This window comes from Calypte anna, chromosome 4A (genome assembly GCF_003957555.1).
Source record: "Calypte anna isolate BGI_N300 chromosome 4A, bCalAnn1_v1.p, whole genome shotgun sequence".
Taxonomy (NCBI): domain Eukaryota; kingdom Metazoa; phylum Chordata; class Aves; order Apodiformes; family Trochilidae; genus Calypte; species Calypte anna.
This window is the reverse complement of record NC_044248.1, coordinates 29,217,866-29,506,223: the sequence shown is the minus strand read 5'-3', so window position 1 is coordinate 29,506,223 and position 288,358 is coordinate 29,217,866. Positions and strand designations below refer to the sequence as shown.

Here is a 288,358-nt window from a genome sequence, read left to right as displayed (position 1 = left end):
TCCAAGTATTGCACAGCTCAAGTACAAAAATGTTGAGTCATGAGTCTAGTTTGAAATACAAACTAGACTCATAGTTGAAATGGGCACTGGTTTCCTTCCTCTGTCCTTTGGAGTTCCAGTTCCAAACATATTCCATACATGGAATTTACAAAATTCCCATTTTTTCACAAAAGAATCGTGTTCTTCCAAAGCTTTCTCCCCAAATAATTATCTTGGAAGTTGCCCGTATGTCACATATTTAGGGACACAAAAACTTTCTAGTGTAATTTTTCTCATTTTTAAAATTCCTGTAAAATACATGTCAGTCCATGGGGAGTATTTCAGTCTTGATCAGAAAACAGTGCCAGGTTAATGAAGTGCCTTTCAGCGTGAACAGTGTGGTACCCATCCCTAGGAATAATTCAGGAGTGAAGTTAAAGAATTCTTCAAATCTCTTCATCAAACAAAATGTTTACATTTTCATGTCCTATTTCTTGATTGCTTCATTTTGAAAATCAGTCATAATCTTGCTGGTCATTTCCATCCTTGGTATTTTCTCATGATTTACTGACTTCAAATAAGAGCTGAAGGCTTTCAATGTACATGACAAAGCTGAAGCCTTCAGCAAGAAGTTTCGAATTTGAATTTTTCAAGAGAAAATAACTTTGACACGTTTAGACTCCCTGACCTTTTAGGGATGAAAATGACCAAACACTCAACAGTCTGATGTAAAAAATACAGAGGAAAGAACTTGGTAAGTCTCAGTTATCAGTATAGCCAATACACCTCTGAAATGAACAAGGAAATGACAAGCAATTCCAGTTTCCAGTTTAAGGACACATAACAGTTCCATAGATCCTCTTGTGATGGTGGATAGAATCACGAATTCATACAGAAACCTGCAAAACAGGAAAAAAGCCAGCACTCTGGCCCAGCAAACAGAGGGTATAACAATCTATTCAGGATCATGTTAACTATAAAAAATAAAAACTAATTCTCCACATGAATTATTTACTCTATCAAGCCTTTACCTGTTTGATAATAAAAACTAGTTTTCACAGTGTTATTACAACTAGAGTGCAAAAAACATTTAAAATAAAAAAAAATTAAGTTGAGGGTTTTTTTATAAAAAAACTTTTTAGGTACAAATCTATAATTCACATCAATAGGCTTAAATTCACTGCGTGGTAATCTAAATATGAAATTTATAACATAATTTGCATCTGTCACAAGTGATTCTTAAGGAGACCAGAAAGCCTCTAGTTCTGTAAACTGATATCCCCAGGACATTTTCCTTCAGGCCGCTAGTCTGGGGACCACTAACCTGGGGTATGCTTTGGCCTGTATCTTCGCCAGTTGAGATATACCTAAACTATGCCAAATAAAGGCATAATAGCATCTGACTGTGCTAACTTAAATAACTTTAAAATAGCTTTAATAATAGGACTGGAGAAAATTACCACGGTTACCACGGTCAAATAAGGAATGATACGTAAAATGGGCACTACTTTTGACAGTGGTTTGGCAGCAGAGAAAGACATGAGTGTTTACAACAAAGCTGCCTCCCAGCAAAGGAGGCATTAGGATTCAATAAAAAACCAAAAGAAGGTACCAGTCAATTTATTTACGTAGCGAGAAAGAGACATGTGGTACAGGTGTGTGGTATATTCAAAGAGGGGATATACCTATGCAGCTCCTGTTGTGCCAAGTGCTCCTATTATGACTCTTGAATACAGTGCAGTGATAAGGTGGGAATTTATGCAAATGTGTCAGAAGGGAATGTGTTTAGAATTTTGGCTACTAAAATTAATGTCTTGGAGGTTCTCGGAGACTTTCCAGGAGCACTTGGGGCACACAAAATTGATGTTTCATATTTATGTCACAAGCTGTCTTTCCTCTAGAGTTTTCTGTGTTGTGTCTAATGAAGAGAACAGACAAAGGCAGCACTGTAAGACAAATTCTCCTGAAGACAATATAACTAGGCCAGCTGACATGCTGAGGCCTTGCTGAAGAGAGACAAGGGCTGTTCATTTCGCCCTGCGACACTAAAAGCTGTGTCAAAAACGTAATAGCTTCCTAATGCCCAGGCAGCCTTAATTAAGCTCACTTCTGTGCAAGCACTGTGCATGCATTTTAGTGTTTGATGAGACAGAAACTCTGGAAGTTCTAGCTGTTGGAAAAAAACATCTTCTGTGATATGCACACTGTAGTTAGTTTTCCCCCAAAGCTCAAACCTTCATGAAATCTGTTCTAATTACAAAAGTATCTTGGCAGTCTGTCTGCTGTTCTCTACATTTGCTACCACTTTCCTTGGGAAGGGTTTTTTGAAAATGTGGGTTGTTTTTCTTTCTTTTTTTTGGGGGGGGGCGAGCTTTTTTTGTGTGGGGTTTTTTTTCTGATTTTGTTTTTTTGTTTGGTTGGGTTTTTTTTTATATATCATAGAAAACTGGGGGTTGGAAGGGACTTTTAAAGGTCTGGAGTTGTTACTGTTATAAAGAATTGTGTGCTTTTTTAAGATAACATAGAGGGGTTTTTAATAATATTTTGACATACATAAGTGGTCTATCATGTTTACTGGGTTTCAAGACATACCCTTTTTTTTGTGTAAGCTACCAGGTAGTTCCATTTTCATCAAGGTCTATTTAACACTCTTTGCTAGTAGTCTTACAATTTTATTAGCTACCAGATTCTATTTGATAGCACAGGCATTGTGTTTGAGTAAAGCAATGTAGCAGAGAAAACCAGAATTACTAACCTCTGATAATTTTGTGACATTAGACTAACAAAGATATCTGTAATTGTATTTGTTTAATTTATTTTTGCAGTAATGGAATTCTTAATTTTTCTCACTGACAGAGGGTAAGACCTATGTCAACTTTTAGTCTGAGTTTCTAAAAAACAGAGGATAAATTTAGGCCCTGAAGTTTCTTAGGATATTCTAGTTCATAAACAATATTCAAAGCAGTCAAAAATGTTGATGTACAACAGGAGGAGCTCCACAGCACCTGTCAGTATAGCTTAGTCTACATGGGTTTGGACAAGGTGACTGTTCATCACCTCCAGCTCTGTGTATATTCAGATTCCTGCCATTGAGACACACCTCTGGTATATCAACTGAAAAACCTAAATATTATGTAGAGGCCTTTATGGAACTGGCATGGATTATATTTTGCAGTAATAACTATCTATTTCTTTAAAGAGGTTAATTGCTGGAAATTACTCCTAGCAAAACAACTCAGACTAGAAAAAGAATTAGAGAAGACAATAATTTGATCAGAACAGAAAATTACTAAAAAATGGATATTTCCCTTTGACAGAATAATCACTGGTGATTCGGGGATTAGAATAATGCTAGTGACAGATTGTTTTTTCAAGAGAGAGGTTGTTTATAAACAGGACATCTGGATGGTGATAGTTACTGAGTCAGAAGTCACAGAAAACTTCCTAGTGAAAGAAAGAATTGGAGTATTAGGCTCTTCATGTAGTCCTTATTAATAAATTTCATCCTAAATTGCCTTAAAAATAGAATTTAAAAAAACAAGTGTAGTTGCTAATAGGCATCTCATTTCAGACTACAAATAAGCTATATCAGAAAAAACAACAAGGTTGCAGTCTAGACTCAGTGTTAGAAATAGGCCATGATACAGAAAGTCTGAAGTTATCTTTAAATACTTTCAGATGACACAGAATGTTAAATGAGTGTTTTGCTGCATAAAATTGACAAAGTTCTTTCAGCAATAAAAATAAAGCATTGGAAAGCCCCATGGACTGACCCCTCTGAAGAACTGATCCAGCTTTTAAGAAATCTCTTAGGATGTTTCTGATCATCCGTGGAAATGGGCCTTTAGGGGATCATTTCTCTCCTTTTACCCTCTGATAGAGTAAATGTCCCAGATGCTTCATCAAAGTGAAGAGAAAGTTGTGCTGGTATCTACCAGGCTTCCCTAATAGGAGCTAGGCAGTTGAATGAGGATTTGTTTGTTTTCTCAGACCTAGAGAGACACATATTGTTCACATGCTGATCAGAACATAATCTTAAATCTTACCTTCTGCAAGCAATGACAACATAGACATTATTAACCGGAATCTCCATAAATCATAGTCAGAAAAGTCTGGATTTGCAGATGTCTTTCAATAGACATGTCAGCACTCAAGGGATATCCGACATGTCACTATGTACACAAGCATGCATGAGCATTATTAAGTAAACAGCTATTCTGAAGACACTAGCTAAAGTAAGGGGCAGCAAGAAATTAATTAAGCCTGAGGGCTGGCTCCGTCTACGACCCGTACAACAGGGGGTGAAATAAAAAAAACTTCTTATCCTTCTTCAGGAGACAAAGTTTTAACTGCTTTGTTCATTTTCCATGATTTTGGAAAGAAGATGACTTCCTAACCAAAGGTTTAGACGGAGATGAAAATTCTGACATGCTGTTTCCCCTCTGAATTTAACAGGTTTAGGAATTCTAGTGCCTCAGTGGACCTTCTCCATTTTGTGTGTGGGTGCGGTAAACAGTGATGTGAGAAAAGGTTTAATAATCCCTATGTGTCAAAACATAGTTTTGGATTCCCATCTGATATCCTCATAGCCATGTCCACAAAATTCAGGTACAATTTTAGAAGTTGTGGTTATTTGCTATATCCACATATAATTCTGCTTCATCTGCCTTGTAGGTACTTTTCATCATCTGACAGGGTAGTCCACCGACTGCAAGGGATTTTAGACCTTTAGAAGTACAAAATTCATAATCTCTAGAGATTGTGCCAGAGCCATATGTATACCTTTTATAAAACTAATGGTTTCTTTAGTAAGCAACTAGTACAGCTGGAACAAGTACCTAAATGAAAATAACACTTCCTGATTAGAGGTGCTCATTAGCACACAGGAACCTTAAGCATAGTGTGTGCTGAAGCCAAGCTAGCCTGTTATGTTATTTGGTGTCTTTTTTTGTTTTGTTTTTAAAACGTGTGTCAAGTATCTCAGTTGTCATAGGGTCTAGTTTGTCTTATAAAATGCTCATTTGTCCCAACACTGCCCACACTCATGTTCAATGGGTCCAAAGCAGTCATATGTATATATGTAGCAGACTGCGCAGCCAGGGCTATTCTTATGGCAGCAGTCAGCCTGCTGCATACAGATATCACAAATCATTTTGCACTTCCTTCTCATTGTTCTGTGGTACTTATGATACTGGATACTCTTTTTAAAACTCCACTTTGTTAAGAGATAAACAATCTTGTAAAATAAAACTGGTATCTTCATAGCTGTGAAGACAGCAAATGCAGTAGCCAAGAACTGCTGGAGGAGCTAGGAGAAAGAAACCTAAATTAAAATGCAATGTATTTAATAATCAATTTGATTATTTTTAATAGATATGTACTAATGAAACCTTGAAATGGAACATTTGCATTCTCAAAAACCAAGTACACTCTTTTCATATATTCCTAATTCACAATAAAATCTGCAAGCTTGGTGAAATGAAATAAAAGTGTATATTTAGTTTGGAGTACATGTAAAATGCTTGTACATCCGTACATACTTCAAAAAGAACAGTGAGGTCTTTTGCTATTTGAAAACAACCTGTTATTAATTTTTTAGATTTTCTAAAGCATTACTCAGCTGTCTCATGAAAGAGGCCATCTGCTTTTAAAAATTATATTTAGCTCTGTGCCTGAACACATGAAAAGGAAACCGAATGAGACAGAAAGAGTAGTCTTTCTTTCTCTCTTGCTCCCTCTCTCATCCTCTAGTTTTGTCTTTTGCTTGTATTTTGTATTGTATTGTATTTGTATTGTATTTTGTATATATTGTCTTTTGTTTGTATTCCTTCCCAGCACATCAGAGTTAGCAGTGATTGGATGACAGTGCATACTGATTACCATAGGGACACTAAAATAAAGGCTGTGGCAGCACTAGAGCACAGAGCTATAAAATTTGTTATGGTTACAATACACTGATATCTACAAGGAAGTTGAAATGACAAATTGAGAAGGGAGCAGCACTAAGTGCCATGGTTTGTCAACAGCTTATATATAAACTACCAACTGGAATGACCTGTCTAATAAGATACTTAGTACACATGGTCTTCCTCACACATTTAAATTAAGAATATACAAATATTTGTTTCAAAATTATACTTTGTCCTTGATAAAAGGCATTTCATGGCTCTACAGCTCAGGAAAGGGCCTGGATGCTCCTCTAGATTTTAAATTATACACTCTTAAGTGATATGTCATGAGTGAAAGGGAGGCTGCCATCTCACCAGCAGGTCTGCCTGCAGTGGTGGGCATTCTTGTAAACTCCTGTGCATCCCTTTCCCTAACCAGACTGTGAATCTGCTCAGCCTTGCAAGTTTTTCATGCTCCAAGGAATGGGCTATCAAGCCTACTGCATCACTGTAAAGGATGTGTATCTTCTAGGAAAAAAAACCCCAAACTAGTCTTGATTTAATATTTGCGTAGCATAGCCTACCCAGGTATGGTATTCTGTTGATTAACTACCTTTGCTGTTGACTGTTCAACTGTTTGTGTTTTATTTTTAAAATAAAGAAGGAAGCAGCTTCATCTTCCTTCTGTTTGGTCCATTTATACCTCTGTTACTATTCTGTGTCTTTATTTAAGTATGCTAAACTCCCATTTGCTATCTTCACTTGTATGCACTGGTTCACTGTGACCTAAACTAGTTATCACCTCCATGTCTTATGGTAAAAGTAAATAACAAAACTCAGTATTTATTGGACTTATCACCCAGACAATCTCAACTTACTCTTCTAAATCCTTTGAAATTTACTCTTCTATATCTGAAACTGGAGGCCCCAGAACACAGTAATTTTTTCAGTGGTTTCCAAAGCCTTTCGAAAGTGTAATGTCATGCCTTCCTGATTAGCTATCTAATTATCAAGATTGTCCCCATAGCTTGAATGAACATTTAGGTTTTTAGTTTATAGTACAAATAATGCTGGTTTAAAGAAACGGACTGCATCTATACTTTGATGTGGCAATACATATGCAGGAATATCCAAGCTAGGCTTAGTCTATATCTGGATAACAGAGAAACCATAAATAGAGTTGCTTCTGTGTTATGTATGTATTAGTTTTCTGAAATCTTGATATGGAAACTTCACAGCTTATGCTAACTGTACTGATAGATCGTATTTGGCACTTGCAAACTTAGTTTATTTTGTACTTTGTATTAGAGAACTGCACCAGCTGTTAGAAATAGTATTGACATCAGCGAGTCTTTATGTGCAACCAGTGAGGTGCAGTAATGCAGTGTCTCTAATTACTGTGGCCCTGTAATTTAAGGGCAGGTAGCTGAAGGATTGCATTACAGAAATGTTTTACCTACACCATAAAAATGAGGAAGAAGTGACCATAAAACCATAATGGTAACTGTAAAAATCTCGTTTCACAATCAAAAAGTTTTAGTATGCACAAAGGAATTCCCTGGAAAGAACTGAATATTTCACCAAAACTTGGACAAAATCAGTCACTAGAAACAATCACATAAATCAATTATCATGTGAATTAAATGAATAAAATAGAAGGACATTGAAGGATCTTCAGAAACTATAAAAAAAGGTTTTTAGTTCTTGCTTTTTCTTTTAAGTTCACTCCTTTTCACCTTGTTTTCAATGGATTCTTGGTTTTAGTATCTCTTTGCAATTTACAGTTCTGTTGTGTTTAATATAAGAGTTATATAGTTGCTATACTTGCTATATAGTTGTATAATTGCTTTAACTATATAACTATATAGTTGCTATATAGTGAGCAAAACAAAAACTCTACAATGAAGCACACTTAGAATAAATTTGGATTTCAAAACTAAATCATCAGTGTAGAGATAACCAGTAAGATAATTGTCTGATTCTATGTTGTTTTTTTAATTAAATCGTCAGCTCTGGCCAAATCACTTCTCAGATGCCTTCATCACAAATTCTAATTAGTTAGAAATATAATGCTTTAATGGGAAAAAGATTAATATTTGGGGATGACACTATTAAGAAACGTATCCAAGACTCACCTGTCTACCAGTGAAATGCTTTCTCTTCCCTACAATTCTGCTCCTGAACAACTTTGTGACTATTAACCCTTATTAAGTCTCTTCGGGTTATGCAAAATTTTTGCTTATGTTTATGCTATCATTTATGTAGTAAAAAACCTGGATCTTTGAGTTGATGTGTTGACATGCCTGTGAGATATTGGCTCAAGATGGATTCCATCTCAATGGAATTTAAATCCCAGGTTCAGCTGATTAATGAGATGGGATGTTCTTGCTGTGCTTTGAAAGACTAACCTGTCATATTTGTTCTTTTTTTTTAAATAACTTGATTTTTGGATTTCTGATATGGGATGTTAGGCATGGGGAAATATTCCTCCTTCATATCTCAGCATAAGGCTTTTATTTATCATTATGATTATAGATTCCTAATTCCTTCTGTCCAGTTACAAATCCCTCTCATGAGGATGTAATTTTGAGCCATACGGGGATCTAGAGAATGTAAGCCAGTTTAATAAACTAGACTCTGACTGGCAGGTACTTAAAAAGTCAAAGTATGTAATAATGCACATTTTGAACACTGAGAAACTTGCTTCTGTCCAAATTTCATTTCTCCTTCTTTGAATGACTAATTCTTGATATACAGCTTGCAAAGTATAGGTTAGCTTTTGTCCTCTGTGGACCCATAAAAATTGTCCTTTTCTGTTCTATAAAAAATGTTAGTTTCTAGAAGCAGGAAACTTTGAATTTTCCAAAAATATGGAAGTTTCTTAAAATATTATCCTTTCCTAATATATTGACCCTCAATAACTTAATGAATGAACTAATAATACTGCTTAGTATGTTTTTAAAGCTATGCCTTAAAGAAGGAACTGCATAGAACAGTGTCAGTGCTACATACTTCAGCTGAAATCATGCCAAATTATACTGACATTTAATTAAGTTATTCTTAGAATATGAAGTAATTATGTAGTTCAAAATACTTAATTTGTATAGTACTTGAATAAAACTCTTTCCCTATACTTTTCAAGTGCTGCAAATACCAAACATCTGTAAGAAAGATTCAGATATTAAACCCTACAGTATTTTGAGATCAAAATAAAATAAAATAAAGTGCATTCTTTTTCAGGCCACTGTAGACCACTTTGTACATTTGTCTTGTTGTACCTAATGACATGAATAAGTCAAAATTTGAGCGTTAAACATAAACAAGTGTTAGTGTGTCTGTTCTTAGAAATTAAAAAGGGCCATCTAACTGACTGTAAAAATTTTTGGAAGCAAGCCAAAAGTTGAGGATTTTTTTAGAAATAAAACCTTTTTTTTTAAAAATAAAAACTATAAGCAAACCAGCAAATAAAGCTGGTGATTTCTTATCTTCTGGTTTCCCTCCCTGATTTTCTATACAATATAAGATGAGAAGCACTTGGCAAGACCCTCATTTGCTGTGGGACTGCAGCAGATAGGTGACATCAAAGATTAAAAGATTTGTCCAGTACCACTGTCAAGTAGCCCTCACCTGTACCCAGTACAGTACATGTACTGGGCCTTTTTGCTTACATCAACCATGCAGATAGTCTGTTTAAAATACAGCTATTGAGACCAGTAGATTTACTGTGTGTTCTTTGAACATCCTTCATTATCTGCATCAGTGAATAAACCATGGAAGACCTGAAAGCCTATAATGGCCCTTATATAGAGAAAGAGAGGTCAAACATCCTACAGAGCATCTCATGGTAATTGTGATAGTTTTCCTTCACAGGAAAATGCAAATGTTTGCATTCTTTGTTAAAGACATTTTACCTGCTGCTACACACTTGCTTGTTATATCTTGCTTACTTCAAAAGGAAAAGAGATGATCTGTGTAAGGAAAACAAACAGTGAAACCACACTTTTAACCATGGGGTTCTTTTGTTTGTTTGTTTTTTTCTTTTTTCTGATGCATAGAGGGAGTTTGCACACGAAGGAAGTGCAGTGCTTGTATCCCACATAACAGAAAAAAACAAGGGAAGATACTCAGTGACATGAAGTCAGCTGCCCGGGAGCCCAGGATTTTTGACTAACAGAAAAAAAGGTATTCAATGAGTTCTGATTAGCAGCTTCAGAGACCAGGCAAGCACAGGTAAGAGTATTTGTATGCCCCCATATATTCCTTTGAATCAACATACCAAAAAATTAAGGCTGCTTTGGCCAAATAAATCAAACTGGCTTTGCCAGCCAATATTTAAAAGACAGTACTTGCAGCTGGCTTGCCTGTGAGCCCTCCTGGTGACATGTGTGTTACTCAGGGAAGTCAGCTGAACACAAAACTGGGGCTCAGTCTAATTCTTCAGCTGCATCTCCATAGTAAATGGATGTTCAATGGATTTGCATGTTACAAATGAAGTTTGCAAAAGACTCAGTACACAGTCTGTGAACTGCACAAGCAGGATGTTATAGCAAGCTCTAAACCTGCTATGCACAAGAAACCGACTGTCACCACCTCTCCAAGTGCTGTGTTTGGGCACTCATTTCTGCTTGTAGCTCAACAACCTGCTTGTCATTACACTGCATCACTTTTAGGTGTTTGAAACATCTGTCTGCAGTTCCCAAAACAGCCCTGAAAGTAGTTAAGAATAACTGTGAATATGGTATGTAGAAAAAGACTGATCCTTTTTTATGGACCCCCAATATATGCAACAGACTAAAGGTAAACTTGGTAGAGGAGATAGCACAAAGGAAGCGAGGTGACACTGTGTAACTTTATGCTTTGATGTTGTGTAGAATTTTATTTAGATGTATGATAACTAATAGTAATTAGTTCATGAGACCAAAAATTGCAAAACACTTGGAAAAGTAATGGATTTGGGATTGAGCATATAAGAATCACAGAAAAATTCTTCTCTTCCTTTTTTTTCCCCCATAGGAATAGAGGCATTTTGGAAAAATTCAATTTTTACTCTTCGAAATTATGATGAGCTATAAGAATTACAGACCAGACAATTTAAGTAATTCTTATATGGCACTTTTAGCTTAAGTTGTTTAGTTTTCTTTAGTGAAAACCTATTTACGCTAGTTCATTCTAGATTCTTATTTAGCAGCAAACAAAAATAATGCCATTTTTTACAGTTTAATTTTTTGTCTGCTAATAAAAATAAAACTCATATTACATGTTAGTGAAACTGCTTTCAATTAATTAGCAATGTTTCTGTATGCAGTTAACATTGCTGCATCTAGTTGATCAGGGTAATATATAGGAAATCAATTATATTTTATTCTAGTATAGACAAGTTGTACTGTTCTTCTAAAGGACGTAACATAGGTCAATTTTATGATGCAGTCATCTTTTTATGGTTATGTCATTTAGTATTTATCTAACATACTTCTAACTTCTTACAAGCACAGCAGATGAGAGAACCCTTCGTGATGAGAAGACCTCAATCAATCAAGTTACTGGTTTAGGCCGTGGACAGCACAAACTAACCAATCAATAAATGGCTTGTGCATAAGCGGGAGCCAGAAAGTATACATAAATCAAGCTATCCAGCCAATGAAGTGGTGTTTGCTTGATCATATTGGTCGTGTGCAATGTCCGTGACTTCTGTGTCAACAAGTGGCGCCCGAACAGGGACCCTCAGATCGGTGTTGAATTCCTCGACAGGAGCCGACGGAAAAAGGAGGCGGAAGCCAGCCGTAGGTGAGTGCTGCCCCAGCACTCGGAAAAAAAAATCGCTAGCTAGCAAGGTGGAAATCTCGCCCTGATCAGGCGAGCGGCCGGGGAGGAGATGGGGTCCACTATGTCCAAAGAAGAGGCAGTAAGTGGTAAAGCTCCTCCAACATATACCCTACGAGAGGACTAAGTTATGACTTGTCTACCCTGAAAGCCCTGTTACTGTGGGAGAGAGAAAAAAACCTTTCTACATATGGAGAAACTTTCGCCATCCCTACTTGGGAAAAGATAGGGCAAGAACTATAGCAAGACGTAAGTTCGGGTTGAAAGCGGCAAGCAGATTCTCCAGCTTGTGGGTGTTAATTATAGAAACTTTAAAAAACATGAAAGCAGAACGTACGGCAGTAGCTTCTACTTTTGCCGCGTTGACTGCAAAAGTTTCAAAAGAAACTCCCTCCGTGACAACTACGCTGTTCACGGGATCAATTATTCCAGCCGCTGTCCCAGTCCGTGTGGCTGGGGCAAATAAGGTCTCTGTAGGAGCTTGTGCAGCTAAAACAACTCTGACAGCACCTCCAGATCCTGGCAGAATTTCCACCGCCAGAAGCAGAAAAGACGGGAAACAGTTTGGTCTCTAACTCCCGTTCTTCATCACCCTCGTCGTCTCGTCTTTGTATCCACCGCTACCACCATCCACTCCCCCGTCTCCGTTGGAGAAAAAGAAGGAGCAGGTAGGTCTGGGGCATTCGCAATTAAGGGATCTGTTGCAAAAGCTGGAGGCTCTCGAAGCCTGCCTGGAGCAGTCGGTGAAATTCGAGCCAGCGTCATCACCTGCGGCGCCGGTGAACCCCGAGCCAGCATCATCGGCTTTTCCTGCGTCTCCGCCACCTATCAGCACAGGGTTTTCGTTGTTCCTGCGCCCACCCCCACCGAATCCTTTCATTTCCCAGGACGCATCGGGGGGGATCGGTACCGTGGCACCTTCGCCACCGCCACCTCCGACAACCTTGTTAGTGGGGGGTGAGATACCCAGAAAGAAGATGGAAGGGGGTAATCAGAGATGGTTTAATTGAAGGTCAGTTTATTCCATCTGCATTTCCAGTTGTAATGGATAATGGGGGTCCTGTTTGGGAAGCATTAGGCTGGAAAGTTTTAAAGGAAGCTAAAGCAGCACTTAATATGGGTTAAAATCACCGTATAGTCAATCTGTTATTCAACATGTATTTTCTGCGCATTTGTTAACAACGTATGACGTTCAAATGATTGCGAAAATGTTATTGCTCCCATCCCAGCAGCTCCAGTTTTATCAAAACTGGCAAGCGGCTTGTGAAAATGGAGCCGCTATCCCGTGACAGAACGGGAATCCTCTGTATGGAGTGCAAGCCCCTTGCTTGCACTAGGTGCGGGCCCTTTTGCCAGGGCAGACTGGCAAGCAGAGTTTGCCCCTAGTACAAAGAGCACCCCCACTCCTGCCTCTGCAGTCGCTTCTCCTCTCCCCAATCCGCCCCCCCACAGTCAAGGGCACAACTCAGATACGGCCGGCGAGCATCGCCAACGTATCTGCAACAGCTGCGGCTGCTGCCTCCCCGCCACAGACACTCCTGCTGAGGGGGGTGGGCCCTGCTGCTGACGGCGCGGCCTCTCCCTCAGCCCGCGCAGCTGCTTGCTGGCCCTGTGACTGTGAGGGGGGGCGGGGCAGTGGAAGTCGGAGGTTGGCCTTGACCTTTCGGGGTGTTGAACGGGACGACTGGGGAGATAGAGGAGGTGGAGGGTGGTGCCTCTCCTCGTGGAGCGGCTGGAGAGGGGTCGGCTGGGGAGGACTCAGACTAAGGGTGTGCTCGGTGCTGTGTATTTGAGAAAATGGGTGACACTGAGAGGATTGTGAAATGCTGAGATGGTTTGGGTAGACAAGTATCATGCATCAGACCTGTTTAGTAAGTAATTTCCTGCAAGCACTTTCTCATTGGAATTCTCTTAAGAATAAAACCTGAAGTAATCTTTTCAGGCCATTTTTCTGTTAAGCTTAGTGACTGAGCCAGGATCATTGAGACAGAGTATAAGCTGAGTTTGTCCACATCCAACTATAGAGACAAAACAGGTATGATTTTTTTTTCATGTGAACATAGATTTTAAAACTAAGCAGAAATAAAAGGAATTGTGGAAATGTAATATGCGTGTAAGGAAGAGGACGACTAAAGCAATTAAACTTGATAAGGCACAGTTGTTTCTGCATTGCCCCAGTCACCAAATGGAATGCCCCTGCTGTATAACCAATTAAAATGACACTGCTATTTTTTTTTTTCCACAGACAGCGCTAGGTAGTATCTTAGCTCATTACTAAGAATAAGAAAAATCCACAGGGAGTTTCTCTCCCAGAGAGAGATGTACCATAACCCAAACAGTTTTTCTTTATAGTGAATGACATTTTCATCCTTGTAAGACTAGTAGAAGATTAGATTTTTGAAAGGGTTGCGTAAAGGTAACAAACTGGGGAATTGTTGGGTTGGTTTTTTGTTACTCAAAAAAATTTTTTTATTTTTTTAGTTAATTCTGCTGTTGCATAAATTAATTGTATTAGCCAAATTGTTTTATAAAAACTGTTTCCTTTTATAGAAAAATAGCAAGATGCACCATTTTTACATTACATTTTTTTGTTTTTATTTAAATGGGTTACTGTAAAAATGCTTGTTTCTTAATCTACATAGTTCTCTATACTTAGGCTACATACAATATGTTTATAACAATATGCTAAATTGAACAGATTTCCTTTTAACCATGATGAGGAATGTATGCATGAGAAGAGTTTAAATTTTCTACTAGTTACTTTATTGTCAATTAGATAAATTATTATTTACTCACCCTCCTTTCTCAACACTTTCTGTCTGTCATCTAAAGATCTGATGTATCTGTTTACTTTTCAGCACGAAAATAATACAACAATGACATTTGTGTTCCAAATAAACTGTTTTAGTTATACAAATCTTCTATCAAAATGTATAGAGAATCCCTGCATTTCAGTTCCCTGCAGAAACAGTTCCCTGCATCTGAAAGCTGTTTATTATTTGTTTCCAACTGAGAAATTGCATGTTCATCCTTGTACTACACCTCTTGATCTGAGAAAAAACAACCAACCTCAGACAGTGCTTAACTAACTTGCATTCTCTAAACTGATGCCAGTCATCTCCAATGTGTTTTCTTTTCCAAAAGAAAACATTCAGTTGAGATGTCCCAGTTTTTAGAAGGTGATGGAGGGGTTTGACGGCCTTTGTCTGGATGTGCATCTGTCTCCAAGGAGCAGTGTCTGAGGGACTTATGTCACTCCTCTGTGAAAAAGCATTCTTCTTGATCACTAAGCAGCTTTGGACTCAACTGTCCTGTCATTTAAAAGGGGAATTATCAAATGAACCTCAATTTTCTAGCATGAACTCTAGCATGAGTGCATAGAGTCCATGCAAAAAACATTTGTTTTATTTCTTTCTACTTTTTCATCTGATTTAATGTCAGTAAGGGTAGAGGAATGGTAGTATAATTTAAGTAGCCAGATACCTACAATCCATGATTGGCAAGGGGGCTACAAAGTGATAAAAACTTCCCTGGATTACTCTAACCCAAGGGTGACTTACAGTATGCTGTGATTATCCTTTGATAATGCACCTGAGATAAATAGTAGTCCTCAAGCCATCTGGCCTGTGCTCACAGTTGTCAGGTAAGCAGGCTGTAGCAAGCTAATTTTCATTATTCTTGGGCTGGCACTTGGTTTCTGGCTCTTGGGCACTGCATTTTCTCTGAGTGTAAGTTGTGGGGGTCTTTTTCAGTTCAAAGTTCAGCAGATGAAGAAGCAGGCAGTGTCACAGCCCTAACCATGGTGCTTTTATAGCCTGAGCTTTCAAATATGTACTTCATTTCTGCATGCAAATGTGTAGTAGTAGGAGAGACTGCGAGGATGAGTTAATCTGGAGGTTTGTTAGACTTACTGCTGGAAGGGTATCCCAGAAGAAAGGAGCCTGAAAGATTTTAATCTGAGCTTTTCCATAGTGGTTCTCTCAAGCAGATCCTAGTGATAAATCTTGGAGAAGGCAGGAGGATGTCACTCCCATCAAATGGTCGATCAGGAGATAAAGATTCTGTTCAAAATGGGAAGGAAACCAAACTGAGACTATAAGTGTAGGTAAGCAATTTAAGAAAAGTTCTAATGTTTTACTTGGTTTCTGCTCCAAACAAAGTTATGATATGCATTTCTTCCTGGACAGCTCTCTTTAAAATAAAAAGACATATTTTATTTAATATAAGACAGGATAGGATTTTCTGGAGTACATTTCAATCTAAAAATTGACCCAGAATATGTGCTCTGTCATTTAACCAATACTACTAAACTATCATTTCTGGAATTTTTTTTATGATTGCCTAAGATCTAAGCTTTGTATCCTTTGAGGAGACACTCATAATAATTCTGTAGGAAAAAATCTCTAAGAACAGTTAAAATGAAAGTTAACCAAACTTAAGCTATTTCAATACTGCTTGAAATTAATTTTTTCTCAGCTACGTTCATCTACTGGGATTTTCACCACCTCCCACAAATAACCAACCACCCAAAAAATAGTTACAGAAAGAATAATTGCCAAAAATCATAGTATGCTGAATGAAATTTGCCCATGGAGATGAGGGCTTTCAAGAGTATCTGCTGCACTTCTAAATAGTAAGTTAGAATACTTGGCTCATTCAATTACAACTATAGTAAAAATGATGGGGAGGTACTGCAGCCCTTTTTGCTCTGACAGTTAACTGAGTAATAGGTACCTCTTCTTGAAATTTATACAGCAAATTCAGACAAAGCTTTATTTACCAAGGCAGCAAGAGTTAGGACTTAAAAAACACAACTACCCAGATGACTTGGGTTAGCAACACCGCACATTTCTCTAAGTACCCTTGCTTTCCATCTGCCATAAATGCTTCAAAATCCCCAGAGTTTTCTCCTAGATTATCCTAATTTCTTAATGCAATTTTTTTGCTACTTGTCTGAGTTAACTTGTCATCATCATTGTAGTTTTAAAAATTAATAAATACACGACAGAAAAATTCAGGCAAAAAATAAACATTAGCTACATTAACTGAAGAAATGTAGCAGCTAGCATTAATTCTCACTGACTAATGGATTTAGCCTTTTGCAGTTACCTAAAGCACATCTATAAGAATCAAAACCAATTAGCCATCCTAGATAACTGTAGGCCTTAAGTGGAGCAGATAGCAATGACTATTTCCAGTAAGAGTTTCTCAGCTTTCTGAGAAGTCGTTGTATAAATCTTCTGCCAGTAAGTTAATCTTAATATGAGAAAAGATCTGCAAACACCAATCCATGACACATTTAATTTTAAGATATATACCAAAGCTGTTAAAATCTGTAAACAAAGGAAGTCTGAAAACAGATCAGATCAAAAGCACAGCCTCATGAAATTCTAGTTCCAGGGTCCTAAGTGCAAAACCATGCCCTTTTTCACCAGGGTTACAATTTTGGACGAGCACGAGATAACAGTAAAGATGGATAGTTTAAGGAACAGCATTTGTCTTGTGATGTATTTAAGTAACAGAAGAACTGTACCAAATAAACCTGGTTAAAATGTTAATATTAGAACAATGATTCTTTGCCCAGGTGTAGGTGAAAAATTATTTCTATAGGGTAGAAAAATATCTCTTCATAGTCTTTAACCATATGGTTGAACCACACAGGTGTAGCGGGAGGAGCCATTCTTGCTCCTGAAGCTCGATGAGCTGCTGGTCTCTTCCAGGACTCCAGCCACCACACAGCGCTTCCAGGGTAGAAGTGTAGCGGGAAGAGCCTTTCTTGCTCCAGAGGCTCGACGAGCTGCTGGCCTCTCCATTGCCTCGCACCAGAGTGAGCTGAGCTGCCTTCTGTGGGTGTGTGTCCCACCTTTATTGGCCCCCTGGTCTTGCTCATGCCCAATAGGGGCTTGTCCTAATAAGGCACAGGTGGACTCACACCCACTCTTTGGCAACTCAAGGCACCTGGTTGACAATGTCTCTCTACATTTCCCCCCCCCCTTTTTTTTTTCTTTTTTTTTCTTCTTAACACTGATTACAGGATACAAACATTTTACAAACATTTTAACACGATTTAACACGATTTTTACAAACATTTTACAAACATTTACACTTATACACAAAAATACACTTAACCCTAGCTTCTCAACATACAGGATTTTTACAGGATTTTCCTTCGGGCCCCGTGGGACACTCAGCTAAGAGCATCAAGGGGGCGCCGAGAGGCAGACACACAGGATTTTTTACAGGATTTTTACACAAAAATATAACTTACAAGATTTAGACATATAACTTACAGGATTTTTTACACATACAGGATTTTTTTCTCAGGCATACAAAGTCTCTACCTTTCCCAGCCCAGGCACTTTTTGTTCTTCTCCCTCTGGTATCTGCTCTTCTCTTGGCTTCCCTCTGCTCAGGGGCTTCCAAAGAGAGAATTCTTATCTTGGCTTCACTTTGCTCAGGGGTTCCTCATGGGTTTCTGGTTCCTCCGTGGGATTCCATACCATGGGATTCCATCCTCCTGGCTTCCTTCCCTCTGCTCAGGGGTTTCCAAAGAGAGAATCCTTATCTTGGCTTCCCTCTGTTCAGGGGTTTCCAATCCAAAGAGCTTGCGGGTCATACCTTTCAGGGAGAGTGTTAGCCCAGGCATTTTTTCAAATCAGGGATAATGTTCCTGTTGCCAGCTCCTCATACTGCTGCTTTTCAGAAGTTGTTCTTCTTTCAAGTTGCCCACATTCTCCACCAAATGTAGCGGGAGGAGCCATTCTTGCTCCTGAAGCTCAACGAGCTGCTGGTCTCTTCCAGGACTCCAGCCACCACACAGCGCTTCCAGGGTAGAAGTGTAGCGGGAAGAGCCTTTCTTGCTCCAGAGGCTTGACGAGCTGCTGGCCTCTCCATGCCTCACACCAGAGTGAGCTGAGCTGCCTTCTGTGGGTGTGTGTCCCACCTTTATTGGCCCCCTGGTCTTGCTCATGCCCAATAGGGGCCTGTCCTAATCAGGCACAGGTGGACTCACACCCACTCTTTGGCAACTCAAGGCACCTGGTTGACAATGTCTCTCTACACACAGGTTTAAAACTGAAAGTTGAGCTTATTTCTTTATGGTCTGTTTTTGCTGTTCACCACGTCCTGGAGTTACATGAAGCTGGCTTAGATGCCAGAACAGAAGAGCTAAAACCAGCTTGTGGCAGCACTAAAAACCTCTTTTTCTACGTATGGGACTTTCTTAATACTGCCATCACTGTGAAATGTAATGAGGAAAAGGCTGTCATCACTAATGTATTTGTAGTTCAAAACAGTAAGTCAAGTAAAATTCCCATCTCCCAAGAACCATTATGAATACCCCCTGGAACAGGAAGCAAGGGTCAAAGTGTTCTATTTTTGGGCGGGAGGATGTGTAGGGGGGGAAATAAAAGCGCTGGATGGAAGTTAAGTCTAGTTTTTAAGCCCAGGATTAAGTCTATGCAGCTGAGGAAGCAACTGCAGTCCCAAAACTGCTTTATAATGTCAAATAAACAGAGCTAGTAACAATGCCAAATTAGAAATACCTTATTAGTCTACCATGAAGGCAGTAATCCAATCAATCCATAGCAGATTGCACTCCCCACTTACTGTAAGTAAATAATCGCTTCGTTTTCTGCACTCTGATTCTCTAATATCCACTGAGACAGCCGTTTCTTGTAATTCTTCATTTTCTTCACTAAATGACATTCAAATGTAGTGCAGTACAACATGCATATTTGTGGAAGAAGCTGTCAAGTTGCTGTGGTCACCAAGAGAAAGTGTCCACTATAAAATTGGTATGAGGGTTACTTTATTTGCAGTATTCCTCCCTGGAATCACAGTGCCCCAAGACACTGAGGTAGCAGAAGGCAATGAAATGTATTTTTCATACACTCCTTTTTCATTTCAGTGTATCAAGCAGCTCTTTAGACTATTGCTCTAAACCATTATGTCTTATTTTAGAAACCCTTTATTGAGGCAGTACAATCTCGAACTGTTGGTGCCGAGCAATTGTGATGGAACGGTTCGACCATGGGCCCTGGGCTAAGCGCAAGGACAGCTCTGCGTAAAGCAACTTTTGTAACCGCAGGGACCAGTACGTTAGAACACTCGAAGGTTAAGGAGTAAGCAAGACGATTAGATTAAGGGACTCGGCACGATTGTTATGTCTACAAAGAAGCTCAAATGTGTGAAAGACAAGCTTTGTTAGTTAATTGTTGCTAAATGCTTTGTAACCAATCAAGTTAAAACGTGTGTAACGAGATGTAGAAATCACCAATCAGCAATATGTATACGTGGCATTAGCTCTTAGATTAGTGTATAAATATCGCCTTCTGATTCAATAAAGTAGAACATTTGTTTGCATCAAACTGGGTCCCTGTCTTGGACTGCAACACTTTATAATAACTGTCAATTAATGGAACCCAAAGTGCTTCCTATTTGTAAATGAAAATAAATGCTTAGCCCTTCTTGCAGAAGCCATTTAAAACATGCTTTTTAAAAAGCCATAATTTTTTTTTTTTTATAAACTACTGGTTTCTCTTATTTTTCTAGACATAAAGATATTCCTGTAATTCCAAATGGTTAATTACTTGAAACTACTACTGTATCAGACCTGTTATTATGTAAAAAAATGGTATGTCTGAAAGAATGGGAATATTTTTGACTTCATGTTTTATTCTTTCTTGTTAATGAAAAGCAGAAAAATTAAGGCCCTATTATGATAATTACATTCAGTCCTTAGCCTTTACAATCTATGTGCTTAGGGGTATTTGAACATGTCTTGGGATGCAAGAAGTGACAGAGCTCACAGCCAAAAGTATTTTAAAAATAAATATATTATAAAAGAAAATAATATGCTGAAGTGAAAATAGTCTTTAACAAAAATGTACTCAGGAGACAAACTATCCATTTCTAATTAAATAAATTTATGGAAATCTTAATATATTTAAATGGGTTTTAGGCTTAGCTTACTACATCACTATATAGGCATAGACACTACTGTATCTTGTGAAAAGAGACTGACTGTGGTCTTCCATGCTTAGAAATGCACCAATAAGAAATGTTAGAAAGGTCCCAGCAGCATCCACTGGACTCAAGTAAAGCCCTATCACTTGCTCTGTGTCCCTAGGCTCAATGCTATGAGTAGAACCAGTCTCTTCCATACAGGAAACCCGGGGAGCTTTCCTATCTTTCAAGTTCCCTTTTATAATGAGGCAGTTAAGCATCTGACATCATGACCAAGCACATTGCTTTCATGAAATAAATTTGTCCATATGATTCTAGCAATCTGTACGAGCACCTCACTACCAATTCAGAGCATCTACCAAAAAAAGAAATGTGTCACATCACAGCAGTGAAAGCAACGTGAACCAAAGAGAGTCTGAGTGAATCCTTGCCTGCACCTGTGTTGCTTAAGGAGATGCTGAATGATGCTTTCATTTCTGAAATCCATTATCAGTTTTTGTGTTCCTTCATGAGATATATGCCATTCAGATTGGGCCACACCAAGGAATTGGGCCACACTCCAAGGAACTGCTGCCAACATGTGCTTGCATATTGTATACACCTTTCTCAGCAGTATTATAAGAAATATTATTAGAAATTATTAGGAAAAAAATCATTAGAAATTATTAGAAAATTATTAGAAAGGGCCTCTGGCAAATCTTAAATGATTAGGATGTCCCCCCAAGTTCCTCAAAATTATCATCCTGCTACATGAGGATCAGTGAGGCCAAATCAGATATGGAGATGTACTCTGAATCCTTCCCAGTAATCAATGGTGTGAAACAAGGATGCATTCTTGCACCCACTCTATTCACAATCTTCTTCAGCATGATTCTCCTAAGGGCCACAGCAGACCTCGATCAAGAAAATAGCATTTACATCTGATATGATACTGATGGGAGCCATTTGAACCTAAGGCGACTGAAGGCCCACACCAAGACCCTAAATTACCAGGTCCCAGAATTGCTTTTTGCTGACGGTGCCTCCCTTGTTGCTCACACAGAAGCAGCTCTGCAGCACATAACATCCTGCTTGTCAGAGGTTGCAGATCTTTTGGGGCTGGAAGTCAACTTGAAGAAGACAGAAGTTCTCTACCGGCCTGCACCACAGGAAGACTTCCATCATCCCCACATCACCATAGGCGAATCAGAGGTTAAGACAGCCCAGCAGTTCAGCTGTCTGGGATGCATTATTTCCTCAGAAACCAAGATCAACAAAGAGATAGGCAATAGATTAGCAAAGGCATAAGTGCATTTGGAAGACTTCATGAAAGACTTCATGAAAGAATGAACACCTGAAGAAAAGAACAAAGATTAATGTCTACAGAGCCATTCTACTGTCTACTCTTTCACATGGGTCTGAATCATGGGTCATCTACCACCACCACCTGCGACTCCTTGAACGCTTCCATCAGTGCTGCCTCTGTACAACCCTAAACATCCACTGGACTGACTACATGACCAATGTCCCTGTCCTTGAACAGGCAGGGTCACCAGTACTAAGGCCATGCTACTGAGGACACAGCTGTGCTGGGCAGGGCACGTCTCCAGGATGATCACCACCTCCCTAAGATTGTGATCTGTGGTGACCTTGGCACCGGCTGCAGCAACAGAGGAGCCCCAAAGAGGAGATACAAGGACTCCCTGAAACAGTCCCTCAGCTTTGGCCATATTGACTGCCATCACTAGTCACCATCACTTTCATCACTCTGGCCTCCAATGGGGAGACATACAGACACACCATCCATAACGCTGCTGTCTCCTTTGAGAATGCACATAGAATCAGTCTTGAGGAGAAAAGACAGTGCAGAAAGAGCCGTGCCCTGGCTGTCCCCTCAGAGGAGACTTTCTGCTGGGCCTTTTGCAACTGGACTTGCCTGTCCCCCATTGGCCTTATCAGCCATTAGCATGCTTGCAGCAAGCATGAGGAGAGACCTTCTGAAATCTTCGTTCGCAAAGCCAATCTGTGATAAGAAAAATACTGCTGTCTGTACGTCAGTCTATAATTTGCTTCTCACTTTCCATACCAGGTGAGTCAGTGCACAAAAATGAGGCAGGTCTCACTTCTGCTTTTTTTTATGTCTAACTGAAAACAATTTGGAGAAATTTTACTCCTCATCTTTTTTTGCAACATTTCTGTCTTTGTTATCTCTGCAAGAAGAAAACAGACCATACATATAGTATTAAGAAGAAATGTTTAAGTGCTTAACGTTGTCAGGGCATATCAAGTATAGAAAATTAAGTGAATGGCTTATCTGCCTGAACCATGAAAATGTATCTTAAGGAATATAGATAAAATCCTTATCCCCTCACTAGAGTATTTGGTAATGTTTTCCATTTTTGTTTTTGCTAGGATTTTATCTTCTCTGTTTTCCTATTATTTACAGTTCAAATGTTCCATTTGAAATGGGATTCATGATTTCAATTGGTATTTGAAGATTTTATTTCATATATTTATTCAAATTAGGGAGCTTAAAACACAGATGTTCTATCAGCTGTAAATTTGTCTGCTCTGAACATAATTAAAAAATTTCAGAAGTTTCTGTGCTTTAATACTGTGTTTATACTTTGAAAGAAATTATTTTCTTTTTGCATTTATATAAATATATTTATTTTTAAACAAATTCTTTTCTAAGGCATAAAGAAATATAATAAGGCTAATGTTACTCTCTATATCATCAAATTCAAGACATATTGTAGATGTGAGAGTCTGACCTCACTGATTTGTCGTTGTCTCAAAAGAGCAATTTTAAAGTGAATAGCCTTGGCTAGTGTGGAGGACCTGGCTGGCCAGAGGTGAGCAGGGGTGACACCTCGGGATGTGATAAGACCTACTGGGTGGAGACTGCTTCCCTTTTCTGAGGGCCAGCCTTCAATGCTGGGACATCCCTCCAGGCACGATTGAGCCACCTTGATTGTACTTGCGAAGTGCCTGGCTAAGGGCGCTGGTGCAGAGGAGGAGTGGCACCTGGAAGAAGATAAGAATTGATGACTGGGTCGGGGACTACACCCTTCTGCAGAAGCTCCCCTCCAGGCAGCCTGTCTTCTAACAAGGCTGGCTGACTGACAGCTGCCCCTTCAGAACAAAAGTGAGAATGATTGCACTAGAGAAACGAGTTATGACATTGTCTAGAAAAGGTACAGTGGTAGAAATAAAGTTGTCACTGTAAGACTTATGGTGCTAATTTGCTGAAAAGGCTTGTAAAACCCACATTAAAATAAGCATATATGTCCAGAGGAGTATTAGAAATTGAAGTCCTCCAGCTGTAGTAAGGTAAAGCAGAATCAGTCTTCATGAGCTGTTCCATTATGGTAACTTTCCCTTCTGCACGTTGTGTCACGTGAATCCCTTTGCTCTTCTGCATTATTAGAAGTTGACATGTCAAACCTCTGTTTGTGAATTGCTGTGAGCATTTATTCACCCAGGATTTGATGTACAGTGCCCAGAATTGCCATGCCCAGAATTGCCATGCCTAAGCTCCACTGGTGACTCCTAAGCTCCTACTTCTCATTCTTGTTGGCTTAATTTTTTGTTCACACAACTTCATGAAAGTAGTCCTAAATAAAAGATGTGGACACATATATAACTTGGTCTTCAAAAAATCTTGAAATTGTTAGTATAGATTAGTTTTGCTATGCTAGTTTCTTTCTTCAGAGAAATTCTCTGGGCATTTAGGCTTCAAAGGAGGAAAAAAGAACCCTAAAACCCATAGTAATTTCTAGTTCAGTTCTCTACTCTTAAGATGACAATCTTTTGTTAAAGCAGAATAAGAATGATGTCCGCTTTTCTTTTCTCCACATGTACTTTATTAAGTGGAACTCTGCAGTAGAGAGATTTACTTTTTATACAGTTGGTGAATATGCACTCTAGCTTCACTAGTGGTTTGACAGTACTTTAGCTAGACCATGAAAGCATAGTTGTAGTAAGAAACCACTTTGTTTTTTATCTTCCTAGCTATTTTTAAGGAATACAGTAGTTTAGCTCTGCTAGTCTCTATTAAAAAAAGAAAAAGAATATAAAGAATTTAAAAAATATATTAATTTTAAAATTTTATACATATATATGTGTGTGTATATGTATATATATATATATATATATATATATCTTCGTGAAAATAGTCAAAACAAAAATCAGTAATGCTAAAAAAAGAAAGTACCTCTGCAGAAATTTTCAAATCATCTCAATAAAAGAATTAGAGTGCAATAATTTCTCAGAACACTAATGGCTTCATATTAAAAAAACAAGTTAATTCTACCATACAACATTAATGAAGGCCCATTAATGCCACTGGGCCTTCATCATGTACAAATGTTACTTTGAAAGCCTATTTTGATAATGGACATTTTAAAGGATTTGCAAGTTGGTAAAGATTATGGGTCACCTGTGCATTTGAGAATAATTTGTCTGTGTCCTGAAGTAGTCTCACAGTAAGGATTGTTTTTAATTATCTGGTTTAATACATTCATAGTATAAAACTTCATATGAAAATTTAAAAAAATAAAAATTAATAGATAATTTCCTTAAATCATTGCCTTCTATATTTCCTATTTATGAAATTTATTACATGCAAAATATCGTGTAATGTCAATTTGGGCAATTCTGATCTTTAAAAGTTAGCAGACAGTACAGATTTACAAGAGCAAGTATTATATAAATTGCATGTAAGTTTGCTTTCACTTAGGAATTGAACTGATTTAATTTAAATATTTTAGCATTGCTTTACACAAACTAGTTTGAAATCCTGTGAATACATCCTTAAATGTTTCCTAAAGAAAGCATTTTGAAAATTCTCCTTTCTTTTTTTTTGCTAAACCAATGTAAAATTATTACAATGACAATATCTAACTAAAATAAGCAGGATGAGAAAAATAATAAATTCTCACTTTTGCCTCAACTATTGTTTTTTTTCAGGCCTCTTTATAAAAAGCAGAAAACTCGAGGTTTCCTGGTTGTGAAAATAGGCATATACATAAAAATGAACAAGGCAAAAATGTCCCATGAATGCTTATAAAACTTTAGGGCTGGTAAGGTTTTAGAAAATTCTGTAAAATTCAAAAATTAATTATTTCTAAAATTTCCTTAAAGTAAGACCGATTTCTATCTTTCCTATGGAATGGTGGTTTTGGATTCTCATATGTAAGTTATAAGTGGTCATTCAATTCAGTTGATAGTTAAGAGAAAATGGCAGCTAAGTTGTTTCATTGTGCCAAGAACTTTCAGCCAGTGACAGTATTACACTTAAGAACTCTACATAGAGAACCTTCTTACCAGTTACACTGCTCACATTATTAGTAGTGATACTACTAACAGCATCCAGTTTGACTGCCAAGGTAGATACCATTACCATGCATCCCTCCATCTCAGAAATATAGGCTAGGTTGAAGACTGACAAATCAATTGGACTGTAATTCAGTAAAGAAATTAGGATCTGAACCCATTTAGATTATTAAAAATGGAAATGTTTTGTAACCTTGCTGTGACATTGTAATGACTGAAGCAGCTACATGACACTGTAATCAAACTTTTTAGGTCTCTTTCTTCTGTCATTGAATTTTCAACTATCTCATTTTAGAGGCCAGCTGCAGCTATGAAAAGGGATTTCGAATAATGTCCAAATGGTATAATTTAAATGTCAGAAAGTAGTAAATTCAGAACTAATGCTACAAGTCCCTCAGACTTTTGCCAACAAATGTCTCATGATTAATACATGACACTGTTCAAAAATCACCAGGCTAAGGAATAGGGTCATTTGGTTTCCAAGAATCTGAGAGATTTGGGCATATATGTGAGGTAGTAAATGGCATTCTTTTGAAAACCTTTTCAATGTATGTATTGAAAAAGTGCATTAATACTGTTTTCTTTTTTAATTTAGGATCATTTCTCTTTTCTTGTAACCTACAGGTTTGGAGAACACATTCTCTATTGGTTCAGATAATCAAATGGTACTTTATAAAGAAAAGAAAATAATATGAAAATCATATCTATAAAGGTAGGAAGGTAGGAAGACTGAGTAATCACCTGCTTCACCTCTACTGTCTACTTCTGAAAACCTCTACAATTGTGAAAGTGCATAACTTTTACAAAAGATATTGCTTTTTGAAACACGCTAACAGTGGCATGATAAATCACCTTAGCAACTTTACACTTTGGGGAACACAAGAAAACATAATGTTCAAATTTTTTCTATCATTCATGACTACAACTACTTTATTATCAGGGAACAGATTTAATAATCCATTTTTCTTATTTCTTTCTACTGTTTCCTGCATTCACTTTTGAGATCTTGCTAGTAGTTATAACTTCTGGGAGTACACTACAAATTAACATATTACTGGGAATACACCGCTCTCTTTCCAATGAACTAAATAATTTATTTGTTTTATTTTGTGCAGGAAAATAGCAAGCGCTAAACTTGAAGGTTATAGATTTCATTCATGGGAACTCAAGTGAGAATAGCAGAATTTTGGCAGAGATTTAAGACAGCAGAAATGAAGATATACTTTTACTCTGCATGACGGTGTATCCCAAGAGACTGGTCAAACCATGCTGTTCTTAAAGAGACACAAAATAGATGGCTCAATCTCCATCTATAATACCATTTAAAATTACATTTTAAAAACCTAATTGCTCATTGTGAGGAATGAAGAGAGCTACCATGAAATGGAACGCCTAGAAAAGATGCATCCATATTTAAGTGGATGCTGTAACTGGAGGCAGACACTTCAGTCTGTCCAGGCAATCACTGTCCATTTTTATGGCACTCAAGCATTTTTATAAGGTTAGAAGACTGGGATTTCTCAGTATATACGAAAATAATAGATTCTGTTGATATTTTCATGGTTCTTTAATATGAAATTGGGCAGACAAATTTATCCTTATTATCCATATTTAATACTTGGTGACAAATTTGGGTGTTTTCTTGCTGAACTGTTTAGACACAAATTTAAAATATTTGTTCCCTACCACCCATGTAACCTGTCTAGGCAAATAATCCTAGAATGCCCAAATAGCATTTTAAGTAAGTTTTATCAACATTATTTAAAAAAAGAAAAATCATACTGAGAACAAGGACAAGGGGCAATAATTTTAAAACGAAAGGGCATAGGTTCATATATAAAAGTGTGTATATATATATATATATACATATAAGGAAGAAAGCCTTTACAATCAGGGTAGTGGAACACTGGAACAAGTTGCCCAGAGAGTCTGTAGATGCCCCATCCATTGAAAAATTCAAGGCCAATTTGGGTGGGGATTTTAGCAACATGATCTGATTGTTGTTCCTACTCACAGCAAGGAGGTTGGATGAGATGACCTTTAAAAGTCCCTCTATGATTCTATAGATTTCAGTTCAAAGCAGTAGCAGAGGCAGCAAGATTTTATTAATCTCACTCTACATGGTGGGTTTTTTAGGAATCTAGTAAGTACAACTAGGAAAAAAAAAAACTTTGGAAAAAAACAAGAACTGTCTGTGGCAATGCAGAGAGGGAGAGGAAGAAAGAGAGAAGAAGAAGAAGAAATAAAATGGAAGCTTCCAAAACTTTCCACCCTGCCAAATTGCATTAGCCTAATCTGTATCTCACATCCTGAAGTCTTTGCTGAGCGCTGGAGAGCTTAACCAACCAATTCCTTTCAGGAATTTCTTGAGCACAGATTTTCTGACTATGAATCCAGTACCCAAACTGGTATGTAAAGACCACGAGGGTCTATGTTTCCTTTTGCCAGCAGAAATCAAAAACTTAAAGTGATCACAATTACACTAAATGTCTGTAGCCTGAGGATTATGAGAACATTAAGCTCACTTAAAAAACATGATTCCTAGGCCCTTGCCAGCCTTAGCTGGAAAATTAGCATGGAGCTGAGGCAAAATATTGAATCAGTCCTGGATACATTGAAAATTATACCTGTAGGCTTCCAGGGAAGCATAAAGATGATGTGAATGCTGCTTAACAAGCACTGGCACCTCCGTAGGCCCTGCATCTTAATGAGATCTTCAGAACAGGATTGGTCAGATTTACATGGCTGATGTCACCTCAACATCTTTAGGCTTCCATCACTGCAGTGTGATTTATGACTTAAGAGGAACAGCCCGCATGTGTAAATATTTTCCCTTAATCTCTGCATTTCATCATCTCAGAATTGCTTTAAGAAATTAGCAGGAGAGAATAGGGTAAACCATTGGCACTCTTCTCTCTTGTAAAGATAAGGCATGGGGATTCCCTGAGGTTTTTTGTCACATGTTCTGAGGAAGCTAAAGAGAATTCAATTGTAGGCTTCCTAAAGACAGTGTGATTTAGATAAGCCTGCTTCCCTTATGACAGTGAGATTTTGAGACTTGTTTAGCATCATGCCCAAGATGGTGTTTAGTCATTTAACTACTCTCCGGGGCTTTTCTTTGCTAGAATCTGTAGGTCTCTTAATTTCTATCTTTATTTCACCTCTAAAGTGCATGTATGAAATCAAATTGTAGAAGAGTGAAAAGTGAAAACTTAGCTCTATAACAAAGTAAGTCTGTCCTATCAGGGTATGAATAAGCTTAGCAGAAGTAGGATGCATCCAGAAACTTTCAGATACTGTAGCAATTTATAAGTACCTAGACTATTACTGAAATCCAGAGGTGATTTTGTAGTGTGTGGGTGAAATATCCCTGAAGTGTAGGCACAGTTAAAATTTCATCAGATCACTGTAATACTTCCTTCTCTGATTAGATTCTCTGTCTTAACTGGACTTCTTTCTCTTTTTAACTGACGTGTTTTAATGAAATTTAAAAAAACCTCTCGGGAGAGCACAGAAGTGTACCATTACATCTGGTGAAAAGGGCAACAGAGCAATCTTCAGCAATGCTATCCTTAGAACTCAGAAAGACAGAAAAAATAAAAACAACCCTATCATAAAAATCACAGAATTGTTGAGCCTCAAACTGACCTCTGAACATGGGGTGATCCATCCTTTCTGCTCAAGCAGGACCAACTAGAACTCGTTGCCCAGAACCATTCCTTGTTGGAGTTTGAACATCTGGAAGGATGGAGTTCTCCTCCAGGCTGAACACCCCCAGCACTCACTTGCATGACAGATGCTTCAGTCACTCAATCAGCCTCATGGTCCTTCACTGGACTTGCTGCATTATGACCACATCTTTCTTGGACAGCATTGCTTATACTAATAGCCAAAACTTTAAAAATTTGTTTTCCTAAAAACTAATAAACCCAAATTAGTTCTCATTACATTCATATGGAGCCTGCTGATCCCAACTTCCACAGTTGTTTATGGAGAACTTCTGACTGACTCATCTTCCTAAAGCAGTAGACTATTAGCCTCAATATGCACTTTGTCTAAATTGAAAGCAGCAGCTTTTTAATATTAACTTATGTGCCAAGCCATTATACTTTCTGTAGCTTGATCATAAGTTTCTAAAAAAATTAATGTAGAGGTAAAGGAAGATTCTTGTTTATGGAGAGACCTGTGCTGAGGGCATCAGTACATAATATGGGGTGAAAAGGTGAAAGACAACATTTAAAGTCAGCACAACTTGAAAAAGTTGTGAGTCACCAAAACAAAATTTAGGGACTAAAAAATCAGGGAAGTTTTACACCATATTCAATACTTAAAAGTATGCTATAGAACTCTAAAAAATGTTATATTCTTAAAAAGTAAACTAAGTGAACAAAGGAAAGACCATTGTTTCTTGGCAGAGGAAAGACACACACAACTAAAAGAGGATCCTAAAAGCTCACTGGCTGGGAGAAAAATATGTACCAGAAGACACATATACTTTATTTCCAGAGCTCAAAAATAAACTAAGAGTTGACTGACAATTAGTTCAAAAGGAATTTATTTAGATGATGAAGTTTCAGTATATATCTATAGCATTGTTCAATAGCAAAAACTCTAGAACCCACTGTACAAATAATACTCATTCCCTTTTTTAAAATGAAACATCAAGACAATTTAGCACATCACTTTCATTTGAAAGGTTATCTAAAAGTAAGGGCATATTCACACTAAATTTTATATTTCTATCCTACTTGTATGAATTTAAATATTGCCAGCAGTTTAAAGTAGATATCAACTGTATTACTAAAGCAAACATCATGACCTCTGATCTCAAGCATAGTCATCCTTCAGAAAACACTGCCTTACTGAATACACTTAAGTAGGTGCTCCCATAAGGCAGTCTCAAATGCCTCATCTAAGATTTTTCTATTGCAAAAAAGATGTGGTGTTTGACATACATTTTTTCAGTGTGTGTTTTCTGGCTTGTGATCATACTCATCTTACAGAATCTCTTCTGAGAAAAGAGTTTAACTCTGCTTCCTTGTTCTGCAGGGTCTGCAAATCACCCCTGTGATAACTGCAAATCATACATGGGAGTCATGTGCCGAGATTCTAGGTCCAAAGCAGTGCAGAGAATATGTGTGGAATAGCCCATATACTGAAGGTAGAAAAATAGCTTTTTTGGTATCTTTTCTAAAAATTCATACTATGAGAAATTGTGCCAGAAGCTTTATATTTTGCAAATGTTGTGGATGAATGGTAAGATAACTATTTTCATTTTGTGAGCTTTTGAATTAAAGAATACTTTCAATGACTCAGCCATGTACAAATAGAGAATTCCTTTTCCCAAAAGACAGTTTCCTCTCCTTGCTAAACAAAACATTATAATAACCATAAATAATTCACTGTAAATTGCAGTTTTCATTCATATAGGTCTCACAAAATTTTAATCCAGAAACTAAAACTGTGGTTTAATAGTTAATCTTCATTGTTATTTTTCAATAGTTAATCTTCAGTATATTATTAGTTACAGAAAATTAGGAGCTGAGTTACAGGTGAGTAGACCATTGAATTTACAATTGTTACCAGCCCATCAACTGCAGAGTCTCAAGACGTTATCATTTGTCTACCTTCCTTTCTTTTTCTTGTTGTACTGCAATAATTTGTTTGCAACCAGAATAGCTAGAAGAGTAATTTTAACTAATACTGTATTTTGACTGTGTTACAGCTAGTGAACCTTGCACTTAATTTCTGTGTACACTCAAAAGCTCAAAAGTACCTTAGTGGGCATTAGAGAGTGACATGATGACAAGCTGCTACCAAATTAAAGACTGTAATATATCTATGTTGTCTAAATCTTTATTAAATTATACATTCTTTCAGGCCTTTTCTTCTAGCACAGAAACAGAAAAGGAATGGTAAAAGATGCAAAAGATTTAAAAAAAAAAAAAAAAAAAAAGTGAAGCCCATCACTTTCAAGTGACCATGATCTCAGTGTATTGTATATGATCTTGCCAAGTACTTTATATTTTTCTCAGATGAAGTACTATTTCTTTTACCATCTCTCTTTAAATTCTGACTGCATCTCTCACAACATTTAGTTCACAGCTGAGGGTGTCTGCATAATTACATACTTTCATATTTCAGGAATTGTGAAATAATTTTCATTAATCTCTACCCTGACAAGGGAATACTGTCATTGTGCAAAAATGGAAATACAATTTTTTCTAAAGCATCCTTTCTAAATCATCTTCACGGAGGTAATGCACAACATTGTTCTTTCTAAGACAAAGAAAATGGCATGATCATAATAAAAGAAACCAATCACAACTTCATGCTTTAAGGCAGTTCCTGAGCAATATACACACTCTAGGGTATGAACACATCTTTAGAAAAAGACAAGGTTTATAACAAAATTTCTACTTAGAAATGTGAAATAGAAATGTCTGATTTGACTGTAATACTAACAGTACTGAAAGCATTATGTGTAGATTTTTTATAGAAATGATAAAAAATGCAAAAGGTTTATTTCTTCTTTGATAGAATGTGATATATCAGCAAAATATAAATAGGTGTAAGTAGATACAAGTTTCAAGAACTATTAACCCATATATATATACGAAGAATTATTCTGAATACCGTATCACTTTCCTAGCACTTTCAAATCTATATTGTTTCACATTCTAAGCACCTAGACTAGATTTCTTAAGTCATCATATGATTACTCTACCTCATTATTAGGTAGTGATTACACTGTCTCACTTATTAGTCTCATATGCTGTGTTCAGCACTTTCAGATCTATTTGTATCTTACCTACATTAAAGAACCACGGCAATGGCTTTTCATGGATGAGTCAATTTCCTCAAATTACCAGAATGCTCTTCTCTACACTGCTGAATGTTTACAATGACATTTTAATGTGAAATACTTTTGTATCATAAAGCCAAATAATCAATAAAGGGGAAAACCATTAGAAGTGTTATTCAGATTAAAAGCTAGATGAGCACTTTAAATGACTGCAATTACTCTTACTAATTTTAGATTTACATTTAAATGTATACTTCGATATGTCTGGCATAACAAAACACGTTCTGAAATGAGCTACCCTGTTGTTTCCTATCAATCAGGTCTGTGTTCAGGTTGATTAATTGAGAAAAGACACTTAGGAACCTCTTAACAACGCACTTGCCTGTGAGATAGCCACTCCCTTGGCTGTGGTCATGTCTCCTGCTGCCCAAATATCAGCACAAAACCAGTGTACAAGTCTGCATGTACTCCCCAGGTACCACGTAGCTATATCTGATCTAAGTCTAAAGTCTTGAATACTGCTAACAGCCTAGCCATGGCAACCAGAAGCTTGATACATCTTTACAGCTTGATACCATTGAATTATTCATGCACGGATTTTACAGTCTGGTGAAGTGTTTCTCACATTCATAGACCTCATTCTCTAGTCTCCACACCAGGATTTTCATTTTATGATACAAGTTTTAAATAGTAAAAGTATGGGAACAATATGTTTCTGTGAAAAAATTAGTTACCTCTGAAATGTAACTTGCTAGAAAGATTTCAGAGTCAGCTAATTTATAAGTTGAGGAAGTTATATTTTTAGACTAGTTTGAATGTGATATAAGAAATTAAGTGTAACTTTTGTCATGAGACTCTCACATGTCACTAAAATAGTTTTTTTTACTATATAAGAATGAAATACTATTTTAGTTGCTCATTTAGGACAGCTCAGACTGATAGTTTAACCTAATCCTAAGAAACAACCATTTCTGTCAGAAAGATGACAGAGAGACATTGGTACAGCTATCTCAATGTTAGTCTTTAGCCCAATTTTCACAATATTGGTCTTCTTTACATCAGAGCATGGCTTCATATCTTTTGCCACATGGGACAGTTGATAGTTCAACATGAAAAAAAGAAAATTAAGAGAAAGTATTATAGCAGGAGTCATATCATTCTGCCTTCCCACAGCTCATCTGTCCCTGCACCTGGTCGGTCTAGTCAAGAGTTTTCTTTGGCATGAACACCATATATACATTGTTGAACTGAAAATAAGTATTTCGGTAACAAAGCATAAAGGCTGCTCATTGGAGCTATCCTTTCTTTAAAACAAAGCTTAGTTCACCTCCAAAATCATGCAACCATCCTCTTTTGGTACAGCTACCATCTTCCAAGTACTAGCAGCATTAATGAAACTGAGATGAAACAAAACGATCAAATTTTGCTTTTCTTGCAAAAATCCTAATCAGGTACGACAAAAGTTAAGAAGTAACTTTCCAATTAGGCTAAAATTTGGTACAGATGTTAGAGGTTTGTTAGAATACTTGAAATACCAAGCCCCTGACAAAAGTAGTTGTGACATGAGATACCTATGTTCTTTTGCTAAACATCTCAAATACTTACCTATTTAATATCCTGCAGAAAACCTTAGTCATTGGTTTAGATAACACTCAGAAATCTTCTCTTGATCCTTTCTGATAATGTTGCTCTAATATACCCGAGGAAAAAAATCCCTGGATTAAAGTTCCTCCTTCAGACAATCATTAAAATGTACACATATTTACAACATTAACTTTGAAATTGTAATGCAGATCTCTGATACTCAAGTATATTAGTAGATTAAAAAGTTAATCTCTACTGGCCCCATGAAATTTTAAAGCAGAGTGTTTGGGAGGAATCAAGCTTTGCCCTGTATCTCCGTAATCATGCCAAAGTATTGTGATTTAAGTTAACTATTGGAGAGTAATGACTGCAGATCTAACTCATCAAGCATATGAGATATTTGAATATAGTTTAAAACATCATATCTGAGTAATGTAATCGTTGGCCTTTGTGGAAAACATGTGAACACAAACCTTTCTGCAGAGATTCATGAGGAAGAAATGACCTTAAGTCAAATAAGTTGTCCTATTCATAAGTTTAAAGGACATTCCTAGTATAAGGGTTACTCTTAATAATCCTAGAGGTTTGATTATTACTATTTTATTTTTTCTCTTGAGATTCTTGCCTAATGAATTTAGTGTGCTAACTCAAAAATTTTTAACCTTTAATGTTGCTTACAACATTAAAAAAGATTCTACCTTTTCCATGTTTTTCATAATGGTTCAACTGTTCAACTCAAGTGTCCGTATATTAATTTTACCACCGCAAGAAAGATAATATATAAGTTCATTTATGGTCACTCAGGAGTTTTTAAGAGCATTTTTTCTTCAGATATTGATAGCTTATGACTAACAACAGAACACTGAGAGCAATTTTAGATAGGTGGGCAGTTGATAAGTGGGTATTTCACAAATGTTACAGAATCAATCAATATATAAAATAAGTATATAAATGCTTTTCCTGCTGGATTAGATCTCACAGACCATTATTGTTTTTTCAAGCAAAATGTAGCTCGTAATATTTTTAAATGAGTAGGCAATCATTTTTAAATAAGTAGGCAATTGTCATTACTGTATTAAATCAGAAAAAAAATCTTTTAATATCTATGTGGGCACAATTTGCAAACACATACACATTTCATAATTCATATTTTATAATTTCACATACACATTTCGTAATTGAGCCAGTGTGATTTTTTTGCCATTTCTTTCCTAAAAGAAATATATACCTGACTAAATGAGACATCATTCTGTCTTACAAAACCATATTATGTATATTTTAAATTTTTTTTATAAATGGATGTTGCTATTTATTGTTAGAAGGTGTTTGTATTCTGAGGTAAAAAAATATCCCTAAAAAACCCCTAAAATCCATTAAAATATAATAAAAAGTTTACAGCATCTCCATTTAAAAAAACAAACACAGAGAGTGTTCAGACCCAAAGGTTTAAATGTGTTCAGCACTGTAGACCAAGTCATTCATAGCAGAGTGTGAGATAATAGTATCTTGTTGTTTTGATTAAAGACATATTATGTGCTGCTATGTCTATTAGAATGAAATCTCAGATTCACCTCCATATACAAATAATTAGATTGAAGTACTTTTTCTGAATGTATACACAAAGAATCAACCTCTTTTTTTTCAATATTTTATGTAATAAAGCAAATATCCTCATGCAGCTTTGAATTGCCTCAGGATTATATTTAACATATTTTAAAGGCATACATTCAGCTTCACATTTGCCTGAAAAATTTAGTTTTATACCTCTTAAAATTGCTACAGAAAGATTTTTTTGGTTCATAAACAGATTTGAACGTGACCATTGTATAGTGATCTTGTGAATGTGTCCATTGCATACTCTATTGTCTTGTAGACATTTTGCTTGTATTAACATGCCATGTCTTAAAATAATGACATCACTTTCATGTAGAATGATTTTCTTGAATAACAACAAGAAAATAAAAACAGTTAAAAAATAAACATTGACAGAAGTACACGTTTTCCAAAGCACTTAGCTTTCAAAGCTAGAGGAGTCCTGAACCTGTCATTTCAAAACTATGCTTGCTCTGAGCCCATCTGCATCTGCCTAACCTCTTTTTTTAATGCTGCTACAACCTCTGGGTTCTTCTTTGTAGATGATGAAAACTCTCCATAACTTTGAGCTGTAAATGGGAAACCTCAGCTTCATGCTGCATGTGGACTGAGGCTTAATTTTTCACAGAATCACAGAACTGTCATGATTGGAGAGGACCTCTGGGTATCAGCTAAATACTGCCTACTCACACAGCATATCATTTGCTTTTTCTGATCTATTGAGGCATTGCCACTCAGCATTTTGTAGTTAGAATTTTCATTGTCAGGACTGTAGGCAGAAGACTTGGGTGAAAGGAATTTTGTGTAACAAGCTATAAACCTTTGTCTCAAGTATACAGGCATTTCTGAAAAAAAAAAAAAAAAAAAAAAAGAAGAAAAAAGTTTCTGAGGCTATGTCCATAACATTGCATATTATGCAGAATACTGCAATTTAAATTGTGCTTCTATATAAATTAAAAGGCATATTTTCAGACTACTGCTAAAAAAAAGGTCTGATAAATAGATGACTAAAACATCCCTTCAGCTCAAAGGCTCAAGGTTCCTCCTTATTCTTGGAAGTCCAAGCAAACATGAATGAAATATTTAGAATATTTTCATGAACAAAGTTCAGGATGCAACAACAGATTAAGGAAGATTTTGAGTATTTTTATCACCTAGCTACTTATATTCATGTCTGATATGTCTGAAAATACATTCTCTAAGGTTCAAAAAACCTCAGAAGAAAACCTGAAAGCTAACTTCTCTCTAGCCTTCTGTTTCACCTGATAACAACAAGCAATTCAGAAGCTGAAGAGGCAAAGATTTATTCTTCTCATCATAACACTCACATTTCTTTCCATAGAAGAGAAAAAGTAAATGAAAACCCAACTTGTTATATCTTCTGTCTGCTACCAATATGTTTGTAGGATGCCCATAAATCTGCCTACAGTGCATTTTCCCATCAGTCACAAGTATGTGCTTGATGTTTAGGAAATACTCTCAATGACAAGTTTACATAACACAAGACCACCAGACTGGAAAGAAAAATACAAAAATTACAACTATTTTTTAGTCTTTACCATCAAGAAGTTAGTTGACTGCTTATGGGAGAATGGGAAACGGAAGCTTTCTCAATATTCCTCTTATCCTAAGTCTCAAATATTTGTGATACATTTGTGGCATTTCTGCTGTGAAACTCCCTCAATCAAGCTATACTGCAGCTGTAAATTCTAGATCTAGCTCACTAAATTGGGAAACATTCCCAAGCAGATCATTTCATTCAATAAACCATCAAAGTACCATAGTAAATAATGCTGTTGGATTTTTTTTTACCAGTCATTTTGCAGTGCCACATTAAACATTTCCAGTGGCAGCTGAAAGTGAAAGGGACAGGAACATTTGGCAGTGAACAAAGTGCCATAAGGCTGTTTTGACTGGTGACGTTGAGACTGGGGAAAGAAATGAGTGGTATATTCAAGGATGGTCTTTGACTTGTAAAGACGAGAAACTGGACAATTGGAGGTCATCTGTTCTTCCCCTGCCTCTTCTTTGCTGCAAAAGATTTGATTTTATCCCCTACTTTCTTGGCTCCTGTCTGTGTCCCATGCATTAAGGGAAGAGAAATTTATGTGGGCTTTGCTCATCTCACTTTAGTGTCTCCTCCCTTTTGAAACAACAGGCTTCTAATATCATGCCTGCAGGCAGGAGTAGCTTTCTCCAGAATCAGTTAAATTCTTCAGATCAACACGAAACACCACTTTAGTGGAGAGAAACTGAAATTAGGTGGTCTTGCCCATATATCAAGGGCTTGATTTCCTAAAAATACATGCCAGCACTTTGAGACTACACTATATGTCAGGACAAGGGCAGTGATGGAAGAGCCACATATCTAGCCAGTCAGGCAAGCGATCTGCAAGCTTCAGTGTTCTCCTAAAATCAAAGGTCATGAAAAAGGTCATTGCCATAAACTCCAGGGAAACTCTGAAGAAGGAGAAAAAAACAACAAACAACTGTGTTTGATTTGCAGTATCCTGCTTTTGAAAGAAAAGGGCAGCTATTTTTACCTCCAAAATGCATTCTTAGAATGCTTGCAGATTTCAAGCCATTTGATGAACTGAAGGAATATATCTGTACAGGAGAATATCTCTTCCTCTTTATATTGTTTTTAATGAACAGAGAGTGCTGTATTGATTAAACATGCAAACAATTTAACACGTGTAGAATTTCAACTATAAAACCCAAATCTCCTAATTCAAAATGTAGGATCACTCCATTGGCATACCGTGAAGGAGATTTGAAACATAAAAGACCTTCTGTGAATATGTGTAAGTTGAAGTCAATATTCTTTTTTTTTTCCCCTTTCCTTTGTTTCAAGAGAACAGAAAAAAGTATTAGTCACCAACACTATCTAGCCCTCCTGCAGCAGCCTTTACAGCTCTAATGCTGCATCCATATACGTAATTTTTTCCACTGTCAACTTCAGCAGTGTAACTGAGATGCAGCCTGGGCTATGGCAACCCCAAGGCTGCCTGAGCCAGTTCCTAGCAGCTCCTTCCTGGATGAATGAATTCTCTTTTATGTGAGACGATCAAGCACAGGTCAAACAACTGCTTTCTGCAGTCAAAGCAAAAGGCAAACATACACCAAATAGACAATGTATGTCACTCTTTTACCTGGCAGGGGATTCCCTGAGGCTTCAGAACACAGGGTGGCTTCGGACCTGCAGCTCTACAGCAATATGATTTCCTTGTTTTCCATCTCATCAGACTTGTAGTGAGCAAAAGATACTGAACCATCATAAGGACAGGTAGAACAAAAGAACAGGCCAGAGAAGGACAACCATGAAAGTGAATTTTAAAAGATAACAATTTTTAGCATTAAAAAAAAAAAAAAGATAACTACATAAAAAGAAAAACAGGACATTTTCCTTTTCACATCATGACACATTTTAATGAGATTTGAAATGAGCAGATAACACTATTTATAATGATAATTTTGCAGGCATGTTGCTCACTTGTATTTCCATAGAGTAGCATAATAAAAGAAAAAGAACAACTGGATGGTAGCAGTTTTTCATCTGAACTGTCATTTTTCTGAAAAAATATATATGTAGTCCTGTGGGTTCTGGTATTTTTTACATCTGTAGAGTAATCTCCCTTTTGCATTTTATCTCTCCTTTGTGCAAAGATAAAGAGAGTGAAAGCACATCCAGACTCCCTCAAGTGATATGACTCATTCATACAAGCTTTTCTACCCCTCAAGGGACTGTCTCTGGATTTGACTCTTAATTCATTAGTTTTTACTTTTCTGTTATATTGAAAAAATGGTCATAAAATAGCCTTTCTCAATAGATATTCTAACTCCTCTATGACCCTGCAGGCACCTCTTGTCTTCAGGACTAAAAATACAGTGTTGAACTCTCTCCACAGGTGCCATGACAGAGTCATGTATCTTCTAACATTCACTCTATCTTCCTGAAATATGATTTGTTTTGCATCATGCAAAAATGGACCAATGGCAGACAGCAACGTCTGGAACAGTGAGAATGTTCCCACTATCATACAACCTGCATCTGTACCTGCTATGGTGCAACTACAAACTGACCAGACTTTTACTAAGGAACTTTTTTCCTTTAAGATCTCAGCTGTAATTACTGTGTAAAATCTCATAGTTTTCTTTGACTTTGCATACCCTTCCTCTGTGTTCCCGAATTAATCTTTGCAGTGGCCTATAAGCCATGACAAACTAGAAAAAATTATTTCACCAATTTGCCGACAGCATTTTTTTAAATGATGGAAGGCATACAAAGGAGAACATGCCTTTTTTCATGGCAATTTCTTTCTCTGCTACTCTCACAAAGTCATTAATAATGATGAATTTAATGTGGGGTTGAGTAAGTTTACAGCAGAAGAACATGGAGTCAACTATGTTTGAAGAAAGCTCATATATTGTCCTAGTTTACTCTGCTATAAGTTGATAACCTAAATGCTTTTCCTGCTAATGAAAAATGTCATCGGTTGTACAGGAGAGGAACAGAATAACTTGCTCAAATATTAGTAGATTTAATAGTAAATGGAACTTGCAGTCAGTAGTGGGTAACATACATATTGCAGGAGCTCACTTAGTACTTTCAGCAGAGATGTAATGGTAGATAGTATTATATTATTTTTTTTAAAATCACACAAGGAATTATAAGTTTAATTGAACACCTGAGTTTTCTTATCTCTGCTGAATATAAAATATCCCATTTGCCTCACTAAGACTGTTTGCAGTGTCTAATAGGATGACATAAAATGCAAGTAGATGTTCATATTTTAAGCAGTTTCTTTTGTGTATCTGACATTTATGAAGCAAAGGTAGTACTAACTATTGCTAATCATGTAAATTTCAAAGAGAAGTTTACAATTTTTTTCTTATATATTGTTGCCCTCAATTAATCTGGAGAGAAGAGTAGCACAGTGTGCAGTGATTCCTTTCTATTTAAAGCAAAGATTTAAACAACTAGAGTTTCAGAAAATACACATGTAAATACATTAATCATTTTACAGCTTTAAAAGACCAGTTTCTTTGAAATCATTATTTTCATTTAAAGGATGTAAGCTATTTACTGAATGTTATGCTATACACAAAACTCTGTTAATTGGGATGTTTGAGACTAATGAAAGTTAGGTGGATGTAGAGTAATAGCTCTGCATAGTAATGTGGCTGCACACCAGTGAAATATTAGGCATGATGCCCTTTGAAATATCAAAATGTAAGAGTAAAAGTAGGGAGATGTATATAATTCAGTGACAGCCTGTTTTGGTGAACTAATTTTTAATCTTTTTTCCTCCATTGTGCCAAGTCTATACATGGTACAATGTCCTAGACTCAAGTTGGAGCAAAGAATACTGCCCAAGTCATTCTGAATGTCATTACCTGCAACTGCTTCAGGCCTATACATGTAGTAGTGCCCCAAAAGGTCATCCCATCTGGAACTGAACTGAAATGCCAGGTCTTTTAGCTGAGCCTGTACCAGTCGATAAAGTTTTCAGGTATATGTTTGTCTAAAGTGGCTTTATGCTGACAGTGTATTAAGTATGTAGTCATATGGTCAGAATGAGGGCTTGCAAATGAGTTTCCAGGATGAATTACTTTATACTCCTATTTGCATCTTCTAGCAAAGGAGCAGATACTGTTTATACTTTCCTAGCATCAGAACCAAAATCGTTGTGTCCAACATGATATGACAGAATACAGGCCCATTAGCTGATGCCCATGCCCATCAGCGACATATTTGGCATCTGGTTTCCTCAGCTAAATCAGTAAGGCCAGTCAGGACTAAATCACTGAGCAGGTACTTCCACTGAAGTTAGGATTGTGTTTATTATTTGTGGGTAATTTGGAGGACAAAATCTTCTGCAACATCAGATACACTTTGTAATTATTCTAAGATATATATGCAGAACACCAGATCCACAGCATAGCAAATTAATGCTAGTCTTTTAAGGTAAGGAGAATTGGATGTATTTTTTTTCCTTGGAAGCTGAAGTCTCAGTTTATGTGATGATCTTATCACTGAGAGACATCTGTTAGGATATTGTAATGACTGGCATATCTTTCTTAATATGCAGGGGAAACACACTTGATGAAGATGACAGCATGATTTTTAGAAGAAAACACAAAATATGTTTCCCAAGTGAAGCTATACTCCAGTACTGCAGTCACTATTCTATAAGAGGAGACTAAAAGTTGGGGTAGCTTTAAAGAGTGAAACAATGAAAATTAAGTATAATTAAAAAACAAAATTTGGGAAGAGTCTCTGGCACCAAGTTAGTTTGGTCCCAGATGTTCTTTCTCTTTGGAACCATGAATATAAAAAATCACTGGAATTCAGGAGCAGCAATCATCAGCTATCACACAATTAGACTTGTGTTAAAGAACTAGAAAATGAGCTAAATCCAGAGTTTTCTTTAGATTTTCATTTTGCTATCCAGAATAGAATGATCAAAAATTATTGCATATAAATATAAAAAGAGCTGTTAGAATGGCAACACAAACAAGGTATTTAGCAGAGGCTGTAGCCTTAAAATCCTCTCATTACAGACTGCTGGAAAATGTTGTTCATTGGCTTGAACTGTTTTTGGTGTCAAACAGATACTTTCAGTTATTTTATTATGCTTATGTGTATTCATTTCCCCCTGGTTTCTTTAATAGTGTCACATTAAGAATTAATTTAGTGTACTTCTCTTGCTATGGGTAATCATTAAAACTGCACTTATATGAATGCTGTTTTGGTACCTCTGTGTTTACACTATAGCTTCAACTAATTACCTTTCAAAGTGTTTAGTAGCTGATATGCTGCTTCCTGTGAATTTTGGAATAAAAAATTATCTGAAAACATGCTTGTATCCCTGAGGCCAGGAAACATCCTTAGGTATTTTGGGCCTTACTACATTTAGATATTTATTGCCTGTGTTGTGACACATCACAGGTGAAGGATGAGGAAGGCGTCAGTAGTATTCAAATAACAGCAATGCATACAGGCCACATCCCATATTAGAACTCCATTTTGAGGCTGCAGAAAATATATATGGTAATCTCTGTCTCATAAAGTGTTTTCAGACCTCCATCTGAGAGAAGAGAAAAGGAGGAAAATACCATTAGAAGATGAAGACTGAAATTCACAATTGGCCTCAGGTTGTATTTACACAGAGTGAAGAATTAGGCAGAGATCTTTCCATTATCACCAGCACTCTGCTGGCTTCAGAATAAAAGCATTAGGGCCAGGAGAATGATACGATATTCAGTGATATGGCTTTTTTACTTTTGGGATCTCTGCAGGGGATGCTCATTGCTCTCCTGCTGAGTCAAGAGCATGGGTGTCTGGACTGAGAATGGTTTGTCAAGACTTCAAGTATTTAGGGACTTCCAAGTATTTAGTCAGATCTGGCCACATATCTTACACAGACTCCTGGTTGAAGTCACTTCTTTTGTTGTGGGGTTTTTTTTTTTTGGTAGTTTTTGTTGTTGTGGTGGGTTTTTGGTGGTTTTTTTTGTTGTTGTTTGTTTGTTTTTTTTTATTGATGCACAACATACAATTCACAGTAAATTATTAAATAGGAACTTTTGTCTCCATTGCTCCTAACTTTCAAAAAAGTATCACTTATTCTCTAACCCTCATAACCAGAATCTCATAAAAACACCATACTCATAAGAAAGAATACTTAAGCTGAGGTGGGAGATATTCACCACACTGAACCTTAAATTTTATAAAAGTAGATCTATACTGGTTTTGTCTCAGATAGATAGAGTTAACTTTCTTCACAGTAGCTAGCATGGGTTCTATGTTTTGTATTTGTGCTGGAAACAATGCTTATAATCATAGAATCATAGAATCATAGAATCCTAGGGGTTAGAAGGGACCTTGAAAGATCATCTAGTCCAACCCCCCCTGCCAGAGCAGGGCCACCTAGAGTACATTGTGCAGGAACGTGTCCAAGCGGGTTTTGAATGTCTCCAGTGAAGGAGACTCCACGACCCCCCCTGGACAGCCTGTTCCAGGGCTCTGTCACCCTTACAGTAAAAAAATTTTTTCGAATATTCAACTTGAACCTCCTGTGCTCCAATTTACACCCATTACCCCTTGTCCTATCACTGGTCATCACTGAGAAAAGCCTAACTCCATCTCCCTGACACTCACTCCTTACATATTTGAAAACATTGATGAGGTCACCCCTCAGTCTCCTTTTCTCCAAACTAAAGAGACCCAGCTCCCTCAGCCTCTCCTCATAAGGGAGATGTTCCACTCCCTTAATCATCTTAGTAGCTCTGCGCTGGACTCTTTCAAGCACTTCCCTGTCCTTCTTGAACTGAGGGGCCCAGAACTGGACACAATACTCCAGGTGCGGCCTCACCAATGCAGAATAGAGGGGGAGGAGAACCTCTCTTGACCTACTAACCACACCCTTTCTAATGCACCCCAGGATGCCATTGGCCTTCTTGGCCACAAGGGCACATTGCTGGCTCATGGTCATCCTCTTGTCTACCAGGACCCCCAGGTCTCTTTCACCTACACTGCTCTCCAGCAGGTCAGCCCCCAACCTATACTGGGACATTGTGTTGTTCTTCCCCAAATGCAAAACTCTACACTTCCCCTTGTTGAACTTCATCATGTTTCTCTCTGCCCAACTCTCCAGCCTGTCTAAGTCTCTCTGAATGGCAGCACAGCCCTCTGGTGTGTCAGCCACTCCTCCCAGCTTAGTGTCATCAGCAAACTTGCTGAGGGTACACTCTATACCCTCATCCAAGTCGTTGATGAAGATATTGAACAACACCGGTCCCAGTACCGACCCCTGAGGGACTCCACTAGTCACACACCTCCAACCAGATTCTGCCCCATTGACTACAACTCTCTGACTCCTTCCTTTCAACCAGTTTCTGATCCACCTCACTACCTGATCACCAAACCCATACTTGGTCAACTTATCTACAAGGATGCTGTGAGAGACGGTGTCAAATGCTTTACTGAAATCAAGATAAACCACATCTACCGCTCTTCCATCATCTATCCACCTAGTAATTTCCTCATAGAAGGCTATGAGGTTAGTCAAACATGATTTACCCTTGATAAAACCATGCTGACTGCTCTTGATGACCCCCATGTCCTTGATATGCCTGGAGATAGTGACAAGAACAAGTTGTTCCATCACCTTTCCAGGGATGGAGGTGAGGCTGACCGGTCTATAGTTACCCGGGTCCTCCTTCTTGCCCTTTTTGTAGACTGGAGTGACATTTGCTATTCTCCAGTCCTCAGGCACCTCTCCTGTTACCCATGACTTACTGAAGATGATGGAGAGTGGCCTAGCAATGACCTCCGCCAGCTCCCTCAGCACCCTTGGATGCATTCCATCTGGACCCATCGACTTATGGATGTCCAGATTACTCAGCTGATCCCTAACCCAATCCTCATCTACTACGTCAAATTCCTTATCTATCTTGACTACTTCTGGGGCTAAATGAATCTGGGGCTCATGTGGAAACCCTGCAGGAGTAAAGACAGAGGCAAAGAAGGCGTTCAGCACCTCTGCCTTCTTTATATCCTCTGTCACCAGGGCTCCCAGCTCATTCCTTAGTGGGCCAATATTGCCTCTAGCGTTAGTTTTACTAGCTATGTATTTGAAAAAGCCCTTTCTATTATCCTTAACCTGACTTGCAAGGTTAAGTTCCAAGGAGGCCTTAGCTTTCCTTATTGCCTCCCTACATCCTCTGACGACAGTCCTGTATTCCTCCCAAGTGACCAGCCCCCCCTTCCATGATCTGTAGATTTTCCTTTTCCACTTAAGTTTTCCCAGCAGTTCCTTTTTTAACCATGCTGGTCTCCTAGCTCCCTTACTAGATTTCCTAACCATAGGGATGCTCTGATCCTGTGCTTGCAAATAGTGGTCCTTGAATATTGACCAGCTATCTTGAGCCCCTTTATCTTCTAACACCCTGTCCCATGGGATTTCTCTTAACAGTTGATTGAGGAGGCCAAAGTTTGCCCTGTGGAAGTCCAGGGTTTTGGTCCTACTGGGTATTCTGTTCCTTCCACACAGGATCCTGAACTCTACCATCTCATGATCACTGCAGCCAAGGCTGCCATTGACCACCACTTCTTCAACAAGGCCCTCCTTGTTGGTTAGTATAAGATCCAGCAGCGCTCCTCTTCTAGTCGGCTTGTCCACCATCTGCATTAAGAAGTTATCATCAATGCACTGGAGGAACCTCCTAGACTGTGAAAGGCTGGCTGTGTGAGTCAACCAGCAGATATCAGGGTAGTTAAAATCCCCCATGAGGATAATACAGATATATTTAATCCCATCCAGCAACTAAGCACTATACAGCCATTCACAGACACTTTCCAGTAGGATGAAGGAGAAAATCAGAAGAATAAAAATAAGAAAACTCATGAGCTGAGATAAAGGCAGTTGAGAGCAAAACCCGATCACATAAGCAAAACAAAATGGGAATTAATTCACTTCTTCCCATTGTCAAGCAGGTGTTCTACCATTTCCAGGAAAGCAAGGCTAACACTATGCAAAATGGTTATTTGGGAGGATGGATGCCATCATGCTGAATTCCCTCTTTCCTTCTTCTTCCCCAAACTTTTATTGCAGACCATGGCATCACCGTACGGAATACCCCTTTGGTCAGCTGGGGTCAAGTGTCACAACTTCTTGTGCATCTCCAGCCTACTAGCTGGTAGAGGGGGCTAAGAAGGGGCCTTGATGTTTTTATAAGCTCTGATCAGTAACAGCTTAAACATCTCTGCATTATCAAAATTGTTTCCTGCACAAATCTGAAACATGGCCTCATAGTGGCTACTATGAAGAAAAGTATCTCTATCCCATCCAAAATTGTACAAACCCATAAATTGTATCAGCCAAATTATGCTGGAATCACTGAAGCAAACTAAAGTTATTATCAGATTTTCCTTTTTTTCTCTCAGGAAGAATGACTAAGTTTGAATAGCACTGAAGGGAAAAAAAAATAAAATATGTGTGTGTGAAAGACACTCCCTCTTGAACTCTCTAGTGCCTTTATATATAGTGCCACATCTATCAGCAGTTTGCCCTTGGAAAAGGAGCTGTCAAATACCTTTCTAGAAATACCTTTCTCTTCACATCATATGGTACATAGAGATCCTGAGCTGATCCATGCCTCATGATTGAGCAGACAGGTATCTTCCCTCCAATCAATGTCAATTAGAAACTGTTTTTGTGATACTGACAATCTGATGGGACTAAAATAAGATCTCCTAACCTTTCCAGTAATGAAAAATTATTTACATGAAAGGAAGAAAGTACAAAAAGGATTTCAGACTCCTATTTATTACCTTTAAGATAATAAAAAATATTTATGCACGAAGTAAATAATCCTTCTTTTTGCTTTTGCTTTCATTAAGCACACTTTACTTTGATTGATTACAACCTGCTCTACCAGAGTGGACCAGATTCCATCAGATCAGCTATTTCCGAAGAATTAAAAAAGATTTGTCACTGGAGTGTGGAACAGAAAATAGTGAAAGCAGACTGAAGTGTCATTCACCTGACTGAAACAAGTGCTAACAGAAGATAATATGCTATTTTAGAACCTTTGACATTTTTAGCCTTGGGAAAAGAGACCTGGAAAACTCTTTACGTGCCGAGTAGGAAATGTTCAGAGATGTATATGGTATGAAGTGGTGGTAAGTTTTCCATTTCAAAGGATAATCTTTTATTCTGAACTCCACTTCAACATGAAATTGTTAATTGAATTTACTTAATTACATCACATTTCGATTTCAAGTGACTGATAATTAGTGAGTAATAAAGGTAGACTTTCCCCTTCTAAAAAAAAATGGAAGAACCATGGTTCCTGAAAAGTCTAGCCAGCTTCAGTGGAAGAAAAAAAGAAAATGCTTCTGGCCCTCTTTTGAAGTTATATAAATATAATTTCAATTGCTCATCTCCAACTTGTAGTACCAGTGCTAGAGGAGATGAAAATAATTAGCCACTGGCTTTCAGTGACTAGGGATTTGTACTCAGAGGTAGCTCATTCAATTCTCATGGCATAATGAGAATACAGAAGCACTTTGCTTTTAATTTCAAGAGAAACAAAACCAGGGCAAAAGAACACAGGAAATCTTCAGAGCTTTTTTCACCTTCTTTAAAAACTTGTGTGCTGTGTGGTAGAGCTAGGAGGGACGAATCCACATTGTTTGTTACCATGGTCTGCACACCTCAGACACGAGATCTGAGATGGAAGAAGCGTGAGATCTGACTCGAAGTCAGAAAAATGCTGAGAATGGGTGAAAGGAGGAAGATGCAGTAGTTGCAAGGAAATTTCTCTTGAGCCAGAAAAACCAACATATTTGTTTCAGAAAAAAACCTAAAAATTGTTGAGACACTGAAAAAAAAAAGAAATTTCCCAAGCAAGACCAGAAGCACCTAACTGGCACATCTGGTCCAATTCTGGAAGAAGTCAGTGTCATTATAGCTGAGATGATTATGCAATTTCATATTGTGGTTAACACAGCAGTTGTCTGTGATTCATAATTTAGTTTTGAATGGATTCTGGACACTGCAGAGCTTGAAAATCTTGGTATTTGTAGATTTAAAAAAATAGCCTCAAACAACAGTTGTTAAATAGAAATCTAATTAAAATAGTATGGTCAATACAGTATATGAACTTTAACAAATAAACAAAAAATCCTCCATGTTAAAAAAAAAAAAATATTAAAATTAGAGGAAATAGAATACCTTTGACCAACTCGATATGTCATGTAATCTTTTATTTTCATTTCAAAATGGTGTGTACATATACGTAGTGCTTTTGAATGCATCAGTGTGAGTCACTTTTGCACTATTTATTTCTCATTTATTTCTCATTCTCTAGAAGACAGGAAATATTAGCTTATTACCTCCACATTACACTCTACATTAAGTCCCATAACAAATAATTGTAGATTTGAAGCTTGTCTTACTTTAAAGAGACTTTTGTACATTTCTCTAAAATAAATGCCTGTCAAGTATGTATCACCAGAATTAAAACAATATGTCAGAATTTTGAACTGTCACTTACTGGAATCTTTATATAACCAAATATCTAACCAGCCTTTTAAAAAAACCCTTTTTCAGGAAAATTTGCAGGTAAAACTGTTTTAAAAGGAAGTTAGAGGTGGAAACTATATAATTTTTCACAATATATAGTAGAAGGCCTATTTCTTTTTATTATAATAAAATCTTTTGAATTTGAACTTATAAAAAAGTAGGAGTTCAGGAAACGCAAATATGTAAGTTTTTCCTGCTGTAGAAACTATGCTTTAGTTGAAACACGAGAAGTTCTTAAAATTAAAACAATATAGTGTTCTTCCTCTATTAACAAGAAATATGCATGAATTTCCTTTGGCTGTGGTGGTTTTTCCCATAAAGGCTGAGAAAACTATAATAAAACTTGGTTGCCTATAGCAGCTAAATGCAGTTAGTGTAATCCATTCAAAAAGAGAAAGTTCTGAGGTGACTCCTGACAAGCTTGCTGCAGCACTAGCAGCACTGATGCTGATCTGCAGTGCTGGTGCAGCATGGACCACAGGCTGGCTGAGATGCTCCACACAAAGGAAGGGTGTTTTTCCCCCTGGACATTTAGAAAACACCCTCTTTGTCAAGTTACTCTCCCTTTGTGAACCATTATCAGTTTTTTCACCCTGTTTATAAATAGGCACCCATCATAAACATTCATATACACAGATGCAGATGGTTTAGAGACCAATCTGTAATCTACAGTTAAGAAAGCTGTGTTGATTTAGAAGAGACAACTATGAAATAGCAGTACCATCCCCAGTGAGTGCATTAAGGAATGGCCAACTGACAGCCCTCAGAAGCATCTGTCACTGATGAAACTGTCACAAAACAAGGATTTAATTTTTTTCTACTAGGTTATACATTGATGTTTTGACACAACTCTTAAAAAACAAAACACAACCAAAAAAACAAACCAAATCAAAACACTCTTTATAAAATCTTTGTGAAGGACTCAAAATTGAAACCTGAACCTGAAGAAGGTCTAAGATAGAAGAGAAGTCGTAGATCCCAGATTTAGATACAAAATCTATCTATCTATCTAGGGCTAAGGAAAATCTGCCCCTGAAGTTCTCCAAGTGACATTCTAACTTTTAAGTTTCCATAAGAAAATGGAATTGTGATTCAGTTCACAGGGTATAGTGTGAACATATACAAACACAGATGAAGCTATGTGTGGTATCTAAACTCTAGTTTCAGTGAAGACCTACTCAGTACATCAGTAAAGTAAATAAATGCGTTTACTTCAGGGTAAACCAAGGTCCTCTCTTGACTGTCTTGCCTAGATCTCCATCTCCTACCAAGGCAGCATAGACACTTACAGCTAGATAACTAAAATCAAGTGTTTTAATCTTATCTCTCCTGATTAAATCCGTGTAAAAAGAAGACAAACAACTATAATTAAATTTCCATTATAAAAAAATACTTAAAGCCTGTTTGTTGTCTCTGAGTCAAGCTGCTATCGACAGCAACAAAATGAGAGAACCCATCAGTACCCGAGTCAGCTCACCTCATCCATAGACCTGACCAGGAGGGACTCACATGAGGAAGCAGTTTCATTTTCTTTCCTATACTCAGCTGAGCCTGCCAAACCTAGCCCACCTGTGAAGGTGCTTTTAAGATTAAGACAATTTTCGGCAAAAAGGATTTATTATGCTCATTTGGTCATTAGTATCTAAAAAAAATCCAGACCCTGAAGAAACAATGAACCACACTCAACCCTAGCATAATTTCTGCCTGAAAAAAACTCCTACTAGCCTTCTCCCTGAAATTCAGTATGCATCCATTCATCAGCAGGCTTTAGAAGATTCAGTATTTTAGAATATTTAGAAGATTCAGTATTAAGTAAAAGAAGCTTTAGGGCTGGTGCTGTGCATGCAGATATACTCAGGAAATTCAATTTTAAAGGAGGCTTTCTGGTATAAGATGGAGAAAAAGTTTATACTTGGTTTAGTTTGTTAATCATATTACTGAGAAAAAATGTCATGAGAAAAACAATCACACATTGGATTATATAGAATTATTGTTTTCTAGACCAATTCTGCAGGGTATCTGAAAATAATTACCAGTTTCTTTACCCAGTCTCACTCTGTATATGAAACCATTGAGGTGACTCAGGAGCCTGCAGGCCTTGCTAGTTTTCTGGGATCCATTTCTGAAACTCGGTATGCTCTGTAATACTAGTTACAATCTATTACAAGGAAATTTTGTTAAAAATAAGTATTTAATAAGTGTTAGAAGTAAGAGAGAGGGAGGACATTTTATATAAGTTTAGCCAGAAAGTTATTTGTGGACTTTTAATATAGATTTCTTTTTCTGCAGTTATGCATCCTTAAAAACAGATGCCAAACAGTAGGGCAGTAAATCTTATTACCCAAAGAAGAGTAAAATGTGGTCCTCAACAACATTATGGATACTACTACTCTTGTAGTGCAATCTTTGCAACCATTGGCACTATGCAGACTGTTGCTGAACTACAGTCCCCCCTCAAAAGAAAGGGCAGCATTTTTCATCCATTAGGAAAGATTTGACTGGCCCCTGGCAATGCAACACCATCAATGATACAAGCTTTGGATTTAAATACCTTTGCTATATATCAAGCAGAGTAAAATCTTTGGAGATGTGAGACTATGCTCATTTTTCTTTAAAGAACTTACTATGCATCTAAGAGTTAGCATACACTAATTCAGATTATGGAGCTAATTTTTTTTCCTAAATTCAATCTGTACTCATATAAGAAATAAAATAATCTACCTTCTTATGTCTACAAGCATTAAATATGAATGAAGTCATACGTGTGCCAATACATCATTATGTGTTTTAATGAAATATGAATTACATTTAGGAAGCTACTGAGCACAGAAAGTCAGATAAGGAAATTTGTTAGGAAAAAAAAAATCAAATCCTACAAAGAATCTCCAATACAGAAAAGATTTTGACTCTGACTATCCCTGCAATTCAAAAAAGCACAGCAATGGAACAACTTGTCCACAAGAAATCATGATGAATACTGGGCACAACAAGGCTTTCTGTGAAAAACAGCTAAAATATTGTTCAGTGACATCTCTCTGACTGTTGTACACATCTGTGTATTCTCCCAAGCTGCCCTCTAAAAAAATCAGTTATTTCCCTACTGTTAGATCACTTAGTGAATAATATTGCTCCAAAATCTAAGACAAACTAAGTATATCCTGCTGTATTCCAACAGAAGTATCTGTATGTCTCCTATGCATATTAGAAGGTCATAGAGGTAAATACCTGTATTTTTTTAAAAACATATAGGTGACATAGTTGCCCTCTTCCAGCTGTTTTTACAGGATACATTCCAAACAGCTCTAAAAAGGAAAGCATCTGCAGTTTTGCTGATCTTGGAAAGTGCTGGAATTACATAGAAAAAAAAAAAAAAGTAGTTGTTTAACCTCCTAAAAAATGAGAAAAAAAATCCATTTAAAAACCCACCATGCTCACAGAAAGATACAGAGCAAATCAGATAGACATCAGTAGCCAGTTTCAAATGAAGTATCCAAGCTGTAATTTAAAAAAAAACCCATTAACTTCACTTGCCTGAGGAAGGTACCAGAGAACAAATTAATTTGTTAAAATAAATACTTTAGACAGTTTGATAGCTAGATCTAAACAGAAAGGAATGAGAGATATAGTATATGGCACATAATCAAACTTACCGAGAGTAAAACACACTTCCCTACCTTGCTAGTTTAAAAGAACTCCCTCAAATTTTCTTTTACAGCAAACATGTTTCTCATCCAGAACTTTACCGTTTGGAAGGAGAGATGCTCAGTCAACTCTTTTCTTCTGCAAATTATTGTTGTAACAGAAAGATCAGACTACAACTGATGGTTGCTTGATGAATTCCTGAGAAGCCTATCCAATGGAGCAAGTTGGGGTGGGAGAGGCTGTATCCCATTTCTTCTGAATCAAAAGCAGGTTTGAAAACTCTAGACAGCCCAGATTGGTGGGACAGTTAAACCCTTCAATGTTATTGAGGCTCTCATACAGTTTTAGATGACACTTGGCTACTGAGACTTTTGTGCCAAAATTGGTACACAAGACTGGAAATCAGGATGAATGGCAGAGTTGGAATCAGGGAGTTTATTTTGCTTTTCCCCACTTCAGATGTGTCAGAACCATGGGACTCATAGCAAAATGGTAGAAATTTTCCTCCTGACCTGTCTTTCTAGGGTTCTGGCACAGACAGTGCTGCAGGCTCCTGTGCTGAGTCTTATCACCCGATACTTCAATCTTCTGCAAAGTGAAATGGTCAGCACAAGATACCCAGTTCTCTTCAAGGGTGATGCAACTTATGTCATATGTGGTAGTCTGAATGGTGTGACCAAAAAATGGTCTGTGGTAATTATAATTCTAGGCTTCAGGCTCATCATCTTGTGATGCCTACCAGAGGAAAGAAAGGCCAAATTACTATCCATTATACTTCAAATTGTTCAAATGCATATTAAGATGCAGAGGTAGTGTACTGATGGAACAAATAAGTTTCTGTTACTCAGCTTGAGATCTCATAGTTCAAAATAATGATGGTTACTGACTATTATTCGAGACTTTGTCACTACAGTTTAAAATGCAATACATATGGCATTGAAAGACTCTGCTTTTCTTTCAGCCTTCATACTCTAGAAATCCTCTGATTTTTTTTAAGGAAATTTGCACCAGAGCATGCACTTTTTCTTTTGCTCTGATTTGTATTCCAGGTTTGGTTTTGTTTTTTATGTTTGTATTCAGTTTGTTTTTCTTTATATCCTTTTATTTTAAATATACTAATTCCCCATTCATCAGCTTCAGTCATTTGCAGCCAACTGATTTGCTTGTGGATTGTACCAAGCCATTCAAACAAACATGTCTTTGTAGTTTAAATGACTTTATGTGGATACTGCAAAGGAGATAGATAATTTTTGGAGCTGTCCCTGTAACTTTTATGTTTTATGTTTTCTTTTCAACAGTCAAGTTCAGCTACTTATTTACCATGTAGGGTGCTATCCATATTTAGCTACCCAGACTGACAAATATTGCACTATCCCTCCACAGAGCTGTATACGAGGAGTTTTTAACAAAACAAACAAAAAAATGTCCAGGCACAAACGATTTAGTCTCTCCGGCTCTTGGAAGCTTATCAGCCTTTGCTTGTAGAAAGATTAAAGAAAAATGCATCTTGCTCTGAGTAAAGAGTGAGAAGGGTAAGAACCTATCTCTTAGAAGTAAAATGTTATCTAAACTATGGATCAGCATCAGAGAAGAGCTTCTTTAGGGGTTTCAAGATACAGCTTAGTAGGAATTTGATAGATTCCACATCACTGGCTGAACAATTTATTTTCTGCCAGCCAAAGCAGTGTTTGTAAACTATACTGCCTGGTGACTGATGATGCCAGAGACAAAAAATGAACAAAGAATAAGAGAAGAAATGAAAAGAAGATCTGTGGGAATAATGAGGAGAAATGGTCTTCCATTATCCTATCTGGGCTACTGCTCTGCAAGTTATAAATCACTGTCATCTGCCTCACAGATGTGGGAGAGGCACAGCACAATAAATAAAGCATTCAGAGTGTTGCATGTATTGTTGTGCGGTAACAGGTTTGTTTTCCTGACAGCTTTACAAAGATGCCTATTTTGTTGGAGTGTATCCATGCAGATATAAGCTGAGCTGTATTCATTATATATGTTCATACCTAAGCAACAATAAATGAGAATCACACTTTATTTGAGAGTGTAAATCAGTGTCAATGTCATTTTGAACTAAACAGTGCTTTTTCATTGCCTTTCTGCCAGAAGACAGAAGCACTCTATTGGGTTTTATTTCCTTTTGAATAATTTAAAACAAATGAAGATTAGTTTATGATTTGCTGCAGTTTGAGTCTATCAAACTAAGCTTAATAAGAAAGCCAGTGATTTCAATTGCCTGTTTTGCAATGTGGAAATTATGAAGAACGAACCTGTAAAAAGGGCTAGAGACCTCCAGATTTTTTTTAAATGGTAATTTACATATATTTACACCTTAATCACTGATGAAAATTAATGTCCATGTCCAAGACTACATGCCATTTTGTCATTATGTAAGGCCACAGGTATTATGGGCCAGATCTTGTAATCTTGTAGTCAAGTGCAGGTAAAATTATTATGAATTTGAGACCTTTTAAAAATTTGTTTAAATACTTGGATTTATGTTATCATAAGGAAAAGCGCTTCACTAGATGTAAATATTTAGAGTACTAAAGACAAGAGAGTTGAAGACTTTTAGAAACAACCATTTAATTTTGCTCTTATGGGAAAGCGCCATGAGGATGATATCAGTAATAACTATTTTCTTGTTTGTGTCTTGCAGCTCGAGAATACACAAAACTTTACGTTTTCATTCAGCACCATACCACTCACAAATGGATGCATCATTTTTTAACCATTGCAAAAGCCTCAACATACATTATACATTATGTAAATGTTACCGCTGCATGAAGAAATGCCAAATGATTGGTCTCTGATCCTGCATTAAATGGAATTTCTGAGGGTATTCTTGAAGTGAAATCAAATCTGGTAAAACTGAAATCATACTCACATAAGTCTGCTCTCCAAGACCAAAGGCAGCAGAGAGTTTGGAGCGAGCTTTGTGGGTGAGAAGCAGCTGGGGCTGCCACAACCGAGGTGTCTGCTCCCAAGGGAAAGGGGAGCCACCATCATCACCAGCCCTGCACCTTCCTTCTGCCCACAATGGGCCCAGCAGAGAGATGGTCCTTCCCTGAAGCACAAGAGATGCAGACCAGTCTCCAGGCAGAAGTCTCCCACTACTACATGCAAATGGCAGGACACTGAGAGTTTTGATCATGGTCAGCTGAAGTTTGCTGCTTCAGTGATCCTCTTTCCATAGTTGGAAAAAAATGATGGGAAGAAAACAAGGGGTTGCTTTGCTGTAAATGAGTTTTGGTTTCATCATGTTTCTGGTATATAAAGGGAAAAAGCCTTTGGTGCCATTCTCATTTTATTAAGGTGCATGCATAAATATTGAAATAGCTCTCTAAAACCTGCCTGTGTCAGGTCTGTATCAGAATGTAACTGCTGTGAGCAGAAAAATGTATTAATGGCAGAGATGTCTGCCTATAGAAGTAGCACTAAAAATATCATATATTTATATAATAAAGACATGAGAATGGAAAGAATATTTGAAATAGCTTGAAACTGGATGAACTGTCTTCTGGCTATATGAGTGGAGTCTCAACTAACCAGCAATCTAGTTGGCCTTTAAGTTCTTGTAAACATCACGAGAGTGATTATCTTATTCTTCAGTAAAAATGAACAAACAAACAACTGGCAGGCTAGGACTCTCATTACTTTATCTGGACTGATTAAGAACTTACTTTTTTATAGTATTGTTACTCTTCTTAGTGTGTAAGGGGAATAAAATATTATATTTTACTACTCTGTCAGGTCTGATACTCTGGATCATCCAAGTGTGTTTTCTGAAAAAGTTATCCACATATTAATTTTTTCCTGAGGAAAAAAAAAAAATTAATGAAGAAAGCCATTTTCCTATTCTTTGCACTACAGATGTGTTTATGCAGAATACTAACATTTAATTTGCTGTCTAAAAGCTTGCTTCCCTGTTACATTTCTGACTCTAACCAGAAAGGGATTTTCAGTCTTCCTATCCTCAAACATAAAAGAAAGGGAAAAAAACCCTAAAAAAGTCAACTTGCAATTAGGGTCACCTCCTGAACATACACTGGACACAGAGTTAACATAATACCTTTATGGTATCCACACGGTAATCACCTCTCCTCACATTGTTATAGAATTCCATTACAATTTACATTATCTCTGTTTAAAGATTCTTATCTCTCATTTCATTATGGAATCAGAGGGGAAAAATCAAATGTATAGACCTAGTAGGAATCAGAAAAAACACCTTCAGGTGTGCAAGGGACACTTATTTCACACATCTGGAAGAAATACTTCAAGAAATATGACTTCAGAGCACCCACAGCATATATTTTCATACATTTTATTTCAGGTTTCATCATATTTAAGTACATCTTATGAACATTTCTAACCTCACAAGGAACCAAAACATTGCTTCTTTTTTTTTTTTTTTTTTTTTTTTTGGTAACAGCAGGAATACTAAAACAATAGGAGTGTCCATTCCCACGGTATTTTACTTCTAAAGAATTTCTTGTTGAGATCTGTTGGTGCAAAAAAAGCGATAAAAAACCACTATTTTCAGGATGGATTTCTAATTCCATCAGATATGAAACACTAAGGCTCACATCAGAATCTGATATATTGGGGTTCTGCTCATAATTCATGGGTATTTAAGTATAGGACTGAAGTTAAGGACACTTCTGGTATTATGAGTCAATATTAATTAAAGTGAAAGCTAAATAAATAAATCTAAATTCAAATTGGAAGGTAAGTTTTTATGCAACAGAGAAAGAAAGTTAAAAGGGCCTTAAATTAATTTTAAAATACATTAATAAAATTTTAAATACCATCAAACTGCAAAGATTATTTTAAATTAATCTTTTAAAATCCACTTCTTGAAATCCTACCAAATCTAATCCCTGGCTGAGATAAAAACCCAATTCCATTTTACTATTTTACTTGTTTATTTTTCTGGTAAAACAGGCCACACAAGCTGTTAGCTTAGGCAGTCCCCATCACCTGTGGTTTATCCAAGGGTATTAACCATTTATAATCAAATCCAGGTGGATTAGTCATGCCCTGGATAGGAAGACTCATTGCTGGCTCCAAGTTCATATTGTCTGTGCTTCTTAGGGCAGATATGGTAGAGAAAAAGGTTAATGACTTTCTGTAGTCAAAGTGATACATTAGCAAATCAAACCCAAATACCTGAGTTAGTCATATTCACTGCAAATATCTTATCTCAGTTTCCATGAAATAATGGGAAAATCGAATTGTCTCTGGATTGAAAAATCAAGTGGTGGTATGCAGTAAGCATGGGTGCTTACTCCACTCAGATGCCTCTGTACTGTACTTCACTGTTCTTCACTCTGCCCAAGGCAGCTCTGCACAAAGGACAGAAGCCAGCTCAGTTCTCACACATACTAGAAAACCTGAGAAGCTCCTCAGAATTTAAAGCACTGAGCACACACAAAAAAGATCTTCATAGTGGAAATATTCCAGGACACTGTGCCTATACCAAGGAAGTTGGCAAAGAGATGAAGCAAAGTTAGTCTCTTGACTCTGTGGAAGGTGAAGTCAGTAATAATAAGGTGGAGTGCCTGTGGGTCAGAATCAGGGGGAAGACAAACAACGCTGATATCCTGGTGGGAGTATGTTACAGACCACCCAATCAGTTCATGGTCAGCCTAACTGTTAAGCTTGAGCCAATCTTAAGGTGTCTATCCCTCTCAACCCATTTTTTTAATTATTATTTCATTTTAGACCTCAACTTATTAACTCTAATACAAATTAACTACTGTGTATAGATGATAGAGTTTGGTGTTTTTCCAACACATGACTTGTAATATTGTATAATTTAAAGATTTACACTACAGGTCAGTATCATCTCTTTCCCCTATTCATCAGAAATTTTGCTTGTCCCTACATGAAAAACAAGCAGAAAGAACTGAAGGTTTCCCACTCTGTACCTTAATTCTGGTATAGTATATCATAAATATTACTTTATGTGGGGAAAAAAAAGAAATCGTAAGGAGTACCATTCACCACTGCTAAAAACCAGTCATGGATGGGAAACCTTAGTGGTGATTTCAAACTGTAAGTGCTCAGAAGACAAAACTTGTCAGAACATTTTTATAAAAAATAAAAACTAAAACCAAATAAAATGTCACCGTCTTTTTCTCCATTTAAAAGTAAGATTATTCTTGTCCTTTGGAGGCACTTGAAGTCCATTGCAAAGGAACGTTTAGTTGCTTTTACAAAGATAAGGAAAAATAAATCCACTCTAGTACAGTAAGTACAATTTAATCTATGTTCCTCAAGGCCTTTTAGTGCCACATGTATTTATAGGTGTCTTAAATTTTTTAAGTTAGAAAAAAATATTCTTTTTTAAAAAAAAAAGTCTTTTACTAACAAAAAACCAAGTTACCTAGCTGCAATTGAAACTGGGGGCATCTGATTCAGCTCATCCAGCACTATGAACAGAACCTTGGGAAGCAGGTGGCTCTTTTCACAAGTGCTTTGATTTTTGCAAGGAAACAATGTATAAATATAGGGTAGTTCAAATGTATGAGTCCCACAGTTTATAACATGAAAAATTAACAATGAGATAGAAGTGACTTTATCTAGTGTCTTAAGAACAGCTTATTTTAGGTCACGGTCCTGAACATGACTTGAAACCTTTGTTTTGATTTTTATAATTGAATCTGTTTAGCATTACTTTCATAACCCATCTCACATTTGATTGACGTGCCTTTATCTCATTAATTTTTTGTTTCTCACATTTGATTGAGTTACCTTTATTGAATTGTGAGATAAACAAAAGCAGTTGCACAGCAAGGTGGATGCCTCTGACCCCCCAGCACAATAAAGGCATGAGATTAATTGGCAAGCGCATGTTACAAATTGTTACGGTACAGAACCGGTGCTACTGACCCATCCATGTAGAGCTGTCCCAGTGGAGAGTCAGTGGTGTGGATGTGTCTGATGAACATTCAGTTGGCATCATTCAGTTGTCAGTCTGCAATTGTCCCTTTCTGATCTGGTGAAAGTGGAACTATATTCCTCCTACAGAATGCATGGCTGAGAGAAAGTAAGTTGTCAAATTGATTGACAGTGGCAATATGGAAAATTATATGGAATGAACAAAAGATGTGTTAAAAGCACTAAAAAGTAAAAAGGAAAGCAGAAACATATGAAAACAAATTAAAAATGGAAGAATAAATAAAAAATATACAAGCAGGGAAAGTGATAAAAAAATGAAAAAGAGAGAAGAGAAGAAGAGAAGAGAAGAGAAGAGAAGAGAGAAATAAAAATGAAAAGAAAAAGGAAAACAAAAAAGAAAAAAAAAGAGGTAATGGTATGAAGAGCAAGGAGCAATAATAGGCATAGACTAGTTAATTAAATGTGCTGTACAGAGAAATAAAGAAGAGTAAAAGGAGTATATAAATTGGAAACATATTATGTGCTTGATTTAATAAGTTACTTGCTTACAAATGCAATAGTAATTTACACTTCCTGTTAAGAAGAGATTTTACTATAGCCTCAGTTAAAATTTAATAACAGAATCTTAATTTTTCCTGCAAAAGACTCTGTAAACAGAAAAAATAATACAATAAAATTTAAAAACCCCAAAAGATGGTTTTCTGAAGTAGTCCTATAACCTATACTCTTGCCATATCTCAGTGCTGAAGTTCTCAAACTCTGGAGTCCATAAGATTTGATTAAGAACATTAACGAGTAGATAAGGGAAATTAATCCAAATATACTAAAACAACATTTCTTTATTTTTTCTGTCAGTCTAACTCAAAGACTGAGGCTTTCATAAAGTTCATTTGGCAATGTAGATGAAATTAAATAGGAGCGAAAAATTGAGATGTTAATAACAAGGGCGTGGATTAAGAAATTTTAGTTAACTTGCACCTGAAAAATCTGAGATTAACAGGAAAAGACTTTGGCTAACACAGCTTTGAAAAGAAATGAAAAAGCAGTCCTGAGAGCAGTTGGTGTCAAGGGGTTACTCAGTGCCATAATTCAGAATGTAAAGCAGAAACGCATGAACTGAAGCTAAGAAGGGACCAGGCATGAACAGCATTTAGGAAACAGAATCTTGGCACAGATGGTGATTAATATGTGAAATGGACCAACAAAGAGAGCAGAAAAATCTGTAACCATCAATGCACTTTAAAAATTAGTATATAAGCATGTCGAAGAAAAATAATACTACAAGGTGCAAAGTCTATACAGATACTATTTTTCTGTTCGAATACACAATATGCCACCAAATATGTATTTAATGTTCTGTGGGAAGGAGTTTTCTCCTCACAGTACACTGCTCATAGCCATCGTTCTGCTGTTTCACAGTCTTTTTGTACACACAGAGTCAACAAATAGGTGTGAAAGTTAATTACTCCTTGGAGAATGAGATACTGAAAGCTTTATGGAGAAGGGCATCATACAGGGAAATTCACAGTGCATGAGGGAGAATCAGAAAAATTAATCTCCAGTGAGTCTCAATCCCTTGTCAAAAAAAAGTGTTATAATAAAGTGTAATAATAAATTAATCAGCAGAATAGAGATAATTTTTCCATACTCCTATATTAAAAGACATTAGCTATATAGGCTGAACCATTGTTAATTAATCCTGTATTCACAAGTGTTATTAAATACAGTATCTGTATGTATGCATACAGTTATCTATAGAGGAATTTTTTGTGAGTACACATATGAGGGTGCATGGACATGTATGTGCCTTTTTAAAACTTAAATTATATAAATTCATTCAGGTGTATATAATACAGTCCTGAGGTTTTGTCTTGCATCTACTGTCCTCTAAAGTCAGTTGCCACTTGTGTTGCCCCAAGAGAAGTCAGGCTGCTGCCTCCAAAGAGGTGCACATTGCCAAACCTCAGTGCACAGACCAAAAGCAGGACAGAAGACCAAAGTCTGTTGCAATGCTATAAGTCTTGGAAAGAGATGGGAACTTATCAGGAATGAAGAAGCCGGAAGAGAAATGGGAATTAAGAGAACTGTTTGCTTTAATGTCCCTAGAAGCATCCTGACGTCTGACCTAGGTGATCATCGTTTCTCGGCCACTTCTTTGGAACAGCTCTCTGGCCCCATTTATTATCCTAGTTGTTTGCAATAGCAGCAAACAAGAAACAAGAATATTTAGTAGGATATACTGCATGAATAAGGAGAAGAAAGTTACTCCTGTTATGAAAAAGTCACATATATGGCACTAAAGTAACCAGTCTAAAGTCATTACATATTAGAACAAAAGGACAGCTGACCTGTCAGTGAAAAATTATTTAATCCTCATTTTAAGAGTAATAAAAGTTAAAGATTACATAATTATTTTTACCCATCAATATAATTAATTTTTTTTTAATTGGGTTGAAACTGTTTCTATAGTCTGAATAGAAAAAGTAGCTCTTTTCATAGCACATATGTGATCAGTGTGTTGGGTGCCAGAGAAGCTGGAAAGTTAGTAAGAAAAGAATAGGATAACAAGGAGGAATAAAGGTATTACAGCAATAATAAAATGTCTTGAGAAGAACATCCTGAAATACCACTGGAGCCAATACAGAGATATTGACCTTTGAAACAAAGAAACTGCAATGCAATTTAAAAAAATTTTTTATATGCCAGTCCTATCTATAGTGACTTGAATATCTGTATTTTATGAGAAGAAATCTTGTTACTATCTAAATCTGTAACCTTTGCCTACTTGTTCTTAGATTCTGAATGCCTTTTAGTAGCTCAGTTCTTTTACTGCATATTTGTCAAGTGACTAGGACATCTTAAATGACTAAAGAACAACAACAACAAATGAAATAAAATGCTTTCCTGCTTTTCATTTTGTTTTTGTGGGAACTGTAAGAGGAAGATATTCCTTTTTTAATCATAGCAATTCTCATGACACCAAGGGAGAAAATAAGGAGGTAGAATACATTTCCCATGCTTCGCGCAAATGTTTTCACGGAACTTCTCATATTGATGGGCGTGCACTTCCCTGGTTAGTTACAGATAAAAGTTTTCACTTCCAATGTGTATTTAATTTGCACTAATTTAACTTTCCTCTATCAAATTGACTGGGTTTGTTTGGTACACTCAGAGCCCCTAAAAATCCTCTCAGGTTTAAAGAGCTTGAAAAAATTAGGTAACACCTGAACACTTTTTATTGTTTCCTTTTTCACCCAGTGCTTCAATAAATATTCAAGTAAATACAGTAAGCCACAGCTTAATCACAGTTTTGGAGGACCCTAGCTATTACATAACTCTGAAAATTATATTATGGTTCTCTGAAAAATAAAAAAATATTAATTTTTACAGTAGCAATATCTTAATTTGTGATCATTGTGAAACAGCATTTACTGAAATTAAGTAATTAACTCTATTGCACACACTAGATTGCATACAATCAATGTAAAAAATCCTAAGTAACAATAGTTATTGGCTTATTGATAATATAGCAGTTTTTATAAATTACTTTATCAGTTTGAATTTTCCACTCTGCATATCTGAAAATCTAATACATCAATAATTAACATCACATATGAATAAAGTTCTGCTTGCCTTAAAATAACTGAGTTGCATGTTTTCTGTCTTCTGCTCATGGATAGCTTTGTTTTACACTGAAAAAAGAACAAAACTTTGCTGCAGAATTGTAATTATTACAATGCATTTTGTTCAGTCGTTGCCCTTGAAATGTAAAGAAACAGAGTTTTTAGGACTATATAACAGGCAGAAAAGTAAAAGCCTAAGAGGAAACTGTCTGAAGGTACAATCCTGTTGAACAGTTGTGGATAGAAGAATTCTCTACACATCATTTTCAATCATTAAGATCTTACAATTTCTCTGTTATCATGCATGCATGAACTCTTTTTGCTTAATACAAAATTGCACAAAATAATGGGGTGAAACACTTATGTTTAAGGCATTATTTGATCCATATCTGCTTAGACTGTGAGAGTAATAAGTATAGGAAGGAAGGGGGGAGCAGCAGTTGACTTATAAACCAGTGAAACGCAGGAAACAATTAAGAAATACTCTAATAAAAGCAAACAATGTGTTAAAGGAGAAAAACTAAATGTTGATGTCATTCTGGGCAGAAAATCCATCCAATCAATCCATCTTCTTGGAAGAAGAAATTTATTCTATAATTCAAATACAAATTTTCAGGACACTGTCATCAAATACCACAGCCTATACAAGATTTAGGCTGTTTATTACCTTAAGGTATTGTGTTTTGTTGACCTCCAACCAAAGGAAGATGGGATAAAGACTTAGAAGAGCCATTTACAAAACAGAGTAACTGGCAAAGCAGTACTGTGAGTACAAGCAGAGTAAATGGAAGAATTTATTCACTGTTTCCCATTAGCAGGCAGATGTCCAGCTACCTCCTGAAAATCATGTGACTCATAGTCAAAGAGATCATAGATAGAATTACAGGTAATTATAATTTCTAAAAAGCTCTCCTCTGAGTTTGGATAAAGTGTCAAGGACTCTTGATTAGAAATCTGCTACCTTTATAATGCTGTGGAAAGTGCAGGAAGTGGAGAGGGCAGACAAATCAACCTTCATTAATCTTGTATGCTTAAGCTTACAGCTCTTATATAAATACAATATTAAGATAGATTACCAAGAGTCAGGATTCTGTGAGAAAAACAGTCTCAAACTCTTTTGTTGGAATGCAGCACTGGCAGTGTTTTAATCTATATTAACTGCCTGTGCTATATTGTAGGTTTATGTCCCTGAAGCAGATGGCACTTCAATTATTCATATTCGTAATAGATTTTTCCCCCTCTTAATAGAAAGCTAATGTGAGATTCATACTGAGATTTCAAGCACCAAAATAGTAGTTTAAAACTGCCTTCAATTGATGAGCTCAATGTGGAGCTTCAGCCCCTCTAACTATATCCTCTAACTTCTAACCCTCTAACTTCCTAGCCCCTTTAACTATATCCTTGTGCAAACTGCAAGAAACACTTTAGGTCAGTTTTTATGGTATATTATTTCCTTATTATATCATTAGCTCTGTTTTCATTAAGCTTGAGACAGATACATCCAGCTGCACAAATCTCAGTACCTTAGAAATTTATACAGACATCAGACTGGAAAGTAGTTTTAAATTTGTTTCTTTAGCAGCCCAGCTCACACAGAATCACAGAATTAGCCAGGTTGGAAAGGACCTCTGAGATCATCAACTCCAAACCCTTAATCTACTACCACTGTGGTTACTAGACCACGCCACTGAGCGCCACATCCAGTTTCTTTTTGAAAAAGTCCAGGGACGGAGAACCCACCACCTCCCTGGGCAGCCCATTCCAATGTCTGATCACCCTCTCTGTAAAGAATTTTTTCCTAATATCTGACCTAAACCTCCCCTGGCCCTCTTGTCTTATTTAGTAGGTATTTGGGAGAAGAGACTGACCCTCCCCTGGCTACAACCTCCTTTCAGGGAGTTGTAGAGAGTGATGGGGTCTCCCCTGAGCCTCCTCTTCTCCAGACTGAACACCCCCAGCTCCCTCAGCCCTTCCTCACAGGACTTGTGCTGGATCCCTTCACAGCCTCATTGCTCTTCTCTGGACCTGCTCCAGCACCTCAATCTCCTTCCTGAACTGAGGGGCCCAGAAATGGACACAGAACTCAAGGTGTGGCCTCACCAGTGGTGAGTACAGGGGAAGAATTACCTCCCTGGACCTGCTGGCCACACTGTTCCTGATAGAGGCCAGGATGCCATTGACCTTCTTGGCTACCTGGGCACACTGCTGGCTCATGTTCAGCTTCCTGTCAATCCAAACTCCCAGGTCCCTTTCTGCCTGGCTGCTCTCCAGCCATTCTGTGCCCAGCCTGGAGCTCCCCATGGGGTTGTTGTGGCAGGACCCAGCACTTAGCCTTGTTGAATCTCATCCCATTGGAATCAGCCCAAGTCTCCAGTCTGTCCAGGTCTTAGGGAGCAGTAGCAGGTAATATTTTAGACCCAGAAGAACTGAATTCAGATGTCAACTTAAAATAATTTGGATCTGCAAATACTCTTAAGAAAGAAAAGTATGATTCACTTCTGAGGGCAAGTTTTCTTATACATCCTTTAATAAACTATGTCTTGATTTCTTATAAACACCAAAAGTCAGTTTCTGAGAACTCTTCTGGTTATATTTTTGCCCTCCAGAATTAGCTTCTAAGATGTGCTGGTATACATAAATCTTTCACTGCCAAAACTAATGATGCAGAAAAGTGAAATGCGGAATCTAGGTCGAAACAGTTCATCTGAACCAAGGTAAATATTGTCTGGCCCCAGCAACATTTCCTGTTAGAGCTTAAAAGTAATGTTGGATAAACACTTTCTCATTAGAGAAACTAAAACTCCGTGGGCTTCATTGATGAAGGGTGCATTAAGATAGAAAGCATAGAGGAGCATGTGCCATACTGGAACATCTAGGTACAGGTCGTTCTCATACAGAATGTCCTTGTTTCATGTGAAATTAATTTATAAGGGGTTGGGTATATCTATTTCCTTAGGCAAAGGAAGTAGTTATAAAAGTTTGGGTTTGGAATTTTTAAGTCAATGCATTGAAATGAAGTCTAAAAAATAATGCATTTAAAAATGTCTGTGATTGAGAAGAAAATACCCCACTCAAAGCATCAGTTTGTGGAAATTTACAGCAGAGACAGCCTAGAGGACAAGGAGGTCTTTGGGTTGGTCTAAACCTCCTTGATAATCTGTCCATTGTGCTCATGCAAACAGGTTTGACAACATGCAAATTTGGTAAAAACGTCCATGAAACTGATTAGGTAGTTCCTAGCATTAGCCCATAGCTACTAGTAAATGCCATTAATTCCCATACTCTAACGAAACAGAAAAGGAGGATATGTATGCCACACTGATCTTCCTTATGCTAACTTCTGCCACCTATGTGCTTAGTTGCAAGGAACATCCATAACCCTTTCTGATTTATAACACAGAAAGCTCATATAAAGATTTACTCTCTAGAAAAGAAAGAACAGGCTAGTTAACCTTCCTGTTGCCTCTGAAGCACAGAGAGCACAGAGCTAGTTTTTTTAGAAAAATAAGTATACTTCTGTAGCTAATATTGTGTATTTACACAATATAATTCACATTCTCCTATCAGAACATTAGAATACATTCAGTTAATACTGTAGTCTCAGATAAAATTGAGTTGTTCTACCTGAAAAAGTAACTAATCCCAAATTTTAGAAGTATTTGATTGATTTTGAAATGAAATCACAATGTTTAAAGGCCAGATTTTCAGCAAGAACAAATGAAGTTATGAAAACTTAATAGAGCTCACAATATAACTCTTAGTGCTAAGATTTGGCACCTGACATTAAAAATACTTATCTTTTCTACAGTGCAATTATTTTAAGCACTGTATTAACTTTATTAAAAATCATAACAACGATTCTCCTCATTAATCATTTGTCTTGCTAACATAATAAGGAGCTATGGTACTAAACATTTAAGTGCAGAAAAAGTAATGTAACTCACTGCATGAGTTCTGTTCCCTGAATGATACTGGATCCATCAGTTTTTTCATGTGTGTTTTTCATTGTCATTTCCATATTTTAGTGTTTGTGTTCATCTAATCTGTATACTAGAGAGATGTAAAATTCACTGGTTATTCCTCACACCTGTAGGCATGCCAAGTGCCATTTGGAAAGTAGTTTTTCTCCGAGGTCTTTTGGAAATCTTTGTATTTCCTGAAGTAGCACAAAGTTCAGCCTACTTTAATAATTCTCATTTTTATTAACTTTTACTAGCTTTTAGCACTTGTTATTTCTGTGCAGCAGTGATATGTGGTATAAAAAGACTGCAAGATGTCAGGGACAGCTCAAGTTAAGCATTACCACAGTTTTTTTCTCAGTTGTGTGCAAATTCTGAAAGCCAAAGTTATAGCAAGTGTGACCAAAGTACAGTAACAGGGAGTTTTCGCATAGAGCTTGCTTTTCCCCTGTAATTTACTCATAAATCTTACATACTTTCAGCAAGTTAGCATTTCATCTTCTTTATTTTGAAGGCCACTTCATGGAAATGTGCAGTTTCTCTCTGATTATCAAACGCACCCTGGGGAAGACAGAGCTAAAAAGAAAACAGAGTTGTTTTTTTATTGCAACAGTCAAACTTTGTACTTTTCAGAATACAAACATTCTATGCAATGAAAACTCAAGACAGACACTTTGAACATTGTAAAAAGGAAGGACAATATATTTTCATCAGTTGGATAGATTTTTCTAAGCAGCAGGGATGCTCTGCTTTTTCAGATATAAAGTCTGTTCTCTTCCACTATTTACAGGAGAAAATAACAGTTGTTTATGTCCAGTAGGTTCAAATTTATTTACTATTCCAGTAGGTTCAAATTTATTATGTTTTGGGAGTTTTTCTTTTTTTTGTTTGTCATCGCAGTTTCCAAAATAAAAATCTCCAGCTTGTCTGGTATATTTTCATTGTACTTTGGGATTCTGTATTTTTTTTATAAACTATACAGACATAAGATATTCAAATTTATCTTAGTTGCATAGATTCAAAATCAAAACATTTTGAAAGTGTTTTTCCAAACAAGGGAATATTATCTACTATTAGAGAATATAATATAAAATAAGTTATGGAAATATGTAATGTTGCATTTTGTCTAATGGGACAGAATAATTAAGTTATAAATATATGTTTAGATTATATTAAGTGGCATATGTTCCAGTTAATGCACAGGAAATTAACTGTAAAATCCTATTAGTGTGAAGTAGAAGCTGTATGACTAAATCTGCATCAATCCAAAGGTTTACCACTTAAGTTAGAAGTAGCCAGGAAATTCAGTGAGACAGAAAATGTACCTCTCAATCCAAATAGATATCAGAGTTAAAAAACTCAGCATCTGACAATATTCCTCACACTCAAGCACAATTTTAACACCTGTTACATACATATTACTGTCAGATGTAACATAACTCTATCAATTCAAGGTAACGGGTAAGACAGTAGACTGAAGCAACACACATCATCCACATTAGAAAAAAAGAAAAAAATCATTCACATCAGAAAAATCCTAGAGCTCGAAGTTTCAGGACCCAAATCTGCTTGTTAGGCCCATTTCTTTTGTAAGATATATTTATGCAACCAGACAGGGTGGACACATCACTTTGTTTGCCTCTTGTCCTGTCAGACATTATTACAATTTTTGCAAAAATAACATCAGTGTAAAAGAGCAATCATGTAATTGCCCAAAGCAGAACCAAATCACAAGTCTGTGCCAGAGATCTTGAATGAGTCTGCAAGAAAAATTGTGCCTTTCATCTAAACCATGGTAAAAATCTTCCCCTCTAAGCCTGTAGACAGCTCTCAACATTCAGAAATCAGATTTTAGGAACCCTTGCACTTGTTACCCAGAATAATCTATCAATGTCACACTTCATCCCAAATCTGAGTACCATATTTGTAGAGTGCAAAATAGCCAGCTGACAGACTGGTGGCACTGTGGTCACAGATACATTGAACTCTGTAGATGCAAATTTACCTTGCCTTTATGACTACAGTATTGGTTGTTTTCCTAGGGGGATATTTTTATATAATTGTCATATTTACGTTTTAAAAAAACGAAGCTAAGAATAAAGAGTTTAGATTTAAGGCCTGTCATCTTGATGATTTACTTAAAACACCAAGTCTAGATTTTTTATTAAATATTTTTAATATGGCTTTAAGAATTCAATAAGAATTTTCTGTTAGAAAATGATGAATTATCGGTACTGAAAATCTTTACAAACAAGGCCAGTTGTAGAGGCAGTTATTATATCAAATATATTTGTATAACTTCTAGACACTTGAACTATTCAGTATAACATTTTCAAGCTGGGAAAGCTCTGTTTTTTTCATTCCAAACACTTCTTTCTTTCAAAACAATTAAGTTCAAAAACAAATTTTAAAAGATGCCAAAATATAAATACTTTAAAGCACATTACTGATATTGGTGCATAATCACTGTGGAATCACAGTGTCTGTGCTGTGAAACCACAGAAAGATTCTTTGTCTCTCGTTCTTACATATGAGAAATCAAAGTTCAGATGCAAACCACAGGTGCAAAACTTGTTTACTGACTGTGATGAACCCATAATCATATCTTTCCTTCAGTCCCAGTGTCAGTGCAAATGCGTTCCAGCACTCTTGACACTTACAAGTTTTCCAGGTCTTTCTTAAATGTTCTTTTATTTTTTTTCTCTACCTAAGCATTCTATGCATTACAGCAAGTTTCACAAGAGTATGCCCATTCTATTTCAATTTGTTTTACTTTTCTTTCTCTCTGTGTCCCTGGGTTAGTTTCAGCTGACTGAATTCAGTGAAAGGACCTTCATTTATTTTAAGAGATAATAAGCCAGATCCTAAATCTATGGCTCTATTAGTGATGTAAGAATGGTTATAGTGAAAAGATATAAAGCCTCAAGCTATTTTCTCTAGTATTCTGATATGCTATAAGTGGTTGAGCATGTGGTTTGTTAGTTTTATCTGATATAAAACAACACATATGCTGGTCCCACCACACAATGAAAGGAATCTTCATCAGTTTTGCCACAGTTACACTGAAGTCTCTAAAACTATCAGCAGATGAAACAGACTATCCACATAAATAGAAATCATCTCCTCAGCCACATCAAGACTGACATCAACAAAATACCAAACAGCATGTCAAGAAAATTATTATGAAAAACAAAATTCTTTTGTATGCTTGAGTTGTATGAAACATGTAAACATTTATTAAAGACATTAAGAACTATGACTGAAAGGAAGGAGCTCAGTGCTAGCTGAGGAGTACACACAAGTAAAAAGAAAATACAAGTGAGACAAGAAGATGCTAGGGGGAAAGCCTCTGATGCTGGCCCAGAAGACCATATAATATCCTTAAATTCTATCATATAAGAAAAGAACTATGAAGTAAAAGGATATTTCGGCTGAAGAGAGACAAGACTGAATTGTTATTGTTTTGCAGTATGTGTGCATAGCTGTGGACTCTGTCCAGGGAGAGCTGCTTATGGCCTTATATAAGTGCTGTGAGTCATGACATCACATCCAAGGTCTCATATAGACAGCAACAGCGCAGGAAAAGGAGCAGAAGATCCTCAGCTTACAGTCTGGCCCTACTTCTTTAGATGCAAACTCTGAATTTTGATGGATCTTATAGGAAAAACACAGTTGGTTTTCAGTGACATTGTGAGCAACAACTTTCTTCAGATTCTTAAATGACTTAATAGAGAATAGAGAATAAGCTCAGATCATCCAGTTTTAAGGACATGTTATAAGCTCTGATATGAGCATGAGATTTCAAAACCAAAATTAAAGGGCAATGGAAAACAAGACAAATACATAATACAATAAAGCAAATAAAAATCATGAAAAGTAATGCACATCTTTTATTATTCATGCTCCTAACTGAGTGATAACAATCCCACTGTTATCTTGAGGTGGGATATCAAAGAGAAACAGGTCCCAAACAAAGCAAACCAAATGTAATTATGTTTCTAACCACAACAGTCACGAAAAGAGAAAGTGTCATACTTTTATAAAAGCTTTTTAAATATCTGCTTTTAACTAAATCCATCTTTCACAAAGTAATACTTAAAATGCATAAATCAAAATAGCCATGGACAGACAGCCATATATACATATATACTGATAGCAAGAATAAACAGCCACAGCCCACTTTATGTGTTACATAGTAAAAAAAACCTTCTCCAGCCTTATACAAAGGAATGTACTCAAAGTTCAGATTTTTATTTGTAAAGAGAGTTAACAAGCTGTTCTATAATAAACTCCTAGTGCAGAAATCTGCTTTTAGTTCACTTAGGGACTGTGCGTTTTAAGCATGGAAGTCAACAGAAGCAGAAGTATCCAAGTCTTTATTACTGTTTTCTATAAAGAATACTGAGGTTTGTCAGAACATATACAAAATGTATTTAAAATAATATTATAACTCTGTCTGGTTATTACAGTATTATAGATTCTATCTGGAAAGTTGGAACTAGAAGCTGCTAATACTTGACAATGCTACAGAGTCTGCACAAGTCATTAAGTCTGGATGTCACCTTGCAAGCTCCCTGTTGTGTTGAGGAGTAATGATCACTTCCTTCCTTCCTATCACTACATCATTTGCCTTTACATGGTTGTATTTTTTTGCAGTCTAGAAATTACAATAATGAAGAAACATATGGAACTAACTCCCATTTACTACTCCAGACATTAAAAAACAACAACAACAACAACAACAAAATTAAAGTAAAATCTCAATGCCCTAAACAGTTAGTGCAGGTCTCATAGTCTTCCTCCTTGTCCTCCCTGGATACATCCATCCAGCATTAAATGCAAGCACCTTAGCTCCTTCCATACCTCCCATGGCACAACTACTCTAAGCTTCATACCAGATCTGTAACCAAGTCCTTTCTGATCTACATTGATTAGTCTTTCTTGTCAGCATCTTTGATGGATTTATTCTTAAAGAGAAAAGAGAACATATGGCAAAAGCAGAGATGGGAATTGGAATCACCTGCAACTCAGCACTGCCTGGTTAGAAACTGCTGAACACCAGACCACTGAAAAACCTGTCCTGACACACTGACTCATAGCACAGTGTACACATTGATGCCATTCTGCATTCTTTTCAAACTAAACAATCTTCACATATCTTTAATTATCAACTAGAAGATTCACAACAAAATTATTACATTCTGTAGGCTAAATTTTTCAGATGGGACTATCTTCTGGGAAATCAAACAATGAAACAATGCTAGTTTTATCCCTTTATAAGCAAACGTATTTTATTGCATGTGAATACAGAAGACAAACCTGCTGAATAATGAAAAGTCATATTGTATATAAAGCATACATAAAACAGACACATTCTCAGCTTGTTATCTTACCATAAAATTAACCCTTTCTGGTTGTGCAGCACCAGGGACTTTCAAGCTTCAGAACTTGGTGTAAAGGAACCTGTTAAAAATTCCATCTCCAGAAACATCTCCTGCTAGAAAAATGTGTCCTGTGTCCAAAGTGCTATTTCTCATTTCTTACGACAACATCTAGCAATATAAAGTTTGTCACCTCTTCAAGTAAAAGGTTTATATGAAAAATAATTTTGCCATTTTAATTGTTGCATTTCAAGAGTTTTCTACAATTCAAAATTTAAAAAATATTTAGTTTCATGTTTCTATTTTAAAATTTCATCAGAGACTGAAGAGAACACTTGTTCTTGAATAATTGTTCTAGTTACTACATTGCAATACTTTTTTGTGTGAAGAATAATTCAGACTAGAAAGGTATGCAAACTGCAAGAAAAATTGTCATGTATTTTCTTAAGAACAGAAAGGTGAACAGTAAACACAGTTAACTGTTTTTGAAGATAAGAGTAAGCTTATATTTTATATTTTATATTTTATATTTGAAAACTGATGGAGGGTACAAATTTCTGTACTTTGAAGGTTTAAAATTATGCACATTATTAAAAAACACTTTTCCATACAATAAAACAAACTATAGTATTTTTCTTTTAGTAGACCACATAGTGTGACCAACTCCATTAAAAATGTCACATTGCTGGTGATTCCTCATTCAAGAAAGCCTCCCTTGTGTGATTCTTAGAAAGATAGACTTAAAAATTGATGGCATGCTCTGAAAATGTTACTTTGTATGTCATACACAGTGTTATGCCAGTTGTGAATCCATTTTATTTCTGTGTGATTTTGAGTTAAGAAATATTTTGGCTCAATAGCACTAAAGAGACAACAAGCCTGTCATTTATCGTCATGATGGGGAGGCAGAGCACAAACTTTTTCATTCTGCCCTCCTTCATTATGCCTCATGCCACCTTCAATGAAATGAATCTCAGCCATAGTACAAGAACGCTCTGTGATGTGATAGAAGATAATCCTACCTACAAGCTCTAATTCTAAAAATTTACAGGAAAGTTATAAACACAATTTTCATCTCGAAAGCAACCATTCACAAAGGTTTGTGGCTTAAAGGAAATTTTTCTACTGAAAGAAAAGTAACTTTCTGCTGAAGGAGATACTGGAGATAATTTAGGTAGAAGAAACCAATAGTGCACTGAGTTTGAGGGCTTTAAGAGCTCCCATTTTGAGCTCTTAAATCTCGAGATTTTCCCCCTTCCTTCTTCTTCCCCCAGATCTGGATGCTGAGAATGACATCATATGGTATGGAACATCCCTTTGGGCAGTTGGGATCAGCTGTCCCAGCTGTATCCCCCCCACATTCTTGAGCATCCCCAGCCTACTTGCTGGTGGGGTGGTGTGAGAAGCAGAAAGGGCCTTGGCTCTGCTTAAGCAATAACTGAAATATCCCTGCATTATCAGCACTGTTTATAGCACAAATTGAAAACATAGTCCCATATGAGCTACTATGAAGGAACTGAGCTCTATCCCAGTCAAAACCAGCACAAACTATTCCGTATGTATCAATTGAATGACAAATTAAGAGAGAGGTACAGAAAGCTATACCTAGCCTATGTCTGGTCCATGATACCAAAAAACCATATCATTTCCCTATCCATTATACAAAAACCCAGTGAGAGGCAGCTGTACAACCTTCTTCCCTAAACACTTCTTCCCATGCAGTCAAATATCCCTGATGAAAGATATGATGTTTTCTGACCAGTACTCAGATGCAGCCTTCATACATAGGATTCACGTTAGTTGGGCTGTAGCAAGTAACAGACCACCTTCATTCAGTCCTCTACTCTCACATGTAACTCTATCATGTAGTCTTGCCATAATCATTTTGTCTTAATTCTACATACTATAAAATAATATAACATCAACATGACATCAACCCATAAATGCCTAGCTGTTGGGAGACTCTGTGAGCAGGTGAAATTAAAAAAAAACCCAACAAAACAAAACAAACTCACTCAGAATGATTTTACTTTAAAATACAGAAAGACCTTGGTTTGTTAATGAGGTATAACATACTCATTTTTTGGGCTAGAAATACTTCAAGGGTAATTAAGATGTCTTGATATTATTTAAGATTTATAATTTAAGTGACTTGTCACACTGAGCAATTTTGTAAAATATTTGCAAGATAACTAGAATCATAATAACACTGCAAGTGTAAGAGTTACTTAATTGGAGGCATAAAATATAATGTATCAGTAAATACTCATTAATTATATACTTTGAGTTATAACGAGGCATGCTTAATTAAGAGTTTTAAGCAGCTTTTTTTCTCACTTTCTATATCTGTTGGCTTTCTTGTTTTTCCATATCAAGGTTGTTACTATTCAAGAAAAAACAGTTATCAAATATTTTTTTCTTTTATCATAATGGGCAATGATGACACTTCATTCCTGTTTTTTAAATCAGCCTTAGGTTTTCAGTAACAGCTCATGGATGAATTGAGCAAAGATATTACATCCTATCTAATCTCTGTCTAATTTGATTATCAGCCCCGTTATATGTAAAATCATCGCTTGGATATGCACTAGTTTGAAGGCAAGGATGACAGCTCTACTTTTTGATGCATACTAATGGACAGTAGAATTTAAGAAATGGGAATAATAAGAAGATAAGCATAATAGGGCTAGTTTTACAAACACATTCAGCTCAGATGCAGAATAATACACCTATTTGCATTAGACAGTCATTACTGGGATGGCGATGATGTTATATTATTTTACTGCTTACCAAAAGGAAAAAAAAAAATCTGTCACCTGACATTTGGTGGCTGAGAAGCTTCCTTTGATGTGGTTATAGATGGTTTTTCTGAACTGCAATGATACATACCACTCTCCCCTGTAAGTGAACTCAGAATGGTATTTCTATAATATGTCCAGTACCAGGTCTTCGCCAATGACTAATTCTTGAAAGATAAGTCAGATAAACCATGCTACTTTATAGATTAGCTAAAAAATTACTTTTCTAAAATTTTCAGGAAAGTCACTTTAAATTAGAAATATGTAAGTATTTTAACTAGCTTTAGAAATGAAAAGGAGTTGTCAGAGCTTTTTTTGACTTCCCCTTTTCAGTTTTCATTCTCCTAGTAATGTGGCCCACTCTGCTATCAAAGACCTTGATTAATCCAGAACAGCAGATCAAAACCACATCAATAATATTGCTGTGATTCTCAAGCTATGGTTCTGTGATAGTCCTCTGATCTCACTGATTGGAATTTGCCTCAAAATAACAGTTTTAAAGTGAATAAGCCCTGGCTAGGGTGATTGTACTTATGCTAATGTACTTGGCTAAGGTGGCTGGGTGACACCTAGAGAACGGCTCTGATGCTAATGAAACTGGCCTGGTCAGAGCAGAGCAGGGGATAAAGCCTGGAAAGAGATAAGACCTGATGGCTGTGTGAAGAGGACACACTTCAGACTGAAGTTCCCTCCAGGTGAACCTGTTTTCAATGGCTCTGGCTAGGGTGGAGAGACACCTTGGTTGTTCTGGTGCTAATGAACCTGGCTTCTGCAGCAGCTGACTTACAGCTGAACAAAAGGAACTCAGGGGTATATATGGCTGTCCATGCTGTGCCTGTTTGGTCATCTCTTGACCCACTGCCATCTTGCATTGGATGCTGTCCAGGATCAGCACCAGCTTGAAGAAACTCGCTGGGCAGCTGGGCCCCTGGTGGTGATTCTCTCTGTCTCTGTCTCTCTCTCTCTCTCTCTGTTTCTCATTCTTTCTTCCCACTTTCTTACTCTTTTTCTCTCCTGCTTCTCTCACTCTTTTTGTCTCCCACTTCTCTCACTTGCCCTCTCTCTTATATCTTCTCAGGCTCACAGGCAGTACATTCCCCACAAGACCCTCTCGGGTTGCTTGCATCTTTTGCTTTCCATAACTGTGTAATCTCTTGGGTTGACTGGAAAAGCAACAACTGATGTTGTTTACTGCATCCTACTAGCATGGAAAAGTTCGAGATCACTGCAGGGAGCATTAGGTGTCATCCAAGTTACCAAAGCAGCAAAACCAGGATAATATTAATTCATGATTTTTTCAGCACCCAGTAAATCTTGCAGCAGTGAGTTAGAGTGTTAGTGAAATATTTGGTTTAATGTCTCTTGGAGCACAGATTGATGCCTGACTTTGTGACTATCACAACTGAAAACATCATTGCTACCAAAAATAGCAAGCAAATAATCAAATCTCAGTTGATTCCTGTACGTGTATATCTCCAGCAATTAGTATTGCATTAGTAATACATTAAAAATCCTCCACAAGCATTATCAATTGCTGAAGTTAAATACTAAGCTTTTCCTCATTATATTGCCATTAAGGATGGAAGAGTCCCTTGATGTGGTTAATGGACTCATGCAGAAATATGTGCAATTTTTGGTGGCATTTGCCTTTTTTTGTGGAGTGAGTCACAACAGCTTCACCTGCCCCAGCAACCCTCTAACCTCTGCAGAGGGGAGAATCAGATACTGAGCCTTCTGGTGTTTTATTGACATCTTTTAGTTATCTTTTATTAAGCCAAGTTATGCTACTGATATGACTGCAGATCTACTGACTTATGTTGTGCCCTTGGAAGAAAACCGTTCAATTAGAGGGAAGAAAGTGTTTCTTTGCACTGATTAACTCAGATCAAAGTGACTGTGTTGCCAAAATCTAGGCAATGGCTGTACTGACTTGCCTTCAAGAACTAGGCAAACATCATTGTAACATTTTTTCCCTTTCAATATTAAAATTTTTATTTTTAATCACCTCTGCTTTAATTCTTTCCTCATTATGCAGTGGGTTTTCCAAGTGCTAATTTAGCCTGCTATTATTTCACGACTGATTTTTGTAGGCTTTTTTTGTTGTTTTTTTCTTGTTAGTCCTGTTTTCTTCCTGCATTCTCAAGAGGTCTAGCGTGGTGTGAAAAACACACTCCAAAATGTGTGCTACACAATGACAGGTGTTTCCAAGAATATTTTTCAGGTAAAGTCTTGCTGGCTGTAGAAGGAGCAGGATTGACACCTTGCCCTTTAGAAAATTCTGCATCAATTGCAATTGCCATTGTAAGTCTGAGTCCTTAATGTCACTATCATAAAGATTGGTCCAACATGTTTGGTATGGTCTCCAGAGTCCATGGGTGCAGAGGTGTGAGTGCTGATCAGGGCCATGCTAGAAAAAAATACTTGAATTGCTGTGACACTTTCTCCTTAGCAAGCAGTTTATTCATGCACAGCTTGCTGCCTCACACTCAGATGCAGCTGTTGGCAATTATTTTGGTTATATTTAGTCAGTACCTGAAGAAATCTGAGGATTCTGATTTTTTTAGTAGGATTTTAAAACAGATTTGTGATAAGAAGAGCAAAGAAAATATTGTGCCAGTGGACTAGTAAGTCATTGTGCATGTACTAGTTCTGGATTTCAGAAAGGTTTTTCTCTTGTCACTACACTGAAGAGCCAAGATTGATCCTCATTCTCCTTCACAGTAGCCCTAAAAGTTCCCCAATATTAGCAATAAGAAATGCTCAATGTCAATTAGCAGAGTTAAGAACCCAAAGATAAAAATGGCAACCGTAGCAGTCAATATTTTGCCTCTGTGTTAAACCTGCCAAACAGTGTGAAATAACACAGGACTTAGGGATATTTTCCTCCATCCTGTGGTGTATAAAGCTTGCTGAAGTGTGGCCTCATTTCAGCAGGCAGACTGACAGTACCTAAAGGCAAAAGTAAATGGGTCAGAGAAAAATAATCTTAAAACCATTCAATGCCATAAAGATTTGAAATTATTGCTAAAGTGCAGGTCCTATGTATAACCAGAACAAGAAGGTGAAAGTTGGTCATTTTGAAAATATTTAGGGCCTCCACTTGTCAGGATAAACAAAAACTGTAGAAAAAGAATAGAAACTTTGAAAATAGCAAACCTTTACTCTTTTTCCCCTTGAACCTCAGAGACTTTCTTCCCTCTTCCACCCCAAGAAATCAAGTTAGGAAAACTGCTGCTTTTCCTGTCTCAGCTACATTTCAGGCACAGCTTTACTGCAATTTAAGTGCAATCCCCTTCAAGAACTCATATAGTATTGTGCTATAGTATATATAATATATTTTATATATATATATATTTCACTTTCAAATAGTGAAATAAAAATATTTAATTTTTTTGTTTGGGTGTTTTGTTTTTTTTTTGAGGCAGGACTAAATGTAAACTGGAAAACAGAACACAATTTTGTTACTGTCATTTAAAAAAGATAATGTGTAAAAGCTGGGGATCAAAACACTTTTACTAATTATTTTAATTATTTTTAAAAACCAGTTCAGCCAATCTATTTGTGCCTAAGCATATTATAAACAAAATAGCTGTGAACACAGATAATGAAATACATTATAATTATGAAATAATTATATATAATTATATATATTATATATTATTAACAATATATATTATAATCTGTATATTATAATAAATATTATTAATAGTATTATATATACATATATTATTTCCAGCAGTGAAGCTCTATCAGAAGGCAATTTTTCCCTCAGGTAGCAGAGGCAAATAAAGGTGATCAGGCAAAAAATCTAATTAAAAAAAACAGGAAATAAGCAGCTTATACTAACATGATTATAAAAAAAATGTTCAGTGAGTTTGTAGCCACAATAATAAGACTGACAAAATGAATCATAAAATTAATTTAATCAGTGAGAATTTACCTTAATGTATTCAAAAAAATTAAGTCCTCTTCCTTTCCTACATCACCCACAGTCCTTTAGTCAAAGCACATACCATGTAGATATCTGCTAACATTTCAGGGCTAGAGGAAATAAACACAGCATGTGTTTATTTCCTCTATGTGTCACAACATCTGGAGAGAACCGAGGAGCACAGAAGAACAAAAGTAGCTACCAGTGTAATAGGTATTAAGTGTCAGGTTTTAATTGGCTTGACCCTAAATTCACTGAAGTAAATCAAAATCTCTCCACTTATTTCCGTGGGATTTGGAGCCAACATGCAGCTGCCGAACAATTATTTCTTCATTCCTTCTAAAAAGATTTTTCTGTCAAACCTCTTGAGGCACTTGATGCTTCCTAAGTTTGAAAGTTATTGCTGAGTGCTGCCTCAGAATACAGTCACTGAACATGACAAGAACCACAGAATTTGTAAAAAAGAATCAGGAGAGCATCAAGGCCATTTTTGCATTCACATTGTTAGAAAAATAGATGTATGTAAGCATGTATTATTAAAAAAGCCATTCTACACAAAAATATCACTAATCTTTTTCAAACTAACATATGAGTAAAGAAAAGTGAATCTTCAACAATAAATGAAGCAAATTTATTCTCAATGCTCTGCAGAGCATCTGGCTGCAATGTCCCAAATTCAAGGTCTCCCCACTAGCTGATTTTTTTCCTCATAGTAGAACACAAGGAATCCTGTACCTTCACCCAGATCCAACCTCTTTTTATATCTCTCCTCTCAGCAACAAGGTTTTCCTGACATTTATCTCTAAAGTTCTTTATCATGCATGAGAAAGCACAGGAACTTCAGTAGAGGCCAATGTCATTTCAGCTGATGAATCCATTATTTCAGAGTTCCAGAGCTTCCAAGCAGTGACAAAGCCATGCTGCAGAGAATAATTTAAAATTGAAAAATGTTCACATACAAAAATGAATGAGATCTGCACATGAAATCTAATCAATCTGTTGGGCTGAAAGTCTAAGTATTTAAAGGCATAGGGTAGAAGCACTCAGCACATAAAGAAGAGATAAAGTGTGCACAGATACACAAGCTGACATGTCTGGCATAAAACCTGACTAGAGGTCACTTTTCTTATGCAGCATTGCCTTTTCTTATATCTGCTTTGAGATAATCAAAGGAAAACCTGCAGAGAAGTTCTGAATGGAGTATTTATATAGTTCATAGGAAGTGAGAAAAAGGTTGGTCCAAACAACATGACATTTTATAGATGGTTCTGAAGAATACCTCTTATATTTCCTAGCTCTTAAATCAGAATGGGAAAGACCTTTTCCTTAACTTTGAAATGAAGATATTCACCAATGTGAAATCTTGATTTTTGTATTTATACATTATTCAATGAAATTCTTCATCTTTACCCTTGGTTATGGCTCTGGTTCAGGAAGTCTCACTGGCTCACATTATAAACATTAGAGTTTTAACTTCGTCGGCCTTCCTTCTCTTTGTTTTCTTGCCTCTTAAGATCACACACACACTCTCATAAGGGTTAAAAAAACAGAGCACCATTAATTGTTGTGTCATGCTCCAAGAACAGGAGAACAAGCTAGAGGCGATACTGTGTTTTCTGATCTGAGAATTAATGTCATTTATTCAACTACTGGATAGCTAATAAATTTTATAGATGAACTCAATGTCAGGAACTGTGCATGTAGCCTGATCATGTCCAAGATGAACCTTCTACTGTAAGATTGCAATTAGCACCTTCAGCACAGGAGAGGAGAGAGGATACTTCCTTGCTTTTTCAAGGTGAAAAGACGAGACGAAAAGCAGAGAAACAGTGAGTGTTGACTGAGCTAGTAGCCAGAAAAACATCTAAAAATGAATGGCTATGTAGAAATGTATGTTGGTGACTGACTGCAGACATATATATATATGAAACCTGTGACATTTCTCAAGCCAGAAAGACTTAGAAGTTATTCCATTCAGTTTTCTACCAAACAGTTACTATGGACAAAAAAATATTCAGAATATGAACCACAGAAAAGAGATAATTCTGGCAATGTCTTGCTGTACAAAGCATAGGTTAGGTCCAAGGCTTAGTTTTGAAAGAAAACAGAACCACAGAGTTATTGAGGCTGGAAAAGACCTCAGAGATCACCAAGTCCACCAGACCATGGCATGAAGTGACAGTCTTTATTAAACACCTTCAGGGATGGTGACTCCACCACTTTTCTGGGCAGTCCATTCCAATGCCTGATCACCCTTTCCATGAGGAAGTGCTTTCTGATACCCAACCTAAACCTCCCCTGGAGCAGCTTTAGGCCCTGCCCTCTCATTCTGTCACTGGTTGCCTGCGAGAAAAGTACAAACCCCACCTGACTACAGCCTCCCTTCAGGTATTTGTAGAGAGTGACAAGGTACCCCCGAGCCTCCTCTTCTCCAGGCAAAACAACTCCAGCTCCCTCAGACTCTCCTTATAAGACATTTCCCCTAGTGCCTTCACCAGCCTTATTACACAGCTCTCGTCTTTCCCCTTTCTCTCCTAAACTTTTAACAGGGAATATTAAAAAAATATAATGTATCTTTTTTCTCTCACAATCATACCAGGAATCAAATTTTGTCGTTAATATTAAGCATTCACAAGAAGAGATAAAGCTCTTGCTGATCAGAGATATTCTGTCTGGTGTTGGTTTCCCTGTCTTACAAGGGAAATAATCCTAAATTTCAGAAGATTGGGTTTTTTTCATGGGCCACTTACATCTTCCTGAAGAGACTGACTGTTCTGGTAGTCAGAAGGAAGAAATAATTGCAGGCTCTGTTTGTTCTGAAGAAGGCTGTTTCTCAGGTCTTCTTCCATGCATATTTCAGTCATGAAGGGAACAGTGCTGTTGGTTCAGCTGCCAAATATGTCAGCAAAACAGTTCAAATGTGTTACAATAGAGAATTACTGAAGATGTCATCAAGGACAGACTACTCGCTCATCAGGATATTTCCCACTTCTGCTCTTGATCTAGCTCTTCTGAATACCACACACAACTTTTTGAGCTTCAATCAAGAACTTGTGCATCACAAAATAATTCTAAACATTTGGGTCTTTCATAAGCTTTAAACTAAACACACAGTATTATGGGCTCCAAAAGGAACCTGATACTGTTTTTTAGATATTTTCTTTAGCATCAAAAGGCTGGGGATGTGTAAGGTGGGGAAATCATAGGTTTTACATTGCATTTCTTAAGAATCATGTGAGTATTCTTTCCAATCCTTGAGTTGTCACTATCTGGGGACATTACTGACTGCTCTACCCACTGACTATGGATATCTCTGATAGCTGTCCAAAACATCTGAAATGGGTATTAGCCTGCTGAGAGCCCTAGAACAGCTTTACAGAAAATTAATTTTTCATCAATAAAAGTATTAGCTGTCCAGCACTGGTCACATCAGTTGGTGTATTAGAGACAGTCATTCAGTATTTTCAGCTCTTGAGATTTGAAACTACCTGGTCTGAAATTCTGACGATGACAGGGCAGACTACAGCATCCATTAAGAAAGGTTTGATTTTCCTACTGCAACGGCTTGAAAAGCTTTTAATTTAGCAAACATTTCTGTGGACAGAATGAGTTTGGGGTTTTCCTTTTTGTGTTTAAACTGTTACGTGATAATTAAAGGTATCAAATAGGATGCTGTCTCAAGGGCATTTTTGTTAGCTTTGTCACAGAGTAATCAGGTCCTGTTGTTTTTCGGATGTTCTCCCTTGTCTCAGGGAAAAATAATCCTCAGCTTTATCTTACTGTAACAGATGGTTTGGTTAATAAATGTGGCAACATTTCTAATGGTGTCATAGTTCTGTCAGCTGGTACTGCAGGGCACAGTATAGCACTCAACAGCAGTGCTGAGTGAATCAACACAGTGTTATACATCTATGTATCCGTAATCACCTTTTCTTCATCCTTTCTGCGTTGTTATGAGAACAACTTGCCATAGCTCATTTCAAAAGATCCATGGTTTCTGAATCAACCCTGGTCAGAGAGATGTTTGCTTCTCTTCAATGAACCACAGAGCAGAAGGAGCAGTGAGTTATTAAAGAGGTTTCTTTTATAAACTTGGAGGGCTGGTACAGTGCACATGCACCCAGCTCTCTCCTTCTCTCCCCTAACACAATTACAATGACTCCTCAGGTTTCTTTTCATTTCCTCAGTTCAGTGGCTTCTTCCTTGGGCATTTCTGCAGAATGAGGAAAGCAAAAGAAATGGACAAAGTGAGGAAAATGGCATGAAGTGACTACCAAGCAGCCTATGTTTAGCAGAAAACTTGGGATAATACTTTACAAAGCCAATGGCAAAAGGTTAAAGGAGACTAAATGTGTAAAAGGATGAATTTGGGGATAAACAGATGGGTGATTACAATTAATTAATTGCCAAACATGGAGTTGGAAGACATCACATAAGAGATGAGAGTAGCCCTTAGCCATTTTCAAAAGGTTCATTTTAAATAGACTCTACTTAATATAAGAAAAAAGGTTTGTGTAATGCAGAAAAAAATCTTTCTAGTTTAGATTCTTCAAGTCAGCTTTGGAAGGATTGGTTATAGAAAAGCTTTGTTCCATCCTCTGTAATTTCAAAGCTGTAATAAAGGGCTCTGTATCTTGCATGGTAGTGTTTAGGAGAAATTTCACCTTTTGAGATTCATAGCTTTATAAATTTGTATTTTTTTACATATAAAATGGGGCACCCTGTGCACATGGTTTGATAGCATGAGTGAGCTGTCAAGACATCTCCTCTGTGAGTAAATGTAGGCAAGAATTTCAAAGGGCCTTGTAAATACCTTTCCAAATGTACTATGGACATGGTGTCCTGTTCCTGTAAAGTAGAAAGATGAGGTGATCAGGAAATAAATTTGGTAGAATAGCAACTGAGCTGTACAGCAGTAAAGAAAAGTACCAGAGTCTCTAGGAAGTTTTAAATGTTTAAATACCAGTTCCTCAAAAGCAATAGACCAATCTTACAAATTTCAGCTACATTTTCCTTCCCTTCTCTCCCCTTCCCTTCTCTTTTAAATCACATTTTAAATTTTTTCTTTTTAAGCCATAGCTTCAGTGACCATTAGGCAAAAGACTGCAAAAGCCCCTATAAAAATAGAAACTTAGTCACCACTGCATTGATGCCGAGGAAATCAGTAACTTGGATAATACAAAAAAAATCCTGAAATAAAGTAACACTGTATAAAAAAAGTTATTTCTCTTCTTCCCATCAGTGTCTCTTACTCACAGTAAGTTCCATTTTGGAATCCTGTGTATTCATAAAGTGAGGGAGGTCAGTTTTTTTTAAGGCAGCCTCTCTTACCTTTGCTTCTCAAATATGAAAATAACCCTACTCTGATCAATACAATATGCTTCTTTAGGCATCTTCTACTTTCTTTGCTCATGATGGCTTTCTGTGAAATGATCACTTTAAGGAGATGTTGGTTGCTACCACTTCTAAATCAAAATTTTTATTGCATTTAGAAAACATTGTCAGTTTCATTTCATCAAATTTCCTAGTCTTGGACAAATACCTAAATTACATACCAGCCCTAAAAAAGTAATGCAAAGAATAATTGCACTTATTCTCATTTCAGGTTCTCTTTATATTCACCTGTTCCACACCAAGAAACTATTGTCATGTGGAAAGGAAAGAATCAGATAGGGAACTGGCTGCTGTTTTCTGAACTGTTGCTGTCCTCACACCGTGTGGCTGAAGGAGGAATGGTTACCTGATAATCATTCCTGCAACTGAAGGTGGTTAAAGTTCAAAATACACATATTGCATGACCACAGGGAGAAACTGTTATCTCTATTTATGGACTTTAATCTTTCCAACAAAAAGTGAAAATCTTCAGATGATATAAAGAAAAGTTTGGTACACTAAGATTCACTTGAGCCATTTGCTAAGGTAGAACTGGATTCTAAATCTGCCACTGTTATAGGAAAATAAAGGGAAATATCTCAGAAGTTGAGCCCATTCTTCATTTGTTCAAGTGATCTAGACTGCTGGGTTTTTCTTCCAATGTACCTACAGTTGCATAAGTTAGTCTCATTTTGGCACAGAAGAAATGAGCTGTTAAATCCACTCGAACTCTTCATCTCATCATCAGTTCACTCGAAATGCTTCATCTGATTAGAGGTGCAACACCTCCTGTTTCTCATTGAGTAGGTTCACAAGGACTGAACACCTAATGCATAGGTGGCTGATCCACCTCAAACATGTGCTCTGACCTCCCTTCCCCTTTTCAAAGCCCTGCAGGACCCTCCACTTACTTTGCCCCCCAAACAGGTTTGTCGTCTTCCTTTGTTCTTCAGGATACACAAATCACTGAGGGCCGAACACCAAAACACTATTTTACATTACAGTAAAGCGCTTACAGCAGATGAAATAGAGAGAGATAAGGGTTCTGTCGGAAATGAGGGAAATGAGGCTTGTGTTAATGTAATGTATTGCTCAGCTCCCAGGAACTGTGTATCTTGGTTAAAGAAATGGCAGACTCTGCTGCAATTATTTTTATCCACTCATAGTCGAGAAATAGGAAATAGCACATTCATGCAGGACATCATAAGGTAAAATATGCAAGGAGATGGCCTACATTGCTTGTTAGTAAGCTACAATGCAAAAAACATTTGCTAGTTTTATTTATAAAGCTATTCTTGCCAAATTCTAACTGTTCAACAGGATGCCAACTGTTGTCTTTGTTTCCAGCTATTAAATGACATTAAAATTTGCTAAATGATGCATTAAGGGGTTTCATAATATTATACTTCAAATCGCTGCCACTGTTGTAGGAATTCACTTGGTGCTAAACAACAGAAGGGCTAGCTCAGGAGACTGCCATTGAAGTCTGCATGGAAAGATCCCCACTTCTACTCTCTCAGCAGCCCTGAATTGTTAGTACTGTGTTGAAGCACTGAGCTATATGTACTGAACTTGCAATTCCACCTTCCACAGCACTCAGATTTTAACAGATTAGATTTTCATGAAAGGAACTGAAAGAAAGGACTATAAATACTCCCACCCCAGTCTCCTGATTGTTTAATATAGGAATATTTTTTCTCTCCTGTAGATCTACTAGGTTTACTGTGTCTTTCATGTTGGAGAAAATATTTGGTTTTGGTTTTTTTCGCTTAGCAATAAAATAATCAAGGAAAGGAGGGTGGAGGCAGGGCAGTTTTGTCATTCGTGATTTCATGAAGTAGGGGTCATGAAAGGATTCGGGAGAAACTGGACTCTGTATCTGAACTCTGTTTCATCAAAAGTCTTTCACCCTCACACAGCAACAAAATGTTCTTAAGAATACTTCCACAATCAGGAAAGTGTGGAAAATTTTGCTGCAGAAAAAACACACGGTTTAAATCCAAATATTGGCAGGTGAAAAGGTGGGAACTTTTTCTTCATGTTTGTTAGTCTTGGCAAAGAAATTAAATTACTATGCAAGAAGGATTACACCTTTCACACTTAGCAGAACTATGAACATTGTGACTAAAGAGAGTCCATTTTTTCTTCATAAAACATCTGACTATGCCAAAGATCATGACAGATTAGTGGTCAGAACAATATTGCAAAAAAGGTTGCTATGTTTGTTTGTATTTTTGTTTTTTAACACTCAACTCTAAGTAATTTCTCCCTTTTGTTGTAAACAGATGGCAGATGGCTTCTCAAAAGAGTAATTTTCTGATGAAAAATCTGATATAAATCATAAATAATGTCACACCATTATGCAAAGTAATGCAAGGCATTCATGTACTTCAAAGTACAACAGCATAGTGCTTTAAAAACCCTTTAGAGGGCTCACTTTCATCTATACAACACAAAATCAAAATCAATTCTGCTTAAAAATAACATACAGGATCAAGTAATAGGAGCAATCTTTACAATACAACTTGTGCAGTGACAAGAAAATGCAAGATATTTTTCATTTTCTACAAAAAGGCTCAAAGGCAAAGTAAGAATAGCCCTTTGAGACCTGCCATAACCTACAACAAGGGCAACAGCCAGAAAATATAACAGATGGCAGCATGATTGCCCTACTCTCAGATACAGGTTACAGAACAGCTGCCTGTAGGGCTTAATATTAGATTTTTTTTCCCCTATGGCATACTTTTGTGCATATGCCATTTAAAAAACAAATGTAAAACATCATAGGCAAATGAATAAAGTTTCAAATGGCAAAATGTCAACAGCAATACAAATTTATGGAGAATAACATGATTATCAATGTTGCTGGTATAGATCAAAACATAACCTTACCCTTTGCAGTACACTGTATCTATCACATATTATTTTGAGCTATGTTTACATAGTTCAAAAACCAGACGTGTAAAATATGTTATAAACCCTCTGTTTGCTTTGCAGAAAGGTCAACCACTCAATAAGTTAAAAGTCACCTCTCTTGCTTACCAGCTTTCAACACTCAAAAGCTGCAAGAGTAGAATAGGGAGTAAAATTGTCATACACAGCTATCATGAGGATTTCTACAAATATCTGAAAAGCTAAATCATACACAGAAGGATAAAACAGATAAGAGCAAGAAAGGGTATTTCCAACTCATTGGGCACCACAGAATTTGCAACTTAGGCAAGTCAAAAATACATTACCAATAAATGTTAACATGCTTATGCAGATCAGCCTCACATTGTGGATTGCTGTGATAAATTACAAGATCCCTATGGACACACTAGGTTTTTCAGGTCCTGAGTGTATTCTCTAGGTGACAAGACAAAACTCCTTTTGTCTTCAATAAGACCAGAATTTCCTCTTACGTATGCACACAAAAATACACTGGAGCACAGAGACATTTTTTTTCCTAAAATTCTTTCACGACAAATTAAAACTGTGTCCAGAAAATAAAAGAATCACCTAGAGATTACTCCAACCTCCCTTTTACATTGGGATGTTTTGATATTAAAAATGGCGCATTTTAGTAAACATTTCTTAGCTAGAACTGTATTTGTTCTACTAAAAGTGCATTCCTTAACCGAGTAAGAACAATATTTAACAAAGAAACTGGCTTCCTTCTTTTAAAACAGAGGTACATTGCTTGCAATAAAGAAGCATTGAAGTGTAAAGCATAGTATAGAGTGGGCATCACTGTCACTTCCACCATTTTCCCTGTATGAAAGGAAACTATATTTAACCAGCAGAATGGGAGGAAAGACAGGGGGCAGTGAAATATCTGAAAGCAGTTATTTTGTGTCAGAATACTTCCTGTAGCTTACACAGCTTTGACAGAAATGTGGTGTCAGAAACACCACAGGGAACCTTTCCTAAATTTCACAGAAATTTTGAAATGATACATTTTCCTAAGAAAGCAGGATAACTTTCAGATGGGTATGAAGAGATGTGGCTTGCTCGCATTTTACTATGAACCTTTTACGAACTCATATAATCTATTTTCTCTGTCTCCCTTCTCTTTCAGTGTTGTGGGTACTTTCCACACTTCATGAAGTGGCTGGGTAGCATGGCACTGAAGGTGAGTGTAAATCCATACGAGGTAAATTTCAGGCTATCTGAAAAAATCTGTAAGCACTCCTGGGGAAGTAAAGTAGCCTAGGGTTAGGGAAATAGTGTTACCAACAGAACACAATAACAGCATTAAGAACAGGTGAAAACAGAACTTTCTACTTCTGTAGCCCTCTAGTCAGTTTTTCATCATGCTTCAGTCACCAAACCATTAGCTGCTAATCAGAAGCCAATTTCTTTCCATGGAAACCAATTATGGACACATCATCACGCTTGCCAACTTATTGGACTTATTAAAACAAAATATTATGGAAATGAACTGTAATAGAAAACTCACCCAACCTAAACCACAGGAGGCCTGTTAAGTAGCTACAGAATATTTTTCCTTCTTTTTATCTTTCACCACCTCAAGGAATTCTATTTACATAATTAACAGACTTGACATTAACAGATTGACTTGGTAGTAAAAGACTTTCACTTAAACAAATACTTTCACCTGAGAGATTCACAAGCAGAAAGGCTGTATCATGAGGTCATTAATCTAGATAGGAAAGGAGTGGGAATCAATATAAGGTATTGTGATAGTTTCCATCTTCATTAATCATTACGATAACGTAATAAACAGCACAGCCAAAATGGAAGGCAATACAAAAGAATAAAAAGAAACAAACAAAAAAAGAACTGAACTTTGGAAAATCACCCATTAAAATAAATTTTAGAAAACTACTGGCTACTTAATTTAATTAGAAAAACTTATTCCATTGTCACGGTTTAACACTGGCCTGGCAATTAAACCAAGTGACAGATGCTCTCTATTAATCTCTCTCTCCTCCCTGATAAAGAAAGAAAAGAGAATAAGGGAGAGAGACTTATGGGTTGGAAACTACACTACATAACTTTAATGAAACAGTAATGATAAATAGGAAAAATTACTAAATATATACAAATATACAAATACACAGGAAAATTGATAACACGTTCCTCCCCCCTTTCCCCCAATAACTCTCACATCACCACCAAGGCTGCAGGGCAGCCCTGGGAAAGTCCAGGCTGGACTCCTGGAGTCGGCAGCAGTCGGGAACCGGAGGCAGGAACACACAGATATGGGCTGGCACGGATCAGGACCACAGGCAGACGAACGGACAGGATCCTTCCAGGATGCCGGGTGAAGGAAGGGAGGAATGGAAATCAGGAAATCCAGAAGTCTGGAAATCTGGAAATCCGGAAAAGATCTGACTCGGCCCTCGTGATGCCTCAAATTTATACCTTTATATAAATGTATACCTTTATGCCAAAGGAAACAGGGAACGGGTGAAGAAAGAGAAGCAGGAAAGGCAGGAAGAGCAGGAAGCTGGAAGCTTTTGTGATCCCTCAAATTTATACTGAGTATGACATGTATGGGATGGAATACTCTGTTTGGTCAATTCTGGCATCTATCTTGTCCATTCCTCCCCAAAGGAGGGCTGCAGGTGGGACCTCTTTATCCCTCTTGGAGGGTAAAATGTTCCTCAGAGATGAGCAGTGTCCTTGGCTCTGCATACCAGTCTCTAGCAGTAACTATAAACATCGAGTGTTATCAGCCCTCGAAGCAGTCTGAGAAACTTGCTGTTAATTTCAACTACTTACAAGATACTTAGCTGAAAGCAAAAGTACAAGACAGAAAATCACCTTAATCCTGGCCCAAACCAGGACATCCATCCATGGAAGTTACATAGGTGCATAGGCAAATAGTAGAAAATAATTGATAGCTGAAAGAACTTTAGTCTGAAGATGAAAAAGTCCCCCAAAAGAAACATGTACCCCTTGGCTGCACTGGTAGCAGAAATACCATGCTTTGTTTGTGGGACTGCAAATACAACAAAAATATTGAATATGCACAAGAGAAGAGTAGCCTGCATGGCTATTAAGAAAGGGAAAAGGACAAAAGTGGAGAGAAGCTGGCACTCATGTTGCCAGGGAGGGACTTGGCAATGCTTTCAAGAGTGTGGAACATGACAATGTAAACATCTGAAAGATATAAACCCCAAGGGGCTGCAACAGTAGTGGTGTGAACAAAACTCTGCAAAAGTAGCTGAGTTTACATTTGCGTTTACTTTGAATGAGCAGATCCTTAACCAGATAGTTCACAATCCAGACACAGAAAACAGCTGGTTCTTGCCTCCTTTTGAGTCAGAATTCTCTTTCTTTTTATGCCTGTACATAACAGGTTAACATTGTGCAAACTAGCATTGATTTAACTCCTTGATTTAAGATTCAGACATTCTTCTGCCTTGAGCCAGAAATATAAATAAAATTCAGGATCTATTCTCAAATGGGAAACTTCCGTGGCTGCTGACAAAACCCATTGCTAATTACATGTTTAATCTAGTTGAAGAAAGGTAGACTGACTTTGTAAAGAAGAGCAACAGCTGACTTCAGCCTGCAGGGACAATTGATTCTACATTTAAAGTATGACAGCAGGCATATTATAAACTGGAACACAAATTTAGGATACTTACAAATTATTTTCTTCCTTCTCTCCTCAACAATTCTTACCCAAACCATGTACTACATTGCAGATTGCTAATTATTTTGAAGAGGTGGGAGAAACATCTGGCTAAAAATCATTGTTCTTTTTTCCATTTATGTTTACATTCACTCACTATGCTACCAGACTGTTCTAGTGCTCTGCTTCTAAAGAAAATAGTCTAGTTATCTTCTGACTCCATTTCAGCTTTCAGTGTTAATTGCCTTTTTCCCATATGTTTATTGTTCTGTGCTTCACAGGTTTTAGTTTACTTTCTTTTTCTGGATTTTGGTTGTGTTGACTTGGTTTCTTCCTTTGTTACTAGCATACAGAAGGCAACATTCTTAGCAGTCAGCCCTTTCCATAACCAACTATTTGGTGTACTGTTTTGAAAGCCATAAGTTGCATAATAAAGGTTTATAAAAACCCACATATTGGACAGATCTTTAAAAACAGTAGTAAACCAGGATTCTAAGATCACAGATTATGTTTTTCTCCCTTCTTTCATATGATTTCTTTCATACCTAAGAGCTGGTAAACAAATACACCTCTCATTTTTCTTTACTAACTGTGTGAGTCTGATCTCACTGATTTGCAAATGTCTCAAAGGAGCAATTTTAAAATTAATAGCCCTGGCTTGGGTGGAGGACCTGGCTGGCCAGAGCTGAGCAGAGAGTGACAGCTCTGGATGTGATAATACCTACTGGGTGGAGACTATTCCTCTTCTCTGAGCGCCAGCCTTCAGTGCTGGGACATCGCTCCAGGCACGACTGAGCCACCTTGATTGTACTTGTGAAGTACCTGGCTAAGGGGATTGGTGAAGAGCAAGGATGGCACCAGGAAGAAGATAAGAACTGATGAATGGGTGGAGACTACTCCCCTTTCCTGAGGGCCAACTTTCAATGCTGGGACGTCCCTGGAGGCACGATTATGTACCTGGCTAAAGAGGCTGGAACAGAGGAGGAATGGCATCTGGAAGAAAATAAGAACTGATGACTGGGTGGAGGACTACATCCTACTGCTCCCTCCAGGCAGCCTGCCTTCTAACGACCCTGGCTGACTGACAGCTGCCCCTTTGGAACAAAAGGTGCTCAGGGGTATATATGGCTGCCCACACTGTGGCTGGCGTTTTCTTTTGCTCCACTGCCATTTCTGCACCAGACCCTGTTCAGGATCAGCACCATCCTGAACAACCTCACTGGACAGCTGGACCCCTGGTGGTGACTGTCTCTCTCTTTCTTCCCACTTTCTTACCCTTTATTTTTCCACTTTTCTCTCTCATGCTTTCTTACTGATTTCTTACCACTTTTTCTCTCTCTCTTGTATCTTCTTTTTCTCTCTCCCTCTTCTGCCTGGCTTTATATTTTTGCCTGTGTCAGCTGTCAAATTAAATCTGCTTGCACCCGACCCTTTCTATGAGTGGACTATATGTCGCATATCCAAAACAAAAATAGATTTTAATGTTACCTCAGACTGTAACACTAACCATGCCTTCTCTTATTCAGATACAGAATAAGGTACAGATACAGAAAAGAAAAAGGCTGCTTATATTTTATTAAGCAATAATCCAGACCATCATGGCATAAACTGGATTAATTTTTGCATCCAGAATTCATTTAGAACTATGTTCCTTTTGTAAATGAAACGGCAAGAGATACAGTGTTTCCAATAGCATTGGTTTAAGCATAGGAGACAACACAACCTCCTTGAAAGCTTAGGAATGACTTGTACCTAATAAAGGCACAATCCTATCACAGCCTCTTGGAGCTGTCAGGGCAGAGCACCTTGCCCAAATGGTTTAACATCTCTGAGGTACATGCACATGCATCTGACAGTTTCTGTGGTACCTGGTGTTCCCTGTATGTGATGCTGTGATGAGCAATGAGCACTCTAAGCACTAAGTACCATGAAAACTGTGCTTATTATTGCAGCTTTGGTCCTTGAGATCCTTGACAGAAACATGTCAGTTTCTGTCTTGGTGCTCCATATCCATGGCACTGAAAACTCTCAGGGCATATTACAGGTATATGGCAGTGACAGTCGTAGGAATTTTCCATAATTCATCAGGTTTATGCTCAACAGGTCTAATCACTACATATGTATTTTGAAGGCTATCACCAAACTGGCATGTGATGATTGCATAAAATTGTTTGTTCTTATAACACATATTCATATTTCCTGGCTTTGTAAGTTTGTTATTATCTTAATCCATTGTTTCAGCTTCAGGTTTTTTGTTGTTTCCTAACAATAGGTAATGGTGATATGTTAAAAAAACACAAAATTCAGCTTAATAGATTTTTAAATCTCATGGGATCTATATAAACCTTTAGTCAGACCTGAACAAAACAGAAGTTGGAGCTTCCTCCAATTTCTGCCTTGAGCCTGAATCCTCCAGTTGAACTGAGCTGCCCAAGCAGGCAGAGGTAGCAGCCTGCCTTGACTGCCACAGTCAAGTGGATGGAATCCTTCATGGCCCACAGTAGCCTGTTCCAGCAGCTACTTCTTCTCACTTATTAATATTTTACAATATTAAGCAAGACAGAGTTGGTATTTTTTGAGCTTCTGGTCAAACAATTCACATAGCACTGGTGTTTCCCAAGGGCAAACTTGTGAAGTGTGATCCTTCTCAGCCTATGAGTCACTGCAAGCACATGTTACCTCAATCCTACAAACTGTGGTCTGACAGTACAGCACGGCCCCACAATGTCATGAAGCTTGTGGCTAAATACCACAGACATAGTCATCTTACTTGGTATTCCACTATTTTTACAACCACATTTACATCCATGGGATCTTTGGCTTTGGCCAAATATTTCTCTGTTATCTTTTGAGCCACTGGTAAGAACTCCAAAAGACCTTTTCAGAAAGAGTTCTGCCTAAAAGAGAAATGCTCATCCTGTACATGATGGGTTTCCTTGTTTTTTCCCCAGATCCAAGGTTGAATTGTTGCACATGTTAAAATACTTTCAGGAAGTTTAAGTCAAACTAACCAGGGGACTGTGGCCTGACTTCTTCACTCCCTATTACTCCACCAGTCTTTGTATCAGTTGCAGAATCTCAGTGGTATTGGCAAAAAAGCCTCCAAGAAAGTATACAGAAAGAAAAAAAATAGTTCACATGTCTCTCCATTAACAAAGAATTAATAGAAGGTAAAATAATAGATGCTTATCAGTTTGTGGCTATAGTAAATATATCTCTATAATCCCTACAAACTAATTTGTAATCTAATCATAAATTATGAATGCTTTATTAAGAGAGTCACACCCTATCATTCACACAATTACCCACATTCTCCTCAACCATTATTTGAACCATTATTTGATTGAAAGCCTATAATCAGGTGATGACATTATCTTTCTGAAATGTTGGTTCAAGACTTTTTTATTAAGAACGTTATTGGTTATTTAAAGTTTAAAAGTCTGTTTTCTCAAAGTTTTGCAAACAATTTATTAAGTTATATAGATCCTGCTGTAACTCCCTGTAAACAAATTCTTTTCAAAATGTACTCATAAAGTACAAGGAAAACAAAATATTTAGTATATATTATACAGATGAAAAAGTGAACCATGGTGAGATGAATAACCAGATCCATATAGAAGACACTAGGGGACTAGAACAGAATCTATGCCAACAGCTAGAGTCCTGGAAAGAAATTATTTACTTCTCCATAACATCTTGTTATTCCCAGGTATATCAAGTCATCTTGCAATGCTCCTCAAACAACAGATTGAGTAACTCAATATCTACCTCATGGTTTTGCTTGGGGCTGAATCCAGAAAAAAAAATTCTTTAACCCCTTCTCTCAAGACTTTAAATATAAAAAAACTAAATTTCCCCTGAAACTCTCATATTTTTCTTCAAAATTGCCGTTCATAGATCAGACATGTAGAAATGCTGAGTAATGTCACCCTAAAAATTACCCTAATTGATAGGTCCTGTGCAGGAATGATTTGTACCTTATAACAGGGAACTGAAAAGGAACTTTTGGTTTCCAAGTAAGCTTTTATCAGTGGACCACCCTCTCATTCCCCGCTATATTCCATGTAGTCTGTGGATTTTTTTTTTTTTTCTACCTTCTCTTGTGTAAATATAAATTCTCCAAAACATTGTCTTTACCTCTATCTTTTTCTGTGTCTGTGTGAACTAGCCACAGCTTTGGAACTTTTTTTAATGCCTGCTACAACAGGCATCAGAAAAGGTACAACATGAAGGTGACTTGTCTGAGGGTTAGTTCAAATGTGTTATGGCAACTTCAAAGATAAAATCCTCTGCTGACTTCAGGCCCTGTATAACCCTCAGGGACTACCTACACTGATTTTCCTGAATCTGCAGCCATTCTGCCGAGAGAAAAAAGAACCTGCACAAATATATTCTGCTGATTTATAAGTTTTATCATTGAAACATGCTTCAGGGCAGCAGGTGAAATAGTGTGACAGAAAAGAGTTTTGTACATTAACTTCAGTGGTTTAAGTTAGGATAAAATTTGGCCCTAGACCATTATCTTCTAATCTTTAGATGAAAGCAGGAAAAACTACTAGTACACACAAACAGATGTCAGCTGCTGACCACAAAACAAATGTTTTATATGCCATAAAAAGGGAATGTTCTCCAGAAATTCCTATTAACTCTCACTTTTGAGCACATATCAGACTTTTGAAGTCTGATACATAGTGGCATGAGGCTAATTACATATTTTGTTTTCATTCTGGTATATGGGTAAACTCAAATCTGTTTCACTTCAGACTGCAAACAGATGAATAATTTACTGTGGTGAAAGACTTTTCAAACTGAACTTATTTACAGAGTGCTGTTGAACTTTGGAAGATGAATGTATCTTCAGTATCAATAGCTTCACCATACATCTTATTCTGCAGTAGCTACTGTCCATTCTTTACATCTTGTGTGCTTGTGCTACCAGATATTAAAAAAAAAAACTTACCAAAAGAAAAATATGCTCCTTCAGACACCCTCTTATACACAAGCCCTTCTTTTGTGTTCTTCCTTCATCTGAGATCTAATTGCAGGCAGATAGTTGGGCAATGAATAGCACAATCCCATATTTCATCTATATTTGGAGAAAAAAATACTAATGTCCTGTACACACAGACCACTTCAGAATCTACTTCCAGGCACTTTGTTTCTATTAATTTATTGTCTGAAAATAAGAGATGAAGTGGATCAGTGAAGCATTTTAGTTCAGACCTGGAGTGCTCCTTGAGGACGTGCTGCTTGTCCTCAGCAACTGACCTGTTCCCAAAGGCAAGGAGAGTCCTGAGGTACACAACCTTATTTTCTTTTAATTGAATGCATATAACCCTATGCATTTTAATGTTAGAAATACTGCAGCTGCTAGATTGTGGTGTTTCCCTAACAACATTAGAAAAGCAGTCATTCAACCCAGAACAGGTTTTATTTCCTGACTACACTCAAATTTACATGGGCAAAATCAGTGATGTGCTATACTTGCTAGTCTCAAAAACAAGTTTGAAAGATGAGCCTGGACTTTGGTAAGAAAAATCTATTTTCCTTCTTTCTTCCCAAACTCAGAAGCTTTTAATGTATTAGAAACCTTCAGCAGTAGATGAAGCCACCTTCTGTGTGGAGACAGCTTGTTGAGAACAGCAGCAAGTAGCTTAATCACAGGCCACATACAGAAGTACAGAACAGGCTTGAAGCATTCATTCATCCTTTATGTTATGGATTGAGATTTTAACCATATCTATGCTTTTTCTGCTTTCCTTTAATATGTCTAGATGAGAAAACTACTAGAAAAGTAATACGATACTGACACAACAGACTAGCAGTCTAAATGCTTTTTCTGTGCTTCCTAAGGCACCAAAGCTGGCAAAAAAAATATTTGCCAGACATTCTGTTTTCATCATTCATTCTTCAGATGGCACCTGCAATAGTTTACAATGTTTATGGCAGCCTGGCAGTTACTTTGTCATGCTTCATTTCTCTACAACCCATTTCCAAAAAATTTGCATTACCAGCATTCTAACCTGTAATGGCAGGGGCCACGGTAACCCTAAGGTTGTTTGACTCACTCATGCATTCCTCCTTCCTTTCCTCTATAACTCCCAGGTAAATACTGATCATGTATGCATAAGAAAAAAAATATTTTGAGCCAGGGCAAAGCCCTTGAGGTTCAGGGCCAACAATAGTAAGTAATTCTTATCAGTAACAAATCAATGACAGAAAATATGGATCCAAGGTAAAACAGTTTCTGAGTACTAGGACAGAACTTGCTTAGTAAAATTCATTTGTATCCCTGTCAGCTCCATTCAGATTGATGTCACCTTTTCTGTTACTAAAAGGATCCATGCATTCTTCCAACCACCAGCTCTGACAGTTCTGCTGAGAACTATATTTCCCATCATATCATTATAAGTTTGCCTTTAAAATGAGTTATGAGTATCTAAGCCTGAAATATGCCAGAATGGCAGTTAAGGAATTTCAGAAGAAGAGAAAAAGGTGCTAAGCCTATCAGGCTGAGACAGCAAAGTGTTATCAATGCAGCTACCTAGCAAATCAGTCATGAGAGAAAGTTAACCAGAAAGCAGCACTCTTCTTGAACTCCACAGTAAATCTGACTGTGGAGTATTGAATGTCCACTAGAAAAAAAGTTTAGAAAGTTTTTATTGAGACTATCAAAGAAATTATTACATGTTAACCCAAAATGTGCCAAGGTCAGGTAATTCTTTTGAAAAAATTCCCAGTAAATTTGTCCCTACACATTTATAACTTTGCCAAAATTGCACAAAATTTAAAGCTACATAATGACTCCACTCTGAACACTAACTGAGAAGCAAGGGATTCAGTACCAAAGTCTGAGCCTGAATAAATGGGGAAAAAAAAAAAAAAAAAAGATAAAGCACCTCGGATTTTTCTTTCTTCTGAACTATTTATCTGAATATATGATCTCTTTCAGATAATTCATTATCTCTGACTGGAAACAGGAAGTTTTTATTGTGGAGTTGTTACCTGCACAAAATTAGTTGAAGGCTTCATGTTAAACTAATGCGATATCCACAGAAAATTAATTTCAAGAAAACTCTTTGGCCTCAGTAAACCTTTCCAAATCCTCTTAACTATAGAGAACACAAAATCCTTTTACCCTGATGGTGCTTTTTCCAGATAAACACATTTGTACATAAGACATATTTTGGGAAAGCAAGCCTCAGCCTACAGATTAATCCCTTAGTCTCCTTGGGCTTCAAAATTCATTTACTACAAAACAATTGGAGGAAAAGGCAGTCAACACATGAAGGTAAAAGCTACCTAATGTCTGGTAGATGTTAAGAGAGAACCCATAGTTGTTAGAGAAGGTGAGTTACCTGTAGCGGGAGGAGCCATTCTTGCTCCTGAAGCTCAACGAGCTGCTGGTCTCTTCCAGGACTCCAGCCACCACACAGCGCTTCCAGGGTAGAAGTGTAGTGGGAAGAGCCTTTCTTGCTCCAGAGGCTCAACGAGCTGCTGGCCTCTCCATGCCTCACACCAGAGTGAGCTGAGCTGCCTTCTGTGGGTGTGTGTCCCCCCTTTATTGGCCCCCTGGTCTTGCTCATGCCCAATAGGGGCCTGTCCTAATCAGGCACAGGTGGACTCACACCCACTCTTTGGCAACTCAAGGCACCTGGTTGACAATGTCTCTCTACAGTTACCCAGTCTCAAGACTGGGTATGCATCAGGATTGACTTACTGGAGGCTTTCTTTTTTGATTGTTTTAAAAAGAGAAAAACAAACTGGTCAGGACCACTGTAGTATCCAAACCGACCTTAGGTTGCAGAAAGAAAAAAAAGTACAAAGCTGTGTGGTTTAGAAAGAGGGTGACTAAGATTTTGTTTTCCTAGTGGTTTTCATCTAAAGCTATAAACAAAGAAGCAGTACAGCATGTCTGGCTTATTACTGTAACAGCAATGTGCTGGCAGTTCTTTGTGGTCAGCTTATCGCATCATACACCCAGACTGTAAAATCGTATGCGTGAAATACATTGCTCTTCCACCTTTCCATAGAACTAAATGTGATAAAATTGAGCACTAGACCATTTCAACATTTTCAAATCAAAGTATGCTAAATGAGAGATGAATTAGACCATCTGGCTTAAGGAATTTAAATGACTTCTCACTCATATTTGGTATTTAGTTGTAATTAGATCAATATATCTAAAACTTTTCACCAGGCCAATAAAAACACCAGTGCCCCCTTTGTCCTGCATTTATGCCAGTGCACAGCATTGTGCAAACCCAAGACTACAGTCCTGCCGTTGCCCTGATTTCCACAGCGTATTTTCACAGGAAGAATCATAGAATGGTTTGGCTTGGAAAGGACTCATCTACTTCTACCCAGCCCTGCATGGGCGGGCCACCTCCCACTAGACTGGGCTGCTTAAGTTCCAGCCTGGCCTTGAACATTTCCAGGGAGGAGGCATTCACAGCTTCTTTGGGCAACCTCTTCCAGCATCTCACCACCTTCGCAGTAAAGATTTTTTTCCTAATATGTAATCTAAATCTACCCTCTTCATCTTAAAACTGTTACCTCTTGTCCTATCACAACATGCCCTTGTAAAAAGTCCCTCCCCAGCTTTCCTGTAGGTCTCCTTCAGCATGGAAGCTGTAATTCTGAAAATAAAAATAATTTCTAAATCTGCTATTGGCTGCAAAGAAAAGCAGGATTAAGCTCCGCATGCAATGCAACTCCATCACCTTGCAGCAGTGCAGCAGAAAAGGAGGGAGAGGTTAGGAGGGTGGGGAACAAAGAGTTCTATTAGATATGGATAGCTGAGAACAGCTCCAGTGTTGATCTATAGCTGAAGGGACACATGCTGCCCACATAAACTCCAGAAGTGACATGTGATAATAAATGTAGATCACACACGTTAATGTCAATTTTTTATTTGATTTTTACAGCACAGCCACTTTGTCACAGTGGGAATGAGCATCAGTCCTCCTGTGATAGTTATTCATTCCTTCTCTGTATATATGTGTCTGTATATTTTAGACACTGCATAGTCTCCTGTGCCAATAACTTCCTTTCAGGGCACTTCCAAACTAACAGAGAAAAGAGTTATTTTTTAAGCTCTTTTTAGGCCATTTTCTGTATTTTTTATAGCAATTCAGGTCTAAAAATGTGAGAACTTGCTAATTATTATGTATTTAGGGGATTAGCTAGACTTCTTTTTCTCACATTTGACAGGCAAATCAGCTTCTCAAAGCCACAAAGTCTCCAGTCATAAAATGCTCTTCTGTGTGTTGTCATTCAGTTATCACTTTTTTGACTGCAAAGCAAATGATATTTCCTTCAACACATTACAGACTGTTTTTCAGAATGGTAAAATAATGAAGACATTTGCAAAGGAATCTGATTCTAGAGTAAACTACCTGAAGAATTTACCTTACAAGGAACTTTACTGGATATATCCTGCAATATTTAGGTAATGAGGCAAGACCAGCTTGTACTCAGGACAGATTCTTCAGTTCTTTCTCAGACAAAAATACCATGTACCAAACAACAAAGAATTACTTGCAAATTGTGTAAAGGCTTCTGCATTTTGCTTCTGAATCACAAAAATTTGTAGAGAATCAGCAATAAAAACCTGCCATCCCATTCTGTTGGGGAAACAGTTCAGAAATATACAGATTGTGAGCAATCCTGACTTACTTCAGCTTAGGCTACATTGGGTTAATGGTTACTGAGGCCTAGTTGCAGGTTTTCTAAAAATGAGCTAATGGGAAAGAGATAACTTAATTGGCAACAGAAGAGAAAAATAATTATGTGAGAAGAGTGGTTCCTTGAGAATGGAATGTGTAATTAGAATACAAAGCCACCTGCATGATATGATGGTGTAAACAAGGCTTCTCTATATAAGTGAGTGCAAATTGTTAATAAACGATTTCATACAATCATATTGATGTGTATATGGAATCCTTAAGCCTCCGCAGACTTTTTTCCCCCACAATTCTTTTCCTTAGAAACAAAAAGAGTTTCTTCTTTTATGCTTAAGCTGCCACATCAGGTTTTAACTACAGACTTAATCAGAGACCTTGCAGCATGCTGCCAGTCTATTCCAGTTCCTGCTGTCACTCACAAACACGTCTGCTTCTGCCAGAAGCATGCAGGTACTCAAATCCTGATTCTCTGTTGCTTAGCCACAGTAACCTTTCCTTCCTGACAGCTAACATACAATAAATATTTAAGGTGCAAAATAAGGACAGACAGCAGGGGAGAGGCAGGAGGGAAATAATTCAGAAACTCTAGTGCTGGTTGGTACTGGCTAAAGAACGTGTTATAGTGGAGAGTCATGGTGTCTGAGGAATGGAGGAATTGGTCTCTCCTGTCACTGCTTCCTAGTGACATTTGCTTCAATACGTCCAGGTGAAATAAACTCTCTCTTCAGGAATGGTGAAATAAAACAAAGCTTCTAACCCAGATTTGTTCTAAGATCAAATCTGTAGTGAAGTAAATCAAATAGCCTGGGAAATAGTTGATTACTAAAACACTGATTACATTAGCAGGATGCATAGACAGAAAATTCAGTGACATGGAAAATAATGCAGTAAACTCATGCATTCCACAAAGATGGAAATGGTTAAAAAAAAAACCAACAAACCTCTGTTCTCTAAGAGAAGAAAAATCCACATGAACAAGAAGTATCAATATAGCAACAGTTTTGAATAAAGTTTTGTTGGAAAGTAGTGGTATGTGGACTGTAGAAACCCTTGTCAAGTGCAGGAGTTTGCTTGTATTTTTGAGGTAAAAATCATAAATGGCATGTACTCTGACTGCCATTTCACAAAATGTTTCAGATTGAAAGGGGCCTCTGGACATCATATGGCCTAATCGTCAAATTTACGGATGCCATCTGTAAAACAGATATATGATCTTACATATGGCATCAGATTAACTAAATACATACAGTTTGGTTGAAGGTAATATAACTAACAGTTCTCATCAACACAAGTGGATGACGGGCACTACTCAGGACCACAGTCACTATATGGTCTTAGCAGTTAAAAAAATCTGTCTTCTCTCTAATTAATTTTGTCTAAAAGCCATAGCACAGTCCCAAGATGACAATCCCATGCACATGAACTATTTGGTAGGCATTTTTACAAATTTTCATATTTGCTGCGACACTGCTCTTTTCAAATATATAAAGACATTTAATTATAATTCATAGCTCTTGGTATTTCTTAACTGGGAAGAATCTATTTATTAATTCCTAGTAGACATAATTCTCTGGAATTCACTACCTGCAGAACACAAGTTCACATCAAAAAGCAACATGTGTATGCTTTAGTTGTTATTCTGATTTGTGTAAAAGTAACACATGGATGCCCCAGAAAGATCTTGGGTCTATTTCAGTAAGTGGTATTTAAATAATGTGGGCCCTGAATAATGCATACTGTCTTTTAGTACTCTCTAACAGGAAACAGATGAAAAAAAAGGGTTGGCATGTGCTAAACCCATCTAAAATCAACGACGAACAGAGAAAAGAAAATGGTTTTTTGCCCCCCATTGAGGTTGGAAGGGACTTATGGAGATCACCTTGTCCAAACATCTGCTCAAACCAGTCCAGCTGGCTTTTGAATATCTGCAAAGATGGAGATTCCAGCACCTCTCTGGGTTCATTTCAGAGCTCTGCTGTCCAGACATATTCACAAGCTCACTTTAAAAAAAAAAAAATGTAAAAAGAAAAATTATTTGTGATTTTTCATTTCTAGAGAAAACTAGAAGTATAATTTCCAAAATAATTTTGTCATGGTTTTAAATTGATTTTAAGGCACTCACTGGCTCCAAACTCAAAATTTCAACAAGCTTAGTAATTTGTATGATCAGAAGCAGAACTCAAATGCAAATGAAACACTGAGAGTTTTTTTCAATTTATAGCAAACTACACATTTATTATTTAATACACTAACATTTATGCAGCATTTTACATATATTAAAAACAAAATGGGCAATTATGCAACTATTACTTTTCATCAAAATCTGGAACATTTTCTACTTAATAAAAACTTCATTTACAACAGTTACCATATTTTATTTATTTGTGTAGAAACAAGGCCTTCCTGTTTCTGCACTGCAAAAGAGAATTTGTGATTAATCTTTTAAGGAAAAGAAGCTAAAATTTGACTTCTGGGCAGCATACACGTATAATATTCTATTTGTTCTCTCATCTAGTGTTTATCAAAGACACTCACTAACACAGCCTTTCTGGAATCACCTCTTCATAGAATAAATCCCATTCTGAATTAGTGATGGTAGCATTACCCTGGTCTACTGAAAACTTTCATTGGACACTCCCTACACTGATAAAATTAATAATAAACCTGACCTTAACCCTGCAAACTAAAGCAAAATCCAAAGAATAAAGGAACTACCCTCTGATTACATTGTAAAGAATCATAGAATCATAGAATTGGCTGGGTTGGAAGGGACCTCTGGGATCATCAAGTCCAACCCTTGATCCACTACTGCTGCAGTTACTAGACCATGGCACTGAGTGCCACATTCAGTCTCTTTTTAAATATCTCCAGGGATGGAGAATCCACTACTTCCCTGGGCAGCCCATTCCACTGTTTGATCACCTTCTCCGTAAAGAAATTCTTTCTAATGTCCAACCTAAATCTCCCCTGGCACAACTTGAGATCATGCCCTCTTGTCTTGTTGAGAGTTGCCTGGGAAAAGAGACCAACCCTCACCTGGCTACAATCTGCTTTCAGGTAGTTGTAGAGAGTGATGAGGTCTCCCCTGAGCCTCCTCTTCTCCAGGCTGAACAGCTTCAGTTCCCTCAGCCTCTTCTCATAGGGCTTGTGCTGGAGTCCCTTCACCAGCCTAGTTGCCCTCCTTTGGACCTGTTCCAGGACCTCAATATCCTTTCTGAACTGAGGGGCCCAGAACTGAACACAGTACTCAAGGTGTGGCCTCATCAGTGCTGAGTACAGGGGCAGAATCACTTCCTTGGACCTGCTGGCCACGCTGTTCCCGAGCCAGGCCAGGATGCCATTTGCCTTCTTGGCTACCTGGGCACACTGTTGGCTCCTGTTCAGCTTCCTGTCAATCCAGACTCCCAGGTCCCTTACTGTCTGGCTGCTCTCAGCCACTCTGTCCCCAGTCTGTAGCTCTGCATGGGGTTGTTGTGGCCAAAGTGCAGGACCCGGCACTTGGCCATGTTGAACCTCATCCCGTTGGAATCAGCCCATCTCACCAGTCTGTCCAGGTCCCTCTGCAGAGCCCACCTGCCTTCCAGCTGATTGACACTTCTCCCCAGCTTAGTGTCCTCTGCATATGCTGATGATGGACTCAATCCCCTCATCTAAATCATCAATAAATATATGGAACAGAACTGGGCCCAACACTGATCCCTGGGGGACACCACTAGTGACTGAACGCCAACTGGATGCAGCCCCGTTCAGCACCACTCTCTGGGCCCAGCCCTCCAGCCAGTTCCTAACCCAGTGCAGAGTGCCCCTGTCCAAGCTGCGGGCTGACAGCTTTTTCAGGAGTGTGCTGTGGGAGACAGTATCAAAGGTCTTGCTGAGGTCCAAGTAGACTCCATCCACAGCCTTCCCCTCATCCACCAGGCGGTTCACCTGATCATAAAAGGAGATCAGGTTGGTCAGACAGGACCTGTCCTTCCTAAGCTCGTGCTGGCTGGGTCTAATCCCTTGTCCGTCTTGTAGGTGCTGTGTGATTGCACTGAGGATAATCTGTTCCATAACCCTGCCAGGCACTGAGGTCAGGCTGACGGGCCTGTAGTTTCCCAAGTCCTCCTTCAGGCCCTTTTTGTGGATTGGCATGACATTTGCCAACTTCCAATCATCTGGGATGTCCCCAGTGAGCCAGGACTGTTGGTAGATGATAGAGAGAGGCTTGGCAAGCTCTTCTGCCAGCTCTCTCATCACCCTTGGGTGGATCCCATCTGGTCCCATAGACTTGTGGGAATCCAAGCAGCTCAGTAGGTCACTGACTGTTTCCTTCTGGATTACAGAGGGGCTGTTCAGATTCTTGTCTCCAGAAGCCAGCTGTCCTCAGGACTCTTACTGTTGAAAACTGAGGCAAAGAAGGTGTTAAATTTCTCGGCCTTTTCTTCATCTTGGATAACTATATTCCTGCCCATGTCCAGTAGAGAATGGAGGTTTTTCCCTGCCCCTCCTTTTGCTATTGATGTTTCTGTAGGACTTTTTGTTATCCTTCACAGAGGTGACTAGATTCAGTTCAAGTTGTGCCTTTGTCTCTCTAGTTTTCTTTCTACACAACCTAACTATATTCCTAAATTCCTCCTGAGCAGTTAGCCCTTTTTTCTATAATCGGTAGGCTCTCTTCTTTACACTAATTTCTTTCAAAATTTCCCTGTTCAGCCAGACCGGTCGTCTTCCCCGCCGGCTCGCCTTTCGGCACACTGGGACAGCCTGCTCCTGTGCTTTCAAAACTTGTTTCTTGAAGTACATCCATCCCTCCTGGACCCCTTTGTTTTCAAGGATTGCTTCCCAGGGTACATTCTGAGTCAGTCTTCTGAAAAGGCCAAAATCTGCCCTCCGGAAGTCCAATGTTGAGGTTTTATTGATGGCCTTCCTTGCAACTCTGAGTATTGAAAACTCTAATATTTCATGATCACTGTGTCCCAGATGTCCACCAACCACCACATCTCCCACCAGCCCCTCTCTGTTTGTGAACAGGAGGTCTAGCAGGGCTCCATCTCTGGTGGGCTCATTCACCAGCTGGAGCAGGAAATTGTCCTGTATACACTCTATGAATTCCCTAGACTGCCTCCCCTCTGATGTGTGGAGTTCCCAGCAGACATCCGGCAGGTTAAAGTCACCCACGAGAACAAGGGCTGATGATTTTGAAACATCCACCAGATGCTTGTAGAATAATTGGTGTACATGCACTTCAGCTGGGCTGCCGATTTTGGCTCTTAACTTGGGCTGTCCACCCTTGGGCTCCTTTCTGGAGAGCCCGGTTTCAACCCTATCCCCCTTCAAACCTAGTTTAAAGCCCTCCTTATCAGCCCCGCCAACTTATAGGCTAGAGTCCTTTTGCCCTTGCTAGACAGATGAAATCCATCTGGTCTGAAGAGACTTGGTTTGATGAAATTGGGCCCATGGTCAAAAAACCCAAAGTTCCACCGGTGGCACCAATCCCTTAGCCACCTATTAATATGATAGGTTTTCCTGCTCCTCTCCTCGTTCATCTCTGCTACTGCAGGTACTGAGGCGAACACCACCTGTGCTCCTGACCCATCAACTAACCGACCCAGTGCCCTGAAGTCCTTTTTGATTGCCTTAGTACTTCTTCCATTAATGTCATCACTGCCAGCCTGGACAACAACAGTGGATAACAATCAGAGGGCCGAATTAGCTGGGGGAGTCTCCTACTAATATCCCTCACCTGGGCCCCAGGAAGGCAGCAGACCTCCCTGTGGGATGGGTCCGGTCGACATACAGGGCCCTCAGTTCCCCTCAGAGGGGAGTCACCAACTACAACCACCCTTCTTTTTTTCTTTGTAGCTGGAGTTGTAACCCATCTGGTAGACGGGGGGCGAACAGGAGACCTTTCAGACAGATCTTCCTCTTGTGTGTCCTCTGCCTGATTCTCTAAATCCAGAGCCTCATTATCTGTTCTCTAAGGGCACCTGGGGAGATGGTGGGGGTTGGGAGGGAATTCTTTTGCCTCTCCGATGAGGGACCTGTTTCCATTCATAAATTAAAGAATCATAGAATAGGCTGGGTTGGAAGGGACCTCAGAGATCATTGAGTCCAACCCTTGATCAACTACTGCCACAGTCACTAGACTATGGCACTGAGTGCCATATCGAGTCGCTTTTTATATGTCTCCTGGGACGAAGAGTCCACCACCTCCCCAGGCAGCCCGTTCCAATGTCTGATCACCCTTTCCGTGAAAAAATTCTTTCTAATATCCAATCTGAACTTCCCCTGGCACAATTTAAGACCATGCCCTCTTGTCTTACTGAGAGTTGCCTGGGAAAAGAGACCAACCCCCACCTGGCTCCATCCTCCTTTCAGGTAGTTGTAGAGAGCAATGAGGTCTCCCCTGAGCCTCCTCTTCTTCAGGCTGAACAGCCCCAGCTCCCTCAGCCTCTCCTCATAGGATCTGTGCTCGAGTCCCTTCACCAGCCTGGTTGCCCTCCTTTGGACCTGCTCCAGGACCTCAATATCCTTCTTGAACTGAGGGGCCCAGAACTGAACACAGTACAGAACTGAACACAGTACTCAAGGTGTGGCCTCACCAGTGCTGAGTACGGGGCAGAATCACTTCCTTGGACCTGCTGGTGACGCTGTTTCTGATACATGCCAGGATGCCATTGGCCTTCTTGGCCACCTGGGCACACTGCTGGCTCATGTTCAGCTTCCTGTCAATCCAGACTCCCAGGTCCCTTACTGCCTGGCTGCTCTCCAACTACTCTGTGCCCAGCCTGTAGCGCTGCATGGGATTGTTGTGGCCAAAGTGCAGGACCTGGCACTTGGCCTTGTTGAAGCTCATCCTGTTGGAATCGGCCCAGCTCTCTAGTCTGTCCAGGTCCCTCTGCAGAATCCTCGTGCCTTCCAGCTGATCAACACTTCTCCCCAGCTTGGTGCCATCAGCAAACTTGCTGATGATGGACTCAATCCCCTCATCCAAGTCATCAATGAAGATATTGAACAGGACTGGGCCAAGCACTGATCCCTGGGGGACACCACTGGTGACCGGCCGCCAACTGGAAGCAGCCCCATTCAGTACCACTCTCTGGGCCTGGCCCTCCAGCCAATTCTTAACCCAGTGCAGAGTACGCTTGTCCAAGCTGTGGGCAGCCAGCTTTCTCAGGAGGATGCTGTGGGAGACGGTGTCAAAGGCCTTGCTGAAGTCCAGATAGACCACATCCACAACCTTCCCCTCATCCACCAGGCGGGTCACCTGATCATAAAAGGAGATCAGGTTGGTCAGACAGGACCTGCCCTTCCTAAACCCGTGCTGGCTGGGTCTGATCCCCTGTCCATCCTGATCCCCTGTCCCCTGTCCATTCCCCCCCATCCACCTGGTTTGCTCCAACTGCCTGATGGCAGGACGGGCAGGGCTTCACTGTCTCCTCCTGGCCTTCTTTTGGTTTAGAAATGGTGAGAGTCCACCAGTCAATTTCCCTTTCACTGTTCCTAATACTTCTTAGTATCTTGATTAGGCGACAGGGGAAAGAATGCAGTCAGACGGGGACAACCATTTACACTCCACCTATTATTGACAGTGGTAACTACATAATTAAGTCTTTCACGCCAATTACTCTCTTGAGGCCTAATGAGTCTTTTAAGTAACCCATTAGTCCTTTCTACTATGCCGTTCGCCTGGGGATGGTAAGGAATATGAAATGCCCAGTTAATATTTTCACTTTTTGCCCATTGCTGGACCAGGTGGGAAGTGAAATGAGTACCATTATCAGATTGTATACTGGTAGGCTTAGGCAAAATGCCAAAGACCTTTTTCAAGAAAGAAACCATATTTTCTCCGTTTGCTTTTGCATAAGATTCTGCACAAGTCAGCCCAGATATAACTTCTACCATTACAATAACAGGCTGGTGAAGGGACTCGAGCACACACCCTATGAGGAGAGGCTGAGAGAGCTGGGGCTGTTCAGCCTGGAGAAGAGGAGGCTCAGGGGAGACCTCATCACTCTCTACAACTACCTGAAAGCAGATTGTAGCCAGGTGGGGGTTGGTCTCTTTTGCCAGACGACTTTCAACAAGACAAGAGGGCATGGTGTTAAGTTGTGCCAGGGGAAATTTAGGTTAGATATTAGAAAGAATTTCTTTACGGAGAGGGTGATCCGGCATTGGAATGGGCTGCCCAGGGAAGTAGTGGATTCTTCATCCCTGGAGATATTTAAAAAGAGACTGGATGTGGCACTCAGTGCCATGGTCTAGTAAATGCAGCGGTAGTGGATCAAGGGTTGGACTTGATGATCCCAGAGGTCCCTCCCAACCCAGCCAATTCTATGATTCTATGATTCTATGATTCTATATTGTTTGTTTCCTGATCTCCGGAAGGGTCCCATATAATCTATTTGCCAAGTAGACCATAATGTTTTACCATCTCTGAGGTGTAAACTATCAGCTGTCAGAGGGTGTTCTCCCAACTGAATTTTACACAAATCACAAGCAGAAATAATTGTTTTACATTGTTCTTGTGAGACAGACCAACCACGAGACTGTGCCTCTTTATACAAATCAAAAATACCTGAATGGCCTCCTTTACAGTGAAGCCATTCTAGTAATTTCCCCCATTCTTGGACTGCACCTTGTCTGAGAGCATCTCTGATTTCAATGACATTAATTCTTGCTAATGCATCAACCTGGTTGTTATATTTGTTGGCATCATCTTTTAGACTGGATTGATGAGAAGGTTCCCAACCTACATGAAAACTGGGATTTTGTTTTGCAATTTGTAGAATTTCCTTCCATTTCTCTGTATGCCATACAGGCACTCTATTAATTTCCCAGTTATTATTTTGTCAAAATGTCACCCATTCTACACAGCCTTTAAATACAGCGAAAGAATCCGTATAGATATATTCAGGTTCCTTAGTGGCTTTTTCTTTTACAAATACATTTAAAACAGCATCCATTTCGCCTACTTGTGCACTACCCGCATCTCGATTTATTATTTGTTCGCCTGTGGAAGGTTTAATTGCAGCAGACTTAAAAAACCATACTTTTCCTTCCCTTCGGAAAGAAGCATCTGTGAACCAGGCCATATTCATATCACTTTGGTATTCTGGGGCTTCTTTAATAGGGCTAGGACTTTTCATAATTAAATCCTTTTCATTTGTGGATTCAATTGGTTCTTGAATTTTGAGGAGTTTATCAGGACCTTCTATAATTTGGAAAAGTTAAGAAAAATATTCAGTCTGGGTATACCATTCCCTAATCGTACCTTTATGAGAGATTCCTTCACAAGGTGGCTTCCCAGATAGGACCTGGTTAATTATGTTAAAAGGTCCTTGCAGGATTACCTTTTGTTTTTTTAATTATCTTGCTTATCTCCTTCAGCGCTGTGCTGACTGTAAGCAAAGCCTTTTCTAGGATTGAATACTGCTTTTCAGAGTCCTTTAATGATTGAGAATAAAACGATATGGGTCTGGTGGCTCCAGCCGGACCTGGTTACCAAAAGTGATAAGATAACTGGAAGAAAAACTCCATTTGATCGTTATCAGGTCCTCTGGGTGGAGGGGTCCCAGGGTTTGAAAGGTTTGTGCTTCTAGGAGGAGGAGTTTTAACGCCTCGTTATGGGAGTGCCCTCACTCCCAATGGCAGTGTTTTTTCATTAGGTCATATAAGGGCCAAGCAATAATTGACAAGTCTGGTATGTGCCTTCGCCAATATTGCAAAGTCCCCATAATTTCCTGCAGTTCCTTTTTATTCGTGGGTGCTTTTATTTCTCCCAAGTGAGAGAGAGTATCTTGCGGGATATTCCATGTCCCACCCTTCCATGTGATACCTAGAAATTTTGTTTCCTGGGAGGGAGGCTGCCTCTTATCCTCAGGGATTTCTATTTGTAAGCTCATTAAGTGCCCAACTATGGCATCATAAGCTGCTCTCACGGCCTGCTCATTGTGACCACCTATCAGCACATCATCAATGTATTGATAGATTTCCACATCTGGGTTATTTTTTATTTCTGTAATATTTCCAGCTCCTGCGATAGAGCATGGTGAGTGTTTGTAGCCCTGAGGTAACCTGGTAAAGGTATACTGTAAGCCATACCAGGTAAAAGTAAAATATTTTTGATCTTCAGGGTCAATTCGAATTTGGAAAAACATATCTTTCACATCCAGAGACTCAAGCACTGGGTGTGCTGCTTCCTAGATTTCTAGCACAAAATCTGCAATATTTGGGACAGCTGCAGTTAATTTCTCAGTATTATCATTCAATTTTCTATAATCTACAGTCATTTTCCACTTACCATTTGGTTTTCTTATGGGCCAAATCGGGGAATTATAAGGTGAATGGTAAGGCAAAATTATGCCTCTTTGTTTTAGGTTAGGAATTACGTCTCTGATACCTTCTTTTGCTGCTAAGGGAATAGGATACTGTTTAACATTTGTAATTTTGCTTTGGGGGAGGCAAGGGGCAGATTTTAGCAGTCTAACTTTAAGACTGGGGGAGCCAAAATTCCAAAGGCGAATGTTTTCATCTCTCCATGACCTGCCAATCAATACATCCATTCCTAACAAATTGTAAGGAATGTTATCCACAATCATCTGGGTTCAGATTAACTCTTCGTCTCCCGGTAGCTTGAGGGAAACTTTAGCTGTCTTCTGCAACACAGGGGTTCCCAAAGCACCACTAACAAATGTTGGTTTGAGTGAAGAATTAATACCACATTTTTTGGCTACATCAGATTTTAACGTGGAGATCTGCGCCCCAGTGTCTACTACAAAAGTGACAGGGTAGCATTTTGGCCCAACAGCGCACGTAAGTTCTAAATCCCCATTTTTATTCAAGACCAATCTTAGCACATTTTGCCAGTCTTTTGGAGGACTTGGTATTTTAGGATTTGATTGTTCATAATTTTCAGAGCAGTCATTTTGATCTGTAGGGAGAGTTTCCCAAGGTTCATTCAGGGGGTCAGTAGAATTTACTGAACTGGGATCAGGACCTGTCTCCTCTCTCTGCTGTCTTTTTGCTTTCTTTCTAGTAGCAGAGAGAGGGCTTTTTAGTTTCCCGAATTATGGGAATTTCCAGATCTTTCCCCTGAATGTGACCTGGCAGGCCACTCTTCTACCAAGGCTTTTAGATGGCCATAGGTAAAATTGTGAGTCAAAAGTGAAGGAGGGATGCCTTTTTGCTTAGCTTCCTCTTTAAGCTTTGCAAAAGGTCCCAATTCACCTGGTGGTGAATTATTTCTGTCTCGAGGGGGCCTATTTGGATGTGGATGATGATTATTATTATTATTATTATTATTATTATTATTATTATTATTATTATTTCTTCGTCTGCCTCCTCTATTTGCAACTGTCCAGTCACCCCGTGATTCCTCCTGCTGGTGGGGAGGAACTTGGGGAGGTCTGGCAGCTGCAGCGGCATACGTCAATTTTTGATTATAATTATAATTTTCTGGGGTTTGAAGAATTCTTACAGATGCAGACTCAGCTTTGGGTGCCACATATTTACGTCCAAACTCTGTTAATTCAGTAAGTAGATCGGACCGCATACAGTCCGAACCTAATAGCGAATTTTTATTTGAATTTTCGATTCTAGCCTTGATCTGTAGGGCTAGATTTTGCAGTTGCGTAGGTAGCCCTCTGATGAGAATATCCATTCTCTCAGGTTTTACCTTTAGCATAAGTGGGTTCTCCTGGTTAATCACCAGAGCATGGTCATAAATCATTTGGATCACACTGGCTTTATGAACATTGTCCAGTAGCTGAGTGAGACCCCCTCTCAATACATGGGGTTCTCCCCTAGCTATGGGGTCAGTGAAGCCCATATTATAAGCAGCTTGTTGGGTCAGGGACCGTGGAGCTCTGGAGTTACCAGTAATCAATGTAACTCCCGGACCCCAGTGGCCTGACGCTTCTTTCTCTGGTAATAATATGTGGTCTCCACCCAAAGATGAAACCCTTACCACATAGTCTATATCAGTTTCCATAGGTAATCTGCCAAATTACCTTTTTAATTGGCTCAGTACCAGAGGAGAATATGGAAACTCTTTATGAGTAATCAGTTCTCGTCCTGTATCTAATTCACGTGTATGCTCTGCTCTAATTACAGGACGCAGACGCTTATATGTTACAGGCATGCTTTCCTCTTCTGAACTATCAGAAGTCTCATGACAGGAGGAAGATTTGAGTAGAGGATTTCTTGCTCATTACAGAGAGCTGCTGGACCTTTTCCTCCAATTTATCAATTTATCAGGAGAGTGTAAAAATTACAAAGTTTTACAAGCAAGGGCTTCCTACTACTTTCTGCCTGACTGTACTCATGAGGACATAACTCTGTGCAAATTTTTGGATAGGGTGGAAGAAAAAAAAAAAGCTTCAAAGTTATTTAGCTGTTTTATATTATCAAATTTTGACTTTATTCATTCTTGGTTTCAAGTATTTCTTTAATGAAGCACTGAAGTAGTTTCCAGTTCATTTGGTATCATGAGAGCAAATTGACCCCTTAATATTTACAAATAGATAAATTTAACTATTTCCAAAAAAACAGGAAGAATGTTTTCTAAGGAAAACTATCAATCCCTCCTCTGGTTTTTCTTAACGAATGAGAAAAACAATTTACGTGTTGTTGGTTTGATTTTGGACCTAAAAAAATCCTCAAAATTACCTTGAATCTGCACTGAATCATCTTTGGTACATTAACTATCTTCAGTTACTTCTGACATTATGGTAGGTAGCTTTGATACTCAGGGTCTAAAATCCATGCATACTTCCAGCTCTTCCAGTTCCACAGAGGATTTTCAGACAAGAAAGAATATAAACTTCTTTTATACTTTTCTGCGTGACATTTCATTTTAGAATAGTCTTCATTCTGTAATCCCATTAGGCTAAACACATTATGAATTCTCTTCCCATACTTTAATTCTCCTAGTATCACAATTTCTAATGAAATCCATTTTTAGCTTGACATCTAATGACCATTTGTCACATCAGAAAAAAAAAACCAAAACCAACCACAACAGTACTTGCTGTATCAGTCAATAATGACAACAATTTTTCTTTAGCTTCTTTATTTAAAATCAGTTTATATATCAGTTAATTTCAGCCATAAGAAACTGTTCTCTGATAAAATCCCACCATATTGGAATGGTAAATTCTTAACTACTTTTATTTAAGAAAATAATACAACTATGCCCCACAAATTATGACAGGGTTTGAAAAGAAGTATCTTTGTCTTAATTTACTATGTAATGAAGACAATGTCATAAAAGTACATAACAAAGCTACAGAAAATTCAGGAAAAAATACAGAAAAATAAAAGCCCCCTATGGGTTTTTGCCTTATTTAAAATTTCTTTACTGGAAATAAAACGTTAATAAATGGCTTTATACAAATAAATACATATTTTAACAGGTAAAACGTATCATGAAATCTTGGTCCAAAATTTCAAACTATGCAAAAAGTCAACAGGATGGGCTATACTGGCCAAAGGCTGCTTACAAGAGTCTGTATTTTGCAAACTATACAGAAACAGTAAAAAAGAAAATGAATATACTTTTCAATATTACATAAGATAAACATTAAATTGATAATTTATTGTGTAGAAATGAATTCAGCTAAGAAACTGATTTTCTTTTTAATTTATGACAGGAAACCAGTAATCCAATTTTGAAATTACACAACCTGTACTGTTCCATTATACAGGTCACATCAGCTTCATTGTGGGCAGAAAGCAACAGACATGATTCAAACTAAATGGTGGAGTCCCAAAATGTCTACACAATTAAGTCACATGCTAACATAAATACAGTCATTAAAGTAATTTTCTCTAAAGTCAAATCTTAAGTGCTACTCTACACTATAATTATAATCTAGTCCACATGGTAATTACATAACAATAGCAAAAAAAATTAAACTAACCCATTTTCTTCATTCCAGCAGCAGTACCTATACTGGTGTTAATTTGGTAATTGGGCGTGCTTAGCTATTGCCTAACATCCTATACTGGTATGCATGCTAACATCTCTTTATTTCTATTTTGCAAGGCACCTTTACAATACGTTGTCTAATTTTTCACGCTGCTAACAGAAAACAACATGAAAGATGAGAAACTATTTCCTGAATTAAGAAAATAAAAAGTCTAATTATACATGTATTAAAAAATACCTTGGGGCAAGTGTCAATACTTTGAAATATAAAGGTAAAATAATTTTAAGCAAATTTGTTTTTCCATGTGAAATATTTTACACAATAGATTCGAAACAAATACACAGAAACAACAAAGGGTGAAACAATGTTTGAGTAAATAATGATAAGGTCTATATGACCCTGACATGGAAGAAAATAAGTTCTGGAAGGACCAGAAAACTTTAGAATTGCAGAACTGGTACTTGTCCATGCTACTGGTTTTGAAAAATCCTTTCAATAACCTACCCATTTCCTATTAAACAGCATAAATACAAATGCAAACACAAAGGAGGACTTTGCTTTATTTTTCTCTCCTGATAATTTTTCTCCCTATCTCTGGCTAGTTAAAGACTGTTGAGATGCTACTTGTGTTTTTCTACTGTAATATGTTTTTGATTTATTAAATGGACAATGGGCCTGAAACACTGAAAGAACGGAAATTACATTACAGTATGTGTTCTGAAAAAGACAAGCAAAATTCCAAGGAAGGACAAATTGGTCACCAGAGTTTTAAAGAGACTGGTTGTTTTTAAACTGTTTTTTGCACATGTACATTTTCAGTAGCACATAACATTTCTTTCTTCAGGCTAGACTTCCAATGCGTTTTCTTCAGTGCAAAGGTATTTAAAAACTCAAAACCACATAAGATAAGTATTCTTATTTAAACAAAAGAAGTCTATGACTCCAGCTTCAATGTTTGAAATGATCATACAAAATATACATGTTTGTTAGAATCCTTTTGATTTTGGAGAGCAAAGGGATTTTATGAAAAGTCATCTTGTGAATTCTAGAAAGATACAATTCATGGACCCCCTAATATCATCAAATATATCCATCATGATCGTCATCATCATCTACATCATCATCACCTTCGTCTTCATCATCATCTTCAATTTCATCTTCATCATTCATTATTTCATCTTCATCATCCATCCAGTCATGGAAATCGCCAGAGGCAAAATCACCTGAAGTCTCTAAATCAATAGCTAAAGAAGTATGATAGAGAAAAGACACAGAAAATAGACTATATATTTATAGTATAATATACATACGCATACCAAAGGTACACCAAAATATTCAGTTTAATGACAACTACTTATTTTAAACTACAAAGTGTGACATAGAAATTAAACCGAAATAATACAAAAATTCTTTAGTTTTAAAAGAAAAAAACTTCAATAACTTCTTAATATTAACAAAATGAGAGACAAATTTTATGAATTTATAGCACTATAAAGGGTGCCATTTAAGTCCAACTTGACCTACCTAGAAGTGTTCATTTATCTAGAAAGGAAGCTGGATTAGATGGACAATAGGCATGAGATTTCATGTCAAATATTGTGTTAAATTTATTTTTTGTTTTAGGCTATGTTCTTTTTGTTGCAAAAGAAGTGGAAAGGAATAATGCAAGATTGTGGTTTTTTTGTTTTTTAAGGAAATATTTTATTGCCATTTTTTAATATCTGAGATGTCAAAAAAAGACAACATGGAAATTCTTGGAAGAAATTGGATAATGATGCAGGTACGAGAAACATAAGGGAAGATTTAGCGTGCTAGGAACTTCTGGCAATTCCTACAAATACAAGCTGAAAAAAATGTGAAATTGAACTCACTAGCATGCTCATTACCCAAAGGGATTTCATCAAGCATTTTGGTGCTTCTCTAATGCTGTTCTAGGTAATGAATTTTCCCTAGATTTATATGCACTATGTTAAGCACAAATATGAGGTCTATGAAGAGCTGACACAGCAATAGGAGTTGCAAAAAATAACAAAGTAACAGTAACGCATTATAAAGTTTTTTGCTCCAAAATCCATGCAGTTGGGTGCCAAATCTGTTCCTACAGAAGAAGTTTATTGCTGGTAATCAAATGGAGTAACAGCTCTAAACCAAAGGCCAGAAAAGATTCTTATCTTACCACATTCTGCTACCCCGTTTGTTCTGGATCCTGTTACCTCGTTACCGTATCTATCAACACACCAGCATTGCCCCACGCTTCCATGGCACTGACTTGGTTTGTAATATCCATCTTCATCACATAAGGGTATGTACTGTCCTGTGACATATATATATTTAACAAAAATATTAAAACCTGCCGCTTTACCACTGTAACTATCACAGCAGAAAGTACCTACCATTTGCTCATTCCTCGATTCGGACTCTACACTGACTGGTTTACTATTACTGAATTCAGTTACACAGAAAGTGACTGAATATATCAAATGTATCAGTCTTGGACTCATTTCAAGAAATAAAATGACCAATCTCCCTTTAAATTTTTCATCAATCCTGTGATACCTCTCCCTTACTCCATGAATGTCTCACTTAAGATCTTTGTTGTATTCTGTGGAAAAGGCTTGAATAGCACATGCAGCCCTGAATGGAATGTTCTACAATCTGTGGACTACAAATCTGAACAGTAAAGGCTAGGTTTCCTGGACTAACAAACTATCTGCTACATTGCTCATGAGCTATTTTTATTTAATATATATTTTCCAATATATTTAGTTACCTACTAGTATTACATTACCTGACCACAGAGGACAAATGTGGTGTAACACAGCAATTTTATCAACAAATGCAAAAGAAAATTAAAAAAAACCCCTAAATTTGCATTTATATGCAAAATACCTAGGCAGATTAGGTTCTAAGCCAAAAGGCTTCCCAACCAAGAGTACAAGGGACATAATCAGGGACTTATTTTGTGAGGCAGTGACTTGCTTAAGGTTGAACGAACTACTTTTTTTCACTTAGAATAAAAGTAGACTTCTTTAAATAAATATAATATGTAGACAAACCACAATGAACAAAACATTCTTAAGAAAGCATTTTGAAGTCTATAGTGCTGTTAAAAAACATCCTCAGCAGAAAAAAAGTTTTGACTACTTTGAGTCAAATCTTTTATTGCAGCTTTTATAGAGTGGTAAATAGTAGCATGAAGATTTTACATTTCAGTAGTATTGACACACTATAAACTGATTCACAACAAAGATTTCCATTACTTAAAGAATATTATAGGAAAAGGTTCAGCAAAGATACTAATTTAGGAGTGCCTTAGACTGTACCCTCTGTAACTGTAAAAACGTACCTTCTATTAGGGTAATAAAACAGATGTAATATCTTTTGGTAGGTAAGGTAATAAAACTAAGTTTAATAGCTTTCAAAAATTTCATAAATTTTGTTGATGGAATTTACTGCAGTCTGTCTTTGTAGGATTAATATTGATTTTATGTTGCTGTTTCACCAGTGTTATTTATATAAGTAATAAAACCTTCAAAAAATGATCTATGGCTTACCTAGGAGTTTCTTTCCTCTTTGCTGCTTCTGAATGTTGCCAAGTTCTGTCTGGCATGGTGGGTCTAAAATGACATTAAAAACATTAAACAGATTAAATTTTATCCAGGAAAGAAAGCATATGACTTAGATTTCACAGTTTGCTAGGTTCTAAGGTCACTCTAACTACTAATCTTAATCATATAAATACTGCATTAGTAGTCATGCTCTCAGCTCTGAAATAAAAGAATTACTGCATCTTGCTAGTGCTACAGAATTATGAATTAGAGCTACCATGTATTTGTGCAGAAAATCACTCCTATTTAATCCATCTGTAAGTGAGCATGTATAGGTCTGAAACAGAATGGTTCTTTTAATTTTTTGCCATTTTTCATTGTTAGAAGTCATGTTCAAGATTTGTATTTCATGTACTGCACTAAGAAAATAAAAATTTTCTTCACTGAACTCTGTAAGTTTGTTATTCTATTGCAACAATTTAAGACTGAATCTCATGGGTACAAAGGCCTATGTTCAGCAAACTAAAAACTGGCCAAACTTTGGATGGCACTAAGATGCAGAATAGGTTTTAAAATTCAGTTTTACATTCCTCAGAGTTATACCTTACTCCAGTTCTGAATAATTTGATTATTTGAACCACTGGGGCTTGACATCATTGGATGGGTATTGGATTTTAAGTCTTTGAGTATTTGCTGAGGTTGCATAAAGACTTGTTTAAAGAAGTGCTTTGATGGTGATCACGCTCACGATTATACCAGAGATGTTAACTACCTTTCAAAACTAAGGTTTCTGTCTTTCCTGATATTTAAAGAGTCAAACTCTTAATACAGCAGTCTGAGGATCAATTATTTCTACAACCAAAGTATTTCTGGTTAAGTGGTAATCTAAACAATTATAGCCATTTATGCACACAACTACCACATGCTAGAAGGATCTAGGATTGTGGCGTACTTTTCAGTGTTAGGTTTATGATTAGACTCTACAATCTTAAAAGGTTTTTTCCAACCTTAATTATCCTATTCTGTTCTTTCTGTCAAAGAAAGGAAATATGCTGAAGGAGAAGAAAACTAGTGAAATAGGAAAGATACATGTATTTTGTTTCACAGAAAAAAATCCTATATTAGAAAAACAGAGTTGTACACAGGAGCACTAAACGTAAATGTGTATGTAAAATGTATATGTAAAAATTACAGGCTATGCCTAAAAAAACCCTCTTCATTTACAGATATAAATTTTTGGTGGTATAATTACAAAGATGAATACCACTAATCAAAAAGTAACAAGTCAATATGAGAAAGTTACTTACACAAAACTCTCTTTTTCTCAGAAGCTAGGTCTTCAAGATTCACACTTAAGCTTTGCTTCTCAGGATAAAAGCAGCAAAACCTCTTAACACTACTAAATCAACCTTAAAACTTAAAGCTGCTTAAAACTGTCAAAGAGAATGGCACACTAGAAGTTCAACCAATTCCTTTTGGTTGATAATATATCCTTTTTCCCCTCTCCCCAAGTCATAATGATTCTCTATTTTCAAGTTAGTTACTGAATCTGGAAAAGCTTTATTTTAGACTTCTGGATGTATATCAATAAAAAGTTTTCTCACTAGACAACTTCTGAGAGTCTTGAGCCAAGGAGAAAAAATTCCTTTACCAAAATCAGTACAGTGGCTTCCTTTGAAATATAAATAAATCAGACATCAGTCTTTCTGATAATTAGAATACAAGTTCAACATTCAATCATCCTCATCCCTAAGCTACTTTCAAAGATAGGGCAGGAATTGTCAATATCACTGCATTGTTATGAGTGATCCATGAAGCACTTAGCAGCCATCCGCAGTTCTTCAGTGTTTGAAGTACCAACGCACATCAGAGTATCCCATCTTATTAACACAGTCCCAAGCCCTTGAGATATGAATATTCAGTCCTGTCAAGAGGTGCTGCAAGGCTAGTATAATTAAGCTTTGATTTACAAAGAAGAGGCACATGAGCAGAACAATGGGAGTAAAATGGGTTGATGACAAAGAATGTTTAGGATTTTTATAACAACTGTCTCAAGGAGCTGCTACCAACAATGAGCCTTGAGCTTTCACAGACTCTCTATCTTATTCAATTACAAAACAGTGATTTTCCATCTATCAAACTGATAATATTTTGCAGAGCTCTTAGTTTCTGGAATATGGTCCACTGCAGATAAGGCTGACATTGTGCCTTGTCTGTGCTTGGGGGGAAGTATTATTGCTCTTGGACAACCGAGGTTTGAACTTTAAGGATCTGAAGCATCAAGAAATCTTTCTAGAGATCTCAATTATGTTTTAAGGCATGTTACACCTTCCTTTAGAATGATCTATAAATGTATTTGAAGTCCCGCAATCTGAAAAGGCTGATGTGAGAAATACGAATCATGGTAACAATTATTCTTTTGTAAGATGGACTAATTTTTAAGTCAAAAAATGTTTTTGAGCCTTGACAGACAGAAGAATCTGTAAGAAAAAGGCACCTACAGAGGTGCTGGACTAATAGATCCATGCATAGTCTGTATTGAAGAAACTATTGGGTGCTGAGCACTAATATTCCCAGCAAAATTGGGTACTCTCTTACTCTGAAGCAACAATGCAACAAAACCAAGAGTATAATAATTATGAAGTACTGGCAGAAAGAAATTGAGCGCATAAATAGATCAGCAGTGCAAGTGCCTTAGCATTTCTATAAGCACTAAAATATTAAGATGAAGTTGAACAACTAAGAAAATAAGTTCTGAAGATAGGCACTGAAGCACTTCCACGAACTGTAGTTGTAGCAGGAAGAGCCCTTCTTGCTCCTGAGGCTCGACGAGCTGCTGGCCTCTCCATTGCCTCGCACCAGAGTGAGCTCTGCTCTGTGGGTGTGTGTCCCACCTTTATTGGCCCCCTGGTCTTGCTCATGCCCAACAGGGGCCTGTCCTAATCAGGCACAGGTGGACTCACACCCACTCACTGGCAATTCGAGGAACCTGGTTTATCTTGTTTCTCTACACCTGGTTTATCTTGTTTCTCTACAGTAGTTGAAACCAGAGGGGATTTGTGACTCAAGAGTAGAAGAGAACTTAAAAAGAGCACTTTCAACGTGTAGATTTTGGAGTACGGCAGAAATGTATTAGTGTCTTGGATATACCTCAGAAATACTAAACTACACATAAAGCAGATTAAGGCTAAGAAAAAAATGCAATAAGCACCAGTGCACTATATGTGTTCAAGCATTCACAGGAAGTTGTTTACATTGAGTAGAAGTTGTGAATAATGTGCACTAATGGATATAATGTACTGCCATGACAGACCTCAAGCAAAAAGAAAGAATGAAGAGTTGCAAGTACTTGCATGACCCTTGTAAGTCTTGAACCGTGAACCTAAGACTGAAGAGTAAGGGAGCTTCTCAGATAATGACTCAAGCAAATGCTATGTATTTTTAAAAAGCACAATGGAATTTCTATCCCACTATGATACATATTGTTGAATAAATTCTGTACTCACTTTGACCATTGTTAATCAACAGCAATGCTGAAGAGCTACAGATTTTCCCAGAAAGCACCTACTATGCTCAATGAATATGGAGAGCTGTCTACATGGTTTAAATTATTCTGTTAATAACTAAAATAATTATTATTTTATCGAACATCAGAAATAAGCCACTGAGTTTCTCTGCCAAGCCATCTCCTTGCTATTAATAGCAAAGGTCTAGTTAAAGGTCTTATTTAGATTGGTCAATCAAGAAAAATGTAAATGTAACCAAACATGAATATGTTACAAGGTTTAGCATAACATTGCTAATTATTAAAAGTAAATTAATTGGGTCATTACTACACTACGAAGTCGGGACTCAGAAAGTTGTGCAAAATCTAATAGTAAAATGTAAAAAAGATGATTATGTTTTCTTTTTTAATCCCTACACCTTCAAAAACAGGTTGCCAAATAATATGTAAGTATTGCCAAAACTGACATTTTACCTCCAATGTTGAAGACACATCTTTTTTATTCAATCACACTTTAGTGTCAAAAGGTATCTAATCTATTTTAAATCAGTACCTTATCAAAACACCACAGTCAAGAGACTGGAAAAATGGAAGAAAAGTTTGATAATGTTGTATTCTGCAATGGAGAGAGAATGAATGTCACTGAAAGCCAGATCCCAGATTTTTAGTGTTCAGGTTACCACTAGTATAATTCAGTAGTGTTTAGATCAGTCTTCATGATAGCATTCTTGGATTTCAGCAGTACACAGGGCAAATAAGTCAGACAAACAGTATTTATAGAATGCAAAACTACTTGAAACTAGTCTGTGAAAATGCTGGCTTAATGCCTTGGTTATGTTATACATGCATGATATGAAACTGGAAGAAGAACCTTGGACCACACTAAGCCACACATTATGTGCTGTACTTTCTGTGACAATGGAAAAGAATTATGCTGCCTTTGAAAGAGGAAGGATGGTTATATCTTAAACTGGAATGATGGTGGTTTTTTTTTATTTCAAAGCCAACCAAACCAAACATGTAATGTTCTTTAAGAACTACTTTTGAGGTTTGATTGTACTTTGAATTCCTAGAAAGCCTTTCCATTTAGCTTAAGTTGTTTGTTTGATACTTTTTGGATTCCTTTTAGGTATTCATGATATATAAAAACCTTAACACAAATTCATGGTATAACATTTAAGAGCTTGTAGATCACCACAACCTCCTCAATATATTAAAAGAAGGATAAAGCACTACAAAAATGTCAGTCATACACATATGCAGGTTGTTATCAGCTTTTACCTTGCTGCCTTTGGAAGCAGTAGCACCACTCATTGTTAGATATCAAACTGTCCCTGTATGTATCACAAGAGTTGAAGAATGCCCTGGTGCATGGCTCATTCTTGTCAAGGTAAATGCTTCCAAGTTCTGACTGGTCCAACAACAGGTCATAGTTGGTATCAAGCCGGTTAAACATCCAGCCAAGGGAGTCTTTGCAAATTGGCAAAATGCTGGTATCAAATCCTATGAGGAAAAAAAAAAAGAAAATTAAATAAAAATTAATAAAATCATCTATCAGGAAAGACACAGCAGCAGAGCTGACCTCCACAAAAGAATGCTGCATCATGGAAACTGGTCCAGTGGTACAAAGATACAGTACATAAGCACTGTTTGCTATTGAAATACTATGTGTAAATCATATGTCAGCTTTGTTTTAAAATCACTGAATTAACCTGCTAAAAAATTATTCTCGCCATCAGTCTCAAAGAATTTAGAAATATGAGTTTTCTCATCAAACATTAGACCTACAGCACATACATTATGTAAAGAAATAAATGATCTACAGCGATTTCCCAAAAAGTAATTCTGTTGAGGAATTTTAGTAATATTAGAAATCAGAAGAGTGAAGTTTAATTGGTGTGCAACGTTTACAGAACTAAGAGAAAAATAAATTCCAGATAACTTGTTGGAGTATCATTTTTTTCTTACTATAAAATACATTCAATTCTATGAAAAAGGAACACGACATTCAGCCTCAGCAATGCCTGGAAAGTTATTGTATTTTATCTTTAACTGATGTACTTTGCATCTTGGAGGAAGCCATTGAGAGATGATTGCTAAGGACAGCCAGCTGCTAGGATCAGATCTACTAATACAGCTTTCTCAATTTTTGCTTGGAAAAAGGGATCATCAAGATGAGTCAATTATTCCTGTAGTCAGAGCTCACATGCCATATTTAGTTTTCCTGCATCAGCTGTAAAGTACATACTGACTTGCACATAGCCATGGATGGGAAATTCAGAAACCAACAGGCCCCTTGCCTGTGTAGAAGATGGGAGCTGCATTTGCTATACACACATAACTTTTTCTGTTCACATACTATGGGTTGTACCACAGGCTTATGGTGCATGTGCCCAGGCAGTTGAGCATACATTCTATTTCAGAATGAGATTCAGTGCTACTAGATACTTTAAATGGTAACATTTCATATAAGAAACTTCTGTTATTTCCAAATCCGAAAATTAAAGCTTTCATGTATTAAAGATGTTATAATCTATCTATTAAATAGAATTACATACTGGAGAAAAAGTAGTGTGAGTCATGGGGTCTAGCTTTCTATTAAATAAGTGATATAATAATAAAAAAACTAATCATGCTTTACCTTGAAAGTAGCTTATGTTTCTTGTGTCAGAATTTGCTTCTGAAATGGTTTGAATTTTTACTTACACCTTGAGTGTATTTGTATTCTTGTTTTTTGTTTGTTTGTTTGTTTCATTTTTATTTTTTTTAAGTTCTTTTTTCTCTCTGGCATTTAAAGTTCTAGTGGTTTAAAAAGAGAAAACCTAATTTCTTCTTACTTTTCATTTGTCTTGTTTCACCAAGCCATTACTTTCATGATAATCAGTCACTGAAGTGTATTTTAGAAATGTCTGAACTCTAGGTTGAATATTAGTTTAGATTAAATAAATAAAAATGGCTGAAGTATTTCAGAGATAAGAAAGGCACATGTTGACAGAAACGGCTTTATTTGATCTAAAATGAAGGAGTTTTCCTCCTCCAAAACTGCTACACCACAGAGATCATCATCTCAGTTCCATGTTCACACTGAAAGCCCTTAAGAGATTCCTATGGTAAAGTAAAATTCTTGGTTCAAGTTTAAAGAACCTTTAAAGAACTGTCCACAACTTAAAGAGTATCAGAAGTGCTTTCTCTCTGCAATGCCTTGCTTCCTCTGCTAAAATATTAATAAAATGATACACACGTCACTCTTGAATGTACTCTTGATTTACTTCAGGAAGAGTCAGAAAAGCAGTTCAACACATACCTAGCATTTAACATCTGTTAATATGGTTTGACACATGAAGTGGTTGGGTAATACAGTATGAAGAATCACAAAATCACCAGGTGACCTAGAACTAGGAAATTAATTGCTCAGATCACACACACTATAAATTACCATTCTGAGCACAAACCAGGAGGCTGTACTTACATTTTTTAGTTAAGACACAAAACAAAAAGCAGAAACTAAATGGGAAAAATTAGTAAAATTGAAGTACAGTAATTTCTTCTTGATGATTAAGTACCAGGACATTTTACTGAGGAAAGCAAAAATTGCTGCTCAGACATCTGAATTACAAAAGATTTTCTCTTTCTCTAATTTTAACCACTTATTTGAAATCTATCTCCATATAACATAATGAAATGAGCTTTTACGCAGCTGTTTCTGAACAGTGTCTAAAAAAATGTGATGTACTAGCTTAAGCTCTTTTCCTCAGGCAAAAAAATCCCAAGGGAAATATTATTAAGAAATAATATTTCCCCCCCCAGCTTACTCACTAGTGTTTAAAGCATTTTCTCAAAAGGAATCAAGAGAAATGCTTCTGTGTTTCTGATTATTTCTCAGGGGAGAATTTCAACTCTTAGTAAATATAATCTGCTTTTCAAGGGAAAACTATCGTTTCCCTGCTTCTTAAGCTTGTAAGTAACAAATCCCTGTGGACATTGAGAAAGATATCTTCTGATATGTGGAAATCAAAACAGCATGCATATGGCTCACATACTGCATTATATAAAAATTGTTTTCCTAATATGCCAAGAGAAGTAAATAGTATGATTCTTACCAATACCAGTACACTGTCCAGTATAATAAAAGAAACTGACAAATCATCTAAGTGAATAAGCACACATATGCTTTGCTGGTGTCCTGACTGCCACCTAGACCGTGGCTTTTACGTGTTTAGTGTGCAAGCTGCACACACAGCAAGAAGTTTTTCACTTGTGATGGATTTGTCCAATATTTTGCTATCAGAAGATTTCATATTAATGGCATCCCAGCACTGAGGCCTAAAGTGCGCAAGCTGAGAAAATTTTTTCTTTCTTAATGTAGTATTATCAGTGCACTTCTGATCAGAAAGGAAGGACTAAAGACCAAGCAGACGTGAATCCTTTGTGTCATATTTGTTGTTCACAAAAGTGCCGATCTATGTGAGACTCATCTGGCTCCATATTAGCCAAATGAATTTGGAGAAAAGGAGGCCAAGAGGTGACCTCCTTGCAGTATGCAGCTTCCTCATAAAGGAAGAGATGGGACTGGCACTGATTTGTTTGCTCCTGTGACAAAAGGCAGGACTTGGGGAAATGGTAGGAAGCTGAATCGGGAAGGGTTTAGATTAGATATTAGGAAAAAGATTTTTCACCTAGAGGGTAGCTGAGCAATGATACAGGCTCCCCTGGGAAGTGGTCACAGTACCAAGACTGCCTGAGATCAAGAAGTGTTTGGATGATGCTCTCGGGCTCATGGTGTGATTCTGGGGGGGAGGAGGGGGCCTACACTGGGACAGGAGTTGGACTTGATGATCCTGATGGGTCCCTTCCAATTTGGCAGATTCTATGAGGGAACAGCATCAGGCATAACTTTGTCCATCATTTGTCTAAAGTTGTAACATATTCCTGCCCTTTGATTGATTACACGGATATGGGCGGTACCTGGGTTGGGGCAAGAAATAGGGAAGGTACCAAAGGTCCTACATCTTATTATAATCCTAAAATAACTAGGTCCCATTTCACAACAAAAGGTACAAAGGAAAGGCATAAAGGATTGCTGCAATGTCCCTTGAACACCCCTGAAAGTTTCCATTCTGAAGTCTCTTGTTTTCCAGAAAGTGTTTTAGAGAATTTTATAGGGTGGGATGGGGGACAGTGGAAATCAAGACGAATGCTGTTGCTGGAGGTTATCAGTTTGCTTAGAGATCAGATGAAATGTATTCTGCGGTACACAAGGCTGGCCAGGAGTGACTGCTGAGGAAAAGATACCTAATGAAGGAGAATAAAACTAATTGTTACAATAAACACCTATAAATGTTTCATTGTGTATAAAGAGAATTCAGTACAAAAGAATGAGTAAAAAGAAACTTCAGTCAACAATAGTGATCTAGTTCATTTAAAGCCTTAATTTTATGAAAAGATTACTTAAATTAAAATTCCTACTCAGAATTACATCTAGGCTGGATTTCCACTTCTAGACTCTTGCTTTAACGATGCCTGGGTTTATGCCAACCTGCCACATGCAGAAAGTCATTAGATGAACTTTTCTTTCTAGCAAACTAGAACAATGGGTCAGGTTGAAAGCCAGTGCAACTCTTCAGTACAGTTTAGAGGACATTTCCTCAGATCACATCAGAAAGTAGCCCAATGCTCAGGAAGTCAGCATTTTCAAGACATGAAAAATGATGTTTAAAGGTATAATTCTTTTAATCTCTAATAAGAATAATTATTTCTAATAATATATGTAATATCTCTAATAACCATACAATGACTGCATGGGAGAGTACAGAGAGGAGTAAGCAAATATTTATTGTTCTGCTTACCTATTCTGTCTCTGTGTATAAAGATTTGAAATGTACTTCAGCAAAGAAAATCAGGAAAATTTAATTTATCTCTCATATAATTCAAATGTATCTCTTCACTGATAGGTAACTTTGGATAATCATAATAGAGTAAATCTTTCAGGCAAAAATATGAAACTGTTAAATTTATTTGCAGTTTTCTGAACTAAATGGATCTTTTCCTGCTTCAAGTTTCTAAGGGTATCTGTCAATTTTGTGTAATAATACTTCAACATGGTATTTCTACACAAGCGAATTATAAATAATTTTCTTTCAGACTTCTTGTATTTTTTCTATTATTTTAAAAATTATTAGTGTATTAGACTCCAAATAATCCTATAATTCTCAAGCTGTAAGAAGATTCTCTGTTACCTTTGGCCTCTGGTCTTTTATCTTCTAAGATGACAGGCCACATAAGTATTCCTTAGAAACAGACTTCCCATTAGCAGAAATATTTGTGGGACTACAGCATTTTTTGTGCTTTGAATTGTTTTTTTCCCTAGAGTTTTATCACATCAAATGAATATAGAAACAGAACAAATGTTTTAAAATACTTTAAACTGCCAAGTAAAATCTCAAGTAATTTTTCAACTCGTTTCCTTATCAAGAAGGGAATAATAATGGGGGTATTATTATAGTGTGGGGTGTAGAATCCCAAAAAGAATATTTGTCACAAAACAGTTGCCCTGACAAAATGGACATTGTACTAAAGTGGAGGCCCCACTCGATAGCCATCTGGACTCTGTTCTCTCAAGTAGAGACCCTTATTTGGGTCACCACCCTGATAAGCCCCATTCTCACAAGAGCAGCCCCCCCTTTTGTGGCTATCTAGATAAACTGAACACTGACCTGGCAAGGGGAGCTCTGTTTGATGGACACCCTGACAGGCAGGACACTGTCCTTATTTGATAAGGAACAGGGGCAGGTGAGCTGCACCCTGCGGAGGCAGAGTGACATCTTGTGTGTGCCCTGGGTAAAGCCACTGGAGAGGGCACATGCACAGAAATAAGGGTTACTGCTGTGACTTCCCATCTGGAGTGGCCCAGTGAACATCTGGGTTTGCAAGATATGCCACAGCCCCGCTACCCCCAACAAAGGTGGGGTCAGGTGGTTATAAAAGAGGCATACTTGAAATGCTGGATGCACATCCACCATCCAAGGACCTGAACTTCCTACTGAGATCATTGCTGAATCCAAGGTTGGTGATATCTTTCCTCTCTCTTCTTTATCTCTCTCTGTCTCTTTCTCTCTGTCTCTCTGTTTCTAACCTTACGGTGGTGCTATGCTTCGCAGTAGTTTTTGGCAGCTTCTCTCAGAGCTATGGGCCATATTCTTCTGCTACAAAGATGGTGTTGCCCAGGCAGCATTCCTCACCACAGTCCTACACAGGCTCCATCATGAGGTCAAGGAGTCTGCTAATTTATGAAGAGCCTCACCAACTGGAGAAGTCATCAAGCCCATCTCCTTTGCACATCCCAGTGACAGGGAAGCAGACTCCTCCAACTACCCACCACTGTCCCTGGAAGCCATGCCGGGGGGACAGCAGGATGATATCATGCAGTTCGCAGTAGCCAACAAGATGAGGCTGGAGAAATCAGTGCTGCTGAGCCTGCAGCAGCACAGAGTCAACTCTGAACTAGAAGGAAATGAAACACTGGAGATAATTGGGCACAGTCCTTCTGACCAAGGTACATGTGGCACAAGTTTATAGTGCCATGCTTGAGCTTTTCAGAGTTGTTCCAGTTATTAAATAGTCCATATTGATCTTTGCAATCATTGTTTTGGACTGTGCCAATAAATTTGTCACAGTGTAACACTGGCACGGCAATTAAACCGAGTAACAGATGCATTCTATTAATTCCCCTCCCCTCCCTGATAAAGAAAGGAGAGAGAGTAAGGGAGAGAGGCTCATGGGTTGGAAACTAAACTACACAACTTTAATGAAACAGTAATGATAAATAGGAAAAATTACTAAATATATACAAATATACAGGAAAATTGATACCATGTACCTCCCCCCTCTCCCACAATAACTCTCATGTCACCCCCAAGGCTGCAGGGCAGCCCTGGGAAAGTCCAGGCTGGACTCCTGGAGTCAGCAGCAGTTGGAAGCTGAAGGCAGGAACACACAGATATAGGCTGGCACGGATCAGGACCACAGCCAGATGAAGAGATGGAATCATCCCAGGATGCTGAAGCAAACAAGGACAGGTGAAGAAGGGGAAGCAGGAAGGGTTAAGGCCGATTTCTGATTTCCATTGTTTTGCTTTTCTCCTACTCACAAGATCAACAACCAGCTGTGTGGGCTGAGGGGGAGAGGCTGTGGTGTCTGCAGCAGTAGCAGCACCAGGGCTCACTTTCTGAGCAGCAGCAGTGTCTGTGGGGGTGGAGGCAGCAGCTGCAGCTGTAGCAGACACGCTGGCAATGCTGGCCAGCCTTATCTGAGTTGTGCCCTTGTGTGAGTGGGGGTGAGAAGCGGCTGCAGACGCAGAAGTAGGGGTGCTCTCTTTACAAGGTGTGCTCATTCCCGTAATTGTAGTTGTCTTACTCCTCACCAACATATGATAATATATGAGAATACATGCACATATCTGAGAAACACTGACCACCACAAACAGGAGAATCAAAACTGTAATAAGCATATTGCCATTAGAATCTGGTGAACTCAGCCGAAGAGTGGTATATTTCCTCAAGCTAAAGCTGAAAATGTAAACAAAGATTACAAACAAAGTTTTTAATCACCACTGCACTGTGTACTGTACCGTATATTAGTATTGCGGATCATATCACAACTAATTTTCTCAAGCAGCGCTTACCCAAAATAAACCACATATTAACACTCATTCCAGCTGCAAAAGCACATATCACGTACCCTGAATACCAAAGGTATGGCACGAATTATTTTATCTCCAACCCTGTGAAATTTCCAAATAAAAAAGTCTGATCACCACTCAGAAAAGGCATATTGGTATCCTACCACTGGAGTTGGAATTCAAACTATTCAGGCAAATTAGTCAAAATTTGAACTGGGCTCCAGCTAATTAGCTCAGACTCCACGTTTGACACCAATAGATGAGCGTAACATAGTTTCTAACTTTATTAAGTTTTACTACCTGTTGCTTTGTTAACTTTTGTTGTAATCCATTGCTTTGAAAGTACTACCATTTATAATTCTGCTAGTTGTAATCTGATAGTCTTTATAATCTTACTCATTTTTAAATTGTGTTTTTATACAAACCTCCTGGGTAATAATCTTACTCCTGAGTACTGCACAGAGAATTCCCGAACTTAATCTCACCAAATGGGTTGTTAAAAAGAGATTAATTGGAGGAAAAAGAAGATCGGGCCCAGCCACACTTTGGCTCCTCTCTGAAGGAGTTTAGAAAGCAAGGGGGTCCAGTCTGAATCTCCCTGGGTTGACCCCCACACAGGGGAACCCTACCTGTGCCCAGACCGTGGGATGTGATATTTTTTTTGGCCCCCACATCTGGGGCACCGTGCTCACTTTGTGAGATGTGACAGTGCCGCACCCACCTTGTGAGGTGTGACATAAGGTAAATCAGCCATTTCCCCTTAGTGACATTTATTTGGACCACAAATGGCCTGAGGACAAGATACATATGCTTATATAGCTTTTATTGTAATGATTATTCGAGGTATAGGCAATCTGAATACATCTGGACACAAAGGGGATTTTGAAAATAAACCCCTGTTAATTATTTGAAATATTATATTCTGCATCATAAGTAAGATTCAGCTTCAGAAAAGAAATGTCAGTTAAACAAAAAGATGTAAACCACAAAAAAACCGAACAACATAGGCAACCGAAATTTTTTAAGTTGGCAGCTCTAGCAAAACAACGTAAACTCTACTGTTCTGGTTGTTTAGAAACAATGATTTCAAAGATCAATATGGACTACTTAATAACTGGAACAACTCTGAAAAGCGCAAGCATGGCACTATAAACTTGTGCCACGTGTACCTTGGTCAGAAGGACTGTGCCCGAGCCTTTTAGTAAATCTTGGACCATGTACGACCAGAGACTGACATGAGAAATCCTAAATGCAAACAGACAAGCAGGAAGGATGGCTTTTAAAATTCAGAATGAGAATGAGAAAAAGACAGCCCAGCAGAAAGGGTGCTAAACCAGATTTTTAACTCCCCAAAGGCAACGAACAACTCCAGAACTGCTAGAATAATTATACCTCTCAAAGGGGAAGTTCCATTCAGGTGGCTTTCTGTCATAGCTGTTGTTCTGTACAGATAACAAACTCTCATGTACTAAGTGTAAGTTCATTCATGATAAAGAAGTTATTCACAAGACTTATTTCTAGATGTAGCTGTCAGACATTGGGCAGATAGGGACTGGGCTCCCTAGTACATGTAAAAATTTATTCATGTGACGTCTTAGACCTCCTATAATTTTGGAGACCAACCTTCAGGGATTTCATTAGGGATGATCCTCAAGAGAATAAATGTTTTAAGACTTCTTTAATGGTATTAGAAAGGACATAACTATCTTGAATCCTTATAATTATATTTCTTTCGTTGTATGTTTGCAGAAACCTAATGTTTTATTCTGAACTACAGACATTCATTTCTCATAAGATGCAGTATCTTTTGCTGGCTCAACTGTGAAATTTTGAAGTTCAGGAATGTGCATATCAGAAAAAACAAAAGAGTTACATTAACAAAACCAGTTGTTAAAGAATTTTTATGCCCAAATTGACAAAGGACAATAAAAAACCCTGATCATCTATCTATTCAAGCACATTCTTCTAAACACAGTCTAAGCAGATGGCTACTGTCTTCAGCATTGTACAGGACATGCCAAAACATGGCCATTCAGGATGCATTAGATGTAAAATCAACATCAGATAATAAACGCTGAATCTAATGGGTGTTATTAATGTTATAGTAAGTGACCACTGAAGTTTGAAAACAAACCAACCAGTCTGGATCACATAACGCATTCATTCCTAGGTGCAAAAATTGATCAGGTCCAAAGATCCACAAGACTCTTGCCTTTTTTGTCATACATATTAAAATCTTAGATCTTAAGTCAAAATGCAGTCTTTCATAGAATCATAGAATCATTTAAGTTTGAGAAGGCTTTAACAGATCTTGAGTTGAACCATACCTCTAAGCACCACAGCTACATGTGTTTTAAATACCTCCACCACAACTATATGTATTTTAAACACCTCCAAGGATGGTGACTGAAACACTTCCCTGAGCAGCCTGTCCCAGAAATTTCTGTGAAATTTTTTTTTTATAATATCCAGTCTAAAACTCCCCTGGTCCAACTTGAGGCTATTTCCTCTCATCCTATCACTCATTACTTGGGAAAAGAGATATCCACCTCACTACAACCTCCTTTCAGGTAGTTGCAGAGAGAGGTAAAAGGACTTGCCCTCAGCCTCTAGGCTAAACTAGACTCCAGTTTCTAGACTAAACAACTCTACTTCCCTCACACACTCCTAATAAAAGTTGTTCTCCAGTCCCTTCAGCAGCTTCATTGATCTTCTCTGGACTTGCTCCAGCACCTCAATGTCCTTCTTGTACTGAGGGGCCCAAAACTGAACACAGTATTTGAGGTACAGCACCACCTTTTCCTAGTACAGGGAGACAATCACTTCTCTAGTCCTGCTGGCCATGTTAGTCCTGATACAAGCCAGGATGCATTCCACAGGTCCTTTTCCACAAGGCAGCTTTACTGCCATTCTTCCCCAAGCCTGCTGTGTTGCGTGGGGTTGCTGTGACCACCAAGGAAGGATCCAGATCTTGGCCTTGTTCCTCTTGTGGCCTCGGCCCATCAACCCAGCCTTGCCCAGGTCCCTCTGCAGTCTTTTAAACTCAGGCAGATCAACACACCCTCCCAACTTAGTGTTACCTACAAACTTAGTAAGGGTGCACATGATCCTCTTGTCCAAATAATTGATAAAGATACTGATCTTTAAGATATTAAAATTTTGCAAGCAAGTGATAAAATAAGTTTGAGTACAATATATACACAAATACATATCGTGATACAAATACCAGTCTCAAGTACAGATACTAGGTCTTACCAATTTCACCTGTGTGTTTAAGGAACAAAGACCAGGGAACATATCTATGGGAAAAATACTCTTTGTGCTTGCACTACATTTCAATATATTAAAAGTATTACTTATGAACATTACATACCTGTATTACATAGAACCCAATTACTTTTAACACTGACTTATAAAAAATGTATGCCATGTACTTAATAGCTGTACAGTTGCTTCTTTTATCATTTCCCAAAATTCTTTTTGAACTTCTTAACAAATGAGCTGTATTTTTTACCTTACATACACAATTTGTTACCCTCAACAAAGTGAATATTCAGCAAGAAAAAGGACCCTATGCAGTGTTTCAGCTGACCTTTAGCTGGGTGATGTGCTAATACTATGTGTAATTTTACATACACTTTACTTAACTATGCAATAAATGATTATTTAAGAGCTGCACGCATTGTATTTTTGGTGTTTTAATTACTGGATGAGAAGCAGAACACATAGCAATTATGGCTACAAATCAGAATGTAAATAGGAAATATATGCTTTTTACATGTTTTGATTTGTTTGGTTTTGTTGTGGGTTTTTTTTCTTCCCCCCAAATCAATAAAATTAATGTTATTGTCTTATCACCTTTACCTCAGAAAATTTTTTTTCTCAATGTTAAGAGCAGTATTCCCAGGTAACACAGAATAATTTTTAATTCATTGTTTTTTAAAGAATTATTCTCATTTCCTTAGCATTAAAAATCACACAATTAAATGATATTTCCAATGAAATGAAATAAATGTCATAAAAAAAAAGCAACCAAATAAAAGCTATAAAAAATCACAAGTACTTAAAATGCTGATAGTGATGGACCTAAGTTGAGCAGTCAGTGATGGCCAAATTCTGTGAAATGTGTTCTGGAGGAATTTATAGTTTGCTCTTCATATTAATGAAAGGTAGTTTTACAGCTTATGAAATCAGATTTGACTCTCCTTCACAGTATGAGGTCACTCTTGAAACTACTATTGCACACTTGAATTGCTATTTTAAAAAAGTCCTTTGTCATTTTAAAACTTTGCTACTTTCCCCAAGAAAAACCCCATTTAAATATATAAGGGGGTTAGAAACAAATTATGCCCCCTACTGTTACCATTTCAGTAGTACTCCCGAGTCTCTTCCAATTTGAAGTTTAACCCTGAAAATGCCTTTTCACTTACAAGCTTCTTCTCCATGTGTTTTTCTTTATCACTAAGTAAAATGGCATTGACTAGCAATGATGGGTCACACATTATTACAGCTTTTATATATTTCTTATGGCTAGCCACAGAACTACTCACTTTTCTCTATTGAAAAGTTGCTTAGAATTCCTCCTTGTTTCTTGTCTACTTACAGAGCAGCTAATTATCAATCTCTAATAAAAAATTTGATAGCATTCACAAATGAAAGCATTGTGGATGGTAGTTGCCATATATCCCTACAAGCAAGAGTCCTGCCAAATAACACTGGAAGTTTAAAGTGAGTGTTATATATCAGTGCTAAGCCATAAATAAGAAATTATCTTTTGAAAACAACAAAGTTATGGTTTCATACACATGGCTCCTTTAAGGCACACGAGAATAACATAAGTCTAAGCAGTGGAAATACAAAAATACAGAAGGGTATCAAAGAGAACACCAAAAAAGACAAGTAGAAATCTCTTACTGGTTCTCTCAGGCCTCTGAACAATCCTAGTCTTCTTATTCTGAACTCCGCTTTCATGAAGTGCCTTAAACCAGTCTCTCAATCTGTTAGCAACCTCCCTGAATTCCAAGTCACTGCACACTGAAAAACAAAATGCAGAGATTTTAATGTTCTCCTTGTTTTTCAATTATGCTACAAAAACCAGCATAAACATACGTTTCACAGCTTTCTATAATTCATGAAGTTCATTTTCATTACTTACATATGCCTTCAAAACCCAGTCAAGGTCCTCAGAAATAAATACCTGATGTGTAAAGCAATTATGAAATTATATATATCTAGAAATTAAAAACATCCTTTGCAAACCACTGTAAACAGTTCTAACACAAATATTTTCACATAGAATAGAATCATAGAATCATAGAATTGGCTGGATTGGAAGGGACCTCAGAGATCATCAAGTCCAACCCTTGATACACTACTGCTGCAGTTACTAGACCATGGCACTGAGTGCCACATCCAGTCTCTTTTTAAATATCTCCAGGGATGGAGAATCCACTACTTCCCTGGGCAGCCCATTCCAATGCTTGATCACCCTTCGGTAAAGAAATTCTTTCTAATATCCAACCTAAACCTCCCCCGGCACAGCTTAAGACCTATCTGTTTTTGCAGTCTTCCATATCCTTTCATTTGTCTTGTCTTCTCCCAGCTTATCTCCAACACATGAACTGGGAAAACAGAGTTCTGAAAGAGCTATCTGGTTGCTCCAATTACACCTTTTCTTTGTGTTTCCCAGCAGCTTAATATTGAATAGGCCTCCTCAGTGCACATCTCTGTTACTTGCTGCTGGCCTCTGGAGTTTACTGCCAATACTTTACAACACTTCAGCCACGACTGCTACTCATCTGCTGCTCCTGGTGCTCTCTTAGGTTTTGTGTGCTTTTTTCTGCCTTACCTGTTTCTGGTCAAATATACCATCCTTTCCATCACAAAGCTTCTGTATTCTTTCCTATTTGCAGTTAGGTGCTCACGAATGTTCACTTGGAAAATGACATTCAATCAAATAAGCTTTCATGACCCTCCTGAAGCCCTTTCTCTGCCCTCCCTATTTCCTCTTTTAATGTTTTATCATGGGAAAGCAAGTTGAGTGTTCTTGTGTTATCTGCCTAAATCATATCTCTGAGCAGTTATGGTAGAGCTTTATTTGCCTTAAGAAATGAAATTCCATGAGATTGTCATGATCTCTGCCATACAGCTTCATCTACAGGAGGATGTTATACGGTAGCTCCAGCCAGCAATTAAGAGTTCTTGCTACAAAACTTTCTATCAATCATTTAATTTCCACCAGATGGTTAAAATTTTGAGTTTGCTAAATAATAACTAGTAATGCAATGTAATTTTAAATGCTGGAAAGAAAAATAAACATGATTTTTTTTTCTGTTTCCTTCTCCCTTTCTTCTCCCTCTCTTTTTTAATTTTCCATCAAGAAATTTCAGATTTCATTATAATTACTATTTTCCAGAATGCTTTTTAAGATCTAGCCATCCTAACATTAAAATATCAGAATAATAATAAAAAAACCCCAAAACATTAATAACCTATTTATCATTTCATAGTTCCTGTTAAAGTGATTTTGGCAGGGGTTACTTAAGGTTAAATCCCTATCACCTGATGCCAGTATACTTTCACTTCTGTGCTTAATCTTGCACATGGTCCTTTCTAAATACTCTATTGTAATACTATTGCTGTTTGAAGCATTTCAGAAACAAAAACCAACTGGGTGAAAAGAATTCAGGTTTAAATACTGTGATTTCTATGGAAGAGAGAAAGCACTATCCTGATGTGAGAATTAATTTATAAATTAAATTAATTTATATTAAAAAAGAGAGATCTTGTTAGAACATGGTATTTTTTTAGTGGAAAATAATGAAGCACAAAACAGATTTACATAATTGTAGGAAGGGTATTAGTAGTGGCAAATAGATCCTGAAAATTATATAGCTGTTTCTATGGTATATTAGCATTTGTGCACCTTTGGGCCAATGTTTCCTAAGTTACTAGGTTTTGGTGATAGAAGACAAAAAATGAGGCAAAGTATGTCTGTGAAGTAGCACAATAACTTTTGGGAGGTAGTGATGGTCCCGTCAGCTTAAGTGTTAAGCAACATCAAATGGAAAGCAGGGAAGAGTCACTGTTTTGTGACTTTTGGATAAACTGCCCTTTCCTTTTCTCACCCTTCCTAAAAAGCCCCTGTGATTTTTGCTTTTCCTCTCAATCTCCGATGCATCCTGCTCTGGAAAAGCACAGGGTCAACATCTGGATAACATGCACGCATCCACTGTAATGAACAGGTGTGGGACAGTATGTAGCCGCTTTTGGTTCTCCTTCCCATCCCTGTCTGAGGTACACACACATTACTGTGTGCCACTGGTACTGCTTACGGCTCACTCCCTTGTAGAAAAAATCCACGGAGGCTTAAGGACAACACGTAGTCACCAATATGGTTAAGGTGAAGTCGTTTATTAACGACTCTTGCTTTATATAGAACTCTTGTTTATATAACGATATCTTGCAGGTGGCTATATCTTGGCCATAAATTCTATTCTCACAGATCTTCTGCTGGTTACATCATTACTCTGCTATTCTTTTTCTGTTGCCAGCTCCGGTATCTTTTTCTCACAGCTCATCTTTCAGTAACCTTGGAACTAGGTCTCAAGGCCCTTAGCTTACTCTTAGCTAAAGCTAAATAGTCAGGAATGCTCACGTCTGTTTTCTTCCAGACAGTTTCCCAACACTCCCTTATCCCTTCCATGCCGGCTGCAGAGACATCTCCAGAGAAACTGTGGGATGGGCTATTTGGGCTTGTCTCCTGCCCTTACTGCAGCCTTCAGTCTCGTTCTTCCATCAGCAACACCCTGAATGGGGTTGTAGAATTGTAGACTGAACACAGTGCAGTGGTTTTTATGGTGTGCATCAGCCTAGGTTAAGATTATTTAGTTTATGAAATGTCTTAAAATTTTGGTGAACCAGACAGTGGGTAATACAGTTCATGTCTGAAGTGACGCTTTTACTTAGCAAATTCTTTTACAAAAACATATGTACTTAGAAGGCAGCCTGCAATGACTTCGTTGAACCTGAATCACTATGGACAAGTAATTTTTTTGGTAACAACAGATATCTCCACCCTCATAAAATGTGAGTATACACTAGTCCAGCCAAAAAAGAATGCTGCATATATACAGAAGTAATACTGATTTTTGTCACATGTATCAGTGCACATTAACATATGTAATTACAATTGTTGGAAAATAGTATTTTTAAGGTATTCAAAAAGTAACAAATGGTGTTGCTTCAATACTAGTTTTATTTCTTTGATAATTTCTAATTTTTTAAGTATTTGAGTATTTGTATTCTCTATATTTCTATTTTCATACATACACAAATAAACTGAAGGTTTTTATCATGTGGATTATTAAAAAAATATAAAATTCTAACATCTAGATGTTACAGATGTGATTTGTAATGTAAAATAAGAAGCTTTTTTCTAAAATAACTTTTCACTCTTCAGACTTTTTTCCTCATTCGACATGCAAAAAGGAAGCAGCAAAATAATTTTTAAAATAGTAAACCAAACAATTTAACTCCCACTCACAATCAATTTTGTTCAGATTCCCAAGAGCATTCAGATGAATACAGAACAGAGGAAAGAGGCCAGACTAAAAGAGTGGGTTCCAGAAAGTCATAAGGAGAGAACACCATTCATACATTATCATACATTATCACAGACACTTTTCAGAGGATCTGAGCTGCAAAAATATGAGTTTGAGTTATGCTAATATATTTAAGTTACAAGAAAGATCAGGTATACATATTATACATTTGGCTTTGTTTCTGGTCTGTATCCTGCCTCAGTACAGTACTGATCCCAGAACTCCACCTGAATTCACGTGGCTGTACGTGAATACATGGATTCTGCAACAAAAGATGATCAGCCTAACACTCCATTCACCAGAATGCTGTTTGCCGCTGAAACGTGCTTGCTCAGGGATGTGCAATATGATGAAAAATTATACTAATTAATGGGTTGATGCATTCTAGAATACATACAGGGACACTTCATTCTGGTGATCAGCCTCTAAAGATACGTGCTGCTGAAATTATTGTATGCATTGGTCAGTACTGATTTAAAACAGGTCAAGATGAGGTAAATCAGATCTATTCAGACTATTATTTCATCTGATTGACTGGGAAATGAATCTTTAATGGTGAAAGACAGACAGTAAAGTTGTAGAAGGTTAGACAGTGATAAAACTATGCATATTAAATCATATGAATCCATGCCAAGAAGTACTTCTGGTTTTATCTAATGCCAATGCAGGGTGTTTCTGCTATTACAATCAATTCCAGTAGCCATTAAGAGAATCAGAAAGGGATAAAATGAAGTCACTATCTCAAAGGTTACTGGAGTATCCTGCCATTTGAAGTAATAACAACTGACTGTCTTTTAAAACCAACACATAAAGCTATGGAAAAAAATGAAGGGATCTGAAAACTTCCAGGTACCAATCCAGAAATATCTTTATAATAAATATTTAAATGTTAGGTGGAACCAACTGTTCAATTTGTTTTCACATTCAGTAGATGTTACAATTTGTGTTGGCATTTGAATATAATTTACTTATGGGAAGTAGAATATTTGAAAATGCTAATCAGTACATCTTCTTTCGGTGCCTTTCAACTCAGGCTAATTCGTGAAGAAGTAAAAATAGTGCTGCTGAAAGCTATAAACTTATTTTGGGACTATCATCAAGGATTGAATTCCCTATCATATTTAAACCAGTGTTAGCTTTCTAACATAACAGAAAATAAGTTATTTTTATCATGTATAATTTTTCTTTTTTATAAACAGAGAGTATATATTATTAGCTGTAGTTTTATATGGGTCTGAATCATGGGTCATCTCCTGCCACCACCTGCGACTTCTTGAACACTTCCATCAGTGCTGCCTCTGTACAACCCTAAACATCCACTGGACTGACTGCATGACCAATGTCCCTGTCCTTGAACAGGCAGGGTCACCAGTACTAAGGCCATGCTACTGAGGACACACCTGTGCTGGGCAGGGGACGTCTCCAGGATGATCACCACCTTCCTAAGATTGTGCTCTGCGGTGAACTTGGCACCGGCTGCCGCTACAGAGGAGCCCCAAAGAGGAGACACAAGGACTCCAAAGAGGAGACACAAGGAGAGCCCTTCTTTAAATCTTTGTTTACACAAATACTTGTTAATCATCATCATCAGATTGACAAAATAAGAACCCTGAAATACTGTTGCATTAGGAAGTAGATTTTGTTAGGTGATGGATCAAAATGTTATTTTAAAAAAAAGATAAAAATCATCTCACATTATGTAGTATCATTCACAGTAATATATGGGACCTCCAGGGTGCAGGTAAAATTTATGTTTGTTAAATTTGTGTTTGTTTACTTCAGGGAGAGATGCCTTGACCTTCTTTTTCTGCACCTGAGCCTGGTTCAGTCCTGAAACCACAAGGCCTGACAATTTGAAGTAAGCCGTATAAACCTAAAGAAATTACTAGCACATAATTTAACAGTAATTTAAGTGTAGAACTCACAGAGTGTCTTCTTTGTGCCCTACAGACAGAATTTTCCTAGTCTTTATACACATGACACTTCCACTCCTGATTCCACTAATGGCCAGTGGGATTAGGTTGTAGGAGTTAGATTAAAGCTTTGCTTCAGAGTGAGATATTAAGTGCCTTGTCCTGCAAGAAGGCACACTTCAAAGACACACTTCAAAGCCAATTGTGGTACTCAGCTATCTCATGCTGTGGTTGTGCTTGCCACACAACTCTATCGTGTTTTGAAATACAGCCCCCCTACAACTGTAGATCATCCCCAGCACATGCAATCTCATGCAATTGGGCAATTTGGAGAACAGGATACACACATCATCTACCTCCAACAATGAACTAGGAATTACTCCATGTGAGCTGGGTAACTTAACAAACGATCAGCATGTGCTAAAGGAAGACTTTTGATAATCCCAATTTTTTCTACGTGTTGCAATCACAGCATATAATTACAGAAACTATTTAAGCTGGAAGGGAACTCCAGAAGTCATGCAGTCTTACCCTCTGATAAATGCAGGTCTAATTACATCTGGTTGCTCAGGGCAGTGTCCAGTCATTCACATGCTGTGATCCTCACCCCATTCACATGAAGGCTCGTCCCTACATGAAAGACTACCAGTCTTTAAAAGGAACAATACACTATCTACTGGTTTGTAACTGTATACTATTTTCCTTGAAAATACAAGAGCACTTTGTCATACTGTAACTTGAGGATTGCACCCATGTGCCCAGGATTGCTAGACATCCAGAAACCTGGTTACAGCACCAGTTCAAACTCAACTGTGAGAAGGATTATTTTGAGCTTACATATGTATCATGCTTATGCCCTTCCAAAGCATCACCTACCATTCATGTACTACTGTATGGCTGCGAAGTAAATCTTATGCATCTGAGATGCACTGATTAACTGCACATCCAAAATGTGCATATAAATGTTTCTGTTTCCCAGAAGGCCGTGTGTGAAAATAAGGTAGCCGTAATGCTGCCATTAGAATTCAGTGCTGCCTTTAAAGATAGTATTTAATGAAGTAAACTGGAACATTATGTAAAACCTACCTACTCAGTAGGTAGCCTCTGCAAGGCTGCCATTCTGCAAAGGTTTATCTATTTAGCCCTGAGGAACAGATAGTTTGAACTGAAACCTCCTGGCTCCAGACTACAGGATAGTCCTCCATTTAACTAACTCTAAATGTCTGAAAACATCAGAACTAAAACTGTATGCAAATGGCCTTTTAATTCCTGCAATATATGGCAGTATTTCTAGCTCTGTATCATTGCTGTCAAAAATGAGAAGAATAACATATGGCAAAAAACCATGTGGTTGCAAAATCCAATGTATTTGGCAGAAGGACAGAAAGCCCTTCAAACTCAAGGATTCAACAGTCATTTCAGTCATCTTTTCACAGTCCCATATGTATAAGCAGATTATTTTTTTTAAAGGCTGTAAATTGAAAAACTTCATATATATATGTCTATTTTCATAAGCTCATGAAGTTTATTAGCCATCTGTTACCTCTAAGGCCTAGGATTTTAGGAAGATACCTTGAAACGAACAAATAAAAGCATTCTGATTTTGTTGCTATTTGACTATACATAATGAATTTTCTACTTCATCTATTCTATGCTATGAGATAATTAATATAAATGCTGCAGATAATGTATCAGGGAGCTGCAGCCACTTATTCTTACCACCTCAAATTAATGTTCCACATAGGCATTCAGCTCATGATTAATGTGTCATACAATTTAAAATTATTTCAACTAAAATACATTTTACAAAATTAATGTGATCTCTTTGTGTCCTCACTGTTTTAAAGACTACATGTTTAACTATAATGACCACTTCTGAGAACAGGAAAAATAGTAGTAGCCATCATATAGATTTTATGTCCTAAGATACCATTTTCAACTTAAAAGATATAAGCTTACTAAAACATTGCAATTAAACGATACAATAGTAATTCCTTATCCAGTCAGAAGTACCAGAGACCTGCTGTGGAATGTGTTTATTTTCTGAAGAACAGACAATATATTTGGCTTCCTTTGCTAACTGCTGCTAACTTTTAGCCGGGGATATAATTTCTCATCATGCTCCGTTATTATGCACTATTAATTTATAAGAACGAATAAAATGCTATTAATCTGTGGACTGCATACTTATGAAGCTAGATAAGTCAGCAAAAAAAGTTAGATAGCATGGAAACACTTCACTGTAATGTGCTGTGTGCCAAGATCTATTCATTCTCAAATGTTTTCACATATTCAATTGAATCCAGTATTTTGCATAATACAAGATATGGAAAGTATCAAATAGGGACAAAACAGCAATTTTCTCAGGTGTGAAAGCTTTCCAGTCAACTGTAAATCAGAGGTGAAGTTTTTTTTTATTTCAGTCTCAAGGATTCCTGATATAATTAAACAGCTCTGGTAGAAAGTCAGGACATTTTCTTCATCTCCAGGACAAGACAGACAGGGTTTCACAAAAGCATTTTTGCATTTGACATAAAAACTCTTGAAACCCAGTAGACACAGACAAAATGTCTGATATTGAACAATGCTCTTTATAGCGAAAACTTGAAAATATGTATAATAATTTCTGTGCTCAAATTTGACATTTCCTGAAATCAGAAATGTTTCATGCTGCTGACAGACTTAAAAGGTTTACTCCACCAGATTAATTCTGCATGCAGAACCTGGAAGGAACTGATGGGCCTTTCTTTGTGCTGTAAAATAAAATTACCATTGTATCTTGGTAGGATCATCGACTTGTTTCCACATTTTCAAAGGAAGAACAGCAGAATTGAACACAGGGCTGAACAATCACCAACTAACAGAAATAAACTAAATTCTGTTCTGCCAGTACCTGTCAGGAAGGAATTCTACATTAAATTGGATCCCACTAAAGTCTTAACAGATTTGGAGCACTTTTCTTCTTTTTACATTTAGATGCTGATTCAATGCTTTAAACCACTTTGCACTTACTCTAACCATTTGCCTGTGTGTCCTTAAATGCTTAAACAATAACATTACTCTTATTCACATAAAATTGTGCATTAGGAGCACAGTTGTCTGTAGACCTCTCAGTGAGGACTGAGAGGGTGGAACACTCCAGTCCAGGTAATTGTTTGTGCCTTTGCTGAAGTGAGGCCACCAGAGCTAAACAAACGCTTTCTCTACTAATGAAGAAAACTAGGGCAGTCAATCCATTTTGTCAGTTACACAACAGCAGGACCCACTCCTTCTAGCACAAGAAATCACCGCACTGAGGTGCAAACTCTCCTATTTGGTACCACTGCCTCATTGAAAACAGAACTCCAGATAAGTAAATGTGAACTACAGCTGCATCTCCACACAGCTTCACTTATCAAAAATTGAGGGAGAAATGAAGAAAGTAATTATTTAAAAAGATATAATTAGGGTACAAATATCTGACATGTTTACACATGCATATATGAAATATGTTAGAGAAGTGCAGTTATGATTTACTAGTCTATGCACTGAACACCAAATGAATTGTTCATGACTGTCTGATGTAGATCTGAGAATTTTTATGAGATGTATATAAATATTCATAGAGCAAAGAACTTGCTTAGCCTTGGTAATTTCTAATGTGGTTATACATATTTTAAATCCAAAAATCCTGCAATATTAACAGTGACCCTACTGAATTACAATTACTATTTTTGAAGAGGAAGGGAAAACTTGTTTAAAGTGCTGTTTTATAAATAATTAAGAAGTATATAAGAAGGATATAAGAAGCATGCACTGCTGAGGCATGTATTTATGTGAAAATGTTGGAGGGGGAAAGTGTCTGATAGGATACCATTGGCAGGCTTTGCAATTTCAAGGTCTAGAAATCTGCTGCTTTTTCATTCACATAGTCTGCAGGAGGAAGTCCTTGGAGAAAACTATTCCCAGAGGCACATGTGAAAGGGGAATAGCTATTTGACCTCAGGAGAGAGTCTGGCAATGAACTAATAATGTGGATAATAAGGGACAAGAGCCAAGGAGTTAACCAATGAGCTACATTATTCTACAGTGTAAATATAACATTATGTGCTCTCCTGTATTCCTTCACCCAAGTTTCTGTCCCAGAAATGGAGACCATGCCATGTTCATTATAAGAAATGCCTCCACAGCACCTTAATGCTCACTGAACTATTTTGCAAGACGTGAAAACACTTAGAAAAGAAATACATTTTGGGTGCTCCTAGTCTTAGGGACAATTTAACATCTTTCTTTAGGGGAGATACTAAAATGCAATGCTGAAGATGGAGTACCCTAATAAACTATTAATCATAAAACAGTTATTAAATAAATTTGTAAGTTTACACTGTGTAAAGCTTTCCACTTCCTACAGAAGAAGAGAAAATAAGACTTCCAGAGGTTGGCACACTTCTTTAAAAAAAAAAAAAATTGACAGAATTAATGAGGAAGGTAAAAATTTCCACCAATTAAGTTTTCCTTTTTTTCCATCAGAATATTCAGTTTTTTCAACCTGTTCTACTGCCTGATGTAGTGAGATAATACAGGTTTTGTCTGAGCACATTTTGTGTAACCCCATGGTTCCTGCTTTGCCCTTATGGAGGTGAGTCTTGAAACACAGTCTTGGCTCACTCCTGAGCACGCCTGCAGGGAGATTAGCTGCTTTGTCTCAGCACTGCACTATCTTAGTTGCGCCACTAGCACTCATCGCCGTTAGGGTGAGGCTCTGAGTCTCGAACCCCCGGCCTCAGCATTGCTCGGGTTTGTCTGTATAACTGTGTGCTAACCGGCTGCGCCATTCAAGGAGTGAGCCGAGACTGTGTTTCAAGACTCACCTCTTTATTGGCCCCCTAATCCTGCTCATGCACAGTTAGGGCCTGCCTTAATCAGGCACAGGTGGGCTTAACACAAGCTCATGCCCATTCCCTGGCAATTAGTGGCACCTGGTTGCCTCATTTCACTACACTTCTTCATGAGGGATTTCTAAAGCCAGTACAAATCTATACACTTAGTAAAACTAATATGGTTTCTCTCTTGGTGAGCTCAACCCAAGGCACAGGTAATAAAAATTCCCCCAAATTTTAAAATAACATTTCAGGTCATCCTTTTAGACACAGAAGTAGAAACAAAAGAGTTAAAATACACTGAATACAAAATATAATGCTAGGTTAACATTAACCAGCTATTCTTAAGTCCTTAAAACATGTTCAAGACTCCACTGAGAGACCCAACTTTCTTACTATTTCTCTGAGCTCTGAGAGATACTGATTTTATCTGTACAGGCATCAACACATCTGGTGAAAACCACAGATAAGAAATGAAAATTCTCAGGAACCCAGCTCCACAGAAAACCAGCAAATTATCTTTATATATTTGCAATCCTCATATAAGATGGGAGTGTTATGAAAATCCTTATACACAGAGTAAACCAAGGTGCTTTGTGTGATTAAACAACACCAGATCCCCATGAGGGATCAGCCTTGGTATCAGAACATATTTTAAGAAATGCTACTTTTAAAGCTGCAAACTATCAGCATGGGACTGCAGTCTACCAGCATACAGTCTATCGGCATGGCTATTTTGTTAGTAAAAAAGTTTTTGCAAGGCATTGCTTACAGCAGGAACAAATCAGCACCATCCGCACACAGAACAGAACAAAGCTAATATTATTGAGACTGCTGTATTTTTAAGCATATGTCTTTTGCTCCTGGGGTATGTCCAGGATCCCGGTATATTTTCTGTCATTTAAAGAAATCATCATATTGAAATCAGAAGTAATATTCCTGCTAATTTCATTACAGCCGGAATTTCCTCCCAAGTTTGATCCTATCTAGAGCAACTACTTGGTCCCTGAAGAGGAAAGGGATGCCAACAATAATTAACAGACATCTTGGCGAATGTCTAAACAACTTTTCTGACATTTTTCACAATGAAAAATGACGTGTTATAGTCCACTGAAAAAATATTTTTTGCTTAAATGATGTATCACTTTTTCTTTTTTTTAGAAATAAATCTATACAATAAAAGGTATTGCATTGTGCACAAAATCTACATCAAAAGAATGTACAATGCTTTTATATATGGTCATTAAAGAGCTTTCAACACAGAATATGAACAATCAGAGATGCCAGGCAGCAATCAGTTCAATTATAATTTTACTTGTTAATCATAAAGTATGAAAGATATTCGAAGCACCAGGACATTTTGGTTATCAGTATCATTGCCAACAGCTGAAAAAAACCCTGTCAAATGTCATCAGCTGTGAAGCTCTCCACCCCTGCATCTGAGACTTCAAAACAACTACTACCCCCAATAATGACATCACTAGTCAGACCTGTCTGCAAAACTCATGGAAGTATTTAAATTGACAGTGACATCAGAACATGGTCAAAAAAAGAGTGAATAGAATGAATGATTAGCTGAGGCTTTAAAAGTAAAAACCAATGAATATTTACTTATTTAAGAAATAATGAAGTGTCTACTGATCATGGTCTACACATCATGTGTTTGATGTGCCCCAAGATATGCATTACACCCCTGGCTGCAAAGGCACATGTCTGGCTCCTATTGATCCTGCTGTCAGCCAGCATCCCCAGATTCCTTTGCACAGAGCTGGTCTTCAGCCACTCCTTTGCCCATTTATACTGGTGACTGGTATTACTTAGTAATACTGCTTCTTTCATTGAGGGAGCTGTATACAAATAATAGCACAGTAAAATGCATGGTACATCAAAATAGGAAATGATGCCACTCCCCCCATGAAACTGCTATATAAAATTTCTGACATAAGTAAATATCTTACTAAAATAAAATAAATGACTACTGAATGTCTAGTAACTGCTTTAAGCTCTAACATGTCAGACATTTAGATTCATATCTTTGTAGAAATTACCAAGCAAGGAAAGAGAAACCATGACATTTTTAAAAGACACTGACATCAATCACCCGTGAAGAAGATGTAGGCAACAGCTTCTCTGATTATTCAGTCACTCAACAGTGATAATAATCAGAAGAAATTGCCTGAGGCTATAAGTAGTTACACACCATGGGGGAGGCAATTCATACAAATGCTCCAAAACCTCTCTGAAAGGGGGTCACCTAGGTACATCAGCTATCTGAATAGTACTTGTTTCTCATTTACCACACACAAGAAAATAGGTAATCTTTTCAGCAGAAGTTAGCAACATAAATATATGGTTGAATAAAGATGTAAAAAACTAGGGGGTTCTTCTTCTTTCTCCATGAGGTAGCCAAGCACTTTTCCTGGTGGGTGCAAAAGCGTGCTCCGAAGCCAAAAGCAAAATATAAGAAACATCATTTCCTTTCTATTCACATTTTTTTACCTTTCTCCCTTTTCAAAGTTTGTTTCTTCAATCTCACACATTTTGCAGTGTCAAGAGCTAATGAGCCACACATTTTTTTACATTTGCTCATACAACATATAATACAGATGTCCTATTTAATCACTTTGGTCTTGAAAAGTTTTTTGTGAAATGGCATATTTCTCACTCTGCACACATTTCTGTATCAAAATACCTTTTACAGTTATTATACTGTTACTGAATGAATTTGTTCTGGATCAAAATAATATGTATTCAAAAAGGTAAGATGGTGAGCATTTTAATCTAATTTAATTGATTGACATTATGGAATCATTAAAAAAGCAAACAAATGTAGGTATGCATTATTTTTTAATTCATGTCTAGCCATTTTCCCTTATAGCATCGGAAGAAGCAAGGAAATAACAGCCTTTAGGAAAATGTCCACATTAATATGATCTGGTATTTCACAGATTAAGCACATTCAAATTTTAAACAAAATAAAATGCAGTTTAACACTGAGACTGATAAAAAATAAGATATCAGTGATAGTCACTGTTAACAAAAATGAAGACTTTAAACTCTTTACTTTGGATTCTCTTCTTTCTTGGAGTATTCATTTATACAGTTCCTTGAAAAGCTTATACTCGGTCTTTTATGTTTGTTATACGATGCAGCTCACATTAGGCAGACACACTTTGTTTTCATAGTTACCTTTTCTATTCCACTGCATTTATAATATTTGATAAGAAACTTTTATTCATTTTTTAATGTTATGTAAGAGAATGGATCATGTCTGCCTCTATATGATACACTGGAGCAAACTGCTCAACTATATAAGATAAGGGTAACCATATTTAATTTTTTTTTTTTTAGAATTAGTTCTTTATTTACTCCAAAACTCTGGGAGTAAAAAACGAATTTCAGACCATATCAGAACAAGAGCAGTAGCTCTGTCCTGGTTCATGGTCAGCTGTCGCAGAAGTATGATGTCTTAAATTATTAAGCTGCAAAGCACCAAGACTCACTGCATATGCAGTCGAGCTGATCTACTCATCTGCCTTGTCTCCCTAGTTAATGCTTAAAAATGCATGCAAAAGCCACTGATCACTTTGAAAATACCGTCTTTATTGATATATACATTTCTTAAATGGAAAAGTGATGGTTTTCAAGTCTGAAGAAACCTTGCTTAAGAGGTAGAGAGAAAGCAACAAGGAACATCAAATTTGGAAATTATCCATCCAATGACCTCTGCAGTAATGAAATTCAGTATAACTGTGTCCTTATGCTGTGTATATTGAACATTCTTCTATATATAAGTATATATAGTTAGGAATTTAAAAATTATTTCCGAGGTTACTTCTGTCCCTTGTTAAATTCTCAAGAATAAATCATTACCTTATAGCTTTTAGCAGATTAAATTGAATGTTACATCATCGTGGCTAAAATGGATGGAAAGCAAAGTCTGTTTTGCAGGCTCCATTCTTTGCAAACACTTCTACTAAGCTCATGTTATAGAAAAAACATAAGGTTTCTAGGCAACTAGGAATGACTGTACTTTTCTGTATATGTTGTTATTCAGTCCCATAACATCACTCATATCAAGGAACATCTAACAATACACCATGCTGTATTTTAAGAACATCCTGACATTCTGGTTGAATGGACAGTGATCACTGCAGATCTATGTTGCCTACAAATGAACACTACAGAGGTGCTTGCTGTAACAGGTCCGAACTTCTAATCCTTACAGTCAGTGACAGTTCTCAATGATAATTAAATGACTAATTTGGATAAACTGTGGACACAGCAAGCCAATGTTCGCAAGACATGTATATAATAATTTTGTGAAGAACTGATTTGGTTTCTGGCTTTCTTTTTCTAAATAGCAAGCTGTCACAGATGCTGGTCTATGATAACTGCCTGCATACTTTAGGCTTGACATACTTAATACTGCTGGCTACTTTCAGCTTTTGACTCAGAAAATCTATTTCTATGCTATCTCTCAGTAGACTTGAGAGGGCAACTAAGTAATACAGCATATTAGTGGCCTCTGAGGTTATCTTTCAATCTTCCTAAACCGTGCATACAGAAATATTGCAGAGGGTGATCAACCCCAAATACTAACCTTAAAAGAAAACTAGACTCCAAAAAATCACATTCCTATGAGCCATTGTAAACTGTGTTATAAACTTGCTTAAAACAGATCTGGAGAGTGTTGATTAATGAGAAGCACAACATGAACCGGCAGTGTGCAGAAGCCGCCCAGAAAGCCAACCATATCCTGGGTTGCATCTAAAGATGTGTGGCCAGCAGGCTGAAGAAGGCAATTCTTCCTCTCTACTCCACTCTTATGAGACCCAATCTGGAGTACTGTGTCCAGTTCTGGGACCTCCAACAAAAGAAGGACGTGGAACTGCTGGAGAAAGTCCAGAGGAGGGCTGCAGATCTGATTAGAGGGCTGGAGCACCTCTTCTATGAAGACAGGCTGAGAGTTGGGGTTTTTCAGTCTGGAGAAGCAAAGGCTCCGAGGAGACCTTACGGTGGCCTTCCAGTACCTGAAGGGGGCCTACAGGAAAGATGGAGAGGGAGTGTAGTGATAGGACAAAGACTAATGGCTTAAACTGGAAGAGGGGAGACATTAGGAATTCTTTACTGTGATGGTGGTGAGACCCTGGAAAAGGTTGCCCAGAGAGGTTGTGGATGTCTCATCCATAGAAGTGTTAAAGGCCAGATAGGATGGGGCTTTGAGCAACCTGCTCTAGTGTGAGGTGTCCCTGCCCATGCAGGGGCATTAGAACTAGATGATCTTTAAAGTCACTTCCAACCCAAACCATTCTATGATTTCATGATTTCATCTACATCTAAATTCAGTTATGAAGAAAATCCTCCTGAAAAGACAGATGATGACATTCTTAATTACTTAGCTTCCCCTAAACCTGTCTTTAGAACTCTTTTTTTAAATGTGTCCTGCTATTAAGAATCTCAAGAATTTATAACAGACCTCTATTATAAGCAGGAAATGTACTGCAAACAGTTCTGACAACAATTATTATTCCATATATATCAATCCAAGATTTCTTCTGACTTTCCTTGCACTCCTATCAATGTTGGATATAGATTAGGGGGTTTTGCCTACAGAACCACATTTTAATATTAGTAAATCCTAATACAAACCTGGTTCACAAAGCCATTTAATTTCAGGGGGTAGTTATGTCTTAAAGCTGAATTATTTTGTTTTCATTCTGACAATTATAAAGGTGCCACCATGCTAATGAGCCAGAGCTTATAATTTGATACAACTGAATAACTGCTGATGCGTGCATGCAAGGTGATTATTCCATTTGATCTTGCAGAATCAGCAGGAACAACAGCTAACACAGATGCCAGAGTTAATTTCAGGGAACTTGGTGCCTTCAGGGAAGAAGCTGGGTTTTTCTTTTTTTCAGGAAGACTTTAATGTTTTATTTAGACGATTTCTGATATTTCCAGTAACCCGCATCTGGGATATAAAGTTAATATATATGTATATATATTAGTATTGTATTTTGTAAAGCAGATAAAAAGCAGCACAGTTGGATAATTATGATAAGTGGAGCCACATCTAATAAATTTCTTAAAATATGTTTTCATAATGCTGATTCATCAAGAGCACAGGAAAAAAAAAGCCTACTTTTTATTTTGAAATATAAAATCTGCTTTCTTGGTAGTGAAAATAGTACAGATAAAAAAATATATCACTGAAGATAAATTCTGATCATGCTGATACTAGAATATATTTGTTTAACTTTTCTTACTGAGACTACATAGTAAACCTATAGTAACCCACATGAAGCCTCGAAGCTAGAAGAACTTAAGAAGGACTTATAAAATTACAAGTAGGCATGAAAAATTTAAGCAAGAAGAAGATGTAATTTCAAAGTCCAACACTCAGAAGCATGTAAGGATTTCCCTGGAGAGAAGGCACATTCCTAGAACTCTTTTTAGCATTGCATCATCTCTTCAAACTTTTAGAAACAATCACGGCTTGAAATTGGTGGGATAGTCAGATGATGTGAACATGGCGTAAGTGTCATTATACTTTCATTGCAAAGATAAATGCTTTCAGATCATCAGTTAATACACATTAGCCATATAAACTATCCCACTAGTGCCTCAAAATTATTTTTCTCATAATTAAAGAATAAAATAGGCTGTAGGTTATACAATTGGCACCACATCATACTTTATAAAACTAAGCAGGAGTGGCAAATAAACTAGTTTAGAATAATTATTTGATAAATTATTTTTCTAGCCATTAACTCCCACTTATGAGCATTAGAACATTTTCAATATAACTGCATAATGATAGTATAAAAATAGTATCAGTAAAAAATATTACCATCACCCCAATAATTGAGACACCAAACATAGCATCCTGCTAGCCTATTTGTACATTGCATGAACAGAAAAATAATGCTGGTCCAGATACTTAGCATATTATCTGCATCTCTTTGGTTATTTTCAATAGAACTACTGTGACACACTTCTAAAGTCTTTAATGTATTGTAAAATTGGCAAGGGTTCCTCATTTACATAATTAAGGCAATTATTACCATTATAATAGAATACAACACCATTTTAATGGTCTGGGCTATACTTAAGCTTCCAGCTTTATAATCCATAAAAGCTGGCTGGCATAAAGCAAAAGAAGATAATGAACATATTCCAAAAAAAGCATGCTCTCATGGCTACCTAAAATATAATAGAGTTTGTTGTGCTACACAGACTGAACTTCCCTGACAGTTTGGATGTTTTGGGGACTCTAGGACTGGGTGAATTGATTAATGACCTAGGTTAAAACTAATAATTTTCAAACATATAATTAAACAGCATTAATTATATTCTCTCATCTTAATGGCTTGTCTTTCTCTCTCTTAAAATTGCAGCATCACACACAAAACCACAGGATGACAGACTGAAGGTAACATCTTTGCCTCAAAAGACATATTTACCATGAAACTTAGGGTTTTATTCCCCCCACTAAAAAACAAGAGGAAAAGAAATAAAGGAATCAAACAGGCTAATCAAAACTTTCAAAATAAGTCAATTTAAAACTATTTCATGTAGAGGTGTCTTTTTCTTTGAGTAAAGTATATGACTACTTTGTAGTAGTAAGAAAAAACCTCTGAACTATTAATTTTGTATTTGAGCCTTCAGTTAAAAAAGAAACAGTGCCTTTATGGCCTTGAGTGTCTGAACAGTCCCACAGAAATCAGGAATAAAAAAAAGTGATTAATCCTAAATTCTAAGTGTCCATTCCATGTGTGCAAGCTTGCTCCCAGATACTGATTTGTAGTGAAACAGTTCACTGACAGTTGGAGGCGGTGATCTGAAGAGTTTTTTTCCAGCCGTGACAGTTCAGTGATTCTGTTTTATTTGATAAAAGCTTCAGGAAGCTCATTATGAAATTGTTCCCTATGCATAAGATGGACAAAGCTAATGAGGAATACTAGGTGTGCTGTGTACTCAAACATTGTGAGTGACCAGACTTCAGGAGGTGTATTCTCAGAAGTGGTGTGTAATACCATTGTAAGCTTTCCAACAAAAGAAAAGGACTGCCTGGTGCCTATGGAAAAGGCCTGCATATGGCCTAGAGCCAGCATATGGAGACAATGACAGAGATATGGACTGGGGAGTGAACTGGACAAAGGTATGCTCTGGTTGTTTAATCTGGTATGTCTCAACCACGCTTACTAAGCAAAATAGGCCTATAAAGATGGAACTGTGGTGGCGGGCCTCATGAGTTTCATTGACACCAAACCACCCCATTAGCTAGCCCAATGCTGGATCCAGGACCAATGATGTTCCATTATTTATCTCTCTTCTACTCTTTTGCTTTCTCTTTCCTAAAATCATCAAGTAACACAATGCTTACCACATTTTTTATCCAGGTTGTGCAGCTTGAACATCCACCTATTTGTGACTTTTGTGATCTAAATCATTTGCCTATATGATTGCGCAGCCTGAGCATATATAATAATGGAAGTATATTAATTCCATATATTAATGGAAGTCAAATACAGACCTTGGGTATCATTTTACCTTAATCAGACCAAGAGGTATTGTTTGATCTGATATTGACCAAGAGGTTTGGGCCAGGATAAAGGTGATTTTCTGTCTTGTAATTTTGCTTTCAGCTAAGTCTCTTGTAAGTAGCTGCACTTGCTGATATTAACAGCAAGTTTCTCAGACAGTGTGTGCTTCTAGGACTGATAACACTCGATGTTTATAGTAACTGTTAGAGACTGGTATGCAGAGCCAAGGACACTGCTCAGCTCTGAGGAACATTTTACCCTCCAGGAAGAGTAAAGAGGTCCCACCTGAAACCCTCCTTTGGGGAGGAACAGACAAGATAGATGCCAGAATTGACCAAACAGAGTATTCCATCCCATACATGTCATACTCAGTATAAATTTGAGGGATCACAAGGATCAAACCTCTTCTTGCCCTTCCTGCCCTACCTGCTTCCCCTTCTTCACCTGTTCCCAGTTTTGCTTCAGCATCCTGGGAGGATTGCATCCGTTCGTCTGCCTGTGGTCCTGATCCGTGCCAGCCCATATCTGTGTGTTCCTGCCTCCATCTCCCAACTGCTGCTGATTCCAGGAGTCCAGTCTGGACTTTCCCAGGGCTGCCCTGCAGCCTCAGTGGTGATGTGAGAATTACTGGGGGGAAGAGGGGAGGAACGTGGGATCAATTTTCCTGTATATTTGTATATATTTAGTAATTTTTCCTATTTATCATCACTGTTTCATTAAAGTTGTGTAGTTTAGTTTCCAACCCATGAGCCTCTCTCCCTTATTCTCTCTCCTTTCTTTATCATGGAGGAGAGGGGGATTAGAATAGAGAGCATCTGTTATTTGGTTTAATTGCTGGGCCAGTGTTAAACTGTGACAGGTATCTGATGGTCAAGTATTTTCTTAGACGTTAACACTCTGCTCACTTTCACTAGGAAGGCCAGGTCTGACACTAAGGTTGAATCCAGCTGCATCAGGCTCCTCTCTGAGAAGGAGTTTAGAAAGCAAGGGGCGCTGATCTGTGTCTCCCTGGGTGCTCTATTTGGGTCATGACAAATATGCACACCTGTTTTCAAAATCACAGATAACATGGGACATAAATGCCCTTGGTGTCCATAAACACAATACTCACAGTGACGGAGAACTCACATTTTTTTTAATGTAATGTTGCAACTTTCTCTTTGCCAATATTACAAAAAGATGTAACACATCAAGCACTTAGCTAACAATCCTTTCTAAAGATTTCACTTATTCTTGGCAACAATAAAATGTTTTTCAAAGCATTCTGCAGTGTTACGAGGATTATATTTCATAAACATAGCATAAACAGTTTATTGCATGCTAACCTTTTTTTTTTATTTTTATTTTTTTAATGTAAACTATACTATTACAGAATGGACAGTCTCCCCTTAATCCTTCCCTTCTTGCTTCTAACAGTCAAGTTCAATGGAATCTTAATTTGTTCTGTAATTATGACCTCATTACAAAGAATTAAAAAAAAATATAAATCACTGTTCAAACACATGCTACTATTTTTTTTTTTACACTACCAACTCCACTCTCTACCTCATTGCTCTACTTGCATTTATGCTATCAACTCTTTACCCAAGACATATTTCTGTTCCTTGTTGCCAAATATTTTAAACCCTATAAAAACAGAAAGCAAACAAATATCCTTTTAGCCAAAAGGTATCTATAAATGACTAACCAATCTAGTAAGCTTTTATGAACTACACAGTTGATCAAAACAAAATTATAAAGCCTGTTCCATGTAGAAGTCTGAAATTAGAAGAGAATCTCATGCATTTAAAGTAAAAATGACAAATCAAGTCACCTCTACAGTTTAACAACAGCTACCACTCCATTTCTCCAGTCCTTCAATACAGCCACAGGCCCTTTGTATTTCTCACAGATTTTACTGTTTAGCCACAGCCATTTGGTTGAGCTGCATGGTCTTCAAAGCTTCCCATCTGCCAAGTTCAGGCGTGCTTTTCCACATCACACATGGACAAGACCTAGCAAGCAGCCTATACCACTCCTTTCCAACCTTTCCCTAGGTTACAGGGGAAGGAAGCCTCAGTATTGGTGTGCTCTGGCTTACCCCCAGGCTAGATGACAAGATGACTGTGGGCATGCAGGTCAGGTACACCTCATCTCAAACACATTCTCTCTCATCACACACCACATTAGATTGCTTATTATTGCTTATTACACTGCATTTGATTACTACAAATTATGATGGAGAAGTCTTGTTTTAGAAAGTCTTAATGTGGAGTATGATTAATGAAAGAAGATACTGCTAAGTATTTTACTTGGCTCAGCATCACTGAAGCAAAAACAACTATTCTGTTTAAATAAGAAACTAAAAAAAAAAAAAGATTAATGCAGAAAATCTGTCTTAACATTGAAGGAATAAAAAATAAAATTGGCTTCATTAAGTTTCTCTTTTTACACAAACACAGTAATGAATATTGAATGTCTTTCATGAATATAGTAATACACTATTTTTATGCTAGCAAATGCCCTTTCTATGATATCATAAATATGAAAACCATTTACAGATACAAATGAATTCTTGCTAGTTAGCAGTCTGCTTTCTTGGAAAAAAAAATGGCATTTTAAAAATATAAAGATACTAAAGTAATTATACCTGATTAAAGAAGAGTATTTACTATTAAGGATCAAGTAAAAAAAATGGTCTATAATTCACCTTATATACAACGAAGAGAAAAAAAGCTATTCTTAATGATTCAGCCTGACCTGATTTCAAAGCACAAAAACCAGCAATGAATCAATTTTCACTTTATCTTCAAAGACTCTATTTAAATATAATGTATACTTATAGCTCAGCATTAATGTCTGAATATGTATTCAATTGAACAAAGTGAAAAACAATATTTTAGTTTGCATGCTTGGACAAAAAAAGGTCAAAGATGAACAACTACATTTGAAAGTGAATACTATGTAGTATAGTATAAAAACCAGTAAGAGCAAAATAGACTTACTGCTAAGTCAATACCTTTGAAAGAACTAAACTTGATACACATTGTAGTTTTGTTTCTTTAAAATTACAAAAGGTTTCAGAAACATTAGTTGAGTTCAGAAGCATTAGTAGAGTCAGAAAGCTTAGCAATAGATAATGTCTTTCCTCTAACAAGGAAACTGAGTCACAGTGTTAGAGCCTATTTACATTTAAATCAATGGCAAGATTCACACTGATTCCAGTAGTAAAGGCAAAAGCATAAATACTAGTCCAGATCTAATTTCTAAGGTCATCTCAGTGACATCAATCACAAACAGTACACACTAAAACACATCAGAGAGATTCTTGGGTTTGTGTGCTTCCACTGATAGATGTGCATTAGTATCTCAGGTTCACCTAAAGCCTATTTAAAATAGACATTGAACAAAAAGGAGACTTTGGTCTAAATCAGCAAAATTGTCTAATAAAAATTTAGCAACTAATAAAGCCTAGAGGTTTCCATTTAATGTTGCATTTCACAGAACTAGAGTAGCAATTACATAACAAAATATTCTACTGAATCATAAATATATGGCTAAGAAAAACAGTAGACTAGAAAGCTGATGATTATCTAATGCAAATATAACTCACATGAGTAAAATGTGAGTGCCTTTACTGCCACACTACTGAGATTGCCTCCTTCCATTTACTGTGCATTTTCTTTAGAGAAAGTGAACAACTGAGAGTAACTTCTCCATGATGGAAGCCAGCATGCTTCTCTTTGTACTTCTTTTTTTATAGCTAGTTAGTTATTTTCTATAACAAGCATGGCAGCATAAAATTAGCTGCTATAATGGAGATCTTTCGGGGTCATACTAACATTTGTAAATACACCTCAGCAGCACATAACAGTACTTTTCTTTGCTGGGTTAATTTTGTCTTATTTGAGGTCTGAAAGTTAAATTTTAACCTTCACTACACAGCATGAACTTCTTCATCTTGTAGATGAAAATTCTTTTCATTGTCACATACAAATGGCTTCTCCTGGATACCCCATAACTGACCACAGATAACATCTGGCCTAGTCAATTGTATGTTGCTTTTGATACAGATTTTATCCTGTTGATGTCCTGGAGCTAACCTTAAAGAAGAAAAAAAGTGAACTAGAAAATAATACTATCTGTCCTTGAAAGGTAATAATACAAAGTAGAGATTAAGGAATTAACACAAATGTTATTTTGGCTCTAAATCTCTTTATTTGTAAATTCTGGAAACCATTCAGAATTCTCTTCGAAAGCAAACAAAGCAAAAGACTGGTTTTGGCATCTATACCTGTACTATATGAAGAATGGCTGAGGTCATGTATTGAGAAGATAGTGCTATGTAAATAAAGTAAGAGGATTTAGGAGAATGCTGTTTTGCTATTTATTTAAAAAGAGTCCCTATATTTGTTTTTCAAGCACTGACGCACATAGAATGAAACAGAATCCATGGTGTCTTTAATCCTCCTGTTACTTATCTCATCTCTCCATAGCAATTAACGATTTGGCCTTATTCAGTAGAAAATAGGATGCAGCTGAGAGAGCATCGATGCTCTGTAATTCAAGTCTTTCGGATATGCTAACTGAAAATACTTTCAGCATGCAATGTTGCCTTTTCACTTCCTACTGGCAAAAGCTCAGACTCAAAATACAACATTTATAAGAGCTTCCTATGTTACCTATATAGTCCAGTTTAGATGATAATAGAAGCTCCCCCCTTTTTATTTGTGAGTATGTCTACCTCTGTTATTTAGTGAAAACATCAAGTGAGCTCTTATAAAAGGATTTATTAGAAATTAATTGTTCAGGCAAATTTTTCTATTTTAATAGCTAATGAAAACAGATATTTAATACTTTACCTAAAATGTTACAGCTTTTTCCATCTAAACTGCATGATTTTCAACTGATTCAGAGCTTTTGTGTATGACTGCATATCCCAGCTGCATCTCGACTCTGTGTCAGGACAGAATCTCAGCCTTCTTTCCATGAAGAAGACATCATCCAGGAGGATGCTGTAGCACACACATCAGCCAAACCTTCAATATGCACTGTTTGGGAGACCAAGATCCTGAGCATGTTATAGCACATATTTATCACATGGTAGCATAGCATGAAGATATAAAATATAGTCACTCTGTCAAGCTTTTTGCATTTAAGAATCATAAAGTTTTCCCAAAATACATACTTTGGAGTAGAGCAAATTCAAGCCAACTGACAAAGCATGTTTTTCTTAGATGCCTTTGGAAGGTCTTTGACCACAGTTGAAATTGTCAGCCATCCACTCATCTGCTGCCTTGGCATTCAAAGTGTTTTCAGGGAGGATATTTTTAAAATGCAGAAATTCTCTACATATATCTGCATTGAGCATATTCCTTTGACTGACACACTCACTGAGATTTTGTCATCTGAAATGCCAAATGTCTCACATTAGTGTGCTGTGACAGTGAAAAGAGATATACTCCAGGTATTGTACTAGACAAGAAAAAAAGCCAAGAAACACCACCTTGTGACTTGAAATTTTTGTTATTAATATCTTACACAATTTTCTTTTTTCAATTTGGTTGACGAGCTTCCATATAGACTATATAAAAGGTAAGGGAGAAGGAAATGTCTGCAATGATGCAATGAGTGTGGTATCATTTATGGCAATGAATCATCTCTTTCTGTCTCAGTTTCTGAATGGATATGAAACAAATTTTCTTCAGAGACTGATATTCCTTCCTCTGCATCGTTCTGTAGCTTTTGAGAGAAGTTCAGTGCTACAGCTGATCCCAGATAATGCTGTTGTCTGGGACCTCTTTGTATTTTCTAGTGTATAAAACTCTTCAGTCCACCAAGCTGTGCTTTCCTGAGAAATACTTAACAATCTAACATCAATAATTTTCCATATTTCAATTAGTAAAATTAGCACAATGCTAGTAAAAAAGAGATCCAAGAAAACATGACTGGAAACAAGGTAAATTTCTATATATGGAGAGGTTGTAGACTAATCCAACTCCTGTCTCATGACATTCCTACTCTGAATCCTCAACCAGTATACAACTTAAGCCAGAACTGCTCTTTCAGTCAGCCAGAAAATGTAAGTTATTTTGCTGTAAAAATATTTTTGTAAGCCTCAAATACTACTACTACTACATTGCATGAACATTCAGTAACATAAAATAACTTCCACCTACCCAACCTTTCTTTCATGTAATGTCTTGAACTAGTTTGTTTGGGGTTTTTTTGTTATTATAAACTTTAGGATTCTGCTGTTGCATTCATTCCTCCTGAATTAACAAAACCTTTCATGAACTTGGACTTCTAAAGCCTCCAAGATACCAGCTAAGAAGCACATGTACTTTGAAAACTAAAGCAAATATGATCCTTATGCTTGCTAGTCCTAAACATGAAAACATACAAAAAAGTGCAAAAGTTTCATACATTTCACACAAAAAAAACCCTGCTTGGTAATTATGTAACATAGTGATTTCCCCCCTTTTTCTTATCTTCCTTCTACCTACAGCTTGGGCCATGCACATCAAAAATAAAATTCTGGCTTATTTGGTGAGGCATGTCCTGAGGTGTTTACATTTAGTAGTAAGCTTTTAATTAAACTTGTTGCTATATAACTTTCTCTCTAGTAGATACAAAAGCATTATTCAGGATTATTTTTCTCCCTTTATATAATAAGGTACTTATTAAGCATCTGTAGGAATTGAGAAAACTACAGTAAGATGTTAATGTGGTGTAAGACTGTACAGTGGCTGAGATTTATTTCCAGAAAAATTTTATTGTAATAAATATGGCTAAAATTAGTGAACAATGTTGAACTATCCCCCGAGTAGAAAGGTTTATGCAACTAATACAAAAGACTTTTTTATTGCCTGCCTTTTTCCTTTATACTGAAAGAGAGGAGAAAAATGGAACTTTCCATTAAACATGGAAAGGTTTTTGTTAACATATTGCTAAGCTTACCTTTATTCCTTAAAATTTTCAGCACAACTTTGAATTCCAACTCATATAATGCAAGGAATGAAGCAACATCTGCTATCTCCTGAATGAGGACACTGCAGTAGTTACTCAGACAGTATAAAAAGTAAGGTTTCAAGTCAATAAGACAATTTCAACAAACGAATTGTTAACACTTATTTAAGAATATGAGTACACTCCTATGGAGGATTATTTTTTGTATTTTGTTAAATATTCAAAATAGCAAAACCAAGCCTAGATAAACTAAAAAGCAAGGCAATGCTTCTGGGATCATGCCAAGAATTTTAGAACTTCAATTTTTATTTTCTTCAAAAAGTTATGTGAAAATAGGTGAAAATATAACATGAGACAACAGCTATGCCTGGAAAACAAGACAGGGTCCTACAAATACTTCATCACTCTTAATTAACACCATCACAATGGTGATGTTTCCCGTTCATTCAGGCTTACCTTTCTCATGCTGCTTCTACACAACTCCCTAAGCCATCGCTGTCTTCTATACTGTCCATTTCTACCTTTATTTCAATCAATTTCATTTATTTTTAACTTTGTGTGATCCTTATCTTGGCCTCAAGTCCTCTTCAGATGTTCCCTGTCTTTTATGGAAGCACATTAATTTTTTAATTCCCTTCTTCTTTTTAAAAACCACTGGAGTGCCTGCTGTAGTTTAAAGTTTATAGTACCTATTGCTTTGTCTCTACAAAAATATGACAAAGATCTTTATTTTATTGTGCCTGGATTGCTTTTTGTTCTGTTACCAGACCTTCCATCTTTTGGATTAAAGCTGCAGCCCCTTCACATTGTTCAGGTTCCCTGTTGCTGAATGTATCAGTAAAATGAGGCAGCTTTCACAAAATCCAGAATGTTTGCACCTGCCTCAAGCACTCATCAGAGAAGATTAACTTCAGAGTTCACTTCCAACTAAGAGCATCCAATAATTTTGTGATTAGGTTCACATACATTTTACGAGTCAATTCTGGTTTTTTCAAAATATTGGCTTAACTTTGCTTCCCAAACGAGTATGGAGTTCCACACCAAGACTGCTTTGGGAAAGTTCATAGATGTACTTTGCTCCCTAGATACACCAAAAAATCAGTAGAATCTGTCAATCTGAAAAAAAATGAAAAACTGCCTTAGATAGGGGATGAATTACAAGAAACCCTCATTGAAGTTAACCCTGAAAATGGAGCACTAATCTTACCCTGTCTCTTTGGCTTCATCAAATTTCTAAGCAACTGAGGTGCACATAAAAGAACACCGAGTAGAGTTCCATTTAAGAATAAATAAATTGGATTACCATATAATATTATCACGAGCATTATGATACACATTATCATGATTATTATGATAATAAATTATTATTATCATGTATTATAGTAAAAATTATGTTATGATAAGTTCTTGTAACAGAAGTCCTTATTAAGTTTTAACAATTTTGCATGCTGTTAAATTAATGGCTAAAATTTCAATAATTATACTCATCTCACTTTCTTGTTTCTCATGTTTCCTGGCCTTTGGCTTTATATGGAAAAGATATTCACGTCAATGTTGTAGTAAAATGTAGCAGTTGGAAAAGCCCTGTATTTTCCTTGCCTTGACAGTCTGCCATGAAAGGATTAGTGTTAATTCCCATACTCATATAGGATCCTTTTTTTTTCTCTTTTACACAGCTAAGCACAAGTAATCTTGATCAGAACAAATCGTCAAGAAAAGTTAATTCCTAGGAGCTCTTTCCTAATTAAAACCAATTTTTGTTTCTGTTGAAGCCAATAAAATTTGCCTACAGATTGTTTTCAGTGTGCAGGAGTACCTAAAATAGAATGTGCTTGATAGAACACACAGAAACACAAAAATAACTGCATCAGGAGAAAGAGCCTCCAGCAGAGACAGTGCTAATTTTATTTTGGTAAAAACTAAGTTCCCCAAAACTTTGGAATGGTAGGTCTACTTTTCAAGAAGATATGTGTCTCAGCACATTATCTTAATTTCATTTCATGCTCACTGTTAGTAAACATCCCCACATCTATGCTGCAGATGCAGAGTGTTGATTGTGAAAAATGCAGCCATATGAATGTTATGCTATATGCCTTATCAAAGTGCCTCACTAACCATACCTGCTGGGTCTTGCAATGTTTTTCACTTGGGTTAGCAATGTGAGCATATGACTGATTTATCTATTTATTTTCAGTTACTACATGAAATTGTAAATTAATGTTTTAAGTAACCTGAAGGCTGTAACATTTTGCAAAGATGTTAGAGCACAGAGAATATTTAATTACCCATATTAAATTAATATTTAATTACACAATTATATTGCTGAAGGCCAAAACCATGACCTAAAGAAGTGTTTCAAGCAACTTTTTTATTGACTTGTATTCCTCCACACACCTTGATGCTTAAGGTGGTTATCTCTATTCATTAGTAAAAGATTATTAATTCATTTTTTAAATTAGGGGAAAAACAATTTCAGCAGTAGCTGCAGCTTATCATGAAAATAGTAAGATTCTCCTGCATAATAAATTTGAAATTGCACATCAAATCACAATGAAATGCCGATGTTAACATACTCCAGGTTTCTTTCATCTTTAGGAGGTTACAAATTTTGGCATATTTCCAGTAAGGATTCAGTATGTATGTGCATAAAGATTTTAGTTTACTCATCAGTGCGACTTTGCAGAAAGATGAAAAAATACATCTAACAGAGGTCAGTCTAAAGTAATACCAAAAATGCACACCTCCAATCTTTCTGTCCTTGGTAAATTCAGGTCCATGGAGGCCTAGAACCTCGTACTATGACAGCCCTCTAACTCAGAAGCTCCAAAGATGGTATCCTGTTTTGTTTAACAAGAGCTTTCCAAAGTCACCCAGGAGTCACTGAAGTACACAACATATGCTATGCCACAACTTTTTTCTGCAGTTGCACCAATGTCTAAGAAGCAGTGCAAAGCAATTGCATTTTCCAGCATCCCAGTACCATTCGTGGTCCAAAAGGAAGCTCATTTATTCCTTTCAGATGATTCTCAAACAAAGAACTCACTTTTATATGACAGCCCTTAATAATAGTACTTAGTTCAGAAGAAACTGCTTGCTACGATGAGCAGTAACAAAGACTTTTAAGTTTCCTTCTTTTCTGTCACACTCGATTTTCTTTAATAGCCAGTTGAAAACACCGAGGAGCAGGGAACTGATTTTTCTTTGTCTTAAATTGGGCCATAAGAATTTTGAAGAGATCAAAGAGTGAAAAAAAAAAGAACAACAGCTACTCATACTAAAAGGTACCATTAAAAAAATAATGGTATACCACTATAGCCACAATTTCATAACCCACAGCAAGGAAAACAACCTTGAACAAAATAAAGTTGGTTTTATCCAAGAATAATCAATGTATGTCATCACTGAACTCTTCTGTGAGGAAAATCTTATTTCCTTCCACAAACATGTTGTTAAAAATACCATAAATACTACCACCACTCACCTCTCCGATCATTTCTGCCTGTATTCGTGGATTTGTCAAAAGGGCAAGGGCAATGTCCTTCACATTTCACCGAGATTAGCTTTCCTGAGACACAGGCTTGATAGTCTAATTTGCACTGTAAGGAGAGAAAATTACTGCCATTATTATAAACATCCTTTATAATAAAAGTATAGCTCTTTAAGTACTTTATGCAATCTTAAAAAGTGCTTAAGTTATTGTAGACAGTTACTAGGAAAAATTCCCTGTGGTATACCCTACCTTTATTGTTGTAACAAATGAAGTTACATAAAGATACAAAGTTTTTGTTCCCTAACCTGGATACAGTTTCAGGCTCAATTCAGCATGAAGGCACTTTTGGTAAACTAATCTGAATGTGCCTACTAAGTGGAAGTAGACTGAGTTGGTTTTATTTGTATTATATGAGCAAATAAACAAGACAACAATTATTGATAGAAAGTGATTAACAGTGAATTATTATTAATTTCTACCTTTTAGATGACAGTGCCCTTCTAAAAAGCAGTAACAAATAAACAGAAATCTCTGCCTGATGCAATTCTACATAGTGATTGTCTTTCCCAATATAGATAAAGTTTAATTTCTGTGGTTCTCATCCATATACTTACAACTTCGATTCAGAAACCACACCAAAAATAACTAAATCTAACCAGGAAATGAAATTGTTGTTTCAAGTATATAAAAATAACATAGTTAAAGACCACATACAAAGAAAATACCATTGTAAACATCGTCACTCTTACCAAAAAGCTTAACTTCTGTTCCAAAAGAAATGTTCTCTGAATACAAATCTTCCTGCAGGACATTTTGCCAATGTAGTATCAAAGAAATATCAATGTAACCAAAATAAAGGAAAAAAAGTATCTACAGAGAATTCTTGCATAAAGGGAGAGGAAAGGAGGAAGACTGTTGTGGAGAACACTTCATCATTGAACAGAGGATGGAAGATACCTCACTACTCAAATATGGGACATAAAAGTGCCAGTAGGAAAACGAGTTCAAGTAACAAAAATATGAAGTGCTTTCTATATATCACAACACTTCAAAACAGTCTCACTAGAATTTACGCATGATATTCCCTGACTCATCTTCTTTTTTGGCATCTAACAAGTTTAATGCAATCCTTATTGCATTACATAAAATAGGAGGATTTCTGGCAAATCCTCAAGTTGAAATTTCTCTGCCTCCTAAAAATGAGTAAAAGGTGGGAGCACTATAGGTATATAACAATAAAGGAGCCTCCTGAAAGACTGACTTGAGGTTTCCACTAGTATATTACTATAAGCACTGCTAATTTACACACTTCTAACCCAGTCATACTGGCATGCCATTTTCTATGTAGCACAAACTGTATGCATCACTGTACAGGAATGTCCTGGTTTGGGTCAGGATAAAGGTGATTTTCTGTCTTGTATTTTTGCTTTCAGCTAAGTCTCTTGTAAGTAGTTTCACTTGCTGAAATTAACAGCAAGTTTCTCAGACAGTGTGTGCTTCTAGGACTGATAACACTTGATGTTTATAGTAACTGCTAGAGACTGGTATGCAGAGCCAAGGACACTGCTCAGCTCTGAGGAACATTTTACCCTCCAGGAGGAGTAAAGAGGTCCCACCTGAAACCCTCCTTTGGGGAGGAACGAACAAGATAGATACCAGAATTGACCAGAGTATTCCATCCCATACATGTCATACTCAGTATAAATTTGAGGGATCACGAGGGCCAAGCCATGCTTCCAGCTTCTGGCTTCCTGCCCTTCCTGCCTTTCCTGCTTCCCTTCCTTCACCTGTTCCCTGTTTCCTTCGGCATCCTGGGAGGATTCTGTCCGTTTGCCTGCCTGTGGTCCTGATCCGTGCCAGCCCATATCCGTGTGTTCCTGCCTCCAGTTCCCGACTGCTGCCGATTCCAGGAGTCCAGCCTGGACTTTCCCAGGGCTGCCCTGCAGCCTTGGTGGTGACCTGAGAGTTACTGGGGGGAAGGGGGGGAAGGAACGTGGGATCAATTTTCCTGTATATTTGTATATATTTGGTAATTTTTCCTATTTATCATTACTGTTTCATTAAAGTTGTGTAGTTTAGTTTCCAACCCATAAGTCTCTCTCCCTTATTCTCTCTCCTTTCTTTATCAGGGAGGAGAGAGAGATTAATAGAGAGCATCTGTCACTCGGTTTAATTGCCGGGCCAGTGTTAAACCATGACAGGGAAAAAATACCATTTTGCATTGCTATCAAGACCAAAAAGAAGACATATCAGAAGAGAGAAAAGAATACTTCAATTTTGTGTATTTACCTAACATCATCATTATTATTCAGTTCTGAAATGGATTTGCTAAAGGACAATGAGGCTGAAAGAATCTTCTAACTTTAAGGAAAAAAAAACCCCAAACCCAACAGATCTTCTCAAATTGAAAGCTGTACGAGTAGCACTAGTGTTTCACAAAAGCCCAGAAAATTGAAGCAAAACAATTTTTCTACCTATATTGACTCTGAAATAACTGACCTTATAACTGAAATAACACCTTTTGCACGATTATCCTGGATGTACAGGACTATGCTTGCATTAGCCATGATGCCTGCCAGACTGCTCTCCAGCCAGTACCTGAATAATTCAGATTTTAATACTAAAAAATAATCTTTAGAGTTAGTAGAATGGATCATAGCCCAAATTTAATGTGTTTCAATTGAGGTATCTTCCCTGTTTTTAAGACCTGAGAATTTTTATTGTTCCATCTTAGTAGTTTAAGGAGTCAAACCTACAAATACATGTGCTTCAGGCTTTGATTTTGCCTGTTGGTGACTAATCTTAAACAGACTACCAGTTAAAACTGGGTATAGAAGAAAGTAGTACTTCCAAGATGCTCCAGTTAACATAATCAATTGTGAGTTTAGTGCTTTTGATTTATTTTTCTTAAGAGTTGTCTACTAAGTGCACTTGCAAATAACTTTCATTTTTTAAATGTTAAGAAAACCAATGCACTATACACGCCATAGGCACTGACACCTGAATTAATGAGTGCAAGGTGGGCACTTAACACTTCTAAATCAGTACTCCCATTCACAGGTATGCTATAATTTTACACTCACTGAACTCATTTTATCGACAGGCAGGTAATCTTATCTCCAGAAACAGCAAAATCATGGTGCTTCTGTATGTCAGAAATTAATCAATAGGCTATTACGACAATTTCATATCTACAGCTAACACCACCAGGAATATAACTCTGGGTTCAAACCTCTAGCCTTTGTTCACCAAATGCACTTGGGATATTGAAAAGGCAGCTCAGCTAATCAAAGGGAGGTCAGATGTTCTTCAACATTACTCCCAAAACGGTAGAAGACCAAGAAATATACATGAAATATAATATACACGCAAAAGACATCTGTGGCATATAGAATATGATGACACATTGAGTGGTAAAAAAGCAGATGTAGTATTGGGAACAGGGGTAAAATATACTGTTTTGTGTGAAAAATATCTGAATAGTTTAAGCAGTAAAAAAATATATGAACCAATATGCTTCGTAATAAAATAACTCCAGTTTATTTGGCTTTACTAAAGACTGACATATATGGGGAACATATGTCATGAAATTTTCAAGAAACTCATTTGCTGGATTCCACAAGTGGTTGCACTAATATTGGTTTTAAAAAATCATAACTCCTTGTGGTACTTTCATCACATTCCCTTATACGCATGAAAAAATACTATTCTGCTTCTAAATATACCCAGCTTTTTACATTCCCCTTTCTTCTTAACATATCAGTTTTCTACATTGGAATTTTACTGTGTCTCATTTGTATGTTTGATTGTGAGGATACTTCAACTGTTTAAATTTTCACAGATTTAGTTTCAAGACAGAATAGGTATTTCTGACTTCAGAGCAATATATAACCACAGAATCATCATGGTTGGGAAGAACCGTCAAGATCACAAAGTCGAACTGCCAGTCCTACAACACTTTAAGCCACTAAATCATCTCCTAAAGCACCACATCTACCTGTACTGTTAATACAGGTGACTCCACCACCTCCTTGGGCAACTGATTCCAGTGCTTCACTGCTCTTTCATTGAAGAAAGTCTTCCTAATATCTAATCTGAACCTCCCCTGGTGTAACTTGAACCCATTTTCTCTTGTCCCATTGCTTGTCACTAGGGAGAAGAGGCCAACACCTGCCTCACTACAAACTCTTTTCAGATAGTTGCAGAGAGAGCCATCAGGTTTCCCCTCAACCTCCTCGAGGCTGAAGAGCCCCAGCCCCTCCTTGTAAGACCTGTTCTCCAGACCCCTAATCAGCCTAGCTTCCCTTTTCTGCATGCTCTCCAGCACTCTGATGTCCTTCCTATATTGTGCCCAAAACTGCACACAGTACTCAAGGTGCAGCCTCATCAAGGCTGACTACAAGGGTAAAATCAATTCCCTGGTCCTGCTGGTCACACTGTTCCTGATGCAAGCCAGGAAGCTGTTTGCCTTCTTGGCCACCTGAGCACACCGCTGGCTCATGTTCAGCCAGCTGCCAATCAACACCCCAGGTTCCTCTTTGCTGGGCAGCACTCCAGTCACTCCTCCCCAAGCCTGTAGCACTGATTGGGGTTGGTGTGGCTGAAGTACAGGACCCATCATTTGGCCTTGCTGAAATTCAAAATGTTGGTCTTGACCCATCCATTGAGCCTGTCCAGGTCCCTCTGCAGAGCCTCTCTACCCTTGGGAAGATCAACACACACAGTTTAGTGCTATCTGCAAATTTACTGAGGGTGTACTTTACCCCTCATTCAAATCATCAATAAGGATGTTAAACAGAAGTGGCCCCAGCACTGATCCCCTGGGTACACAACTTGTGACTGGCCACCAGCTGGATTTAACTCCATTGACTCTTTGGGCCCAGCCATCCAACCATTTTTTTTTTTTATCCATTAAAAGGTGTGTGTATCCAAGCTATAAGAAGCCAGCTTCTCCAGGAGAATGCTGTGGGAAACTGTGTCAAAGGCCTTGCTAAAGTCAAGGTAGACAACATCCACATCCTGTCCTTAGTCCAATAAGAGGGTCATGGTGAATTCTGCTTAAAAAAAAATACTAATTTCAAAAAATGATTAGAAAAAGAGTATGTACCATGTCAGGGTCTCCTGGAAACACATCTCATTTATCAAAATCCTAATTTCTGTACTGTCAGTTACCCCATGCAAAAATGGATTTGTTTACTTATATTCTGATTTTTTGCAAACCTGCTCAGTCTTAAATGCACTCAACTTTCTTCAACATTTGCCCAAAGCAGATGTTTAGTGAACAAGAGCAATTAAGATCTGTAGGAAGAACATCAATGAATATATGTCATCTTTAGACATGACTCATTCAGTTTTACTGGTATTGCAATAAAGGTAAGAGTATTTGTATTTCTGCAATGACTACTGCAGTGAATGGGTTTTTTTGATATACATGAGCTCTGCCCTTAGAAGTACTGTTAGAGTTAGAAAGATAAAAAGACCAGCATAAATGTAAGGGCATGATGTGCTTTAGGTATTACATTAAGCTCCAAACAATTTCTACTCCACTTGTATTAAATCCCAGGTAAACTTCATACCTTTGCATATATAATTGTTTACCTTTAGAAAACCCCTAAATCATCCTCCTGTGACCAACTGACCCAATTTTTAAAAAGTAAATGATAGTATTATATATCATTATATGAGGAAAACATTGATGAAACCTCTGACTTGGGAAAACTTTTTGATGAGTTTAAACACAGAAAATGCCAATAGAAAGGAGTAACATGTCAGCATGAAATCTTTGTGTTGAGCAAGAAAGAGTATTTAGATAATATTAATTTAGTCTAGAAGTTTGCAAGTTACTTGAATTTGATATTTACATCCTTGAACACCTGAACTGGCAAAGTAAACAAGTTGTTGAGCAACTGTGAAGGACATAAAATGTACTATTACATGTTCTTGAAACAAATGAGACATGAAGAAAGTAAGTAAGGAAGACAAAAATCACCTCAGAAATTACAGGAAAATACAGCTTCTACATTTGATTTCTGGGCATGTAGAAGAAGAAAGGAGATGCACCATGCTATAGGGTTTTATCAGGCAAATCATAACAGATCTAGTGTCATTCTATGGACGGACTTCTAGAAAACATGTTGCGACCTGATAAACCATACTAATGGGAAGAACATATTTTGTGTGCTCATATTGTAAGATAAGTACAAAAGTAGTTGAAGGTGATCCACAGAGAGTAGAAATTAATATCTCAGTTGCAAAGCTGCTCTGAGTGGACTTTTGAAAGGGTAAATCACAACTCTGGAACTCTTGTGTCTTTCCATTAACAGCTTGGAAGATTGAAAAAAAAAGATACACTATTAAACATGGAAGAGGCTGTGATTACTTTAGAATACTTTACTATACTTTAGAGTATAGTAAAAATAGTCATATTATTGAAATAGGCTAAAAATATAATAACATATTACTATATCGACTTACTATATTATTAATATGAATTATTATTATTATTATTATTATTCAATATAGAAAACTGATATGTTCTACTTTCAGGTAGACATAATAATCACATTTAAAATACAAGCTCTGGAACAACTGCCCAAACATTCCAAAGGAAAAATAAAAATTTAGTGATCATTATGAATAACTTGAATGGTGTTTAAAAACATCACTATAACAGGATATATTAACAGGACTGCAACCTACAAAATATGTAAAATAGTTTCACACAGCTCTGGTAGTACTTAAAATAATGCACGCTATCCATCTTTGTGACAAGGTTTAGACAAGACAGAAATTAACTGGAAAAAGTCCAAAAAAAAAAAAGAGTAAGAGGAATAATCAGAGGCCTAGAAACCAGTCACAAAGAAAGGAGCCCAATGAGTGGAGATTTTCAGAAAAAAGGCTTCACAGAACAGCTGTTAAATAGGTAAAAGGCATGTGAAAGACACCTGAAAAGAATACCATGATGAATACAGTATAAATTAATATTATATTATATTATATTATATTATACTATATTATATTACAGTATAAATTAATTTCTATCTGCAGACTCTCAAAATCTACAGGAAATAAAGACTTATTAAAGCAGATGAGGTATTTAGCTTAAATGTGTGGCTGCTGTATAACAAGAAACAGAACACTGTACTGAATATTGCAGAGAACAGAAATAATTGATTAGATAGGTTTGTCCATTCTGTGTGTTGAGTGAAGTGCCCTGTGGAAGAAATGGCAACAGAAGAGACGTTATTTGTCCATCCAAAAGGAAAGACTTAACAGTGTTTGCACTACATTTCCTTTGGCATTTCCCAGCATTTTATCATTTTGCATTTCCTCACAGACTTGATTTTGTCCAAAATAACATATTTTTCTGCAGCAGTGCAATCTTGTCAGGAATATGTAGTGACTTTTAAACACACTAACTCAAGCTAAATAATAAGGATATATGTGATTTCTATGGCAAATAAGGAACAGAAGCTTGTTCACTAGTGCCCTCAGGGGCAGTCTGCAGATACTCCTGAACGTTCTCACACCTTTACTCGCTCAGCTCTGACCAACTTTCCAGTGTACGGAAGTGAGTGATTTAATGTAGGTGAACCTGGGGTTATCACTACACACTGGAGAATTCTAAAATCTTACCAACACGGTCTCCAAGTTGTCCAGATGCCTTCTGCACTGCTACCTACCAACTGAATGCTCATAGGTCAAGCAGTAAAACCCAGCTGTTATAATATAAATAAATAGAATGGCCAAGAGAATTTGGAATAGCCTCTTAAATGTACATGCTCCTACCAAAAAATCTCACAGCTCTTCCTTCACTATTTTCTTGATGATCAACAGTAGAAGATTTATGATGCAATGAACAAGATCTCTGAGGAAAGAGTTCTTTGCTAGAGTACCATAAAGATAGATGCTGGAAAAGAGAATGAAGTGTTAAGTATTCCTTCCAGTATCATCATGTGTCTTATTGGCAGAAATCTCTCCTGTAGAGCTCAACTCCACTCCATTTTTAGAACATGATTACCTGTGAAAGTCGAACTGCTAATCTCTTGATTACCAGTACTCAGTACTGTGTGCTTTCAACTTCAATTCAAGCTATTTTGGTGTTCTGTGTTTCCTATTTTTTCACTTTATCTCTATTTAGCAAAGCTCATATCCATTCTCCTGCTCGAAATTTACTTTTACTCTTTTTTGTGCAAACTGATATGTGAAATTACTTCTCAGATTTTAATGTCCTAAAGTAAAATATTTAATAAACTACAATAAGCTTTAACTGGGTTAGGCATTCCTGCCACCAATTATGGGGCTGGGGTGGGCAGAGCGACGCAGGTAATGTTCCAGTTTCAGTTCAACATGGAGCATTACTTGATCCAGACCATGGAAGAGCGACAAAGGACTACTTGACACAAAGGGTCAATTTCAGTCAATGGCTGTCATCGCTTCTTTGTGCAGTGGTGTCACTTTTGGTTGGCATAACTGCAGATGTCTCTGGCCATAAGTGGCCAGAGTTAGTGGCATTAATATGATAAACCTAATTTTGAAATTATGCCATTTTTAAAGAATTCTGTACAAAAATCATGTACAAGAAGGCCCAAGCACCTGCAGTATAGAATTTTAGACTAAAGCCAGCTAAATATAATGATATCACATTTTCAAGCTATAGAAATTAAAAATTAATGTAAAAATTTATTTATGAAGTATCTTACAGATCTATGGATGCTTTTTTCCCCCATCACTAACCTGTTAATCATGCATATTATTTAGGCAAACAAAAGAAGTTTGGGTAAAAAGCTCTTCAGCAAATAAGTACTGCTATTTAAAATAAAAGTAAGGTTTAAAAAATATTAACCATAATGATATGCAACAAGCATTTTGACCAGAGAACAAAAGGAAATGTGCCTGTTCAACTAAGACCCTGGGCAAAGAAAACCTTTTATGGTTGAAAGAGAACTGATGATATATTGTTTATAAAGCTATGAATTAGAGAAAGCAATTTACATGACAAAATGAAACTCTGTATGCACAGTTTTAAATTTGTTCATTTCTTTAGCTCTTGACTGTTTTCTTCAGAACTCTGGAATTGCAATACGCATACAAAGAATAGCCTGAAATCAGAACAAGTAGATATTCAGTGTCTTTCAGACACCCCAGAAAACATATGAAGTTACAGAAACATGCACATAGATGCCTACTGGGCTTATTTAAATTAGGCACCTACCTGTCTCTGCTTTCCTGATTAAGAGACACATGATACTTAGGAGCATCTGAAAATTTTCTAGGGATCTATCTGCTTTTTAAAGCAGCCATCTGAATTTCCAGGCACCTACTCAATTTGGTAAACACATCACCATCTTACTCTACACATTTTGAAAACAAGTTAACTAATATTTTATACCATACAATGTGAATGTAAAATTTTAACTAATGCTAAATGACAAAGCCCTATGATATCACTTCATGAAACATATTACTTCCAGGAAATTAAGAAGTATTTATAATAATTCTTGTAGTAATTTTTTTGTGTAAAAAAAGTAATATATTACCTCATATCCAAATTAATATTTCAATATTCCTTGAAGTCAATATAATTCTGTAAAAAACAAGATATTTAAAATATAAAAAAATTAAAATGTAGTATTAAAATATAGTGTTAAAAACTATTAATAAAAGGTGTAAAATTACATACCATATTACTTCTACCTATATTACTCCTGATATTAGCTTATTTCAAAATTATAAACACTGATACAGTTTGAAAACACACTAACAGCTTTTTGTAAGTATTCTTAACCTCAAAAAAAAAATTCTGACATATACAAGCATGTACTTAAGTGTATAAATTCTGACTGTTATTCAGAGTTCTAGCACATATAGTAGAAATTTCAGCACTTCATCAGGCTCCTTCTTTCAAACTACAGAGAATGTCACTCAACACTATATACATTAGATACTTGCTATACATCATTGCTGGCATTCACAGTTTTGTAATATGGAGAAAATTTCTTGAGAGAAATAAAAAGGAATATAGCTCAGATTTTCAGTTTTTTAATTTTTTGAGTTTGCACTTCAAATTTGAAAATGAATATTTAAGTAAAAACTTAAAATGCGAACAAAAAAAAATCAATTCTCCTAAGCCACCATCTTAAAAAAAGCTGACTATTTTGATTCAAAATCAGCCAAGAAAAATCTTCACTGACTTTCAACTGACATGCAGATTTCTGAGTAATGGCAATGGTAAAATAAAAGTAATGGTAAAGGTATAAAGCCACATAAGCTTGTAAAAGCATGAAAACTTTTGTTAGAAGAATCTGCTTATTAACATGCATTATTACTGTATTTTTTATGTGATACAGACTACTACCAAGCTGGTTGATTGCATTATTAATCAAACAAGTTCAATTTAACTAATTGTATCTAAGTTGAAATATTTATAAAGTTGTATGTGAGCTAAAATCGCATATAAAGGGTGTGCTCATTAGTTTCAATTACAGGAGAAATCAATGAAGTAATACAAGTAATATGAACAGACCTAAGTAGTCCATGTTGCATTATTCTATTCAAGTGTCTTAAGACATTAAAATTATATCCTGACAACTGGAAAAAGAGAAAGAAATTCTGCATAGTTCTTTACATTTAGATAAATCCTTCATCAGTATACTAAAGAATCCCTGTTTGGATCACATATCTAACACACATAGTTTAATTACTCTTATATTTTCTCTACAGGTCTCTACACTGCTTTTTCACCCACGGAAAAATACATGCTAAAATTCATTTCAGCTACTGGACTTTATTTATTTAACAGTCCAAAACAGAAGGCTACATGTGCTATCAGTGAAGGAAATGTTTATGAAATGTCATGGTGATAATGTTTTTCATCCTGTCAAGGAAGAAACATGTTGATGTGCAACATGTTGTGCATGCATGTTGTGGGAGCTGATTTTTCCAAAGCATGGGCTGGTTTTCACTATATTACGTGTAAATTTTCTTGAAGTTAAACAGGTGCAGAAAAACACATAACTGTGCCTCAGACTTTCTACTTTTTGCCCCTATTACTTGATTTCTTAAAATATACAAAAAAGTGTACAAAAAGATTTCCCTGTTCTCTGTCAAACACACATAGATTAAAATCAGGGCAATAGAAAGCCAGGTCTTCAAATGTTATGTGCTGAATGGAGAGCTAGAATGACATATGTTGCTACATAAACTCTTGTTTTTCTATCCAAAAAAGGCCATGGTGGCCTAAGATATTTCTTTTTTTTGTTGTTGTTTCCTTGAAACTTTGACATACCTCTGATACTCAGTCATATTTTTCAGATCCTCATCTCTCTCACAGGACTCATCAATGTCCAGATCTGTTCTTTCAGGACTTAAGTAATTTTACTTTCATACCTTTTTTCTCATCTAGTCAAGGTCTTGTCCAAGAGCATATCTGTTTTTCAAGTAAGAATTGGTTTCACTTTGATGATACATTTATTGTAGAAAAACAAGCAAGCAGCAGTGACTTTACTTGTGAAGAATAGTCTATTACTGTTTGCATCTTTTAAATTTAGCAGTAAGCAGACAGCTTAAAAGTAATTGGACATGTAAATAAACAGGTTGGACAGTTCTTCTCTTAGATAGAAATAACTGAATTTGGGACAGATCACTATCCCTGAAGAATACTGCTAGACATAGAAAGAAGGCAGGTTTCCTGAAAGTCTCCATATTCTCACAAGAACCTTACGGATTTCACGATAAAGGCATCTTAAAGATCATCTAGTTCCAATGCCCCCACATAGGCAGGGACACCTCCCACTAATCCAGGTTGCTCAAAGCCCCATCCAACCAGGCCTTGAACACTTCCAGGGAGAGGGCATCCCACAGCCTCCCTGGGCAACCTGTTCAAATGTCTCACCAGCCTCACTCTAAACAATTTCTTCCTAATGTCTAACCCAAATGTCCCCTCTTCCAGTTTAAAGCTATTACCCGTTGTCCTGTCACTACATGCCCTTGTTAAAAAGTCCCTCCCCAGCTTTGCTGTAGATGCCTTTCAGGTATTGGAAGGCCACTCTAAGGTCTCTCTGGAGCCTTCTCTTCTCCAGGCTGATCATCCACCATTCATGTATCTATAGCAAAATAAGAAATGTCTTTGCTGTTACATTTTCTTCCATTTCCTCAAATATTTGGAGTGCTGTCTTCTGTACAAAGACAATTTAGGTGGCCACAGCTCTCCTTTGCCCAGAGACATGGGAAGGAAAATTTCCAAGGAGAATGACATGCCCAGGATAGGATGTAAGGCCGTCAGAGATACAAGAACAGAACCCCACCACGAACCACTGAACTCCTTCCTTTTTTCGAAGTGTTTAAATGCACTTTACACATCCTGTCCTATACTGGCATACTGTCTAAGGTTGTCTTCTTACTCTAATATTTGAATGTTTTCACTGGTCCAAGATGTGAGCCAGTCCTCACTTGCTGTTTGCCATTTGCCACTTTCAGTCATATCTTCTGTAATCCCAGTCTTACCATCGATTCTCTGGTAGTAGCTCTCAAAATCTGTTCCCTATGTTGACATAGTATTGTTTCCTGCCCACTGTCTTTAACTGCTCTCTCCCTTTACAAAACAGTTAATTTCCATTTGTTGGTTTTTTTTTCAAAAATATGTCCAAATAAGTCTCCCAAAAAGATAAAAATCCTCTTTATTTCACCTAACTACCTCTTCAATTGTTACCTTCTTTATCCTCCACTCCACTGAAACTATGTTCACTAATGAGCTTCCACTTGGTAAATCTAGGATGTTTTTTGATCTCTCTCTTGCAACTGACACAGCTCATCACTATTTTCACAGCTGTTTTTTTAGCTATGTTTCAAACAGCTATACAAATGTAAGAACATTATTTAGTGTCTCTTAGTGCTCCAGACCTACCTTTCTATTGATTTCTTTTCAGAACTGTTTTCTTTTCCCCACCATCATTGCACAAGTGTAACTATGCCAATAGAAGCTCCTGTGCTCAGTACCTATGCATTTCTGCCTGAAAATGATTCTGTTTATTTTACCTATAATTCTAGTTACACGTTTTGAATCCTGTTTTCAGAAGATTGACTTCTGCTGTTTAAAGCTACCATTCAGAGAAAGACTGTTTTCCAGGTAAGTATGCAAGTCTCTACCACACCTTAACAGTTTAAGGAATCTGACTGAATCAATTTGTATCTTCTCCACTTCAGCAATTTGACTTTTCTTGCTTTACTGGCTGTCCTGTTTTGACAGTTAACATACAAATTCAGTTTTTCAGCAATAGGTTCTGAAGCCAAGTTCTTGCTTGATATTCATTATTTTGTATTGCTATACTGTTGCTGTGATATGGATGCTATTAAATAAGCACATTTGTTTCACTTTATTTGTCTTGTTGTTATGAGTTTTTCCTTCCAGCTTAGATTCTAGAAAAAACTTAATACTGTTTAAAAACAAAACAACAGTGTAAAGGCATTACATAGATGAATGCTTAAGAAAATATTTTTGTAGTGAAATGAGGCAACCAGGTGCCACTAATTGCCAGGGAGTGAGCACGAGCTTGTGTTAAGCCCACCTGTGCCTAATTAGGGTGTGCCCCCACTGGGCATGAGCAGGACCAGGGGGCCAATAAAAGGTGAGGCTCTGGTGGCGCAGCTGGCTAAGACCCCGTACTGCAATGCCGAGGCCCCGGGTTCGAGACTCCTCAGAGCCTCACCCTGTGGGCGATGAGCGCTAGTGGCGCAATGAAGGTAATACAGTGCTCCAAGAGCAACTGACCTCTCTGCATACGTGCTCAGGACTGAGCTGAGCCTGTGCTTCAGGACTCACCTTCTATTGGCCCCCTGGTCCTGCTCATGCCCAGTGGGGGCCCACCCTAATTAGGCACAGGTGGGCTTGACACAAGCTCATGCTCACTCCCTGGCAATTAGTGGCACCTGGTTGCCTCATTTCACTACATATTTTCCAGTCCATTAAATAGCAGTTTTAAAATTGTTATTGATGGATTAAAGTTTAGATATAGTGTAATGTAAATCCAATATATAATTTTATATTAAACAAGTACAGCATTCTAGAAATGAAAAAAGAAAACCAAATTCAATTCTTGCTAGCATAAATGTCACCCTACTCCATTCATGAACCAATAGCTTTATTGTAAATTTATAGGAATAGTTATTAAACAGCAGACAAGAAGTTTCTACCATTTCTGTAAAGATCAATTTATCCTGATAAAGCATAGTCCAGAGATCAATCAATCAAGATACATCTTACTTTAAGTGACTATTGGCCAATCTTACTCTAGAAAGGTTTGTTCGAGGGTTTTAGCTTGTTGTCCTTTTGGTTTTGGGCTTTTATTTTTGGGGTCTTAACTTGGTTTTATTTTTATTTTGGGGAAAGGAGGGGCAGAGCAGACTGGCATTGTGTTGTGGTTTTTTTCATTTAACAACAATTTTTCCACTTATTTGCCAATATACCTTTGCCACAAGCCCTTCATTGTAATAGTCCACTGTGAGTTTTTCCTGTAGAATGCTTAAAAGTTACTCACTTTGAGGAGGATGATTTTGGCAAAGTCTTTCTTGGGACCTGGACAGAGGCACAAACCTTTATTTTGAGAGGGCCCTTTCGACAAAAACATCAGTGTTTACAGAGCAGCTGCAAAAATATGGACCAGCATGCTACCAAACAGTTTAAGAGAAATTAAATTATTTTGTTATTAAATATAGCATGCAATGTTTTAATATATTTGGCTACATGTAAACTGACAGTAAAGTCAACAGGACATAAAAAATTAAAGGAGTAGTGAATTAGCCCAGTTTAAAAAGTAAAACTGACAAACATTGTTTCTGTTTTGTGAAAAATACATTCACTTACTACTATGAAATATTTTGTAATAGAAAATCTATTTCTATCAATCTTTCCTAAAATAGAATGGAACTGTCGACAGCTCAGGCATATGATCTGAAAACTTACAATAAGTTAATAAAAAATTCTGGATCGATTATTAAAGTAAATTATTATAATAGAACAAAGTTTAAAGAAGCATCAAAAATTAAAAATGTTGATATTTATTTTTTATGTTTCATCCATACAAGCTGTGTAATACTAAACCCACTGCTAAGAGATACAGATTATTGAGTTTTAAAAACACCTGAAATTAATAAAGACAGCAATGATTTAAAAAAAAAGTTAAACATGGAATACGGTGGATATGAGATTAAATATCTAATAATTATATTAATGTAAAATTTGAAAAAAAAAATTGAATAGAGTAAGCAATTTCTATCACACTCCCTCTTCCACACACAGTGTGATTTTCACCCTGGCTCTCTCACCCTTCTAATGAGAATGGAAATTTAAATCCACATACCTACCTATCTATCAAGTATATCAAGAATTCAGCTTCTCTCTTCTGACTCATTGCTTTTCCATACCTTTCTATCTCAGTCTGAGAAGCTACTTTAGATCCATTATTTCTGCAAAATACAATTTTTATTGCTATTTATACCTACAGGGATGTCATCAATCACATGAAGTTTTCACAGCTGGGAGAAAAAATATTTAATAAAAAGTTCACTGACAATATGAAATAAACTTCAGCATATTGTTGCTAACAATAAAACTTATTTAGGACTTACTGTCAAGATGATTCTATATTAAAACCATGGGGCAATGGGTATATTTTAGATATTTATAAATTTTGTACTATTTTCCTTTCAAAATACTGAAAAGTATTGGTCATTGATCATATTGTTTGTTAGATTTTGTTATTGTTATTTAGTTATTGCAAGACTACTGGTCAACAACAGTCAGCCTAAGCAAAAACTTCATTCTATTTTGCCAAATATCAGAGATGTAATTAAAATATTGCAGAAAACACACAAGAGACAAGTCATCTCATGGTAATTTTTCAGAATGCCCAGTTATAATACAGTACAATGTGGGAGAATTGTTCCAAGAGAAACATCTAAACCTGAGCAACATTATCTCATGCAAAGTTATAACAGCTTTACCGTATGCCTGCTGGATAGCAGCAAGTTGCATCCCAGGGTTAAATAACAGCAGGAGGTGGGTTGCTGCCACTAAACACCCCATCTGAGCTGCACTCCAAGTCTATTTTATTTCTCTATTAATCCTAGGAAAGACGAAGATAAAAACTGGCTGCAAAAGCTGTCCTGGCAGCAGTCACCATGTCTTTTCTGGAGAATGGATGGGGGTGACAAACATATGGAGGTACCTAAGACCCACACTACAGCACTTGAGAATTCCTAGAGTTAAAATGAATAATGCATATTTCAAGTGTCAAAATTTAGAGAAATGTAGAAGGTAGAACTAGAGTAATGAAATGCAAAACACCTGCGATATATTTTAAATGCTGTTAACTAAAAATTGTTTTCAACACCACCCTGGTAAGGAAACAGCAGGATCTCTTAATTCTGAATTTCTTCTCACATAATAATTAATGTTCACTTTGATTATTCAACATTTCAGCATGGATATTTTTTTTCAACATTTTTGTAATTCTAATAATGAGTATCTTACACCTGCTACTCTTCCTTTACACTGACTACCTGTGACTAATTGTAAGCTGAGAATGCACTAAACCTAGCCAGGCCTGTTAAAATGAATGTGAAACAAACCACATTTACCTGACTGGATAATACCTACATTTTCTCCCCATTATATCATGGAATTTTTTAAAATTTTTTTCCCCAGAGCAAAACACACGCATGAAATATCTATAGCTAGATTTAATAAAAACGTTTGAATGTGCTTGGCCTGTAAAGGGAGCGCATATTCCTGAAGTAGTGTCCATCCAACAACTGCCAGCTGCCTGACTCTGTTTTATAATACTATTACTATTTATTTAATTCTTTCAAGAAAATATATTCTATAATTTGTCACAGTCATTGACAAATGAATTCTAAATACAAGAAAATTGCTATATAAACTTGTACTGGAGCTTAATGACACATTGAAACTCAACTTTGCCTGGAGTAAAGGAACACAAATATTAATCTTCATGTCAATTTTTAAAATTACTTATCCTGAAATAACCTTGCAAGGACCTCTGTTTTTACGCAACTACACCACAGAATTTGAAATCCTAACATCATATGAGAAAAATAAAAGTAAATATTTATAGGTTAATCCTGGTCTTCTGTGGTCATTAACCTTTTTGTAGCATTTGACTACCTTATGCTTAGATTTGAAATCTACATTTATGCGGTAGCAGAAGATAAGCGGAAAACCCTGCAGAAGCTCTCCAATGCTACTTCTGTATTATACGCATGCAAGGGACATAGAATTTGGACAATATATACTACTGCACTAACTGTAGCTCTGATAATGCACTGGAATGGAAGCACAGTGTACCTATGCACTCATTTGTGATCACTCTAAGAAGCATACCTTCACCTTTAACACATGAACTGATGTAAAAATATCTGCAACTCATAATTAGTTATCAAATTTATATTATACCTACTTCACACCAGACCATGAGAGGTCATAAGGGTCACTTTTACCTGTAGAATTATTTACAATATGTTGTTACTCTAGGATAAATAGGAAATAAGGAATTAGGTTAAAACTTGCTGTGAAGTTTATATTCTATTAAGAGATTGTAATGGATAAAGTATAAAATATTTTTTTTAAGTTGCTCATTCAGTATTGTATCAAATTATCTATCTTGTCTACTTCTGTTGTAAAATCATAGAGTCTACCCCTCTGCTTTATATCAATGTGCAGACTAGGCTTGGGATTCAAAGACTAACTGAAAAAGAAATGCTAAATAACAGTGTCATCTTATGTCTAGTAAGATGCAAGAACATTTCAATCTTTTGATAAAATATGGACCAATTTTGACTATGAATTAAGTAAGTCTAGTTTCTAATTCCTAAATTGAAACACTGGAAAGGAATTATTTTTCTACTAAGCCAAAGAATAAAAATGTCATGTGTAGGACCCCATACATCCTGGTGTAAGAGTTATGCGTTTTTATTTATTTACTTTTTTTTAAGGAAAATTAAAATTATTCACCAGTTCTTATGACTAAACACTCAGTTTATAAGAAAAACATTTTCCAATGTTCCTAATATTTAGGATAAAAGCATAAGAATTATCAAGGTTGAGGAAGCGCTAATTATACTTTGGCATTTCTAGTTTACCAAGAAGAAAATATCCTTAGTGAAGATATTTAGTCAGTCTTTCCTGGAAATTCTAATCCCTTATTGTAAAAATTAGATGTAGTTTGTGGTTGCAGGAAAAAAAAAACCACCAAATCAAAACAAAAACCAAAATAAAACTCAATACAGCAAATATTGTCTCTAAAATTTTAAAATGCGGAGAACTAATCTATATTTGCATAAAATGCTATACAGAAATTTTTTCTTTGTAAGTAACAAACACAGACCTTCTCCATCTCCTTCATTTTAATCTAAACCAATCACTATTATTTTTATTATGACTATATTCTCTTGAAGCACTGGATATTTTCTACTATTAGAAACATTTTATTAGTGGTGGGACATGATGTCAGAAGTACATCTCCTTGTTGCACTACTGAATCACATGCCATTTCTGACAAAAATGGTTTCATTAACAGCACACATTTGCTTCTCCTAAGGAGGATTCAGTTACTGATATCAGCAGAACATTTTTCTACTGATAGTTTTAAGAGAGGATGCTAACGAAACTGATTTGTTTACAGCATTATGAAGTCCATCCATCTGACAAGTTTCATCTGAGCCCTATACTAACACAGACCCCCAATTCTGTAGTTTAGCATGAGCAGTACAAAATTAAAAAAAAAAAACAACAACAACCAAACAACAAAACAAAACAAAACAAAAAAACCCAAAACAAACAAAAAAAAAAAACAAACAAGAAAAAAGAGAAGTAAACTGACAGTGACATTTTAAAATTACTGTTTTGGCTCCAAATAAGCATGACAGAAAAGAAAGAAAGGTTCAGGAATACAGAAGGAAGACTTGATTATGGTCTTAAAAGACACAAAATGCTGTTGCAAAAAGGAAAGCTATGCAGCAATCATTCACATTATTACATTTTTTAAATCTGGCTATTCCACATCTATGCCTAGGTGGCTGGGATGTGAAGCAGACACTCAATGGTAAACTGGAAAATCTGACTTCACGTGTTTATCCTACACAAAACTGAGGACATACAACACATTAACTCTTCCTTATTCAAAACCCTGATTTGGTGCCTGTCACAGGCAGGCTTAACCTAGAGCATTGTTATTTCGTTTAGCACTCTTACACTGAGTTTTTTTGGGTACTAATCTTTCAAGCTGCTTAGGACTTGCTACCATTTTGCTTTTTTGTCCTATGGTATACTAGACTTGCTATAGGTTGTAGTTGTCAATATATATTTAAGTCAAAACAAATAAACAATTATTTGTGTTACAATACAGTATTTTATTTTCCAAGAGGTGGAACAGATTGGAACAATGAAAGAATAATTTAGTTCTTTATTTAATTCTTACCTGAGAAGAGTATGTGTGACCATCTGATCCACAAACAGGATTGGAATAAACTACAGGACACTGCTTGCAGTTTGATGAAATGGGACCACCCCTCCATTGCTTATGGACTAAACCAGCCTCTTTCATACTGTAAGTAAACAAAAAGTATGTAATTCTGATAAGCAGTAGTAAAAATATAACATATTTAGGGTATTTTAATGAGACTTTATGAACAGTAAGGTATACATAAATTTAGCCATAAAGTTGTCTTCTAAATAAAGAGCTTCCACAGTCTTTTAGTATACAGTCCCTCACCTTTGTACATTAATCTCTGTAAAGATACTTGATACCTGTGTATTATTTCACTTTCCAAGACATCTTATTAGAAACAGATTGTTAAGATGACACGTCGGTGACACTCACACTTACTGATCCATGAAAAACGTCTGACCTCTGTGGTATTTACCTTTTGTTGTTGTTATTAAATAGTATGAATGGAACAGTTGTATTAATACGGGTGCTTAAGGAGGTAACATTTAAATATTAGGAAATTATATCATCAATACTTCTACGGTAACAAGTAGGTAATGTTTGCCCCACTTTGACCACTGCCTTTCACAGTTTTCCTTTTGTAAAATTCAGTCTTTAGTCCTCAAAGTAAAGTAATAGGGAAAAAAAACCAAAGGTAATCCTTTGGAATGCATAATTGATCTGCCTAAGTGTTTATCTCTATTCAAATAGATATGAGTTAGATGGAGCATTTTAACCAAGAAAAAACCTACATTGGGTCAGACTAAAGGTCTTTAAGTTATTGATGGTTCCTCAGAATATTCCTTTAGCCTTCAATAATTTGTGGCAATCCTCAGATAAACACTAATTCTCCCTGTAGTTTTGAATTAATTTTTTATCCATTAATTTTTCGAATTGCTTTTTGCAACCATGAAAGCATTTAGCAGCCTGAAACAGCTGTTTTATGAGAGCTGCCTGATTCACAGACTGACCTACAATATACTTTATATATTGATAGCTTCCATAAAATTTTTTTAAAAAAGAAAAATAGTGCACAACTTTTACATTGTATTTTCTGCATGGATTCTTAATGAAGAATATAAAATTAGGTTTAGAATACCATAATGATTTATCAGGACGCACAAAGGTAATAAAGGTTCAAACTCAGAAAAAAGTCAAATTGAATTCTTACTGCAACAGAATTCTTTCAGCTTGATCAAGAACTATTTTACTTAATAGTCAGGAATCACTGTTTGAGAAGAAATTGTCTGGAATAATATAAAGAACTGAAATTAAAGAAAATACTCCTCATCCTCTGGTTTTAGGATGTGCATAGTGACAATTTAAAACCGGACACCTAACAGTGAATTGGTGATGACCAAAACCAAAACTCCTTTTCTCAGCTATCCTCATTTTATTTAGGTTGTTCATAATTTTGACTATGGTTTTTAACAAGAAAAGAAATAAAACACAAATTATAGAAGTTTATATTCAGATTATGCTGTGAGGTGGAATTTTGAACTGCACACATTTTTTTTTACAGCAGAAACAGGAACTCGAAATATTGTACACAGAAATTATCAGTTACTGCTGGAAAAGCCAGCAATGGCTTCAATGACATGTAACATAATGAGGGGTAAAATATCTGTACAGAAAATTTTTATGACTATTAGGAAGTATAAATAAGGAAACAATTCAAACATGCCACCCTAGTAATAAATAACTATCCTTTTTGTTGAGTTGCATCATTTGAAGACTAAATACAAATAATTCCATTTCTAAGTCAAGAAAAGTGAAATTGGACTGTATCCTAGCTTACATATCATATGTAGTAACAATGTGACTATTGTTGCTCCTCTCACTTGACTGTGAGTTTTCCAATCATCCACATAAACTACACCATAATTAGATTATTTAGATGAATGTATCTTTCTCTTACATTTTGTCACTTCTATAGCTCACAATTTTCCAGAAGTGCCCTAGCAGCCTGAGGTTACTGACAGGACCAGAATCCCAACTATCAATCTGATGCAATTTCTGTTTATCTGAGATAAAGTAACTTCAGAATGATGCATAAATCAATTGCAAATGTTCAAGACTTGGGCTTTGCTAAGCTTTGACACACAGGCTGTCCCAGGGTATGTTTAGTGTGAAGAGAGTCAAATTTCCTGTTAAACACCTTCAGCAGATCACTCTCTCAAAATCTTTATTTCTCTGCAACCATGAATTTCTACAAAACAGAAATACCTGTATTTTTCCCAAACTTGGAACAGAAGGTATAGTCATAAATAAATTATAAATAATGATGCTTCAAAGGTATCAACACAGAGATATCTGGTTCAGAAGCTTTAGTACAGTGATGCAGAAAGATTCTGTAATATCAGAGCTGCTGAGCAGTCATTTTTTGATTGTCAGTCACTGACATGACAGGCAAATAAGAAAAGTCAATTTAAAACACTTTTAATACTAGTTACGGTAGACACATGCATTTCATAAAATAAATGCCTTTTAGTTATGTACTCAAAGATTTCCTTTCCCCATTATGTTATTGCATCTAATTTGTTCCTATTTACTATTACTTTGTTACTAGGTACTGTGTTTATTTTTTTAACAGCTAGGCAATGAGTGTACATACATACTAATGACATGGAAACATCTGAGAAATTACTGCAATGACATAGTTTTAAGTTAATACCATCAGTGTATGTCCATGACATGAACTAAGATATGGGGGCTGCATAAACTACAATATAAATACTATGTTATCATTTATTTGAGATATGCAGATAAAGCAAAACTTTTTTACATTTTAAAATATAGAGGAAAACAAATAGTAAAAAAAGAATTCAGTTACTTCACTATTAAATTACTTTTTTTTTCTTCCTTATATTTATTATTGTTTATGCAAGAAGAAAGATTATTGCAAGTTACCAGAATTCTTCCATTTTTTGCAATTGCTATAAATGTTCTTGAGCTTTTTAGTATTTTGCTACAATAGATATGATGCCACCTAAAAGTTCACTTCTTCCACTAACAAATTTTGTACTGGTAAATTTCCTCAAAAAGCCTCTGGGATCCATTTACTCACTAACTATTAATAGACAATCACTGCGTTATCTGACATTGTTGACACCTAAAGGGTAAAAATTAAATTTATGGTTTTAATTTACCCACAACGCTTGTGATTGCATTAATTTGCATAGACCAAATTGTGAATATGCTTTCAGACTGTGTATGCAACTGCATGCCTAGAAACATAATTAGCCAATATGCCCAATTACTAGCCTGTGTACCTGTTAGCATACATAAACTTACCTTCCTGTATACACAGTGATCATGCCTACAAATACTTTGAGAATGCTTAATGTAACCCACTCAAAATTCAGCTGCAAGCAAGACTTTGGTAATATGGCTTACGCTTAATGGTATCTATAGAATGCATGACTGCCCAATTCACTTAAAAAAAAAAAAAAGGTATTTTATAGCTAGGTTTGAGAACCTTCAAACACAGTCTGACAGAAAATAATCTGAATTACTAAAAATCTGATCTTTCAAAGAGCTCTTTTAACTCTGATAACTACATTTGAATTTTTTTAGATATTTTAGAATTATTAGAGACTGCCCGATTAGGATTTTCCATGGCCTTTCAGGGGCACGACCAGTCTGTGCTAGATTAATATAATTAGAAAAAACCCCACTTATATTGCAAAATCTAATCTGCTCTTAGTAGAGTTGACTGAATATCCCTCTAAGTTCCCTTTTCATGTAGGACCACCCTAGAAGAAAACTCTAAGTGCCAATACATTTTTGAGATGTTTCTTTCAAATGTCCAAAGAAACAAGACATTATTGCCAGTCTGTGTGTGTGTGTGTGAGTGAATATTATTCCAATTTGCTCAGTATTCTGCACTACTCCTAAAAAATGCAAGAATAATAAATTTTAAGAAACTAGTAATAGAATAAATCTGAGACAAATAAAGCAAAGTCTAATAAAGTGAATGTGGGAATGAAAATATAATACACTGTTGGCAATATGTGGATTATGGATGGGCCATTATGATGTTTAGCGGGTGCATGTGAGATTCTATAAATTCAGTTATCATTTTTCCCCAGCATCTATACCAAAGACATTAGATTAGAAAAGTATTTATAATCTATCATTTTTGTTAGGATCACTAAGCATACATAATCTGTATTATTTCAGAATTTAGAATAATATTTCTTTCTGTGTGTAAAAAGGAAAATGCTGTTAAGTCATTTGAACCAAAATAAGAAAACAACTAGATATCTTAAATATACAATTTCATGCTGCCTCCTTCTACCTCCATGTATTATTAAAAAGGTAACTTACACTTTAAGATAGTTTCTTGTTTTATTGTTTTATAGTTCTATTATTTTCAGTGCAATTTTGCCTACTATTTGCCAAAGAAACCAGTATAATAAATATATCTACCTAATAAGCTTATCTAAACAAATTATCTAAACATAACAGCTTTATCTATTAAAAAAACTACAAGAAAAACCAAAACGAAAAACCCAAACAAAAAACCAAAAAAACCAAAAACATACAAAAAAACCCCAAACCCCCACCCAAAAAAAAACCAAACAAAAAAAAAACAAACCAAAAAAAACCCACCTGAAGCTAGTAAAGTATTTGGTGAGACTGAAAAGGAAAGAATGCACAGCAACACAGAAATGAGTTTTCTCATCATTTAATTTATCCAGAGTTTCTTGAGGTGAAAAGGACCTAAATATAAACAGCTGAATGAAGTGCTCATGCCAACCTTTCCATTAGGCTAGCATATTACACAGGCATTTCAAGGAGTAATTTCTTAGAAATTGCTATGTAAATTATACAGAGAGAGAGGTGGTGAAGATTTGAGATATTACAATATAAGGAAGTGCCTATTAGATACATAAATACTGTATGATTTTCTTTTTTTTTAAGGAAAGGTTATCAGCACAAAGTAGACTGGGGTTTTTCTTAGAACCTCTCAAATTGCTACACACCTAATTTACATAGCTAGGCACTGAATAGCACATTTTTCTAACACTATTAAAATATAACTTCCATAGAAGGAAAACTATTTTAAACGGTTGAGTGAAAACCATCACATGTTATCAGTTTTCTGATCAGAATTATTATACAGTCAGTTATTTTTAGGAGACATACAGCCAAAAAAAAATTCCAAATTACTTCAATAAAGGGGGAAAAAAAAAGACTTAGGGTAGGTAATTGGAAAATAATGGGCAAATAAAGGAAATAAATCCTGATTTACAAACTTAGAATTTAAAAAAACAAGAAAGAAAAAAAAAAAAATTTTTACCACTTTTTACCAAAGTGTCTTTTATCAAGGCTCCAAATTTCCAGATAGTAGTCAATTACGTATATGTGGTGTTAAAAAAGCTAATCCATCATAAGAGAACTCGATGATCTCAGAGGTCTCTTCCAACTCATCCAATTCTATGATTCTATTCTATTGAAATATGAAGGAAAAGCTGAACCATGTGGAAGAGGTTCCAAATATTATTTTAAAACTGTAAGAGACAGTGGATCTTTTAAGCTTGACATCTGAGTTCTGCCTCCCAGATGTAGCTATTCCTTAAAAATTTCTGATTAAAAGCTCTTTAGTTAAATATCAAAGAGAGTAAAAATAATGTTTAAGTATTGCCTAGAGACAATGACAAACTATAAATTTGCTGAAGGATTAAGAAGAGTCATTCTAGAAGAGAGAGCAAGTAATTGCACCAGAATAGTTCTCTTTTCCCTCCATAAACATGAGTTCCCTTCCTTCCCAACTGACAATATTCCTAAATACCCTAGGAAAATTAGTAAAATCTAGATGGCAAAAATGACCTCATTCTTCCCACTCCTCCTGTCTTTCACTTCTATTTCCATCATATATCCCAGACTACAGAGATTTTAATCTCAGAGTCTTTAATCCCAGTTTCAGAGACCATGATCTATCCATTACTATCAAGCACATTATATGACACAGGTACTTACTTACATTCTAAAGTCAGAAATATAATAAATTTCCACTGAAGTCAGTCCATAAATAATACTGGATGTGCCTATAGCATTCCTGTGAAATGATCTGACGCAGTTCCATGCATTTCCTATATATTTGACTGGGAAAATGGCCATGTAATACACACATCTGAAACGGATTTGGCTCAGCAAACACTGGAAATGTGGAAAGCATTAATGCATGTCACAGTCTTCATATTTTGTCAAAGAAATCACTGCACTCAAACTTTTTTAAAGACAGAGATATAAACTGACTGTTAATATCTGTACTATTTATCACCTTTGTTTAAATTATCACCAATGTAATATTAAGTCAATAAAATCAAATGAGGTACATGAGCACAAACAATACTTAATGATACTGTATTCAAATTATTATTATTTACCATTTTGAACATTTCTTGTTTTGAACACACTGAACAATTCTTTTTTTGGTTGGATGTACCAGCTGGTATGAAGTTTTGTTGAAGATAAAAACAAGACTGCATCTTCCCATAGGATACCAGTATTATAGATGCTACAGTACTTCAAGACCAGACATTTTTAGTTCCTTGAAATCTGCATAAGATCAAAACCATATTCCCATGTAGTGATGGTGGAGACAACCTTCATCTTTATTTTTATTGCTTCAGAATATATACTGAAATACTTACATAATCAGGTGAGGGTAGAGGGAATTGTGTTTGTTTCAACAAGAAAGCCACATATGTAAGTAATTTTCTGTATGACTTCCATGAACTTTTTGCCTTTTAGTCCTGCATATTCTACAAATCTCACGTAAAAACCCTTGAGCCACAGAAGCTGTCAACTTTAGATTCACCCACTATGGGTAAGAGTTGAGCATAAACCGCCACCATCTCAGCCCATTTCAAGAAGCAATGGAAGTCAACTTGACTGAACCACTAGCTAACAAGGACTCATTGGGTATCTGGCAAGAGGTGGTGAGCATCTTCACATTTAGTCTGACAGTATATTAGTCATAGCTACACATTGTGTCTCTTTCATGATAAAGAATTTTGTGCTGTAAACACTTGGAAAATATGAAATGTCTCTCGATCAGTATTTTTTCTACTCTTTTAAAAATATATCAAACATATTCTCAATCAACAGACTTTTACCCCAACCTTAGCTAGCTTGTTTTGTATCATGCCTGGCAGGCGCTGAAAGATAAGAATGCTAATCAGAAGGTCTCCTGGTATGCTGTCAAGACAAAGATAATAAATTTAGCAAGGTAACAGGGACTGAAGGATTCCAGTAATTTAAAGACAAGTTCTGAGGATGGCAAATCTTTGCCAGTGTGTGCCAGTGATTTCTGAAAAGACAGACCCCTTTCTGCTGTATAAAAACTCAAAGAGAAAAGGAGAAGATGCTGTCTCTCTCTCCCCTTCTCTCAGCACTTTGGCTTCAGCTATGGGACAGCACCAGCAGGAAAAAAGCGGAGAACATCAGGAATGGCGGGTCCTACGCCCCCCCCCCCCCCCCCCAATATATACATATATATACAAAATAATATATATAATAATATATATCACTGTGTATATTATTGCATAATATATGTAATATGTATATATAATAAACACACACACATATATATAATATATATTTTTTAATATAATATGCTAAAATCTCTCCTCTTGCAAACTTGTTCTTTCTTTTAAAGCTGGTGTTATTGTCTCCCTTCCCTGAAATAAATCTTCGTAATTTGCTTAAATTATAAAGCCTGTTATTTTCTTTAATTTGTGTGATGTCTATGAGTAGTGGCTGATTTTTTCTTGCAATCAAAATATAAAATAATAGCCCAAATAGTAACATGTGCTTTTAGGTAGAATGCTTATAGAGCCATTGTGCAGTGTAAAAATTGCTTGAAAAAAGTGGTCCAGAGAGGAAAGAGTATAAGTACAGGTTCAGAAGTAAAGAACATATTGGAAGAAAAACTTGGATGAAGGAGGCATTTGTACATGGCAGAGTGACTCACCTATCACAGAAAGTCTGATCTGGCTCTTCAGCATAATTATTTCAGCCTCCAGCATAAATTACAGATTTTTTTTTCTATAATGCATAAAAACACCACCAGCAATAGAAGGCAGTTAAACTATGTAATGGTTGATCTCTAGCATATTATTATCTTTTTCAGTGCTTTTAATGTTGGCAGTTCTGCTACATCTGTAATGTCTGTCATAAAAGTAATAGGAAAACCCAGTTTTTTACAGTCTTAGTTTTTTTGCAGAGAAAGATCTCATTTCTCTGTGCAGGCACCCATTTGGAATCATATGAATGTAAAAGACATCCAAATCACTGCACCATGTAGAGGTTACACTGAGAAATCATATTATCATCAATCATTACTTTGCAAATATCATTACTTAATATATATGTAATATAAGGAGATAAAAAATATCCTAGGAGACAAGCCAGTTTCCTACATCTTTCAAAGCTGACAACATCAAACACAAACTTCAGTTTTTATAACTTCTACGGTACAGTGGTCAGAGAACCAAGCAAAGTTAAGATGTAATATTTTTAATTTATAAGTTGTGTTTAGGATAGCATTTAAAGACTGTAGATAAAATCCTGATCCGGTTGAATTCAGAAGGAAACTACTGACTTCCTGTGGTGGTAGTTTTAATCTGTTGCATCAGGCTTCACACATGACAACTACAGGATGGCATGTTTCTATAGCAACAAGAGAACAATTCCTGAAGATTATAAAGGTCTCAAGGGCTGATTCAGCAGTACTAGGCAGATTTTGGATCACAAAATAATACAGAACTCTGCCAGTGAACACAACCAGTGTATCTGTATAAGCAGATAGATACCACAGAATTACATGTACAGTGAAACAACTCGTGTTCGGAACCTAATGACCATGCTTTAGTGGGAGAGGTGGAAAACAGGTTGTTTTCCTGTTTAGGTTCGTAACTTTGAACTCATTCTAGTCTGGCACACTGGCACACATGAAGTAGTATCCTTGAGCATACCACTCAGGTTTTTTCTTTGGAAACTGAGATCTATTTTATACACCCTGAGGGCCACCCCATCAATATAGAATCATAGAATCATAGAATAGGCTGGGTTGGAAGGGACCTCAGAGATCATCGAGTCCAACCCTTGATCAGCTACCGCCACAGTCACTAGACCATGGCACTGAGTGCCATATCGAGTCGCTTTTTAAATGTCTCCAGGGACGAAGAGTCCACCACCTCCCCAGGCAGCCCGTTCCAATGTCTGATCACCCTTTCCGTGAAAAAATTCTTTCTAATAGCCAATCTGAACTTCCCCCGGCACAATTTAAGACCATGCCCTCTTGTCTTTTTGAGAGTTGCCTGGGAAAAGAGACCAACCCCTGCCTGGCTCCATCCTCCTTTCAGGTAGTTGTAGAGAGCAATGAAGTCTCCCCTGAGCCTCCTCTTCCTCAGGCTGAACAGCCCCAGCTCCCTCAGCCTCTCCTCATAGGATCTGTGTTCGAGTCCCTTCACCAGCTTGGTTGCCCTCCTTTGGACCTGTTCAAGGACCTCAATATCCTTCTTGAACTGAGGGGCCCAAAACTGAACACAGTACTCAAGGTGTGGCCTTACAATATAACCAATGCAAGGTGAGATGATGAGATTTTCACACAGTAGCACACTTCCAGTTGAACCAAAACAGTAACACAGATATACAGGGAGGGTTGCGTTAATTTAAGCTTCAGTTTTTCCCTCTCCTCCTTGTTTAATCATTTTTTTTGAAGAAGAAAACGATTTCTTTCAAAAAGAACATTACATTACACTTTTTATTAGCTTCATCACACCTCAAATCAAACACTCCATAATATCAATAACATAATGAAGTGCTCACTGAAATACAGAAGACCAGGAAAAATTACCACTATTCATATATTATTTTTGTTTCCAATAAGTTGAATCAAGATCAAGTTTCTCTCTTCAAAAGAAAGCATCACTGCCAGAATCCTGTTTCTTCTATGGCCAAAATTTTCCCTCCCCCCAACATGAAAAATAACACCAGCTAATTTGTGCCAGCATGTCCTACACTGTATTGTCCTTCACTTTTACTCCAGGCTCCACGGACACTAAAGAAAGGTCTACGAATCTATAAAGAAAGAAAGAGCAAAACACACAGAAACCTGCCAAGACACAATGCACCCATCCATTCATCCATTCATCCATTTGTCCATTCATACTCTTATAGATTACATATACAAACAAGGCCAAATTCCCCAATCAAGGCCCATGGCATTGACAAATAAAATCAAACTGTAGAAATACAAACCAGTAGAGAATCATAGGCTTATAATGACTCTGGAATGTCCACAGCTTTAGGTAATTTTTTTATTCTTTCTGGTAACCTATACAACAATGCACAAGACTACTATAAGTAGTTCAGTGCAGACAAAACTCAACCCAACAGAATGACCTGGATTGACACCTAGCTTCATGATAATTATGATCACAAGAACAATCTACTGGGTTTAATGCAGACAAATTATCACAGCAAATAAGAACTTCTGATGGAATACATCATAAAACAGTACAGTAAAGCTTGACATTGAAGAAGTTACTAATGATTCAAATGATAGTATTGACAGTAGTACTAGAAGTGTTCAAAGCTCCATGTATAATCAGTATGCAAACAAAATGACACTTGAGGACTGATTTTTTTCCTCTGACACAACATTTTGGAGGAAATATTATGCAGGGTTATAAAGGTAAAGAAAATAAAATTAGGTGGGGAAAAAACATTTTTACTCATCTGGACAGTGAGAACCTTTGATCTCCTAACTTGCACAGTTATTTAAGTGCTATTTTAAAAACAATGGGTTTAGTATCTCTTATTGATAATCACTGGGTAATCTTTCACAAGCACTGCAGAAACTGATAATAATAAAGTTGAGCAGGCTTGAACAGTTCCAGCAATGGAAACTCTATTTTAACTGATCCCAGAATCTAAGCCATAAATAAGTTTATACATATTTTAGATGATACAGTGTGTAAGCAATAATAAAAAATTAAACTGAGATTTATACATGCACAAATCTCACTTTGACAAAGAAATAATGTACTATTTTATAAAGATTTTTAATAGTGCATGTTAACTTACAAACTTTTACTTCACTTGCCAAGATATGCAAATATCTTTCATAAATGCTTTCTAAGCTCATCTAATTGTTTGACCTTGTCATAATGCAATTTTAAAACCATTTGTCCTGAGTCATCACCTTTTCTCAAAAATGTTTTCATTTTATAAACCTGAAATTATTAAACAGCTCTTAAACCCATAGTTTTCTATTTTGCAAAGACAGAACATTCCATCACTTTTTTTGGCCAGCCTTGCTGATTTTACCTCTTTGAATATAAATATACTATTTATTTGTGTCGTTGAAAAATAATTGGTAAAAAAATCAATTTGTGTTCAAAAAAAGCAAAGAAATTGTTCAACATGGTTTCTCATACAGGTAACTGAGAAGTGAAAATCATTCCCTTTTTACACATTGATTAATAAAGCAGAATTCATTTATTTTTTTAAAAGGAAGATACCACTTCTCTTTAGTCAATTAAAATGATTTGATGCCCTAGCTATAATAACCAGAAGATTGTGTCAAGTCTTTTATTTTTACAGTTTGTTGAACAGGAATCTAAAAAAGTTCGTAATAATAAGCAAAGTGCAATAAGCAGATTTAATTAGTGTTATTTAAATGTGGGTCGTATGTATCAACATTTTTTGTATTTGCAAATGTGCAGGGTTGGGTATTAGTTTAATCTTTTAATTATTATGTATGTATTACTGAGAGAGAAATCAAAGTTGTAATTCATAGCCTGTTTGATGCTTTTTGTTACCTGGATGATAGTCCAATTACAGATACAGTTCTCACTAGAAAGTATCTTAATGCCTATGATTCATAAAAAATCACCGAGCAAGGAAAAATAAGTGAAGCGTAAAAATAAATTAAAGAAATAAATGAAAATAAAGGAAACATAATAAAGTAACTAATAATCACTTTTTCAGCTGAAAGAAGACAAATAGTGGTGGTTATCTTGATTAATATCACTAATAGAATGGCAAATCCTACAAGATTTACTCTTCTGTGCTAAGAAAAATTACAGAACAGTTTTTAAAAAATAGTTGATTTTCCTATTGCCTCAAGACACTGGCTGCCACAAAAATATTCTACCATTTCCACTCTTCACATCCAGAACCCTGCAGCTTGACAGTCACACAGTCTTTCTCAGTCTTACAAGTGCAAGTCCCAGCTCTTTCTTCCCTCACATGGGATCAGTCAGTGTATGTTTGAAAATGAAGACAGAGAAGTCGATTTATAAGCATCACAGTAATCAAAATCTGAATTTCCAGTTTCTCTCTTTAATACTCTCATCACATATCTGCTGTGTCAATCAGTTGAACTGAATTTGACAGTATATACAAAGTATGATTTTTTTTTCTAATCAAGAAAACTTTGGATTTTATTATGTTATTATCCTAAGGCAGATGTTTTAGAATGCTTCCTCTGTTCTACCAGACTCCAGACTACACAATAAAGTGGCAAGATCCAGCTTTGTGTTTAAGTAAAATGATAAAATTCATACAAGTTCTTCTATATCACTGGAGATTTCCTTTCTCAGTGTTTTATGTGCACTACACATAAATTGCATATTCAAAAATCAATAAAAGGTATTCATATAAGCCTTTTCCTATAAATTTTTATGGAATTGTTATTAACACATAATTCTGTGGGGTTTTTATGCCCACACAGAGCAAAGATTAAAATGCTAACTAACATTTTTTTTTATTATTATTGATGTGCTTTTACCATATATTACACATTAAAACACTAATCACAGTTTTAGTTTAAGCTTAAAAACAAGATTGAATACTCAGAGCAGGTAATATTTGGGATTGTCTACTGCCAGCAGCATGATCTTAGACCTGCTTTATTTTCAAGTCATGGACTAGGGGAGAGTCTAAGATATGCTTGTTGAAACTGTGGTAAAATTCATCTTTTAATAAAAAGAAACAGAGTTTTAAGTGTTGAGTGTTATATATTTTTCTGACAGAGTAGTCAGTGAGAAAATAAAAAGGTACAAACAAATCACTAGTAAACACCAAGAAGAAAGAATGTTTCAGCCTCCTCTTAGGATTTATCTTTTATATTTGTTAATTGTCTCAAAAAAATATATTTGTCATTCTTGGCTTTCAAAGTTCAGCCCAAACTCCAATGTCATTAAAAGAAGCTTGACTTGTCAGCACTGGTGGAAGAAATCAAATGCACTATGGTGTGACTCAGGACACTTATCAGTAAAGACATGCTAAGAGTGAGGTTGTTTTTTTGTCTTTCACTGTTACTGAAATAATCTAACACTGGGGTAATGGAACAGAAGAAACCTTCAGGATACTTGTATGTGAGGGGTTCTTCTGCAGGTTTTAAAATTTTCATGGATCTGGTTCTGATTGTAATTAGGCTACATGAGGAAGCCTGGAATTTACGAAATTAACTGAAGTCCATCTACATTAATCTTGAGAAGGACTCCATGTTTTCTTTAAAAATAGTGTAACATGATTTGGAACGGGAAAAGTAGAATGGAAAATACTGTTCTGATAAATAAATATTACACAACCAAGAAAACAAACAAAAAAATAATTCTTTTTTAGATTTCTACAGACACAGGTGTGGGGAGGAGTATTTATTTTTTTCTTAAGGACAGCAATTTTTAAGGTTCAAGGTTTGGATGCAAAAAGTATAAATATTGCATGGCTGAGTAAGGATCTTAATAAATTGTAAGAATTATATCGACAACATTGGGTACTGCAATGTACATTCTTTCAATCTACATATGTAGCTTTCATTAGTGTTAGTAGAAGTTACTTATATAGAGAAAATAATTTTCTCTAAAGAAACTTTTTTCCTCTGCGTATATATACACATAGCTGTGTATATGTAATTCCCACTAAAATGAATGGAAGAAACACATGAACACCAAGGAAAAAATAGGCCCTTACAACATAGGCAAAACCTATGCATAGTGTTAGCTATCTTTTTTTCTTCCCAGTGCAATGAAGCAGCTTGTACAAAAGGAGCTTCATTTTTTTTCTTTAATAAACTAAATTGGATAGCATAGAAAAATCTCCAAAATAGTCATGTTTTCAGCTCTTTTTTAATCACACAGAAGTCAAAATTATTTTCTCAACATGTTCAATCAAGATAGGGCTAAGGAAATTTCCTTTTCAGTACTTTGTAGAGTACAAGTATGATCACAACAGTACAGTTACACAAAAACTAGACTAATCAAAGCTATGTGATGTTAGTATTGTGAATGTAGTAGTGTTGCTCATTAGCCTGTTACAAAAGAATTATTGTAAATTCAGCCTATGTGCAGCATCACTTCCTGTGCAAACAAACACAGATAATGCAAGAAGCTTGAAACACTGCCAAGATGGCAGACTGGCAGCACAAATTATGCAAAGAACCAGAGAGCCTTCCGTAGATTCAATAGCTTGGAGCACAAGAATGATTAAGTGTTTCTGTGTACAAGTACAAATCACAGTAATGAATCAGACTAGAATTTCCAATAAGGGACTTAGCTGCACCAGCTGGCCTTCTGCAGCAGCATTATAATGTGAAATGGTGACATCCTAAATAGAAGTGTTCACAACCTTCACACATTATGCCCAAAGCAAATCCTTTATTTTGATTCAGACTTAAGTCTTTTTTTAAATCATAACAAAATGCTGCAGCACCTAAAGATACAGAAAAGCTACAAGGCTATACTCTTCTATTCTGCTGCTTTTCCTTTTTTCTAATCAAATGACAGCAAGGCTCTATTTGATTCTAAACAGAGCATCTTCCAGATCAGTTTTAATATTCTCTCCTTCAAAACAATGCAGACTACTTTATACAACAACAGATTTGCAATTAGAGTTTTTTGGGTTTTGGTTTCAGTTGGTTTGGTTTGGTTTTGGTTTGTTTTGTTCTTTTTTTTAAGTCAAAAACTTAGTGGTAGCAAGTCTAAAGTAAAAATGAGAATGATTGTGAAATAATTCAAATTTCAAAGTATGTTTTGGAAATCGGGAATATATGTATAGATACAATATAAACAGAAAAAAATACATATAAATGTGTACATACTTTTTTATAAGTATGTACGTGCATGTATGTACCCATGTGAGCATGTATGTACAACATGAGCATTTGTCTTATAGAATGGGTCTCTCATGTACTGAGACTTGGTCACTTTTTATGTATGGGGACATAACCTCAACCTTGCAGTACCACAGCATGGAACAGACAAGGTTGCAGTTTGTTTTCCAATGGAATCAGTGTTACGGTTCTGCAGAAGTTGAGAGTAAATCTGGGATTCTGTCATATCATCCATAACAGGAAAAGTTTAACACATCTCATGGTTCAGGGCCCAACATACCTCACTTTAAAGCTGAGATGGAGTATTTTCCTCATCTTGTAATACTAAGCTGAATACACCCAGAAGAACTGATGTTCTTAAAGTGCTTTAATACTGAAATTGCGGTAACCTGAAGACTGCACCGTCAAGCAGAAGTGTTAGAAAATTTGTTGTTAATTCCTAAATTCAGGTCCTACACCACACAAGGTTTGGAGCAGGGAACAATTCTCACTAAACCTAACTTCATTTCATAGAACTCTTAACAAACAAAAAGGAAACATTAGTACACACCACTCCTTCCTTAATTCTTAGAATGGACAATACTGTATCATTAGGCCCTCTGCTTAAGATACTGCTTATCTCCTATACAGCTTCACATTTTATGGAAGAACCGATCTTGTGGAGCTCTAATACAAAAGAAAAAAAAAATTTTTTTTTTAAACTTGGTTAAATGCTTGCTTGCTATTACTCTCTACCCATAATTAGTGAATCCTTGTTATTTTTCTGGGTAAACCACAATCTGCAACTGAAATGTTTTTACCATTATTAAGTGACCTCTTCTACCTTAACCTTTAACAAAATGGTGCAATTTTTAAAAAATTGCTTCTATCATCATAATCTACTGATTAGTTAGTATTTATTGCTAATCAGCTACCCGTAAAGAACTACCTGTAAAGAAGATGCAAAAAGTTCTATATCTCTACAACAAAGTAATTCTGTGCCTTTACGAACACTTTCCCTACATTATTATAATGACTTAAGTATATGCTGCTACTATACAGAAGAAAAAAAAACAGAACAGTATAAAAATAAGACTACAACACAACTGTAAGTGACTGTAAGGTGTAGCATGCAAAGCAAAAGAAAATAAATCATAAATAAACAGATTTGCTATAAAAGCAATGACCCTTATTTCTAACAAATTCCGTAGAGATTTTTAATACCTAATATGTAAAATAAAACACACAAGTTGTGTTTCTAATTGAATGAGGTAAACTCCAAAGCATTTCATTATTCCATGTATGGACACTTCACAGGGTTTTTTCCTCACGAAGCCTATCACTTATCCAATAATGAACTAGAAAGCACGAAGTGATGGTAAAACATCATTTAGACAAAAGGAAAAGTTAATGTAAATCTGCAGAGTTTCAGAGAATCAACGAAAAATTCTACTTAATGTCAGATTTGCAATTATTTTTTTATCATGCATTCTAGTACAAGCAGCTCCTCACTTCCTACAGCAATCCACATAGAAGTCCTTGGATAAGTAGCATTAATATACATTGCATGCTTTACCATCTTAGTACTTCCTCTTTCTTTCACAGCACACAGCTCAGAGCATAGTACACAGAAAACATTTATAGCCAATAGAAATGCATATGCACCTGCTACCAACAAAAATCTAGCACCTGTAACCATGCCCCCATACTTTCTAAAGCTCTGGCACTCCAAATTACTATCAAACCCAATAATCTACAACACCTATTTCACCTTTTTGTCTAATACTGCTTAGTTTTTCCAGAACAGTACATAAAGGAAGCTCTTGCATCAGGATGCTGCGGTGCTGCAGAAGTGTGCGAGAAGAGGACTTGCCATCTTGGCAGTCTCCCAGAAAAGGAAATGTGCCTTCTGTGCAGTAACTCAAGACTGTGGGGAAACCATGATCTTTACTGCCATGGAAACTGAAGAAAGAGCAAAACCATAGACTTTCCTGACCCAGAGCACCATGAAAAGGACAGTGTGATGGAGTAGCTGATTTTTTAACAACACAAAGGCAAGCAAAATGTAGCTGAAGCACACTGCTGAGATCCCTGAGCTAATATAGCTTTTAATACTTCTGAAAGCACAGGAAGAATCATCACATCAGTAAAGAGTGCTGTAACATTAAATGGGACCACGTGGCATCATGTCACTAACAGCCTTGCAGATAGCTGGGATATCCACCCATCACACGCTTCATTGCGTGGTGCTGAAGTACCCTCAGTAAACCATACAGGGCTACCATAGTTTGGAAATTGTACTGTACCAACATGAATGCTAGTGTGAAAACTGGCTGAATAACAGAATGCCCATCCTAAGTGGTTTTCTTATGCAAGTCAATTCCTAACAAAAAAACCAAAATAAATTACTAATGCGATTAGTCCATTTGATATAATTATCAGCCTTCACTGATTAGCCACCTCTATGCTATTACCTCAATTAATGACAGAATTTATATACAGAAAGTTATGAAAAAGGTAATAGAGCTGCTTGGAAATGCTTCTTCTAATAATAGACAATTTAACTGTAAATCAGAAAATTTCAACCTGATTGCACTACAGAACCATCTACTCAGTTACAACTGTATTTCATGCTTCTTTCCCTAGGATAGCCCAAAGGTGCCTATGTCTCTTGAGGACAGTCTTTGCCACTGTATCAGTTTATATGCTTAAAACTACTTTTCCTCTACAAGAGTCTTGGAAACAATCTGTGGAACATCTATGAATCTATGCACTATACAAAAAATATGTCAAAATGAAATCGTATGGTCAAATTTTTTATGAAGACATTCCAGTAATGCACTAGAAAAGGTCTCAACTATTTTTCCAAAAGACAGTCACAACAGCCTTTTCTTCAAAAAAACCCACCCCAAATTATTCAAATTACCCAATTTTCAAAGAACACCACATGCAGATGCATGCAGATGAAGTGGAAAGGGAAAACTACTGGAATTAAATTTTGTAAAGATTTATTCCCAATAGATTGAATACACACAACTGATATATTAGAAATTAATACAGGTAGATAATATAACCTGACAGCTGATAATACAGCCTTTCTCATCTAGTTTTCACCAAAACTTATAAATGAGTGAACTAGTCCTTTGGGAACTTAGAAAAACAGATGGCTCTGTTGACAATAAATATGTAAATTGCAGATATCACTGAAGGAATAAAACCTTAGGCTAAAGAAACTAATACTGGTAAATAAGGAGATCAGCAGATATGATTGCTTGGGAATATGCTATTCCCACCATACTATGGAAAGGTCATTGACTGCATGAAGAAAAGCTCTTCAGCAAGAAAGCACAAAGCATTTGAGTTCTCTTTGAATTTGGTAATCTGGGGGAATGGGAAGAACTATGCTTGGGAAATCCCAGTCCTGGCTCAGGACAGCTAGGCATAGAATTGCTTGTAAGACTTGCAGTACTTATTACAATCTCCAGCCTGCTGCTATGCCTAAGTTTTCCATTATGAGATTGTATTATACTCAGACAAGAGTAAGTATTACCTTTCTAAAAGAGAACCAGGGAATGTGTGAGGAATAAAACAGGTATGAAGACAGAAATCAATATGTTTATCAATTCAACTACTATACGAATGCTTAATGTAGCCTAAAAAAGATTTTAGTCCTAACCTGTTGAATGTATACTTGATTCAGGTGATGTCATTTTTCAAACTGCTTTTAATAAAGCATGTAATACCTACCAGAAATTTCACATAATTGTGCTGTCTTTTCTCAACTTACACTGACATACTCCCTTGACACTTGACATGCACTTGAAATTTCACTAGCTAGTTTTATCTGATAATTCTTGCACCTTAGAGAATATTGTATTAAAAAAAATGTCTGACTCTGCACTGAGATTGTTTGATATAAACAGTTCAGCTCTACAAATAATGTAGAGCTTTTTTGTTAGTTAACTGCAGCTGCAGAGCAAGAATAGATTAAACTTTTCTTTACACCATATACTATCTTGCTTATTTGAAAAGATACAGATGGCTGCATTTAACATAACCAGACACTCAGAAGAAAATTCCTTGTATCACTTACAAAACTGTACTAGCTTTCTAAAACACTTGAAATGATCGTCTTGGATCAGACAAGAAGGTCGTTTATTTTATTTAGCTCTTTTCAGCTCCTGCTGCGCAAAGCACTTTACAACACACTCATTTCAATCCAGTTATTGAAGTTTAGCCTTTCTACTGTGCTTTGTTACCCACAATGAAATGCAAAAAAAATTAACAATCCCAAGTCAAAAATGCAACTTGACTCCATCTCCTCAGCAAAAAACAATGTCACAACTCAACTATGTGTATGGTTCAGGTCCTACCTATTCACTTTCTACCCCAGATAAAGCCACAAAAGCACACTAATATTTTACTACTCTAAGACTGATATAAATAGGTCATCTGGAATTGTTCTTCCAAAAAAAGGTAAAAACCCATCTACTTTTGGATTTCAGAATAACTTTTATTCCTTATGTCTAACCACAATGCAAAGAAAACTGGATGCCTAAAACAAGACAAAAAAGAAGGAAACAGGCTATTATCCACACTTTTGAGAGCCAGTTTTGAGTTCTCTAGCTTCATACAAGAAGTGAAGATGACAAAGTAATGGACAGAAGAGGACATTATCATTCTTTTGGGCGCTTGCATCTTCTCCCAAGTGAACAATGATAGGATTAGAGGAAATGGCCTGAAGTTGTACCTGAGGAGATTTAGACTAGATTTGTGGAAAGATTTCTTTACTGCTAGAGAAATTAAGGACATGCATTAATGGGCAATATTGATGTATATGCATATGCTTTATTTGGAGGGGATGCTGACAGTTGCACATGGTGATCTTTTCGAACTGTGACAATTCTGTGATAACTGTTCTATTCATTTGATCTTACAATACTTGAATATGTACACCCTCTAGTTTACCAGCCTATCAAAAAAATCTAATAATAAACATTCTAATCAAATTATGCATACATAATTACTTATAAAGTCAACCCCTCTGCTTTTATCTTGTTAAATAACTAAACTAATTATAGGTTATTTTTGGTTTACAGTCAGTCATAAACACTGTTAAAAAAGTCTTTAGAATTAACTTCTTAAGTATTTACCTGTGTGTAAGCCTTCGGTGACTAATGCAAACAGCAGTTTGTTGATCCTGTGCAACACAGACCTTATGGCGACTACATTTCATCTTTAAACATGGATCTTTAGCCGGATCTAAAGCTAAAAATAATTTTAGAAAATTATTAACAATTGTCTAAAAACAATTAAGAAAAGAAACACACCACACATAAAACCCACAATGTATGTGGAGGGGGCTGGCTTACGGCTTGTACAGTATGCTGGACTGAAAGACACTGATTTTCATCAGAATAAAATGGAGCACTCTCAATGGTAATGCAAAACAAAGTGGTAACAAATTCCTTAACAAGGAAAAGAGGTCTTCACAAAGCATGCATATTACTGTATACCCTCACACAACAGCAGTGGGTTTTTTTATTTATGAAAAATAGTAATTACCCTATCCAGCTCTGCACTGGTCAACATCTGTAACAAAGGCAACAAAAGGCTGCTGGTTTTTACTGTAGCTGAAAACTCTTTTATTAGAATTTGCTTAGGCTTTTAGGATGTTTGCATACCTATTATGTCATTCAGAGTACCAAATTCCCCAAGAAAACAATTATGAATAGAACTCTGTTGCCTATAGTTCTCCATTTTAGTCACGTCACTTCTAAACATTTAGGTTCTTGATTTTTACAGATTAGAAGTCCATGCATTTCTGTAATCACAAGAAAACCATAAGCCAAAAACTAATGAAAAAGAAGTCAGCAAGGAAAATGACATTTGATCAGGGGGTTGGAACATTTGTTCTTTCAGACTTTGGCTGTCACATATCCCACATATAAGATCTTTCTAAAAGCTGCAAGCCAGAATAATATTAAAAAACCCATATTTGCAATCGATCCATTTCTTGTAATTTCTACTGTGAAATAATGACATCTAAGCTACACTGCACAGTAGTAACTCAAGAAATGGTGATGTGCTAGTCCACAAGCAAATTAACCTAGTGAACAGGGAAAGTATTCATTCAGTAAATGCTGCTGTTGTGTAGCTAAGAAAGTGTTCATCACTACATTCTTTAAACAATTACCTCTTTCTCCCTGCAATCCCCAGGGACATTTCTACCCTGAAAGTAGTTTCTCTTTTCTGCTTACAAAGACACAGCTGGGTTCTTCCAACTCAACATTAAGTGGTAAACAATGATATTGAATTTACTGAGATAATATAACTCAGATGAGACTTTAGTAAAATAAACAGTCTATTAAAATATGCAGGTAAGTGATCTGTAGGACTCTGTTCTTCTCATATATATTTTACCTGCATTATTCTAGGTCTATTATTTCTGCGTTGTATGAGGTTTTTTGTAGCTGGTCCTTTAGTGGCCAGTCCATAGTCATGTTTGAACTACACTTTCAACTGCAAATACCTCTGGCAACAATACTAAACAATCCAAATAATCCTGATTGTTACTTACTATTAAATATGTATAGCATATTTCCTGCTAACATACCTACATGACAAGTTCCTGTCAGTTTCTGCTCTCAAGAGGAACAATCAAATGCTCTTTTCCCTCACCTCCATGGAGTCTTTCAGGCAGAAAGTGATATTCCAAAACATTTTTGTTAGCCCTATGGTTATTTTTTTCTTTCTTTTTTTAAGTTTAATACTAAAAACAAAAACCAACCAAAAACCAAGCAACTCAGTCTAGTAGATTAAAGACCAAAGCCTAGCTTAAAGAGACCTTACTGAAAATTCTAAATTCCAAAGTTTTCCTGCGTTCATCTTCACTTTATCATATTAGTGTTCAGTCTCTCGTTATATTTCAGAAATGCTTGTTCGCCATTTTTCACATTTGCTTGTAAAATATGTATTTGTACACATTCTCTAAATGTTATGCTTCTCTTGTTCTTCATCATCAGAAGTAAACTTTTAACCACACATCTGTCTGAACTGTCAGAAATAAGGCTGACTATTTACCCAGGAAACAAAAACCAAGCTAATATTAATTAACAGTTTTGACATATGACTCTGGTGCTAAGTATGATTAAATATAGTCTAAGCAATGACTTTTCCAGTTTTATTTTCTTCTCAGTAATATATTCAGATGTACAAATATATACATTACATTACTAACAAAGCAGAAGAATGGCGTCATTAATAATCATTCATTAAGGATAGAAAATAAATATTTTGTTAATTACAGAATAAGATGCATTCCTTTTCCAGGTATTTTAATTTCTACAGCAAACCAGTCATAAAACCACACTTAGTCACATAGAATGAGTCTGAATACAACTAAACCAGTGGGAAGCAAATACATCAAAAAATGGCTGAACTCAGGTTTGAGTCAAAATTTATTAGAGCATATTTCATAGAATCATAGAATCATAGAATCCTTGGGGTTGGAAGGGACCTCGAAAGATCATCTAGTCCAACCCCCCCTGCCAGAGCAGGGCCACCTAGAGTACCTCGCATAGGAACGTGTCCAGGCGGGTTTTGAATGTCTCCAGTGAAGGAGACTCCACGACCCCCCTGGGCAGCCTGTTCCAGGGCTCTGTCACCCTTACAGTAAAAAAATTTTTTCGAATATTCAACTTGAACCTCCTATGCTCCAATTTACACCCATTACCCCTTGTCCTATCACTGGTCACCACTGAGAAGAGCCTAACTCCATCTCCCTGACACTCACCCCTTACATATTTGAAAACATTGATGAGGTCACCCCTCAGTCTCCTTTTCTTCAAACTAAAGAGACCCAGCTCCCTCAGCCTTTCCTCATAAGGGAGATGTTCCACTCCCTTAATCATCTTAGTAGCTCTGCGCTGGACTCTTTCAAGCACTTCCCTGTCCTTCTTGAACTGAGGGGCCCAGAACTGGACACAATACTCCAGGTGCGGCCTCACCAATGCAGAATAGAGGGGGAGGAGAACCTCTCTTGACCTACTAACCACACCCTTTCTAATGCACCCCAGGATGCCATTGGCCTTCTTGGCCACAAGGGCACATTGCTGGCTCATGGTCATCCTCTTGTCTACCAGGACCCCCAGGTCTCTTTCACCTACACTGCTCTCCAGCAGGTCAGCCCCCAACCTATACTGGGACATCATGTTGTTCTTCCCCAAATGCAAAACTCTACACTTCCCCTTGTTGAATTTCATCATGTTTCTCTCTGCCCAACTCTCCAGCCTGTCTAAGTCTCTCTGAATGGCAACACAGCCCTCTGGTGTGTCAGCCACTCCTCCCAGCTTAGTGTCATCAGCAAACTTGCTGAGGGTACATTCTATACCCTCATCCAAGTCGTTGATGAAGATATTGAACAACACCGGTCCCAGTACCGACCCCTGAGGGACTCCACTAGTCACACACCTCCAACCAGATTCTGCCCCATTGACTACAACTCTCTGACTCCTTCCTTTCAACCAGTTCCTGATCCACCTCACTACCTGATCACCAAACCCATACTTGATCAACTTATCTACAAGGATGCTGTGAGAGACGGTGTCAAATGCTTTACTGAAATCAAGAAAAACCACATCTACCGCTCTTCCATCATCTATCCACCTAGTAATTTCCTCATAGAAGGCTATGAGGTTAGTCAAACATGATTTACCCTTGATAAAACCATGCTGACTGCTCTTGATGACCCCCATGTCCTTGATATGCTTGGAGATAGTGACAAGAACAAGTTGTTCCATCACCTTTCCAGGGATGGAGGTGAGGCTGACCGGTCTATAGTTACCCGGGTCTTCCTTCTTGCCCTTCTTGTAGACTGGAGTGACATTTGCTATTCTCCAGTCCTCAGGCACCTCTCCTGTTACCCATGACTTACTGAAGATGATGGAGAGTGGCCTAGCAATGACCTCCGCCAGCTCCCTCAGCACCCTTGGATGCATTCCATCTGGACCCATCGACTTATGGATGTCCAGATTACTCAGCTGATCCCTAACCCAATCCTCATCTACCATGTCAGACTCCTCATCTATCTTTACTTCTGGGGCTAAATGAATCTGAGGCTCATGCGGAAACCCTGCAGGAGTAAAGACAGAGGCAAAGAAGGCATTCAGCACCTCTGCCTTCTTTATATCCTCTGTCACCAGGGCTCCCAGCTCATTCCTTAGTGGGCCAATATTGCCTCTAGTGTTAGTTTTGCTAGCTATGTATTTGAAAAAGCCCTTTCTATTATCCTTAACCTGACTTGCAAAGTTAAGTTCCAAGGAGGCCTTAGCTTTCCTTATTGCCTCCCTACATCCTCTGACAACAGTCCTATATTCCTCCCAAGTGACCAGCCCGCCCTTCCATGATCTGTAGATTTTCCTTTTCCACTTAAGTTTTCCCAGCAGTTCCTTTTTTAACCATGCTGGTCTCCTAGCTCCCTTACTAGATTTCCTAACCATAGGGACGCTCTGATCCTGTGCTTGCAAATAGCGGTCCTTGAATATTGACCAGCTATCTTGAGCCCCTTTATCTCTTAACGCCCTGTCCCATGGGATTTCTCTTAACAGTTGATTGAGGAGGGCAAAGTTTGCCCTGTGGAAGTCCAGGGTTCTGGTCCTACTGGGTATTCTGTTCCTTCCACACAGGATCCTGAACTCTACCATCTCATGATCACTGCAGCCAAGGTTGCCATTGACCACCACTGCTTCAACAAGGCCCTCCTTGTTGGTTAGTACAAGATCCAGCAGCGCTCCTCTTCTAGTCGGCTTGTTCACCATTTGCATTAAGAAGTTATCATCAATGCACTGGAGGAACCTCCTAGACTGTGAAAGGCTGGCTGTGTGAGTCAACCAGCAGATATTGGGGTAGTTAAAATCTCCCATAAGGACTAGGGACTGAAGTTGTGAGGCTGCTTTCAGCTGCCTGTAGAAGGCCTCATCAACCTCCTCACCTTGATCAGGAGGTCTGTAGTAGACCCCCACAACTGTATCACCCACACCAGCCTGCCCCTTAATTCTTACCCACAAACTTTCAACTTGCCCCTCATCAGCCCCTGCACAAAACTCAACACATTCTAGTTGCTCTCTCACATAAAGAGCAACTCCACCACCTCGCTTTCCCGCCCTATCTTTCCGAAAAAGTACATAACCATCCATGGCCACATTCCAGTCATGTGACCTATCCCACCATGTCTCTGTTATCGCTACCAGATCATAACCCTTAGCCCGTACACTGACCTCTAACTCTTCTTGCTTATTCCCCATGCTGTGTCCATTAGCATACAGACATTTCAGGAAACAAACAGAGCACACTGGTGGGACTACATCCTCCCTAGACCACCTGCCTTCGGGTCCTGGTTCGTTCTTCTTGTGTTTGTCCCTAACAGACCCAGTTTTCTCCCCTTCCTCCTTCACATCTAGTTTAAAGCTCTCTCAATGAGCCCTGCTAAGTCCTGCCCCAAAAGCCCCTTCCCCCTCTGCGACAGGTGCATCCCACCTGCCATCACCAGGCCAGGTGTCTCAAATAGCATTCCGTGATCAAAAAAAAACCAAAACCCTGTCTTTGGCACCAGTCTCTTAGCCACTCATTGACCTGTAAACTCTTCCTATATACCTCCCCAGTACTCTTTGCAAATATAGCTTACATTTTGGAATCCCTGTCAAATACTTTCTCTGCTTAAAGTCTGGCAGATTGAAATGTCAGCCCCTAGTAAGTATGAACAGACTATAACTTAAGGTACTGGTCTTAGTATCTTTTCCCAGATTGTTCCCTAATGGAAGAACTAAGGTAGCAATACTGGAATATGATACTTGCACATATTCAGACAACTGTTCTGCAAAACTGAAAGGGATAATGCAATTAAATTTAATGAGTAAGACAAATCTGAAATCACATAAGAATGATGAGTTCACTATCAAGTAGAAAACATGCTTTAGGAAGAGGGGTGAATGGAGATCATGCAGCTTTCCATTCCTATTGCAATAGTCATTTCTTCTCCCACATTCTTGGTTCTCTGAAGTTGTGTTTTGAAAAGTTCTATCAAAGTTTAGCAAACCATAACTTCTCTTTTTGGCAATGTTACAGGCAGAACCCAACTCTACAGCCACGAGATGGGTACTATCACACTGCCTTTACAACAACATAGAGATGGGTGTCAAACCAGGGGGGACATTTAGTTTATTGCCGGAGTAGAAAGCATTTACCCCTAAGAAAGAATATCAGGGGGTACAGTTGAATATTTCATTAAACACACACAACACACCTTCTTCAAAAAAACCCACACGATTGCAAATTAAAAATATTTTAAGGTTTCAAAAAAAACCAAAAAAACAATGGAAATATGACAGATCCAAGTAGGAAATCAAATTAGAAAACTGCTTTTAACATGTAAGTGATGACAAAAAGGAAAGACTTATCCATAAATGTGGCTAACTGATAACACATTAATTAAATTTGAGCAAGTAAAAAATATAATTTTTCCAACAAGTATTTAAAAAGTATACAACATCTACTAATTCTCTAAGAATTTACATTGTAAATGAAAGAGTTTGCTCTTTCCTGAAAAATTATGGAGAAGAACAAGGATCACCTTGTGTCTTTTATAGATTAATATGGATTTGTTATTCTCACACGTTGAGGAAGCAATTATATTAAAAAAAATTATTTGATTATTACTAATGGATCTATTTATTTTTATTTCAAATTTAGAAGAGCAATTCAGCTTAGTTTCTCACCATATCTTCTGTAAGTTACTTTACAGCTAGCACTCCTGGAAACTGACATCAGCCAGAACATAATTTTTTTTGAGAATATAATAGGACATCAAGTTAGGATGACATACCATATGAATCCTGGAACAAACCCACTGAAGCTTGATCTCTTTTTCACAGTTTCAGAAGACTTCATTTCATTATTTCTCCTCTCACTTTAAAACAATCATGCTCATTGAGCCACACATTTTTTAGTCACCCGTGCAGGAGTATAAGCCTTCTATATATGTACTAATCCACACACCACAGTCCCATTCTAATTCACAGAAGAGCAGAAAATTGTATCCTGGAGTAGGGAGATTGCACTGGACATGTCCCTTAGCAGCTTCTTTCATATTGTAGTCTCCAATTGAGAAATTTTACTTTCAGGAATTTCAACTGTATGATACGATGGGTGAGCAAGTTTTTCAAGTGGGCATATACCAGGATGAACAGTTAATTTGTATCACAAAAATGTGTCTATGTGGGTGCATATACCTGCATGACTGAATGTGTAGAGCAGCTACTAAGCATCTGTGTCCCACTTGTTTTTATTAAACAGAACTGTACATTGCTGATTTAGTGAATCATGGAATGCTTTGGGTTGGAAGGGACCTTAAAGATCACCTAGATCCAAGTCCCCGGCCATGGGCAAGGACACCTCCCACTAGACCAGGCTGCTCAAAGCCCCATCCAGCCTGGCCTTGAAATCCCCTTCTAGGGAGGGGGCATCCACAACTTCCCTGGGCAACCTGTTGCAGGGTCTCACCACCATCACAGTAAAGAATTCCTATAGTCTCTCCTCTTCCAGTTTAAGCCATTTCTTCCCAATGTCTAATCTATATTTAACCTCTTCTAGTTTGAAACTGTTACTTATCCTATCACTACAGGCCCTTGTAAAATGTCCCTCCCCAGCTTTCTTGTAGGCACACTTCAGATACTAGAAGGCCACTATATAGTCTTCCTAGAACCTTCTCTTCCCCAGGTTGAACAAGCCCTATGTTCTCAATCTGTCTTCATGGGAGAGGTTCTTCAGACCTCTGATCATTTTTGTAGCTGTCCTCTGAGCTTGCTCCAACAACTTCATGTCCTTGTTTTGACGACTCCAGAACTGGACAGTGGAGTCTCACAAGGACAGAACAATGGAGGAGAATCACCTCCCTTGACCTGTTGGCAACATGGTTTTTGATGCAGCCCAGCATACGGTTGGCTTTCTGGGCTGCAAATGCACTTTGTGGGCTCATGTTGAGCTTCTTATCAACCAACACCCCTAAGTCCTCAGGACGGCTCTCAATTCATTCTCCACCCAGCCCATGTTTGTCCTTGGAATTGCTCCAGCTCAGGTGCAGGCCTGTGCACTTGGCCTTACAGAGCTTCAGGAAGATGGCATAGGCCCACCTATCAAGCCTTGCCAGGCCCCCCTGCATTGCCTCCCTTCCCTCCAGCATGTCTACCACACCACACAGCTTGGTGCTGTCAGCAAACATGAGGGTGTGCTCAATTCCACCATCCATGGTGCTGACAGAGATGTTCAACAGCTATGGCCCCAGTACTGACCCCTGAGAAATGCCATTAGTCACAAGTCTCAACTTGGACATCATCTGTTTACTGCTACTCTCTGAGTTCAAATAATCAGCCAATTCTTTATCATGAGTTGTCCATTCATCTTAACCCTATGTCTTTTCAATTTAGAAACAAGGATGTCATACAGGGGCATCAAATGACTCAAGTCCAGGCAGATGACATCAGTTGATATTTCCTTAACCACCAACACTGTAACCACAAGCTCAGAAGAAATGCTGGTGATGCAAAGTCAATCAAGGTGACTTCAAAGCAGCAGAGTATGCAGTACTTCAGACAAGAGTGTTCCACAGCCAGCCTGAGCTTTTCCTCCAAAAGGCACCTTGACTCAACAATTTTAAACATCTTAGACTTTTTTTTTATTTTTTATTAGATAAATACAGCAAAGTGTGAGCATTTTACTAACAGCCTGGGCTTGTTACTACCACAAATACTTTTTACAGTACCAATATTCATCTTTTATCTGACATACAGAGGTATTTTGCAGTTTATGCTAAGTCCTGCTTAGACATTTTTAAGAATGTATTTATCCATCTCACAGCATATATTTCAATCCATGTGGAAATTCATGCGTTTTTATCCAAGAATACATTTTTATGAGTGAAATAAATGTTTGTTTGAAACCTGTTGACTTGGAAATGACCTACAGGGATAGAGTCTCATTTTAAATGAAACCTAGATAAATAAGAAACAAAGCATGAATGCATTTAGTTGCATATTACATAGCATATAAAAGCAGAATAAATGTTCTGGAAGTATATAGTTGCTTTATTTTCTGTTCTTTTTAAAGCACTTAAAGTAGAGTCTCAGGGAAAAAAATAAAATGACAGCTATAACTTCTAGATCTGCCCTTTATTGCATCTCACTGATTCTCAAATCTAATACATTAAAGGTCCATGAAGATTCTAACACAAGAGGTCAAGTTTTTCATAAAATTTCACAGATTATAAAAATAGCACAATTTCTGTTAATTACATAAGAACTTCAGGCACAATCCTGAAATCTTAAGATTCTTTCACAATCTTGTCCATCAAAATGCAAGAACAATAAAAATCCCACTAACAGGATTTTTACAAGCCAATGTCATGCTACAACTTATTTGTCATGGGACAAATGCAGAAAAGAGTAGTTATGTATTTGTCAACCAGAGATAAAAGGGATTACAGAAACATCTAAGTTAAGAAAACAACTTTAAAAAGAAAGAAGGGCTTAAATATGAGGTGGTTAAATAAAAATGCGTCAAAAAGGCAACTTTTAACATTTTAACATGTCCTTTAAGAACCACCACTCTTCTATTCAAGTTTGAGAAAAATCTATGTAAAGCCTTTTTTCATCTTTACATGCTTTGCTGGGTTTCTTTTTCTCTCACGACAAAACAGTAATGTGATTCCAGACTTCAAGCACACAGTCCTCAGAGAGCGGTAACACCCATAACTCAGTTTTCTGGGACATCCCAGCACAGCACACAGAAGTAGGATTCGAAAAAATGTTTGAATAATTTTCTGCATATCATCCTCTAAAGCCTGCTTCTTAGATCTTTTCTACTACCCCTCAAAAAGATTTAAGGAAAAGCCATTTCCAGGTATGATTAGCTTGAAGCTACCGTAGTCTGTGATGGGACATAACATCTGATATTGAGAATGTGGAAGAAGCACACTAGCTTGATTTCATTAACCAGCCCCAAGTGAAAAAATGCTGTAGTGAACAATAAAATATATTGCAGAGGTGATGGGGAATAAAGTTTGATTTCCAGGACTAATATTTACGAGGTTTCTGAACTACAAAGAAATAGTTCCACATACCTTTGCTCAGCATGCTGCCAGCTTGAGAGCATCTGGAACCAAACATCTGGCCACCACTGCCGTATTTGCACTTTTCTGACATAACAAGCTGCAGATCTGAATGGTTACCTGAATTATTTATTTTATGTCAATTCAAGATCTGGCAACTCCATGGATCTAATTTAAGGACATAATGCAAGGGTGGCAGGGAAGCGGGAATGAAAAGTTAAACTGCTATTGAAGATAAAATCTTACATTACTGACTGATTTTAGCCTCACTAAAATGCTTTATATAGCCTTTCTTAAAATCACTCTAATAATTTAAAATCCATCTAATGAGTCTACAAAAATACATACTGAAACAGTTTTAGATACACTATTAGAAAAAACAGATGTGTACTATCCAGTGAATCTGAGTTAGGAGCAGAGACAGTGCATCATATAGGACAAGGCACTTTCATGGTGTTACCACAGCAGAGAAATTTTTGAGACATAAAAAAGAACCAATAGATTAGGGAGAAAAAGCACTATTATAGCTTTCCTCAGACATCTAGAAAAGATCTTTTCAGGCAAGTACTGGCAAAAAAAATAAAAGCAGTGGAAATGTGCTTAACATCTGTTTAACATCTCATGTATTTTCCTGATGAACAGGATTCCTAAATATACCAAATAGCTGAAGATGGAAACTGTTCACCAGATCAAAATGTTAGCTTTGATAAAGCCTCTTTGTCAGAGGACACTATAAATTGCAAAAAGAACGGAACCGAAAAGCTGTGAAAAGTATTTCATGCTTGTTCACTATTAAGACTAAACAGTATTTGAAGTGGTATGTACTACATTTGTATTGCAAAGTACTGTAATTTATTTTAAAAGTGATGGATATGTACTTCTAGTTTTAGAACATCAATAGTTTTGCTATGATAACTAGCTCATTAATGCATATCTAAAGTAGCAAAGTTAAATCTACATGACTGTTTTCACAGTCTTAAGCTAATGGATGTTCATTAAACTTCCCAGGGCTTGCAAATACATGAATCAAATTATTATATTGGATACGAGCCCGAATGGTTTCAGATTACAATAATGAACTGCCTTCACAAATTAGAGATGTGTTAGCACATATTTGCATATTCTTTGTTACCCAAATTATTACGAAAACATGCAGATGAAACATAAAGCATGAAGAGGTGATGGCAACTTAAATACAAGTGAAATTGTTTCAAAATTCTATTTCTGCTAAAAACTGGTATCTACAACACTTCTGCTATAAACAGAGAACTAGTATTACCTAATACTATATAAAAGCCTAAAATAATTCAGTGGAATGGTCTACAGGAAATCTTATAAATCATTATAAATGTATCTATAAACCATTCATACCTTGAGGGTGTTCATCCTCCATGGAAATGTCACTTTATATATTTTCCATTACATTCAAATATTCCACTGTTCCTCCAAGGTATTTCAATTGAGCAAAGGAAACAATCCTTTGCACTTTAAAAAATTAACCCAATGTTGTGTGTATGTAATGTATTCAATAACTACACCCTCCAAGCTCTGCTACCATCTGTACTCTAAAAATAAAACTGTATCAAAGTATCTTGCATATTTTATATTTAATTAAATGTTTACTTAAATACATTTTTCTCTCATTTTTTTCTTATACAAGTGAAAGTGACTTCAGTAAGAACAAGTACTCTTTGGTCAAAAATGTTGCTTTAAGGTGGATTGCAATGGAAGTCATCATATTTTTCCTTTCCCCTTTTAAAATAACTTAAAGATTCTGGAGTAAATATCACTATACATTTTCACAGTAAGGGCTAACCTCCTGGAATTCTTGGACATGTATTTCCATATAGCCACTGCTATTAATACTATTTGAATTACACAGATCTGTCTACCTGAGCAATTTAGAAATTTTTTAATCATACTAACATATGAATGCCTTCCAAAATAGACCGAAGTATAGAACAGTTAACTAAGACACTCATTTTACACATGAACCAGGTATCTAGACCACAGCCTTAAAGACAACAGGATTTAACAGAGATAAAGTATTTTTTAAAATGACAGCTAACAATTTAAAAACACAGACATTAAGCTCAATATTCCACCACCACATATGTAAAATATAGTGAGTGGTGGTTTATGCAGTTTAAAGACCTTTGTATCTTGTTCATATATAGGCTTTTAAACTTCCAAATATGTATTTGTAATTTCATCATGTAAAGGGACTATAATTTCAATCAGCAAAGCAAAAAAAAGAAAAATTTGCAAAAGCACTAGTAATTCTTAAAATCCATTTTTTCAATACTATATAATCCTTTCTAGTAGACCTGGACTTCAGATTTTTTAATGCCAAAAAAACTCCTTGCTTATTGCAGATATCTATAGCTAAGATTGTGAAAAGCCAAATATTGATAAAACAAATAAAATCCACAGAAATAAAGCATCAATAAATCTTTAATGAAGCATCTTCTCTATTTCTGTCCTCAAAAAAACTGTGTGATTGTCTCTTCAGCATTACTACAAACTTTAAGACAACAGACATGGGAAGTTGTTACTGCTTCTGTTTAACCATCTTCAGTAAGAAATTTTAGTCTATTGCTGCAAGTTTAGCTGTACATTTAAAAAATCTGTCACTTAGGATTTTCATGGTTTCACTTGGGAGAATATTTTTTACATAATGGTCTCACTAGAAACAGTAGCTGCTACGTAAACCAGAATGGCAGTAACGGAAGACTGAAGGGGAATCCCAAGTAAAGATTCTCTAACAGAGATTGCTTAGTTTGCAACAAGCCCCAGTAGATCGGAGGACTCAAGAGTCTGTCATTCATGATGTCCTCACTTACTGCTTTGAATACTTCACTTTTGTAAAAGAAACAAAAAGGATTAAAAACCTCAAGTCTACATCTATGTTTACAGAGGTGAAAAAATCTAATTCATAGTTAAAACTTATCTGACTTTAAACTTCATAGTGAAGTGCTTCACAACTGGAGTGGAATGGTGCTGGTGGAGACAGTACTATGGCAAAGCCCTGGAATGATACTTATGGAGACTACCACAATGTACACCTAAAACTTTGATTTTAGAGATTACCAACTCTCACTTTTTCTTGCCTCATTGAATAATACAAGGACAAAAAATGTCACTAATAGATATTTCTTATTGGCAAACATAAAGAATAAGAAAAGACCTGATGTTTTCACTAAATCGTGACATTAAATTCACTCCTAAGGAACTGACATTTTCAAGGTTGTCCCACTTTTAATAGATGAATGGCTCTTCCCATGAAATATCACACATGATCATCTCTCCCATCGGAAGTGAGAGACTTGAATGTATGAACAAGTACCCAGTACTTCTATAGTTATATTTTATTCTCAGTAATATTTTTCTGTGCTTCAAAAAAATCGTTTCCCATTATACAGAAGGCAATTCTGAGAACATGGAGACCAAAATATTGACTGAGAAAACTTCCAACTTTTAGCGTGTCTCCCAGATCTAGTCTGCAATGTTACTTACTCATTTAAAAGAAACAACAAAAGAAAACCAACACCCCAAAAAAACAACAAAAAAACCAACTTGCAAGTCTCTGATTAGTAAAGAATAGCTTTATGTCAATCAGAGCCTAGAAAACATCTAATTCTTAAAAAACTATAAATCTTTTGACATACATGTCAGTTCGTTATTATTGCTAAATTCAATACAAAGACTGTAGCAGTTATTGCAGGATATTCAGAATAACTGAAAAGCAGTGCACTGGCAGGTAAAAAGACTGATACTTCCTAGATTGACATTGGGAATATTTTTAATAATAAAAATTCAGTGCCTTTTATTATTACTAGTCTTCCCAAGTAGCATTATTTGCCTTTCAATTATAAATTATACAGTCACATGCAGATAGAAGAATTACTCAGCAAATGCATTTCATTTTCAGTTAACAAGGATATGAAAATACTAGGTTGAAGTCTGTAGGCATCCTTTAAAAATAATAACTACCCAATACACAATGCACTTTGCAAACAAGGTTATGACAAATAACCTTTACATGTTTTCTTAGTTGCATTTTTTGTTAATTCAGGATAGTATTCTGCGTTCACATCAGGATCCCCAAAGAACTCAGAATAAGAGAACAAGACAGAAAGCGTAAAAGCGTGAATTTGGTGGAAAAAGTACTTCATTCTATCTTCTAAAAAACTATCAGCCAACTGGAAAAAACAAAACCAAAAACACAACAACCAACCCCAAACCATATAAAGTATGGGGTAACAAAACAAATTACAAGCAAAATTTACAGCGCATTAAACTCAATGTCTTCTGATGAAAGATTTAGCCATCAGCAAAGTCATTCAATAAACCGTAACCTATTCTATTTCTCATACAAAAAACTTATTTGCAGAACACGCCCCTCTATCAAAAACCTAAGAATAAAAGGAATAGATTAAATGTACTTGCGAGTGAAGTGATAAGCCTACTTCTCAGATTAGGTACTTCATCAAAAGAAATTTTTTTCTCTGACAAGTCAGAAGACTTGAGTCAATTACTTTTTCCTGATGTACCAAAATATAATCAGGAGAGACATGTGACCTATGAAATTGACCGTCTCTTAAATAATCAGGCTCTCATGGATTTGATTTGACATCTACGAATTTCAACCAAACTTGAAGAAAATCAAGACAATTCATATTTATGTGAGAATGTGACTTTTTTTTCTGCTCCCTCCACTCCTTTCTCATTCCATCCACTCTTCTCTCCTGCAAAACAGCAACTGGAGACAGCTGCATTCATTTCAGAAATTAAGGTATTTCCTTTCACAGACTTACTACAGTAATCCTGTAATAATACTTACAAAGTAATACTTAGAAAAGCATAGAATATAGTGAAAAATCAATCTCTAAGAGATGTGGTTGTAGCAAAATATAATTCATAATAAATGTCCCTTAAACGTCAGTATCCATTACGGAGAAAGTTCTATAAATTGAGCTAATACTACTGTTGCAACATACTTTTATCTCAGTGTCTTGTGTAGAAGTCCCTACAATGTTTCTCCATTGCATTTGAGCCATTGGTATTATCAGAAAAAATAAGTCTCTGAAGCAGTCCTTGTATCAGTTATTTCACAATGGTAGTCATACACTTTGAAAAAGCATACATGAGTGGATTATATTGACAGTAAATACTAAGTTCAAAAGCCTGGGGAAGGCATGTTTACTGTCCAAATTTGCTGCCGTTGCTCAAATTATTCTAGGGCTGAAATTGCACTGTAGCATTCACAAAGCTCCATCTGTGTTATGCCTCAAGACAGATCACTTGAACATGACAGAGACTTCCCAAACCATTTTTCTAGATCCTCTCTCACTTTCAACATTTTAATGGAATTTTTAAACTGCAAAAGACAAATACAAGATTTTATGAGTGGTTTTCCTCAAACGTCCTACTGAAAATATAACAGTCCTTACCTTAAATTTTAAATAAAACTAAACTAATCCTTCCTAGGATCATGAACTTTTTAATGTGAGGGACAATTTAAATTACTTCAAAGGTTCCCAGTGCTCCTATCTCAATTTACATTTAAAAGTTTTCATCTAAAAATTGAAATAAATCACATATACAAAATTATAAATAAGCTGGATTTCTGGCCCTCTTTAAGTTAATCATTTGAAGAAGATTACAAAAATTAACAGAATTTTGTTATTATACTAGAACAGGTCTACAACCGTAAATACATCCATTTTATCCAATACAAGTAACTATTAGGAGAATCTTACCTTGATCAAATGGTTTACCCTGACTCCATGTACGAAAATAATCATCCTAGAGAGGGAAAAACAACCTGCATTTAGTAAAAAGTCAGATATCAATGTAAAAATGAAAAACTCACAGGATCATGAAAAACAGAGTACGTGTACCAACCTCTACTTCCTAGAAAAGGCAAGCAGTAAAAAAAAGTGAGAAAAAGATTATGGTCATCATAATGGGACAGATTACTCATATAGAATAAAGCAGTGGAATTCAGAGGCTGTATGCAGTTATTAAAAAATATAAAATTAAATGCTATTAATGTAATGTTACTTCCTAGCATTTAAAATAAAAAAATTCTTTCTCACAGTACTTACATTGGTAGATTTTCTAATATTGCTTTGAAAATGCTACAGAAGTTTTTCTGTACTTTAAGTTCAAAGATATCGAAAAATGTAATTACATTTTCCATCAATAATTTTCCAAAACCAACGCTCCAAAGTCATCACCAATAAAACTACATTTTTAAAGAATGATACATGAATTTTAGAAAAAGAAATACTCAGCAATACAGTTTTCAACTGCATCAGTAAATGTCACCAAATAAGTCTAACTAGCTCTATTTTCTATAAACCATCTTCCTAAACAGAGCATATCCTCTTAATTATATCATCAGATGTATTAGGCTACAATTTCAATAGGAAAATCTTGAAGTAAAAAATTGCTTTCAAAATTTTAAGAAATTTTATTAGTTACAAATTCATAGCCGAGATGTAAATAATTTGATCTGCACACCTCAGATAATACGTGGAGCAGAAAATTTACTGTAATTATTCTCTGTATGTACCTCACTCTTCTCTAGAACAAAAAAGCAAAGACTGTACCCAGCAATTTAACATCTGCATAAATTAAAGTTCACAAACTGCAAAAGGTTCACATCTAGCACTTCCATTTCACTTACTAAAATATCACCAAGACCATGGTAAGGAAATCTGACTTTATAAAAATTGAACTACTGGGGAAATGTAAGTCTTAAACTGTTGTCAAAGCCACATATTCATATTTTCAAATGATTAAGCATCAAGCACATCTTTACAGGAAACAAACAAACTAAACAAAAAAAACAACAAAAGAAAAATCCCCTCTTTAGGTTTTCAGTTCAATGGTTTCACCACTAAGGGGAAAGACAAAAAAAAAAAGGTGGTTGCACCCTAAACTGTAGGTTCACTGATGATGCTTTATTAATATAAATATAATATATATACATATCTGTGTGTAGAAAAATACATAATGTTGTTATGGGAACACATGCTTTTAAAGAGGAAGAAAAATGAGCAGAATCTGGAAAAGCAAAACAGAGCCACAGTTCTATACCAATACTTAGGTATTCCTTCACTCTGATGCTGCATACATTAACAATCTATTAGTTATTTCCCTTTACAATTACTATTTTTAAAAATATTAATAAATACAGACAAGCATATAAAAATATTTTTTAAAAAATCATGCAAGAAAGAAGTAGCAATTGCAATTATGATGGCACTTTCCAATTATATCCTGTGTAACTGTGAGGGTGTTATTCCTTCAGTGGTGTTATGAGCAGGTTTGAGCCAGCATTAATGCAACGCTGCTGCATGAATCACACCACATTAGCAAAACTTTCAATTCTTTAAAAAACATGAAAGTGATAGATTACCTTCCCATTTCTACTAAACCATTAATATCCCCCCACAATGAGCTTATTCAGACAAAATAATTACTACTAAAATGCTAAAAAGTTAGAATAAATTGAGTGTAAGGCTGGTAGGGAAAAAAATTGAAAAAAAGGATAATCATCCCAAGTGAGATTACTGAGGCAAAGCATTGCGCATTGTGCTAAAGAAAGAATACAAGGTGTAGCTTGTATAAATTACACGTTCTCAAGTTGGTCTCAAACCAGCCACATAATAAAACATTTTTTGTTCATCTCTCTAATGCAGACAGCTTCACAAATTCCACATACAAATACAGCTCAGGCATTTCTTGAAGAGCCTTACTTAGCAAACTTATTTCTGCCTACAAAGCCACTCCACACCTTTCTTGATACCCTTCTCTGAATCTTTTCCAAGTCTATTTTTTATATAGTATGACTAGAAACTGTGCAGAATATTAAAGATGAAGCAGCACTATACACCTGTACACAATGCAGTATCTGTGGTTATAGCTGTTAAATTTGAAATGTCTTACAACCATTTAGTTGGTTGTAAGATTGTACATCCACTATAATCTGATGATTTGTAAATCAAAAAGATGAGTTTGCAACATGTTTTAGCGATGTATTGTATGTTTAGGATATTAAGTACTTCTATGTAAGTTCACAACTCCAGTTTAGTGTTTAAAATCAGTGTCTGAAGGGGGCCTACAAGAAGCTGGGGTAGGGCTTGTCACATGGGTGTGTAGTGATACGACAAGGGGAAATGGTTTAAAACCATGGGAGGGGAGATTTAGGCTTGATATTAGTGTGAAATTCTTTACCATGACACTGGTGAGACATATGAACAGGTTGCCCAAGAAGTTGTGACTGTCCCCTCCTTAGAAGTGTTCAAGGTCATGTGGGATGGGGCAACCTGGTCAAGTGGGATGTGTCCCTGACCATGCAGGGGGGTTGGAACTACATAATCTTTAAGTTCCTTTCCAACCCTAACCATTCCATTATTCTATTTTGGCTTGTATTCTTTTCTCTTTTATGCCTACCCCTCCCTTCTCTTTTTATGGGCTGGGGGTATGATACCTCTTATTTTTTAAATTGTACTATGATTTCAGTGCATTGAACTTTGCATGAAATTTTTCATCTTCAATCCAAAATATATATATATATATATATATATATACTTGTATTACCATGTATACCTACACTGATTTTTCTAAAGAGTTAATTTTTCACCCATTATGAAAAGGTTCATTATTGGCTATATTAAACAAAATCTTTATATACCTCTAAAAACAAAATAGAATAGTTAATTGATTCTCAGATTGAGGAAGGAAATTGCTTCCATAAATTGCAGTTCCACGACTTTACAAATGTTCCTAAAGCTACTTAAAGCTCACCTGGCTTCCTGTTACATTCAGAGCTTTCCTCATCTTCAGTTAGTAAGAGTTTGATTATTATAATGTTCAATATCCTCTTCAGAGTATCATCAAGCGGATAATACAATTTACAAAGCCTAATTTTCCATAATTTTAAAATAAAATTAAAAATAGAATAGCTAAGAGTATACAGTGAAGGCTGAGCAGCATCACAACATCTCTGGACAATGTATCCTTTAAGAATCTCTAAATAAAAAAGTAATGTCTCAGGATACAGCCTGTGACTTCTGATTTTCTTCATGGGCTTCCTTGCTTTTTATTCTGAGCATGTTAAAGAACAAGTTATAAGTGTATGTGGAATAAATTCCCAAATTTGTTACAGTAACCGTACCACTTTTTCAACATTTTCTTGCTAAAGAATCCATGCATTTTAAATACAAAATTTATCTTTACTGCTCTGCTTAAATCTACGTGAAATTTCAGTAATTCTTTCAAGTCTTTCTCTGTCTGAAAGACATAAAGGACTTCTATTAGCTTGTATGATGGATTTCAATGAGTTTAATATCCATGACTGAAAATCATGCATGTGTATGCACAGGGGCATAATGACATCTTTCTAAGAACTGAAGTTCTTGTTACAATTACATACGTACTTTGAGACTAATAAATATTTTTATTTTTCCTGAAAATTTTTTACCTTATAAAATATCATGTATGTAGTCTAAAACTCTGACAGCCTTAAGAAAAGGATTCAAAATGCAGTTTAAATGGCGAAGAAGAAAAAAATCAATTGGTATTTTGCCTCAAATACATTTATTGCTTCTTTTTTGGACTTCTATATTCTTCCATATGGACTATTCTCTCCTAATTCTTAAAAAAGCATTTGCTACATTAATTTTAAAGATCCCCATTTAAGTACAGTAAAAAAAAGCTCTTTGGAAAAAATCATAACCGACTATATGATTACACAGCAGTTGTTTCCAGCTTTTGACAACAATACCAAAATATTATCCCAATTATTTTCTTTCTTTTGTAAACCATTTGTTACATCATTTTATTGATCTATGTTCTGTAACATTTTCTGTAGATACTACTATATGATACTGATATCCCTTGATTTACTGTCAAACAGAATTTGATACTGCTACAAAATATAATGGTATATGGTAGACATGATCAGTCTGACTCAGAAAACTGCAGGTGTCCTAGAGCTATGAGTGTAGTTCACTAATATTTTCAGACCGAGGTTGACCTGAAAAAAAAAACAGATAAAACAAATGCAGCCCTTTTTTCATGTTCACATTTTCTACTATGGGCCTATCCATAAAAAGCCTATACATTAAAATCAAAGCTAATTTATGTAAGAGAAGCCACTGAAATTGAAGCAGTTTTCTGAATTTAATAGTTTTCTTTATATTTTATCGAAGTATAACTCCACCACTACAAGCACAGGTTGTGTAGCAGGGATATTACTAACTGTATGACTTATAAACCATAAATTTAGGGAAAAGTCTAATAGGCAACTGTTCAACGTAAGGTACTGCTTCATATATGCCTTTTCAAGAAACAGTACTTATAAAGATACCAAAGACAGAAACATACAAGATTTCGTGAACTTTATTCATAAATGCCAAACTCAATTCTTCCCATATAAAATTCCACTCAAATTTTATACAACTGACTATAATGCAATAAAAAAACATTTTACTGCTGGCTTCCCTATTCCTACTTAAGGGTTTGTTTGTTTTTAACAAAGAATCACAGAATGATAAGGGATGACAGGAACCTCTGGGGATCATCTAATCCAACCCTCCTACTAAAGCAGTTTCACCGAGAGCATGGTACACAGGATTGTGTCCAGGTGGATTCTGAGTATCTTCAGAGGAGACTTCACATCCTCTCTAGACAGCCTGTCCCAGCCATCCTCACAGTAAAGCAGCTTTTCCTCCTATTCAGACATTCCTCCTATTCTGTTTTCATTTGTGCCCACTGCCCCTCGTTCTGTTGCTGAGCACCACTGAAAAGAGTCCGGCCCCATCCTCTCTCTGTATATAACCTCTATATATGCATATAATATTGCTATTATGTATTTTATATATGAATATAAATATTCATAAGCATTGATAAAATCTCCTCTAGTCTTCTGTTCTCAAGGCTAAACAGATCTCTTGGCCTTTCCTCATAAGACAGATGCTCCAGTCCCCTTACCATCTTCATAGGCCTAATTTTCATACAATAAGAATTATCAAGAAAGCCAGAAGAAAAAATAGCAAACAGTATATAGATTAAAATAATAGAAAACCAAACAGATTTTTCTCCTTCACTCCCTTAGACTACCTTAGGTTACTTTTCAAGTAACTGCCAGTGTCACATGAAACAATACTTACGTGGCAAATGGGACTCTACGGAAATAGTTCTGAATTACTAAACGAAGAAGAGTAAATGTCAGGCTGAAAACTGAGTTTGTTTCACTTTAAGATAAATAAGTCAGCAAAGTTAGAAATGCCTTAGAATTAACAAGAAGCCAGACAAGAAAATTTTCAAATGAAAAGTCACTCTTCAAGTTAAATGCAATGCATTAACTATATCTGTTAAATCACAGTGATCTTTACAAATGTAGATTAGCTACCACACATATAAAACAGTTCACATAATTATAATGAAAGTAGCTTCAGAAACTTTATTTATTACAGAACTCTCTGAAAAAGATGTCTATTATTACAGTGATCCAGCAAATGCGGTCTGGCCAAATTGACTTCCTAACACAGGAGGCATTTAAAGATTGGATGTGCAATTGTATGGACAGATAATATGCTCCAGAGCACATTTTTAGTAACTCTTCCAGATGCATTTGACAGGTTGCTCAATGAGTAGGACAATATTTACATACCTTATGTGACACCACAAAGCTAAGGGTCTGCAGTGGAACTTGGAGTAGAACTAGTTCCAGGACAGCAGGGACTGGTTGTCTAGGAAATTTTACACTTTCTTCTCAACATGACCTACCTATCCTCACCAGCTACCTGTTATTATTCCCATGAATCCAGCTTTGAGTATTCCTTTCCAAAACTCCAAAGCAGCAAAGAGCAGGAACCCTTCTTTAGTGAATCAAGGTTTAAAGAAAAAAATATCAGATTTATTAACCAAACTTAAAAAATAAGAAAAAAACAAATTTTCCACAAGCTAGCATAGAAAGGTGACTATGGCCAGAATTGACTTTTTTTCCCCAGATTAAGTCTCCCATTAGATTTAAACTTTGTCTAACCAAAACCACCAGAAGTAGTTCAGTGCATAAAGCACCTCGCACACAGATAGAGGCAGTGACACTTCATAAACAGTAATCTTAAACATCAGTCTAGTAAGTCAAAGAACCAACATGTGATAATACAGTCCAAAGCAACAAACCACCACAGGTGTCATATCAGCAGTGCTTCTCTGGAAGTGAAGGATCTAAACACCTGTCCAGAGATCAAGACTTGTTGTAAACCTCCTTTCCTATTTGTCTGGAACCAATCCTCCTTGAGAGGAGTGCTGGAGTGACTGGTGACAGGTTTTATTTTGTTGTTCAGTGCCAGCCTCCAGGTAGGCTGATGTCAGCTTCCTCTGCTGCTCCAGGCTCCCATGGAGCATACAGGCCATGCTGCCCCAGAAGCCTGTATGTACAGGACTGGCAAAGCACTATTAGAATCTATAGCTGCTTACAGCTAACTCTGGCACTCAGCTCCCCACAATCAATGTTTATTCTGCTCTCTTTTCTTTGCCTCACACTTCTAGTACTGTTGATGAGCCTGGGCTACCAGCCACCTCTTTTCATCTCTCTCTCCATTTCACAGATCTCATTCAGTAAAATTTCTGGTGAGACTATTTGGTACTAGCAGCATTACAAACAGCAGGTTTGAACAGCACAGTATTAAAATCATTTGCCAAGAAATACCAAATGCTCACTGAAAACTGTATTCAGAAATACTGAGAAAATACTGAAAAACATTTTGAAAAGGAATTAACATCAAAGAATAAATATAATAAGCTTCTAAATACCAATAAAGTTTAAAATACACTCTGTTTCTTTAAAAGTTCATCTCTGATTTCGCACCATGAATTAAAAAATAAAGAATGACTTTTGCACTACAAACACATACAAAAGTTTTGGCTATGGCTCCTCATATTCTGCTGTCAAGATTCAGGTTGTGAGGAGGGCCTTAAAACAGGTTTGTTAGGCTACAGGAGCTGAATTCCAAAAGTTAAAGGAAGAGTTGAAAACTTATTCCCTGACCTCTGCATACAATGCCAGTTTGGAGAAGATCCAAGAGTGCCAGAACAGTAACAGACTATACATAGAGATTGGATCACATCTATGGGGCTGGAGAGAATTTACTTGTGTGTTTAAAGACCTGGCCAATATGGCTGTGAGTTTATGGTTTGTACCTATTAAAAATGGCAGACGGTACTAGGGAGATCTTGCAGGACTGGAAAAAACGCTAGCATCTTAAAAAATAAAACATTACAAAAGTAAATGCAGATAACCACAGGCCAGGCAGTTTCACCTCAGTTCCTGTAAAGATCAATTGAAAACGTCCCCTTTGAATCTTTTTCCACACATGACAGACAGTGCAGACCTACCAAGGATTTCCAGTGGACCACCTGGATTGCCTTCTACAATGAAGTAACAGTTTTGTGCACAAGGGGAGAACGGTGGGTAGTGAGTATCTTCACTTTAGATGAGATCAGAGAATGGTTTGGCCTTGAAGAAACCTTAAAGATCATGTAGTTCCAACCTTCCTGCATGGGCAGGGACACCTTCCACTAGACCAGGTTGCTCAAAGCCCCATCCAACCTGGCCTTAGTCTGTTATAGTACATTATAACAGTACATTAATTGTTATTATAAAATTATAATAAATTATTAATTAATGATTAGTATTATTAATTAATAATAGTACATTAATTAAAAAGATGAGGAAGTAAAGGCTGGATGGCTAAGTGGGCTGAAAATTGATTACATCAGTGGTCAACAGCTTAACATCCAACTGGTGTCTCACTAATGACAAAAGTACCTCAGAGTAAGTTCTGAGGATTGTTCTGTTCAACTTCTTCAGTAACAACCCAGATGACAGCACAGAGCATGCCATCAGCAACTGAACTAGTGGGAACAGCCAACACAGTAATAGCAAGTGCTCAATCCAGAGAGACCACAGTACCTTGAGGGTATGCCCAGAAAAAAAAAAAAAAAAAAAAAAAAAAGTGTGTTGTAACGAGAATTGCTAAGTTCTGAACCTAGAAAGGAATAACTAGACACAATATCATGATATGGGGTACAGGCTGCAAAATAAGTGACTATTGAAAATTGCCTGGGAGTTAGTGTATGGCAGGAGAATTTGAGAGAGCTGTGTTTATCTAGTCTGCAGAGGGCTAATGGATGGTTCTCTTGAAGTATTTGAAGGGCAATTATCAGCTCTTTCAGAGATGCCAAATGATTTGATGAGGTGCAAAGGTCATACACTGCAATTTGGGAAGTTTAGACTGTATATTATGGACAATTTATTTACTAGAAGTGCAGTAAAGCAGAACAACAAGCTGCTCATGGAGATTATGGCATCTTTGTTCTTAGAGGTTTTCAAAATTTTACTGGAAAAAAACCCACAGCTGACCTGATCATTGTGAGTTTAAGTCCCTCAGAGGTACCTTCCAAGAAAGGTTCATCCGAGTTGATGACTATTTACAGTATGACAATATTCTTAACTCAAAATATTTAAAGAAAAGGAACAACTCTTTTTCTACTGTTTTTTGTTTGTTTGTTTTTGCGATTTATTATTATTTTCTATATTCACCTGTCTTTCCTGCTTGGGTAGTTGAACTAGCATATGCTTAAATAGTGTCCAATACTGGGCTGTGAGGAAAAAACAAAAAGAAGTGACTGATGACTTAGTACAAAAGAAGTAAATCCATCAGGTGAAAAGCACGGAGCATCTTAAACAAAACGAGGCATTTGTAATAAGGTAAGTAAACTGAGGAGTCACAAATTAGTTTCTGGAAATCAACACTTGGAAATTTGCACACCAGGTAACAGACTCTGCCTTTCAGACAAGAGAAAGAAGTACCTTCCCACAGCATATGTACATCACCATGGCTGATGTACGTTGTGTTGTACTTTATAATAGTCATGCCTTTCAGAAAAGGTCATAGGTTCATTTCTTCATTTAAGACTGAGTGATATAAGCTCATTCTTTCCTTACAACATCCTGAAGATATCTTTTAGCTTTTAGAAGCATTAGTCTCATAATTCCTGGTGCTGGGCTTTTCCTGAGTGAAGAATAAACCGGAGAAATTTGAGATAAATCACCACTAAAAATCAGAACAGCCACTGGAACAATCAGTTTTGTTGGTATTTGAAGGCCTGCAGCTTGAAAAAAAAAAAAGGTGGATGGTAGAATGGCTCATCAGCATACTCAGAACAAATGTGATTAATAAAAATTTGAAGAAGAAAAATGTCCGTCTCAAATTTTGCCCTTTTCTACAAATGACAGATGCTCATGTAACTTGTCTGTGGTTTTCTCCCCTTTTACCTCTTTCCCTTCCCCCCATCTTTTATGTACAATGCAGCCATGAAAATTGTTTTGTGTTCAGGAGAGAAGCCCTGAACAAAAATGGCACATGTGGAGAGCACAAACAGAGAAACATTCTAGCTTTGAAAGGTCTACTTAGTGTCTAAGAAAAGTATTTGCAAAGGCCTGGGGCCTTACTAACTTTCTAGAAAACATTTTTTCAAACATACCTTAGGAAAAGTGCTATTCATCAGCCTTCTTTCAGGCTTGAAAGATTTTGCATTTTTAGGAGGTCAAGGTGTAAAATCTGTAAAGAGTTACAAAACAGACACTACACTTTTGCTGTCACTTTTTTTGTTTGCTTTCCACTCTGGAGAAAATTAATTACAAAGATAGTAATGAGGTTTGCCATATTATGCCACTCAACAGCATAGGATTTTGGTGCATTTTCCCCACAGATAAATCCCTTTATGCCAAGGCTCAGAACAGTGTTCTTGTCTACCTCTCATTACCATGGAGACAGAGAACACCCTAGCATGAAAACAGTCCAAAATTGAGGAAATAAGGGAATACAAAAGATTATTATAGACCCATTAGAGCAGAATTATCATTACAAAGCATATAAGAACAGATGTGGCAACAGAAAATGGAATGGAAGGAAAAACTTCAGAACAATGTACTTGCAACATAATAGAAGGAAGCATTTAAAATTACTGGTCTCAGTTTAAGAAGAGTGTTGCACAGATTTTAAGAAGTAAAACTCAACTAAGCTGAAATATATAATGAGGACCTATTTTAAAATGTTCTGTATATTTTTATTTGTGAGCAAAATATACCTTTCAAACAAGCTGAGAACTTTTAAAAATCAAGGGACGCCTGAACGCAATCTGAAGATACAAGATACACTTCAGAATCCGTAATTAAACCACTGACAGAGATATTAAACATTCTTAGTAAATATTAACACTGGGTGGTTTTATATATAATATATATAGTGTGTATATATATATTCATAGTAAGTAAACCTATGTATCCTGTTCCAGAAAGTAAAAAAAAATAATAAAATAAGCCAACAAAAACCAGATAAACTGGGTAGAGCCACAAAGAGAAAAGATGGTAAAAATAGAAAATACATTGTTAAAATAATGAGAAAGAAACATAAATTTGTTCCAAAAATTCAGTTATTATACTACACCCTCATAGATGTTATTTTTATTAAAGATATTCATAATGTAAACAAACTACTCTGATTCAAGATGGGATTCAAGATTTTTCACCAGTTATGTCCTAAATTTATCAATAACAAACATCAAGTTCAATACACTTCTATGCTCTCTAGCTCCTAGCGGCCCTCTTACAAATACGGAACTTGCAAAAATGATCAGCATTCCAGAAGCCTATTAAATATCTCATGAATCAGCAAAGCTCATAAACATACAATGCTTAGTTAAACAAAAATAAAAAAATGCACAAAATTGTCCCTACCATTGCGTATAAGACATAGTACGGACACTTTCAACATACACTGTCTTTTTCATAATTTTTATACAAGAAAACATATAATACACAAAGAAATGCTCTAGCTTCTGACGCATTCCATTAATAAATTTTAATAACATAAGGCAAAAGTAGATTTTTAAGATATATAAAGAAATATAATTAAATGCTCATAGAAGTTTCTAGGTAAAAGCTTAAGAAGGTAGGTTTTTTTAAATCAACAAAAAAGATTTTTAAAAGAACAACATGTGTCAGCATACTGTGGATTTTTTATGATATTGATGAAATTAGTTACCTATCACATACAATACATTTTGGTCACTGATGTACCATGGCTAGATTTTAGCAGTTGTCAAACCTTTACAATCTATCTCGTTCTGGTTAATGTTACCTTAGGTACCCCAGAGTTGCCTCTATTTCATAATTAATTTTTCATGTTTGACTGAGATCCCTCAATTATCATTAATTTTTCACATTACCAACTCTGGGCCTTACATACTTCAATTCCGCTACATATACACACAGTTTCCCTACAGAAATCAGAGCCCCATGAGCAGCGCTGCCTGCTCCCTGAGATTTTGTTTATTGTGCCAATAAAACACCTCCTGCCTGTCAGTGTGCAGCAAGTTGGTGGTGTATAAGCATCATAGAATAGAATAGGTTGGGTTGGAAGGGACCTCAGGTGGACAGTCAGTGGCATCCTGCTGTCCTAGAGCCTGAGGGGTAACCATTTTAAGATGAAAGAGCATAGATTTAGATTAGACAGTTTGAAGAAATTCTTTACTGTGAAGGTGGTGAAACACTGGCACAGGTCGCCCAGGGGAATTGTGGATTCCCCCTCCCTGGAAGTGATCATGGCCAGGTTGGATGGGGCTTGGAGCAATACAGTCTAGTGGGAGGCATCCCTGCCCCAAGCAGCAGGGTTGGAACTTGATTAGCTTTAAGATCCCTTCCAACCCAAACAATTATATGATTCTAGTTGGAAGAAATGTACATATCTAGTAGTAAAGTCAGCAAAATACATTACATCTCAGGATGACTGACTTCAGTAGGTTACTAATCTGCCTTTGGTCAGTAAATAGAAATAGAGGTAGACACAGATTTTTCCTAACCACTGAGTCTCAAACAAAATAAGCATTAGACTGCTTATCAGTGTATCAGTCTAATCAGCGTTAGACTGAAAATATTATTTTGCATAAAACCATTAGACATTTTAAGTTAGAAATATTACAAATATATGGAAGTGTTCAAAACTTCACCACAAGACTGAGGAAAGATGTTAGGAATTATCTCTTATGCTCTGAGCATGCAGAGCTTTTTTCAACGTAAGCAGTTATTTAGCTACAAAATCTGTAAAAAGCAATCCTGCAAGATTCCTTGGGGTGTGGTGAGAAAGGCTTAAACCAATTTCCTGTAACATTTGTAACTACTTTCGATAGCCTTTCCACATCTTACAAAGATCCTTTGCTCTGCAAGCTTGACACAAATCCAGAAGTCAGTAGAGCAGGTAACACATGAAATAATGGGATATTTCCTTTGCTTGACTCAAAACTGGCCTTATGTATATATGTATATATTTATGTAGGTAAGTGATATATAAATACTTTTCTATACTAAACATAGGCCTTTAATTATACAATGGTGATGTACATACCTTTTCCCAAATTCAAAACTAACCAGACATAGCTATCTTGGTTCTGACATTCTCAACACAGACTATTTACTATCATCTTGTAATTCCTAATTTATTCACAGACTGGTATTATTAATATTTATACCTGTAATTTTGGGGAGTTTCTAGAAGTACTCTTTAACTATAGCGGCTGGTACACTAAACCCACAGCACCTAGATCTTGATTGTATATTTCGGAAGTAATATCTTAACTTCCAGCTAAACTACTGTGGTGTAGTCTTTTAACAACAGAACAAGGATAAGACAGTATCTGTATTAAAACTTCAGTTTGTATTTCATATTTAGACAAAAATAAAAAGCTGAACTAGAACATTTCTTAATTTAAATGCTTTAGTTATTTTACAAGATCAAATATGCTGCTATTCCTCTCTTAAAAAACATTAATGAAAAATCAAAAGCCCCTTAAAACTGCTCTGTCAGTATCTCTTCAGAGGAAATAACCCATTTTACTTGTTGGAACCTAATCTGTGTTTCCTTTTGGGTTCATCTATGGATTTAATTATATGAAGTATAGTATTCCCAGTGACAAGAAGCAGTGTCCTTTGGTCTTATCTCTGTAAATGAAAAAAAATTGCTGCATTCTGAAATACAAAGAAAAAAAAAAGTCATCAGGTAAACATAATGAACATACTGATAACCATAAATGAAATGAAAAAGGCCATCTGCCCAATTCTAATCAATTAAAGCCCAGACTGAAGTGAAATCAAAAGAGCAAGAACTGAGTATCTAGAATTTGCTGGAACTGAGTATCTAGAATTCCTAGTCAACTGCATCTTGCCAACAGATCATCAGGTTCAGAGTCTAGAGAGAAAGAGATACACAGAAGAACATTAAAAGATGGACTGAAATGTTTTTTTGGTCATAAACCATTACATTAGATATTTCCCAGATATTAGAAGGCCTCGTCTCTTTGTGTCTGAACATACTACCTTGAAGTAGTATGAAACTTGCTGTTTAGGGTTTCTTCTCTGTGTCAGCTTGGCAGAGGAAAATTGGCAGACAAAAGAAAATAAGAATATAAGCAGCCACTGAAAAACGAAATTACAAACAAAAAAAAGAAAAAGTCAACACTTGGCAAAATAGAAGTTTAAAAAATTAAGGAGCTCATCAGGCAGTAAAATTTCAGCTTGGCTGTTTTAACTCTCTCTGTCTTGTGTGTTTGTGCTTACAGGGAAATACTAGTTGTTCCTGTTAAGATCCCTCCCTCACTAGTATGTGTCACAGAAATTGCTAGAAATTCACAAGACTTGGTCTGTGAGGATCAAGTAAGCTAAGAGAGCTTGTACTTTAAGTATGAAGTAGAAAAACTTAAATATGCACATTTTTTTTTTAAATAAGAGCCACAATATATGTATGTATCCATATGTATCTCATTAGCACAGGACTGAATTTTGTATGCTCACTGGGCAACTATTTTCTTTGGAGCTGAAAAGTAATTTTTCTCTGAGAAACAGAGTGAAATTTCAAAAAAAAAAAAGTCCATGGTGAGGATGTATTTGATAATGACCACAATTCAGAAGATTAAACACATCAAGATGAAGGAATGCCCTAAACTGGCTGAAAAATGGCATAAAGCCTGTGTCTATGTCAATAACTGGAGTGATCAATGGGATCTCCCAAAAGCCTATGCCCTACAAACATTTATGTTGTTAAACCCAACCTGATCTTTTCAGTAGGAGAGGCAAGGCTGACTCCAAGGCATGCAGTTTTGAGCTCTACTTAGAAACTGATCTGGACACCTAGATCTCAAGCATTAGGCTCCTGGATTATTTGTCTGTTTTTATGGCAAAAAAGTAAACACAAGCAGGCATCAAAGCAAACACAAAGCTCTTTTGCTTCCTTCTCTCTGAACACATTCTCTTATGCTGGTCTGAGAAACATCTAAAGAGTTTTTCCAGCACTCACAGCAGTCAGTTCTGGAACAGAAATAATAGCAGCTCAAGCCAATTTTACATCTCCAGCATTCTGGTCTAGCCATTTCAAAGAAAAATGTAAGACTCTACTGTAAGACAATATTTCATGCTCACTGAAATTGATTATCATTGATTATATGCATCTGAAAAACTAAGTATATTTTTCTCCTTACTACAAGATTAAAAAGCATCACACAGACAACTACATAGTGAAAAAGACAGCAATAATTTTAAAAGCAACAGTCCTCAAATAAAAGCTGAAAAAAAATTAACACTTCCCGTTGCTTAAGCTATTTTAATAACGGTGGTATTGCTATAACTTTAAAAAATATATATTAAAAATTGTTACTACAGCATTACATCTGTAACATCTCTAAGTATCTCTTAATCAACATATAGATACATATTGTAATACAGTCAGTTATGTAGAGCAAAATAATCGCTGATCATAGAACAAGACTATACACAACCAGGCTGTATTAGGAAACACAAGTTCTGAAAAAAATCAGAAAAACACACTTGAAGGCCTTTAAAGAATAGGAGATTAAAACAGGGACCCCAAAGAACAAGACAATAGAAAATGAGCAGTTACTGATCACTAAATAAATTCAAAGAGAGATAGGGGTAGAAGTGGTTTTAGAAGGAAAGCTGAACATGTATATAGAATTAGTCAAGATATAAGCTGAAATACCACAGAATCATAGAATTGGCTGGGTTGGAAGGGATCTCAGAGATCATCTAGTCCAACCCTTGAACCACCGTTGCGGTTGCTAGACTATGGCACTGAGTGTCACATCCAGTCTCTTTAAATATCTCCAGGGACGGAGAATCCACTACTTCCCTGGGCAGCCCATTCCAATGTCTGATCATTCTCTCCGTAAAGAAATTCTTTCTAATATCTAACCTAAACTTCCCCCAGCACAACTTAAGACCATGCCCTCTTGTCTTGTTGAAAGTCGTCTGGCAAAAGAGACCAACCCCCACCTGGCTACAACCTCCTTTCAGGGAGTTGTAGAGAGTGATGAGGTCTCCCCTGAGCCGCCTCTTCTCCAGGCTGAACAGCCCCAGCTCCCTCAGCCTCTTCTCATAGGGTCTGGGCTCGAGTCCCTTCACCAGCCTGGTTGCCCTCCTTTGGACCTGCTCCAGGACCTCGATATCCTTCCTGAACTGAGGGGCCCAGAACTGGACACAGGACTCAAGGTGTGGCCTCACCAGGGCTGAGTACAGGGGCAGAATCACTTCCTTGGACCTGCTGGCCATGCTGTTCCTGAGCCAGGCCAGGATGCCATTGGCCTTCTTGGCCACCTGGGCACACTGCTGGCTCATGTTCAGCTTCCTGTCAATCCAGACTCCCAGGTCCCTTTCTGCATGGCTGCTCTTTACCCACTCTGTCCCCAGCCTGTAGCGTTGCATGGGGTTGTTGTGGCCAAAGTGCAGGACCCAGCACTTGGCCATGTTGAACCTCATCCCATTGGAATCAGCCCAACTCTCCAGTCTGTCCAGGTCCTTCTGCAGAGCCCTCCTGCCTTCCAGCTGATCCACACTTCCCCCCAGCTTAGTGTCATCTGCATATGCTGATGATGGACTCAATCCCCTCATCTAAATCATCAATAAATATATGGAACAGAACTGGGCCCAACACTGATCCCTGGGGGACACCACTAGTGACCGGCTGCCAACTGGATGCAGCACCGTTCAGCACCACTCTCTGGGTCCGGCCCTCCAGCCAGTTCTTAACCCAGCACAGGGTGCTCCTGTCCAAGCTGTGGGCTGACAGCTTTTTCAGGAGGATGCTGTGGGAGACGGTGTCAAACGCTTTGCTGAAGTCCAGATAGACCACATCCACAGCCTTCCCCTCATCCACCAGGCAGGTCACCTGATCATAAAAGGAGATCAGGTTGGTCAGACAGGACCTGCCCTTCCTAAACCTGTGCTGGCTGGGTCTAATCCCTTGCCCTTCCTGCTGTGTGATTACCCTGAGGATGATCTGTTCCATGACCCTGCCAGGCACTGAGGTCAGGCTGACAGGCCTGTAGTTTCCCAAGTCCTCCTTCAGGCCTTTTTTGTGGATTGGCGTGACATTCGCCAACTTCCAATCATCTGGGATGTCCCCAGTGAGCCAGGACTGTTGGTAAATGATAGAGAAAGGCTTGGCGAGCTCTTCTGCCAGCTCCCTCATCACCCTTGGATGGATCCCATCCGGTCCCATAGACTTGTGGGGATCCAAGCAGTTCAATAGGTCACTGACTGTTTCCTTTTGGATTACAGGGGGGCTGTTTAGATTCTTGTCACCTTCTATAGGTTCCAGAAGCCATCTGTCTTCAGGGTAACCTGTCTTTCTGTTGAAAACTGAGGTAAAGAAGGCGTTAAATAACTCAGCCTTTTCTTCATCTTTGACAACTATATTCCCACCCGTATCCAGTAGAGAATGGATGTTTTCCTTGTCCCTTCTTTTGCCACTGATGTATCTGTAGAAGGACTTTTTGTTATCCTTCACAGAGGTGGCGAGATTCTGTTCACATTGTCCCTTTGTCTCTCTTTCTACGTGACTTAACTATATTCCTAAATTCCTCCTCAGTAGTTAGCCCTTTTTTCCATAATCAATAGGCCCTCTTCTTAACCCTAATTTCTTTCAGAGTCTCCCAATTCAGCCAGACCGGTCGTCTTCCCTGCCGGCTCGCCTTTCGGCACACTGGGACAGCCTGCTCCTGTGCTTTCAAAACTTCCACCTTGAAGTACGACCATCCCTCCTGAACCCCTCTGTTTTCAAGGGCTGTTTCCCAGGGTATATTCTGAACAAGTCTTCTGAATAGGCCAAAATCTTAGCGAATAACAGTTACATTGGCACCGCCCTTCAGAACTGGGAACGTAAAATTGATTATGGATATGCAGCAGTGCACTGAAGAGCATTATCGTTACAGTGCAATATATATGTCATGGTTTAATGACTCAAAGCAGGACAATATCCCAGCTGCATTTAATGGTATCCCATCTTTGAGCTTTGGTTGCAATTTGGATGCAGCACATTAAAATGTCCAATTTCTCCAGTATTTTGAATTAGTCTTTACATGACCTCAGCACTGTACATCCTAACTATTCAGAGTTCTTATAACAATTTTTTAAATATGCATAGAAAGCTAAGAACTGGCACAATTAAGTGTTTAAAATTATGTACACCTGTAGCACACAAAACTGTATCGTTTTTTATCAAGAACAATAAAATAATCTGACCCTACAATGTTTTAATAGAGAAGAACTTTATAGATATGTCATTAACCTGCAGAAATGAGATGTTATCTTGAGTTAAAGCTATATTTAACTGCCCCATGGAAACAATAGTTAGTCATATTAAAAGAAAAAAATAAGAATCCAACTCCTAACCAGCAGAGATACTGTGATAAAAAGCTGGGGAAGAATTAAATAATAGTATTTGATGCTGACCATACTTTTGCATATATTGGTAGCTTACAATAACTCTAAGAGAAATCTAACCAAACTTATATAAAGCAAGTGTCAATTTCCTCTAAGAAATTTAACAACTACAAAAGGAAAAAAAATTGTAGTGAAGGTTTGGAGATAATACACGAGTCCAAAACCCAATACTAAATGTGTGTGCCTGTGTATGTATATATTCCTGATTTATTATAATCTAAAAAAAAAAAAAAATTACAAGATTTCCTGTGAGGGTGTAGGTTACTATTTAGAATTCACTTTGTATCACTTAAATTTGGAACATGGGAAAACTACCTGAAAGGAGGGTGTAGCCAGGTGGGGGTTGGGCTCTTTTGCCAAACGACTTTCAACAAGACAAGAGGGCATGGACTTAAGTTGTGCTGGGGGAAGTTTAGGTTAGATATTAGAAAGAATTTCTTTACGGAGAGAGTGATCCGGCATTGGAATGGGCTGCCCACTGAAGTGGTGGATTCTCCATCCCTGGAGATATTTCAAAAGAGACTGGATGTGGCACTCAGTGCCGTGGTCTAGCAACCGCAACGGTGGTTCAAGGGTTGGACTCGATGATCTCTGAGGTCCCTTCCAACCCAGCCAATTCTATGATTCCATGATTCTATGAAAATACTGAGTCCAGGTGACTGGAGAGCACTCTCTGTACCTCAAGGCATGGTAGAATTCTACCATAGGAACGAACTAGTGTGCAGGGGTGGGGATAATTTCTTACTATAAACAAGACTCTCAGACCAAAAAAAAAAAAAAAAAATTACATGCTTTCTATATCTAGTAACAGCAAGTTATCAGGCTGTCACATTCTCAGAGCTTTTACTCCGAAAATGTTTAGAAGAGATTGTAGGCTAGGCACAAGTGAGGGTGGAGGGAGAGACTTCCAAGTTCAATCTAGTCCCTGCCACTTATAACATCAAGTTAGTATATAAGACAAGATTAACTTACTGGAGCTAGGAAGAGGCCAATCAGCTCCTAGGTGCCTGCAGGTTAGATGCTTAGCTTGGATCTGGGCTATATGGTAATTGTATTTCTATGTATAGATAGTTGTAAGAGACGTGATAAACACTACGGGTTATCCAACTGCTAGAGTCAAGAAGTTTATTGATAAGGTCCTTGAGACCCAACAGGTTTCCAGCTGCCTTTTTCGCAGCATTACTATCTTCCTTCAAGACAGTGTTTGACAGCTTTTTACTTTGGAGTTCCTGAGCCACTTGCAGTGGTGGGTGAGCCAGAGAAACTGGACTGAGCGTCAGTCTTCAAATGAAAGCTATATGGAAGCAATTCGGTGAACACTGTGACAAAGGACTGCTTTTGCAGCACAAAATGTCAAGCGGCAGATTAGAAGACTGAAATTTTGAGATAAGAGGGGAATGTCTCAGATTTTATAACGTTAGCAGTATCCCTCACAAACCCAAGCCTGTATGACTTTTTACCCCTCACTGAAAACTAGGATAGTTGACATTCACGAGACATGAGTTTTTATTACTACTTCGTAAGTATATAAATTTACATGCATATGTGTGTTTATATACACTACTTAGTTATAAATAAGGTTGTCATACACAAAGTTACACTTCGATTTTGATGTTATAACTTAGTAGATGAAATTACCATCCTTTTCTGTGACAGTATTTTGAGTGACTTAGGTGACTTTTTTTTCCCACTTTCAAAAGCTGCACTTTGGTCACCTTCCCCATATTACCTTCTGCTGCGATAAGCCACATGCGATTTCTCCTCCCATGTCCAACAAGGGAGGTTTTCCCTGCTGTTGATGTACCTATAGAAAGACCCAGCCAGCATGGGTTTAGGAAGGGTAGGTCCTGTCTGACCAGCCTGATCTCTTTTTAGGATCGGGTGACCCACCTGGTGGATGAGGGGAAGGCTGTGGATGGAGTCTCCCTGGACTTCAGCAAAGCCTTTGACACCATTTCCCACAGCATAATCCTGAAAAAGCTGTCAGCCCACAGCTTGGACAGGGGCACTCTGCGCTGGGTTAGGAACTGCTGGAGGCCACCAGAGACTGGTGCTGAATGGTGCTGCATCCAATTGGTGGCCACTCACCAGTGGCGTCCCCCAGGGATCAGCACTGTTTAATATCTTCATTGATGATTTAGATGAGGGGATTGAGTCAAAAAATTTGCAAATTCACAGATGACACTAAGTTAGGTGAGAGTATTGATCAGTAGGAAGGCAGGAGGGCTCTGCAGAGGGACCTGGACAGACTGGAGAGTTGGGCTGATTCCAACGGGATGAGGTTCAACATGGCCAAGTGCCGGGTCCTGCACTTTGGCCACAACAACCCCATGCAGTGCTACAGGCTGGGGACAGAGTGGCTGGAGAGCAGCCAGGCAGAGAGGGACCTGGGAGTTTTGGTCAACAGAAGCTGAACATGAGCCAGCAGTGTGCCCAGGTGGCCAAGGCGGCCAGCGGCATCCTGGCCTGTATCAGGAACGGTGTGGCCAACAGGTGCAGGGAAGGGATTCTGCCCCTGTATTCAGCACTGGTGAGGCCACACCTTGAGTACTGTGTCCAGTTCTGGGCCCCTCAGTTCAGGAAGGAGATTGAGGTGCTGGAGCAGGTCCAGAGAAGAGCAAGGAGGCTGTGAAGGGACTCCAGCACAAGCCCTGTGAGGAAGGGCTGAGGGAGCTGGGGGTGTTCAGTCTGGAGGAGGGGAGACCTCATCACTCTCTACAACTCCCTGAAAGGAGGTTGGAGCCAGCTTCTTCTCCCAGGCACCTCTCAGTAAGACAAGAGGGCATGGACTTAAGCTCTGCCAGGGGAGGTTTAGGTTAGATATTAGGAAGACATTATTTACATAGAGCGTAATCAGGCATTGGAATGGGCTGCCCAGGGAGGTGGTGGATTCTCTGTCCTGGGAAAACAAAAAACAAAAAGAAAAAAACAAAAAGAAAACAAACAAAAAACAAACAAAAAGAACAAAAAAAAGCCATCACAACCAAAAAACCCTAACAAACAAAAAAACTTCCCACAAACAGAAAAACCCCCTATGAAGTACTGAAAAGAAGACATTTAAGACATTTAGGGCTTTATCAACATCTTCCTGGAAGATGTAAATTGAAAATAGTGATTATTTTTAAAGTTATGTTTTAAGTATGATCAGGTTTAAGAACTTAAATATGGAGGTATATATAGGTATAGTGATTCTGACCATACACAATGTCTGAGTTTCACAGACACAAAAGCTGTTTGGGACCTTCCTTAAAAAAATCTCTAAATATTACAAGAATCAGGCTTCTAAGTTTAACATTCTCTTCAGGTATGAGAACAAAGAGTATGCAACACAAAACATTTACTTCAAATAACTTCTTTAAGTTACACTCAAGACCCTTACTATTTCCTTCAAGTTAGACAGTCAACCAGAAAGTCATGTGCTTGCTAACAAATAAACACGGAAAGACAAGATTTTACGTCTTGGGTCAAATTCCCTCTCAATTTGACTGTGTAATTCCTGCAAGGACAAAATGTACGTACTTTGACTGACATATCCAATTACTTCATTACGTCACTGCATCTATTTCAAACAGCGTGCCACAAAGAAATTAATTCTCTAGGCAACTTCTACAATTTATTCCAAGTACCAGTCCTTCCATCTCTGCAATCTTCTTCAAAGCTTACCATTCAGATCCAGTTTTTGAAATGAATTTAAATACAGCTCTGCCATGATGAACTATCATGGCACAATGTTCCCTGGAAGACACCTTTCTCCATGATATTTCTGTTTTTCAGTTTCTTGGATATCTTGTATAATTAATAACAGAGTAAGGTTTAAAAGACTACATTTAAAAGGCATCAGTGCTCAGCCTTCCAAAATGCAATGCTTACTCCTCTGGTCACACCTCAGAAAGAAGAGAACCAAAAAAAAACCAAACAAAGAAAAATGTTTAGCAAAGGAAACAGTCTCTTGTCAACTCCTACTGATGATATATCATGAAAGTACAGAAAGATACCCAGATCTCAAAGGTAACGACAAAGAAATGTAAAAATCACAGGAAGTTGTTACACGCATCAGTCACTAGCTCGTGCTTTTTTAAAGCAGTTTATTAAGAAGAAAAAAAAAAAACTTACTTCAATGTTGCAGGAGAGATACTTAAGATACTAACTACTCTTTTTTAACTGCTAAAACCTACCATAATTCTAGTCTTAAAAAGATAAGTATGGGAGGCTGGAATGTCTGGGTCAATGAATCTCAATTCAGTAATGAAGGTGGTGGTTGTGCTTAATGACCTGTACTTACTTTTTAACAAAACTTGAACCAAAAATAGGAAAACCAGAATAAGAGGAACTGAAGACAATGAAAGCTAAAGGAAAAATCACAAGTGTTTTTAGTTATTTTTGTTTGCTGGCCTTCTATTGTTTTTTTGTTTCTTTTTTTAACTGCCATCTTGATTTTTGTCAAGTAGCAAGGAAAATTACATAATGCTCTGCTTTTAAAGCACTGGAAAAAGATCATGTTTTCACAGACTGTGACTTACTATAAGGTAATGCATTTAGGAACAGACTACAAAAATGTCATCGTAACAGCACCTGTTTCTCAGAATTCTTTTTTTTTTCTCTTGAATTGCCACTGGAATTGGATTAAAGAAAAATTCACACAGCTTCTATGCTGTGTGAAAATAAGCCATGAAAAATAAATTTTTCAGTGTCCCTGTGACCCTAAGGGTTTCTCCTGTGAAGATAAACACAATTTTAATGAAAATTACTTCTTTTCTGTTATCAAAATGCATGGTTCATTTGAGGATTGTGAAATCACTAATGTTTCCATTACTTTTGCCACACAGACCTTTCCTGTTTTCTTTGTCAAAACTATTCAAACACCTTCACTTTTACATTTCAAATGAATTCACCTTTTTATCATTCCATTAGATTTCCTTTGCATTTAAATACTTCCATTTACATATACATTTCTGTTCTTAAGATATATGCCACTGTATTTACCAAGCTAACACCACCCCTATGGAACACTTCATGTTCCATCCCCAACTGAAGCAAATAACAGATTCTCACAATTTGTTATTGAACAGAGTCAGACCAAATGAGTGACAATACACACAATGTGCTCCATAGAATACACTTTCAGCCATATTTTTTCTAATTTTTTAATTGCTTTCTAATAGTTCCTAACACATATTTTTATGGGTTTTTTTCTTTTTGGTTAGCTGGCTGCTGTTAGTAATGATAATGTTCTGTAACTCATCACTTAAAAAATTTCTGTATTCCAACTGCTCAACAAAATTAAGTAGCAACTTTACTCACAGGAATAAGTGGTTCCACTTTTTGCACTCTCTCCTTTATTCTATGAAATTCTCAAAAGGTTACAACAAAAAGAGAGGAGTAAGTGCAAGAAAATGTATGGCATTGTGTTGTAATGACCATTAAAAACAAAAGCATCAGATCTCCAGCGGGTTCAGTTCACTGACAAAAAGTAACTTAAAAAAATTAATCAATAGTGACTCAAGAATAAGGATAAAAAAGGATACAGTCTTCAATACCACAGCCTTAAAAGGATCCCTGGCAAAAAACTAGGGTACACAGTACCCTTAAGACATACTCATGGTAAGGATAAATTCCTCAATGACTGCAATGTGTTATCTGGTACGAAGTTTCATAGTACACTTTCTGCAACATCGAAGTTTATACAAAGCCAGAGTCTGCAAAGTATTTGCAAAAACACCTACTGACAGAAACCAGACTCCACTTTTGTTTGAAGCAGAAAGAACACTTCTGTCAGGATGTTTCAGCTATTAATGAAACACCAAAATGGTTTCTTAGTTTGATGCTTCCACTCCTCTGTCCCAGTTATAAAAAAAATATATATTCCCTAGTTAAGACCCTGAATTCAGAATATTTTTCCTTTCAGTTCTCATTGGTTCTCAGGCTAAAGCTATGTAGGACAAGAAAATAAAATGTTTAAAATTAAAACTGTTTCATTTCAGAAAACATGCTGAAAACAATCATCCCATCCATTTTTTCCAATGTTTTGGGCATTCTGAGGTGAGGTCTATGTAGGATTGCTCTGCATAGGTAATTTAATACATTGTGCAATTCTCTCTTTTTTTTTTTTTTTATTTCAGCCTCAAAAACAAACAGCAGCAATGCAAAGTTTAAGGTTTCCCAATTTTTCTTCATAAGCACAGTAAAAATTTCACAAATACTATATAATGCATCCCTAGATAACCAGAGTATGACATCTAGTATACACAAAGCTGTTTGCTTCATTTCTTGTTTTTTGGTTTTTTCCACCTTATTTTTCTGAACTTTTTTTCCTATGCATGGATATATCTACCTAGTATACTTCACATTTGTGTAATTTTTGCTTCATTTATGAAGCTGGGTTTTTTTTTTAAATCCTGACCTCATTTGTTTTTATTTCCTCTTTTTCTGCAGAGCTTACTACAGATCCTTTGATTGGTTACTCTCATCAGCAGCTTTTGAAGATTCTCACTGAAACTACTGAAAATAAATGGCATTAAGTGAGTGACAGAATTGTAATTCACAGCTATACAGCTACACTTACTTAACAGATTATACCACATGTAAGAATGCTCTTTCTGCATTTCCCTGAAGAAAGAAACATCTGCTCTGCAGATTGAAGCAGTACTACAAAAACATAATTCCTCACTGAGTATATGTGCCTACACCTACTTCAGCAAAAGTACTGTACAATACTGCATGCAGAGCAAGGGAAAAAGTGTGTTAGGAGACATTTGTATCTGCTGAGTTCACTCATCAGCGCTTTGTCTTCAACATCCAATACTGAAGTACTCCAGAGACTTCCAATAATTTCAGTCCCCGCTCCTTATCAGTCCTGCACCATATAGAAAATATTTCATGTTTAAACTAGCTAATCTGAGAATCAGTCACTTCTGTGAAAAATCTGATGAATTATTAATTAGCAGTATATAATTCATCTTCTCTAACATGGGTGTAGTCATAAAGGGTTATCTACTGTCACTACAAAAACCTGCATATCAGAGCTGTGTATAAAAAAAAAAATATTTTAAAACTATTTATAAAACATCTTATTTCTTTTGTTCTCAAAATTGGACTTTGCAGCTTCTCAAAAGTACAGTTTCTCTGAACAGAAAAATTATTTTACAATTGTGTCCCAGCAAAGCCAGGACAGACTATCATATTTTTAAAGATTACTCTTAAGACTGGTTGGAAGTGGAATAAATTTGAGACAAAGCAATTAGATTTTATGCTTCAGTAGATTTTCAAAGTACCAGGTTTCAGAGAAAGGTCTGCTAACTACATAATAACTTTACATATTAGGGGGCTAATTAAAAAAAAGACCAAAATTGAAATAGTCTATACACAAAGCAATTCTAACATGCAGGATCTATCCTTTATCACACACTAGAAGTACAAAAAAAAAAAAAAAAAAAAAAGGAATTGTCTTTCCATCTGATTGTAGAAAACACCTATAATTTGGGTTTAGTTTATATAGACACAATGTATCTGATTTTAGTAATTTTAAAACTAGAGGTTTTAAAACAACTAAGACAATTATCCTTTCTGACAGAGACTTTGAAAGGGTGATACATCATACAAAAAATTACAACAAAAAGCTTTTTAAAGCAGGTATCTGTCTCCACTCACTATAGAGAAAGTCTGCAGAAAATTAGCTTATGATAAGCTTCTAAACTATCAGAGTTAGGCAAGATGATTCTCAGGCTTTTCCATCTGAATACCTCAGTTCCACTACCAACAGTCTGTCAGTTGACCAAGGAAATAATGATTATCAGAAGACGCACAAACCCAATAGTGCTTAGCTATGCCTTTACAAATGTGGCTATTTCCAGGAAGGGAAAAAGATAGTTTTTCCTTGATACCTTTTTTCTCTTACAGATTCAGCATTGTGACATTTTAAATCTACATGGTAGTTTTTTTTTGTGAGGGTTTCTTCTCTGGAACAAAAATTTTGAAGAATTTTAATGCTGATATCTTTCTAGGCAAAAGGCATCAGTATTTCCACTTCTAATATAGCAATATCTAATCTATATTCTCCACTGCTCCTAAGGAAAGACGATTTATATGCCTAGCCTCGGGTCTTCATTAAAAAATTTCATAATTTGGATGACATGAAGGAGAGAAATTACACTTCTGCTATGCCAGAAATTAGGTTAGGGAAATAAGGGGAAAGAAATTTCTGACTGCTTAAAGTACCATGCTAAGTGTTCTGTCACTGGCTCATGATGGACTAGGAACACCAGTCATGGAAGTCTTATTCTAATTTTACTTCTTGCCCAGTTGAAATTTTAATGGAAAAATGCATACATAAAAATATATGAACTGTACTAAGAAGAAGTCTTCCACTACTATCTACCTAACTTTCAGGGTGACAGATGGATGTATCTAGCCATAAGGGAATGCACAATATGTGGACATCTTTAAAAAAATAACATTCTTCTTACCAAAACTTCTCATGATCTTCTCATTAATTTGTATCCCAATGGTAAAGATACAAATGATAACAAAAGTAGATTTTGTGGGGCTTAAAAAGAGGGATGATGGGCTCCATAAAATATCAGTGTTTTTTTTCCAACTTGTATTTCTACTACCAAAAGTGTTCAGAAATAAAAATTAAAATCTCTTTCTCTACCACGGGACATTTTTTTCCCCCTCATAACACAAAGAAACGTAATGATGTTTTGAGGTACCTGATATTTGGATTAAAACAAAATTCCTCCATGAAGATAATTTTCATGGCTACAAAGAAAGTTAAGATACACCAGCATGCACTGGTGATCTAGACTGGAAATGATCCTGAGCAATCCTACATAAAGTTACTGAGCTATGGAAAACTTGACACATGACATTTTTCTGCCAGCTCTTACCATATGTAATCAAGTAAATGACAAGAAAAAACTCATGCCAAGAGATGAGGATGGAAACAGGAAATAAATGCAAAAGTGGGAAAGGCAGCAATAGTGGTCAAAACATTCCATAGCAAACTCTGTATCTTATATTGCAGAACCAAGTCAAATATTTACTCTTTGCAGCTGCAATAATGTACATAGTTACCAGTCCAGGATACAAGTGTTAGTGATGTACCAGTACAGGGCACAGACCATGCACACACACCAGGCACAGATTTAAGGCAGAAATGGTAACAGCAAAACCAACATGACCACCTACAGAGCCTGAAGGCTTTTCATCCCTTGGTTGATAGTGTTAGCAATTTATCCCTGCCTGGACTGTGTTCTTAATCGTTAGGACAGGGGTTAAAAGAAATACATAAGCTGTTAAAAGGCTTATGGAAGGGTGGGGGAAGATTCTCTTAGGAAGAAAACCCAAGGACTTGGGAAGCAGAACTTGTACTGATAGCAGATTTGCCCTTTTAATCAAGTGTAGTATCCATTAAGATCACTCCCCTTTTAAACAACTCTTGCTTTTAATTACAAATGAAATTATGTGGAAAAGAGATGACCTTTCAGGAAATGGAAACTTTCACAAAACTTCTCCCTTTCCAACTGTCACACTAATCAGCACTGAAAGGCTTAAAAGATAAATGTCCCACTAATTCCTTCTTCCAGACAGTGTCAAAACAAGAAACAGAAAATATAGTCTAATGTACAGGAACACAGTTAAAGTAGAAAGGTCAGTGCAATATTAACAACTCCTACTCTAATTCAATTCTATGAAGACAAGTATAAGCACACTTATAGGGTCTTAAGCTTGTCTTAAAATACTCTTGTAATCATAAAGTTGTCACAGAACAGTGTTAACAATATCCAGCATCAATCACATGCTTTCCCACCTGAGTACAATTTCAGTACTTTGGGGTCAAGCTCCTAATTTGTCCTTATAGGATAAGGAAAGATGCAGTTGTCCTAAGTAAATTGAATAACATCTAAAAAAGGTATTTGAACACCTGTCTTTATTCCCAGAGGTTGGTTTATCTTTGAAAACCTTGAACCAAAACACTGACAGGAAGAGGCTTCTCTCATTTGCTACTAAGCAGGCAAATTACTTAAATATTACATATTTAATGTGTGCAAGGCCCTGGAAACACCTGATTGATACTGGCTGCACTTAAACCATGACAGCATACATAGAAATAACAAACATCTCAAACAATGCTTTCACACTCAGTTTGTTTGAAATTTTCTCTCTTCAACCTCTGCTGGAAATAGGCATGAAAAACCCTACCTGTTCTTTTATTCTAAAATGTTTAGTGTGGATATTCTTTTTTTCCTGAATCAATTTAATTCCCTCTTTGCTCTTACTCCCTCAGTTAAAAGCTCAGGTTAACTATGGCTGAAAAATGCCTGAAGAAACTCTCCCACAGATTAAGGACTCTCTCCTTCTCCCATTCTTCTGCTGTTAAAACAAAAGGAATCAAACAAGTACCTTAAAAATCAAAACATGGTAGCTTCTAAACACTGGAATTGAGTTTCATCTGAAATATCAGAAATGTTACAGCAGTACAGTGCATTTATGAACTGTATTTGTAAACACAGCCAGTGATCTGAGGTCTTTCCCCAGTATTCCTAAGTACTTCGACAGCTCTGAAGTATTATTGAAAAAGAAAGCAAAATTTCTGGTCATTTCAAATACATGTTTTAAGGTATTTTTTTTTCTTCCTTGTTTGAATTGAAATTACCAAGTCAGGAAATTAAGCCAACAATTGATCTATTATTTCTAAGTTTCACGTTGAACAATTTATAAGATAAATACATATGGAACCTTTTTGAGAAGAGTAGCAATTTTCAGTTGCCTCCAAATCACAGTGTGTCAATAATCTACTTTTACAACATTGCCACTGAACATTTGTTTCAGAAAATATCAGTAATACATACCCTAGTAGCCAAAACACGTATTTTTTCTGTGGCTATTGTTCAAAAATAAGCTGAATGAACTCACTGCTGTGTAGAAGCAAGCCAATTAACTGTTCTGCAATAACATTTTAACTAGTTATTGAAATGAGTTTTATATTAAGCTACTCCATACAAAGGCATGTAAGTACTTTGTTGTATAACCATACCTTTTCTTCACAGTACCAAATATATCCAGATCATCTCTGCACACCAAATTCAAATACCAAAATCAATTAAAAGTGTAAGCATATATTGATTTTTGTAGGCTTTGCTCAGAAACAAAATATATTTCTGAAATGCCCTGCATTACTAAAACTATACTATTTTTATACTAATATATATACATATATATATAAAAAAAAAAAAAAGAGAGAGAATAATGCTACTGTATTAGTACTATTGTTAATCGTCAAAGGACATCTATGTGGAAAAAGTCCACCATGCACACATATATGCACACAAAACAAAATTTACCTTGCTTCTTTCCTTCTAAATAAATCTAAACTAAATAACAATGACTTTAAAAATCCAGATATGAAGAAAATACCATACTGTTCCTATGGCTTCTTACATCTGTGAGATTATCTTCCTAGTGCTTATGTTGTATGTTCATCAACATTTAATTTTGTTCTTTCCCCTAGAAAACCTCTCAGCTTCCACTGTTCCATTAGTTAACTAATTAACTAACAGGAAAGTAATCAAAACACACTATGAAAAACATGGTAGCAGAGCAACAAAAACAAATAGGAAAATGTAAAAATGCAAAACAGGTGAAACTACTCCTTAAAAATGGAATGCAAATTTACACATACTTTCTTCTGTTAATTAGAGTACATATATGCTAAAAGAATTATTCACCAAGCAACAAAATCCACTAATACTAACTTAATATCCAGAAAACATATTTATATGTAGAAGGCTATTTCATTTTTTATGGTATTTGGTTTTTCTCTAAAATACAAGTGGAAGAACTACAGATACCTCTACATATAGCCATTCACCAAAACTCATCAAGAAATGCAATGCCTATTGTGAAACCACAACGTAGTATCATGTTGTATGCTTTGGTATTACATCAGTGATACAGGGGCAGCGAAGCAAGTATACTGACAGAAACAACCAAAAAATGTGTAAACTACAAATAGATTTTAACATCACTGAACAACTGTAAGAACTGGCAGTACATTACACCTTTGGACTGCAAGAAGCAATGTATCACACACCTGTTTTTCATTCAAGAGTTTTCACTGTGAATTTTCCAGTATCACAGAATTGTCACAGCTGGGAAAAAAATCCAAGGTCATCAGGTCCATCTGTCAACATTCCCCCCACCAAATAAAATATATATATATATATATCAGAATCTGTATCAACCACTAAAGCACATCCCAAAGTGCCTCATCTACATGGTTTTTAAAGAGTTCCAGGAATGGTGATTCCACCACCTCCCTGGGCAGCCCATTCCAACACGTAACTTCTTCAAATAAAACATTCCCAATTTCCTCAACCTCTCCTCATTGGGCTTGTGCTCCACACCCTTCTGAACTCACTCCCAGCTGTTCCAGGTCTTTCCTGTATTGAGAGGCCCAGAACTGAAAGCACTAATGGTGCAGTCTCACCAACGCTGAGTAGACAGTATGCTTTCAATAGGCCATTAGTGTACACAGTTTTCGTTCATATCTGAATTCTTTTATCTCGAATTCACAACCCATGAGAACCTTTCATATACAATCTGTGCATCGAATGCTCGGCTTTTTGCAGATGGTGTTGTATAACATAATGCTAAAAGTCTTAAGGCATTCAACTTTCCACACCAAGTTTTTCAAATAGATGACACTTTGTTTCCTTCTTAATGAAGACAAATTGACTGTTCATGGTTTCAAACATATCTGTGCAAATCAAAGCTGATGAAAATAATTAATTTCACACAAAAAAGTTCAATAGCTTTTTTCCTTTTTTATTTAATAATAAAATTTTCCACAGAAGGAAAAAACCAAAAATCTAGTTTAGAGCACCACCGTCAGAGCAACAGTTCTGTAATGAAAGCACAAAAACTATGGAATTTGGCTGCTAAAGGGAGGCTGGCCCATAGTACATGATATTCATATTACACTTCATACAGTAAGTGCTCCCCCAGGATATAAAAACTTGATGTCACACCCTTGACTTCTGATGTATTTGATGAGCTATTGCTTACTTTTCACTAAGTTATTGTGAAAGATCTACAACAAAATACATTTACAGAAGAACAATTAGATTTACATATCAGGCAAGTGTCCTGCAAAATCTGTGTCCTGCAGCCAAGGTGCAAAATAAACTAATGGACAGTTAGCGCATGACAAATTGCGTAATGTTCAACTTTAAGAGAGATAAGTCACAGGCTGGGGTGAGTGGAGTGGGGTGAGTGAGCTATCCCAAATAAGATAAACTATGTAAACTACTGAAAAGACTCGAGGTCTTTTGATGTATATTCCTCTTGAATAAAATTTTTTAAATAGATTACAAAAAAGCATAATTGGACAGGTAGAGCAATAAATCCATTATTTCTCCCACAAAAATATAATGGCGCAGCTTCTTTGACCATCTCAGAATTTATGTCTGCAACTTTTGTTTTCTTTTTGCTCAAAAATTGACACTGACATTTGTGGTTTGCTATTTAAGAAAGTTATCAAACAAAATATGAATAAACTAACCAAATTCCACAGTTTTTGAACACTTAAAAGGAATGTATGGCATACAATATATCACTCTCCATATTACTTCTTTCTGAACATAATTTACTAAGTGATTACATGCTCCACACAGGTCTACTAATCATTAGTCAAAGTAAATCAAAGGCACGTGGAATAATTTGTTTATTTAGTGTTACCTAATTTTGAGTTAAAGCAAAGGTTATTGGGGTTGGGTAATACTATATTTAACAAATAAAATGCTTTTAGTATTATGTTGCTTCATAAAAATGCATATATTTGCTCAAACTTTTCTTAGAAAGCTAATAGATTGTTTAAAGATGATTTTGGTATTCTCTGCCCTAGAAATCTACTTGGCAGCAGAGACAACAACCAGTCATTACAAGTACCTGTTTGTAACGGGTCAAGCCAAAGATCACTCAGAGCAGTATTGCACAGCTGAATTACATTATCAGGCCTTAAGAAATTTTATGCCAATGGAGCGAAGCACTTAACTATATGGAAAAAAATACAAAAAAATACAACAGTAGCTGTGCTTTGAAAAGCAGAAAGTGTTAGCTAAGAGTCACAGTCAAATGCCGCAGAATACACAAAAAAACTTTTTATTTTAATAGATACTTAAGCAAGCATACTATTCATTCAAATTCTTCTTCAAAAAGCCTGAACTTGCAGGAGGCAAAAAGGAAGATATAGATTCATACAGCCTACTGTCAGAAAGAAGAAAAATATAGCTCCAAACTCTCAAAGTTTAAATCTCATACAGAAAGATAAAAATTCTTCCAAAAATATGGTGTAAGTAATAATAAAATGTGGAATTCTCCTCTGAACTGACACTGAAGTTCTGCAACATTGGACAAGAAGTCCTATTTCTGATACAATGCAACTATAATTGAGCCACTTTCTACTGATCTATGTTGAAAGAGGACAGGAGTTACATGACATGTTTACAAGCACTAACCACCAAAGTGCTGTTTGTTGATTGGTGCTGTTGACTCTCAACAGTCTCATGTGTCAACTGGTAAGAACAGAAGAGATCTTGAATACCGAAATCCAAGCTGAAAAAGAAAGGTGTTCCTTCTTCGCTCCTATTTTTCCATTTCCTTCACACTAGATAGGTAAAAATTCTTTATGCTGGCTGAAATAAGCCTTATACTCACTGGTTCTTGTCTGGAGCTTCTGAGCAAGGACACAGCCACTGAAATTTTTATGGCAATGACAAGGGGTTTGAACCTGGTGTAAAGGTTGGATAGACAGGGACATTTATCAACGTGACCATTATCAAAGAAATTAAAGCACATGCTGCAAATCCATATAGATCACATAACAGTAATACAATTTTTATTTTCATTTCATCCCCTCATTTATAATTTTTCTTGTAACCTTGCGAACCTTGTAAAAGGAAAGTGATGTAAAATGTTTTGTGTTTGGAGAGTATATTAACATTCTGTGTGCAGAGGGAAATAGTGAATATTTTAACAGATGTCTGAATAAGCAAAAATACAAATGTTGGAAACATCAAAAGACCCAGTAAACCTGTAAGAAAATAAAGCTAAGACAGGTGTAACAGAACTTCATAACTCTTAACAGGGAGAAAAGCAGGATGTATCTTAGTGAGAACATACAACAAACTACAGATTTCAAAAGTTAGTTTGAATTACACCATTGTATATTTTACTTAAAACAGATTTTGATTTGTTTTACATCTCTGGTTTCTTGCCACTTTGCTCATGAGATTTCTGACATAAAAATAAACACCGTACGGTTGCCGAATCAAGTTGAAGTATTGCCTGAAGATATGCACCTTACTTTGGGCATCTATGAATTACAAATAGTAGATGATCAATCTAGCCCAACATCAGACCCCAGGAGGGTGAAAAAAAAAAAATTAATATAAACTAATTTCAGATAAAAGAAATAAATACCAGGTAAATCTCACAGTTAATAGCTTTGCCATAAACTCTTTTATATAAATGTCCTTTCTTCTACAGGATGAATATCACTGCCTTGCTATGCACTGCACAGCTGCGTTTTTATGCTTGCCTGATTTTGTTTCTACTTAGTAATTACCACCTTCCCATTTAATTGAATCTCTGTGCACTTTGCACAGTGCAACATGGAAGTTAGCTAGAGGGGAAAGCAATGGGCATCATACAACATGCAGTTCATTTCAGCAGTTTGGCATGTAAGTGCCAGAGGTATCTACCTACAAATCCATTAAGCAATGCAGCAAATGAATCAGACACAGCCTATAAACACTAACAGAAACTCTCTTATGAAAAACATATTCAGATGTCTGAATTCAGCCCTGTAGACTTAATGTTCAAATAATGATTTTAAATAAGTAGACTGGCATCATTAAAGATTTACTTCACCTCTCACTAACATCAGTAAATGTATTCTGTTACCAGGCAAGGAAAGGCACCACAAAAAACGGACAAGGAAGGTTTGATAAAGGTGGGAAAAAAATACTTCACCAGAAGCACTTTAATTCCTGCAAGACTCTAAAAAGTGCAGTTTGAAAAAGTTCCTGTAACAATTCAGACATTACAGGACTAGCTGGCTACACATCACTGTGTTTTTTCAAATTTTATGATGGCAATTAATTCAGTATTACGATTTCTTTTACTTTTTGTTCTTTTACCTTCAATCAGTCACTTCTGCTTATAAATGCCAAGCATAAAATGGTAAATCACAATGCCTTTTGTTCATCCCCAAGCTTGACTACTCTTGGAAGGTTTTATGGTCTAATGAGCAGGCTGTTTGCCTAAAGCTACCTAAGTTAAGCAACCGAAAAACCCAGTTGTCAGATCTGGAAATACATCTATTTGTTTTTAAGCATAATTTTTTCTATTTCAGCATAAATTATGATGTACTTTAATTCAGTTGCATAAAAAATGTGTATATATTTACAGCTATAAAACTTTTAGCTTCCAGTAGTAAATTTATCCAAATTTTTCTGATAAAACCAACCAACAGCAAGATATGCGTATGTATGGGTATTTAGTATGTGCAAATTACTAAACTTTATCTGTACTAGAATAAAGACTAAAAACCAGAAATGTATGTGGAAAAACAATTATACAGATAATATTAATAAGCTGAACTTATTATTATTAATGTTCAACAGTAACTTGCAACGTTTTATGAAAAAAAGTTTCCTGACTTTCCCTATAGTTTAATATCTAGCTGTTAAAGCAGGTCATTGCACCTACTTTCTTCAGTAAATCATCAATTTCTACAATAATTTTTTGCTTATATGATCTATCAGTGTGAAATGACTTGAGATGGTAAAGCAAAAGTGAAAAATAATTAATTTTTTTAAAATCTAACAACTAAAGATGATTCACATTAAATAAGAATGCCCAATGAAGCTTTAAACACTGACATTACTACCCACAAATTTCTTTCAGAAATTAAACTTGATGAAATATGAAGATTACAAGAACACTTGATATAATAAAGTTCTTTAGGGTTTACTACGATTGCGTCCATAATATTTGTTTCTAAGGGAACAAGGCAGACTTTTAGTGCTGAGCATAGCCAAAATGAAACTTAAGATCAGATGCAGATGATGTGTTACTAATACATTCAAATATGTCCCATTAAGACAAATACACAAAAGGAAAAACACCACTGCAAAACCAAATGGAACGTTTAAAAAGGCTAAAATTAGAAAAATATCCACAAAGTGGATCTGAAGCTATTTTACTAACAAGTACTTTTCACATACACATAGGAAAAAGAGAAATCCCTTGGTTAGGCTATAAGTTTCCTTAGGCATGAAAACTTTGGAGGTGCTCTAAAGCTAGCCAAGTTACCAAAAAAGTAATCAACTGTTCAACAATTTCCTAATTTCATTCAGCATATCTTAGTAGGGGGATAACACAACATGGGCCAACAAGAACACAACACATAGCAATTTAAACTTAACCTCTATTTAGAGGAAAAAGTCACATTTGAAAACTTGCAACCATATTAAGCCAGACTATTATTTCTGCAGCTAGTTACTTCAAATGCTTCAATGATTATAAAGTAATAGAGATGGAGTAGACGGAAGAAAAGAATTTATGGTAATAGTCTAAAAACAGATACTCTAATTCTAGTTATTTTGCATTGGTTTCTACATTGAGTTTTGCCTTACAATGTACATCTTGCTCCAGACAACTTTCCTTTCTGATTGTAAAGCCAAGAAAGCCTACACAGTTTCTATTAAGGTTACCATCTATTAGCATATTACAAAGCTATTTATACTACACTATAATAAGCCCAGATAGCTAAAGTCAATCCCAATAACATTTAATGGTAAGACAAGAGAAGTCTGGGTATCCATAACCACTAAACAACCTAGAGCACATAAAATAAAGATTATTCTTTGGATAAAGGAGATAGAGATAAGATGAAACAGTTTTATCAGCTTTACTTGAGATTATGAGGGCAATCTGAGGAAAAGCACATTAGGTTTACTTAACTCCTAAATGTTAACTATATAAAGAGCTTCCATACCAATGCCTTCCAAGAGACGGTTATAAATTCAATACTAACAATAGTTTGAGATTAGTGGACTCTGCATTTGCAGGAAAAGAAACCATTTGTCAATAGAAACAAGCAGCAAAAACAAACCAGAGGAAAACTGATCAGGTGAAAGAAAAAATTAACCCATACTTTATAACAAACTAAAAGCTTATATAAAAATCAGAAGCCTTTTTCTATATAACAAAAGAAATTACAATTAAAGATTTCCATTATGCATTCCCATTTTAATTTCCCATGTTCAGTTTAGAAGTGCTAAACAATTAAACGGCTTCTTAAATGTTCTTAACATTAAAAAAATTCCTAGCATTTTCCTACATTCCACAGCTTAAAAAAAGCACTCAATTCTTATTTTACTAGTTTCATTTCAAATGTAGTAATTGTAGATGTAGCTACAAAATGCATGCATTCTTTAGGTCAGATCTCCTAGGTTTCAAAATTTTTCCTTCCTCACCATATTAACAGAACTAAGATCAGACAACATAAGCAATGAAAAATGAGAAAGAGTGGTACCACTTTAGGATAGCAAATAGCCAGTTTAAAGTAACAAACTGGCATATGGAAATCAGATTTGATGCCCTAATTGGAGAAGTTACTTTATTAGCAAGTTATTGCTTTAACTTAAGCCTCAGACAACATTTCTAGTTTTATAATTCCATTGTTTCTGATGTCATAATCAGAACTTTCTTTCAAAATACACGTATGTAGGAAAAAAAATAAAAATCCCCTACCCGCTAATATGGCAAGAGGTTTTAGACAGGTTTTATTTATCCTGAACCACAGAAAGAACAGGACAAGTAAGTCTAATGAACCTATTGTCAAAGGTAAGGAGTTTACCATCAGTGAGGAAAGATTGATGAGTGCTGTATTCATTATCCAGTCCTAAATACTGCCTTAAGAATTCATGATGATCCATAAACTTGGGGGATTTCAGCCTAATGCAACAAGCTTTTTGAATAGAAGTCCTTCTCTTCAAATAAGGTTTGCAGTACTCCACTCTAAAAACAGGAAAACTTTTCAAATATTTACATGGTGATCACCCAACAATGTACAAAAAACTTGTGATGAATTCTTTTTAAAACAGCCATTGGCTTTTTCAGTTGTAGAGATGCAGTTGTGTGGACGTACAGTTGGGAAGAGATATTCTGCCCACAGAGTAAAGAAACACCAGGAGAACAGCTGGGTGGGGAATTTAGTTGGGGGAGTAGAGAGCTCCTTGGTTTTAAGAAGCCTTAAATATCAAAAAAGATATCATCATCATAAATGCTGGCAATTATTAAATTAGTATGGAGACCTAGTATTTGATTCACCCCCTTTCCAACCACAGAGGTTTAGATTAGACCAATGTTGAAAGCGCATGTTCTTTAAGAATCTTCCAATGACTCATTTGGGAGGCAAACATCAGCTGCCTGAACTTGCCAAATGTTTTAGAAAGCAATATATTTGATGGTCAATGTGAGAACACTTCATTGTGAAGCTGAGTAAAAGGTAGTTTTACCAGTGCAAACTTCCCCTTTATAGCTGATAGGTTTTAAGGTCTCTTCCTTGAAATTTTTGTACCTTTTTTGCCTTTGATAACTGCATTAATCTTGTAGGATGAAAACACTTTGGTATAATGCAACTGATCACATTGTTTCATAGCAATACTATGTCATAGTCGAGTTGTGCAGAATTTATGTGCTACTAGTATCTTTCTCTACAAAGTTCCTGAGGCATCTTTAATTTTCAAATATAGGACCTGCTTAGATTATGAACTCTTTGAAAAGAAAAAGCAAAAATCACTATCCCGTAAATTAGGTAATAAATAATTCTCCGTAAGTGACAAGTAAAATTTACCATATAAAATACATTTATTATACATTTTTTAATGAACATAATGAATAGGATAGTGTATAAAAATGTCCATGACTGAGATGAGTTACTTCACAGAATTTTACAGAAATAAAAATTAAAGTTTCTGGAAGGTTTTCATCGATACAATAATTACAGTTTTGTTACATTTTGTCAAACTGTTTGTAAAGACTACATAAAAAGACAAAGTGATTACAAATGACAAAACCATTATATTTTGTTCTATAATTAAAAATAATACCATTACTTGAAATCAGGTCATAAAGAAAATTATTCCTGTATTTTTGTTTTCTACATAGATTTACAGCACTATGAGTAATGAAGATTTGGTACATTAGATTTGATACCTAAGATTTAGGATGTTGTAAGAGGAAGAGTATGCATTTAATGCCATTACCCAATTAATATTTTTTTTTAAGTAATAAAAATATATATATAAACCATGGTTTGTTATGGAATGTCTGGTGCAACCATCATAGACAAGACCATTAGCAAAAAGCACTATAAACACAACAAAATACGATTGAAGCCCATTCCCTTAACTTAGCATCTACTAAAGACTCTCAATTCCCAAGCATGAAGCAATTATGGAATATGTACACATAGGCTAGGACATCCTACCATCATGATGCCATTGACTTCTGAAAGCATACTAACCAGCCAGCTTGAAATATTTTAATAACCATATCAGCCTTGAGACTTATTTTAGTGACATACATAAGAGCTGCAGCTAGTTGGTAAGTAGACTGCAGCAGCACCAAGACTGGGTTAAAAAGTCTTCCTCCCTAGCTACTACAGGCAAAAGTAAACATATTTTTGTATATAAGCCAAAATGTTTGACACACATATTAAGTTGAGGGAGCTGATACTTGAATGCATTCCTCAACCCACTGCCATCTTGAAGATTGAAAGCCTATTTAAGAAATCCCATTCCCAATTTTTGCAGAAGAAAATTATCTGAGAAGATAAGACTCTAACAAGCACCTAGCTTTCCACTGTTCCACAGAAAGGTACTGTCCTTGCCTAGACCTTTCATTATTTTCAACAGATTTGTCAGAATTTTCATGATCTTTCCAGAGAACTAAAGAGTCAGTTATGGTTTTGTCTGTACAAAGTACTGAAAAGATCCTAACTAATGTTATCATATTAATACATACCTTTACTAACAAAGATGTTAAGACAGCCTAGGTTTGGGGGCTTGTTTTGTTTTTTGTTAAAATAAAATACCATATCCTGGGTTTTTTGGCTTTGCAAGGGTTCCCCTTCCTGAATGACTATGCTCTTTCTCACTGTGACCCAAACTCTTAAGAAACTGAGCCAATGAGCCAGAAGTCAGGGACATTATCTTCCATGTTAATCAGTCCTGTCAGTTAAGTCTTAAGTTAAGCCTTTAAATACTTCTTTTCACAGCAAAATGCCATCTCACCCTTACATCTGTACTGTATTTAAAGCCTGAAAAAAATATGCTACTCTCTAACCAGAGACAAACACAGACATTGCACACCTCTTCTGATTTTAACTCTGCAAGACAGTTACTCCTACAGGCTAAAATGCAGTTAGGCTGTTCCTTAACAGGAGGACGCATTTGAATCACTAATTGCTAATAACAAGTTCAAAACCAACAGGTTATAGTCATACACATAAATTTACCACTTACTGTAGGATATTAACACAAGTTGTACACCATGTTACATTAGGGATAACCGATCAGTGCCTCTTACAAGTAAAATATTTTCTAATGCGTTCTTGTAGATTAACTCAGTTTTTAATTCCTTTACAATCACATTTTATGGGTTAATGAAAACTACCCATGCTTTAAAGGAAGAGCCTTGTGAAGCATTAACAATCCATAAATATTCCAGATCCCCTATCAATCAACAGGACAAAGGTTCTGCTTCAAAAAGTAAAAGCATAATCCTCACTGAAATATGAAATATGAATTCTAAACACAAAAGCAGTCACTCTTAAAACTCTTGGGGACACCTACTTGTCACAGAATAAATTATCTGGCTAATATCCAATACTACAGTATATGCTAGTGGGCATCCAAGAGTCAGGCATTAGAGAGCATTTAGGTTTTTCAGCTTTGCAGGATACTCCTTACATAAATGACTTTGCCCAATTAAAAATATAACTGATGTAGTTATTTTTGAGCTTTCTAGCAGCTGCCTTTCATCCTAAAATACTTATAATGCACTGCATATTTTTTATCCAAAAACACAGGTCCCGAAGTACAGTACACTGAAGTGATTTTTTTCATGTGAACATGTTTAAGATATTCAAAGCAAACAAAAATATCTGAATGCTAATTTCAGCGTTCTCAAACACTAAAATTATGCTGTACAATAGCAAGTATCGAGGAAGTAAGCTCTCCCTCAACTCCAACAGCAGCTCTTCTAGTTACTTAACACAAATAGCCAGATTTGCATCCCACATGCAGCATATACATAAAGCTAGAAAATACATGCACCGAAGTAAATTACAGCTCTTAAAAAAACCACCCATACTCACTGGTGACATTTAATTCAGTTCGCTATAGCAAACCATACTCTCCAGAAAGCTGTAGCACAAGCAACCTGTTGACTTCTTAAATTGCAAACCAAATGAACACTTTACAGCCAAAAATTCCAGTAACCAATACAGTAAAGCTAAACAGAAAAACATTTCGCATGCTTAGAATTCAAATTTTTAAAAGCAACATCAAAGAATGTAGTATATTGGAAGATAAAGGAAAATGGTTTTAATGGAAAGAAATGTCAAGGACTTTTGAGAACTGGCTTGCAACAAACAGAACGAACTAAGCGTAAAAGCGAAGCATTCTGGAGGCTGAGCCACCTTACAGTAGCACGTTTCGTAACAGCTGAGATTCGGGTCAGACTCTGGCGTTCGCGTACTCCCAGCAGGGCACTCCGGACACACCATTTACACAACATACAGCCTTATTTAGAGGAATTCCCTCATGCGATCCAAAATCAAACATCCTCCACACATCGTCCACTCCCCCCTCACACCCTCCCATTCCCCCTACCCCCCCCGACCTCCTTCTCCCAGCTGTGCCCACAGCCCTTTTCCCCAAGTCCGCCCTCTCGGCACTCCTGACAGCGGCGAGACGGGGCACTCTCCTCCGGCTCACCCTTCCAGGTGGCCGGGCCTCTGCCCAGGCAGCACTCGCTGAGCGGCGACGGACAGAGCTTTCTGCACCGCCGACCCGCCCCGACCCCCCGAGCCGGCCTCACTCCCGCTTCGGCGGGGAGCTGGGCACAACGGACGCAGCGCGATCCCCCAACCGCAGCCCTTCCCGCAGTCGCCGCGGGGCGGGAAAGGGGGGGAAAGATAAACGCAACTCCCTCAACGCCGCCTTTTAACGGCTGGCGACCCTCAGGGCGGGAAGCAGCTCCCGCGCCCAGGCCCGCTGGGCCTCGGAGGTGCGGGCTGGGCGCCCAGCCCAGCGCACACCGAGTGGTCCTCGCCACTCAGCGGCGGCAGCGCACCGGCAGCTGTCCGATGGGACCTTCCCTCCTCCTGCCGCGGCGCCGCTGGTAATCAGAAATTAAAATTCAGAGAGAAGAGGGAAAGTGGAGGCTGCACCCCAGCCCTGACTGCCCAGAGGATGCCTTCAGCCAACAGAACCGGCTGGCAGGGTTGAACTTACGTCTCGGAATTTGTTCCACTGCCCGACCCCCTTGTCGTACTGGGAGATGGTCGTGAGCCATTGTTTATCATCCAGAAAATTGCCGCTGTCCGGTCTACCCCCAGCCGCCGCCGTCAGCGCCGAGCTGCACCACGCTGCTGCACACACACACACGAAGGCTGCTAGCTTGAGCATCTGGACGAGAGGAGACACGGAGAGGAGGTCACCTACACCACAGCCGAACCCTAGCCGGGAGCTGCCGGCGGGGACCGGGACAACAGCGCGCAGCTGGCCCCCTCGCCCACACGAACGAGGCACGGAGTACGGAACGGGCAGTGGAAAAGAGAGCGCTGGAAAGAAAAAAGAGAAAGGAAAAAAAAAAAAAAAAAAAAAAAAAAAAGGCTGCCCAACCCCGTCACCTTGCTGCAAGTCCCGCAACCACGCTCCCCACCGCGGCCGGAAAGACGACCCGCTCCCTTCCCGCACCCGCCGCCGTCTGCAGGCGGACGGCCAGCGCCGCGCTCTCTACACGCCCCTCGCCCCGCCCCGTGCCGCTGCGCGCAACGCGGGCGGCAACGCCGTGGAGGGGATAGCGGTCCGCTGGCGGGCTGCAGGCGGGTGTTTCCTGGGCAGACCCCTGTCCTGAGGTAAGAAACGCCGCGAATCGGCCTTCTGCTCTCCTGTCTCCTTCGCGGCCGGCTGGCCCACCCGCCCGTCGCCGGCAAATCCTGCGGAACCCGGTGACTGCCTTCGCCGCGCGCTCTATGGCGCCGTGGGAGCTAGACTGTGCCGTCTGCACCTTCAGGTGGGGGTGAAAGCCGCTGGGAACTTTCCTACAGCCGCGTTGTCCCCTCGTACACCAAGTTAGTCTGCAAAAATCCTTAGGCGGACACAGCCTTGAAAAGCTCCCCGTAATTACGACGTAAAAGTTCCTGTACCTGAGCGGAAAGGAGAGACGCGATCTCTCCCACCACCTCCGAATGCTGATTTAGGTACATGCTGACATTGTAATGCCGCCTCTGTTATTCTTGTCTAAGAAGCATGCACTCTTCCCCCTCTTCCTGGGTTTTTGTCTCCTGAACTGCAGCTAGGTGTTAACTAAGCCTTCAGTGACGTCCGGTTTCTTTCCTGAATTAGTTAAATTTCATTTAGAAATGTGCAAGGTGCATAAATAGTTAAATTACCTTGCCAGCATGGCTGACTCCATATTTAACTTCAAATTCTATCTTCCATCCAGTTGACCTAATTTGTCTCATTTTGTAATGTTAGCTTTAATCCCTAGACTTGAGTAACATTCTGCTTTTTAGGTTTGTATTGGCTGTGTTGCAAGGTTTTCCTAGGAGGGGGACGTGGACTGGAGAGGTGGCCTCTGAGGGAAGAGGTATGGGGCTGCCCCATGTTGGGGACGGCTGGTGCCTACCATCTCCACAGTGGAGGCACTGCGGGCCTCAGTTGAACCCATAAGAAAAGTTGATGGTGCCTCTGTTGGAGCATAGCTAAGAAAGGGCAGAACATGCCATGTAGAGGGAGGAGCTGAGGGCAAAAAGAGTAAGAAGAGGAACACCAGTATCAGAGAGTGAGGAGGAGGTGGAGATGCTCCATGGCAGTGCACTGCAGCTCCTGAAGACCCGTGCCAGTGGAGACCTGAAGGAACTGCGGCAATCCCACACTGGACCACATCTTCCTGAAGGACTGCAGACCCTGGAGAAGCCATGCCAGAGCAGAGGAAAAAGTGTGAGAAGGAAGGTGTGCTGATGAGAAACCATTACATATTGACTGTACCCCTCCTTTCCCTCTTGATGTTCAGCAAGCAGAGTCCAGAATGAAGTTGAGCCTGGGAAAGAGGAAAAAAAGGTCATTCTTCTTGTTTTCCACTACCCAAATTAGCAATTACATTTTTATTTTAATTTGCAATAAATTAATCTTCTCCATGTCAAGTATGGTTTGTCTGCAACAGTAATTGGCAAGCAATATCCTTCCTTTTATTTTAACCCATGAGCTTTCTCATCCGTGTTTTTCCTGTTTTCTCCCAATCTTACTGATGGAGGGGGCTACAAGCAGCTGGGTGGAAGCTGAGCTGTTAGTCAAGGGTAATGTTGCTGAGTAGGTTAAGAGAAAGCAACACTCCTAGCTTGGTATCTGAAACTTCAGACTTAAAACTAGTGGCAAGTCCATCAAGAGATTCTCAGCCCAAATAAGCAGAAAATGCCACTTCATGCACAAAGAGAAATAATTATTAAATTGTAACTAATCTTAACAAGTTTTGATTTTGGTCATAAACTGTAACTACAGACCTAGTAAAGTAAGAATTAAATCTCCTAACCTGTGTCTTCCACTATATAATACACACCATTTTGTTGCCTAACACATATCTCTAAAATCAATGTAAATCTTGTCACCAGTCTGACAGATACAGAGGATAATTGCCAGATTAGGATTTATGTGCCTGACTCTAAAAGTGCTACCTACACAGAATGATATATTCTGTAATAAATGAATCATAAAATTCAAAGCAAAGTGGTAAAGGAACTGCACAGAGGCTAAATAAGAATCAATAAAATAGTTATGTTATTCTCAGGGCAGGTTATAGAGTCAGTCCCTTATACAATCATTCTCTGACATTCCAGTTTGTATTTGTCAGTCTTAATGTTAATTTCCTACAAATCACTTTGCCCTTTGGCAAAGAAGAAATTTCTCTATAAAGCTAATGTTTTCGGATGGTTTTTTTAAGAGTCATTTATCGTTCTTATGTTAAGAGCTTTTTTTAGAAAAGTATCCCAGTCCCCAAATTTGTGTTTTCGCTTACCTTGCAATCAATGTATTTTGGCTTTGCTTCATCTCTGTTTCACATTTTCATCTAGATAATATCCAGGACTTTCAAGTTATGGCAGATCTTTCCATGCTTAGAGAAGAGGAATAAACGTGTCTGGGATTTGGTTCAGTAAAATTCCTTAGAAAAGGGAACTCTGGTCTGGGTTTTACAAAAGTTTTGCTGCAATTCATCTGAGAAGTGATCTTCCACACCTATGACTGTGCAGTTGCTACTGACAACACATACTAGATGACCAATTATATGTAGTTTTACCTAAACCTGAGCCAAGATATTTGAATCCTGTAATAATTATAAATTTATTCCTTATAAGTACTCCAATCTCCACATAATTGGTTTAAGAACCTCATTCTGATCAGACTTTGCACAAGTTGGCAATTCTATTTATTTAAGCACACAAAAAATGATTGGAATGGCATTCTGAAGATACAAATATAAGAAGTGTTATTTTTTTCCTCAATTTTATTACTCTTCAAAGACTGAATTATTTCATTTGTTTTAAATGTACATACATTTCTCATAGAAATGGTACCTGTGTTGTTGCCTCTTTCTGTGCCTAATAACAACATTTTTAATATGTCCCAGGGAACCAGTACTGCAGTAGTGATAAAAGAATAATACTAATGGTAAGGAGGTACGTGATTTTAAACTGAGTTTAGAACTTTTGAATAATAGCTCTTTTTGTGATTGTCCAGTTAAGAAATAGGATTTATTATAAATTAAAAAACCTGTATTCTCAATTTCAAAAAATATTTTCCAAATTATCAGCAATATAGATTTTTTTTAAATATTAAGACTCACTAGTTTAAAATAATTATTTAGGTTGCTTTACCCCTTACTAGCTGATGGAGCCTTCAGGGAAACAGCAAAGATGATTGTGTAGTTGGTAATATACTTGTAGAAGGTTATGAGATTGTTTTAAACAATATGGATGTTGCATAAGGAAAGGATGGAGTGATGAGAAAAGAGGGAGTATATATGTATTCTGTATACATATCTGTATGTTATATGAAAGTATGTTTGAATTCTGTGAGATACTCCAAGAGATATATTGGAAGAAAAGTTTGTACAGATTGTTAAAAACGCTGACTCAAGGTTTCAACAGTAAAACTTTTTATTGAGAGAGATATAAGTAAAGCAGCGCGCTGTAGCGCGCTGGGCGGCCAGGGAGGCGCAGCTCCACCACCGGCTCACAAGTTCAATAGTTTAAAACCGGTTCCTTTATACTTTTTGTAAACCTCTTCCCCTTCCTCTTAGTCTATTATCAGTTTATCATTGGTTTTTGTTTTGCGGGCTCTCCCAGCATTGGTTCTTGTTTTCCGGCCTTCATTCTGTTGCTGAGGGAAATGGTTTCATGTTTCGCGGGCTTCATTCTGTTGCTGAGGGAAATGGTCACGTGACGTCCCTGTTTCGCGGGCCCCTGCGGTCAGCTCCTCCTCCTGTTTTCCTGACTTTTCTTCCTTATAAGTATGCTTAAACATACACCCCAAAACAACAGGATACAACACGCTATCTCAACAAACTGACCAAACAAACATTATTAAATTGAAAGATACACTCAACAAAACAATGAACTACAATTTTAAACCCTTATTTTTCACACAGATGTGTTGATGAAACAAAAAGGACATGCTGAGAAATTACTAGAAAATAAAAAGAAATTGTCCTGAACACCATGTCTCAACAGTGCTTTACCCACGGTGCTTTACCCAAAACATTTTGAGCAGCCAGCACAGCTTTATGTGTGGGATGGTGACCTGTTTTAACCTTCTCACACCGTAACATCCCACTAGAAGAAGTTAAGAAGTTCAGTAGGATGTAGGTACTCTTTATGAGCTTTGTCTTCTCTAAATTTCTTTCTTACTAATCAGGTAAGTTCTTGTAAGTTCAGGTTTGCTTATCAGCAAAGTGGACTCAACTGCCAGTGTATTCCCCTGATTTTATTCTGTTACTAATAATGCAAAACATACTTTGGAATTCATATTTTTTGCTTTACTGGACTTTTTCATTAGAAGTGTGTATATTATGAACTATAAGAGGATTTTGTTCAGTTGTGTGATTTTGTTCCTTTATGTCTGTCCCAAGAGGAACAAACTTAATTACAGAAAATTGTGAAGTAAACAGGTATCCTAGAAGTATAGGACAGCAGTTCTCGAAGTCATACCCCATATAGTTTCTCTTTCCCAAAGTCTATGACTAGAGAGTTTTTTTATCCTCAGACAAAAATAAGAAATATGGACATGCACACATAATTAGCTACTTCTGCTACTTCTACTCACTGAAAGTTTCCTGTTAGCTCAAATTTATTGATCAGAAACACAGAGGTACATTTTGGGTTGCATTCTACAAAATATACTGCAGAAGAAACTGATGTGAAAAGTACACTGTTGCTGGGTGACCTTTGTTTCATTATGGATTTTCAGGTCTAAAATAGTTTATAAGAATCATTTTGCAAACCCATTTGCATAACTCAACTGAGCAAGTGTTTCTAGTGCAGACAAAGCCAGAGGATAAAGTATGTAATGAAACCGTGTAAAGTACGTAATGAATCCCAATCCAGATAGTTCCTACAAAAGTCAAATAACATTCTTTATTTTCTCTCCCCTGTTTTTCCTTATTATGGAGATCACCAGCTTCTCTTAAGAAGTGCCTCTCCATTATACCACTTGAAAAATCCATTAATTATTCTAATCGTTGCAGTTGATCAAGAGGTCCTTTTCTATTCTTTATCACTTTTTCTTCCTTTCTGATAGTTCTGCACAGCTGGAGATTTTTCAGCCCCATTCTAGCTTCCTCATCTTAGTAAAAGTTCTTCTGGCATGCTAATTACTCTCTTTTCTAATGTTTACTCTCCCTGACCACAAGCCGTTTTGCATCTTATTTTAAAGAGAAGTGCAATATATCTTTTAACACTAGCTCAATGAACATAATAGCTCTAGCCTATACGTAACATAGCAAGCAAGAAAAATATTTAATTATAAGATTCCAACATTATGACATTTGTAACATTTTCTACACATTACATGAGGTTGTTTTTTTTTTAATGGGCTTAGTTTTTTCTATTTTACCAAAATACTAATCAAAATGTCAAATTTATTCATATAATTAAGCCAATTTTTGAACCAATTGATCAAATACAGAAATATTCTACTTTATATCTGTTCATATTTTAGATTTTTTTTGAAATCTCATTTTTTGAGTAATTAATGCTTTCCTATAATTTTTTTAATAGATTATGTTCAAAGCACTGGATACAATACAACATATTTGATTATTGTATGTTGGACACAGCTATCTGTCAAGCTCTGTCTTCTGAATATGACGCGCTTTTTTTTTTATATAAACTAGTGTTGTGATCATTAAACTTTCTGTATAATTTAAAAGGACATTCAAATCACCATAAATCTTGCAAAAATACAAAATACATTTAATTTAGTATATAACTCAGAAGAGGCTGTGTAGTTTCTATCTAATTTTGAAATATATCATTATGAAATCTGCTACAGGTCAAAAACTTTCAATGACAATTTGCTTCATAGGCCATTGTCCTGGTTTGGGCCAGGATAAAGGTGATTTTCTGTCTTGTACTTTTGCTTTTAGCTATGTCTCTTGTAAGTAGTTGCACTTGCTGAAATTAACAGCAAGTTTCTCAGACAGTGTGTGCTTCTAGGACTGATAACACTCGATGTTTATAGTTACTGCTAGAGACTGGTGTGCAGAGCCAAGGACACTGCTCAGCTCTGAGGAAAACTTTTACCCTTCCAGAAGGAAGAAAGAGGTCCCACCTGCATCCCTCCTTTGGAGAGGAACAGACAAGATAGATGCCAGAATTGACCAAACAGAGTATTCCATCCCATATACATCATACTCAGTATAAATTTGAGGGATCACGAGGGCCAAGCCAGATTTCCTGCTTCCAGTTTCCAGCTGCCTGCCCTTCCTGCCTTTCCTGCTTCCCTTCCTTCACCTGGCATCCCGAAAGGATTCCGTTCATTCGTCTACCTGTGGTCCTGATCCGTGCCAGCCCATATCCGTGTGTTCCTGCCTCCAGTTCCCGACTGCTGCTGACTCCAGGAGTCCAGCCTGGACTTTCCCAGGGCTGCCCTGCAGCCTCGGTGGTGACGTGAGAGTTACTGGGGGGGAAGGGGGGAGGAATGTGGTATCCATTTTCCTGTATATTTGTATATATTTTTCTTATTTATCATTACTGTTTCATTAAAGTTGTGTAGTTTAGTTTCCAACCCATAAGTCTCTCTCCCTTATTCTCTCTCCTTTCTTTATCAGGGAGGGCACAGAGATTAATAGAGAGTATCTGTTATTCGGTTTAATTGCCGGGCCAGTGTTAAACCGTGACAGCCATGTTTACATTTTCAAACAATTTCATTTTTTAAACCATTTATACATTTCTCATCTTTCTATCACTTGCTTTCTTCCAAATCACTTTCTGCCAGTTCATTTCTTTTCTTATGATTTTCAGAATACAAACACCTAGTCTCTCACTGGTGTCTGTAGACAATAGTTACTCCAGGCCTAGTGCTACTCTTTGTTTAACCACAATTTGCAGCTAGTGTCACAGAAATTTTAGAAGGAAACAAAAACCACCACGTGTGAGAATCTGACATCAGTGATTTGCTCAAAAGAGCAATTTTAAAGTGAATAGCCCTGGTTAGGGTGGACCACCAGGCCTGTCCAGAGCTCAGCACGGGGTGACACCTCGGGAAGAGATAAGAACTACTGGGTAGAGTCTACTCCCCTTTTCTGCAATGCTGAGATGTCCCTCCAGGCACGATTACCCTGGCCAGGGTCGAGGAAGCCACCTTGAATGTACTTGCTAAGTACTTGGCTGAGGTGGTTGGAACAGAGCAGGGAGTGGCTTAAAAGGAGATAAGAACTGATGAGTGGGTGGGGGACTGCACCCTTCTGCGGAAGCTCCCCTCCAGGCAGCGTGTCTGCAATGGCTCTGATGCTGATGGACCTGGCTTCTGTGACAGCTGACTGACAGCTGACCCTTGGGAACAAAATGAACTCAGGGATATATATGGCTGTCCATGCTGTGGCTGTTTTTGTCATCTCTTGACCCACCGCTGTCTCGCATGGGATCCTGTCCAGGGCCAGCGCCATCTTGAAGAAACTCGCCGGGCAGCTGGGCCCCTGGTGGTGACTCTGACTCTCTCATTCTCTCTCTTTCTTTCTCTCTCAATCTCTCACTCCCTTTCTCTCTCTCTCTCTCTCATTCTTTCTTCCCTCTTTTTTACCATTTTTCTCTCTCTCTTATATCTTATTTTCCTCTCTTCCTCTTTTGCCTGACTCTAATTTTGCCCGTCAATTGTCAAATAAAATCTGCTTGCACCCAACCTTCCTACAGTTGGACTTCGTTTCGCAGATCCAAAACAAAAATAAATTTTAATGTTACTTTGGACCATAACGAAATGTGCGATTTATTTTAGAATTGGAAAATTGATGTGGAACAAGAACACAAACAACACTGCAGTAGAGTACAGTTGGCATTCCAGATTACTGGGGCTGATGAAGCTATTTGGAGTAGATTGGCACAAATTTATGAATTATTGCAATGTCTAGCAAAAGCTCTCTGTACTGAACTGGTCATTTTCAGTTGGCAGCAGTATTTCACAATTGGCAGCTTGATTTAATTAGGAAACGTAGGAACTAAATTGCTGTTTTGCTATATGATCATTCTTGTTGCTATTCCAATTTTTTTTTCAGCACCTTTGCTACATATAAATCAGAAAAAAATATTCCAAAGGAAAAAAATCAATATATATATATATATATATAATTAAGGAGCTGAGGAAAGGAACCTGGGTTCCAGTTTCATGACAGTCTAGTTAAGAGATAATCCAGTTAAGCAGTTAAGTATATTTCTGCAAAATATTTTTTCACGTAGTAGCTAATTCTGTCTATATGCTAATTCTGTATACACATATTCTATGTTGTCCTTTTCACAATGCAAAGTTAATCCCTTTATTCAATCAAATTGATTTTTTTTTTGTCTAGAAGTCACTAAACAGTAAGTTTCCAGGTTTGTCAGAATTAAGTTGCTGCAATTTTGTAGTTGCTGCATTTAAAAACTACTTTGCTCAGAGTCCCATTCTCTGTGGGCCAAATGTGTGTCTAAAACCTCAAGCAGACCATGATATAGAAGATATATGATAAATATATATATATTTAGAGAGAGAGAGAGAGATTATATAGTTTTTTCCACAGACCCTTGTTCAGAGACTTGGAAACTTCAAACCATCTGGATTCTTAAGTAGACCATAGGAAAGAATAAGAATATAAAGTGTTTAGGCAATGCAGAAGGAATTTAGAGATGCCAGTTGATGCAATTTTACAGACTCAAGTTCTGAATATTCAGATTAAATTAAAATTAACATTTCAATTCAGGGCAATAAAACAAATCCATTTAAAAATTTTAAAAGTTTGGATTCTACAGGAAGTTCTAGCACATTGTCTTTATCTAGGTTTCACATGGAAGCAAATGTGAAAGGAATTAAATCTTTTACACATAGTGAGGAGTCTGGAAAGCAGTTCATAAATCTACTGGAAACTTTCATGCCCTTTAAATAGTGATGATTTTTTTTAGGATAGTCTGGCTCAAGGGGCACAAGATACCACCAGGAGAATTGCCATAAATCCCATCTCAAACCTAAATACCTCTGAGATGACAGTTTCTCCACACTCTTGGCAAACCATTTGTTCCTAACGTAGACCCATACTATACCAAATAGCTGTGTATATAGGCCAAGGGGAGGGAAGGGGTGGGGGAAGAAGACATTTGTGTTGGTGCACATACACACTGGTGAACACAGACCTTTAAAAGTCTATAATTTATCCTAACTTCAACCCATCTAAATTTGGCTAGATCAGTCAGGTCACAGCTTTAACATCATGTGGTCTAGAAGATGCCAGCACCCAGGCTGACAATAAACCACTGAGCTGCACTGTAGATTCAGCAGATCGAACCCCTACCAGTAGTAGTTCCCCCAGAGGCTCCTGTAGAGCTCAGAAATGCAGAATGTTTTTGATCCAGTTGATGAAACTTTCTTCTTCTCTTTCTCTCCCTTCACATGCAGATAGGCTGTATACTATACCATAAGGTGACCTTCAATTAATTGCTCTTCAGAGTCTTTGTTTGGATATCTTACTAGCTTAAAACAAATAGTTTTTGCCAAATAGTTTCCCAGTTTACTAGAGTAAAAAAATATTTTAATACACAAAGTTTTCCCTTTTTAAAACAAAATTTTATAAATTATGTTTTTTTCTAAATCTGTCACTATAACCAATTATTATGATTTATCCTTTTCTTAAATTAACATACATCACACCCACCTTATCTATTCCAAGCCATGGGAGTACAACAGTAAGTAATTCTGATCTCTCGCTACTATGTATTTTGGGTTCTTTTTTGAGGAGGGAGTTGTGGTTTTCTCCCCTCTACTTTAGGTCATCATGATAAACAACAAGGATCTCAGACTTTCTTTTGCATGATGCAAGCCACAAAACTTTGCTATAGCCTCAATTAAAATCAACAGCCTAGCAGCATGCTTCTTCCAAGCTTTTCCAAGCACACATTCCAAGGCAGCTGCTTGTGTTTCAGAGAAACCTCTTATAATCAGCATAGTTTATGCAAATACCAAAAACAATTTATCACTGAGAAAATAGACTGGTCCTTCTGGGATTTTTACTTGTTTGTACAAGCACAGCTCTGGATTCTATACAGGAATTTAATTTTCACATGCCACTCTGATTCACACTTGCCATACCAAAAGAGTCAGGAACATAGGAATTGCTAATTAGAGAATCGAAGCCCTGAAGCATCAACCTGATGGAGGGATTGCATTACACTCATTGAAGTATACAAATCCAGACAAATTCCAAGAAATCATGTCCAAGTTTTTCCAAAATACTGCTCATAGTGTCACAAACTCATGTTTATCAGAACTCTATTGGAGTAACTCAGTCCTTTCATTTGGAGAGACCCCTAATAAACAATTATATATTCAGCTAAAATACTCCTAGAAGAGGGAGGTAGTCAAGCATGAAGAGAAGCTTGTAAACCAGCAGTGAGAGAATGACATGGAGCTTACTGACCTGTAACTATCTCCATATTATGAAAATCAGCTCTATGATTCAGACCAGAGCAGAAGCTATGGTGGTAGGTAATGTTTTGATGGACATGGCACAGACATTTTCAGATGATGTTATAGAAGCTATGTGTATGAAATTTTCATCTTTATGCCTCCTGTCAGAAATTGTTCTGACAATGGTACATATATTTAGAATGACAGAAGCAAATAATGTCTTCCACACAGACCATTAAATTAATAGACAGCATTGATCTATGTATACCAAGTCACATTATGTATGCCAGAAGTCTGTACTGAGAGGTTTTGAAAGAGGTTATAGCAAACTAAACTGAAAGTACTGTAATCTATGAGGTTTGATTTATAATGTTTCATGTTTTACAGTGCCATTACACCTTTTATTTTTTAAAATATTAGATCTTTCCCTTTTTCGTTACTCTGGTCCTGTTCAGATCTGCTCACTTACAAACTGCTTTATGCAGCTGGAAATTGTTATTTTGTCCTAAGGGAATCAAATACACACTTAGGCCTGAAGAATGCTAGCAGGTAACAATTTGCATACTCTGAACATTTGGAAAGCTTTTAACTTTTCTTCCTTTAAGCCAGAGAGGGTTAAATTATAGATTTCTCCAAAAGTATATAGATAATGAACAGGAACCTATTAACTGAAGTTAAGATAGTATTTACAAACTGAGAAGATTAAGAACATGACAATCTTATGAGTATCTGAGTTTTAAGCAGGAATATGATGTTTAATCAAAATGAAGCAACACAAATCAAGGAGAAGACATTAAATACTCTAGTTCCTCAAGACATAGTTGTCTTTCAAAAAAACAGAAACCAACATTTCTAAACTATTTTAAAATTTAGTCTTGAGAGTCATAAATTCAAAGAATGGAGACAAAAGGTTAATTACCAGCATACTATTATCTTTTAGAATTTTCTTCTAGAAACATAGAAAACACTTGAAATAGACCTATCTGTATGTTAACATCTCACCAAGAAAACCTATTTATAGGAATGTAATGTTTGTGCTTTTTTAAAATGTATTTGGGGGAGGAGTGCCCCCTAGTGATAAATGGAAATTGCATTTATTTTTTGAACAGTTGAGATGTGTTTTAGAGATACAGACTGTTATTACAATTCTTCTGCTTGCACATTTTTAATTTTTAATAATTTATTTAAATAAAACTTAAATTACTTGACAATGGAAACTTTGTCTTTTGCCCCTTATGCTATACCTAGCTGTAACTATAAAAATTCTTGGTGCTGGAAACTTTGCTTGGAGATACCAGAACTCATGCCTTTACAGTCATCCTAATTTTTTCAGCACCCTGGTGTGATTGCACATGTGTTCTAGACCTGCTGTTCTTTGAGAAGCTAATTGAAGAACATCAGTATGATGTTAAAAGTGCCTCACATTTTAATGTCAATAGCAGTTATTTGTGCAGATCTGTCTTTAGAATAAATTGTATTTCCTCTCAACGTTGCTACAGTGCTGCAGCAAGAAGGCGAGTTGTGCATCACATTGCACACTAACACTAAGCTGGACACACTGGTCCTGTGGCCTTCCTTGCAAATGTGTGCTTTCTTAGAAGACAGCAGAAGCTAGAATTAAAGTACTATGACACAAGCAGCTTATCTTCTTCCTAGAGTGCTTGAAAAGAATCTGCAATTGTTCCATCAAGGATACCAAGGAAATCTGACAATTTTTCAAAGTCTAAGCATGTCACAAATCTATGTACCTGTCCCAGATTATTTGGCAAGAGGAGGACTGCTTCTTGTTAATGGAGAAAACATGTGGGTCATATAATGAGACACCACTGTTAATGTTGTTTGGAATTTTCTTGCAAAATAGCTGAACACATTTTACTTCTATTTTCTGCAGATAATATTTTGCTCAAAAGATTTAGGCAAAACCAAATTAATTGTTCATCATAAATCCACTTTGAAGAAATCAAAAGGAAAAAAAAAAAGAGGAAAAGGTCATAATTCTGACATAGCAAAAGAGGCAAGATCAAAAGAAATGCTTCCTGGAGAAAGCAGCCCATCCCAGAGAAGTAATGAGAAATGCATCAGGATGGTATCATTTTCAGGCAGCAAACACAAAGTATGCAAAAATACCCACAAACCTCAACATCTGCAGAAACGTTTACACTGAGCTGCCCTAGGAAGTATATTTCAATGCAGCAAATCCATCCACCCAAGCCAACAGTCATATCACTATACCTGCCACTTAGAAAACACCACTACACATAGATACAGTAAAAGGCTAGGCAGAATGCTCTCACACAAATTTTTTAAAGTAAGAAATTTACTTTAGATACTTTACTTTTTATAAGCTTTGAATGTTACTGTTATTGTGTTAATAATTGTTAAAAAGTTCTAACAAAAGTCTAATAATACACTGCATCAGAGCCCTAATTTAAAATGAGGTATTGAAAGTCATTTATTGTATGTACTTGAGCCAACTACAGCAAACAATGACAATAATTACCCATTTTTAACTCAGCTAAAGCTTCATCACAATATATGATTGATGCCTGGCACTCCAAGATGTTCTTCTAAGTCTCCCTCAGCAAAGCATGCCAAATGAACGGCTTTTATAACTTCTTTCATGCTGTTGGGTGAACAGCTTGTTTTCAACTTTTTCTTTCCTAATTTATATTTATACTTTCCACTTAACAAATTTTTTTAAAAACGGTAACATATTTAAATTAGAGTGCAGCAACTATCTTTCATAGAAACAGGATTACTATCAGAGGAACCTCCCAGTGATTTCCAAAGATACTTTGTACACACAAAGCAGATTAGGTTATGACATGGTGAGGATATCCATTAACATAGTTCTGCTATACTGGGATGTGTTCTTGTGTTTTCTGCATTGTTTAGAATCACCTTTTCATAAGACTCAGTATTCCCATCTGCATAAATATCATCCCTGTTGTAAACCACTTTCACAGTGACACACACAAGTAGGGAGCTGGATGTAAGCAAGCAAGCTTACTACTTGGAAGATTTGTGCATACTCATTTATATTGTATTTATACCACAATACATCCAGGCTATTTTTCAGAAATGTAAAAGCACCAGTTCACAGGGTGCAGAACTAGTTGGCAAGTGTCTAATAGATCCTGAAATAATTGTGTGTTTTCATTACCTTCAAGTTTCTCATTTTAGAGGTATCACAGTGTTTTAGTAGCTAAACCACTATAGAAGCCATGCATGTTGTTTCTAAAACAGAGGTGGGAACACTGTTAGCAGGAACATACAGAGTCTACACTTGAGAGAATAATGAGAGCAAAGAGCAGCCTTTGAGGACCATGGGAATAGGGAGGGTTGAGGCCTAGATGATATGGAAGAAGATAATAACAGGAAAAGGAACTATGACTCCTTTGACTTGAATGCCCTGAATTCTCTATGTGAAGTGTTTCTACTCTACAATGAGCTAGCTGAAGGTATGGGAGGCACAGGAGTATCTGCCCGTCTGCTGACAGAATTTCTCTTGAGCAGCACATTTTTAACAAAAAAAGAAATCAAATATAGTATCTAGATCATCATATGCTGTTGTTTACTGTTTAGTGAAAGAATTTCTCAGTGTAAACATGGATTTTTAAAAAGTATTTTTTGAACCTAGGGGATCTGTCCAGATTCCTGTTTAGTTTTCCCTGGCTGAAGTACATAGGTTTTGACAGAGGTAATAACAAACATCTGTGCTCTGTTGAACCACATGTATAGTTAAAAAAAAACAAACACACAATGGACTTTATACCACAAGCAGCAGCTACTATAACATAGATTTTGCTTAAATGTGAAATGGGAGCCTAAAGAACTTTTTATTCATTCCTTGTACCAGCAGTTATCAGTTTTCGACAATAAATAGCTCTCTGTTATTTCGCACTACCCTGCCAGGTGAGGATGAAAAAGCGAATAAAGGGGAGACACTTTAAGGTTGGAAGAAAAAACTAGGGTAGGTTTAATGAAGTAGTAATAGTGAATTACAAATTTATATGAAACATGTAAATATGGAACTCACCCTCCTCAAGTTGGTAATTTCTTCCCAACCAGAAAAATCCTGCACTGGACTGGACAGCAGATGGGGTTGCCCAAGTCTAGGGTTGCAGTGACAGTTCACAGCAGTCTTAGAGCAACCAAGCCAGTCCTACTTGGCAGCCTGGGAAGGCAGATGGCAACCTGTCTTGGTGAATGAAGTTCTTTGGTGAGGAAATGAGGAGAAGTGGCAAACAGGCCTCAATTCAGCTAGCACAACAGCCAAAGAAGCCAAAAGAAGGCTCTCTTGGGAACAAACTGAGCACCATGAGAAGGAATACTGTGATATGTCTATTTGGGTAGCCTTACTTCTCCTTCCCATGGGCTCTGCTGCTTCCATCAACAGCCTGGCAGTTGGTGGTGGTGTCCCAGGCAGTTTTTTTCTATCCTGGTCCTCTCACAGCAGGATAGCAGTTCAGGCTGCAGAAGACTAGGAGGCTTAGGAGTATCTTAATGGCAGAAAGAATCCCACGTGTTTGTTAGTTTCCTAACACTAGATAAAGTCATACTGCTTCCAACTATTCTCTGATCTTACAGTAAGGGTACACTTTTCCCAAGGGCCATCGGGCAGTTGTAAGGTGCAAAAAGAAGTAATGTGTCCGTTCCCCTCACCCCCCCCACCCATTCTTTGCCTTAAGAATAGCATGTTTCACAGAGTGTCTAAGATTGTAATAAAACATTAAAAAAGTTTGAATAACCTTCAAGAAACCACTCTTCCTCTAAAATATTTACAAAATGCAAAATATTTACTGGAAGTGGGCATTTTTGCTACATGAAGAATTCTAGCTTTTGCCTTGGGAGACTAATATAACATTTCCAAGAGGCTCTGCTAAATTGTTTATTAAACAATTCTATGATTCTACAAACACAACACCTATTTTTAAAGTATTTCTTTTTAACCCTATATATTTTTCTTTCTTGCCAGTAAAAAAGAAAAACAACTCAATCCCAAGAGTTGGGTTTTAGTCAATGCTAAATTTAACTTCTTCATGATCTGGATGCATTACTAAGCATGTAAATAACAAACTCCGTCCCTCCCAGACACAAAACAGCTACTGGAAACAGTCCATAACAGACTGAGCTTATCTTGTAGAAAGCCATTGATAACGCAATCAGATTGTGTGGACCTGGGTTTCTTCCCTGAGGCACAACAAATTTTTGGCATTGTGTTGAACTACTTGCCACAGCTATTGCTCTCAAGCAATTTCTGGAATGTGGACAAAATACATTAGCTTCTTTCTGTCTCCCAGAGAAGCTGCGCTACACGTACTCCTCTCTGTTCACCTAATCCCTTCAGTGCCTCGCCTAATGCAGTCTTTGTTGATTGAACTTTAGAAACATTCCTTGCAAACAAACAGCAAAACTATGCAGGGCATAATGCTTTGTAAGTATTGTGAGTCAGATTTCTTGAAGTGAAAGTAGGTGAGTTAAGGAGTTTTGAAGAAATAATTTTAAAGTGTGTTTGTGACAAAGTACTGAATCTTCAAATCTTTCCATTAAGCAAGACCTACGGTTTAACATTTGATCTAGGAGAACTGAAAAGCAACAAATTTCCAGAAGCACCCATCCACAGCAAGAGCATTTAGCCTTATTTCTATTAGTCTTCCTGTAAGATCAATTTCAGCACCCAAAAGACTTGGCCTTCAGTAGTTTTTGCAGATGACACTAAGCTGGTTGGAAGTATTGATCTGTCTGATGGGGAGGCTCTGGAGAGGGATCTTGACAGGTTTGATCGATGAGCTAAGGCCAATTTTATGACTTTCAGTAAGGCCAAATGTCAGGTCCTCCACTTCAGCCACAGCAACCCCCAGCAGTGCTACATGTTTGGGAAGGAGTGGCCCAAGAGCTGCACAGCAGAGCGGGACATGGGGGTGTTGATGGACAGCCAGCTGAATGTGAGCCAGCAGTGTGCCCAGGTGGCCAAAAGTGCTAATGGCATCCTGGCCTGCATCAGGAATAATGTGGCTAGAAGGATCAGGAAGGTGATCTTACCCCTGTACTCGGCACTGGTGAGGCTGCAGCTTGAATACTGTGTTCAGTTTTGGGCCCCTCACTACAGGAAAGACATTGATCTACTAGAGTGTGTCCAAAGAAGGGCAACAAAGCTGATGAAGGGTTTGAAACACAAGTCTTACACGGCCTGGCTGAGGGACCTGGGGTTTAGCCTGGAGGAGGCTGAGGTGAGACCTTATCACTCTCTATAACTACCTTAAAGGAGGTTTCAAAGAGGTGGGGGTTGGTCTAATCAATGAAGTTATACGCGATAGAATAAGAAGTAATGGGCTCAAGTTGCACCAGGGAAGTTTAGATTGGATGTTGGAAAGAATTTCTTCACTGAAAGGGTTATCAGACCCTTGGAAGAGGTTGTCCAGGGCAGTGGTAGAATCACCATCCCTGGAGATATTTAAGGGTCATACAGACATAGTATGACCCTTAGTCATAGTATGGATATGGCTAACTCTTTTCAGTGTTAGGTTAATGGTTGGAGTCAATGATCCTGAAGGTCTTTTCCAAACAAGGTAATTCAGTGATTCTGTGATTCTGTTTCTTGCCCCTGACTCTCAAGCAAGGCATGCCAAATCAAGATTGTACACAAGGGGAAAAAAGATACCTTGCAAAATGATGTCAACTTAGAGAAAAGGCTACACTATTTTGTATTTAATGATTACTCATAATTTCACTTTTCATTATTCTCTCTCTCTTCTTTGCTATTAGTTTGCTTACTTTTTCCTTCCCCTTCCTTTCCCCTTTCCCCCCTTCCTGCTTTACAATGAAGGAATTCCAATTCTACCATCCATTTACGGAAGAATGATCTCCTTTTATAGACAGTCCCATGCATGTCATTGCTTTAGATACTGCAGTTATCTGTAAGGCAAAGACAATGGAGGTTATCTTCTTTAAGAGACAGCAGGGCAGAGATGGAAGAAGGGAAGTTTGAAAGTTGTCAGTGGAAATAAGACATTGAGTTCTTTACTTTTCTTACTGTAACTGGAAAAAATTTACGTAGTCAAATGGTGAGAGACCGAGATAGAGTTACAATCTATATATACTCTTATTTTAATTTAATGACAATTTTCATTATCTATGTTTTTCTGTACAGTATTTTCAGACTTTAAAAAAGTTTTGATCATAAAATCAGTGGGATCTTCTTCCTTTTTTCATAACATCAAACACTTAATTTTTTTTAATCTAGTATTTGCATAACTGACAGAGAATTTCATCACATCATATAGAATTTTAAAAAGTCTAACTTACAATTGAGAAGTAGGTATATGTTTCATTATTCACACACTGGTAAACAATATATAAGATAAAAATGAAAGTGTAATTATACGGTTTGGTTATTCATCCAACCTGTTGTATAATTAAAGGGCATTTTGTGCATGGTGCTAGGTCAGTTACACTCTGGGGTTTTTTGTTGATCCACTTCTACTGGGATGTTAATGTCAGCTGTTACTTTTATAAGTGCAGCATCTGGAAAACTCAGAGTTTGTTTCCATGGAAACCACCACTTTTTCACTGGAAATATCAGTAAGTTTGAAAAGTCACATACATCTATTTTCTCTTTCAGCAGTTTTCCAAATATATGTTACTAAGGTATGAAAACGTGTAATGCTATTTTCATATGTTTTCTTATATATGAATAATATATATTGCATATATATATTTCCATAATATAGGAGGATATTACAGTGGTATGAAATTTATTCATAATGATATTTTGAAAGACAGCTGGTAGACAAGACTAGCAGTAATTTAAATCTAAATCCTATAACTAAGACCCTGACTGAACAAAGTCATTATTACAACAGGGTGTTTTCAAGGCAGTAATGTTTTTGTGATCATTATTTCTTCTAGAAAGGCTAGTTCATTACCCAATTTAGTACTGGAAAAATTAATCAAATAATTCTACAGTTAGTAGACATACACTGATAAATATTCATGCACAGACTTTCAGACTTGTGTATTTTATTTGCTCTTTTCTTTAGTTTTGTGGGTTTTTTTTTTTCAGAATATAGGTTTGAAAATTTAAAATCCCTTATAAATTACTTCCAAAGACTGTATTAATCTCCAAACATGTATTAAACATGGTGCAAGACTCCTTTGTTTAATAGAAGTTCTATTATTTTTTCTTTTATGCCATAGCTTCTTATTAGTCACAGTATTTCACTTTCTTCTCTATCCTTTTATTTGAACTTCTATTACACAGACAGAAGCTGGCAGTGGGCACCATGATATTCGTTCCTGGACAAGTAGACCAAGTAAAACAAAGTAATGAGTTTCAGTTGTCTACCCACTGCGTGCACATCATCTCTCCTGTTCAAGTTACAACTTTTCATTTAGTGGGCATCATTTGGAAACCAAATGACTGCTAGTTAAAGATATTAATTGAAAGCAGTTTTTCAGGTGATTTTTTAAATTACATTTAAATTACACCTGTGAAAAGCAAAATGGTTTTAATTCTCAGTATGTCTTTTGGACTATTTTTTTGTAAAAATAGTTCAATGCTCAGAAATTTTCATCTTTCCTTTAAAAAACTGTAGAAAAAATATCAGTCTCTAAATGACAGTCATTTCCACTGACTGCAATCATCTCTGGCTATAACCTTGTATTCCTATAAATGCTATCTGTAAAACTACTAGAGTCAGTTACAGAGGGAAGCACTTCTTCAGCAGTTTCACCAGCACTTTTTTGTAACATATATGTCTTCTAATGCATCTTGCATTCATATATTTCTTGTGTAAATATAACAAAAGGGACTTATGAAAGCTTGTAACAGCCATAATATGAATTATTATAGCTCAGAAGAGATAATGAAGCAGTAAGGCAGGACATAATCCAGAGTTAAAACTTCTATCAGTCATTAAAATGACAGAAAACCCATAAGAATGACAAAAAACCCAACTACCACCACAAGACACATGAACAACTATAAGAAAGCAAGTACTTTGCTAGTCTTAAAATATAATTTGTTAGCAAAAGTGAATCTAAAAAATACCAGTACAAGAGAATCACTAGTAAGCAGGAAACACATTTTTCAGCATTCAAAAAGAAAACATCTGGACTTTAATCAATATTTTTGCCTTTGCAAGAGGTTCCTTGAAGAAGTTTATTGCATTTTGAGTATTTGAAGTACCTAAGGAAAAATTCAGAATGTGCACAACATCAAAGGAGATAGCGTGCCCTACAACAAAATCTAATTGGAAAGAGAATTGAAAATATTTCTGTGTACATGAGCTCTTAGTGGGACATGAAAAGTGGGACAGCTGCATAGAGAAATAGCACCACTTTGGAGAGAACCAAAATATTCTGAGAAATTTTTTAAGAGATCATAACCATATTGACTCATAATAAGAGCATATGCTCTCAGATTTTTCCCCCAAGTTGTGGGGACTGTAAGTCAGATTTTCATTCATGCTCTTTGTTGAATGTTTCCTTTTGTTGTTATGCAGGTTGTAATGATATCCCACAGTCCAATCAATTCAAGCATTGCTGTCTGCAGCTGAGTGGCCATTAGCTCAACCCAAAATGGATTTTTCAGAGCAGAGGCTGTCTATAGCAAACAATGAATACGGCTGTCTGATGCACAACTGGAAAACTCATTTTGAGATAGCTCTTGGAATACCTGGTGAGTAGGTTATAGTCCCTGAAAGTCTGAAGGAGAAAGCATGTGAAAGTTTTCACCAAGGGAAAACAAACATTAAGCTTAGCCAAACAGAACAAACTAACAGATCAGTAAATCACTCTGAATCGGTTCACTCAAGACATGGAGGCAGGCTAAATCCAAAGCAATTTACTTTCCTTCTGGGAACTAGAAATTAACTAGAGAAATAACTGATTTGCAGATTAAATAGTTCAATTTTTCTAGATTGATAATAGAATTTAAGCTAACAATTTTGATCTTAAAGGTTTTGTTTAATAAATAGTTGTGGAATGATGTTCTATACAGGGATGTTTATCCCAAGGTTTGGAAATACTGAACTGAAAAGATAGACTGTGTTGTATTTTCCAGTATGGAAAGTCATCTAGCTATGTGCACCATCTCTTTATAAGATATGATATTCTGACTTCATTTTCTCTCTCCTTTTTTACAGCTGTTTGGAGTTGGGGGTTTTTTTTGTTTGGTTTTGGTTTTGTTTTTCTTTGGGGAGGGGGGTGTGTATGGTGTGTTGTTTTTTTGTTTGCTTGTTTGTTTTTTTGGTTTGGTTTGGTTTTATGGCGCTTTTTTATGCTTTTGTAGTTGGTAGTGTTGGGGTGGTTTTGTTGCTTTTTTGGTTGTTTGGGTTTATTTTTTGCTTTACTTCCTTTCTTAAAATCGAGCACTAAGAAACCCTCCCAGGAATGTAAAGGGCAACATTTGACTCACAATTCTAATTTCCATACACTGCTATAGAGCCAAGCAGAGGTGACTCCAATCTATGCATGTTTTAGACTGATAGGTTTAAGAGAGAAATCCCATCTACTGTTCCATCTCATTCTCATCCTAGCTCTCCATTTTAAGTGCCTGAAAAGAACAGAACCCTGTCTTAGCCCATGACCTAACAGCATCTAACACACAGCACTGATGATGAAGGTCTACAATCTCAATTTACCTATACCCAATCAACACCCACATTTTAACCGTAAGACATATTTTTCTTTCAATTCTCCAATGGAAGGCTGCACTGAGGACAGGGAATATTACTTTCAGGAAGAAAAAAAAATCTGTACTCGTCAAATAAAACTTCTAAATGACTGTGCATAAATTCAAGGATAGCCAATTAGATACAGCAGAACATTTAATGCTCCTCCCTGATGTAGCAATTATCTATTAAAATGCTATGGTAGTGATGCCTCTTGTGAAAGCTAATGCCTTCTGTATTTTTAAAAGTTCTTTAGATACTGATATTTCTAAAATTAACTTTTTATAGATTTTTATCTGAAGTCTGTAAGTCATTCACCAACTTAATCAGATAGCTGTACACAAATGCAAATGTCATGAATTTCATCTTGCATACATTTCAGTGAATCAGGACTGAAAATGAAAATCCAAAATTCAAAGTGAAAAAATTGTAATACTCAATAGACTTACACAGTTTCCTCTACCCTTTTGACATAAGTTTCACAGTTAATTTGTCATTCAGTATTATCTTTTGTAATTTTGTCTTTTTTAATGGTCTTTCCCTTTTTGGAAAAAGAATTCACATTCCTCATTAATTTATGAGGAATAAATATGAATTTTTTTTTTTTTTTTAATTTTTTTTTTTAACAACCAGCATGTCTGGAAGCAAGCATGACTATAGAAACCCCAGGAAGAGCTGACATATCAGCAAGAGCAGCAAACATCCTTTGAACACTAGGAACTGTTCCTGTGATGTGCTGATATTACCCTGTTCTGGGTGTCTGACCTGATTCTTTGCTGGTTTGTTTCTTTTCTCCTTTCTCCATGGCAAAACTGGCTTTTTCTCTTCTCTGCAGGCTTCTGTGACTACCTTGGTGTTAACTGAGCCTTCGCACAGAAGGGAATGTGCGTAAGATATCAGTGATGTTATTTAGTCTTATACTCCAAGTGATTCAGACTGTATCTTGCAGTTGTGCATATTAGAAGGAGATAAGGGGCTCTTGGATGATTTGCAGACAAGATACAGAAGTTTTTACTGAGAGATGCTTCTGGAGGTGGCAAGGGAATGAGAGCAAAGAGGAAGAGGTTTAAAGTCATCATGTATAACTGAAACACTCCTGAGTAAATGCCATACATTTAATTAAAAGATTATTTAAAGAGAAAAATTGGTATTTTACCCATTAGGTTATGCCATGATTAGGAAAAATACCCAATCTGAAACCTGAAGCCTATGGTTTAACCATCCTCACTAACAACATGCAAGGAAGCCTTTTGCTTTCTTCTGTGCATTAGAAGAAACAGAAAGAACAAGAAGGATGCATATGGACCCACACAGAGTACTGGATATCTCACAGATGTTACAATGATGTTGTCACCTGGGGCACTGGCCCTTAGCACTCATCACTGTCAGAATAATGTTAAAATGATAGTTCTGACTATTCTATTTCCCTTTGTTGGAAAGGAAGACAATTTGTGCACACTCAATAACTACTGGTAGCTTTTAAAATAAAAAGGTTCAAAGTCTTCCCATCCAAATAGCAGGCTGTGTGTGAGGGTGCATATATACCTACACAAAGCTGAAGGCAGAAGTCCAGTGGTGCCATTTCAGAAAAGTATTTGATTCCCAATAAATAGAAATCAACTGTTGAAATGAGAAGTAGTTGGAAAAAAAGTCCATTCTGAATATTTTAGCTTATTTTGAGCAAATTTTAACTTATGCCTTTCTCAGGCAGTCATCATGCTGCAGGAGTGTAATACTGAAAAAAAAAATTTACTCACAACAAAAGTTTCAAAGCAGCACAATTTGAGCACAGAGATGCACTTTACAGAGTAGTGCATGCTGTATTAGAATAGTCTGAGGAGTTTCACAGACATTAAATCCAGACCAAGGTCTGAAAGTTATCTTCGAAGTCAAAATTGTTCGCCTTGTATTTGAGTCATTTCATCTTTTGTATTTGCTTTAGCAAGACTGTTTGCAAGAAAGATTGCAGATGAGGGAGAGAATACCACACTATTTTACTGGTTTTGGACTGTTTTTAGGGTTTATAAGCATTCTTTCATAGCTAGTCTTTCACCACCTACTTCTACACCTTTTCAAAAGGAAAAATATTTGGAGTCACTGTGAGAAATTAGTAACAGTCATTGGGCAGAAAGATGAACCAAAGTTTCGAAGTTGAATTTCTGGTAGTTCCCCATTGAAACCTCATTTTTTTTCTACACTTATCCAATCCTGAAGAGGTGAGTGTGTCATTAGATTATATCCCATCAGCAAATGGACTATGAGAATGGGACAACTCGCCATATGTTTTACCAGGATATTGCCTTGCTTATCCTGGGTCAGTGCAAACCTAAGAGCTCTGCTTTTCTACTAAAATACAATAGACATTTCATATGGTGCTGATACCAAAGTTTCTCATAGCTCTACTCAAAAGATCTTGTTCAGAGTCAGTATCTTATATTGCTAGACACTTATCAAAATATGTAAGTGCTATAATGTGCACTGTTTCTGTCACTTCACTGAGGTAGGTGGCTCCTTCAAAGGAAGGGTTCTGAACCATAATTCCAGAATACTAGTTTTCCCCCATTTCCCCAGGGTTTTGTTAATTATTTAATTCTCCAATTATCAAAAATTTATTTTAAAATTCTTTAATAATGTACCTGATAAGTGGTTATTCCACCCATATGATTTTTACTACTTTGCTTTTTACATAGAGAATTATTTGGTGCTAATTACATGCAGTAATAACATAGATTAAGAAATTCTTCTCCTTTATTTGGAATGATCAAACATTCAAGGGGAAGTGAAATTCTTAATACTAGATTGGATTACATTTGATTAGATTAATTTCCTAATTTCTACATTGTGCAAGGATATTTGTACATCTGGTTTTATCCTAAACATTTACAATTTAAGGATATGAAAAGCCATCTACTACAGCTGCAGGCTACAAAGTTTCTTTAACTAATATCCTCCAGCTCCCAAATGCTGGAGTAAAAATTAGTGCACACTGCCATCTCCTTCATCTTCATGCATACCCACACACCAACTATTGACCTTATGTACACATTTTACATGCTTGAAATGCTAATCTCGTGGTTTTTTGTTTGTTTTTTTTTTTTTCCCCACACCTTTTCTGAAGAAGATTAATAAATATATTCCATAGAAGGGGAAAAAACTATCTACTTTTATTTGACAGATAGGTTAAGGAAACTCCATTGACCCTCATACACAAAAACAAGTAGCTTCAAGTCTCCTCAATTTCCAGTTTCCATATGCTAATCATTCAAGTCAAGAACTACACTCCTCTTTACCTACTTCAGCTCCTTACATCATGCATCATTCACTCCCATTTAGCAATATGTTACTCTCCAAAGAAAGACGCCTTCTCATTTAATCCAATCCACCCACTAAAGAGGCTGGAAAGCACAATATAACCCTTGTGAAGGTTGTACAGTGGAAAGACCTACTATTTAATGCAACATAATAACCAAGAGTACTAAAGGCAACTAAAGGGTAACGAGAAAGGAATATGAATGGATGGAGAAGACATTAAACTCTCCCTTATATATTTCTTGCAAGCATTAAGAATGGAAAAAGATGGTCTTTCACTTTTTATGGTTGAATTTGGAAGATGGGCTGCTCTTGCTCCCTGTTGCTTTGTGTAGTAGATGGGAAAAATCTCTCTACACATTAAGAAGTGTTGAGTACAAAAATCTCCTGCTGTGATTGTTACATTGCATCATTGCTAAGTTTCCTTACTACGCAAAGAAATGTCCCTCAGACTTGATGAAAAGTACAGTCATTATTCTGCACTGCATTTATCATCATCTTCATTTTGAACTTCCTGTTTTTCTTTGCCATGGCCTGTTCTTTTTAAAGCCTCCTGTTGCTGCTCATTTCCTCACTCTGCTCCAAAACCCCATTTCTAGGCAGGGAGCATTGCAGTTACAAAAGCCTCAAGACACTGTTCAATTGCTAAGTGTCTCCTTTTGCAGGACAAAATCCTGAAATCTGTACATAAAAAGCAAAAAAGGCAGAGTCTCTTCCCAGTTTCCAGTTCTTCCCAGGCCACATGTACTACCCTTATTACATGTTAACCAAATTCAAGGAGATCATTCAGGGCAAAACAACAAATTAATTTGCTTTGTGTTTCTGAGAGGAACACTATGGAAAACAACTGACTCTTTTCTGTATTTAATTTGAATCATGCAATGAGAGTATTGCTTTGAAGAACATTGAGAAAAAGCAAGCCAAAGCAAAACAAAAAAGAACCACAAACCAAAAAAAGCATAGTGCAGACCCTTGTACTGACTGTATTCTTGCAACGGCTGGATACATCTCTAATTAACCAATTTATATTTACACATTCTTCCTGTACTGCAGGTAGTTTTCAGACATATCTCAAGTGAATCAACACTCACTGGCATTAACCAAGATGAGCTGTTTAATAAATGAGGCTAGCACAATGTATCAAGATGCTGCCAAAGGAGGATGAATCACTAGATGTTCACTGAGAGGAGCCAGCATCCAAGTCAAAGATCACAGCTAAACTGGTGTGCCCAATCCTAGCCTGAACTCCAGACTAGGCTTTCTGT

General features: G+C 36.9%; 1 protein-coding gene across 1 annotated transcript; it reads right to left on the bottom strand.

The window, feature by feature from the left end:
- Positions 1 to 115,758: 115,758 nt before the first annotated feature.
- On the bottom strand, positions 115,759 to 262,662 carry SPOCK3 (SPARC (osteonectin), cwcv and kazal like domains proteoglycan 3). Its single transcript, XM_030449738.1, has 11 exons — positions 262,596 to 262,662; positions 262,198 to 262,371; positions 220,494 to 220,539; positions 204,725 to 204,839; positions 184,448 to 184,574; positions 164,946 to 165,060; positions 135,504 to 135,623; positions 123,194 to 123,415; positions 118,414 to 118,476; positions 117,036 to 117,173; positions 115,759 to 116,103 (listed from the first exon to the last, which is right to left on the bottom strand). Exons 2-11 carry the CDS (start codon positions 262,369 to 262,371, stop codon positions 115,940 to 115,942), a joined length of 1,284 nt encoding a protein of 427 aa, XP_030305598.1. The 5' UTR covers positions 262,596 to 262,662; the 3' UTR covers positions 115,759 to 115,939.
- Between the last annotated feature and the right edge of the window lie 25,696 nt (positions 262,663 to 288,358).

Excerpts from the sequence above, each read along its gene's own strand:
- SPOCK3 (XM_030449738.1), bottom strand. The coding sequence starts at position 262,371 with ATGCTCAAGCTAGCAGCCTTCGTGTGTGTGTGTGCAGCAGCGTGGTGC. Across the intron at positions 184,575-204,724 it reads CACCGAAGGCTTACACACAG|TATGAAAGAGGCTGGTTTAG; the intron begins GTAAATACTTAA and ends GTTTACTTACAG. Across the intron at positions 165,061-184,447 it reads GTCACACATACTCTTCTCAG|TGCAAATTAGACTATCAAGC; the intron begins GTAAGAATTAAA and ends CTCTCCTTACAG.